At 44.1% G+C, this 242,956-nt stretch overlaps 1 protein-coding gene and 1 long non-coding RNA gene across 2 annotated transcripts; one reads left to right on the top strand and one right to left on the bottom strand.

Moving 5' to 3' along the window:
• Window positions 1-41,155: 41,155 nt before the first annotated feature.
• On the top strand, window positions 41,156-55,838 carry LOC121004424. Its single transcript, XR_005779712.1, has 3 exons — window positions 41,156-41,537; window positions 45,229-46,559; window positions 55,828-55,838. It is a non-coding gene; the product is annotated as an uncharacterized LOC121004424 (long non-coding RNA).
• A 3,067-nt stretch (window positions 55,839-58,905) lies between these two features.
• On the bottom strand, window positions 58,906-239,941 carry FBXO47 (F-box protein 47). Its single transcript, XM_040436628.1, has 10 exons — window positions 239,752-239,941; window positions 204,064-204,234; window positions 135,601-135,677; window positions 129,468-129,545; window positions 127,882-127,990; window positions 96,159-96,335; window positions 76,578-76,724; window positions 74,593-74,735; window positions 74,297-74,456; window positions 58,906-59,518 (listed from the first exon to the last, which is right to left on the bottom strand). The coding sequence occupies exons 1-10, from the start codon at window positions 239,924-239,926 to the stop codon at window positions 59,406-59,408; spliced, it is 1,350 nt and encodes a 449-aa protein (XP_040292562.1). The 5' UTR covers window positions 239,927-239,941; the 3' UTR covers window positions 58,906-59,405.
• Window positions 239,942-242,956: the final 3,015 nt, after the last annotated feature.

Here is a 242,956-nt window from a genome sequence, read left to right as displayed (position 1 = left end):
CTTCTATTTTGCTACACGTCATTAATATGAGCTCTGATTGGCTGCTATAAGCAACAAAGGACAATCAATTGCGACATATGATTTCAATTGCGACACTTAGCCAACGTTGTTGTAGAGGCTGATGTGACTTGCATTACTTTAGGTGTATACTAATTCTGTGGGGTTTTATATACTGTCAATTAAAGACAATAATGCCCCGCTGTGGAGGTCTTTGTAAGGGGGGAGTTTGGTTTAGGAGCAGAAAGAGCCAAAATTCTTCTGGTTTACGCTAATTGCATACCACCGTATCCACAAAATACGGATACCTTCCATGTGCAGTCATTATTTTTCTCAATCCCATTAATGGCTATTCTTGTCTGCAAGACGAACAAAAATAGGACTGTTTTATAATTTGCGGGACTGACGTAAGGCTGTGGACGGCACATGGATGACATATGCATGCTGTACATTTTTCTGCAGACCCTTAAAAATGAATGGGTCCGTGTGCGATCCCCAAAAAAATGTGGATTGGAAGTGGATCCAAAATAATGTTGTGTGCATAGTACATAGCAAAATTTTGTGTTAGTGTATTGTGAGATTTCTTTGTCTTTAGTAGATAATTCAGTTTCCTTTTCATAATTGTCTGATATTCCGGTAGTTATCTGGTTTCTGGAATAAAGGAATTGCTGTAGCTGTAATGTAAAACGCATTGTTTAAATAGAGGCTGTTTTCAAAGAGTACAATACAGTAGTATTACACCTACAGATTTTTCGGCAGATGATCGCCAGCAAGCGTTCATATGAATGCTCATTAGCGATCATCTTGCAGTATAATGTTGTTGCCTATTGCCGGGCAATCTAAATCTTTTCACATGTTAAAAAAAAATTATAGTTTGCATGTGGCAGATTGTGGTGTCTAATCATGATCTGCCACCAGCAAATTACTATACAGCATGGGGATGAGAAATGACATAGAGATCGCATCATGTAATATCAGTGGTCTCCTCTGCTAGCGAACAGGCAATTGCTGGATTGAAAGGGAAAATGTATGCGATCAGCCTTATGGCTGATCGCATACATGTGCCGTGGGTCTCTGCTATTTAAAATAGCAGAAATCTGGCCCGTTTGCACGTGCGAGCGGTCGCCATGTTTGGGGACCGGACTTCCGCCATACATGTACGGCAGAGGTCCTTAAAGGGTTAAGTTATACATGCAAAGCCTATTCAGTTATAATATTAATGCACTATATTGGAGATATTCCAATGGACATGTCCAGACCTGTTCGGACGCACTCAGGCTGATGTCAGCAGTAAGTATATAAGGCAAGCTAGACAGATTTTGATAAAGTGATCTGTTATAGTGCTATCAGTATAGATAAACGCAAATGTGTTAACGATACAGACAATTTCTGCTACATACAGTTGTGTTCAAAATAATAGCAGTCAGACATCACTAACCTGATCAATCACTGTTTTTGGTAGAAATAATATTTCTACATAGCAAATAATTTACTAGCAGGTGTAGTAGAGTAATAGAAACCCAACAGTCATGACATGCATGCTGCTGATTGTGTAATTGAATCACTAATTGAAAGGGGTATGTTCAAAATAATAGCAGTGTAGAGTCAAATTAGTAAGGTCATTCATTCTTTGAAAAACAAGTGGCAATTATTGCCCTTATTTAACCACCTCAGCCCCTATAGCTTAAACACCCTTAAAGACCAGGCCACTTTTTACACTTCTGACCTACCCTACTTTCACCGTTTATTGCTCGGTCATGCAACTTACCACCCAAATGAATTTTACCTCCTTTTCTTCTCACTAATAGAGCTTTTATTTGGTGGTATTTCATTGCTGCTGACATTTTTACTTTTTTTGTTATTAATCGAAATTTAACGATTTTTTTTGCAAAAAAATGACATTTTTCACTTTCAGTTGTAAAATTTTGCTAAAAAAAACGACATCCATATATAAATTTTTCTCTAAATTTATTGTTCTACATGTCTTTGATGAAAAAAAAATGTTTGGGTAAAAAAAAAATGGTTTGGGTAAAAGTTATAGCGTTTACAAACTATGGTACAAAAATGTGAATTTCCGCTTTTTGAAGCAGCTCTGACTTTCTGAGCACCTGTCATGTTTCCTGAGGTTCTACAATGCCCAGACAGTACAAAAACCCCACAAATGACCCCATTTCGGAAAGTAGACACCCTAAGGTATTCGCTGATGGGCATAGTGAGTTCATAGAACTTTTTATTTTTTGTCACAAGTTAGTGGAAAATGATGATTTTTTTATTTATTTTTTCTTACAAAGTCTCATATTCCACTAACTTGTGACAAAAAATAAAAACTTCTATGAACTCACTATGCCCATCAGCGAATACCTTGGGGTGTCTTCTTTCTAAAATGGGGTCACTTGTGGGGTAGTTATACTGCCCTGGCATTCTAGGGGCCCAAATGTGTGGTAAGTAGTTTGAAATCAAAATGTGTAAAAAATGACCGGTGAAATCCAAAAGGTGCTCTTTGGAATGTGGGCCCCTTTGCCCACCTAGGCTGCAAAAAAGTGCCACACATGTGGTATCGCCGTACTCAGGAGAAGTTGGGCAATGTGTTTTGGGGTGTCATTTTACATATACCCATGCTGGGTGAGATAAATACCTTGGTCAAATGCCAACTTTGTATAAAAAAATGGGAAAAGTTGTCTTTTGCCAAGATATTTCTCTCACCCAGCATGGGTATATGTAAAATGACACCCCAAAACACATTCCCCAACTTCTCCTGAGTACGGAGATACCAGATGTGTGACACTTTTTTGCAGCCTAGGTGGGCAAAGGGGCCCATATTCCAAAGAGCACCTTTCTGATTTCACCGGTCATTTTTTACACATTTTGATTTCAAACTTCTTACCACACATTTGGGCCCCTAGAATGCCAGGGCAGTATAACTACCCCACAAGTGACCCCATTTTGGAAAGAAGACACCCCAAGGTATTTCGTGATGGGCATAGTGAGTTCATGGAAGTTTTTATTTTTTGTCACAAGTTAGTGGAATATGAGACTTTGTAAGGAAAATAAAAATAAAAAAAAATCATCATTTTCCGCTAACTTGTGACAAAAAATATAAAATTCTAGGAACTCGCCATGCCCCTCACGGAATACCTTGGGGTGTCTTCTTTCCAAAATGGGGTCACTTGTGGGGTAGTTATACTGCCCTGGCATTTTCCAGGGGCCCTAATGTGTGGTAAGTAGGTAAATGACCTGTGAAATCCGAAAGGTGCTCTTTGGAATGTGGGCCCCTTTGCCCACCTAGGCTGCAAAAAAGTGTCACACATGTGGTATCGCCGTATTCAGGAGAAGTTGGGCAATGTGTTTTGGGGTGTCTTTTTACATATACTCATGCTGGGTGAGAGAAATATCTCGGCAAAAGACAACTTTTCCCATTTTTTATACAAAGTTGGCATTTGACCAAGATATTTATCTCACCCAGCATGGGTATATGTAAAATGACACCCCAAAACACATTGCCCAACTTCTCCTGAGTACGGCGATACCACATGTGTGACACTTTTTTGCAGCCTAGATGCGCAAAGGGGCCCACATTCCTTTTATGAGGGCATTTTTAGACATTTGGATCCCAGACTTCTTCTCACGCTTTAGGGCCCCTAGAATGCCAGGGCAGTATAAATACCCCACATGTGACCCCATTTTGGAAAGAAGACACCCCAAGATATTCAATGAGGGGCATGGCGAGTTCATAGAAATTTTTTTTTTTGGGCACAAGTTAGCGGGAATTGATTTTTTTTTTTTTTCTCACAAAGTCTCCCTTTCCGCTAACTTGGGACAAAAATTTCAATCTTTCATGGACTCAATATGCCCCTCACGGAATACCTTGGGGTGTCTTCTTTCCGAAATGGGGTCACATGTGGGGTATTTATACTGCCCTGGCATTCTAGGGGCCCTAAAGCGTGAGAAGAAGTCTGGAATATAAATGTCTAAAAATTATTGTTCTACATGTCTTTGATGAAAAAAAAATGTTTGGGTAAAAAAAAAATGGTTTGGGTAAAAGTTATAGCGTTTACAAACTATGGTACAAAAATGTGAATTTCCGCTTTTTGAAGCAGCTCTGACTTTCTGAGCACCTGTCATGTTTCCTGAGGTTCTACAATGCCCAGACAGTACAAAAACCCCACAAATGACCCCATTTCGGAAAGTAGACACCCTAAGGTATTCGCTGATGGGCATAGTGAGTTCATAGAACTTTTTATTTTTTGTCACAAGTTAGTGGAAAATGATGATTTTTTTATTTATTTTTTCTTACAAAGTCTCATATTCCACTAACTTGTGACAAAAAATAAAAACTTCTATGAACTCACTATGCCCATCAGCGAATACCTTGGGGTGTCTTCTTTCTAAAATGGGGTCACTTGTGGGGTAGTTATACTGCCCTGGCATTCTAGGGGCCCAAATGTGTGGTAAGTAGTTTGAAATCAAAATGTGTAAAAAATGACCGGTGAAATCCAAAAGGTGCTCTTTGGAATGTGGGCCCCTTTGCCCACCTAGGCTGCAAAAAAGTGCCACACATGTGGTATCGCCGTACTCAGGAGAAGTTGGGCAATGTGTTTTGGGGTGTCATTTTACATATACCCATGCTGGGTGAGATAAATACCTTGGTCAAATGCCAACTTTGTATAAAAAAATGGGAAAAGTTGTCTTTTGCCAAGATATTTCTCTCACCCAGCATGGGTATATGTAAAATGACACCCCAAAACACATTCCCCAACTTCTCCTGAGTACGGAGATACCACATGTGTGACACTTTTTTGCAGCCTAGGTGGGCAAAGGGGCCCATATTCCAAAGAGCACCTTTCTGATTTCACCGGTCATTTTTTACACATTTTGATTTCAAACTTCTTACCACACATTTGGGCCCCTAGAATGCCAGGGCAGTATAACTACCCCACAAGTGACCCCATTTTGGAAAGAAGACACCCCAAGGTATTTCGTGATGGGCATAGTGAGTTCATGGAAGTTTTTATTTTTTGTCACAAGTTAGTGGAATATGAGACTTTGTAAGGAAAATAAAAATAAAAAAAAATCATCATTTTCCGCTAACTTGTGACAAAAAATATAAAATTCTAGGAACTCGCCATGCCCCTCACGGAATACCTTGGGGTGTCTTCTTTCCAAAATGGGGTCACTTGTGGGGTAGTTATACTGCCCTGGCATTTTCCAGGGGCCCTAATGTGTGGTAAGTAGGTAAATGACCTGTGAAATCCGAAAGGTGCTCTTTGGAATGTGGGCCCCTTTGCCCACCTAGGCTGCAAAAAAGTGTCACACATGTGGTATCGCCGTATTCAGGAGAAGTTGGGCAATGTGTTTTGGGGTGTCTTTTTACATATACTCATGCTGGGTGAGAGAAATATCTCGGCAAAAGACAACTTTTCCCATTTTTTATACAAAGTTGGCATTTGACCAAGATATTTATCTCACCCAGCATGGGTATATGTAAAATGACACCCCAAAACACATTGCCCAACTTCTCCTGAGTACGGCGATACCACATGTGTGACACTTTTTTGCAGCCTAGATGCGCAAAGGGGCCCACATTCCTTTTATGAGGGCATTTTTAGACATTTGGATCCCAGACTTCTTCTCACGCTTTAGGGCCCCTAGAATGCCAGGGCAGTATAAATACCCCACATGTGACCCCATTTTGGAAAGAAGACACCCCAAGATATTCAATGAGGGGCATGGCGAGTTCATAGAAATTTTTTTTTTTGGGCACAAGTTAGCGGGAATTGATTTTTTTTTTTTTTTCTCACAAAGTCTCCCTTTCCGCTAACTTGGGACAAAAATTTCAATCTTTCATGGACTCAATATGCCCCTCACGGAATACCTTGGGGTGTCTTCTTTCCGAAATGGGGTCACATGTGGGGTATTTATACTGCCCTGGCATTCTAGGGGCCCTAAAGCGTGAGAAGAAGTCTGGAATATAAATGTCTAAAAATTTTTACGCATTTGGATTCCGTGAGGGGTATGGTGAGTTCATGTGAGATTTTATTTTTTGACACAAGTTAGTGGAATATGAGACTTTGTAAGAAAAAAAAAAAAAATTCCGCTAACTTGGGCCAAAAAAATGTCTGAATGGAGCCTTACAGGGGGGTGATCAATGACAGGGGGGTGATCAGGGAGTCTATATGGGGTGATCACCCCCCTGTCATTGATCACCCCCCTATAAGGCTCCATTCCGATGTCCGTATGTGTTTTGCGGATCCGATCCATGTATCAGTGGATCCGTAAAAATCATACGGACATCTGAATGCAGCCTGACAGGGGGGTGATCAATGACAGGGGGGTGATCAGGGAGTCTATATGGGGTGATCACCCCCCTATAAGGCTCCATTCAGATGTCCGTATGTGTTTTGCGGATCCGATCCATGTATCAGTGGATCCGTAAAAATCATACGGACATCTGAATGCAGCCTTACAGGGGGGTGATCATTGACAGGGGGGTGATCAATGACAGGGGGTGATCAGGGAGTCTATATGGGGTGATCACCCCCCTGTAAGGCTCCATTCAGATGTCCGTATGTGTTTTGCGGATCCGATCCATGTATCAGTGGATCCGTAAAAATCATACGGACATCTGAATGCAGCCTTACAGGGGGGTGATCAATGACAGGGGGGTGATCAGGGAGTCTATATGGGGTGATTACCCCCCTGTAAGGCTCCATTCAGATGTCCGTATGTGTTTTGCGGATCCGATCCATGTATCAGTGGATCCGTAAAAATCATACGGACATCTGAATGCAGCCTGACAGGGGGGTGAACAATGACAGGGGGGTGATCAGGGAGTCTATATGGGGTGATCACCCCCGTCATTGATCACCCCCCTGTAAGGCTCCATTCAGACGTCCGTATGCGTTTTGCGGATCCGATCCATCTATCAGTGGATCCGTAAAAATCATACGGACATCTGAATAGAGCCTTACAGGGGGGTGATCAGGGAGTCTATATGGGGTGATCAGGGGTTCATAAGGGGTTAATAAGTGACGGGGGGGGTAGTGTAGTGGTGTTTGGTGCTACTTTACTGAGCTACCTGTGTCCTCTGGTGGTCGATCCAAACAAAGGGGACCACCAGAGGACCAGGTAGCAGGTATATTAGACGCTGTTATCAAAACAGCGTCTAATATACCTGTTAGGGGTTAAAAAAATCACATCTCCAGCCTGCCAGCGAACGATCGCCGCTGGCAGGCTGGAGATCCACTCTCTTACCTTCCGTTCCTGTGTGCGCGCGTTCACAGGAAATCTCGCGTCTCGCGAGATGACGCATACAGGGAGTGCAGAATTATTAGGCAAATGAGTATTTTGACCACATCATCTTCTTTATGCATGTTGTCTTACTCCAAGCTGTATAGGCTCGAAAGCCTACTACCAATTAAGCATATTAGGTGATGTGCATCTCTGTAATGAGAAGGGGTGTGGTCTAATGACATCAACACCCTATATTAGGTGTGCATAATTATTAGTCAACTTCCTTTCCTTTGGCAAAATGGGTCAAAAGAAGGACTTGACAGGCTCAGAAAAGTCAAAAATAGTGAGATATCTTGCAGAGGGATGCAGCACTCTTAAAATTGCAAAGCTTCTGAAGCGTGATCATCGAACAATCAAGCGTTTCATTCAAAATAGTCAACAGGGTCGCAAGAAGCGTGTGGAAAAACCAAGGCGCAAAATAACTGCCCATGAACTGAGAAAAGTCAAGCGTGCAGCTGCCAAGATGCCACTTGCCACCAGTTTGGCCAAATTTCAGAGCTGCAACATCACTGGAGTGCCCAAAAGCACAAGGTGTGCAATACTCAGAGACATGGCCAAGGTAAGAAAGGCTGAAAGACGACCACTACTGAACAAGACACACAAGCTGAAACGTCAAGACTGGGCCAAGAAATATCTCAAGACTGATTTTTCTAAGGTTTTATGGACTGATGAAATGAGAGAGAGGATGGATGGGCCCGTGGCTGGATTGGTAAAGGGCAGAGAGCTCCAGTCCGACTCAGACGCCAGCAAGGTGGAGGTGGAGTACTGGTTTGGGCTGGTATCATCAAAGATGAGCTTGTGGGGCCTTTTCGGGTTGAGGATGGAGTCAAGCTCAACTCCCAGTTTCTGGAAGACACCTCAAGCAGTGGTACAGGAAGAAGTCTGCATCCTTCAAGAAAAACATGATTTTCATGCAGGACAATGCTCCATCACACGCGTCCAAGTACTCCACAGCGTGGCTGGCAAGAAAGGGTATAAAAGAAGAAAATCTAATGACATGGCCTCCTTGTTCACCTGATCTGAACCCCATTGAGAACCTGTGGTCCATCATCAAATGTGAGATTTACAAGGAGGGAAAACAGTACACCTCTCTGAACAGTGTCTGGGAGGCTGTGGTTGCTGCTGCACGCAATGTTGATGGTGAACAGATCAAAACACTGACAGAATCCATGGATGGCAGGCTTTTGAGTGTCCTTGCAAAGAAAGGTGGCTATATTGGTCACTGATTTGTTTTTGTTTTGTTTTTGAATGTCAGAAATGTATATTTGTGAATGTTGAGATGTTATATTGGTTTCACTGGTAAAAATAAATAATTGAAATGGGTATATATTTGTTTTTTGTTAAGTTGCCTAATAATTATGCACAGTAATAGTCACCTGCACACACAGATATCCCCCTAAAATAGCTAAAACTAAAAACAAACTAAAAACTACTTCCAAAAATATTCAGCTTTGATATTAATGAGTTTTTTGGGTTCATTGAGAACATGGTTGTTCAATAATAAAATTAATCCTCAAAAATACAACTTGCCTAATAATTCTGCACTCCCTGTATATGCGTGACTCTGCGCCAGGCTGCCGCCTCCGGAACGCGATCCTGCGTTAGGCGGTCCGGAGGCGGTTAAGGAAGGAAGGCATTGTTCATAAGTACAGCGTACCTTGATTAAAAAGTTGATTGGAGAGGGGAAAACATATAAAGAAGTTCAGAAAATGATAGGCTGCTCAGCTAAAATGATCGCAAATGCTTTAAAATGACAACCAAAACCTGAAAGACGTGGAAGAAAGCAAAAAACTACCATTCGAATGGATAGAAGAATGGCCAAAATGGCAAGGACTCAGCCAACATTCAGCTCCAGGAAGATCAAAGGTCTAAAGTTACCTGTGAGTACTGTTACAATTAGAAGACGCCTATGTGAAGCCAAGTTATCTGCAAGAAGCCCCCGCAAAGTCCCACTGTTGAAAAAAAAGCATGTGGTGAAGAGGTTACAATTTGCCAAAGAGCACATTGACTGGCCTAAAGAGACATTTTGTGGACTGATGAAAGTAAGATTGTTCTTTTTGGGTCTAGTGGCCGGAGACAGTTTGTCAGATGACCCCCAAACACTGAATTCAAGCCACAGTATACTGTGAAGACAGTGAAGCATGGTGGCGCAAGCATCATGATATGGGGATGTTTCTCATACTAAGGTGTTGGGCCTATTTATCGCATACCAGGGATCATGGATCAGTTTGAATACATCAGAATACTTGAAGAGGTCATGCTGCTTTATGCTGAAGAGGAAATGCCCTTGAAATGGGTGTTCCAACAAGACATCGACCCCAAACACACCAGTAAACGTGCAACATCTTGGTTCCAGACCAACAAGATTGACGTTATGGAGAGGCCAGCCCAATCCCCAGATCTTAATCCAATAGAAAATGTGTGGGTGACATCAAAAATGCAGTTTCTGAGGCAAAACAAAGAAACAGAGAAGAATTGTGGAATGTAGTCCAATCATCCTGGGCTGGAATACCTGTTCACAGGTGCCAGAAGTTGGTTGACTCCATGCAACACAGATGTACAGCAGTTCTCAGAAATCGTTAATTTCTAACGATAATTTGTTTTCCCTTAGTCCTAACAGCAGCACAGATGGGGGTTAACCACCCCCCATGGACTGGTAGGAACGGCGGAATTTTAATGAGCCCAAGTAATAATTAAATACTTAACCCTCCCCTATAAAGGAGGGAATCACCTCCAGCCCATTGTGTTATAGCAAGAAAAAAAATAGTCTTACTAGGGTGGGAAATTTGTGTGCTGCTGTTAGGACTAAGGGAAAACAAATTATCGTTAGAAATTAACGATTCCCTTACGTCCTACCAGCAGCACAGATGGGGAGATAGCAAGAAGAACCCCTAGGGAGGGCCATCATGCCTGGCAGAACTAAGAATACACACAAATAGTGGTCGTTGAGGAGGGGCAGTCAGAGCCTCCTTGATATACTGCTCAAAGATGCAAAAAGATAAACTAAAGGGGCAGTAGACTAAATAAAAATGGGGCTCCAACCGAAGAAACGCGTCGGGGCACTTGAGTATGCCCCCTCCCTGACCCCTTTGGACGTCTGGGTGGTGTTATACCCCCCCCCTTTTTTCTGTGTTCATTACATATATTTTTATAGTACTCCAAAGTGGTACTCTGTCCCCTTTTGTCATTGACCAGGGCCTTATTAGGGTTGCTTACTAGGATCAGAGTTCCTGTCTGGGCCACCCCTTGCGGGGCTTTTTGGACCCCGTCCTTTGGATACTTTATAGGGTTTACAGGACAAGTAGGGAGGTTATAGGGCCAGTGAGCAGTACACACTACAACCCCTGCCGCCCATTTTGACCTTCCACTTTGTACCTGATTTATTCCCCTAGTGATATATATCTGTGTGTTGTGCCTTTATTTGTCCAAATTAGGGCACGTCTTATTTGTTGTTAGTCTAGTAGGGGCTATTTTATCTCTTTAATCATTAAAAGCGAAGTTTTATTTATTTAGTCTACTGACCCTTTAGTTTATCTTTTTGCATCTTTGAGCAGTATATCAGGGAGGCTCTGACTGCCCCTCCTGAACGACCACTATTTGTGTGATTTGCATCATTGAGGTAATGTCGGGATTTCTGACCACAGGTCTAGATAAGAACATTTGGGTCTCTGAGGCCAGCTTGGTGTTCTCTGAACAACTTTTCATACAAAAAAAGTATACCCCCACCCTTAATGGCGCCTTCTCAGAACTCACGAGACTATATAAAGAACACATAAGTTCCTGGTGGGAGGTGCAGGGTCTGGAGCATTACATTAAACAGGGGATATTGCCCAGAGGGCTGCGTATCACCCTATCCCCAGCACACCGCATCAGGAACCCAGAATTCTTAAAAAAGTGGAAAAAGGAGGCCACTGCTAGTTCCCTAAGATTTATGCAACTACTGGTGGACGAAGAGAGAGTTGTTCTGGAGCGGGCGGAGGCTAGTCTGAAAGAACAGATTGACATTACAAAGAAATTTCAGTCGGAACCGGAATTCTCTGTTAAAGAAGTGCAGCTGCAGAATACGGTGGAGCGGTACCAATTTCATCTGAAAGACCGCAAGCACAGGCAATTTAACAGAGACTCCCAGGATTTCCGTGACAACAAAGTATATCAATTCTTGACTAACCCGCCCACTTCACAGAACACAGACTCCTCCTCTACGGATACAGAATTCTCTGATACAGAGAAAGAGAGAAACCCTAAGAGTAGGTGACGCGGACGGGGTGCATATAAATCTAGGGGACGGGGCAATCGGTCGAGACAGTACCCACAGTATCCCTCTCAAACCCCACCTGCAGCCGTACCGGGTCCCTCCTCTCCTTTTTTAGATCAAGGGACACATTACCCTCTCAGGAGCAGGAACACCGAAAAACAGACACGGTAGACCAGTCCCTGTTAGACAAATGGATCATAAATCTCTCCCCCCGTATCCTATCACCTAGTAAGCTTAGTCTGTTGGGACGCGGACTTTCGTTCGTTCCCACCAATAAATTTGACATCTTTAGGTGGACAAGGGACTTAAACCTTTTCGCCCGCAGACTTAGATGGCATAAGTTCCATAAACTGAGGGACAAGAGGGAAAGCCGTGAACTTGGTGTCCCCGTGGATATCCTGAAAGACGTTCATTTATTATTCAACCTCGACCAATTACCCCCCAACGCAGAAGGCCTGGGTCCGTACTGTAGTAAAAAAGAAAGGATGGCTATTAAGGACCTCGAAGATGACAAAAACATTGTTATCAAACCGTCGGACAAGGGGGGTAACATTGTTATAATGGAGACATCTGCATATCGTAACATGTGCCTCTCCATCTTGTAAGATAGTACGGGGTATGAGATCCTTCAGAGCAGCCCTATTAATAACTTACAAGGGACATTGAAAAAGATCTTAGTGAGGGCCAAAAATATCCACCTCATTAGTGACAAGGAATATGATTTCCTATACCCGCCCTACCCGATCATGGCCACCTTTTATTGCTTGCCAAAAGTGCATAAAAAGACTACACCTATTAAAGGACGGCCAATTGTCTCGGGGATCGGAAGTGTTTCACAGAATTGTGGCATTTACGTCGATAGGGTACTATGTCCTTTTGTGGCGGCACTGCCATCTTACGTGAGAGACACAGGCGATCTGTTAGGGAAATTAGAGGACATTTGTATAGAGCCGCACTGGTTTCTAGCCTCTATTGACGTGGAGGCTCTCTACTCCTCTATCCCACATGGACGAGGTTTGGAGGCCTCCAGTCATTTTTTGAGTATGAGGGGGCAACAATTTTCCCTACATAACGCTTTTACCCTAGAGCTTCTGGAGTTTGTGTTGTCAAACAATGTCTTCATGTTTGATGGTCGTATATACCACCAGCTCAGGGGCACGGCGATGGGCAGTTCTTGTGCCCCATCCTAAGCCAACCTGCTCCTGGGCTGGTGGGAAGAATCAGTGGTATTTGGGGATCCGCCACGATGGTTCGTGAGTCATATCGCTCTCTGGTCACGCTACATTGACGACATCTTTTTGTTGTGGAGCGGACAAGAGAGCGATTTCGACAAACTGATCGCTGAACTTAATATCAATGATTTCAACCTTAGGTTTACTTCGATCATTGTGAGGGACCACCTCCCCTTCCTGGATGTAGTTATCATGAGGGATGATAAAGGCGGTCTAAATACGTCCATCTACAGAAAACCAACCTCCACTAATTCCCTTCTTAGGTGGGACAGTTGCCATCCTGTCCCTCTTAAGAGAGGGATACCCACCGGACAGTACCTGAGACTCAAACGTAACTGTTCTGAGGATAAAGATTTTAAGCACCAAGCACGTGATCTTAGCTCTAGGTTCCAGGAGAGGGGATATCCAGACAGGACTCTCAGACTGGCCTATGAGAGAACTAGGACAGTTACACGCACTGAACTTCTTCATCCAACAAATACTAGAGAACGTGGGTCTCGGAGTACTGTCCGGGTGGTAGGCACCTTTGACGCGGCTGCGTCACAGGTGAGGAGGATTCTGGCGCACCATTGGGACACATTGTTGATGGACCCAGATCTGGCTGAGGTCCTGGATCCCTCAGTCTCCCTCACATTCAGGAGGGGTAAGAATTTGAGGGATAGGCTGGTGCACAGCCACTTCACCTCCGGGGCTAAGCCACGGACATGGCTGGACAGACCTGTGACGGGCTGCCACAGATGCGGACGATGTAGCTTCTGTAGCTGCCTGGTACAGGGTTTCCTGAATTGCCGCACTACGGGCGTGATCTACTTGATTACGTGCGTATGTGGTCTACGTTACGTGGGGAAAACATTCAGGGAACTACGGAAACGTATGGGGGAGCATCATGGCGACATTCGCAACAATAGGGACACCCCCATTGCGCGCCATGTACAGACGGTCCACGAGGGACGTCCAGCATCCATCAGCTTTATGGGGATTGAACATGTTCCCAAGCCCATCCGTGGGGGAGACTGGAACAGATTCATCCTACAAAGGGAATGTTGGTGGACATTCACGCTGAATACGGTTGTCCCCAATGGGCTTAATGAACAGTTGAACTTCAGCTGTTTCCTTTGACTACTCATTTTTTCTTGCTTGGGCCCTGTGGCCAATTTTCCCACTATAAACCTCTTTCTATTTTTTGGTCCTAGACGCAGGACATTTGGCGCATACTGTCATATCCTGCGAGGAGGTGGAGGAGGCTTAGGTGTCTTGTCCGGACCAGTGAGCAGTTTGTCTCCCCCTCTGATCGCTCCCTTCTCTCACCCCAGACTTGTGATGGATGTGAGTCCCCCATAGATGGTAGAATGGGGAGCAATCCATTTATAAGTGTTGAATTATAGTACCCTGTTGAGTGTAGGAGAGGCTGAGGCAGGATGCTTTGTCTTTCCCGTTTAGTGGCCAGGTAGCAGATGTATATCATCATATATGTGGTTCTGCTGTCTGGCCATCTGGGATTTTCAATGCGCCTGTGCGGCCGAGGCTGGGCCTCGATCACGTGACCGCGGCTGTGACGCATCTCAAGTGGCGCGGCCGGATGACGTCCGAGTACAGCGTCTGCTGTGCGTTCCACCCTTATCCCTATGGAACGCATGGGACAGGGATGTGTGGCGCAGGCGCGGACACATGACTTCCGGTTCTGCCGCTCACGTGACCGCGGCCTCGGACGCTTTGTAGGTGCGTCATCAAGAGGCGCATAACCGGAAGTCAGCTCCGGAAAGTTGCGCTTCACCTGGCCCCCTAGCCCTTATAATGTGGCGGAATTCGCCACACTAACTGCCGGTCATCATCCTAGCAGACACCACCACACTGGGTCTTGCTACACAGTGTGCCTACAGCCACCCCCGACCGCAGCCAAAAGAGTAAGTGAAAAACCTCCCTATGATCTTATACCAGGTGATGGGTGGGTCTTTCTTTTCTTTCTTGACTATTTTCCTGTGGCATTTTACTATACATGCACTTTATTGTTCATAGGCTTAGTCACAGACTGATTACAGCGAACACATAGCCCCGTGTCCCCTGAAAAATCCTGGGGCTCCAACCGAAGAAACGCGTCGGGACACTTGAGTATGCCCCCGCCCTGACCCCTTTGGACGTCTGGGTGGTGTTATACCCCACCTTTTTTCTGTGTTCATTACATATATTTTTATAGTACTCCAAAGTGGTACTCTGTCCCCTTTTGTCATTGACCAGGGCCTTATTAGGGTTACCTACTAGGATCAGAGTTCCTGTCTGGGCCACCCCTTGCGGGGCTTTTTGGACCCCGTCCTTTGGATACTTTATAGGGTTTACAGGACAAGTAGGAAGGTATTAGGGCCAGTGGGCAGTACACACTACAACCCCTGCCGCCCATTTTGACCTTCCACTTTGTACCTGATTTATTCCCCTAGTGATATATATCTGTGTTGTGCCTTTATTTGTCCAAATTAGGGCACGTCTTATTTGTTGGTAGTCTAGTAGGGGCTATTTTATCTCCTTAATCATTAAAAGCGAAGTTTTATTTATTTAGTCTACTGCCCCTTTAGTTTATCTCAGAACTAAGAATAGTCTGCCCAAAGGCCGAGTACTCAGCTAATCTGGCATCTAGTCTATAATGGGAGATGAATGTTGATTCAGAGCTCCAGGAGGCAGATTTACAAATCATGTCGAGCGGAAGAAGACTCCTCTCGGCAAAAGAAGTAGCTACAGCCCTCGTAGAATGGGCTTTTACAAACCCGGAGGGTCTAGAGATTGGGAAACAAAAGGATTCCCCATTAGCCTCCTTAATCCATCGACTGATGGATGGTTTAGACGCCTTACGGCCTTTAAACTTACCGGCAAACAGGATTAGAAGATTTTCATCTTTCCTGAACTCCTTGATCTATCCACATAGATCCGGAGGCATCTCAAGACATCCAAGGATGTATAGCAGGTTCCTCGGAGGAGGTAGAAGGTCTAGAAAGAATCGGGAGGGATATCACCTGGTTCATATTCTGGAAAGAAGGAACCTTAGGCCTAAAGTACGGGAGAAATCTTAAAAGGACCCGGTCTTGCAAAAAAATGGTATAGGGCTCGTGCGCTGATAGAGCTTGAAGCTCAGAGACCCTCTTGGCCGAAGTCACAGCAAGAAGAAAAAACAAGTTTTCATGTGACGAACTTGAAATCTACCTCCTCCAAAGGCTCAAAGGGGGGAGATGCTAACCCCCTGAGAACTACTGATAAATCCCATTGAGGGATGGGTTTCAGTACTGTAGGCTTTAATCTTTCAGCTCCTTTAAGGAACCGTTTAATGAGCGGGTCCTGCGAAAAAGACTTGTTGAAACAAGCTGGAATGGCTGAAACTTGACCCCTCAAGGTAGATGGAGCAAGGCCTTTGTCACGGCCATCTTGCAGAAACTGAAGGATGATGGGGAGGGGCGGATCTGCAGACGCCACCTCCTTTGAGGAACACCAAGAAAATAATATCCTCATAATCTGTGAGTAGGCTCTCTTAGTAGAGTCTGCTCTTTAATGAGACTGCGTTCTCAGGACCGACTCTGAAAGCCCTTCTATTCTGGGAAGGGACTGATCAACCTCCAGGCTGTCAGGATGAACCTGTGCAGATCTGGGCAGAGGTGAGTGTCCCATGACACCAGGGTCTGCCGTGGGGGGAGCCTCCAATAATGTCCCCGACTCATCTGAATGAGCTGGGTAAACCAGGATCTCTTGGGCCAAAACGGTATGATGGCTATTACCGAGGCCTGATCCTGACAAATTTTCATCAATACCCTCGGTATCGTGGAAAAGGGAGGGAAGATGTAAGCCAGCTTGAACCTCCAGGATATTGACAGAACATCTATCGCCAGGGGGTTGTCCTCCCTGTAAAGGGAGCAAAACCTCTCCACCTTGGCGTTGAACCTTGTTGCCATAAGATCCACCTCTGGCATTCCACACTTGAGGACTATCTGCTTGAATATCTCCGGATGTAAAGACCACTCCACTGTTGGAAGACCGCGGCTCAACCGATCCGCTATCATATTGAGGGAGCCTCGAATGTGGATCGCAGATAAGTGTGAAAGGTTCAATTCTGCCCAATCCAGAATCACCCCGATCTCTGATAAGAGGGTAAGTGATCTTGTGCCTCCCTGCTTGTTGATGTAAAGTGCCGCAGTCATATTGTCTGACTGGACTTTCACCTCTTTGCCCCGGATCTGAGGGGCGAAGTGAAGGAGGGCTAGCCGGATAGCTTGAATCTCGCGGAGATTGGATGAGAGGAGCCGCTCCTGAGGAGACCAGGATCTGTGCACTGGAGAATCGTCTAGATGAGCACCCCAGCCTACTTGGGACGCATCTGTTGTCAATATGACCCAGGTTGGCTGGGTCATAGACTTCCCGTCTAAAAGATGGCTCCACCATCTGAGGGAATGCCGAGTTTGCCAAGACAGGGAGCACAGGGAGTTCAGCCCGGTGGGGCTGCCATTCCATTTGGAAAGAACCTCCGACTGCAGCGGCCGGAGGTGCCATAAAGCCCAAGGGACTGCTTAGGCAGACGCTGACATGAGTCGCAACATCTTCATGAGAGTCCAAATTGGAACTCGCCAAGGCACGGATAGGAATTCTGCCATGTTCTGTATTCGGGATCTTCTTTCTGGAGTCAACCGGAGAGATCTCCCAACGAAGTCGATTATGAAGCCTAAATATTTTACTGAAGTCGACAGGCTTACGTTCGACTTCTGCCAGTTGATGATCCACCTTAGGCGGAACAGAAAGGAAATCGCTACATGAAGATGGTGGGTCAGGACCACAAAGGAAGAGGCTTTTAGACGCCAATTGTCCAGATAAGGAATGATGGTCAGTCCTTGGAGTGCTAGCCGCCACGACAGAAACTACCACCTTGGTGAAAGTGTGAGGGGCAGAAGAAATGCCGAAGGGAAGGGCAACGAACTGAAGGTGTCTGGTGACACCTGACACCTGGACCGCGATCCTGAGATATTTCCTGGAAGCAGGATGAATCGGGATGTGCAAATATGCATCCTTGAGGTCCAGGGTTGCCGTCACATCTCCAGGATTGAGAACGTGAACCACTGACCTGATGGTTTCCATACGGAACCTTACTTTCCTTACATATCGATTGAAGAATCTCAAATCGATAATCATCCAGAGATCCCCTGACTCCTTGGGAACCAGAAACACTGGTGAGTAAATCCCTAAGCCCCGTTCCCCTGCCGGAACCTCCTCCAGAGCCCCCTTGTGGATGTAATCCTGAATGTAAGCCTCCAGAACAGACTGCCTTGCGGCCTGTGGAAGTTTGGCTCTGATGAACCTGTCCGGAGACAGAGAAAGAAGATTGATTGAGTACCCCTCTGATATGACATTCAGGACCCAGGGATCCGAAATCTCTCGGAGCCAGATGTCCTTGAAGTGGGAGAGTTGACCTACGATGGGAAGATGAGGCAGAGGAGTGGGGAAGTCTTCTGGCAGGATGGCAGGAGTCACGGGAGTCATCCAAGAGCCTTGAGAAGGCCCGTAGTCAGGACGTGGATTTTTTATCCTTGGCTCCTTCACGAGAGCGCCTCGAACCTCTTCACTGCGCTCCCCAGTCCCTCCGGGCTCTTGACTGCTGGTCAGACCTACCACCACGGTTTTGTCTGCCCCGCCCCCGAAAGGACTGTTGGGGAAGACTCTTCCCCTTTTAATCTGACAGGTCTTCGTATATCTTATCCAACTCTGAGTCGAACAAACGGTTGGGCTCAAAGGGAAGGCTACATGGAATTGTCAGCGACCCAAGGCTTAAGCCACAAAGGCCTGCGGGCCGCTGACACCAGGGTTATGGTTTTGGCCGCCAACTTCAGCTGTTGTTGCGCTGTATCAGACAGTAAATTCATCGCCAGGTTGACAGTCTTGAAAGCCGCCAGAATGTCGTCCCGAAACATCTTCTGATCCACATCCATCTGGATCTGGTTTAATCGAGACCGGAGGAAGGTAGAAACTTCTGTAGTAGCGATGGCCGTAGACGCGGAAGCTGCAGCTGCCGTATAACCTCTCCTGAGTGTGCACTCTGCTCTCTTGTGAAGGGGATCCTGCAGACTCGACCCATCGTCCGCAGGAACCAGAGTGCGCTTGGACAGTTTGGCAATCGCCATGTCCACCTTGGGAATGGAACCCCACGATTCCACCAAGGGTTTAGCCATCGGAAACATGGTTCTGAATCTTTAGTTAGAATCGGACCCCTTTCGGGTTTCTTCCACTCTGTGCGCATGACAGAGAGGAGGGTCTCATCCACTTTAAAGACAAGAGGTGCCCGACTAGCGGGATCAGAGGGCTCCCCCAGGTCAACATCATTGTCCCCCGACCTGATGGACTTAAGTAACTTTTGCGTCCTATCAGGAGGAAAAAAGCATGAAGTAAGCTCCTCCTCATCCGAGGAGGAACTCAAGGAGACTACGGACGGTCTCTCTACTGGAGCCGAAGACTTCATAGGAGTCGGAGTAGGAAGCCTCTCATCCAGCAGGCTTATAACCCCTTTGATGGATCCATCAACATAGGTCTTTACCCACTGATACATATCTATAGGTTCGGTGGAAGGTTGAACCCTCGGACGGCAGCCGTCACACCTGGAGTAGGGACAGCTATCCTCCAAAAGCGCGCTACAATCATAGCACAAAAAATGTTTCCGCTTGGAAACCGCCTTTCTGCCATTCGAATCCCGTGGAGGCTTTTTTTTTTTTTTTTTTCTTAAAGTCAACGGAACAAGGGATTCCCAACCAGTCTCCCAAGCTGGTTCCTACCAAGCCCCAAGCTGCTTATCTTCTGCGATCTGACGAGTGCAGGTAAATTCAGCTTAGAATAACCGTTGACCGACCTCACTGCGGGAAAAAGAAAAAAAGGATAAGTAAAACATTTGTAAACAACCAATAAATGTTTCAGGAGAAAGGTAAAAGAAAAGGCAGACTGGCGGATAGCTGAAAATGAGGACCAGAAATAAGGCACCAACAAGTGGAGGAACACCAGCTTATGGGACTCTGGGAGCTAGCTTAAAAAGCATGTGCAGCCAGAGAACGACCTGGTTCACAATGTTTCCTTAAATAGGGGAGGGAGTGGGCTCAGAGCAGAGTCCCCGCCCCCAGAGGAGAAAACACATAACCGTAAATAAAGGTTCCCCCCCAGGAAGGAATACAATAAAACCTCCAACCGGAGGGAAAATCGCTGATTATATATAAAAAAAATCGCAATAATGACGCAAAATCACGTCGCAAGGAAAAAATTCCGGAAGTGACGTCAGATTTGGAAGATGGCGGCGCCCAGCGGCCGCAAGGAAAAGGGCCGAGGACGCCGAAAAAAGCACCGCAGCGAAGCACCGCTGCGCAGCGTCGGCAGCAGGTAAGCTGCCGGACAAGCCATAGTAGTAAAAGCGGAAGCAAAGCCCGCAGATAACATGAAAAAAAAGATTCCCCCTAAGAGAGGGGGAATCACCGCCTAGTCCACCTGTCCGGAGGACAGAAAAAAACACAATGGGCTGGAGGTGATTCCCTCCTTTTATTGTGGAGGTTTAAGTGTTTAATTATTACTTGGGCTCCTTAAAATTCCGCCGGTCCTACCAGTCCATGGGGGGTGGTTAACCCCCATATGTGCTGCTGGTAGGACGTAAGGGAACAGCGGTTATACAACTGAATATTAGTTAAGTGATTCAAAGGAAAGCAAAATCTTCAAACATTTTTCAGTTTATATAGTGAATGTTTGTAAAGAAGAATACAAACACTGCTATTTTTTGGAACAGCCTAATATTCACTTTTATAAAAAAAAGAAATTGAGGAACAACACAAATTTGATATATTTTTCTTCATGTTTTGATTTGGAATAGAATGTGTAGTGTTCCCACTGCATTTGTGTGTATGGAAATAAAAGCTACTAGAAGGATTTTGAGCTTTGTTCATTTTTTAAAACACACTGCTATTATTTTGAACACAACTGTATGTGGCAAATACACTACTTATGATCAGCACAAGAATCTGACAAAGCGAGTGCGTCTTGTAGCTTGGGATGCATTTGTGCTAGTAGTGCAGAACTTCCTTGGGAGATGAGCTGCAAACTATGCTGAATTAGTAGACAACATGCTTACAGCATATGAAAAACTTGGCTGCCGAATGTCATTGAAAGTGCATTTCTTACATTCCCATCTGGACTTTTCCCCCACCCAGTTTGGGACACGTAATTGACGAACATTGAGAGCGGTTCCATAAAGATATTTCTACAATGGAGAACAGGTATCAAGGCCGCTGGAATCCCAACATGATGGGGGACTACTGCTGGTTTTTGCAACGGGAAAATATGACCGTTCGCAAAAGCAGATGCCTGAAGCACTTTTAACAGTACTGGGCCTTGCTCAAGTAAGGCCTTTAAACTGAAAAACAAGACTTTTTGAAATTTTGTTATTCCATTCCATTTTCATACACTGTTTACTACGCAAACTTTGATGTACAGTGCCTTGCAAAAGTATTCACCCCCCCCCCCTTGACTTTTTTGTATTTTGGTGTCTCACAACCTGGAATTAACATGAATTGTTTGAGGATTTGCATCATTTAATTTACAGAGCATGCCCACAACTTTGCAGATGTTTTTTTTATTTTTTTTTATTGTGAAGCAAACAACAAATAGGACAAAATAACAGAAAAAGTCAATGTGCAGAACTATTCACCCTCCTAAAGTCAATACTTTGTAGAGCTATCTTTTGCAGCAATCACAGCTCCAGGTCTCTTTGGATAGGTCTCTATGAGCTTGCCACATCTTACCACTGGGATTTTTGCCCATTCCTCCTTATAAAACTGCTCCAGCTCCTTCAAGTTGGATGGTTTGTGCTTGTGAACAGCAATCTTTAAGTCTGACCACAGATTTTCTATTGGATTGAGATCTGAACTTTGACTAGACCATTCCAACACATTTAGGGTCCATTCACACATCCGTGTGTGTTTTGCGGATCCACGGATCCGCAAAACACGGACATCGCATGGACCGCACATCGCCGGCACTTAATAGAAAATGCCTATTCTTGTCTGCAATTGCGGACAAGAATAGGACATGTTCTATTTTTTCGGGAGCGGAATTGCGGACCCGGAAGTGCGGATCCGCAATTCCGGATCCGGGCAGCACGTCGTGCTGCCCCATAGAAATGAATGGGTCCGCAATTCCGTCCCGCAAAAAGCAGAACGAAACTGCGGACGTGTGAATGGACCCTTACATGTTTCCCCTTAAACCACTCAAGTGTTGCTTTAGCAGTGTGTTTGGGGTCATTGTCCTGCTGGAATGTGAACCTCCGTCCTAGCCTCAAACCACGGACAGAGTGGTGCAGGTTTTGCTCAAGAATATCCCAGTATTTAGCACTATCCATCTTTCCTTCATATCTGACCAGTTTCCCAGTCCCGGCTCCTGAAAAACATCCCCACAGCAGGATGCTGCCACCACCATGTCTCACTGTGGGGATGCTGTTCTTTGGGTGATGTGATGTGTTGGGTTTGCGCCAGATATAGCGTTTTCTTTGATGGCCGAAAAGTTCAATTTTAGTCTCATCAGACCAGAGCACCTTCCTCCATACATTTTGGGAGTCTCCCACATGCCTTTTCGCAAACTCACAACGTGCCTTTTTGTTTTTAGCTGAAAGTAATGGCTTTCTTCTGGCCACTCTGCCATAAAGCCTAACTCTATGGAGCGTACGGCTTATTGTCGTCCTATGTACAGATACTCCAGTCTCTGCTGTGGAACTCTGCAGCTCCTCCAGGGTTACCTTAGGTCTCTGTGCTGCCTCTCTAATTAATGCCCTCCTTTCCCGCTCCATGAGTTTTGGTTGGCGGCCGTCTCTTGGCAGGTTTGCTGTTGTGCCATGTTCTTTCCATTTGGATATGATAGATTTGATGGTGCTTCTGGGGATCATCAAAGATTTGGATATTTTTTTTAAATCTAACCCTGACTTTTACTTCTCAACAACATTGTCCCTTACTTGTTTGGAGAGTTCCTTCGACTTCATGGCAGTGTTTGGTTAGTGATGCCTCTTGCTCAGGTTTTGCAGCCTCTGGGGCCTTTCAAAAGAGGTGTGTATATGTAATGACAGATCATGTGACACTTAGATTGCACACAGGTGGACATCATTTCACTAATTATGTGACTTCTCAAGGTAATTGGTTGCATCAGAGCTTTTTATTGGCTTCCTAACAAAGGGGTTGAATACATATGCGCATGCCAATTTTTTTTCCTATTTTTAAACAATAGTTATATTTATATATTTTTCTCATTTCACTTCACCAACTTAGACTATTATGTTCTGATCCATCACATAAAATTCAGATTAACAAACATTAACCTTAAGGCTGTAATGTAACAAAATACGAAGAAAGTCAAGGGGGGTAAATACTTTTGCAAGGCACTGTAGACAGGGCCGGTGCAAGGATTTTTGCCGCCCTAGGCAAGATAAAAATTGCCGCCCCCCCCCCCCCCTTATCAGATGATCTGCCCATATCATGTTCCACCCCTTTCTCAGCTTTTAAATTAAAAGAACTGCTATGTTTCCCTTAGGGTTAATCCAGCTTCTTGTAGCCGTCTCTTTTTGCGGAATGGGATTGCGGACCCATATATTTCTATGGGGCCACACAACGTGCGGCCCCGATCCGGAATTGCGGACCCGTATCCGCAATTCCGATCCTGAAAAAAATAGAACATGTCCTATTCTTGTCCTCAATAGTGCCGGCAATGTGCGGTCCGCAAAGTGCGGAACGCACATTGCCGCTGTCCGTGTTTTGTGGATCTGCAAAACACACACGGATGTGTGAATGGACCCTAAATGTGAGGTAAATTAGTTTCCAATGTAGTATTAATAACTAAACAATTAAAAAATAAACATATTGCATTGTCTACTTACCACCAGGACAATAAGATGATCTGGTCTCTGGCTGCAGTCTGGCTCTTGGTCTGGCTCTGGGGACTCCCTTGTCACTCTCTCCCCCCTCCCTCCCTAGTCACTCTCTCCCGCCCCTCCCTAGTCACTCTCTTCCCCCCCCTCCCTAGTCACTCTCTTCCCCCCCTCCCTTGTCACTCTCATTATTCCCGCTCCTCCCTTGTCACTCTCATTATTCCACCCCCCCTTGTCACTCTCATTATTCCACCTCCCCCTTGTCACTCTCATTATTCCACCCCCCCTTGTCACTCTCATTATTCCACCCCCCCTTGTCACTCTCATTATTCCACCCCCCCTTGTCACTCTCATTATTCCACACCCCCTTGTCACTCTCATTATTCCACGCCCCCTTGTCACTCTCATTATTCCACCCCCCCTTGTCACTCTCATTATTCCACCCCCCCTTGTCACTCTCATTATTCCACCCCCCCTTGTCACTCTCATTATTCCATACCCCCTTGTCACTCTCATTATTCCACGCCCCCACTCCCTTGTCACTCTCGTTATTTCCCCCCCCTCCCTTGTCACTCTCATTATTTCCCCCCCCCTTGTCACTCTCATTATTCTCCCCCCTCCCTTGTCACTCTCATTATTTCCACCCCCCCTCCCTTGTCACTCTCATTATTCCACCCCCACTTGTGTCATGCCCCACTCTGACGATGTGCGGAGGTCGGCCAGGATAGCAGCACGAGTTTAGTATTTGTTTTGGTGCCGTGCTGGATCCGCCTCTCATCAGGTGCACTGGGTGGAGTCATTAGTTTAAATGGTCTCCAGCGAAGTGCTCTGAGCGGATTATACTGATCATTTTGGTCTGGGAAGTTTGGAGGGAAGGTTGGCTGTCAGTTCCTGCTCTCAGAAGATAAGTGTCATTTCTTGTTTGGTTGTTGGTGTCATCTATCCCATCCAGGTTCTGTGCGAGCAGGCTGCTCCTATCTCCCCACTTCACTATCTCAGGGAGTTCAGGGTTTTGTCAGTTCAGGCTGGAGGACACAGCACACCTACCTTCAAGGTCTGCCTGTGGGCTGAGCAGTGCAGGGAAAGAGGTCAGGGATAAACTAGGTGACCCTTCCCCTGTCTCTCGTCCAGAGCCTGGTTGGTGTGTTATCTTTTATACTGTGCACGTCCGCCGTGACAACTTGTCACTCTCATTATTCCACCCCCCCTCCCTTGTCACTCTCATTATTCCCCCCCTCTCCCTTGTCACTCATTATTTCCCCCCCCCTCTCCCTTGTCACTCTCATTATTCCACCCCCTCCCTTGTCACTCCCATTATTCCCCCCCTCTCCCTTGTCACTCTCATTATTCCACCCCCCTCCCTTGTCACTCCCATTATTCCCCCCCTCTCCCTTGTCACTCTCATTATTCCCCCCCTCTCCCTTGTCACTCTCATTATTCCCCCCTCCCTTGTCACTCTCATTATTTCCCCCCCCTCCCTTGTCACTCTCATTATTTCCCCCCCTCTCCCTTGTCACTCTCATCATTTCCACCCCCCCTCCCTTGTCACTCTCATTATTTCCACCCCCCCTCCCTTGTCACTCTCATTATTCCCCCCTCTCCCTTGTCACTCTCATTATTTCCACCCCCCCTCCCTTGTCACTCTCTCATTATTTCCACCCCCCTCCCTTGTCACTCTCATTATTTCCAAACACCCCCCCCTCCCTTGTCACTCTCATTATTTCCACCCCCCCTCCCTTGTCACTCTCATCATTTCCACCCCCCATCCCTTGTCACTCTCATCATTTCCACCCCCCCCTCCCTTGTCACTCTCATTATTTCCCCCCCTCTCCCTTGTCACTCTCATTATTTCCACCCCCCCTCCCCCCTTGTCACTCTCATTCTACCCCCACCTCTAGTGTAGCGTGGCCGAGCTCTGTTCGATCCGCGGTACAGGAGCATTTGTTTCCTGTACCCGGCCGGACTGACAGGAAGTGCACACTAAGGCTACTTTCACACCTGCGTTCGGGTGTCCGCTCGTGAGCTCCGTTTGAAGGGGCTCACAAGCGGCCCCGAACGCAGCCGTCCAGCCCTAATGCATTCTCAGTGGACGCGGATCCGCTGAGAATGCATCAGTCTGCCAGCGTTCAGCCTCCGCTCCGCTCAGTGAGCGGACACCTGAACGCTGCTTGCAGCGTTCGAGTGTCCGCCTGGCCGTGCGGAGGCAAGCGGATCCGTCCAGACTTACAATGTAAGTCAATGGGGACGGATCCGCTTGAAGATGACACAATATGGCTCAATCTTCAAACGGATCCGCCCCCATTGACTTTCAATGTAAAGTCTGGACGGATCCGTTCAGGCTACTTTCACACTTAGAAATTTTTCTAAGTTATAATGCAGACGGATCCGTTCTGAACGGATACAAACGTCTGCATTATAGGAGCGGATCCGTCTGATGAAACATCAGACGGACCCGCTCCGAACGCTAGTGTGAAAGTAGCCTAAGTGAGCACTTCCTGTCAGTCCGGCCGGGTACAGGAAACAAAAGCTTTTGTACCGCGGACCGAACAGAGCTCGGCCACGCTACATTAACAACAGCACACAGCAGGCGCAGGCAGGATTCTTTAGAGCGGCAAGCGCTCAGCCTCAGCCGCTCAGGCGGCGCAGCATGAGGGGCGCCGCCGGCGCCCGAACTTATGTAAGCAAGTTTTTTTTTTTTTTACCGCATCGGGCGCCCCCTGCTAAATGGCGCCCTGGGCGACTGCCTAAGTCGCCCTACTGGTGGCGCCGGCCCTGACTGTAGATCAGGTAATTGTTGGAGTAAAACTCGTTCTGTTCAAAATTATTCAATGCTTTCCAAGTGCTTAATTCATTTAGGCATAGCAAAATTTTGTGACCTGTTTCAACAATTCTGACTTCAGATTTGTAATCCGCACACTCGATTTAGTATAGGACAAATGGTTTTTGGCCAGTAGCAGACGAAAAGTTTTTTTTTTGTTGCGTGGTGTTATGAGCCACTCCTGATTTTAGCTTTAAAAACTGCATCAAAAAACCTGAACATGTGGCAGCACCTTCAGGCTAGTTCCACACCTGTGCTAAAGTTATCCGTTCAGAGGAACAGCCTGCGCAATAGCTTTAGCACAGGTGTGGCACTAGCCTAACAGTAAATATGGCTGGTGACAGTTGAAAGATGGAACGGAGCATGTGCATCCACCTTTTACGTGGGTCGAGGACTGAGGCAATTATCAGGGATTATTATTTGTACAAATGCTGATAATTGCCTCATGCAAATGTGCTGCTGCTCACCTGGTTAAAAAGCAAAGGCATCTAAAATTATTTTGCCGGTAGCACATTGTAGTGTAAACAGGGATCTGCTTCTGGCAAACAGTCCGCATGGGGATGAGCGATTGGTTGTCCCTATCAGGGGCGGATTGGGATCTTAAAGTGGCCCCGTGTTATAGTTGGGTGCAAATTGATGAAAGGCACGGACAGCAATACCATATTGTAGCACATCATACCACCCCAACAGAGCCAAATACCACAGTCCATCACAAAATACTGCCAGCAGCATAAAGTACATCCTCAAAAACTTCCACTTGCCGGCTGCGAGGAGGGCCCAGGTGGCCCCCTGGGCATTAGCCCGCCAGAAAATTTTCCTGTAAGATCTATGGTCCTTATACAGAGAAGATGATTGTTGCTTATAAATGCAGCTGTCACCTCTGCTCATGATCAGGCAATTATTGAAAACGTTAAGTTTGTTCCTAAAAATTTAAAAGGAGCCTTAAAGAGGAGGACCTGTCACCACACCTGGAATGGCTATTTTAATAAATACTCATATTCTCCATCAAATAATTTTGCTTTGCTCTTCCTCTGTCATTTCTCCTAGAAATGTATGAATAATTTGGGTGGATGTTACCAGCTATGGGTGCATCACTGCATACTGACACTGATCAATCAGTGCTGCCAGTGTCAGCTTGAGTAGGGACACACCCCTATAGCAAGGGAGATGCTGACACCCAGCTGTCAGTTTATTCATAAGTTTCTATGGCACAAGGAAGAGCTGTAAGAAAACATGTTCTAGAACTGGGGAATACAAGTGTTTACTAGAACAAACATGTCAGAAGAGGTAACAGATCCACTTTAACCACTTAAGGACCACAGGTTTATACCCCCCTAGTGACCAGGCCCTTTTTTACAAATCGGCACTTCACAACTTTAACGGTTTATTGCTCGGTCACGCAACTTGGCACCCAAATCAATTTTACCTCCTTTTCTTCTCACAAATACAGCTTTCTTTTGGTGGTATTTGATTGCTAAAAAAATAGGTGAGAGGGGCACACCTGCATATGGAAATCAGATGGAGTTACAGTCAATGCGTTTAATACCATTTACTAGTATTCTCAATAAAATCAATTCACAATAAAATATATATCTCTGCACAATAAAATAGATTAAATAAATATGAGGTACCTCAATAGATTGCTAAAATACAATTATAACATAGATATCCACATGTGTAGGCTCAATATATTCGCCAGTGTATTTGTATCACTGGTGGCCAGTAGGAATCGTAGATTGGGTTGTGTGTAGTCTTTGATGCAAATTCCAATGCGCAAATGGGGTGCGCTATGTCTCTGCTAATGTTAAATGGTATCTAGCAACTGTGGCTAGTATGTAGCAGTTGCAAACAAAGTCTCATAGTGTTGCTGATTTGTCTTTACAGCAGATCAATTGGAGTGTTATAAACCTTATTGTGTGCGAACACACTACTCACAGTTTTAGAAGCGGTGGAATAACTTTTTGTTCGTGCTTAGCGTGGCGTCCCACGTGTTGTAGCACTGAAGGTCTTAGTTCCGGTCCGCTCCCGATGTGAGTATGCAGGGTATCGTAGCTAGGAAGGAAACTGTCCGTTTAGGCGCCGGGGTCTAAGTAGATTATCGGCGTTACTTTAGTGTCTGTAGGTATCGACACACAGGGACTTGGATTTCTTCCTTTCTGCTATAGAAAAAACGCTTCCAAAGATTCCAGAGGTTGCGCAGGTTATATGCTGCGGTTCATATGCTGCGGTTTCTCGAGACTTGTGCACCAGACGCGTTTCGGAGTTGGCAATGACTCCTTCCTCAGTGGTCAAGTCTCGTCTGTTGTGAAAGGTTTATATAGGACTGGGACCATCTGTTCATTATGGTTTGTTTCGTCATCATCAAGTGGGACAAAAAATCTGGATGTGGATTTCCAGGTTGTTTGGTTTTTAATTGTTTTAATATAAATATATGCATGTATGGACTTCTAAACATGCATAAAGATATATATATTTTCATTTCTAAGAGGAATAATATAGTAAACAGAATAAAATAAACGCATTGGCTGTTAATATAATATATAAAAAAGGAGAAATTTTCAAAAACCTGAGTATATCATGTTGAGCTTAGTATATAGTTGAAATTAAAATAGCTTAATTCTACAGGGTCACATACAAATCTCATATGGTTTAAATCTAATCGTCATAGCTACTGTATGTTTGATCGTCATTTCATATATCTTGTGCTGCGGTCTATATTTGGTGTCTGCTTATCTCCCCATCTGATGCGGTTTTTGTGCGTTTTATCCATATAGCCACAGTATTTAATCCCCATATGGTTATATGGTTGGGATACAAGCGAGGTCAACTAGTACAAATATATATATATATATATCTCGCACCCTAAGATCATGACGATAAAACAATAATAAAAAAATGATGTAAAAAGTTTTTTATAAAATATAAAAATGATAAAAAATCGTAAAATACTTGTCACATATATTGTGTATGGTGTAATTTACAAAGGTACCTGATGAATCATGTGTTACACCTTATATATCTTTTCTATGTGTCTATTGATAAAGTTCCGTTCACTGATTGTATTATACCTCATTTAGTTACTGGTTGTATTGTTTGATCATGTCTACACCCTTATCTGTTGTTGATCATGGGTGAGATCAGCACAGGAAACGGAGCCAACACGAAAAAAGACCCCCATATAGGTGAGTCCACAATAAAATAGCATCAAATGTCTTATATATCTCGGTTTAAGTGTAAAATAGAAAATACACTCAATATGGGGGTGCGGCATAGTATTAATATAGATTTTTGTTAAAAATAGAATAAAAATGTGAATAAAATATGGTTAAGAATTATTAAAAATATAAATATATATAATCAATAATTAGTACAATAATTCATGATTTAGTAAGATGTTGCTGTGATTAGTACAGTTGAATACCGTTAATGTGATTGTCAGTTATTAATTTTCCATAATATATTCATTTTTCATAATAAATTTTATATTTTAAATGATCAAGATGTTGCCTTAATTTTTTATTTATTAAAAATGTATAAATTTCAGTAAACTTTAATGTATATGGCATTAGTGATTTTACAAAAAACCAAACACTTCCATTTCTGCGTTTAGTCCTAGAGGGAGGATGGAGTTGAATTCAAAAAATTTTCTGGATTCAACTCTGGACATTTTACTTATATGATCTCCTCCTCTCCAGTGGAAATTTACCTTCTCCAAAGCTGCAAAAATCATTCCCTGTGGGTCTTTGTTGTGGGCCATTTTAAAGTGGAGGGATAAGGTGTGTTTATCATATCCCTTTTTGATGTTTGAGATGTGTTCGGCGATGCGTTTTTTCAGTGTTCTTTTAGTTCTGCCCACGTATTGTTTTCTACATGGGCATTGGATAATGTATATGACACTTTCTGTATTACATGTCAAGAATTCTCTGATTTTCTGTATATGGGTATTGCTAGTAGATTTTACCTCAGTGTTTTTTTTAGGAAATTTAGTGGATCTGCATCCCATACATGCACCGCATCTATGAAAACCTGTTAAGCCTATCCATTTTTGGATTGATGATGTGTTTGGGAGTTTGTTAATAATTGTGGGTGCTACCAATAGGCCCAAATTGGGAGCTTTGGTGAAAGTAATTTGTGGTTTATTTGGCAAAATGTGTCCTATTGTCTTGTCTTTGACAATATGATGCCAATGTTTATTGATAATGTGTCGGATCTTTTTGTACTGGGAATTAAAAGGCAATATTAGTCTAATATTATCAGTTGTATCCGTCTTTGATGTTTCTATTTTGTCTAAAAAGAAGGTATTTCGGTCAAGTTTGCGCACTGTTTCTAAAGAGGATTCCAATATCTGTACTGGATATTTTTTCTGCAAAAATTGGTCCTTTAATTTTATAGCTTCTGATTCAAAGGTTTCCTCTTTTGAACAGTTTCTTTTAATCCTTCTAAATTGTCCTGAGGGAATGTTGACAAGCCATTGTGGTAAATGGCAGCTATCGTAGAGTATATAGCTGTTTTTAGACGTAGGTTTTTGGTAAGTGCTACATATTAATTTTTCTTTCTCTACATTAATTTGCAGGTCCAAAAATAGGATAGGCTTAACAGGTTTTCATAGATGCGGTGCATGTATGGGATGCAGATCCACTAAATTTCCTAAAAAAACCACTGAGGTAAAATCTACTAGCAATACCCATATACACAAAATCAGAGAATTCTTGACATGTAATACAGAAAGTGTCATATACATTATCCAATGCCCATGTAGAAAACAATACGTGGGCAGAACTAAAAGAACACTGAAAAAACGCATTGCCGAACACATCTCAAACATCAAAAAGGGATATGATAAACACACCTTATCCCTCCACTTTAACCACTTAAGGACCACAGGTTTATACCCCCCTAAAGACCAGGCCCTTTTTTACAAATCGGCACTCCACAACTTTAGCGGTTTATTGCTCGGTCATGCAACTTACCACCCAAATGAATTTTACCTCCTTTTCTTCTCACTAATAGAGCTTTCATTTGGTGGTATTTCATTGCTGCTGACATTTTTACTTTTTTTGTTATTAATCGAAATTTAACGATTTTTTTGCAAAAAAATGACATTTTTCACTTTCAGTTGTAAAATTTTGCAAAAAAAACGACATCCATATATAAATTTTGCTCTAAATTTATTGTTCTACATGTCTTTGATAAAAAAAAATGTTTGGGTAAAAAAAAAATGGTTTGGGTAAAAGTTATAGCGTTTACAAACTATGGTACAAAAATGTGAATTTCCGCTTTTTGAAGCAGCTCTGACTTTCTGAGCACCTGTCCTGTTTCCTGAGGTTCTACAATGCCCAGACAGTACAAACACCCCACAAATGACCCCATTTCGGAAAGTAGACACCCTAAGGTATTCGCTGATGGGCATAGTGAGTTCATAGAACTTTTTATTTTTTGTCACAAGTTAGCGGAAAATGATGATTTTTTTTTTTGATTTTTTTTTCTTACAAAGTCTCATATTCCACTAACTTGTGACAAAAAATAAAAGCTTCCATGAACTCACTATGCCCATCAGCGAATACCTTGGGATGTCTTCTTTCCAAAATGGGGTCACTTGTGGGGTAGTTATACTGCCCTGGCATTCTAGGGGCCCAAATGTGTGGTAAGGAGTTTGAAATCAAATTCTGTAAAAAATGACCAGAGAAATCCGAAAGGTGCTCTTTGGAATATGGGCCCCTTTGCCCACCTAGGCTGCAAAAAAGTGTCACACATGTGGTATCTCCGTATTCAGGAGAAGTTGGGGAATGTGTTTTGGGGTGTCATTTTACATATATCCATGCTGGGTGAGAGAAATATCTTGGCAAAAGACAACTTTGTATAAAAAAATGGTAAAAGTTGTCTTTTGCCAAGATATTCCTCTCACCCAGCATGGGAATATGTAAAATGACACCCCAAAACACATTACCCAACTTCTCCTGAATACGGAGATACCACATGTGTGACACTTTTTTGCAGCCTAGGTGGGCAAAGGGGCCCATATTCCAAAGAGCACCTTTCGGATTTCACTGGTCATTTTTTACAGAATTTGATTTCAAACTCCTTACCACACATTTGGGCCCCTAGAATGCCAGGGCAGTATAACTACCCCACAAGTGACCCCATTTTGGAAAGAAGACACCCCAAGGTATTCGCTGATGGGCATAGTGAGTTCATGGAAGTTTTTATTTTTTGTCACAAGTTAGTGGAATATGAGACTTTGTAAGAAAAAAAAAAAAAAAATCATCATTTTCCACTAACTTGTGACAAAAAATAAAAACTTCCATGAACTCACTATGCCCATCAGCGAATACCTTGGGATGTCTTCTTTCCAAAATGGGGTCACTTGTGGGGTAGTTATACTGCCCTGGCATTCTAGGGACCCAAATGTGTGGTAAGGAGTTTGAAATCAAATTCTGTAAAAAATGGCCAGTGAAATCCGAAAGGTGCTCTTTGGAATATGGGCCCCTTTGCCCACCTAGGCTGCAAAAAAGTGTCACACATCTGGTATCGCCGTACTCAGGAGAAGTTGGGGAATGTGTTTTGGGGTGTCATTTTACATATACCCATGCTGGGTGAGAGAAATATCTTGGTCAAATGCCAACTTTGTATAAAAAAATGGGAAAAGTTGTCTTTTGCCAAGATATTTCTCTCACCCAGCATGGGTATATGTAAAATGACACCCCAAAACACATTCCCCAACTTCTCCTGAATACGGAGATACCACATGTGTGACACTTTTTTGCAGCCTAGGTGGGCAAAGGGGCCCATATTCCAAAGAGCACTTTTCGGATTTCACTGGTCATTTTTTACAGAATTTGATTTCAAACTCCTTACCACACATTTGGGCCCCTAGAATGCCAGGGCAGTATAACTACCCCACAAGTGACCCCATTTTGGAAAGAAGACACCCCAAGGTATTCGCTGATGGGCATAGTGAGTTCATGGAAGTTTTTATTTTTTGTCACAAGTTAGTGGAATATGAGACTTTGTAAGAAAAAAAAAAAAAATCATCATTTTCCACTAACTTGTGACAAAAAATATAAAATTCTAGGAACTCGCCATGCCCCTCATGGAATACCTTGGGGTGTCTCCTTTCCAAAATGGGGTCACTTGTGGGGTAGTTATACTGCCCTGGCATTTTCCAGAGGCCCTAATGTGTGGTAAGTAGGTAAATGACCTGTGAAATCCGAAAGGTGCTCTTTGGAATGTGGGCCCCTTTGCCCACCTAGGCTGCAAAAAAGTGTCACACATGTGGTATCGCCGTATTCAGGAGAAGTTGGGGAATGTGTTTTGGGGTGTCATTTTACATATACCCATGCTGGGTGAGAGAAATATCTTGGCAAAAGACAACTTTTCCCATTTTTTTATACAAAGTTGGCATTTGACCAAGATATTTCTCTCACCCAGCATGGGTATATGTAAAATGACACCCCAAAACACATTCCCCAACTTCTCCTGAGTACGGCGATACCAGATGTGTGACACTTTTTTTGCAGCCTAGATGCGCAAAGGTGCCCAAATTCCTTTTAGGAGGGCATTTTTAGACATTTGGATACCAGACTATTTTTTTCTCACAAAGTCTCCCTTTCCGCTAACTTGGGACAAAAATTTCAATCTTTCATGGACTCAATATGCCCCTCACGGAATACCTGGGGGTGTCTTCTTTCCGAAATGGGGTCACATGTGGGGTATTTATACTGCCCTGGCATTCTAGGGGCCCTAAAGCGTGAGAAGAAGTCTGGAATATAAATGTCTAAAAAATTTTACGCATTTGGATTCCGTGAGGGGTATGGTGAGTTCATGTGAGATTTAATTTTTTGACACAAGTTAGTGGAATATGAGACTTTGTAAGAAAAAAATAATAATTTCCGCTAACTTGGGCCAAAAAAATGTCTGAATGGAGCCTTACAGAGGGGTGATCAATGACAGGGGGGTGATCAATGACAGGGGGGGTGATCAATGACAGGGGGGTGATCAGGGAGTCTATATGGGGTGATCACCCCCCTGTCATTGATCACCCCCCTATAAGGCTCCATTCAGATGTCCGTATGTGTTTTGCGGATCCGATCCATGTATCCGTGGATCCGTAAAAATCATACGGACATCTGAATGCAGCCTGACAGGGGGGGGTGATCAATGACAGGGGCGGTGATCAATGACAGGGGGGTGATCAGGGAGTCTATATGGGGTGATCACCCCCCTGTAAGGCTCCATTCAGACGTCCGTATGCGTTTTGCGGATCCGATCCATCTATCAGTGGATCCGTAAAAATCATGCGGACGTCTGAATGGAGCTTTACAGGGGGGTGATCAATGACAGGGGGGTAATCAATGACAGGGGGGTGATCAGGGAGTCTATATGGGGTGATCACCACAGTCATTGATCACGCCCCTGTAAGGCTCCATTCAGACGTCCGTGTGCGTTTTGCGGATCCGATCCATCTATCAGTGGATCCGTAAAAATCATGCGGACGTCTGAATGGAGCTTTACAGGGGTGTGATCAATGACAGGGGGGTGATGAGGGAGTCTATATGGGGTGATCAACACAGTCATTGATCACGCCCCTGTAAGGCTCCATTCAGACGTCCGTGTGCGTTTTGCGGATCCGATCCATCTATCAGTGGATCCGTAAAAATCATGCGGACGTCTGAATGGAGCTTTACAGGGGTGTGATCAATGACAGGGGGGTGATGAGGGAGTCTATATGGGGTGATCAACACAGTCATTGATCACGCCCCTGTAAGGCTCCATTCAGACGTCCGTGTGCGTTTTGCGGATCCGATCCATCTATCAGTGGATCCGTAAAAATCATGTGGACGTCTCAATGGAGCTTTACAGGGGTGTGATCAATGACAGGGGGGTAATCAATGACAGGGGGGTGATCAGGGAGTCTATATGGGGTGATCAGGGGCTAATAAGGGGTTAATAAGTGACGGGGGGGGGGGGGTGTAGTGTAGTGTAGTGGTGCTTGGTGCTACTTTACTGAGCTACCTGTGTCCTCTGGTGGTCGATCCAAACAAAGGGGACCACCAGAGGACCAGGTAGCAGGTATATTAGACGCTGTTATCATAACAGCGTCTAATATACCTGTTAGGGGTTAAAAAAATCACATCTCCAGCCTGCCAGCGAACGATCGCCGCTGGCAGGCTGGAGATCAACTCTCTTACCTTCCTTCCTGTGAGCGCGCGCCTGTGTGCGCGCGTTCACAGGAAATCTCGGCTCACGCGAGATGACGCCAATCGGCGTTAGTGTGACCTGGGAGCGCCGCAGAGATGACGCCTTTCGGCGTTAGTGTGACGGTAAGTGGTTAAAATGGCCCACAACCAAGACCCACAGGGAATGATTTTTGCAGCTTTGGAGAAGGTAAATTTCCACTGGAGAGGAGGAGATCATATAAGTAAAATGTCCAGAGTTGAATCCAGAAAAAATTTTGAATTCAACTCCATCCTCCCTCTAGGACTAAACGCAGAAATGGAAGTGTTTGGTTTTTTGTAAAATCACTAATGCCATATACATTAAAGTTTACTGAAATTTATACATTTTTAATAAATAAAAAATTAAGGCAACATCTTGATCATTTAAAATATAAAATTTATTATGAAAAATGAATATATTATGGAAAATTAATAACTGACAATCACATTAACGGTATTCAACTGTACTAATCACAGCAACATCTTACTAAATCATGAATTATTGTACTAATTATTGATTATATATATTTATATTTTTAATAATTCTTAACCATATTTTAATTCACATTTTTATTCTATTTTTAACAAAAATCTATATTAATACTATGCCGCACCCCCATATTGAGTGTATTTTCTATTTTACACTTAAACCGAGATATATAAGACATTTGATGCTATTTTATTGTGGACTCACCTATATGGGGGTCTTTTTTCGTGTTGGCTCCGTTTCCTGTGCTGATCTCACCCATGATCCACAACAGATAAGGGTGTAGACATGATCAAACAATACAACCAGTAACTAAATGAGGTATAATACAATCAGTGAACGGAACTTTATCAATAGACACATAGAAAAGATATATAAGGTGTAACACATGATTCATCAGGTACCTTTGTAAATTACACCATACACAATATATGTGACAAGTATTTTACGATTTTTTATCATTTTTATATTTTTAAAAAAAAACTTTTTACATCATTTTTTTATTATTGTTTTATCGTCATGATCTTAGGGTGCGAGATATATATATATATATATTTGTACTAGTTGACCTCGCTTGTATCCCAACCATATAACCATATGGGGATTAAATACTGTGGCTATATGGATAAAACGCACAAAAACCGCATCAGATGGGGAGATAAGCAGACACCAAATATAGACCGCAGCACAAGATATATGAAATGACGATCAAACATACAGTAGCTATGACGATTAGATTTAAACCATATGAGATTTGTATGTGACCCTGTAGAATTAAGCTATTTTAATTTCAACTATATACTAAGCTCAACATGATATACTCAGGTTTTTGAAAATTTCTCCTTTTTTATATATTATATTAACAGCCAATGCGTTTATTTTATTCTGTTTACTATATTATTCCTCTTAGAAATGAAAATATATATATCTTTATGCATGTTTAGAAGTCCATACATGCATATATTTATATTAAAACAATTAAAAACCAAACAACCTGGAAATCCACATCCAGATTTTTTGTCCCACTTGATGATGACGAAACAAACCATAATGAACAGATGGTCCCAGTCCTATATAAACCTTTCACAACAGACGAGACTTGACCACTGAGGAAGGAGTCATTGCCAACTCCGAAACGCGTCTGGTGCACAAGTCTCGAGAAACCGCAGCATATGAACCGCAGCATATAACCTGCGCAACCTCTGGAATCTTTGGAAGCGTTTTTTCTATAGCAGAAAGGAAGAAATCCAAGTCCCTGTGTGTCGATACCTACAGACACTAAAGTAACGCCGATAATCTACTTAGACCCCGGCGCCTAAACGGACAGTTTCCTTCCTAGCTACGATACCCTGCATACTCACATCGGGAGCGGACCGGAACTAAGACCTTCAGTGCTACAACACGCGGGACGCCACGCTAAGCACGAACAAAAAGTTATTCCACCGCTTCTAAAACTGTGAGTAGTGTGTTCGCACACAATAAGGTTTATAACACTCCAATTGATCTGCTGTAAAGACAAATCAGCAACACTATGAGACTTTGTTTGCAACTGCTACATACTAGCCACAGTTGCTAGATACCATTTAACATTAGCAGAGACATAGCGCACCCCATTTGCGCATTGGAATTTGCATCAAAGACTACACACAACCCAATCTACGATTCCTACTGGCCACCAGTGATACAAATACACTGGCGAATATATTGAGCCTACACATGTGGATATCTATGTTATAATTGTATTTTAGCAATCTATTGAGGTACCTCATATTTATTTAATCTATTTTATTGTGCAGAGATATATATTTTATTGTGAATTGATTTTATTGAGAATACTAGTAAATGGTATTAAACGCATTGACTGTAACTCCATCTGATTTCCATATGCAGGTGTGCCCCTCTCACCTATTTTTTTAGTTACCACAATTTAGAAGATTGGGGACATCTTCACTTAGGGGGAGCACCCACTCCAGACTGTTTGGAGGGTGAGCCAATCCAATTATTTTTAGGTATTTGATTGCTGCTGAGATTTTTCGTTTTTCTGATATTAATCAAAATAGACCGCAATTTTCTAAAAAAAAGTGTATTTTTAACTTTTTCTGGTAAAATTGTTCAAATATAATTACATTTCTATACAAGTTTGTGTCAGAATTAATTGTGTTACATCTCTTTGATAAAAAAAAATCCAATAAGTGTATATTTATTGGTTTGCGCAAAAGTTATAGCGTTTACAAACTATGGTACAAAAATGTGAATTTCCGCATTTTGAAGCAGCTCTGACTTTCTGAGCACCTGTCATGTTTCTTGAGGTGCTAGAATGCCAGGATAGTATAAAAAAACAAACAAATGACCCCATTTTAGAAAGAAGACACCCCAAAGTATTCGCGGAGGGGCATGGTGAGTTTATGTATGATTTAATTTTTTTTCACAAGTTAGCGGAAAATGACACTTTCTGAGGAAAAAAAAATAATAATAAAGTTTCTATTTCTGCTAACTTCTGGCAAATATACAAAGTGAAAAGACTAGCGTGGTATTTTTCTGGCAAAAAATAATAAAATCTCCCACGGACTCACTATGCCCCTCAGTGAATACCTTGGGGTGTCTACTTTCCGAAATGGGGTCATTTGTGGGGTGTGTTTACTGTTCTGGCATTTTGGGCGGGGCTAAATTGTGATCAACCCTGTAAAGCCTAAAGGTACTCGTTGGACTTTCGGCCCTAAAAATGCCCTGTGAAATCCTAAAGGTACTCATTGGAATTTGGGCCCCTTTGTGCACCTAGGCTGCAAAAAAGTGTCACACATGTGGTATCGCCGTACTCAGAAGAAGTAGGGCAATGTGTTTTGGGGTGTATTTTTACATATACCCATGCTGGGTGAGAGAAATATCTCTGTAAATTGACAACTTTGTATAACATTTTTTTTAAAGTTGTCATTTACAGAGATATTTCTTCCACACAGTATGGGTATATGTAAAAATACACCCCAAAACACATTGCCCTACTTCTCCTGAGTACGGCGATACCACATGTGACACTTTTTTGCAGCCTAGGTGCACAAAGGGGCCCAAATTCCAATGAGTACCTTTAGGATTTCACAGGGCATTTTTAGGCATTTGGATTCCAGACTTCTTCTCACGCTTTAGGGCCCCTAAAATCCCAGGGCAGTATAAATACCCCACATGTGACCCCATTTTGGAAAGAAGACACCCCAAGGTATTCCGTGAGGGGCATGGCGAGTTCATAGAAGATTTTTTTTTTTTGGCACAAGTTAGCGGAAATTGATATTTTTTTGTTTTTTCTCACAAAGTCTCCCTTTCCGCTCACTTGTGACAAAAAGTTCAATCTTTCATGGACTCAATATGCCCCTCAGCGAAACCTTGGGGTGTCTTCTTTCCAAAATGGGGTCATTTGTGGGGTGTTTGTACTGCCCTGGCATTTGAGGGTCTCCGCAATCATTACATGTATGGCCAGCATTAGGAGTTTCTGCTATTCTCCTTATATTGAGCATACGGGTAATGAGATTTTTTTTTTCCGTTCAGCCTCTGGGCTGAAAGAAAAAATGAACGGCACAGATTTCTTCATTCGCATCGATCAATGTGGATGAAACAATCTCTGCCCAAAAATGTGCAAAAAAAAAAAAGAGGGGAAAGGACATAGGAGTGCTTGCGAAGTAAAGCTGCGATCGCTAATAAAGATCCAAAAAGCTCAAAAGTGATCTTTATAGCGCCGCAGCGATTTTACGGTGTTTTTGCAGTGATCAGAAAAAAAAAATTCTGTCACTGCGGTGGGGCGGACTGAATGCAAGTGTGCACACAAGATCAGGCCTGATCGGGCGAACACTGCGTTTTTTGTAGAGCCTAAGGTGACTGATATAGATCTGATTGCGATCAGTTTTGATCACTTACAGATACTATATAGTACTAGTGCTGATTAGCGACAGCGATGACGCTAATCAGCGACTAATCAGTGACTGCGGTGCGGTGGGCGCTAACTACCTAACAAGTAGCTAATTAACTGGCGGTGATAAGGGACCCTTAGGCCCCATTCACACGTCCGCAATTCTGTTCCGCATTTTGCGGAACGGAATTGCGGACCCATTCATTTCTATGGGGACAGACTTTGTCCCGCTCGGATCCGGAATTGCGGATCTGCACTTCCGGGTCCGCACTTCCGTTCCGCAAAAATATAGAACATGTCCTATTCTTGTCCGCAATTGCGGACAAGAAAAGGCATTTTCTATATATAGTTCTGGCAATGTGCGGATCCGCAAAATGCAGAAAGCACATTGCCGGTGTCCGTGTTTTGCAAAACACATATGGACGTCTGAATGGAGCCTTACAGGGGGGTGATCAATGACAGGGGTGTGATCAGGGAGTCTATATGGGGTGATCAGGGGTTAATAAGTGACAAGGGGGGGGTGTAGTGTAGTGCTTGGTGCTACTTACAGAGCTGCCTGTGTCCTCTGGTGGTGGAGCCAAGCAAAAGGGACCACCAGAGGACCAGGTAGCAGGTATATCAGACGCTGTTAACAAAACAGCATCTAATATACCTTTCTGATGCGATTTTTTAAACATCTACAGCCTGCCAGCGAATGATCAGCGCTGGCAGGCTGTAGTTTAACTTCAGAGCTGCGCGCAGCTGTGAACGCATGCGCGCACGTTCACGCGAAATCTCGGGTCTCACGAGATGACGCCAATAGGCATCGCTGAGACCTGAGAGCGCTGCCGTCCGGACGCCTATCGGCGTTACAGTGGCGGCAAGTGGTTAAGAATACATTCACACACATCGTGTTTGCCTAAGGAGTCCCTGGCTAAATGGATGTGCAAGCAGGTTGCAATGAAATTGGATTAATCTGCAGCTTTTTAATGTATAATCCACAGCAAAATTTTCCTCTGCAGCTTGTGAATGGGGTATAAAGTGCCTAATTCATTTTGCATTACCAGCAGAAAGTCAGTGGATTAAGGCACAAACTCTGCACCTAAACCCTGACGGAGTCACAAACATGTGAAGAAGGCCCTGTCCTGAAAAAAGTCTAATCTAATCGTAATTCTGAAATATTGCTGGAATTAGATGAAGTTACAGCTGTGCTCTCCTTTTGTAAAGAAAGATGAATGTGAGAGAAGGAGGAGTGTGACAGAAGGAGCAGCTGCAGCTCCCTCCCCTTGTGACCACTTTCTTCCAGCCCCCACCACCATCAGCTTCTACCTCTGCATCCCAAGGCCTCTAAGATGCTGGACGTTTTCATCCTAATGTTTTTTGCCATCATTGGCCTAGTCCTTTTATCATACATCATCTATATATTGTGAGGATCATGCTAACCATAGGGCAGATCAAGTCCTTGTCTGCAGGTGAGTCTGCTCCATACAACCCCTTCTGTTATGATTCAGGTGAATAACAGCTTAGATCCTTATTCTCATACTGTGTCTGGTGTTGTCTCCTTACATAACCTTCAGTGACGTGATCCTTGCCTATCCTGTGCTTATATTTATATATTTATATATATATATATATATATATGAGTGTAGTGCCATTAATGCATGGCACGTTTCTCTGTAGAATAGGAAGTGTGACTCCCTGCTATAAACATTCAGTCTGAATGTCATCACCTTATCATTTTTAAAGGGATAATGTAATGGCTGAGTCCGTTCCAAATAAGTACATATGTGCGAAAATCGCCATAGCCTAGAGATAAAGAGCACAAAGGCTCACAATGTAAAGCCTCATTCACACGTCAGTGTTCCACATATGTGTGCTGTACATGTTCTCCACGGACAGCACACGTCCCCATTCATTTTAATGTGTGTATTTACACATCAGTTTTTTACCACTATCCGTGGGTCTGTGTTTCTAGCACGGATGTATACTCTTATTTTGTCTGTGTTCACGGATCCATCACACCCATTATAGTCTATGGGTCAGTGAAAACCACAGATGCAGCATGGATGTCATCCGTGTTTCACGGATCATTAGGAAGAGATGTTATGAAAATTATTTTTCAGCTCTGCAGTGTCAGTGAAACACGGATCCATCACTGACCACATTTTCACGGCTTTAAGCACAGATACAGATGTGTGAATGAGGCTTAACACTGATACAAGGGAAATCAGAGCCCTTCTAGTGTATAGTTAGTTCTGCTATACTTGTATAGCCCATCAGGGCATGTTGTTGCAAGATATCTAGTATTGAGAAACAGGTCTCCATACAGAAGTGCCTCAATTCTCTGGTCCATGTGACAATTCCACTATTAAGTTTCCATCTGGCAGTGTTGTCATAGGAGCATATATGTGCACATCCTTACTACTATTATCAGAGAAGGGCAATGTTTCTACAAGACAGTCTGGATCTACTAGAAAGCACATTTAGCAGTACAGGTATCTTATTTAATCTTTCAGCCAAAGAGGATCTGAAGTTTTTTGTGTTTTCGTTTTTCACTTCCTGCCTTCCCGAGATCTTCTTTTTATGGGACAAATTGTACTTTCTAATTGCACCATTTAATATTTCATAAAACAAAGTAAAATGGTGGGCAAAAAATTCCAAATGCGGTGGGATTGGGAAAAATATGCAATTCTGCCTCAGTTTTATTGTTTCTATGGAGTTCCCTGTATGGTAAAACTGACATGTTCCTTACATTCTCCGGGTCAGTACGATTACATCGATATCATAGTTATGTCGTTTTTCTTATTTTAATGCTGAAAAAAAAAAAAATTCATTGCCATAGTCTGACTCCTGTAACTTTTTTATATTTAAGTCTACGGAGCTGTGTGAGGGCTCATTTTTTTACAGGGCGATCTGTAGTTTTTATTGATACCATTTTGATAACTTTTTATTCCATTTTGTGGGGGAGGTAAAGAAAAAATGGTGAATCTGCCATTGTGATTTGTTTTCTGTTACTTTGTTTACTGTATTGGATAAAAACATTTATTTTTTAATAGTTCGGGCATTTTGGGAAACACGTCGGGTGGACAGTAGCGTTTATCAACTGCTATCAACAGCTGCAAATACAGTGAAGGGGTTTAAGCATGCATGGGATAGGCATAAGGCCATCCTTCATATAAGATAGGGCCGGGGGCTATCCATAGTATTCAGTATATTGGGCAGACTAGATGGGCCAAATGGTTCTTATCTGCCGACACATTCTATGTTTCTATGTTTCTATTTCAATAGCACTATGTCCTAATGTAAAATAACCAACAAGGGTTCCGGAGCCTAGTTGTTAGAATATGTGGCACATATAGATAGTGAGGCTGTCAAACAGTGAGCCTCTGACAACACAGATGAATAGGATAAAGATGCAAATACTGTAAGTTTTAATGTACTTGGTGTCTTCTTTTTTGCATAAATTAATAAAGGTTAAGTTTTAAGGGTCCATTAGAAGGAGGCTAAATATCAGACTTTGTCCTGTATGTTGCTTTATTCTTTTATTTATTGCAATTATGAGGGAAAGGAAGGGAATTTGAATTTTTATATTTCTTTTTAAACTTTTTTTTATGTCACCCTAGGTGACTAGAAAAAGCAATTATTAGATCGCTGTTCTCGTACATTGCAATGATTTGCTATTTTCTTATGGAAATCTGCTACCTGGACAGCTCCATAGGATATATACAACTGAAATAGCATGGGTCTCTTCAGAGACCCATGTACATCGCAGACAATGAACAGCTCCCCTGATTGCTGCATGGGGGAGCTGTTCAGGCCTCGAGAGCACAGCACTTTCTGGGAGGGCCACCTCCGATGCCGTGGTCAGAATTGACCACGACATCTGGGGTTAAATGCCTGCGATCACCGTTATTGGCAATCGCAGACATAAGCCCCAGGTGTCTGCTGTTTTAAACAGTAGAAACCTGGCGGCTATTGCTCGCTGTTAAAGGGATTGTCTAGGATTTTCACTTTTTAAATGTCAGCAACATGCTGCCGTACCTGTGTCTGTAAACTTCAAGGTGAATGGGGTTACATGCACCGCTGAAACCAATAACTGGCCTAAGAGGTGACGTGTCACGTGCCGCTTGGGGAAACATCACTTCTGAGGACAGTCATTGATTGCAGTGGCACACGTGACCCTTTCATGTGTGGGAGCTTACAGAGAAAGAAAAAAAAAAAGGCAAGACAACCCCTTAAACAGCACTCTGCTTGACAGAAATCAGAAGGGGTTATATTCTCATCAGAATCTCTAAGCAATCTTAGACATAATGTACAATTTTTTTTTAATTTGTATAGATCTCCTTTTTCACAACAAGTAAGAGGTGCACAAAGTGTCCAACATAAATACAACTCCCTACTGCTTCACTAGTAACATAGTATATAAGGCCTAAAAAAGACATTTGTCCATCCAGTTCGGCCTGTTATCCTGCAAGTTGAACCAGAGGAAGGCACTGTAATTGAAATCTATATTAACATATTTAAATGTTTATAAAATAATTAGACCTTACACAGTAAACATGTGTTATGGAATCATGCTTCCAGAAAATACAGTAATTATTTTATTTTAACAGCAGGGGAATAATTAAAGGGTGTACATTAAATATAAGCAAAGTCTGCCTGTGACAAGAGCTCTCTCTAGTGATTAAACCTGCATTCTACCTCCTTGTCTGCCGCTTCATGTCTCAATAGAATCTGCTATTCTCTAAGAAGGGAATTAATTCAAGGCCAGCAACAGTCAACCAACGTAGCTGAAACCTAGATGTCACTTGAGCAGTCTGCTTTTATGGATTTTGGCGAGTACTGACATTCTGTTCCCTGCCACTCAGGCACTAATCAAGAGTGCTCCATCAGATATAGAGGCTGCACTGCTGTAACAGTCATGTTTATTGCATGTAAGGATCCCACAGCTAGGGCTTCTCTGTCCTTGATTTATACTTTTACTAAGGACCTATTAGGATTGTAGGATAGTATTGTAAAAAAATAAATCCAGTCCATGCACATGCCAAAGATTACAACACAATTTATATGTTAAAGGGAGAAACCTTTTGAAAACGACTTGCACAGCCTAATCAGTATGGCTACTATGGAGCTTATAATTTATATCACCTATAATTTTTTTAGGTAAATGGATGTGCCAACATCATCAAGACATACATGAAGCACCTTAATCTATTGTTTACCAGAGAAGTGTCTGGAAGGCAGCAAAACGATGGGAGTTGTGGTCTATGAAAAACCAAGATCATTAAGGTGTCCTTCACACAGATGAGTGTAACACAAGAGATGTCCAAGATGAAGCCACCACAAAAATGTGCAATTTTACTACATTTCATGGATCAATGACAATACACAATAAACACAACAGAAAATAAAGTTCAGGTTTTTCCTCATGCTATCTATAATTCCCAGAAGTATATAGAAAGAGAGCAAAATGCCGACTTACCTATTAACTAGCTGAAGCTCCATCACAGATCATGTATTCATAGCATGTTTGTTAAGTATATACTTTCTTTCTGTCATTTTCACTTTTTTCACTTTGTTTCTTGGTGCAGTGTTGAAAAAATGATTCTGAAAACCCTCACTAAGATAACTGCCACTGACTGATATTATTACATATCTATCATAATTCTAAAATAATATTTGAAAAATGATGCAATAATATAATAATAATTATGGCTTTTAGTCTGAGTCAATGTTCCTAAACCTAAATTCACACTACATATGGTACATTCAAGTGAATTTGGTTCATTGGCACTGTTTATTTCGGACCTGGTGCTTCAAGTAGGTTTGTCAACCCTTTTCATACAAGTTAAGAAAACTATAGCACTCCAAAAGTTCAGTCGTTTTATTATAATTCATGGCAAAGCAATGTGTGATGTTTTGGACAAATAGTGACCTTTTCCAAACACTATTTGCCAGAGATAGAAGTGAGGTAGAAGATGATGGCACTGTAAATAGTGAAACTTCACAGTAATAGGCACATATTATTGTGAAGTTTCACTATTCATAGCACCATTATCTTCTACTTTATTTAGCATGAACTTCGGAGTGCTATAGTCTTCTTACCTACAGGTGGTGCATGTTCATTCTATGAAGCATGTCAAGTCTATGTCATGGACACAAAGGGGGACATTTATCAAATCAGACATGTCAGTTTTGTGACTTAAAAAAGTCGCAAGTCATGGCGATTGAAACATTTGGTAAATTTTTTGATCCTCGCCACTTTTCAAAATGAGCTAAAAGTGAGATTAGATCTGGATTATGTCACGTTTACTATGTCGCAACCTACGCCAGGCAAGCCCCTGATGTACTTTTACATGTAAAACCACATTGGACTCACTCCAAATATATTATTAGGTGCACCATTTCATAAATTTGGTGCAGTCACACAAACCAAAGACTTATAACACACAAAAACAATCGCAAATGATAAATGTCTCCCTTAAAGGAAACCTGTCACCAGGATTTTGTGCATAGAGCTGGGGACATAGGCTGCTGGATGGCCGCTAGCTCATCTGCAATACCCAGTCCCCACAGCTCTCTGCTCTTTATTGTGTTAAAAAACCTTTTTGATCAATATGCAAAGGACCTGATATGAGTCCTGTGTCTGGAGATGAGTCAAGCGGAAAGGAGCCCAGCACCGCCCCGCGTCCTCCGAATCTCCTCCTTGCTGGCTGACGTCACAGAGCTGGAGCGCCGAAATCTCGCGATGCGCGAGCTAGCTCATGCGCAGTGTCGGCATCATGTTCATTCCCTGTGCTGGCATCAGCACAGGGAACGAACTACGCATGCGCTAGCTCGCGCATTGCGAGATTTCGGCGCTCCAGCTCTGTGACGTCAGCCAGCAAGGAGGAGATTCGGAGGACGCGGGGCGGTGCTGGGCTCCTTTCCGCTTGACTCATCTCCGGACACAGGACACATATCAGGTCATTTGCATATTGATCAGGTAACGGAGGGTAGGCAGGGCAGGGTATGCGGTACCCTAGGTCTGATGAGAGGCTAGTTAGACAAGCAGGGGTTGGTTATGGTGATCAAGCAGGATCATGATATGGTACAAAGAATACAAGAGAATGGCAAGTTGTGACACAACAGTAATGTTCAAGTACAAAAGCACAAACCAAGAATGCAAACACTGAAGTCAGAATAATATGCAGTCCTTTGTTCTTATTGGTCATGCACCAAGTCTTATTGTGACAGGAGGGAAGTAGAAATGGAACTGGGCCGTGGACTGGTATGTTACCCATCCCTTATGGCTTATCTGCAAATGTTAGTGAATCGCATTAACAATCTAATATGCATCAGGGAAGCCCAACAGTGCAGCCACCAGCCATTTTTCTCCAAAGAGACAAGTGGTACCAGAGTGACCGTCAGTGGCTTATCTTCTCTACCTATGGCCAGGGCCGTCTTTAACGCGGGGCAAAAGGGGCAGCTTCCCCCGGGCCCAGTTGCTCCTGGGGGGTCCAAGGCAACTGCCTCTTGAGCCTCGCTGGCCACTGGAGGACCTTTCATGGGTCCATACTTTATTAACTAAGTAGCAGGACATGTAGGGCATACATGGGCGATGTCCCTGCACTTAATATTCTTTCTGGGCGCCGCTCCGTTGCGCCTCTGTGGCCCCAGTTACATTTTCCTGCGCTGTATGCTAAGTAACACCATTGGAACACCAGGGAGGAGACATCAGCTTTTCTCCCTGGGCGTTTCTTCTCCATGGCTTTTGTGCTGTCCAATCGCAGCGCAGAACGTCACAGCCAGGGAGAGAAAAAAAACTCACCTTCTCCCTGACTGTGACGTTCTGCGCTGCGATTGGACAGCGCTACAGCCATGGAGAAGGAATGCCCAGGGAGAAAAGCTGATGTCTCCTCCCTCGTGTTCCAATGCTGTTACTTAGCATACAGCGCGTGAAAATGTAATGGGGGCCACAGAGGCGCAACGGAGCAGCGCCCAGAAAGAATAGTAAGTGCAGGGACATCCCCCATGTATGCCCTACATGTCCTGCTACTTAGTTAATAAAGTATGGACCCATGAATGCGGCAGCAGCACTTGTGTTCTCCCTCTTGCCCAGGGTCCAATCAATATTAAAGACTGCCCTGCCTATGGCAGTAAGAACACATGCCTGGCCAAACTCAGCCTGTTTATGGACCAGTCAGGGAAGCTGCCTTATGTTTGTGGACAGATTTTATTCCAAATCAACACTTTTGTGGTTGAATGTTACAAGCATATTGGAAAGCGTGGATGGAGGCTTTGATATCCGTAAAAGGAGGCCCAAATCTTTATAGCTGCCTGCAGCTTTATAATTTAATATTTAGCAAGTAGACATGGAAGGGATATTTAGAAGCATGCAAGAACGATGCCAGAAAGACCACGTGGTCCATCTGCTTTGCCTTTATATGATTTCCTCATCAATTTTTGTCACAGGAGAGATATATGTTCATCCAAGTCAGGATTACATTTACTTACTGTAGGTTTCCTAGTATCTCCTGGAAGTTTGTTTCAAGTGTTTACTTTTACTTTTTAACCACTTCAGCCCCCCTACCTTAAACACCCTTAATGACCAGGCCACTTTTTACACTTCTGACCTACACTACTTTCACCGTTTATTGCTCGGTCATGCAACTTACCACCCAAATGAATTTGACCTCCTTTTCTTCTCACTAATAGAGCTTTCATTTGGTGGTATTTCATTGCTGCTGACATTTTTACTTTTTTTGTTATTAATCGAAATTTAACGATTTTTTTGCAAAAAAATGACATTTTTCACTTTCAGTTGTAAAATTTTGCAAAAAAAACGACATCCATATATACATTTTTCTCTAAATTTATTGTTATACATGTCTTTGATAAAAAAAAAATGTTTGGGTAAAAAAAAAAATTGTTTGTGTAAAAGTTATAGCGTTTACAAACTATGGTACAAAAATGTGAATTTCCGCTTTTTGAAGCAGCTCTGACTTTCTGAGCACCTGTCATGTTTCCTGAGGTTCTACAATGGCCAGACAGTACAAACACCCCACAAATGACCCCATTTCGGAAAGTAGACACCCTAAGGTATTCGCTGATGGGCATAGTGAGTTCATAGAACTTTTTATTTTTTGTCACAAGTTAGCGGAAAATTATGATTTTTTTTTTATTATTTTTTTCTTACAAAGTCTCATATTCCACTAACTTGTGACAAAAAATAACAACTTCTATGAACTCACTATGCCCATCAGCGAATACCTTGGGGTGTCTTCTTTCCAAAATGGGGTCACTTGTGGGGTATTTATACTGCCCTGGCATTCTAGGGGCCCTAATGTGTGGTAAGTAGTTTGAAATCAAAATCTGTAAAAAATGGCCGGTGAAATCCGAAAGGTGCTCTTTGGAATGTGGGCCCCTTTGCCCACCTAGGCTGCAAAAAAGTGTCACACATGTGGTATCTCCGTACTCAGGAGAAGTTGGGCAATGTGTTTTGGGGTGTCATTTTACATATACCCATGCTGGGTGAGATAAATATCTCGGTCAAATGCCAACTTTGTATAAAAAAATGGGAAAAGTTGTCTTTTGCCAAGATATTTCTCTCACCCAGCATGGGTATATGTAAAATGACACCCCAAAACACATTCCCCAACTTCTCCTGAGTACGGCGATACCACATGTGTGACACTTTTTTGCAGCCTAGGTGGGCAAAGGGGCCAACATTCCAAAGAGCACCTTTCGGATTTCACCGGCCATTTTTTACAGATTTTGATTTCAAACTACTTACCACACATTAGGGCCCCTAGAATGCCAGGGCAGTATAACTACCCCACAAGTGACCCCATTTTGGAAAGAAGACACCCCAAGGTATTCGCTGATGGGCATAGTGAGTTCATGGAAGTTTTTATTTTTTGTCACAAGTTAGTGGAATATGAGACTTTGTAAGAAAAAATAAATAAATAAAAAATCATAATATTCCGCTAACTTGTGACAAAAAATAAAAAATTCTAGGAACTCGCCATGCCCCTCACGGAATACCTTGGGGTGTCGTCTTTCCAAAATGGGGTCACTTGTGGGGTAGTTATACTGCCCTGGCATTCTAGGGGCCCTAATGTGTGGTAAGTAGTTTGAAATCAAAATCTGTAAAAAATGGCCGGTGAAATCCGAAAGGAGCTCTTTGGAATGTGGGCCCCTTTGCCCACCTAGGCTGCAAAAAAGTGTCACACATGTGGTATCTCCGTACTCAGGAGAAGTTGGGCAATGTGTTTTGGGGTGTCATTTTACATATACCCATGCTGGGTGAGATAAATATCTCTGCAAAAGACAACTTTTCCCATTTTTTTATACAAAGTTGGCATTTGACCAAGATATTTATCTCACCCAGCATGGGTATATGTAAAATGACACCCCAAAACACATTCCCCAACTTCTCCTGAGTACGGTGATACCAGATGTGTCACACTTTTTTGCAGCCTAGGTGGGCAAAGGGGCCCACATTCCTTTTATGAGGGCATTTTTAGACATTTGGATCCCAGACTTCTTCTCACGCTTTAGGGCCCCTAAAATGCCAGGGCAGTATAAATACCCCACATGTGACCCCATTTTGGAAAGAAGACACCCCAAGGTATTCAATGAGGGGCATGGCGAGTTCATAGAATTTTTTATTTTTTGGCACAAGTTAGCGGAAATATATATATTTTTTTTCTCACAAAGTCTCCCTTTCCGCTAACTTGGGACAAAAATTTCAATCTTTCATGGACTCAATATGCCCCTCACGGAATACCTTGGGGTGTCTTCTTTCCGAAATGGGGTCACATGTGGGGTATTTATACTGCCCTGGCATTCTAGGGGCCCTAAAGCGTGAGAAGAAGTCTGGAATATAAATGTCTAAAAATTTGGATTCCGTGAGGGGTATGGTGAGTTCATGTGAGATTTTATTTTTTGACACAAGTTAGTGCTAACTTGGGCCAAAAAAATGTCTGAATGGAGCCTTACAGGGGGGTGATCAATGACAGAGGGTGATCAGGGAGTCTATATGGGGTGATCACCCCCCTGTCATTGATCACCCCCCTGTAAGGCTCCATTCAGATGTCCGTATGTGTTTTGCGGATCCGATCCATGTATCCGTAAAAAACATACGGACGTTTGAATGGAGCCTTACAGGGGGGTGATCAATGACAGGTGGGTGATCAATGACAGGGGGGTGATCAGAGAGTCTATATGGGGTGATTACCCCCCTGTCATTGATCACCCCCTATATGGCTCCATACAGATGTCCGTATGTGTTTTGCGGATCCGATCCATGTATCCGTGGATCCGTAAAAAACATACAGACGTTTGAATGGAGCCTTACAGGGGGGTGATCAGGGAGTCTATATGGTGTGATCACCCCCCTGTCATTGATCACCCCCCTATAAGGCTCCATTCAGATGTCCGTATGTGTTTTGCGGATCCGATCCATGTATCCGTGGATCCGTAAAAAACATACGGACGTTTGAATGGAGCCTTACAGGGGGGTGATCAATGACAGGGGGGTGATCAGGGAGTCTATATGGGGTGATCACCCCCTTCATTGATCACCCCCCTGTAAGGCTCCATTCAGACGTCCGTATGTGTTTTGCGGATCCGATCCATGTATCCGTGGATCCGGTAAAAATATACGGACGTTTGAATGGAGCCTTACAGGGGGGTGATAAATGACAGGGGGTAATCAGGGAGTCTATATGGGGTGATCACCCCCCTGTAAGGCTCCATTCAGAAGTCTGTATGTGTTTTGCGGATCCGATCCATGCATCCGTGGATCCGTAAAAATCATACGGACGTCTGAATGGAGCCTTACAAGGGGGTGATCAATGACAGGGGGGTGATCAATGACAGGGGGGTGATCAGGGAGTCTTTATGGGGTGATCAGGGGTTAATAAGTGACAGGAGGGGGGTGTAGTGTAGTGGTGCTTGGTGCTACATACTACTGAGCTGCCTGTGTCCTCTGGTGGTCGATCCAAACAAAAGGGACCACCAGAGGACCAGGTAGCAGGTATATTAGACGCTGTTATCAAAACAGCGTCTAATATACCTGTTAGGGGTTAAAAAAATGCATCTCCAGCCTGCCAGCGAACGATTGCCGCTGGCAGGCTGGAGATCCACTCGCTTACCTTCCGATCCTGTGAACGCGCGCGCCTGTGTGCGCGCGTTCACAGGAAATCTCGCGTCTCGCGAGAGGACGCATATATGCGTTCACCCAGAAGAGCAGGGCCGCCGCCAGGACGCAATCCTGCGTACGGCGGTCCTGGGGCGGTTAAGTTTACTCTTTTCAGTAAAATGATAATTTTTGACATTACTTCTGATCTTTCCCCTAACTAAATTCAGGCTTTGTCCTCAAGTTGTCGCATTCACTTTCTTATTAAAATACTTTACCTCTGAGCCTTCTTTAACCCCTTAAGGACTCGACCCTATTTCACCTTCTGGACTTGGCCATTTTTTGCAAATCTGACCAGTGTCACTTTAAGTGCTGATAACTTTAAAACGCTTCGACTTATCCAGGCCATTCTGAGAATGTTTTTTCGTCACATATTGTACTTCATGACACTGGTAAAATGAAGTCAAAAAAATTCGTTTTTTTTATAAATAATACCAAATTTACCAAAAATTTGAAAAAAAATTGCAAATTTCCAAGTTTCAATTTCTCTACTTCTATAATACATAGTAATACCTCCAAAAATAGTTATTACTTTACATTCCCTATATGTCTACTTCATATTCATGTTCATTTTGGGAGTGTTACAAGGCTTAGGAGTTTAGAAGCAAATCAGAAATCTTCAAAAACCCAATTTTTAGGGACCAGTTCAGGTCTGAAGTCACTTTGCGATGCTTACATAATAGAAACCACCCAAAAATGACCCCATTCTATAAACTACACCCCTCAAGGTATTCAAAACTGATTTTACAAACTTTGTTAACCCTTTAGGTGTTCCACAAGAATTAATGGAAAATAGAGATACAATTTCAAAATTTCCCTTTTTTGGCAGATTTTCCATTTTTAATAATTTTTTTCCAGTTACAAAGCGAGGGTTAAAGGCCAAACCAAACTCAATATTTATGGACCTGATTCTGTAGTTTACAGAAACACCCCATATGTAGTCGTAAACTACTGTACGGGCACACGGCAGGGCGCAGAAGGAAGGGAATGCCATACGTTTTTTGGAAGGCAGATTTTGCTGGACTGTTTTTTTTTATACCATGTCCCATTTGAAGCCCCCCTGATGCAACCCTAGAGTAGAAACTCCATAAAAGTGACCCCATCTAAGAAAGTACACCGCTCAAGGTATTCAAAACAGATTTTACAAACGTCGTTAAGCCTTTAGGTGTTCCACAAGAGTTATTGGCAAATGGAGATAAAATTTCAGAATTTCAACTTTTTGGCAAATTTTCCATTTTAATCCATTTTTCCCAGTAACAAAGCAAGGGTTAACAGCCAAACAAAACTCAATATTTATGGCCCTGATTCTTTAGTTTACAGAAACACCCCATATGTGGTCGTAAACAGCTGGACGGGCACACGGCAGGGCGCAGAAGGAAAGGAATGCCATACGTTTTTGGAAGGCAGATTTTGCTGGACTGTTTTTTTTTTACACCATGTCCCATTTGAAGCCCCCCTGATGCACCCCTAGAGTAGAAACTCCAAAAAAGTGGCCCTATTTTAGAAACTACGGGATAGGGTGGCAGTATTGTTGGTACTAGTTTAGGGTACATATGATTTTTGGTTGCTCTATATTACACTGACAAGAAATAGCTGTTTTGGCACCGTTTTTATTTTTTGTTATTTACAACATTCATCTGACAGGTTAGATCATGTGATATTTTTATAGACCAGGTTGTCACGGATGCAACGATACCCAATATGTATACTTTTTTTTATTTATGTAAGTTTTACACAATGTTTTCATTTTTGAAGCAACAAAAAAATCATGTTTTATTGTTTCCATAGTCTGAGAGTCATAATTTTTTCAGTTTTTGGGCGATTACCTTGGGTAGGGTATGATTTTTGCGGGATGAGATGATGGTTTTATTGGCACTATTTTGGGGTGCGTGTGACTTTTTGATCGCTTGCTATTACACTTTTTTGTGATGTAAGGTGACAAAAAATGGTTTATTTAGCACAGTTTTTATTTTTAATTTTTTACGGTGTTCATCTGAGGGGTTAGGTCATGTGATATTTTTATAGAGCCGGTCGATATGAACGCGGCGATACCAAATATGTATACTTCTTTTTATTTATGTAAGTTTTACACAATAACCAGCTTTTTTAAAACAAAAAAAATTATGTTTTAGTGTCTCCATATTCTGAGCCATAGTTTATTTATTTTTTTGGGCGATTGTCTCAGGTAGGAGCTCATTTTTTGCGGGATGAGGTGACTGTTAGATTAGTACTATTTTGGTGGGCAAATGCCTTTTTGATCGCTTGCTGTTGTACTTTTTGTGATGTAAGGTGACAATTTATTTTTTTATTTAGCACAGTTTTTATTTTTTATGGTGTTCATCTGAGGGGTTAGGTCATGTGATATGTTTATAGAGCTGGTCGATACGGACACGGCGATACCTAATATGTATACTCCCCCCCTATTTTTTACCAATGTTTTTTAACTTTATTTGGGGAAAATGACGTTTTTGTTTAATTTTACTTGAAACTTTATTTTTTCAACTTTTTTTATCACTTTATTTTTTGTCCCACTTTGGGACTTGAACTTTTGGGGGTCTAATCCTTTACAATGCATTCCAATACTTCTGTATTGGAATGCATTGGCTGTATGAGTAATACTGTGTGTATTACTCATACAGCTTCGGGCCTGTGAGATCCAGGGGGCTGGATCTCACAGGCTTGTCACCAGAAGGCAGCGCAGATGCCTCAGGAAGGCATCGCGCTGCCTTCCATGCCATCGGGTCCCCCCCACAGCCCTATGGGGACCCGATGGCACCACCGCCGCCGCCGCCGCACCAGGTGAAAGCCTCTGCACCCTCCCTTCTTTCCTAAAGGTTAAAAAAGTTAAAGGGGTTGTGTCACTTAAGCAATTAGCATTTATTATGTGTAGAAAGTTAATACAAGGCACTTACTAATGTAATATCATTAGCCATATTGCTTCATTTGTAGGATAGATTCATTTTTCCATCACATTATACATTGCTTGTTTCCATGGTTACAACCAGGGCCGTCTTTAATATTGATTGGACCCTGGGCAAGAATTATTTGGGGCCCCTGGATCTAACCCCAAATCCACACACCTCGTAGAGTAGTAAACTTTAATAATGATGAGTGGCCACTAGAGGTGTTCCTTGGCAGTAATGTAAATACTGCCTTTTTTTCTGAAAAGGCAGTGTTTACATTAAAAAGCTAGCAGAGACATGCTATAGACACCAGAATTACTACGTTTAGCTGTTGTGGTTCTGGTGACTATAGTGTCCCTTAATATAGAGGGAAAAAAAGAATCAGCACAAAAGTATTAAATAAAATGGCTGTATGATTATTCTAAAAATTAAAAAAGCACAACTTCTGACACAAATATATAGTATTTTGCAGATTCCTTTTTTTTTTTTTTTACAATGTGCAGATAGTACTGTACTACTAACCCCTCCATCCACCCCTACATGCAGGGTAATACAGCGCCACATACCTCTCACATCCATTGACATCTCTTTGATGTAGATGTTCTCTTTCCTCATCTTCGCCTTTCAAACCTTCAGACCAGACCACCATTTTTCAGCCATTTCTCGTCTCTGCAGTTTGACAAACAAAATCTTAGTTGACTACTTTTCCATCATCCTCACATCTTCTGGACAAATCATCCTACCACCCCCAATACTGTGCCGCTGTGCTCCCCAATACTATACTGCAGAAACAGATAAACCCACTGATAATAGTAGTACCATGCAGATAGTGCCCTTCAATAATTATTGGTACACAGTGCCCTAAAATAAATGCGCCCAGCAAATAGTGCCCCTGACACTAATAGTGTAAACATAACGTCCCCCAAAAATAATTGTGGTAAGCTGATACTGTGCCAAGGACCCCCACAGTAATAGTGCTCCCAAAAGTCCCACCAATAGGAATAATTCTCTGCTAGAGCATACATGGTAGTAATAGTGCTCCTACAGTGCCCCAACATGTCCCCACTGTGCCCCAAAAGTAATAATGCTCCCATAGTGCCCATACTAGTAATCATGTTCCCCATAGACCCCCAGTAGTAATAAAGCCCATCATGATGCCCCCCAGTAGTAATAATTCTCCTTATAATGTGCCAGTGCAAAAAATACCCTTTTAATGCTCCCAGTTGAGCTAATGTCCCCATAGTGCCCCCATAATGTGCCAGTATAAAATACCCCTATATAGTGCCCCAGTAAATGCCCCATAGTGCTCCTGTCCCCCTTCTTCCTAGTACCTCCCATAATGTACCAGTATAAAATGCCCCATATATAGTGCCCCAGTAGATGCCCTCAGTGTCCCCCATAATTTGCAAGTACAAAATACCCCTTCTTAGTGCCAATAACAAGTGCCCCCATAGATGCCCCCCAATCATGTGCCAGTCACAAGTACCCCCTATGTGCCAGTAACAAGTGCCCCCATAGATGCCCCCAATCATGTGCCAGTAACAGGTGCCCCCATAGATGCCCCCAATCATGTGCCAATAACAGGTGCCCCCATAGATGCCCCCCAATCATGTGCCAGTAAGTAGTACCATATAAAAAAATAAACACTTATACTTACCTCCATCAGACGGCCAGCGATGCGATGCAGGCCTTTTCCAGCCTGTATCCCGCGCTGTGCGGCTCAGGCGGCGGGATGACCTCATTGAGCTGCCTGCATCGGCCTCTGATAGGCTGCAGGCACTAGGCCTGCAGCCTATCAGAGGAACGGGGAAGGGAGACAGCTCTCCCTCCCCTGCCCCGCCGCAGCACTTCTATCTGTATCGCTCTCCTGAGGACGGCGATACAGATGACTATGGAGATGAGCGCTTCCACAATGGAAGTGTTCATCTCCGTGTGCCCTTCCTCTGCCCCCCAAGTCACCAGTGGCCAGCAGGGCTCAAGAGGCAGCTGCCTTGGGACCCCCAGGAGCAACTGGGCCCGGGTCAGCTGCCCCTTTTGCCCCGCGTTAAAGACGGCCCTGGTTACGACCACCCTGCAATCCTTCAGCGGTGGTCGTGCTTGCACATTATAGACAAAAGTACCAGCCTATGTGAGCTCCCATCGTCCCGGCCACCAGAAAGGCCGGCTCTTTTCCCTACAGTGTGGAAGCATGGCCACCGCTCAAAGATTGCAGGGTGGTTGTAACCATGGAAATGAGCACTGTATAATGTGAAGGAAAAATGAATCTAGCCAGCAAAGGAAGCAATATGGACACTCACAATACATTAGTAAGTGGCTTGTATTATCTTTTTCTATATGATAAATGCCACTTGCTTTTTACGTTCTCAATTGGAGTTACACAATGGACAGTCATAGCTGTCATGTATCCAGTAATAAGAAGGCATTTGAATTTTTTTTTTAGAAACTCCCTACATTGCCCACTGAAGGCTGATGTACTGTATGTGAACACTGCAGTAGTGCCTAGGTCTGTATAAGCCACATCTACACACTGACAGTTTGTGACCACAGCGTGCAATGTACAATTGTTCTGTACATTGCACAAGGAGTAGACTGAGCAGAGCTTGCAGTGGTACTCGGTTCTAAGGGTGCCATATATAAAAAAAAAAAACTTGAAATGCTCTTATTATTTATGAACATACATCTCAAAGAACCAACTTAAAGGGGTTGTACCAAGATTGACACCAAGCATCTATTCACCAGATGACAGGTGATAACATTATATGGGTTCAACCACTGGCACCCTCACAATGACAAGAATGAGCGGCCCATCTTCCCTGTATGAATAGAGCACTGGTCATGCATGCAAGCTGCCGCTCCATTCATCTCTAAGGACATCATGGAGATAACCAGTGTTGTACTTTACTATCTTGGTTACTATCTTCAGCAGTCCCATACAGACTTGAAGCACATGCTTGACTACCACTCCATTCAAATGTGGTAGATGAAACCCCCATCCTTGCTCAGTGGGGGGGTTCCTGTTGGTTGGATCCCCACTGATTAGACATATCATCTTATGGGTAGGTAATAAGTGTCAATCTTGGTACAACCCCATTAAGACAAAGCATCTTCTAAGTTTAGTGAACTGCTTTGAAAGAAATAATTTGCATTAATTATTATAAAAATGAATCCTAAATGATTTTACCAACTTTAGATTAGAACATTCATAGTTTTTATTTTGTCTTAATTAACAAGACATAAATCATACCTGAAAGTGACAATGCACTAGTGTGATATAAATACACATACATACACATAGCTGTATATTACTATTCTTATTATTAAATGCAATCTGTTTGTCCTGCACAAATACTGTTCAGCAATCTAATATACAAGGATGCTGTCACGAAAGAGCAAAAGAGTCTATTATTGAGTTTCACTGAAATGCTTATACTAACTAAAAAAGCAACCTGCAAACCAAACTCACCCACTCACTTCTAAAATTAGGAAATACTGACAGTCAGAAGATCATTTTCCTTAAAGAAGAACTATGTGTTATTATTTAAAATGTTGGGGACACTATACGATAAAAGTTCTCACTATAATGAGGCTCTTAAAGTGCATCTGTAAGCAGATTTGTACCTATGAAACTGGCTGACCTGTTATATGTGCACTTGGCAGCTGAAGGCGTCTGTGTTGGTCCCTTGTACATATGTGCCTGCATTGCTGAGAAAAATGATGCTTTAATATATGCAAATGAGCCTCTAGGAGCAACAGGGGCGTTGCCATTACTCCTAGAGGCTCTGCTCTCTCTGCAACTACTGCGCCCTCTGCACTTTGATTGACAGGGCCAATCAGTGTAAACATCATCACGCCTGGCCATGACTTCAATTGCAGAGGTTGCAGCAGTTGCAGAGAGAGCAGAGCATTTAGGTGTAACAGTAATGCCCCCGTTGATCCTTGAGGCTAATTTGCATATATTAAAACTTAATTTTTGTCAGCAACGCGGGCACATATGAATATGGGACCAACACAGATGCCTTCAGCCAGCATCATAGGTGCAAATCTGCTGACAGATGTCCTCTAAAATGTTATTCTCTGTATTTTAGCCTCTGCTAATTAAATACTGGTCTGACATATGCTTTTGTAAATGTCTCTACATTCTGTCATACAGTTAGTTGTCCAGTACACATAGCAATGCCACCATCACAGTAATGCCCGGAACACTAAAAAAAACTTTTATCTTGAGAACATGCAAGGATTTCTCAAGTTTTCTCTCAGACAGAAGTGCCATTCAGTGTCAAGTAGAGGATCTCCTTGTGGAAATTTGCCTGAGCATTGACCAGATGGAACAGATTTAGAAAGCTGCTGTCCTCCTCATTGTGTCCTCCTGCAAAATAACAACAACAACAATCCTGACAGGTGTCGGTGATATATACAGCAGTATGTTCAATATAATGGCTTATCATTTATGGTAAATGTATTTTATAATGGTAGATGTTTTTTTAACATGTAGGTATAAGGAGGTGGGGAAGCACACCCACTTTAAAAGCGAAACCCTGTCAGGATTCTGAAGAGCGCAGTCACTTCAGCACCAAAACACTAGGAGTAGGAGGTGTCTGTTCTCACTATAATGTATATAGACTGTAGTGGCGAGATCTGGTCACTAGATGGTGTTGTTGTACAACAAATGTAGACACTGCACTAGTCTAAAAAGAAAGCAGAGCCAGGGAAATAAGGCTACTTTCTCACTGGTGTTTTGGCTTTCCGTTTGTGAGATCTGTTCAGGGCTCTCACAAGCGGTCCAAAACGGATCAGTTTTGCCCTAATGCATTCTTAATGGAAAAGGATCCGCTCAGAATGCATCAGTTTGCCTCCGTTCCGTCTCCATTCCGCTTTGGAGAAACTGAGCCAAACGGATCCGTTCTGACACACAATGTAAGTCAATGGGGATGGATCCGTTTTCTATGACACAATCTGGCACAATAGAAAACGGATCCTCCATAGGCTTTCAATGGTGTTCAAGACGGATCCGTCTTGGCTATGTTAAAGATAATACAAACGGATCTGTTCTGAACGGATGCAGTCGGTTGTATTATCTGAACGGATCCGTCTGTGCAGATCCATGACTGATCCGCACCAAACGCGAGTGTGAAAGTAGCCTAAGCTAAACCCTCTTTGCTGACATTGTTGATGTCAGGAAGAGGGAAGTCTGCATATACAGTTGCAAGAAAAAAATATGTGAACCCTTTGGAATGATATGGATTTCTGCACAAATTGGTCATAAAATGTGATCTGATCTTCATCTAAGTCACAACAATAGACAATCACAGTGTGCTTAAACTAATAACACACAAAGAATTAAATGTTACCATGTTTTTATTGAACACACCATATAAACATTCACAGTCCAGGTGGAAAAAGTATGTGAACCCCTAGACTAATGACATCTCCAAGTGCTAATTGGAGTGAGGTGTCAGCCAACTGGAGTCCAATCAATGAGATGAGATTGGAGGTGTTGGTTACAGCTGCCCTGCCCTATAAAAAACACACACTGGTTCTGGGTTTGCTTTTCACAAGAAGCATTGCCTGATGTGAATGATGCCTCGCACAAAAGAGCTCTCAGAAGACCTACGATTAAGAATTGATGACTTGCATAAAGCTGGAAAGGGTTATAAAAGTATCTCCAAAAGCCTTGTGTGATCAGTAGTGTTGATCACGAATATTCGAATTGCAAATTTTTATTGTGAATATCGGCACTTCGAGAATTCGCGAATATTTAGAATATAGTGATATATATTTGTAGTTTCGAATATTCGAGATTTTTTTTAAATCAGTACACATGATCCCTCCCTGCTTCTAGCTTGTGGGCCAATGAGAAAGCTGCAATATCTTTGAATTTTCGTAATGTGAATTTTTGTAATGCGAATCAGAGAGATTGTGAAAACTCAGATCCGATGGTATATTCAAACCTCCAGGCGTTCCCATAGTGACGGGGACACTTGTCGAGGAGGAGTATGCCAAAGTGGAACAACTGTACAGATAAAAAAAAGACATAAAAACTAAATATATTTGTGGTAGGAGCTAATCGAGTGACAGAGTAGGCATGCCTATGTACTGCCCTGAACCAACTGGCTGGAGTGTGCCCGGTGCCAGTGACGAGGTAAGGCCTAGATAAGTGGGCCACCCAGGAGGAGTGAATGAAAAAGGGGATGGGAGGGAGGGGCAAAGAAACGGGCGCCCTCCTGCTTGTACTAGGGGGTTTAAATAGGGGAGGTCGCTCCACCCACTATTTCAGGCTGCACGCAGCCTTAATAATTTGTGGTAGGAGCTAATCGAGGAACAGAGTAGGCATGCCTATGTACTGCCCTGAACCAACTGGCTGGAGTGTGCCCGGTGCCAGTGACGAGGTAAGGCCTAGATAAGTGGGCAAAGAGAACCGGCTCGGAGTAGGGTGCAATGTATTTATTGGAGCATCATGGAACCCATAAAGCCCAAAGAACGAAAGGCTCTGACAATCTCAACTCGCGGATTGTGAATGTACCTTGCGTAGCAGGACGACCGCTAACGACCCCCCTTGCGGGTGACGTGTGCCGGTACCTGATGACTGAATGCTGCGGAAGCGGCCCCTACGCGAGAGGAGTGCCCGGATACCGTGTTAGGGTTGAACCCCAACCCTGCCGTCAGGGTGCGGACATTGGAGACAAACTGGGCCGAAGAAGGGGGCCTACCGTTGATTGGGAGCAACGGGTCGTCTAACGCGGGAAACTGGAGTGAGGCCAGAAGCTCTTGGAGCGCCTTGACGGGACACCGACAGTTGGCCGTAGGGAAGAACTCTACCTCGGTGGGAGGACCAGCCTGATTGGACTTGGTGGCTGGGATGGACCGTATGAAGTGGACCGAATGCCAGGCGAGATGTCGCCTGAGCAGGGTCGCTCGGTTGACCGTGCCGCAGGTGAACTCCCCGGGTCTAAGAACCCATAGAACCCTAGGTACATGGCTGCTTTGGTGATGATGCTTGCTGAGTGCCCAAAAGGGAGACCGTCTAGGGCTACGGACAATCTGCGGAAAGCTCGCCTGACACTGGTTGTCTGCGCACCTGGACCGCCGCGCTAACCCTGAGGGTGGCTTTGATGGCCTGATACAAAAATGGATTTGGCAGAGGGGTCGCCGAGCATCCGATGGTGTTGAATGCCGGCCAAATACAGCTTGATGGTGTTAATTGACAGGTGACGGTGCGTGTGGCAACGGGCTATGAAAGCCACTGGATATTGCTGGAAAAACCCTGAGCGTTCCAGGCAAATATATCGGATCCTGAGCGATTCAAGCAACTGCGTACAACCTGTGGGACAAAAGACCTGAGCGATTCAGGCAAATGCGAACCACCTGTGGGAAAAAGACCTGAGCGATTCAGGGAATATGTAACCTGAGTGAAACAAGAAAACACACAACCTGGAAATACCGCCAATCTGAAGACAGGAAAACAAAACCTGAGTGATTCCGGAAAATACGTAACCTGGGTGAATCAGGAAAACATACCACCTGGAGATACCGGCAACCTGAAAGACAGGAAAATACAAAACCTGAGCGATTCAGGGAAATACCTAAACCTGAGCGATCCAGGAAATACCTGACCTGAGATTCAGGGAAACGTAAACCTGAGTGACTTGGGCACATACATAACCCGAGCGACCCAGAAAACATGAACCCGGGCGATTCTGAAAACATAAAACCCGAGGAACTCAGGTAAATACATGAATCCGAGCGACCCAGGGAAATGCATGGACCCGAGCGATCCAGGAAACACGTAAAACCCGCGTGACTCCGGGAATTAGACCTGGGTGAATGGGCAAAAACGTGAATTCTGAGCTAATCCGGGAAATACATGAAACCTGAGAATCAGAAGGAAACAGAAATGAACATGGTATAGAAAGGATCGCGACCTAACCGAATCAACGGACAGTGCTGCCAACTCTCCGGCGATACTGAAGACCTAGGAATGGTGGCTTGTGATAAATTAAGGAAGGCTCTGAGCTGCGGAGAAGCATCACGCCGCCACTTGGCTGGAACTTACCTGAAACCCGGCACCGTGGAGTGACCGGGCATGGAGGAGCCCTGCGATATAACTGAGGATGGATAGACATTCCGGTGGCCTGAGGCCCTGCTTACAGGAAAAATAAGCTTGCGTCGGTACGAGACCCGGAGAGAGGTGTGATCTGGTGGCACTGGAAAGAGGCGATGGAGAATCGGGATGCAGCCTGGGCGTCATGGCCAACTGCTGGGTGACCCTGGACAGCCAGAATCAGAGCCCGAAGTCGCGCCGCATGCAACAAACCTGCGGAAACAGAAATCCAGACACACAGGACACGAATCGGGTAACCAGGAACCAGCCGGACGCTGCTGAACAAATCCCTGAGCGTTACAGGCTGATGCATAGAACCTGCGTCATTTGGGCGATGCACTGACTCCTGAGCAGTTCAGGCGACATGGAATCCTAAGCAACGCAGGCAATTACATGCACCTTCATGAAGATGGCGGACACCTGGGAAGGTCGGGCAGTACCTTGAATCTGGTTGGACCTGGCCACTACCTACTCCCTGGGAGACCAGGGAAAAACAGAAGCCTGAGCGAATCGGGCCAACCTGACCTGCGTGAATCAGGGGAATACATAACCAGACTGTTCAGGAAATATGCAACCTGGGAACAACCGACCTGGAAGAGGAAGGAAAACAAAACCCGAATCAGGGAGAACATGGCACCTGAGCGATTTCAGGGAAATACATGACACCTGAGCGATTCAGGGGATACATGACACCCGAGCGAATCAGGGAGCACACCACCCCTGAGCGATTCAGGGAACACACCACACCTGAGCGATTTAGGGAACACGCAAGACCTGAGTGATTCAGGGAACACGCAAGACCTGAGCGATTCAGGGAACACGCAAGACCTGAGCGATTCAGGGAACCTTACCCCTAAGTGACTAAGGGAGGCATAACACCAGAGCGATTCAGGGACCTGACCCCTGAGTCACTTAGGGAAGAAATGGCACATGCGATTTTTGGGAACATGACACCTGTGAATTGGAGAAAACATAATCCTGAGTGATTCCGGGAAGACATGACACATGCGGTTCTTGGGTAAATGACACCTGTAATTTGGAGAAAAACACGACGCCTGAGCGAATCAGGGAAGACAAAACCTGAATGATTCAGGGAAGACATGACACCTGCGACTCCGGGAACATGACCCCTGCGATCTGAGGAAAACATGACACCTGAGCGATTCAGGGAAGACATTACCCCCGAGCGATTCAGGGACGACATTACCCCCGAGCGATTCAGGGACGACATTACCCCCGAGCGATTCAGGGACGACATTACCCCCGAGCGATTCAGGGACGACATTACCCCCGAGCGATTCAGGGACGACATTACCCCCGAGCGATTCAGGGACGACATTACCCCCGAGCGATTCAGGGAAGACATTACCCCCGAGCGATTCAGGGAAGACATTACCCCCGAGCGATTCAGGGAAGACATTACCCCCGAGCGATTCAGGGAAGACATCACACCCGAGCGATTCAGGGAGGACATTACCCCTGAGTGACTTTTAGAAGAGACATACACCTGAGTGATTTTTAGGGAAGACATTACACCTGAGCGATTCAGGGAAGACATTACACCTGAGCGATTCAGGGAAGACATTACACTAGAGCGATTCAGGGAAGACATTACACTAGAGCGATTCAGGGAAGACATTACACTAGAGCGATTCAGGGAAGACATTACACTAGAGCGATTCAGGGAAGACATTACACTAGAGCGATTCAGGGAAGACATTACACTAGAGCGATTCAGGGAAGACATTACACTAGCGATTCCGGGAAGACATTTACACTTGAGCGATTCAGGGAGGACATTACACCTGAGTGACTTTTAGGGAAGACATTACACCTGAGAGATTTTTAGGGAAGACATTACACCTGAGTGACTTTAGGGAAGACATTACACCTGAGTGACTTTTAGGGAAGACATTACACCTGAGTGACTTTCAGGGAAGACATTACACCTGAGCGATTCAGGGATGACATTACACCTGAGCGATTCAGGGAAGACATTACACCTGAGCGATTCAGGGAAGACATTACACCTGAGCGATTCAGGGAAGACATTACACAAGAGCGATTCAGGGAAGACATTACACAAGAGCGATTCAGGGAAGACATTACACTATCGATTCAGGGAAATTATATATTTTTTTTTTCAGCAGTGCGGGCAGCATGCCAACAGCCGGCGACTCGCCCACACGGAGAAGCGGCGCCCACTGGACAGTGGCGGCTGTGCTGCTAGTCCTGCCGCCCGGACCCCCGCACTGGGTAACATGAGCAGGAAGGCATGACTGCCACAGACAATTTTGGGAAGATGACACCTGTGAATGGAGAAACATCTGAGCGAAACAGGGAACAAAAACCTGAGCGATTTAGGGAAGCCCGAGCACCGGCGTGCTTCAAGAAATACCACAAAAACACAAGTGCCTGAGCGGTTCAGGGGACGTATGGCCCCTGACTGATTCCAGGAATTCGCAGACTGGAAGAACCCTGGACTAAAACCACATGCTTGGGTTGAGGCCGCAGCCGGCCGGCAGAACCCACCCCCTGATCTGTGTGGGACAGAGGAGCGGCGCCCGCCGGGGGCCGGCTGGCAGAGGACTGTGACGCGACGTGACGCCTGTCAGCCACCCCAAGCTCCCCGGGAACAGCCTGCCCCCCACACGACCCCAGGTGACAGGACAGCTGGGGTGCTTGTGGGAGGACCAGGCATGGCCAGCAGGAGTGGCGCAAGCCCAGGAAGACAGGGATTGACCGGGACCCCGCCGCCTGACTGGATAGTTAGGCCATATCTACAGAGAACCTGTCCCTCATTTGAGGACCGCGGCGTCGACTAGTGCCCCAGTGCTGCCGTATGCAGGAGACGCGCGGGTCCCACGACCGGACCTGCTCTAGTCTGCAGGGAGAGAAGCGGGGGTGCGTCCGCACTGCCAATAGGGCTCGGCTACCCAGCCGGGACCACTTACCGGAGGCGCCGCGGTCTGGATTCCACGAGGACGCGAAACCGGAAGTGACGTCACGGAAGGTATCGAAACCGGAAGTGGCGTCACGGACGGGCGGAACTTCAAAGAACGGGCCCCCCACAGGCCCTGCTGGCATCCGTCGACACATCGGAAAAACATAGCGCTACAGCCCCAGCCGCACAGGGACGCCGGCCGGGAGATACAAAACAGCCAGGAGCAATGCGGGAGGAGGCCGCAGAGAAGCCAGGGCCTCAATTAGTGGCGTCCCCGGCGGCGCCCCGGACCGGAGAAGGGCCTCTGGAGCAGCTGCTACCAGGCAGACCAACCCGCCGCCGACCCGCAGGGATCGAGAAGCGGTGCATGCTGCCGGTCTAAGAACGGGCCCCCCTTTCCTCTGGAAGCCAGGCGGTGGTCAGGACCCGAGATGACGACCGAAGACCCGACCGGAAGTGACGTCAGGTGCTGGTAAATCAAAGAAACGAGCGCACTCCTGCTTGTACTAGGGGGTTTAAATAAGGGAGGTCGCTCCACCCACAATTTCAGGCTGCACGCAGCCTTAATTATTTGTTTTTTAGAATATTCGTAATATTCTAAAACAAGAATATATAGCAATATAGCGAATATTAAAAAAAACAAAACAATGTAGAACAATTTAGCTAATATAGTTAGTGCTATAATCTTTTTTTTTTAATAGTTGTAACTTTTTTCCAGTCTGAACTTCAGATGAGAAAAAAATTAGACAAAGAAGATTATAGCACTATATTAGCTAAATTGCTCTATATTATTTTTTTTTCCCGAATATTCGCTATATTGCTATATATTAGTTTTTTGGAATATTCGTAATATTCTAAAACAAGAATATATAGCAATATAGCAAATTATAATATCACGAAAATTCGCAATAAACACTACTCCTAAAGTCAAAGATATTGCAGCCTTCTCATTGACCCACAAGCTAGAAGGCTGAACGCTGCCAGACTGATGCATTCTCAGCGGATCCGCGTCCACTGAGAATGCATTAGGGCAGTACGGATGCGTTCGGGGCCGCTTGTGAGCCCCTTCAAACGGAGCTCACAAGCGGAGCCCCGAACGCTAGTGTGAAAGTAGCCTTAAACAGAAGAAAATACGCCTTCTGGAGTGGCCCAGTCAGAGTCCTGACCTCAACCCGATTGAGATGCTGTGGCATGACCTCAAGAAAGCGATTCACACCAGACATCCCAAGAATATTGCTGAACTGAAACAGTTCTGTAAAGAGGAATGGTCAAGAATTAATCCTGACCGTTGTGCACGTCTGATCGGCAACTACAGGAAACGTTTGGTTGAAGTTATTGCTGCCAAAGGAGTTTCAACCAGTTATTAAATCCAAGGGTTCACATACTTTTTCCACCTGCACTGTGAATGTTTACATTGTGTGTTCAATAAAAACATGGTAACATTTAATTCTTTGTGTTATTAGTTTAAGCAGACTGTGATTGTCTATTGTTGTGACTTTTCAGATCACATTTTATGACCAATTTGTGCAGAGATCCATATCATTGCAAAGGGTTCACATACTTTTTTTTGCAACTGTAAGTACTGCAGCAACCATAATAGCAGAGTTTGGGCACAAGGCCACATAATACATGCTCACTTTCTTGCTGGGGGGGGGGGGGGGGGGTGCTGAAGAGTGCCCCCCTCAATGACAGGTGTTGCACCATCACATTATGGGTGTCATTCCTAGATGAACAGTTTCCTGGAAAGTGGATTGGTCGTCGTGGGCCAGTTGAATGGCCCCCAAGGTCTCCCGATCTGACCCCCTTAGACTTTTATCTTTGGGGTCATCTGAAGGCAATTGTCTATGCTGTGAAGATACGAGATGTGCAGCACCTGAAACTACGGATACTGGAAGCCTGTGCTAGCATTTCTCCTGCGGTCTTGCTATCAGTGTGTGAAGAGTGGGAGAAGAGGGTTGCATTGACAATCCAACACAATGGGCAGCACATTGAACACATTTTATAAGTGGTCAGAAACTTGTAAATAACTCATGAAAGAATAAAGTTATGTTAAAACCAAGCACACCATTGTTTTTCTTGTAAAATTCCCAATAAGTTTGATGTGTCACATGACCCTCTTCCTATTGAAAAATCAAAAGTTGGATTCAAAATGGCCAACTTCAAAATGGCCGCCATGGTCACCACCCATCTTGAAAAGTTTCCCCCCTCACATATACTAATGTGCCACAAACAGGAAGTTAATATCACCAACCATTCCCATTTTATTAAGGTGTATCCATATAAATGGCCCACCCTGTAGGCCCAATGCTATATGAGGTAGAGGCTGCACAGATCTCAAAGGCTCCATTCACACGTCCGCAATTCTGTTCCGCATTTTGCGGAATGGAATGGTGGACCCATTCATTTCTATGGGGCCACACGATGTGCTGTCCAGATCCGGATCCGCAATTCCGTTTCCGAAAAAAAAATAAAAAAGTCCCATTCTATTAGGCATTTTCTATTATAGTGCCGGCAATGTGCAGTCCGCAAAATGCGGAAGGCACATTGCCGGTGTCCGTGTTTTGCGAATCCGCAAAATACATAAGGATGTGTGAATGGACCCAAATACTGATGAACATCCACTGAGTATGAATGTGGTAGATGCTTGGTATTTTCAAATGCCCACAAAATGAGATTTTTGTGAACTCACCTGTAAAATCTCTTTCTCGCTTGATTCATTGGGGGACACAGGACCATGCGTATAGCTTGCTGCTGCCACTAGGAGGCAACACTAGGCTGAAAACTGTTAGCTCCTCCCCTGCAGGCTATACCCCCTCCAGCCTGGAGAGAGCATTTCAGTTTGTGCTCCAGCAGTAGGAGAGACCAAATTAAAGTAAGAATCAACAGAAAACTGTACACTGTCATGAGACCGAACCAAACACAAGGTTCCAACAGACAAAACAGGAACCCCACTTGCCTCACAACAATATGTGGGTGGGTGCTGTGTCCCCCAATGAATCAAGCGAGAAAGAGATTTTACAGGTGAGTTCACAAAAATCTCATTTTCTCACTCATATCATTGGGGGACACAGGACCGTGGGACGTCCTAAAGCAGTCCCCGGGGAGGGAAACAAAATTCTCGCAAACTAATTCTCTATGGAAGTCACTGAACTGCGGTCTGCAGAACCCTGTGGCCGAGAGAAGCATCCGCCAAGGCCAATGAATGCACCTGGTAAAATTTTGTAAAAGGCGTGTAGAGAGGACCAAGTCGCTGCTTTACACAACTGAGACGCAGAAGCGTGGTGGAGGTGTGCCCAAGAAGCCCCGACCGCTCTGGTAGAGTAAGCCGTGATCCCGGGTGGAGGAACCTTGTCGCTGGAACGATAGGCCTCGGCAATGGCCGAGCGAATCCACCGAGCAATAGTGAAGCCGCCAAACCTTTACGAGGGCCTTCCGAAATAATGAACAGACAGATCTTCAAGGCCCGTACTACATCCAGACGATGGATGGAGACCTCCCGCGGATGAGAAGGCTGAGGGCAAAACGAGGGCAAAACAATGTCCTCATTCACGTGAAAGGCAGAAACAAGCTTTGGTAAAAAAAGATGGCACTGGACGAAGAACCACCTTATCTTGGTGAAACACCAAAAAGGGTTCCTTGTAGGAGGGAGCTGCCAGTTCCAAAACCCGTCGAATAGAGGTAATGGCCACTAAAAAGGCCACTTTCCAGGAAAGTAGACGGACGGCGCTGTCTGGAGTGCACCGAGAACCAGGTTCAGGTCCCAAGAATGTAATGGGGGCCGATATGGGGGAACGGTATGTAGCGTATCTAAACTCTGATGGAAGACTGGACCCTGGGAGAGTCCATCTCCTAGCAGAAGAATGAGTTCTGAGTACCAAGCTCGTCGAGGCCAGTCTGGGGCGATCAGGATCGTCTTGATGCCTTCCTTCCTGATTCTGCGTAAGATCCGAGGTAGAAGTGGTAACAGTGGGAACACATAAAGAAACGCGAAGCTGTCCCAAGGCGCCACGAGAGCGTCCACGCCGTGTGCTGCTGGATCCCTTGCGCGAGAGAGGAAGCACGGGAGCTTGTGATTGAACCTGGACGCCATCAAGTCCACTTCCGGACGTCCCCACCTGAGACAGATGGCCTCGAATACCTCCGGATGGAGGGACCACTCCCCCGGGTCCACTGTTGTCCGGCTGAGAAAGTCTGCTGTCCAGTTGTCCACTCCCGGGATGAAGACTGCCGAAATCATCGGAACATGGGACTCCGCTCACTGAAAAATCTTTGCAGACTCCTGCATCACCGGAAGGCTGTGAGTCCCTCCTTGGTGGTTGATGTAGGCCACAGCTGTGGCATTGTCCGACTGCACCCTGATCGGACGACCCTGCAGAAGTGGAGTCCAATGGACAAGGGAGAGATAAATGGCCCGGAGTTCCAGTATGTTGATGGGAAGTTTGGACTCCGATGGAGACCAAACACCCTGGACCGTCCGTGTGGCGAGAACTCCGCCCCAACCGCGAAGGCTGGCGTCTGTTGTAATGATCGTCCATATCACTGGAAGGAAGGATTTCCAGATTTCCGGCAATCCAGAGAATCCGGGGATTTGTCCCAAGATGATAAAATGGCTAGTTGAAAACACCTCGTGTGAAATTGAAATTGAGCGAAGGGAATGGCCTCGAAGGAGGCCACCATCATGCCCAGCACCCGCATGCAATTGTGGATAGACGTATTGCGGCGTTGGAGTAATATGCGTATAGATCTCTGAATGTCCACGCTTTTGTCCAATGGCAGGCATACCACGGCTGCACCTGAGTCTAGTATCATGCCCAGAAACCTGATTTGTGTGGTGGGAGATAAGCAGGATTTACGCCGATTGACTATCCACCCGAAGCGGGACAGGGTGCTCGAAGTGATCTGAAGACTCTCCTCGCATTGGGAGACTGTAGATGCTTTGATCAAGATATTGTCTAGATACGGGAGGAGAGTGATGCCCCTGGAGCGCAGGAGACCCAGGAGGGGGGCAAGCACCTTTGTGAACACTCTCGGAGCTGTCGCTAGGCCGAATGGCAGGGCGACGAACTGGTAGTGACATGAATGAATGGCAAAACGAATTAAACGTTGATGAGCGGGTGCAATGGGAACGTGTAAGTAGGCGTCTTGGATGTCTATCGATGCCATGAGTTCTCCCTGTACCAAAGAGGCAATCACGGAGCGGAGTGACTCCATCTTGAACCGTTGAATGCGGAGGAAGCGATTCACTATCTTGAGGTCCAGCACTGGGCGAACATCGCCTTTCTTTTTGGGTACTACGAAAAGGTTTGAATAGAAACCCGTAAACCTTTCGTGTAAGGGGACCGGAATTATCACGTCCCGTATGAGAAGGGACTGGACTGCTTGGAAGAAAGCAGCCGCCCGACCTGGATCCTTGGGCGGCTGGGAGAGGAAAAAACGGTTGGGTGGGATAGATTTGAATTCTATCTTGTATCCTGATGTCACTACCTCTCGTGCCCAAGCATCCGATATATGAGTTTGCCACATTTCCTGAAAAAGAAGGAGACGACCCCCCACCTGTAAGGGTGGGGTCACACCTTCATGCTGAGGGCTGTTTCCCGGGAGCGAAACGAGGCTGTTGCGCTCGCGGACGCCATGCTGGCTGGGGTTTGAAGGATAGGCCTTTTCGCTGGTCCCGATTAGGTGGCCTAGATGCAGGTGAGGCTGCCGGACGAGTGCCCGCAAACCTAATAACGGGAAGATGTGACCCTAGGACGAAAGGAACGTTTCGCCTTAGGTTGCGGTAAATGGGTGCTTTTTCCCCCTGTTGCTTCCGAAATAATATCATCTAACCGGGTACCAAAGAGGCGAGACCCGGCAAAGGGAAGTCTTGAAAGAGAACGTTTGGAGGATGAATCCGCTGACCAGATTTTAAGCCACAGTTCTCGGCGGATAGATACCGCGAGAGCCGAGGAACGGGCGACCATTGTCCCCGCGTCCAGAGCCGCTTCGCAGAGGTACTTTCCTGCCTGCGAAATTTGTACCGCCAAGGACTGGAGTTCCGGCGGAGGAAGATTGGTCGCAAGGTCTTGGTTCAAACGGAGGGCCCACTCCGAAACCGCCTTGGCTACCCATGCCGATGCGAAGATCGGGCGTAAGGCTGAACCACTGGCTGCAAAGACCGACTTCGATAGCGAGTCAATGCGCTGATCTACTGGGTCCTGGAGAGAGGAGCCATCCGCCACCGGAATAGTCGTGTTCTTTGAGAGGCGAGCGACCGGTGGGTCTACCTTTGGAGGTGAGGCCCATTTTTCCACACAATCAGTTGGAAAAGGGTAGAGCAAGTCTAACCGCTTTGGGACAATGAAGCGCAAACCTGGCTGGTCCCAAACCTTTGTGACAACAACGGAAAAGTCGTTGTGTACAGGGAAGGACTTAGGGTTCTGCTTAGTACGCAAAAACGACACTCCCTGGTGGCTGGTGGAGGGGAGTTCCTCCTGAGCTTGGAAAGTGTCCCGGATAGCTGAAATCAGACTATCTACCATAGACGCAATCTGGGAAGACTGCTCCAGGTCCATCTCCGTATCTGAATCCGCAATCTCACCATCTGATAGTGCGTCACCTAAAATGGAGGACGTCTGAGATCGGGAAACGGGAGGGGGGGGGATGCAGAGGCGTCAGAAGAGGAATGACGACCTGATCTGGGACGCTTGCTAGTAAGCCTGCTCCTAGTTTGTGCGCCTTGCGAAGGTGAGGGCTGCACTGTGGGTGATCTCTCTACCAAACGACCCAGTAATGAAAGGGTGGAATGGGAGACTTTGGAGAGGTCTTCTACTGCCCGGGACAGGGACCTTGCCCAGTCAGGTTCTCCACAACCAGAGGGGTCTTGAACTCCTGTGGGTTGTGACAATATGGATGGATGGCTCTGTGGGGCCGCCTGACATGCAGAGCATAGAGAGAGTGACTGGCCACGAGGGAATTTAACAGAACATGAAGTGCAGGCATAATAAGTGGTCCTGCAGGGTGCCTGGGGAGGGGTCTTGGCTGGGTCTGACATTGTGTGGCTTCTCTATGCTGGAGGGGGTAGCGATCTCCTACCATTAGAAGTCCTAGGTCCTGTGTCCTTGTGGCAAGGGAGCGCTGGAGAGGTCTTCCGGAGTGGCGCGGTGGGAAAATAGGCTCCGCCCCCGGTGCGGGCCATGTGAGTAAATGGCTGGGAAGAAGCCACGCCCCCCGCTCGCATGCTAGGAGCCACCATGAGACGGGAAGGGGTTAATATAGCGCCGAACATGTTGCCTCAGGAGATGCCTGGAGACTTAAAGTGGGGAGGAAGAGCGCTGAAGAGGGAGAGATCGGACCGCTCTCCTTGTAGTAGCAGAGCTGCTGCAGCCGCGATGCTGCCGACATTAACCCCCGCAGTGCCGTACCGCCGCCTTTGAGGATCTGAGGACACAGGAGGGAGATCGCTACCCAGCAGACAGGGGTGAGGAGCTAAGGGAGGGAGAGAGGGGAGTAATACTCACCTGTCTTCTGTGGATTTCGCCCTTAGCTGTCGTCCCAGCAGGGCCACCCAACGACCGCTGGCAGAAGGCATCAGGGGTCCGGGCAGTATAGGGCTGGTGAGTAGGTGGCCCTATTGCTGGTAGGAAGCAGGGGAGCGAGGCTGCCCTGATCCACTTGTCTTCTTGGGGGGGCAAGGCGGTGGGACAACTGACACCGGCTAGCCTCCCAGGGAGACAGAGACGCCATGCGAATCTGTGCCCCATGAACCTAATAAAATAAAAAATAAAATAAAAATTTCCAAAAGAGCCACCCTGCTAAGCAGGGAGGTCTGCCTCCTACAACACTAAGCTAAAAACTGAAATGCTCTCTCCAGGCTGGAGGGGGTATAGCCTGCAGGGGAGGAGCTAACAGTTTTCAGCCTAGTGTCGCCTCCTAGTGGCAGCAGCAAGCTATACCCATGGTCCTGTGTCCCCCAATGATATGAGCGAGAAATAAGGTTTCTATAATATTCTAGTCACGTATTTATGTGTAGTGCACCACTATTGGTCACAGAAGGCCACTTGGCTTGTGTATGAAAGGAGAAAGAACCTTGCAGAACAGAACAAGGGATTTTGCCCACTAACCTGAGATGACTGACTGCAGCAAATCCATGATAACGCGAGCAAAAGAGTTTTCCACATTCTGCAGGAAGGTTTTTCTCTCTTGTTGAGTGCTGAAAACTTTACAAATTCTCTGCATCATTTTCACGGCCCAATCCATGCAGTACAAATCCTTTTCACAAACCTGACTTGCATATAAAATAGAAATGGACTGAGAAAAAGCTGAACCTTTGCAGGAACATTTACTTTGCACGTCTGTGAACCCACATATCAAAAGAACAAACTACAGGGCACCTGTAACATGCATATTAAGCACTCACCAGCGCAAGAAAGACCACCATTCTGCCTAGGTCTGCTGTCCGTCCATTCACTGCTTTGCTGGCCATGAAGGTGAAACAGATACTGTTTCCACTTAAGATGAGAAGGCGGGCATTGTTTTCTAGTAGCCATTCATGAGGGACCACTGCCAAAAGAAGAAGACATTTCACTGACAATGAAAATTTGGCATTTAGTACACATATGCCGCCATATGGTACTCCGTATCACACTGTATGCCACAGATATTCTCTCTTTGAAGAAATAGTTCTATGTTAGAATGCCCCCATAAGTGCTTGCTCACAACGTTGTTCATTTCCGTTGTTCTGCTCCGATAGTCATCATCAAACAGATCCTAAAGCGTCAAACAGGCCCCTTTTCTTTAACGGGGCCACTGAGTTTTCATCATATTCCAGGACAAAATAGCATTGCAATTTATCTGACATGCCTATTTTAATAGCTACACATATTTTCCATGTAATAACAATTCTGCAGCCTCTATTCTTATGTCTCTATGTTGTGTCATTCCTTTATTATTTCACCTAGAAGTTATGAATGAATTGCTAGCAGTCTGCAGTAAGGGTACAGAGGGGTGGTAACCAGTTGGGGGGGTGTACTTGCACAGTCTGAAAATGGCAGCACTGATTGGATAGAGTGAGTCTGTGGAGATACACCCCCCCCCCAACTGGTTACCTCCCCTCTGTATCCTTACTGCAGACTACTATCAACTAATTCATAATTTCTAGCAGGAATAATACAGGGATGGCACAACATAGAGCCATAAGAATAGATGCTGCAGAATTGTCATTACATGGGTAATGTATGAAGCTATTAAAACAGACATGTCAAGAGCAGTGAAAGGTCCTCTTTAACACGTTCGCTAATGTAGATGTGAATGAGCCCTAATGTGGTATCTGATGGTAGATGGCAGTCCATATGCCTTTGTATGAAATCAGAGATTACAATAGCTAAGATTTATGTTAGTATACAGCATACTGACACTCAGAATCTGGTAATAGGCAGAAACAGTGAAGAGTAAAAGTCAATAGTAAAGTGGATACATTTCATGTATCATCTCTGCCTCCAGTATCTGGGACATTTAAAAAAAATACTAGAATAATCTATTCACAACAGTGTCAGGTATGTAAGGCTACTTTCACACTTGCGGCAGAGAGATCCGGCAAGCAGTTCCGTCGCCGGAACTGCCTGACGGATCAGGCAAAATGTATGCTAACTGATGGCATTAGTAAGACTGATCAGGATCCTGATCAGTCTTAAAAATGCCTGATCAGTCGAAAAAATGCATTGAAATGCCGGATCCGTCTTTCCGGTGTCATCCGGCAAAAACGGGTCCGGCATTTATTTTTTCACTTTTTTTCAGTCTGCGCATGCGCATACCGGAAGGACGGATCCGGCATTCCGGTATTCTGAATGCCGGATCCGGCACTAATACATTCCTATGGGAAAAAATGCCTGATCCGGCATTCAGGCAAGTCTTCAGTTTTTTTAGCCGGAGATAAAACCGTAGCATGCTACGGTTTTCTCTTTTGCCTGATCAGTCAAAACGACTGAACTGAAGACATCCTGATGCAAACTGAACGGATTACTCTCCATTCAGAATGCATGGGGACATACCTGATCAGTTCTTTTCCGGTATAGAGCCCCTGTGACGGAACTCTATGCCGGAAAAGAACAACGCAAGTGTGAAAGTAGCCTTAACATAGATAAATAATACAGCATTGTGCCTATATAAAATATTTGATTCTATCAGCTATATAATTTTATATTGTCCACTATATTGAATTCACATTACACCCCATATATTCTATACAGAAAAATATAAAAATCCCTGCAGCACTGCCACCTTCATCTTCTGGCAGACAATTGTGCAGCACGCGTCATATGCTATTGTGTATACATTTGATTTACTGCAGTTGTGCCAGACACAGACACATAAAATGTCTGCCCGATTGTGTGTACATTACATTACCTGACAGCTCATCCACCAGACTGATAACATCATCGGCCGTCCACTCTTTGGACTCTGTGTCATAAAGAAGTTTGATGGCGTCAGCTAGTCCCTTAAGACTGTTCTCATCAGCCAATCCTTCTGTCATCTTCAGCCATGATATATGTCCTAAATACATTAATCAAACGGAGTAAATGTAAGCAGTGACCAGATTTCTCAGAAAACACACACATATATATATGTAAAAGTGTGTGTGTTTCTTTATTTATATACAAAGATTTGTTTTTGGCAAAACAGATAAACAAGTTATTTTTTTTTACAGGCCATAGACAAAGATGTAGCCACGATACAAGCTTTTTTTTACATTTTATATGATGGTTGGAAAAGGCCATAGAGAAGAAGATGTTCCCTACAAAACATATTTTTGGTAATTGGAAGGGGCTGCCCCAGGAACTATGGTACAGCTGAGACTGCAATCTTTGCTCATCTTGCTACTTTCACACTAGCGTTTTTGCTGGATTTGGCAGGGTTCAGCAAAAACGCTTCCGTTACTGATAATATAACCATTTGCATTAGTTATGAACGGATCCGGTTGTATTATCTTTAACATGGCCAAGACGGATCCGTCATGAACTCCATTGAAAGTCAATGGAGGACGATCAGTTTTCTATTGTGTCAGAGAAAACGGATCCGTTCCCACTGACTTGCATTGTGGGTCATGACAGATCCATCTTGCTCGGCATCCCAGGACGGAAAGAAAACTGCAGCTTGCTGCGGTTTGCTCTCCAGTATGGGAACGCAACCAAACGGAACGGAATGCATTTTAGAGTATTCCGTTCTGTTCAGTTACGTTTTGTCCCCATTGACAATGAATGAGGACAAAATGGAAGCGTTTTTTTTACGGTATTAAGACCCAATGACGGATCTCAATACCGGAAAATAGAAACGCTAGTGTGAAAGTAGCCTTACTGACAGACACATTGAAGTACTTCCTAACCACCACTAGGTGGTGATAAAAGCATTGGTAAGAATAAAATGTGGTTTATAAGAGCCACATTGTCCAGAGCTAACATCTTTCAACAGATAAGAGTATCAGATGAGTGAAATACTCATAAGCAATAAACTATGTGACACAACAAAAGCCATAGGTATATTTTAAAGGGGTTTTCCGAGATATATACTGATGACCTAGCTTCTGGATAGGTCATCAGTATCTGATCGGTGGGGGTCCGACAACTGGGAACCTGCTGATCAGCTTTTTGAGAAGGCAGCAGCGCTTGCAACAGTTTTGCATCAGTCACGTGGCCTTGGCGGCTGCTCAGCCCCATTGAGGTGAATAGGGCTGAGCTGCGATACCAAGCACAGCCCTGTACGATGTACGGAGCAGTGCTTGGTGAGCAGGAGGAAGGCAGGAGCTCCTGCCGTCTTCAACAGCTGATCGGCTGGGGTCTTGGACCCCACTGATCAGATACTGATGACCTATCTTTCTGTCTACAGAGATGTGTGAGGGCTCATATTTTGCGGGACAATCTGTAGTTTTTGCAAATACTATTTTGGGGTGTGTATGACTTTTTGTTGAATATTTATTTTTGGAAGTGATTAAAAAAAAACGGTGAATCGGCCATTTCTTTCCGTTATGTCATTCACCATATGGGTTACTTTTTTTTATATTTTAATAGTACATTTTTGCATGCGGTGATGCCCATGATATTAATTTTTTGTTTATTTTTATTTTGGGAAAAGTGGGGTGATTAGAATTTTTATATATATATATATATATTTGTGTCCGTAAAGGTAGAAAGGTGAGGGCAGCACAGCTGTCTGTAAAGTGCAGTCGGAGTGCCAGTGGCTGTGGGGGCGATCCACCTCCAATGAAGATAAAATGAAAAAATTCCACAGCACATCCAAAGCGTAAAAAAGTAGAAAAAGGCTTTATTCACCAGACCCGCGACGTTTCGATCCGCTTTCTGGGATCTTTCTCAAGCAGTGACATAGTAAGTAGTGCATTGTGCATATTTATACAACTTTACATTGTTAGGTAGTCATCAGAACAATTACATTAATCAAATTCAATCATCTCCAAATATCAATTTAAAAACAATATCCATGTACTTATACAATCTCATTCCATGGTGAAATACAACATAGTGATGTGGTCACCAATGCCACTTCATAGAATCATCATTAGAATAATAAAAACATATCACCCTATCATAATTGTGATTACAAACACATGTGAAGGTCTTCATAATGACCAAAAGTGTACAGGTGTACCTTAAAATTATCATGATGAGGCAGGTCCTGGAGTGGGCGATGGTCCACATGGATCCCGGCGTACTGTTCATCGTAATGGGCATGTCAAAGGACCTTTCAGAACTTCCAGGTCATGTGATCGCGCACTAATCATTGTATTGTGCATGTCACAGGACCTTTCAGAGCCTCCAAGTCATGTGTTTGCGCGTCCGATCACGTGATCATAGATGTGGCCACGTCACCGAAACCCTTGCGATATCTCAAGCGTTCCACCAGACCGTGGAGCGCACGCCTAGCTGTAGTTGTCCTAGTAACCAATCACATAGGTTTGTAAAACGACAAGAGCACCACACAGTTAAATCCAGCGTCACACTGAGACCCACAATGACAGAGGTTAGGGTATCGGCACCGTGAGAATAGATCAGCAAGGAATTCGAGAGGTGCAAAGTGGTGACATATTGCACAATAGTATCATAGTATTGATAAGGGGATCTAGCACATATATAGCGGTAGTACCGCAAATCTCCAAAGTACATAAAATGATCACTCAATGTTATTATTATCCAAGTACCCCCTAGTCTTACGAGGAGTCCAACTGTGTGGCACGTGTTATTCACACATAACCACCAGTTAGAATGTCCCCTCTGTCAGCGAGCTGCCATTCCTGGACATCTAGCATGACAGGCAAGGGACCATCCTCTAGATTACAGGGGAGGATTAATTCAAAGGCAAGACCTATAGAGTCCCTAGTGTCACCAACCTCTCAAACTCATGCTAATTCAAATGATCTCCGAGTCCGAACATCCAACCGCAAAATGCAGATACTTTTTTTGGACACCCTCATAACCGTGAAAGATCATGTGCTGTCGACTGGTTTATATTGTAAGCCCACAGATCGGAATACACTACTAAGTTATAATAGTGCACACCCAAGGGCGATGATTAAATCTCTGCCCTTGAGCCAATTTCTTCGTGCAAAACGCATAGTAAGTAATGAGGATGAATTATCAGGTACATTGAATCGGATGACACAGGCCTTCATAGATAGAGATTTTCCTTCACCTCTATTGAATGAACATCTGACCACTATACAGGGGAAATCACGCACAGACCTCCTTAAAAAGAAAGGTAGGGTCAAGAAACACAACAATAGAATTCCCCTGGTCACTGTCTACACGGAGGACAGCGTACACATTAGACAGATTGTTTCTAGACACTGGCCCATTTTGAAAAGTGGACATGGGGAGATTGAAGAATTTTTTCTTCCTCCCCTCATGTCATACAAAAGAGCCAGAAATCTAAGGGATAAATTAATCCACACGGATATTGGCCCACAAAAAGAATCTGGCCAAACCTTTTTACGCTGCCCTAAACTGGGGAGCTTTCCCTGCTTAAACTGCGTAAATTGTCGCTACATGCAGAAAGGCAGTTTCTTCCTACATCCATTGACACAGAAAAAATATCACATTAAACACTACTTAACATGTGATTCTTCATTTGTTGTGTATGTACCTTGGTGCCCATGCCAGTTGCTATATGTTGGCGAGACTTCTCTGGATTTTAAAACCAGAATTAACCAACATAGATATACCATTCGGAAAAAACGTATGGACCTTCCAGTCCCAAAACATTTTACGGACATGGGCCATAAAGAACGAGATCTGAGATGTGTACTGATAGATAACGTCCCCACTCCTCGCAGCGGTGGAAATAGACACACACTACTTAAGAAATGTGAAATCCGTTGGATTACCAGACTAAACACATTAAGACCCCATGGGTTAAATGTGGACTATAAGCCCTGGCTATTGTCCTGAGTGGGCATTCTCGGGTTTTGCTTGCTGTTTTCCTCTTGAAAGTATGTTTGTTAGTGCCCCCTGTTTTACTAACAGGGTGATTTTACTTGTTTTTTCACCTTTGTTTCTTTTTTTTTTTTCACTTATTTCTAGAATCTTGATGAGGATTGGGCCTGCTTGTCAGGAGTGAGCGGTGGAATACTGGTCAACTGGATCAGGATGGTGCTTGAACATCTGTACTAATAAACTTATATTATGTGATTTTGCAATGCCCTTTTTGGTACTTTTTCATTTATTATGATATTTTTTACGTATATGCTTTAGCTCTGGGAGCTACTTTTACGCTATATGAGCTGTAATTTTGTCCTTATCTCCTTTACTAACCGCACATGATTTGACACACACAGCACTAGCATGGCGTTTTTTTCAGTGCTTTATACTGGTGATCTGCATATTGCGGTTGGATGTTCGGACTCGGAGATCATTTGAATTAGCATGAGTTTGAGAGGTTGTTGACACTAGGGACTCTATAGGTTTTGCCTTTGAATTAATCCTCCCCTGTAATCTAGAGGATGGTCCCTTGCCTGTCATGCTAGATGTCCAAGAATGGCAGCTCGCTGACAGAGGGGACATTCTAACTGGTGGTTATGTGTGAATAACACGTGCCACACAGTTGGACTCCTCGTAAGACTAGGGGGTACTTGGATAATAATAACATTGAGTGATCATTTTATGTACTTTGGAGATTTGCGGTACTACCGCTATATATGTGCTAGATCCCCTTATCAATACTATGATACTATTGTGCAATATGTCACCACTTTGCACCTCTCGAATTCCTTGCTGATCTATTCTCACGGTGCCGATACCCTAACCTCTGTCATTGCGGGTCTCAGTGTGACGCTGGATTTAGCTGTGTGGTGCTCTTGTTGTTTTACAAACCTATGCGATTGGTTACTAGGACAACTACAGCTAGGCGTGCGCTCCACGGTCTGGTGGAACGCTTGAGATATCGCAAGGGTTTCGGTGACGTGGCCACACCTATGATCACGTGATCGGACGCGCAAACACATGACTTGGAGGCTCTGAAAGGTCCTGTGACATGCACAATACAATGATTAGTGCGCGATCACATGACCTGGAAGTTCTGAAAGGTCCTTTGACATGCCCATTACGATGAACAGTACGCCGGGATCCATGTGGACCATCGCCCACTCCAGGACCTGCCTCATCATGATAATTTTAAGGTACACCTGTACACTTTTGGTCATTATGAAGACCTTCACATGTGTTTGTAATCACAATTATGATAGGGTGATATGTTTTTATTATTCTAATGATGATTCTATGAAGTGGCATTGGTGACCACATCACTATGTTGTATTTCACCATGGAATGAGATTGTATAAGTACATGGATATTGTTTTTAAATTGATATTTGGAGATGATTGAATTTGATTAATGTAATTGTTCTGATGACTACCTAACAATGTAAAGTTGTATAAATATGCACAATGCACTACTTACTATGTCACTGCTTGAGAAAGATCCCAGAAAGCGGATCGAAACGTCGCGGGTCTGGTGAATAAAGCCTTTTTCTACTTTTTTACGCTTTGGATGTGCTGTGGAATTTTTTCATTTTATCTTCATTGGAGGTGGATCGCCCCCACAGCCACTGGCACTCCGACTGCACTTTACAGACAGCTGTGCTGCCCACACCTTTCTACCTTTACGGACACAAATATATATATATATAAAAATTCTAATCACCCCACTTTTCCCAAAATAAAAATAAACAAAAAATTAATATCATGGGCATCACCGCATGCAAAAATGTACTATTAAAATATAAAAAAAAGTAACCCATACGGTGAATGACATAACGGAAAGAAATGGCCGATTCACCGTTTTTTTTTAATCACTTCCAAAAATAAATATTCAACAAAAAGTCATACACACCCCAAAATAGTATTTGCAAAAACTACAGATTGTCCCGCAAAATAAAGCCTTTTTCTACTTTTTTACGCTTTAGATGTGCTGTGGAATTTTTTCATTTTATTTGTGTCCGTAGCTACGGTCCGTAACACGAAGGGAAGGTACCCTAAGAATGGCTGATGTGTGCCCAGAGCCACGTCACGTGGGCAGGCCTAAAAGAGGGCCCACCCTAGGTAGAGTGAAAAAGGACAAAGAAAAAGGGTGGGGTGTAGAAACAGCGTACGTGCCGTGGAATGACAAGAGCAGGGTTTAAAAGGGGTGACCTCAGCCCCGCCCACAAATACAGGCTGCACGCAGCCTTAACTATTTGTGTCCGTAGCTACGGTCCGTAACGCGAAGGGAAGGGACCCTAACAATGGCTGATGTGTGCGCGGAGCCACGTCACGTGGGCAGGCCTAAAAGAGGGCCAAAAAGACACTAAGTAGGAGAAAAGCACAATTTAATATACATTACAAAGCCAAAGAACGGAAAACTTCATGGGTTTCCGATTGCGGATCTGGAATGTACCGGGAAAAACAGGCAGATCTCCACCTGCCCATATGACGTATGACATGCGGAAGTGTCTTGTGTTTGGAGGCTGCAGATGCCGCTCCGATGCGGAAAGAATGTCCGGTTATCGTTTTGGGGTCCACACCCAACCCCGCGACCAGGGATCTGATGTGAGTCACGAACTGCAGCGTGGATAGGGGTTTCCCTTGGAACGGAAGTAAAGGTGATTCAGGGTCTGGAGTTAGTATAGTGTTCAAGAGATGTCTGAGCACATAACCCGGACACCAAGCGTTCTTGGTTTCAAAAAAGCAAATCTGTGTGCTTAATACAAGGTGATCCTGGTTCCAGGACAGTTGTTTTCTCTTCAGGAATGTAGCCCTTGGGGAATTAACGGAGAATTCTCCCAGGCGCAGGAAGCCGTAGAAACTCAAATACAGTGCGGTTTTGATGACCAGACTGAAGGAAGGGCCAAAAGGATTTCCATCTAGGATTGCTGATAGTTGTCTGAAAAGTTTGCCGGAGACCGGCCGTCGGGAATGGGTCGTGTCCCTACTGCTCTTGCTCCTGAGCATGGCTTTGACGGCTTGAGACGTGAACGCAGAGCGATGTTCCGGATTCTGCAATACTAAGAAATGCTGCGCCCCGGCAAGGTACAAGCGGATGGTGTTGGGTGCCAGTTTAAGATTGACATGACAATAAGCCATGAAAGCCATGATATAGGACGTGAATGCTGTATCCCCCTGGGGATGATCCATGGCGAATTTTGAAAAAAGATTCCAACCGGTGCGATAATTGCGGGCCGTGTTGACAGAGAGGGATCGGTGCATGAGGTCCCTGGCTGTTGCCAGCAGTGACCTTAATTCGACATTAGGTCGCTGAATCTGGGAATCCGTGCCCCGGTCTGGTCGGCTTCTGGATATACCTGAAAAAACGTGTGAAAATTGAAGCGAGACAATACATCGGCCGCAGTGTTACTAGCACCCGAAATGTGTGAACATGAAAAGTGAAAGTTGTTTATCATGGACAGCCAGACCAGCTTGCGCAGAAGGGACATGATTTTTGAAGACTTGGCTCGACCCTTAGTAATGATGTCCACCAAGTCTTGACTGTCCGATATGAACATGACACTGGAATTGGCCCATAGGTGACCCCAGGTCGCGGCCGCTGCCACGATAGGATAAAATTCCAGAAACGGAGAAGAACTGAGGGCCTGAGGGTCTGTACTGATCTGAGGCGGCCAAGGTCCAGCTAACCAGTGGCTCCCGAAGATTGCCGCGAATCCACGGGAAGCCGCGGCATCGGAAAACACAGTGGCTGAAGACTGGGTCCAGGATGGGACGAACAGACTTACCCCGTTCCATGCTGAAAGGAAGTCGTTCCACATGCGTAAATCTGCTATGGCTGCCCTGTCTAAGTGAACAATGCTATCTGGCTCTGGGGCTGCTGGGAGGAGCGAGAGCAGATGCAAAATGAAGGCCCTACCCTGGGGCATCACCCTCAATGCGAAATTGAATCTACCCAGAAGGGACTGTAGCTCTACTTTGGTCAACTGGGAAGATGCTAATGCCCCGGAAACGACTTCACGAATTTGTGGCAACTTATCTTCCGGTAGCCGAGCTTCCATCCTGCCGAAATCCAGGATTATGCCCAGGAAGGTGATGGAGGTGGCAGGACCTGTCGTCTTGCCCTGCGATATGGGAATGTGTAAGGAGGAAAAAAGTTCCAGGAGGGAGTGAAGACCTGACGGATGGCATTGTGGTTGTTCTATGAGGAGAAAGTCGTCCAGGTAGTGGATGACCGATGGAGTACTGCCGTATTGGATCAGAATCCAATGTAAGGCCTGAGCCAGTTGGTCAAACAACCATGGGCTGCTTTTTGAGCCGAATGCCAGACAATTGGCAAAATAATACCTGCCATCCCACTGTATGCTGTAGTATTCCCATAAATGTGGTGCGATTGGCAGTAGCTTAAACGCGTCTGCGATGTCGGTTTTAGATAACCAGGCGCCTCTCCCAGCCCTGAGAATAAGAGCAATGGCCTCATCAATGGACGCATACCTCATGGAAAATTCTTCAGATGGAATTAATGAATTGATACTAGGGATGACGGAATCATGAGGGGCAGAGAGGTCATAAATCAAACGCTTTTTATTAGATTCTTTTTTGGATACAACTCCTATGGGGCTGATCCGCCAACGAGAAAATGGAATCTGATTGAATGGGCCCAGAAGGAACCCTTTCGTGACCTCCGAGTTCAGGAGCTCCTGAACAGCGGCGGGTTCAGACCTGGCCGACTGAAGATTGTCGCACTCCCAATTAGAGTGGGGAAGCGCCACCATCCCAGTGTCAAAGCCAAAGGAGAGCCCGGAAATCAAGAAATCCACAAATCCCGGAACCGGATGTTCCCGCAACAAAAAAGCCAGGAGACCAATATTACAGTCGGCTAGTCACGCCTGTTTGGAAAATCTTTTCGGACACGTGGACCTGGGGTGAGCCCTGAAGCAAGTAGTGCAGATGTGCAGGGCCCTGCAGCCACTAAAGAGACAAGTGCCAAAGTTGAAGTTATTACAGACTTGGCTGTTGCCAAGATAGACAATGGATCTTCCTAACTTGTCTGTGGAGGAGGGGCTGCGTGAGACCCCGGAGGGGCCGGGGGTGGCCCTATCTGGTTGGGCAGCGGCTGCTTGGGGACACCACTCAGTGGAATGGAAGATTGACTGGCAAGTCGAACAGGAGGGAGCCCGGAGGTCGGCAAAATAACCCCATATCAAGAGTGGCCCAGTTAGTGGTAAACTGAAATTGAGCCAGCGCAGCGGCGGCCTTGGCTGAGAAGGAGCGGTGGTAATCATAGAAGGCCGTGCCGCCGTACTTGTGCCCAAGATCAGTGATCCTGTACAGATATGTATCCATCTCCTCCCTCCGCAACGGGTAGGCGGAGCAGATCACGTCCCTATACAGGCTAAAGGCCAAAACGAATTCCGGGACGGATAGCTTGCGGTTAAGTCGGGCATCCTTGGCCCTGAGAACAACCGAGACTTCCCCGCAATCAAAGGTCTTATTGTCGGCAGCATCATGCGATGCTATAAGGATGGAAGCCAGGTTGACATCCTTTCCTGCCAAGATGAATTTTTTGATATTGTCAGGCACGAAGTGTGCTGGGGCGATCACTGGAACTACCGGAGCCGTACCTGGTGCCGGTAGCTGATACAATGAGGGTTCGGTGAGTGGAACCCCCGCCCGGGGTGTCGTGTGGGTTCTGCATTCCAAGTTCACCACCCTGGCCCTGATGTCAGCCACGGATGAGGCGAGGGAATCCATGGTGGCCTGCAACTGCACCAGAGACTGCTGAATGGATGGGGACGAATCTTCCCCTTCTGAAGGACCGGGTTCCGACATTAACAGCCTGAATAGCTCGGCTTTTCTTGCGGACTCTGGATGCCTGATGCACCTTCTGTTCAACTCCGCTACGAGCCTTGGTACAGTCCATCTCCTGAGGGATTCTGGCCCGCCTTGGCCAAAGACCGAAGTACCTGGGAGGGACAACGCGTCGTTCACGTCCGACACCTGAGACATGGCTTGGAAGACCTTGTGGTCACCTTACGTTGGAGCTGAAAATAAAGACAAACATGGCAGCTGGAGAGGTCGCGTGGACCGTGTTCTGCACTCACTAAGCCCATGAGCAATCGTAATTGAGAACATACCTGTGGCTATGGACCCGAAACCCTGGCCTTACAGCTTGAGGCTTGACAGATGAGACCCGATTCGCCCTGGGGACTGGAAATGTTAGGAACCGACGTGAGTGCGTTATGTGGGGCAGGATTAACAAAGAACCAGTTGTGGCGCCGAAGGACGAGGGGATGGTTGCATCGACGTGCTGGTTTGCACTGAGAAGCAGAAGTGACGCTTGGATGCGTAGGGCAGGAAACTAATAGAGGCTCTCGTGAGCCGAGCGGATACACAGCCAGGGAGGAAAGGAAGGTGCAGAAGAGCGACTAGGGTGCAAGGAGGAGGAGACACAGTCGCAGCAGCGAGAAAGAGACCTAAACGCTTCAGGCCGAGTAGAGAAGGTTGACCTGAACGCTTCAGGCTAAGGATGTGAGCTACATCACCTGAACGCTTCAAGCTAAAGGATAGCAACGTCACCTGAACGCTTCAGGCTAAGAAGAACAGGGAAGACACCTGAACGCTTCAGACTAAGACGGACAAGGAAGACACCTGAACGCTTCAGGCTAAGAAGGACAGGGAAGACACCTGAACGCTTCAGGCTAAGAAGGACAGATACGACACCTGAACGCCTCAGGCAAGGGAGACAACAGTGAGACCTGAACGCTTCAGGCCAAGAACCATAGGAACCCGTACGCCCTGTGCAGTAAAGGAGAAAGAGTGAGACCTGAACGCCTCAGGTTGGAACCAGGCAACTGTGAATTTTTTTTTTTTTTTTAAATTTAAAACAGAGGCCTGACCCGTGAGCCATAGTGCAGTAGTGGAAGAAAGAAGTGCAGAGGACCAGAAGGCTTCAATTGTGGTGGATAGCTTGTCACCCAGGAACCTTAGTGTAGCGGGTGGAACTGGAGGAATGCGGAGTGCAGCGCTGAAATCAGCGCTAGAATGCCTACCTGAGAAGACACCCAGGCCTAAGTAATCCACTTGGTTGACTGACAGGAACCCTCAGAAGAGCCTGCGGGAAAAAAAGTCGTTTTTTTTTTTTTAACCATGTAATAGGCGTACGAATCCAATCCCAAAACCTAAACCTGAGATGTCAGAAGGTCAAACACGACAGAAGCCATGAACGCTAAGAGGAACCTGAGGAAGAACACAATTATGAGCTTTTAATCTTAACTGAGAGCGAGGCTCGCCGGGCAAGGTCAGATATGGAGCCCTACAATGGCGGAGTATCATAGCTGGGAAAATATGCAGAAACAGTGTGAGTTACACGATGCTGAATGGCCCAGTGCCAATTGCACTATACCAGGACCTACTGGCCACACGGCTGCGCTGGAATATGTGGCTGGCAGGAACAGTAATGGCCTCCAGGACCAACTTGTCAGTGTCTGTGTAGAAGCAGATATCTGTGGATGCTTGTTTTTTTTTTTTTACACTAAACTTGATGACAAAGACAATATCCCTTTTACAGAGGCAATTTGTGCCTGCTGCTGCTCCGCTATCCAGGGTGGGCACAGATTTCACAGTATTACACCGCCTCTATAGTCTGCCCAAAAGGCATGCACACATGAACTCCCTGGCCCTTAACCACCTCCGGACCGTCTAACGCAGGATCGCGTTCCGGAGGTGGCAGCCCTGCGCAGAGTCACGCATATATGCGTCATCTCGCGAGACGCGAGATTTCCTGTGAACGCGCGCACGCAGGCGCGCGCGCTCACAGGAACGGAAGGTAAGAGAGTTGATCTCCAGCCTGCCAGCGGTGATCGTTCGCTGGCAGGCTGGAGATGTGTTTTTTTTAACCCCTAACAGGTATATTAGACGCTGTTTTGATAACAGCGTCTAATATACCTGCTACCTGGTCCTCTGGTGGTCCCCTTTGTTTGGATCGACCACCAGAGGACACAGGTAGCTCAGTAAAGTAGCACCAAGCACCACTACACTACACCCCCCCCGTCACTTATTAACCCCTTATTAGCCCCTGATCACCCCATATAGACTCCATGATCACCCCCCTGTCATTGATTACCCCCCTGTCATTGATCAACCCCCTGTAAAGCTCCATTCAGACGTCCGCATGATTTTTACGGATCCACTGATAGATGGATCGGATCCGCAAAACGCATCCGGACGTCTGAATGAAGCCTTACAGGGGCGTGATCAATGACTGTGGTGATCACCCCATATAGACTCCCTGATCACCCCCCTGTCATTGATTACCCCCGTCATTGATTACCCCCCTGTAAAGCTCCATTCAGACGTCCGCATGATTTTTACGGATCCACTGATAGATGGATCGGATCCGCAAAACGCATCCGGACGTCTGAATGAAGCCTTACAGGGGCATGATCAATGACTGTGGTGATCACCCCATATAGACTCCCTGATCACCCCCCTGTAAAGCTCCATTCAGATGTCCGCATGATTTTTACGGATGCACTGATAGATGGATCGGATCCGCAAAACGCATCCGGACGTCTGAATGAAGCCTTACAGGGGCATGATCAATGACTGTGGTGATCACCCCATATAGACTCCCTGATCACCCCCCTGTAAAGCTCCATTCAGATGTCCGCATGATTTTTACGGATGCACTGATAGATGGATCGGATCCGCAAAACGCATCCGGACGTCTGAATGAAGCCTTACAGGGGCATGATCAATGACTGTGGTGATCACCCCATATAGACTCCCTGATCACCCCCCTGTAAAGCTCCATTCAGATGTCCGCATGATTTTTACGGATGCACTGATAGATGGATCGGATCCGCAAAACGCATCCGGACGTCTGAATGAAGCCTTACAGGGGCATGATCAATGACTGTGGTGATCACCCCATATAGACTCCCTGATCACCCCCCTGTAAAGCTCCATTCAGATGTCCGCATGATTTTTACGGATGCACTGATAGATGGATCGGAGCCGCAAAACGCATCCGGACGTCTGAATGAAGCCTTACAGGGGCATGATCAATGACTGTGGTGATCACCCCATATAGACTCCCTGATCACCCCCCTGTCATTGATTACCCCCCTGTCATTGATTACCCCCCTGTAAAGCTCCATTCAGATGTCCGCATGATTTTTACGGATGCACTGATAGATGGATCGGATCCGCAAAACGCATCCGGACGTCTGAATGAAGCCTTACAGGGGCATGATCAATGACTGTGGTGATCACCCCATATAGACTCCCTGATTACCCCCCTGTCATTGATTACCCCCCTGTCATTGATTACCCCCCTGTAAAGCTCCATTCAGATGTCCGCATGATTTTTACGGATGCACTGATAGATGGATCGGATCCGCAAAACGCATACGGACGTCTGAATGAAGCCTTACAGGGGCGTGATCAATGACTGTGGTGATCACCCCATATAGACTCCCTGATCACCCCCCTGTCATTGATTACCCCCCTGTCATTGATTACCCCCCTGTAAAGCTCCATTCAGACGTCCGCATGATTTTTACGGATCCACTGATAGATGGATCGGATCCGCAAAACGCATCCGGACGTCTGAATTAAGCCTTACAGGGGCGTGATCAATGACTGTGGTGATCACCCCATATAGACTCCCTGATCACCCCCCTGTCATTGATTACCCCCCTGTAAAGCTCCATTCAGACGTCCGCATGATTTTTACGGATGCACTGATAGATGGATCGGATCCGCAAAATGCATACGGACGTCTGAATGAAGCCTTACACGGGCGTGATCAATGACTGTGGTTATCACCCCATATAGACTCCCTGATCACCCCCCTGTCATTGATCACCCCCCTGTCATTGATCAACCCCCTGTCATTGATCACCCCCCCTGTCATTGATCACCCCCCCTGTCATTGATCACCCCCCATGTCATTGATCACCCCCCCTGTCATTGATCACCCCCCTGTCATTGATCACCCTCTGTAAGGCTCCATTCAGACATTTTTTTGGCCCAAGTTAGCGGAATTATTTTTTTTTTTTCTTACAAAGTCTCATATTCCACTAACTTGTGTCAAAAAATTAAATCTCACATGAACTCACCATACCCCTCACGGAAACCAAATGCGTAAAATTTTTTAGACATTTATATTCCAGACTTCTTCTCACGCTTTAGGGCCCCTAGAATGCCAGGGCAGTATAAATACCCCACATGTGACCCCATTTCGGAAAGAAGACACCCCCAGGTATTCCGTGAGGGGCATATTGAGTCCATGAAAGATTGAAATTTTTGTCCCAAGTTAGCGGAACGGGAGACTTTGTGAGAAAAAAATTAAAAATATCAATTTCCGCTAACTTGTGCCAAAAAAAAAAAATTTCTATGAACTCGCCATGCCCCTCATTGAATACCTTGGGGTGTCTTCTTTCCAAAATGGGGTCACATGTGGGGTATTTATACTGCCCTGGCATTCTAGGGGCCCCAAAGCGTGAGAAGAAGTCTGGTATCCAAATGTCTAAAAATGCCCTCCTAAAAGGAATTTGGGCACCTTTGCGCATCTAGGCTGCAAAAAAGTGTCACACATCTGGTATCGCCGTACTCAGGAGAAGTTGGGGAATGTGTTTTGGGGTGTCATTTTACATATACCCATGCTGGGTGAGAGAAATATCTTGGTCAAATGCCAACTTTGTATAAAAAAATGGGAAAAGTTGTCTTTTGCCAAGATATTTCTCTCACCCAGCAAGGGTATATGTAAAATGACACTCCAAAACACATTCCCCAACTTCTCCTGAATACGGCGATACCACATGTGTGACACTTTTTTGCAGCCTAGGTGGGCAAAGGGGCCCATATTCCAAAGAGCACCTTTAGGATTTCACAGGTCATTTACCTACTTACCACACATTAGGGCCCCTGGAAAATGCCAGGGCAGTATAACTACCCCACAAGTGACCCCATTTTGGAAAGAAGACACCCCAAGGTATTCCGTGAGGGGCATGGCGAGTTCCTAGAATTTTTTATTTTTTGTCACAAGTTAGTGGAAAATGCAGATTTTTTTTTTTTTTTTCATACAAAGTCTCATATTCCACTAACTTGTGACAAAAAATAAAAACTTCCATGAACTCACTATGCCCATCAGCGAATACCTTGGGGTCTCTTCTTTCCAAAATGGGGTCACTTGTGGGGTAGTTATACTGCCCTGGCATTCTAGGGGCCCAAATGTGTGGTAAGGAGTTTGAAATCAAATTCTGTAAAAAATGACCTGTGAAATCCGAAAAGTGCTCTTTGGAATATGGGCCCCTTTGCCCACCTAGGCTGCAAAAAAGTGTCACACATCTGGTATCTCCGTACTCAGGAGAAGGTGGGTAATGTGTTTTGGGGTGTCATTTTACATATACCCCTGCTGGGTGAGAGAAATATCTTGGCAAAAGACAACTTTTCCCATTTTTTTATACAAAGTTGGCATTTGACCAAGATATTTATCTCACCCAGCATGGGTATATGTAAAAAGACACCCCAAAACACATTCCTCAACTTCTCCTGAATACAGAGATACCAGATGTGTGACACTTTTTTGCAGCCTAGGTGGGCAAAGGGGCCCATATTCCAAAGAGCACCTTTCGGATTTCACAGGTCATTTTTTACAGAATTTGATTTCAAACTCCTTACCACACATTTGGGCCCCTAGAATGCCAGGGCAGTATAACTACCCCACAAGTGACCCCATTTTGGAAAGAAGAGACCCCAAGGTATTCGCTGATGGGCATAGTGAGTTCATGGAAGTTTTTATTTTTTGTCACAAGTTAGTGGAATATGAGACTTTGTATGAAAAAAAAATAAAAAAAAAAATCATCATTTTCCACTAACTTGTGACAAAAAATAAAAAATTCTAGGAACTTGCCATGCCCCTCACGGAATACCTTGGGGTGTCTTCTTTCCAAAATGGGGTCACTTGTGGGGTAGTTATACTGCCCTGGCATTCTAGGGGCCCAAATGTGTGGTAAGGAGTTTGAAATCAAATTCTGTAAAAAATGACCTGTGAAATCCGAAAGGTGCTCTTTGGAATATGGGCCCCTTTGCCCACCTAGGCTGCAAAAAAGTGTCACACATCTGGTATTGCCGTACTCAGGAGAAGGTGGGGAATGTGTTTTGGGGTGTCATTTTACATATACCCATGCTGGGTGAGAGAAATATCTTGGCAAAAGACAACTTTTCCCATTTTTTTATACAAAGTTGGCATTTGACCAAGATATTTATCTCACCCAGCATGGGTATATGTAAAAAGACACCCCAAAACACATTCCTCAACTTCTCCTGAATACAGAGATACCAGATGTGTGACACTTTTTTGCAGCCTAGGTGGGCAAAGGGGCCCATATTCCAAAGAGCACCTTTCGGATTTCACTGGTCATTTTTTACAGAATTTGATTTCAAACTCCTTACCACACATTTGGGCCCCTAGAATGCCAGGGCAGTATAACTACCCCACAAGTGACCCCATTTTGGAAAGAAGAGACCCCAAGGTATTTCGTGATGGGCATAGTGAGTTCATAGAAGTTTTTATTTTTTGTCACAAGTTAGTGGAATATGAGACTTTGTAAGAAAAAAAAAAAAAATCATCATTTTCCGCTAACTTGTGACAAAAAATAAAAAGTTCTATGAACTCACTATGCCCATCAGCGAATACCTTAGGGTGTGTACTTTCCGAAATGGGGTCATTTGTGGGGTGTTTGTACTGTCTGGGCATTGTAGAACCTCAGGAAACATGACAGGTGCTCAAAAAAATCAGAGCTGCTTCAAAAAGCGTAAATTCACATTTTTGTACCATAGTTTGTAAACGCTATAACTTTTACCCAAACCATTTTTTTTTTACCCAAACATTTTTTTTTTATCAAAGACATGTAGAACTATAAATTTAGAGCAAAATTTCTATATGGATCTCGTTTTTTTTGCAAAATTTTACAACTGAAAGTGAAAAATGTCATTTTTTTGCAAAAAAATCGTTAAATTTCGATTAATAACAAAAAAAGTAAAAATGTCAGCAGCAATGAAATACCACCAAATGAAAGCTCTATTAGTGAGAAGAAAAGGAGGTAAAATTCATTTGGGTGGTAAGTTGCATGACCGAGCAATAAACGGTGAAAGTAGTGTAGGTCAGAAGTGTAAAAAGGGGCCTGGTCTTTCAGGGTGTTGAAGCACTGGGGGCTGAAGTGGTTAAAGCCTGCGCCCGGGGGGGAAGCGTAATGGAGGGAGCGCGAGGCACCTACCGCCGAGCCCAGAGGAGAGAGAGAAGATCACGTGACCGCCCTCTCGCGATGGGACGGGCCTGCAGGAGTCGGCGGCAGTGGACCTGGAGGTGCCGAGGACGGAGCCCGGAGGGAGCGCGAGCCCCGGAGAACAAGGAAGAGGGGTGAGCCGGGTAAGAGAAGGGTGAGCCGGGTAAGAACGAGGGGAGGAAAACCTGTGCGCCGGGATGCCGCGCGCCATAACTTACCTTGCCTGTGCGCTTACCGGACGTGACGTAGGCCGCAATGCACAAGGGTAGAAACGGCGTACGTGCCGTGGAATGACAGGAGCAGGGTTTAAAAGGGGTGACCTTGGCCCCGTCCACAAATACAGGCTGCACGCAGCCTTAACTATATATATATATATATATATATATATATAATTTTATTTTTTACTTTTTCTTAGGTTCCCATTAGTCTATACAGAAATCACTATATTACAGTTCAGTGCTGCGACCTGCTGGCCTGAACTGTAATATACAAGTAATGAGTCTGGAAGCCTACTACAGGCTCAGGCTCATTACTGCAGTAGAATGCCTTCCCTGATCTCTGCCAAGGGGAGTCGTTCCTTACCTGGAAACACGTGCTTTAGCTGTCTCAGACGCCATGGTCACATTTGACCATGGCATCTGAGGACTTCAATTCATGCGATCGGCCTTTCCGCCGATCGCGAACCTTGGCCGACGTGTCTGCTGTAGGAAACAGCAGGCACCCAGTGGCTATGGCGCTCGCTCCGCTCTAAAGCAGATGTCATCTTTAAAGACCTGAAATCCGCCATACATGTACAGTGGATGTAGGGAAGGGGCCACATTTCACAAAGAAAGTCTATTTAAGCGGGGAAATTTTTTGCAGCATGTTTGTGAGGTTTCTTAAAATCTCAGCAACTTTGCTGGTACTGTAAAATGCTGCTGTTTTGCTATGTGAACATACCCTTAAAAAAACATGGTGAAGAGTCAGTGCATTAGAGAACTGGAAGGTGCTAAAATATGTCTATGACTTTGAGGAGGCCAGAAGAAGTGTAATATACGCGAAACGGCCGTCGCCTTATGGTGCCTGTGTGGAGCAGACGTTTCGAAGTCCCAAAAGGTACTGACTTCTTCCTCAGTACCTTTTGGGACTTCGAAACGCGTCTGGGAGGAATCTGGACCCCATAAGACCACTACTTTGGCGTACGCAAGAATATCTTCACTTTTACCTCCTCATCAATAACCTTCTAAGTGACTGACTCGTCCTATACAGAAATCTGTGCTCGTTAATTTCCTGGAGTTCCACTCCCAGCTTGATCGGAACTAGTGAGGATTCGAGCACGTGGGACGCTGAAGGAGCGGCGGTCAAACGAAATAATCCGCATTCCGAAGTTGGAGGTAAGGGAATAAGGTAGCTCGATAATAGGTGGGACGCCACCTAGAGCTTAAAACTCCCGATTTACTCAAAATTTCGATAAGCCTATGAACTGTTACATAAGAACTACAGTATTGGCTCTTTCAACCACTCGAACCAATAACTAAATCGCCAAGTATATAAGTGCCCTATAGTACCAAGAATCGACGACTATATTAACCAAATATTTGGTGACTATTTAATCGAGAGCTTCGATGAATTATCGATAATTAGATCTTCTTGTGGTGAATTTACCAAGCATCTATATGCTGTCTGACTTATGTGATAATTAGTTAAATCCACACCTCAAGTGATTTTTTTACCTTACCGTCATTTGTGATGTTTTTATCCATTTGTTTTTTAATTTCTGTACAATTTGCGCATCTTGTATGACCTTTTAATATTATGACTTTTAATATTATGAATTATTAATAGTTGAACATAAATAAAGTAGTTTGTTTTGAGCAGTCCTCCAGTTATATAAGTGCCATATCTCTATTACTACAATTTTAATTATTCCCCAGGTGTTTTGGAGTTAACACATAGATATTGAGCACCATCCTTTCCTACTGATTGGTAGAGCCACCCCATCTTGTGAATGGGCCGCGAATAGGAACGCCTGATAAAATCGCGCATACAGAGCGCTCCATACAGTACGCTCCGGTGTGAACCCAGCGTAAAGGGCAATTATCATGTAGGGGTGGGTGGGGGCAGGAGGTCTCAAGCTTACTCATGTAACATACTTTTCAACATTTCAAAAGAAAAATTAATAACATAAAGATATTATAAAGGTAGATGACATATTTATTGGCAACTCCTTACCATCTATTGTAGAGACTGGGCCAAAAAGAATGTAAAGTAGACGAGCCTGGTTTACCATTGGCCATGGCTTCAGTAGTCTTGTAAGCCAAAAAGCAGAATCAGTGCGGTGGGTCCAATGATCCAGTAGAACATGTCGGCAAAAAAGACGCACACGAAGCTCCAGCTTATATGATGACCCTGGAATTATTAGTCCATGTAAGCAATAGTGTACGGTAAAGAACATGATGTGATGTGCTGTTACATGGATAGACACAGGAATACACACTAATAGTGTTAAAATCAACAGATTTACAATCAGCATTATGACAGGTCACAGTGACAGCAGCGATTCAGTCTAAATTAGAACAACAACCTACAAATAGCGAAGCCCACAGGTACAGATGCAAAAAATATATATACTTTATTGAATAACATGATTTCATACATAAAAGACGTTATATTTACAAAGAAGTAGCAGCAGGAAAAAGCACCATCCCAGTGGTACACTACGCTATAAATGATAACATAATGAGCGACACTAGTAAAGCTCTATAACATGTGGCAGAGTCTCCTATGTTATATACAATCAATGTCTTTGTGTAGGACAGCGGAGTCACTACTAGAGATGGCAACAGCAGTCAGACCTACAGATATATCAAAGACATGTAAGGCCCAAGTGGAACCATGACATCTTGCAGCCCAAGTGGAACCATGACATCTTGCAGCCCAAGTGGAACCATGACATCTTGCAGCCCAAGTGGAACCATGACATCTTGCAGACTGCTGACCATGAAGAACAAATAGTAATCATGCGTGGAGGAGACTCACCAGAGAAGCTAGTGTATCCAAACCGGGATGGCGTTACCCCAACGCGCGTTTCGGAGTGCCTTCGTCAGGGGGTAGCGCCATTACCGTGGATCATGTGATTATAAAGGTCTATCCTCCAATCAGGTTGCATTCACAATATCTCCAATGATTTAGGTATTTTAGTCACCTGGATGTTCGGCGGCAAGGACCTGATGGACGCAATCCGGCATGTGATCCTCCCCCCAGCCGGCGTCACCTCGTACCGCCCATGACACGTGACGTCTCACGTCATGTGGCTGGCCGACATCAAGACGCCAGGTGGGAGGTGCCACGCACCGTCTTGTACATCATCTGCACACATCGCAGGGGAAGAAAATCTGAGCGAACAAGCGCTCTATGGTAATCCCATACTACTGTAAATGTCTCTCATATACGCCTCCTTGGCATATTATACCTCCTCTCTCCTGGACATCACCTAAGATAATAACAATGTGTATATCAGTACAGCCCAATATTATAGAGTATATAGGTGTTCATTCTGTACATGGATTAGTGTTAAAATACATACAAGTAAACATATTATACAGAATCTCATAATACCTAATATAGATAATAACAATGTGTATATTAGTACAACCCAATATTCTAGAGCAGGCATGCTCAACCTGCGGCCCTCCAGCTGTTGCAAAACTACAACTCCCAGCATTCTAAGACAGTCTACAGTTATCAGCCTGCAGCAGGGCATGGTGGGAGTTGTAGTTTTACAACAGCTGGAGGGCCACAGGTTGAGCATCCCTGTTCTAGAGTATATAGATGTTCATTCTGTACATAGATTAGTGTTAACCACCTCCCGACCGCCTAACGCACGGATGCGTCCGGAAGGTGGTTGATTCATTCCTCCTGGACGCATCCGTGCGTCATCTCGCGAGACGCGAGATTTCCTGTGAACGCGCGCACACAGGCGCGCGCGCTCACAGGAACGGAAGGTAAGAGAGTTGATCTCCAGCCTGCCAGCGGCGATCGTTCGCTGGCAGGCTGGAGATGTGATTTTTTTAACCCCTAACAGGTATATTAGACGCTGTTTTGATAACAGCGTCTAATATACCTGCTACCTGGTCCTCTGGTGGTCCCCTTTGTTTGGATCGACCACCAGAGGACACAGGTAGCTCAGTAAAGTAGCACCAAGCACCACTACACTACACTACACCCCCCCCCGTCACTTATTAACCCCTTATTAGCCCCTGATCACCCCATATAGACTCCCTGATCACCCTCCTGTCATTGATTACCCCCCTGTCATTGATCAACCCCCTGTAAAGCTCCATTCAGACGTCCGCATGATTTTTACGGATCCACTGATAGATGGATCGGATCCGCAAAACGCATCCGGACGTCTGAATGAAGCCTTACAGGGGGGGGTGATCAATGACTGTGGTGATCACCCCATATAGACTTCCTGATCACCCCCCTGTAAAGCTCCATTCAGATGTCCGCATGATTTTTACGGATGCACTGATAGATGGATCGGATCCGCAAAACGCATCCGGACGTCTGAATGAAGCCTTACAGGGGCATGATCAATGACTGTGGTGATCACCCCATATAGACTCCCTGATCACCCCCCTGTCATTGATTACACCCCTGTCATTGATCACCCCCCTGTAAAGCTCCATTCAGATGTCCGCATGATTTTTACGGATGCACTGATAGATGGATCGGATCCGCAAAACGCATCCGGACGTCTGAATGAAGCCTTACAGGGGCATGATCAATGACTGTGGTGATCACCCCATATAGACTCCCTGATCACCCCCCTGTAAAGCTCCATTCAGATGTCCGCATGATTTTTACGGATGCACTGATAGATGGATCGGATCCGCAAAACGCATCCGGACGTCTGAATGAAGCCTTACAGGGGCATGATCAATGACTGTGGTGATCACCCCATATAGACTCCCTGATCACCCCCCTGTAAAGCTCCATTCAGATGTCCGCATGATTTTTACGGATGCACTGATAGATGGATCGGATCCGCAAAACGCATCCGGACGTCTGAATGAAGCCTTACAGGGGCGTGATCAATGACTGTGGTGATCACCCCCCTGTCATTGATCACCCCCCTGTCATTGATCACCCCCCTGTCATTGATCACCCCCCTGTAAGGCTCCATTCAGACATTTTTTTGGCCCAAGTTAGTGGAATTATATATTTTTTTTCTTACAAAGTCTCATATTCCACTAACTTGTGTCAAAAAATAAAATCTCACATGAACTCACCATACCCCTCACGGAATCCAAATGCGTAAAATTTTTTAGACATTTATATTCCAGACTTCTTCTCACGCTTTAGGGCCCCTAGAATGCCAGGGCAGTATAAATACCCCACATGTGACCCCATTTCGGAAAGAAGACACCCCCAGGTATTCCGTGAGGGGCATATTGAGTCCATGAAAGATTGAAATTTTTGTCCCAAGTTAGCGGAACGGGAGACTTTGTGAGAAAAAAATTAAAAATATCAATTTCCGCTAACTTGTGCCAAAAAAAAAAAAATTCTATGAACTCGCCATGCCCCTCATTGAATACCTTGGGGTGTCTTCTTTCCAAAATGGGGTCACATGTGGGGTATTTATACTGCCCTGGCATTCTAGGGGCCCCAAAGCGTGAGAAGAAGTCTGGTATCCAAATGTCTAAAAATGCCCTCCTAAAAGGAATTTGGGCACCTTTGCGCATCTAGGCTGCAAAAAAGTGTCACACATCTGGTATCGCCGTACTCAGGAGAAGTTGGGGAATGTGTTTTGGGGTGTCATTTTACATATACCCATGCTGGGTGAGAGAAATATCTTGGTCAAATGCCAACTTTGTATAAAAAAATGGGAAAAGTTGTCTTTTGCCAAGATATTTCTCTCACCGAGCAAGGGTATATGTAAAATGACACCCCAAAACACATTCCCCAACTTCTCCTGAATACGGCGATACCACATGTGTGACACTTTTTTGCAGCCTAGGTGGGCAAAGGGGCCCATATTCCAAAGAGCACCTTTAGGATTTCACAGGTCATTTACCTACTTACCACACATTAGGGCCCCTGGAAAATGCCAGGGCAGTATAACTACCCCACAAGTGACCCCATTTTGGAAAGAAGACACCCCAAGGTATTCCGTGAGGGGCATGGCGAGTTCCTAGAATTTTTTATTTTTTGTCACAAGTTAGTGGAAAATGCTGATTTATTATTATTATTTTTTTTTTTCATACAAAGTCTCATATTCCACTAACTTGTGACAAAAAATAAAAACTTCCATGAACTCACTATGCCCCATTTTGGAAAGAAGAGACCCCAAGGTATTCGCTGATGGGCATAGTGAGTTCATGGAAGTTTTTATTTTTTGTCACAAGTTAGTGGAATATGAGACTTTGTATGAAAAAAAAAAAAAAAAAAAAAAAATCATCATTTTCCACTAACTTGTGACAAAAAATAAAAAATTCTAGGAACTTGCCATGCCCCTCACGGAATACCTTGGGGTGTCTTCTTTCCAAAATGGGGTCACTTGTGGGGTAGTTATACTGCCCTGGCATTCTAGGGGCCCAAATGTGTGGTAAGGAGTTTGAAATCAAATTCTGTAAAAAATGACCTGTGAAATCCGAAAGGTGCTCTTTGGAATATGGGCCCCTTTGCCCACCTAGGCTGCAAAAAATTGTCACACATCTGGTATCTCCGTACTCAGGAGAAGTTGGGGAATGTGTTTTGGGGTGTCATTTTACATATACCCATGCTGGGTGAGAGAAATATCTTGGCAAAAGACAACTTTTCCCATTTTTTTATACAAAGTTGGCATTTGACCAAGATATTTATCTCACCCAGCATGGGTATATGTAAAAAGACACCCCAAAACACATTCCTCAACTTCTCCTGAATACAGAGATACCAGATGTGTGACACTTTTTTGCAGCCTAGGTGGGCAAAGGGGCCCATATTCCAAAGAGCACCTTTCGGATTTCACAGGTCATTTTTTACAGAATTTGATTTCAAACTCCTTACCACACATTTGGGCCCCTAGAATGCCAGGGCAGTATAACTACCCCACAAGTGACCCCATTTTGGAAAGAAGAGACCCCAAGGTATTTCGTGATGGGCATAGTGAGTGCATAGAAGTTTTTATTTTTTGTCACAAGTTAGTGGAATATGAGACTTTGTAAGAAGAAAAAAAAAATAAAAATAAATCATCATATTCCGCTAACTTGTGACAAAAAATAAAAAGTTCTATGAACTCACTATGCCCATCAGCGAATACCTTAGGGTGTGTACTTTCCGAAATGGGGTCATTTGTGGGGTTTTTCTACTGTCTGGCCATTGTAGAACCTCAGGAAACATGACAGGTGCTCAGAAAGTCAGAGCTGCTTCAAAAAGCGGAAATTCACATTTTTGTACCATAGTTTGTAAACGCTATAACTTTTACCCAAACCATTTTTTTTTTACCCAAACATTTTTTTTTTATCAAAGACATGTAGAACAATAAATTTAGAGCAAAATTTATATATGGATCTCGTTTTTTTTGCAAAATTTTACAACTGAAAGTGAAAAATGTCATTTTTTTGCAAAAAAATCGTTAAATTTCGATTAATAACAAAAAAAGTAAAAATGTCAGCAGCAATGAAATACCACCAAATGAAAGCTCTATTAGTGAGAAGAAAAGGAGGTAAAATTCATTTGGGTGGTAAGTTGCATGACCGAGCAATAAACGGTGAAAGTAGTGTAGGTCAGAAGTGTAAAAAGTGGCCTGGTCTTTCAGGGTGTTTAAGCACTGGGGGCTGAGGTGGTTAAAGTACATACAAATAGACATATTATACAAAATCTCGTAATACATAATTACACATAATGTAAATAAATATAAAGTGCACAGGGAGTGTATTTCATAATAAAACATAATAAAACAATTATTGGTGTGAAAAGCATAATTCATTAAAGAAATTAAAGAATTAAAAAAATATATATATATCATAGTGGTGAAGAAAACTAAGATTAGTACTCTCCACTATATATTATAAAAACAGTGTTGGTGTATATATATAACGTGAACCTCAACAAAAATGAAGTGAGAAATCTGTGTGTGGGGTGAAAAATATATGAATTGGAGTATTTAGTCATAAAAATCTATGATACAAAAATACCAATAGTAAAAAATCTATGATAAATATTGATTAATAAGGCCTCATGCACACGACCGTTGTGTGCATCCGTGGCCGTTGTGCCGTTTTCCGTTTTTTTTCGCGGACCCATTGACTTTCAAAAATTGGAAAATCGGAAAATGCACCGTTTTGCAGCCGCATCCGTGATCCGTGTTTCCTGTCCGTCAAAAAAATATGACCTGTCCTATTTTTTTGACGGACAACGGTTCACGGACCCATTCAAGTCAATGGGTCCGTGAAAGAACACGGATGCACACAAGATTGGCATCCGCGTCCGTGATCCGTGGCCGTAGGTTACTTTCATACAGCAAGATCCGAAGATCCGTCTGCATAAAAGCTTTTTCAGAGATGAGTTTTCACTTCGTGAAAACTCATATCCGACAGTATATTCTAACACAGAGGCATTCTCATAGGGACACTTCTAGTTAGAATATACTACGAACTGTGTACATGATTGCCCCCTGCTGCCTGGCAGCACCCGATCTCTTACAGGGGGCTGTGATCCGCACAATTAACCCCTCAGGTGCTGCACCTGAGGGGTTAATTGTGCATATCATAGCCCCCTATAAGAGATCAGGGGCTGCCAGGCAGCAGGGGGCAGACCCCCCTCCCTCCCCAGTTTTAATTTCATTGGTGGCCAGTGCGGCACCACCTCCCTCCCTCTATTGTATTATTTTCATTGGTGGCACAGTGTGCGGCCCCCCCTCCCTCCCTCTATTGTATTATTTTCATTGGTGGCACAGTGTGCGCCCCCCCCCGGACCCCCCTACCTCTATTGTATTATTTTCATTGGTGGCACAGTGTGCGGCCCCCCCCGGCCCCCCCTCTATTGTATTATTTTCATTGGTGGCACAGTGTGCGGCCTCCCCTTACTTAGCAATATTAGAAGCATCATACTTACCTGCTGCGCTGTCTGTGACCGGCCGGGAGCTCCTCCTACTGGTAAGTGACAGATCATTAAGCAATGCGCCGCACAGACCTGTCACTTACCAGTAGGAGGAGCTCCCGGCCGGTCACAGACAGCGCAGCAGGTAAGTATGATGCTTCTAATATTGCTAAGTAACCATGGCAACCAGGACTGAAGTAGCGTCCTGGTTGCCATGGTTACCGATCGGAGCCCCAGCGATTAAACTGGGACTCCGATCGGAACTCTCCGCTGCCACCAATGATCGGGGGGAGAGGGGAGGCACCTGAAGGGTTAATTGTGCGGATCACAGCCCCCTGTAAAAGATCGGGTGCTGCCAGGCAGCAGGGGGCAGTCATGTACAAAGTTCTTAGTATATTCTAACTTGAAGCGTCCCCATCACCATGGGAACGCCTCTGTGTTAGAATATACTGTCGGATCGGAGTTTCACCGATCTAACTCATATACGACAGTATATTCTAACATAGAGGCGTTCCCATGGTGATGGGGACGCTTTAAGTTAAAATATACCATCGGATTGGAGAAAACTCCGATCTGATGGTATAATAGGGACTCCTGACTTTACATTGAAAGTCAATGGGGGACGGATCCGTTTGAAATTGCACCATATTGTGTCAACGTCAAATGGATCCGTCCCCATTGACTTGCATTGTAATTCAGGACGGATCCGTTTGGCTCCGCACGGCCAGGCGGACACCAAAACGACTTTTTTTTCATGTCCGTGGATCCTCCAAAAATCAAGGAAGACCCACGGATGAAAAAACGGTCACGGATCACGGACCTACGGACCCCGTTTTTGCGGACCTTAAAAAAAAACGGTCGTGTGCATGAGGCCTTATTGTGAATAACTAGGTATATATATATGTCTGTGAAGGTTCTCATTTATCCAGGTCATGGTATATCTGTTTGTAAAGAATAAGTAAGATTTATTCTTTACAGATATAGGTTCATATACTGTACAATGTGTATAACATTTTTCACCCTAAATTAGGAATGAACTAACTTCCGAAATGTCAGGAACTTACTGCATTCCTATGATGCCTTCCTCTTCATCTAACAGCCATCTCTCCGTGCAGTGGTGCTGGGGAAAAACAGGAGTGGTACGTGCGCCAGTTACAGAGCCTTTCCCCGGAGGGTTGTCATGCCATGCTCTGTCTCAGTCTCCAATCAGAAGGCTGGGTGGGGGATTTAAATCAGGAAATGACTGAGTCATTGCCTTTATATGTGCCTTGTGTTACTCTCAGCTCCTGCATTAGTATCCCTGGTGAACTGACTTTGGCTTGTTTTTTGATTAACCCTTAGTGTGCTGATTTGATTTCTATTGATTCTCCTGGTGAGCTGGCTTGTATTTGGATTAACCCCTTGTCTACTGCTTTTGGCTGTACCTGTCTCTCCTGGTTTTGACCCTGCTTGCTGACCACTCTTTTGTACCTGTTTACTGCTACCTTACACCATAGACTTAACCTGGGTCCCTAGTAGCCCATTCTCTTCGGTCTTGTGGCAGACTGTGGTGAAGAATCTAGCAGTAGCCTTAGTTTCTACTGATTGGAGTGGCTAAGGAAGACCGAGAGAAGTTTTTTAATTTTGCTGGCTGTGGTTCTGGACGGTGACCTGAGAATTTTCTTACCCAATATTTACACAGACCAAGACTATTTTTTGATGCAGTAACCGATGAGGAATTTATCACTGACACTCATACTTCATATATTTGTACACGCAGAAGTTACATTTTTATACACATCCCCTATAAAAGCTTTCTTCTTCAAGGATACCACCATGTTCTTTGAACATCAGGCTCTTTAGAAAATACATTTCCCTTACATCTCATTAAAGATGTGACATTAAGGATGACTACATAATTAATTTTGATGTCTATATATGGTTACTAAATATGTCTTTACTTAGTTTTTCTTTACCAAACACTTTGCATAAGAATTCAGCTGCAATTAAAGCAGCTCTGTGACCAATTGAAGACTTCAACTTGGTCTAGCGCTATCAAAAAAGGGAAGGGGGTGTTTAGACATCGGTAGGAGTCGCATAGAAGTGCTTGTACTGAAAAAGACAGTCTCCCGATGCTTGAAGTTGCCTGCCAGGAAAGGAATAAAAGTACGATTTTATCAACAACTGTGGTGCCGACAGTGAGGGGGAAGGTATTATTTTAAACTGCAGGATCATTCCTACCAGGCTATGTGCCTGGTTTAATAGGTCTGATCTGGTGGCAGAGCCGCTTTAACTTTTAAACAGTGGTAGAAAAGCATGAAGGAAATGCTTTTCTGTCAGGTTTTAATATTCAAAGTCTAGTTAAAACATTTCCAGCACATGGATATTTATGGCAAGTGCATGAAGTAGAAAATGTTTTGACAGAAAGACTCCAATTAGGCAACAATCACACATGGCAGATTTACCACAGCAGAATTCATCTGTTGTGGATTGCAAAGGATATTCACAGCACAAATTGACATGCTGTGGATTTAAAATCCACACTGCAGGTCAATTTATCCACTTTGCTGGTACTACAAAAGCTATGGATTTGTCGTATGCAAATCCATCTGCATCCTGTACATGTGACCATAGCCTAAAGGCCCCTTTACACTACCCGAAGTTCGGGTAGATTATCATTAATGAGTGTTCGTACAAATGCTTGTTCGGTGTAAAGGTGTCGCCGATTATGTAATGCTGATTGGGGGTTAAGTACTCTCCATAGTTAGGGCAACAGAGGTGGAACCTGCACCTATCAGATATTTATGGCATATACTTTTTGATGTGCCATATCTTAAATGGGAATATTCCTTTAACATTTATTGCAAGTGGTTTAATATAACAATGGAGGTCACATAATCTAAATGCCAAAAGTAATATCTAAGTTTCTTAAACAAATATGAAAGTGACAAAAAAAAATTCTTTAATCCCTTCAACCACCATGACGTACCCATGCATCACGGTAGCAGAGGAAATGTATGGAGCGGGCTGCTGAATTGAGCCCGTTCCATAAGCGGCCGGTGCTGGCTGCATTATACAGCAGGCACACAGCCACAATAACGGGAAATGACAATCACACCGATCCCCTTCATTTAACCCCTCAGGTTCCGTGATCAATGCAGAGGGATGAGGCTCCCTCTGCCTTCCAATCGGAGCCCCCACAGTGAAATCGCGGTGCTCCAATCGGTTATCATGACAGCCTGGAAGCTTGTGAAGACTTCCAGGCCTTGCATGGTAAGCTCCCTGCTGCTGTGTGAACAAAGCACAGCACAGCAGGGAGCATGTGAAAATCATATTCACACTAATAGATCTCTATTAGGGTGAATAGGACAAGGGATCAAAAGATCGCAGGTTCTAGCCCCCTAAGGGGGCTAACAGGTATTAAGTAAAAAGTACAAAAAAAAACCCAAAAAAAACCAAAACATTAAAATATTAAAAGTTTAAATCACCCCCACTTTCCCTATTTTACATATAAAATATATTAAAGATGTTCTCCGGTAATTAGGAAAATGAAAATACATAAATATTACTTTATTATAAATATATTCCCAAATACCTTTCATTAGTTATAATGGCTTTTTTGTCTAGGGAGCAATCATTAGGAGAAATAAAATGGCTGCCATCCTATTAGTACACACAAAACCCGTCCTAATCACACAGGAGGACAAGTTACTTCACAACTCTGAGCTAAAGATCTGCCTCATCCTCCTCTCCTACTTGTCAGGGATTATAAAGCTAATAAGAACTTTAGCTGAATCTCTGTGGGAATGGAGTTCATGAGGAGAAGACATGAAGTACAGAGGAAGGACAGGACAGACTGTGGTAATGGGGGCTGCTCATTATCCACATCCTCACCCTGCTCTCTGTATTTCATGTCTCCTCATGAACACAATTCCAACAGAGATTCAGTTGAAGAGCTTATCATCTGTATTCAGGACCATAATCCCTGACCAGCAGAGCAGAGAGGAGGATGAAGCAGCTCTTTACCTGAGTGCTGTGAAGTAACTTGTCCTCCTGTGTGGACAGGTTTTGTGTGTGCTAATAGTATGGCGGCCATTTTATTTTTCCTGATGATTGCTCTCTAGAGAAAACAATCCATTATAACTAATGAAAGGTATTTGGGAATCTATTTATAATAAAGTTAAATTTAAAGGGGTGGTCTCATCGGGCCGTTACTAAGGCCAGATGAGACACAGTTCTGACCACCTCCAGGCCGGGAACCAGCAGAGCGCTCCGGCGCGCTGCTGTTTCAGTAGCTCTTATTGCCACTGTGTATGAGAGCTATGGAAACAGTGTAGCACAACAAGCTATGCTGTTTCCCTAACTCAGAAACATCATAGCTTGTTGTGTTACGCTTTTTCCATAGCTCTCATGCACAGCAATGAGAGCTACTGAAACAGCGAGCGCCAGAGCACTCTGCTGTTTCCCAGCCTGGAGGTGGTCGGAACTCTGTCTCATTTCGCCTTAGTAATGGCGAGATGAGACAACCCCTTTAAGTATTTTCATTTTCTTAATTCCTGGAGAACCCCTTTAACAATAAAAAAAGAAACATATCAGGTATTGCCAAAAATATCTGAACTATTAAAATATATTTTTTTTATTCCTGTTTGGTGAAAGAAAAATTTTCAAAACGCCTTTCTTACATGAAAAAACATTCCCCCTACTTAAAGCCATTATCACAATAGTGATTTTTAAAGAAACTTGGCAACATAAGAATGTGTTGTGTAAATGTTACAAAAGTAGCTATTACCGGCATTTTAAGAATGCTTGAAAGTTGACTTTGTGCGATTAGCGTACCTTTATAGGATTGATGATGATGCTCTTGGACTGCCCTATAAGTGCATTCCCTTCATGACCCTCAAGCATTGTTAGGTTTCTAATATAAAACTTAAATCATAAAGCACTCTGGCTCTGGGCATAGAAAAGTAATTTTTCTTGTAGACAGAGTGGTATGTTAAAGTTCAAGCTACAGCTCATATTCTCTGCAACACGATTCCTTTTAGGAGTAATATTAACATTTATCAAAGACAGCTGATGTAATAAACTTATACGAGGCACAAGAACATTTATCTGTCCTAAAATGGAAACATGTATACATTATGGCAGAAAACTGTATTGTGCTGTCACTTATTTAAAACATTTATAGACCCAAAATGATGTGTAAAGACTGTAACTTCAAGATGAGCAAAAGGTACATGCAACGCTATAACAAAATAGGAAACCCTAAAGATAGTTTACAGTCAAATCACATTTCACCATAGGTCTCGTCAAAGGTAAACTGATGTCTAAAACAGATTCCATTTTGTTCAATGGGAATCAGTTTTTCACTATCAGTGACTTCTTAGCTGCGTTAATTGTGACTGATTTATTACATTTTGGTGACACATTTCAGGGGCCTTCATTGTATGCTACAATGCATATATTGAATTGTAATCCTGTATTTGGTAGACCAGGATTAGTAAATCTGGTTAATTGTGCAGTCATTTGTACTGATCAGACAGTAACAGTTGTTGGTACAAGTAATGGAAAATGTAATTGGATGTTATGGTAAAACAAAGAAACATGGAAGAAGCATAAAAATTGACCAAATGGTCCATCTAGTCTGACCTTATCTCACTTATCTTAGGAAAGACATGTTTAAATTCACTTACTCTCAATTTCCTAACCACACGGGCTGCTAGTTTGTTCCAAGCCTGAACTACTCTTTTGGTGTAAAAATATTTCATGACATTGCTTCTGATCTTCCTCCCTGTAATGGAACGCCTAGCACCCCGACCGGGTACCTCCGTCGATATATGCTCCTAGTGCTTCCAGAGGACTCCAAGCACTCCACTTGACACCGTACGCACTGCAGACCCCACAAACCGCCGCAGCTTGGTTGGGGTCTCACCGTCCTCCACCTACGCTGGACCCAAGACTAGGCTTCGGGTGAACCTCTCCTACATCCAGAGAGCAGGAACCATGAACAAGCTCTTACAAGAGCTTAAACTCAGGGGAGTATTGTGATATAGCAATCCCCAAGAGTGTAGTTATCGCATTCCCCAAACATGAGCCAAAACTTCATGAAGGTATAAAAGCCACCCCTTTATTCTAACACACAAGCATTTTATACACATCTTCCAACAAGGCCACCACCCACAGGGTTTTGTAAAAACAGCCAATCACATGCATTTACAGTATTCAAACCTCCCCAGCAATTGTACACAAAATCCCATTCCCTCTGTCTGTAACGCAATAAACAAAATACAATGAGCATTGTCTGAGACGCAATCCACAAAATACAATTACCAAACGTAATGGACTGCTTGAACCCTGGTCTAATTCGTGGGGGGTGAGAGTTCAAGTTAGTCCAAGTCCTTTGTGAACAAATGAGGCCTGGCTGATGAGAGGGCCCATAATCCTGGGGCAAGAGGCTAGTAGCCAGGCCCCTCCAAAACCCAGTTGCGAGGGTGGTTTCGCCACACTCCCCAACTAATTTTAGTTTTTTATTAAAAACACTTCCCTCCTGAACCTTATTTTTGCCTTTAACATATCTAGATCATGTGCCCCCTTTGTCTTCTCTCCTGAAGGTTAGGGTCCATTCACACGTCCGCAATTTCATTCCGCATTTTGCGGAACGGAATTGCGGACCCATTCATTTCTCTGGAGCAGCACGATGTGCTGCCCGGACACGGAATTGCGGACCCGCACTTCCGTACCTGAAAAAAATAGAACATGTCCTAATCTTGTCCGCAATTGCGGACAAGAATAGGCATATTCTATTAGTGCCGGCAATATGCGGTCCGCAAAATGCGGAACGCACATTTCCGCTGTCCGTGTTTTGCGGATCTGCGGATCCGTGGATCCTCAAAACACAATGCGGACGTGTGAATGGACCCTTATACAGATTTAGGGGCACATTTATTAAGAGCGATGTTTTAGACACCGGTCTTAATAAGCCCTAAAGCTGTCGGTGGATCGCCGAAGATATGTAGAAGCCTCTACATAACTTTGGCGCATCCAGCGCCGATTCTAAATGTAACACAGCTTTCTTGCTGTCTTACGTTTAGACCATCTTGTATGCCTAAAGCAGGCATAGAAAATTATGTCGGCCTGCCCCCTTCCCGGCCCACTTTTTTAGACTTGGCGTGAGCGGGGAAGAAGTCTCAGATTCTGCTGCACCATGGAGTGCGACAGAATCTGCGCCAGATATACGCCACATATACGCAAATATCTGGTTATAAATTACCCCCTAAGTTCTTCAAGGCTCTCCTGATATGTTTTATGCCTCAGATCCTCCACCATTTTTTTAGCCCGCCTTTGCATTTGTTCCATTTTATCTCTCTTTCTATTGGTTATACCTCCAGCTATAAAGCCAAGTATCCAACTTGCTTTCCCTGCTGCTTGCCCACACTGTGCACTCATTTTGAAGCTGTCTGTTATCAGGACCCCAAGATTCTTCTCTTCTGAAGTCCTCGCTAAAGGTGTATTTACACAGGCCGATGAGCAGCAGTCAGCTGCTCGTTCAGTGGGGGTGAAATGTTGCATTTACATGCAGCGAGGGATCGTTATTGCTATTGCTTGTTCTCATACAACTGCACTGTTTCTGGGAAGGCGAGTGCTGTTTAGACGGCAATCTGCTGCCCATAAACGATAATTTAGGCACCTGCTCATTCATTTTCAAGGGCAGATTGTCGGGAAAGAGCGTTCTCAGGAATGTTCGTTCACAATAATCTGCCCGATAATTGCACCGTGTAAATCCACCTTAATGGGTTATTCCGGTAAAGTAACTTAATTTTTGAAAAACTGCATTAAGGCTGCAAGCTGTAACCCAACCAGAACCCATTCTTATACATATAACCAGAGTTTCAATTTACCTTGCAATCCATTTCTCTAGATCCTATGTGAGCCTGCAACACACTGAGAGTGTCATGGCTCCTGATCTTACCTCACACAACTTCAAAGACTACAATCCCCAAAATCCCTACCTTTCCTGCTGTGTTTGTGCTTGTCCATGAGTGTTGATGTTTACTGATTGGCTGCTTGATATACAGTCCGGTCACGCCCCCTCTACTCAGTAATCACCAGCACGCTGACACTCCCTTTGTTTCACAAGACATTTAGCAACACACTGAGCATGCTCGACCTAACAAAGGTTCAGAACTACAAGTCGATGCCATCGTAATTTATGAGGAAACACAGTGGGTAACAGAGGAAGAAAACTACTTTTATAACTACTGAAGGGTAAATATGTGAAATTTACATTATATTAGGTAATTATTGATGATGAATTAGTCTAAAACCTAAGTTATATTTATGGTAACCGGAATACCCCTTTAACACAGAGCTGTCAATATGATATTCAGAGGATTCCTTATCCCCAAGTACATTATTTTACATTTGGACACATTGAACTGCTTTGAACTTCCATTGTTTGGAGCAAGATAAATCTGTTTCCATGTTACTAATGCCTCCAGGAATATCCACCCTGTTACACACTTCTGTGTCATCAGCAAACAGGCAAACCTTGTCTACCACAGCTTTTCATATGTCAACTACAAAAATATTGAAGCGAATAGGACCCTGGACAGACTCTTAAGTTATATCGCTTGTAACTTGTCTTTCCTCAGAATACACATCATTAACAACACTCTGGTGTTTATTCATAAGACAACTGTGAATCCACTGAAGTATCCAGGGAGTAAGTATGAGCTATTTATGTGGCACTGTATCAAAGGCTTTGCTGAAGTCAAGGAAGGCAATATCCATGACACCAACTTCGTCCAACACTTTTATGACATAGTCAAAGAAATCAATAAGATTAGTTTGACATAATTGACCCTCGGTGACGTCATGCTGTTTTAGATCCAACAAGCTGCTTGTTTTTAGGTGGTTAACTATCTTACTTTTCAGGAAGGTTTCCATCATATTAAAAAAAAAATTCAAATCTGCCATCTGTTGAACAAGTTTCAATTATATAAATATATTAGGCCATGAAGAAGACTCTGTATATGGTGATTTTCAAAATCCTTCCTCTTAGACCTCCTGCACACGACTGTAGGTGTCCCGTTGCCATATTGCGGACCGCATTTGCGGATCCGTAAAACACAGGCACTGTTCCGTGTGCATTCCACATCACGGATACGGACCCATTCACTTCAATGGGTCCACAAATCCGGAGATGCAGAATGGTGTGGAACGGAAGCACGGAACCCTACGGAGTGCTTCCATGAGGTTTCGTCCTGTACTTCTGTTCCGCAAAAAGATAGAACATGTACTATCTTTTTGCGGAATGGGCGGATTGCAGACCCATTAAAGTGAATGGGTCCGTGATTCGCTGCAGCTGCCCCACAGTCGGTGTTCGTGCATTGCGAGCCTCAGCACGGCCACGGGGCGCACACGTTCGTGTGCAGGAGGCCTTAACTTTTCTGGAAGAAGTGAAGATTTAAAGGCTTTTGGAAGCAATAGAAGAGTTATAAATTATGTTGCAAGAGTTTCCACCCATTCAAAAGCCTTCATATGCTTCTTCGGAGTAATGTGCAATGCAAGTGTGCCAAATTATTCACAAGCCATAGCCCATAAGCCCTTAATATAAGGCTGTGGTGTCAGTATCTGCACCTTGTTTACATTTCTCTTCTCCCCTCTGTCCATGTTTGCTCCTTAAATGTCCTTCTTTTTGATCTGAGGTACAGATTTACATTATTACATTTACAATATTGATACAGAAAGTGTTGTTCTGGTTCTTTTATATATATTAGGCTACTTTCACACTTGTGGCAGTGTGATCCGGAGGGCAGTTCCGTCGTCGGAACTGCCCGCCGGATCCGCCGATCTGCCGCTGACTGAAAGCATTTGTGAGACGGATCCGGAACCGTCTCACAAATGCATTGAAAGGACGGATCCGTCACTCCGCTTGTCATGCTGACAGACAGATCCGTCTTGTATCTTTTTTCACATTTTTACCGGTCTGCGCATGCGCAGGCCGGATCCGGCATTCCGGTATTTTGAATGCCGGATCCAGCACTAATACATTCCTATGGGAAAAAATGCCGGATACGGCATTCAGGCATGTCTTCAGTTTTTTTCGCCGGAGATAAAACCGTAGCATGCTACGGTTTTATCTTTTGCCTGATCAGTCAAAACGACTGAACTGAAAACATCCTGATGCATCCTGAACGGATTACTCTCTATTCAGAATGCATGGGGATATGCCTGATCAGTTCTTTTCTGGTAAAGAGCCCCTGTGACGGAACTCTATGCCGGAAAATAAAAACGCTAGTGTGAAAGTATCGTTAGAGTATACTAGAGCCTGCCATGTATATTATTTCAGTATTTGATGCAATTTGGATGTTCGAAATTTCTATATTCCGATACTTTTTGCATTATTTTGTAAAAGAAAACTATTTAAATGTACAGATATACAGAAAAATGGATCTTTCACAAAATGAAATACAATGGTGGCTGCACACGGTGCAGAATTGTCTGTAGAAAAATATGCACCAAAATTGCACAAAAAGTACATAAATCCACACTATTTATTGTGCTTTTTCTGTGTTTTTTTGTGCAGATTTGATGTGGATTTTCTGCAGATCTCATAATTCAATTGAAAAGGGGCGAAATCCGCACAAGAAAAACGCAAGTAAAATTACATGCTGCAGATTTCAAAATACGCACAGCAGGTCAATCTCTGCACCTAAGGAAAAAACAAAGTGTACATGAGATTTGTCTAACCTCATACACTCTGCTGGTACTGTATTATGCTACAGTTTTTCAGCATGAAAATCCACATAGAAAAACTGCACGTAATCTGTATCGTGTACAGCAGGCATGCTCAACCTGAGGCCCTCCAGCTGTTGTAAAACTACAACTCCCACAATGCCCTGCTGTGGGCTGATGTGCAGGCTGTTCAGGCATGCTGGGAGTTGTAGTTTTGCAACAGCTGGAGGGCCGTAGGTTGAGCATGCCTGGTGTACAGGGACCCTAAGTGGCCCCTTTTGACTATCTAAAAAGTTGTGAGGTATGTATATATAGTGTACTCATGGACAGAACATCAGGACATTGTGTACCACAAAGATAATGCACATTTAGTGAACTTTGTTTTAGAAATGGCATAGAACGCCCTCAAAAATCACTGTCCTTATGGCAACATTGTATTTTAACCCCTTCAGTACCAAGCCATTTTTCACCTAAAGACCAGACCAAATTTGGGAAATCTGACATGTCACTTTATATGGTAATAACGTTGGAACACTTTTACTTATCTAAGCCATTCTGAGATTGTTCTCTGGTGACACATTGAAGTTCATCATGATAGTGGTAAATTTGAGTCAATATATTTCTCCTTCGGACGGAAAGCAAAATACAACATGTTGCGGTTTGATCTCCGGTCTGGGAACGCAACTAAATGGAACGGAATGCATTTTGGAGAATTCCGTTCTGTTCAGTTCAGTTTTGTCCCCATTGACAATGAATGAGGAGAAAACTGAAGCATTTTTTTCCGGTATTGAGCCCCTATGACGGAACTCAATACCGTAAAACTTAAACGCTAGTGTGAAAGTAGCCTTAGAATTGTAGAAGCAATTGTTAAAATTTTTAAGAAAATTTCCCAAAACCCACTTTTTAACCCCTTAAGGACTCAGCCCTATTTCACCTTAAGGACTTGGCCATCTTTTGCAAATCTGACTAGTGTCACTTTAAGTGCTGATAACTTTAAAACGCTTTGACTTATCCAGGCCATTCTGAGATTGTTTTTTGTCACATATTGTACTTCATGACACTGGTAAAATGAAGTAAAAAAAAAAAAAAAATTTTACATAAAAAAAATACCAAATTTACCAAAAATTTTGAAAAATTTGCAAATTTCAAAGTTTCAGTTTCTCTACTTCTGTAATACATAGTAATACCCGCAAAAATTGTGATGACTTTACATTCCCCATATGTCTACTTCATGTTTGAATTATTTTGGGAATAATATTTTATTTTTTGGGGATGTTACAAGGCTTAGAAGTTTAGAAGCAAATCTTGAAATTTTTCAGAAATTTACAAAAACCCAATTTTTAGGGACCACTACAGCTCTGAAGTCACTTTGCGAGGCTTACATAATAGAAACCACCCAAAAATGACCCCATTCTATAAACTACACCCCTCAAGGTATTCAAAACTGATTTTACAAACTTCGTTAACCCTTTAAGTGTTGCACAAGAGTTATTGGCAAATGGGGATGAAATTTGAGAATTTCATTTTTTTGCCTAATTTTCCATTTTAACCCATTTTTTCCACTAACAAAGCAAGGGTTAACAGCCAAACAAGACTGTATCTTTATTGCCCTGACTCTGCCGTTTACAGAAACACCCCATATGTCGCTGTAACGGCTCGTTTCAGCAGACAAGGGGTTAAAATCCGTTTAGGCGATAAGCCCCTTTCTGAGAGACAGGCACAGCTACTGCAGGATACACCAAACTCCCGAACTGGATACAAAGTAGCACTCCAAACTGGAACCTCACGAATAGCTGCTAGCAGACGAACAGGAATCAGCTTACACTCCTGGCAATCAATCTCTAAACAGCATACAGCGGATCCCCCCAATAACGAGACAAGGCTCCGTGTTGAGGGTCAAGCAGTGGTCTGACTGTACTTCACGTACAGCCTCTTTTATTCATAAACCACAAACATAGTACTGCCCACAGGGGTTTGAAATACAACCAATCAGTAATTTACAACACATACAATGTAACTACAGCAACCAATCGTTCACACCCCCAGAGGACCAGAATGAAGACTGTGACATAGGACAGATACAACATATCCCCACAATGCATCATGGTCTCCTCCTCTCTGTCCCGGAGACAACCTGAGGAGCAATCCAATTATCTCTGAGGACAAAGGGAGATCGCCAATACACATGTGAGGACAACAGAACAGACATCACCATTTAAACACACAATGGGACAATGGCACAATAGAAACACACCCAGCATTTTCCTCCCAAGCTGACAAGTTACACTTATTATAAATTGTTACAACTTTGTTAGTTTACATTGGCCATACATATAACTTACATCAATTTAAACAGTATAACTTGGGGACAAACCTATCCAAAATTCACTTGAATAGGTTCAGGGGTTTAAAAGTTAGTATATGGCCCATAATCCTGGGGCAAGAGGCGGATAAACAGGCCTCTCCAAAACACCGTGGCGAGGTTGGTTTCGCCACAGTGGCCATAAACTACTGTACGGCCACACAGCGGGGCGTAGTGAAAGGTGCGCCGTTTGGTTTTTAGAAGGCAGATTTTGCTACACCATGTCCCATTTGAAGCCCCCCTGATGCACCCCTAGAGTAGAAACTCCATAAAAGTGACCCCATCTAAGAAACTACACCCCTCAAGGTATTCAAAACAGATTTTACAAACTTTGTTAACCCTTTAGGTGTTGCACAAGATTTAATGGAAAATAGAGATACAATTTAAAAATTTCACTTTTTTGGCAGATTTTCCATTTTAATAATTTTTTTCCAGTTACAAAGCAAGGGTTAACAACCAAACAAAACTCATTATTTATTGACCTGATTCTGTAGTTTACAGAAACACCCCATATGTGGTCGTAAACTGCTGTACGGGCACACGGCAGGGCGCAGAAGGAAAGGAATGCCATACAGTATTTGGAAGGCAGATTTTGCTGGGCTGGTTTTTTTGACACCATGTCCCATTTGAAGCCCCCCTGATGCACCCCTAGAGTAGAAACTCCAAAAGAGTGACCCCATTTTAGAAACTATGGGATAGGGTGGCAGTTTTGTTGGTACTAGTTTAGGGTACATATGATTTTTGGTTGCTCTATATTACACTTTTTGTGCGGCAAGGTAACAAGAAATAGCTTTTTTGGCACCGTTTTTTTTAATTTTTATTATCAACATTCATCTGACAGGTTAGATCATGTGGTAATTTTATAGAGCAGGTTGTCACGGACGCGGCGATACCTGATATGTATACAATTTTTTTTATTTATGTAAGTTTTACACAATGATTTCATTTTTGAAACAAAAAAAAGTTTTAGTGTCTCCATAGTCTAAGAGCCATAGTTTTTTCAGTTTTTGGGCGATTATCTTAAGTAGGGTCTCATTTTTTGCGGGATGAGATGACGGTTTGATTGGCACTATTTTGGGGTGCATATGACTTTTTGATCGCTTGCTATTACACTTTTTGTGATGTAAGATGACAAAAAATTGCTTTTTTTACACAGTTTTTTTTTTTTTTTTCCGGTGGTCACCTGAGGGGTTAGCTCATGTGATATTTTTATAGAGCCGGTCGATACGGACGCGGCGATACCTAATATGTATACTTTTTTTTTATTTATGTAAGTTTTACACAATGATTTCATTTTTGAAACAAAAAAATCATGTTTTAGTGTTTCCATAGTCTAAGAGCCATAGTTTTTTCAGTTTTTGGGCGATTATCTTGGGTATGATTTTTGCGGGATGAGATGACGATTTGATTGTTACAATTTTGGCGTACATGTGACTTTTTTATCACTTTTATTACCTTTTTTGGGAAGTAAGGTGGGCAAAATTTCAATTTCATTATAGTTTTTTATTTTCTATTTTTATGGTGTTGACCGTTCGGGTAAAGTAACATGACCATTTTATAGATCAGGTCGTTACGGACGCGGCGATACCAAACATGTGTAGGTAATTTTATCTTTTTCATTTTTAATCAGTGATAAATGTGTTTTTTGATTTTTTACTTTTTTTTCACTTTTTTTTTCACCCAGACCCACTTGGTTCTTGAAGATCCAGTGGGTCTGATGTCTGTATATTAGAGTACAGTACAATATATATTGTACTGTACTATATTTTACTTACACTTTGTCTGAACAGATCTATGTCTTTAGCACAGAACTGTTCAGCACCATGGACAGCAGGATGCCTGAGAAGGCGTCCTGTTGTCATGGGAACCTTCCCCGTCTGCTCAGTAGTGGTCAGAACTGCGCAGACGGGGAAGGGTAAGGACGGAGGCTCCCTCCCTCTGTCACCCCATCCTGTCGAGGGGCTGCAAAGGCACAGCAGCCCCCCGATGGGAGAGGGAGGGAGCTCCCGACTGTTAACCTGTGCTTTTCCATACCGCGGTCCGTACGGACCGCGGTATGGAAAGGGTTAAACGGCTGACATCGCATCACAGATGTCAGCCGTTTATACCAGGGTGTCAGCAATGTGCTGACACCCTGGTATACCACTGTACACCAACGATTATTGAAGGGGAGGCAGGCGGGGGATCGCGATCCCGCCTGCCGCACCGCCTTCAACACCCCCCCTGCACCTCCCGCCACCATAATATCATTCAGGGGTGCAGGGGGGGTGACACATATATGTTTTAGGCATATAAAAGTTTCTGATCCCCGCAGATCAGAAACTGCAGAAAGCGCAGCAAACCGCAGGTCTGAATTGACCTGCGGTTTGCTGCGATCGCCGACATGGGGGGGTCACGGGACGCCCCGCGCATTTAGCCAAGGTGCCTGCTCAATGATTTGAGCAGGCACCATGTTCCGATCACCGCCGGCTGGGCGGCAGTGATCGGAACAACACATGACGTACCGGTACGTCATGGGTCCTTAAGGACTAGGGAAACATGCCGTACCGGTACGTCATGCGTCCCTAAGGGGTTAAGGACTAGTTTAGTTATGAAGTCACTTTGTAGGGCTTACATAGTAGAAAAGACCCATAAATGACCCCATTTTAGAACTACACCCCTCAAGTTATTCAAAACTGATTTTACAAACTTTGCTAATCCTTTAGGTGTTTCACAAGAATTAAAGGAAAATAAAGATGAAATTTCAAAATGTAACTTTTTTGGCAGATTTTTCATTTTAATCCATTATTTCCTGTACAACATCAAGGGTTAACAACCAAACAAAACTCAATATTTATTACCCTGATTCTGCGGTTTACAGAAACACCCCACATGTGGTCGTAAACTGATGAAAGGGCACATGGCAGGGCGCAGAAGAAAAGGAGTGCTGCATGGTTTTTGGAAGGCAGATTTTGCTGGACTGATTTTTAGACACCATGTCCCATTTGAAGCCCCCCTGATGCACCCTTACAGTAAAAACTCCCAAAAAGTGACCCCCGTTTGGAAACCATGGGATAAGGTGACAGTTTTATTGGTACTATTTTAGAGTACATATGATTTTTTAACCCTCAATATTACGCTTTTTGTGAAGAAAGGTAACCAAAAAATGGCTGTTCTGGCACAGTTTTAATTTTTATTTTTTAGAATGTTCACCTAACAGGATAGATCATGTGGTATTTTTATAGAGCAGGTTGTTACAGACGCGTCGATACCTTATATGTGTATTTTTATTTTATTTTGGTTTTACACAACAAGGGTCCATTCACACGTCCGCAATTCTGTTCCGCATTTTGCGGAACGGAATTGCGGAGCCATTCATTTCTATGTGGCAGCACGATGTGCTGCCCGGATCCGGAATTGCTTTTTTGATCAGTTTTTATTAAAAAAAAATTGGAAAGTGAAGTTTGCAAACCTGAAATTCCTCCATAGTTTTTCTTTTTTATCTATTGCGTTCACCGTGCGGTAAAAGTAACTTGATCCTTTTATAGATCAGGTCGCTACTGACTGCGATACCAAACATGTTTAGTGATTTTTAATTTTTACATTTGTACCCAATTATATGTGTGAATATAGGAAGAAGTAAAAAAATTTTCCACTTTTTTTCACACTTTTCGGACCGTGGCATGGATGGGGGTATATTCCAGATGACAGTCTGCAACCGGCCATCCTGACAAAAATTGCAGTGGGGGATAGGGGGGGAAGCACTGCCACCGGCCATACTGAAACGTGTGGGGAGACGGGAGCCACAAATTAACCACAGACGAGGGGTGTTGTTTATTCAGACATTTTAAAAGGTTCTGATCCCCACAGTCACAGATCAGAACCTTTCAGCTAGCATTAGGATTGTCTGATTGGCTAGTCTGTAAAGACTAGCAAATCTGAGCGATCACTGGCCCGGGACAGCCCTCATTGGTCCCGGGCCAGTTAGCTGAGATCCCTGGTTGTGTGTAACAGCCGGGATCTCAGCGTTGTCACCATGTCTGCAAACATGCTGCCATGACGAACCTGTATGTCATGGAGGCTTAAGACAGTGCAGTCCAAAACGTACAGGTACATCATAGTGGATTAAGGGGTTAATGAAACAGATAATAGTATCAAACATAACCTTCTTTGTACAGAAATAAAACAAGATATCCAATACATTTACATATTAATATATTCTTTTTTTTTACATTTCACTTGACACCAATAGTTTGAGAAACTGCATTTTCTATTCACCTGTGGTGCAGGTCTATACCCTAACAATTGCAATGTATATCATAAAAGTATGCCATGAAGTATATATATATATATTTGTGGTATCCCTTTTATTAAAAGTGTACTTGTATTTTAGTACAATAAACCATTATTACCTACTATGAATAAATTTTGTCGAGAATTTCAGGAGGCTTTGCCGACTGTCATGCTACATGTGCACTACAAGCATGATGTGAACAAACAGCATCTGTTTTCCAAAATAGTTAACATTTTTATCTTCTCCAGGTTAGGGTCACTACTAGCAGCTTGTAAAGGTCTTGTAAATCATTAACATGTGTAAATATGTGGGAAGCTCGGAAACGCAATGATATCCAGTAAAAATAGAAAACTAACACTGAATATGAACACTGATGCTCAAACATGGAATTTCAGTTTATCAGAATAAAATAAGGTAATAAATATTTTTAAAAATGACTTTTTATCCCCAATCCATGGGCCTAATTGCAAATAATGGAAACATTTCAGTGACCTGTTAAAAATATTATTAAAGCAAAAATTTACGTCTCTCGTGAACCTTCAGTGGCTAACATGGAAGAGCAGGTGGAGGGAAAAACTCTAAGGCCTCTTTCACACAAGCGTGTCCGGATTAGGTCCGGATGCGTCCCGGTGCATTGCGGCAAACCCGCGCGAGTAGGTACGCAATTGCAGTTAGTTTTGACTGCGATTGCGTTTTGTTGTTCAGTTTTTATCACGCGGGTGCAATGTGTTTTGCACGCGCGTGATAAAAAACTGAATGTGGTACCCAGACCCGAACTTCTTCATAGAAGTTAAGGTTTGGGTTCAAGGTTGTGTAGATTGTATTATTTCCCCTTATAACATGGTTATAAGGGAAAATAATAGCATTCTGAATACAGAATACATAGTACAATAGGGCTGGAGGGGTTAAAAAATTTTTAAAAATAATTTAACTCACCTTAATCCACTTGTTCGCGCAGCCGGCATCTCTTCTGTCTTCATCTGTGAGGAAAAGGACCTGTGGATCATGTGATGAGATGAGCGTAGTGATGTCATCAAAGATTCTTTTCCTCACAGATGAAGACAGAAGAGATGCCGGCTGCCCGAACAAGTGGATTAAGGTGAGTTAAATAATATATATATTTTTTTTAACCCCTCCAGCCCTATTGTACTATGCATTCTGCATTTAGAATGCTATTATTTTTGTCATGGTCTTACCTTCTTGCTGTTCTCCTTCGTTTGACATGTGCTGGCGGCCATCTTGGTTTCTGGGTTTCTTGTAGCCTTCCACCCTGCGGCTCCTCCTTCCCACTGGGAGGAGCTGGATGCCTAGCTCATATATATAGGAGGTCTGTGGCTTCAGTTCCTTGCTTGGTCCTCTTGTGTTCACATGCTTCTAAGACTGCTGCTGCTTCTGGTTCCTGATCCTGGCTTCGTCTGACTACCCTGCTGGTTCCTGATCCTGGCTTCGTCTGACTACCCTGCTGGTTCCTGATCCTGGCTTCGTCTGACTACCCTTCTGGTTCCTGACCTCTGGCTTCGCAAAGACTCTGCTCGGTTTCACCATCCGTTTGGACTTTTGCTTTACAGCTTTATTTTCAATAAAGCCTTCTTATTTTCTCTTATCTCTTGTTGTACGTCTGGTTCATGGTTCCGTGACATTAGGACCAAGCCATGAATTCTGACGGTACAGGGCCATCCTCGCTACCCACGCTGGTTGCCAGACTTGATCAGCAGGATCACCTGTTGGGTCGGTTCGCTGTGGCGTTGCAAACCCTGCTTGAACGCACGGCTCATTTCGCTCCCGTTGCCGATGGGTCGGTTGTCGCTCCTACTGCCGCTCCGGTTGTTGCGCCAGAGTCTACCCCGACACCTGTTGTTGCGCCTGCGGTGTTTCGGGGTATGACCGGTTCTGCCCCTCTTCCACAGCGCTTTGGGGGAGAGCCAACTCAGTGCCGAGGTTTCCTTAACCAGGTGGGCATTTATTTCGAGTTGCTGCCACATGCCTTTCCTACTGAGAGATCAAAGGTGGGCTTCTTGATCTCGCTGCTCTCGGACAAGGCCTTGGCCTGGGCCAGCCCTTTATGGGAGAACAACAATCCGGTGGTTGCCGAGTTTTCCGGTTTTGTTGCTTCTCTTCGGAAGGTATTCGATGTGCCGGCTCGTGCTGCCTCTGCTGCGAAGCTCCTTATGTCCATCAGACAGGGTTCACGATCCGTAGCTGAATACGCCATTGAGTTTCGTACCCTGGCAGCAGAGGTGGGCTGGAATAATGAGGCTCTGGTCGCTGCTTTCTCTCATGGTCTCTCGGATGCCTTGAAGGATGAGGTTGCAGCTAAGGACCTACCAGTTGAGCTCGAGTCTCTTATTTCTTTCCTGATTTTGATTGACACCAGACTCAGGGAGAGACCTTCCTTTAAGGAGAACCTGCGGAGGTCTTCTAACAGATTGGTGCCTACGTTTGCTGTCCCACCCGTGCCTCCCTCTCCTCCCACGCCTCCTGGGGATGACTTGTCTGGGGGTGAACCCATGCAGCTGGGGTTTGCTCGCCTGTCCGAGGGGGAGAGGGCACTCCGGAGACGCGAGGGCCGATGCATGTACTGTGGTCTCGGTGGGCATTTTCGGTTGGCATGTCCGAACCGTCCGGGAAAACGCTCGTACCTGAGATCCTGTCGGGGGCAGATCTTGGGTGGAGTCTCCTCGTCCCCGGTTTCCCGTGTTGACAAACCACTGATCACTGTTGTCCTCTCCTGGGTCGGGGGCTCGGTGACGACCCAGGCGTTGGTGGACTCTGGTGCTGGTGGTTTGTTCATTGATAGTGTGTTCGCTGCCGCCAATTCCATTCCTCTGCAGGCTCGAGGTTCCCCACTGGCTCTTGAGGCGATAGACGGCAGACCCCTTCTGCCACCACACGTGACTCATGAGACCCTTCCAGTGGGGATAGCCATTGGTGCCGTTCACAGAGAGTCGGTCTGCCTCCAGGTTATTTCGTCTCCACACTACTCGGTGGTCTTGGGGTACCCCTGGCTCCAGAAGCATAATCCGACTTTCGATTGGAGATCGGTCGAGATCCTCTCGTGGTCACCGCAGTGTGGGGCTAGTTGCATCCATGGGCCTGTCAAGTTGCTGTGTACTTCCTCGGACTCTCTGTTGCCTCCTGAATACGAGGAGTACCGGGATGTATTCGATAAGGTGCGCGCGGTTGCCCTACCTCCGCACCGCCCATACGATTGTGCCATAGAGTTACAATCTGGTGCCGTTCCTCCTCGTGGCAAAGTCTATCCACTGTCGGTAGCGGAGAATGAGGCCATGGAGGAGTACGTGAGGGAGGCGCTTTCACGCGGACACATTCGCAAATCTTCGTCCCCGGCAGGGGCTGGATTTTTCTTTGTGAAAAAGAAGGGCGGTGAGTTGAGGCCTTGCATCGATTACAGGGGTCTCAATCGCATCACGATCAAGAACGCTTACCCGATACCCTTGATTTCCGAGCTGTTCGATCGCCTTAAAGGGGCCACGGTCTTTACCAAACTCGACCTGAGGGCGGCATATAACCTGGTAAGGATCAAGGCGGGCGATGAGTGGAAGACCGCGTTTAACACCAGGACCGGTCATTATGAATCCTTGGTTATGCCCTTTGGGTTGTGCAATGCGCCCGCAGTCTTTCAGGAATTCATCAACGATGTTTTCCGTGACCTGTTGCAGCAGTGTGTGGTGGTCTATTTGGATGACATCTTGGTATATTCTGAATCCATGGAGGCCCACATTCTGGATGTCAGACGAGTGTTGCAACGGTTACGAGAGAACAAGCTGTTCGGTAAGCTTGAGAAATGCGAATTTCACCGATCCCAGGTAACCTTCTTAGGTTACATCATTTCCGCTGAGGGGTTCTCCATGGATCCTGAGAAGGTTTCGGCTGTCTTACAGTGGCCCCAGCCCAGTGGTCTTCGTTCCCTGCAGCGCTTTTTGGGCTTCGCCAATTATTATCGGAAGTTCATCAGGGACTTTTCCATGCTGGCCAAGCCTCTCACGGATCTGACCAGGAAGGGCAGTAATTCCCAGGTCTGGCCGCTCGAGGCCATCCGAGCTTTTGAGGCCCTAAAGTCCGCCTTTGTGTCGGCTCCGATTCTGTCGCATCCCAACCCTGGGTTGCCCTTTGTCCTCGAGGTGGACGCGTCTGAGACGGGAGCAGGCGTCCTTCTGTCTCAGCGTAGAACACCAGAGGGTCCTCTGCTTCCTTGTGGGTTTTACTCCCGGAAACTGTCTTCCGCGGAGTGCAACTATCAGATTGGTGACAGGGAGTTATTGGCCATCGTGCAGGCCCTTAAAGAATGGAGGCACTTGCTCGAGGGTTCGGTGGTTCCGGTTCTCATCCTGACGGACCACAAGAATCTGACCTACCTTTCTGAGGCCAAGAGATTGACACCACGTCAGGCCAGATGGGCTCTGTTCTTGTCACGTTTTAATTACGTGGTCTCCTACCTACCCGGTTCCAAGAACATCAGGGCGGATGCCTTATCACGGCAGTACTCCGAGCTGTCCAGGGAGGAGTCGATTCCGACTTCGGTCATACCTCCGAATCAGATCCTGGCCGCCATTCGCACCAGCCTGACCTCTCCCCTGGGTGAGCAGATTTTGGCGGCTCAATCTGGTGCTCCCTCTGGGAGACCCAACGGCAGATGTTTTGTGCCTGAGGAGTTGCGCACTCGGTTGTTGCAAACCTACCATAACTCCAAGACCGCGGGGCATCCTGGAAAGAATCAGCTGTCCTGGGCTGTTTCACGTCTGTTCTGGTGGCCTTCCCTACGTTCTGACATCGCCGCATATGTAGCGGCATGCTCCGTTTGTGCCCAGAGTAAGTCCCCTCGGCACCTTCCGTTGGGCCTTCTGCAACCCATAGCCACCGGGGAGCGCCCATGGTCACACCTGGGGATGGATTTCATTGTGGACCTCCCTGCATCCCGAGGCCATACGGTCATTCTCATGATTGTGGATCGGTTTTCCAAAATGTGCCACTGTGTTCCTCTCAAGAAGTTACCCTCTGCACAAGAGTTGGCAACGATTTTTGCCAGGGAGGTCTTCCGGTTGCACGGTTTGCCCAAGGAGATTGTGTCGGATCGGGGGAGTCAGTTTGTGTCCAGGTTCTGGCGCGCCTTTTGCTCCCAGTTGGGGATTCATCTCTCCTTCTCCTCGGCCTACCACCCTCAGTCCAATGGGGCCGCAGAACGATCCAATCAGGCCTTGGAGCAATTCCTTCGTTGCTATGTCTCCGACCACCAAGACAATTGGGTTGACCTCCTGCCTTGGGCTGAGTTTGCCAGGAACACGGCGGTGAACTCTTCCTCTGGGACGTCTCCCTTCATGGCCAATTATGGGTTCCAACCTGCCGTGTTACCGGAGGTATTCTCTCCCCAGGATATTCCGGCTGTGGAGGATCACCTTTCCGTCCTACGTGCTTCTTGGGTACAGATCCAGAAGTCCCTTGAGGTCTCTGCGCAGCGCCAGAGACTCCAGGCTGATCGCAGACGAGCGCCTGCTCCTTCCTACCAGGTCGGAGACCGTGTATGGTTGTCCACCCGCAACCTCAACCTTCGAGTGCCCACTCCCAAGCTGGCGCCTCGCTTTGTTGGTCCCTTCCGAGTGCTTCGCAGGGTAAACCCGGTAGCCTATGCCCTTGCGCTTCCTCCTGGCATGCGGATCTCCAACGTGTTTCATGTCTCCCTGTTGAAGCCACTGGTGTGTAATCGTTTCACTTCCTCGGTTCCTCGGCCACGTCCGGTCCAAGTGGGCAATCGTGAGGAATATGAGGTGAGCAATATCCTGGACTCACGCCTGGTCCGCGGTCGGTTGCAGTTTTTGGTCCATTGGCGTGGTTATGGTCCAGAGGAGCGTTCCTGGGTTCCCTCCGCAGATGTCCATGCTCCTGCCTTGCTCCGAGCCTTCCACGCACGCTTCCCTCAGAAACCGTTTTGTGCTCCGCGGAGGAGGGGCCCTTGAGGGGGAGGTACTGTCATGGTCTTACCTTCTTGCTGTTCTCCTTCGTTTGACATGTGCTGGCGGCCATCTTGGTTTCTGGGTTTCTTGTAGCCTTCCACCCTGCGGCTCCTCCTTCCCACTGGGAGGAGCTGGATGCCTAGCTCATATATATAGGAGGTCTGTGGCTTCAGTTCCTTGCTTGGTCCTCTTGTGTTCACATGCTTCTAAGACTGCTGCTGCTTCTGGTTCCTGATCCTGGCTTCGTCTGACTACCCTGCTGGTTCCTGATCCTGGCTTCGTCTGACTACCCTGCTGGTTCCTGATCCTGGCTTCGTCTGACTACCCTTCTGGTTCCTAAACTCTGGCTTCGCAAAGACTCTGCTCGGTTTCACCATCCGTTTGGACTTTTGCTTTACAGCTTTATTTTCAATAAAGCCTTCTTATTTTCTCTTATCTCTTGTTGTACGTCTGGTTCATGGTTCCGTGACAATTTTCCCTTATAACCATGTTATAATGGAAACTAATAATGATCAGGTCCCCATCCCGATCGTCTCCTAGCAACCGTGCGTGAAAATCGCAACGCATCCGCACTTGCTTGCGGATCCTTGCGATTTTCGCGCAACCCCATTTCTATGCGGCCTGCGTTACGTGAAAAACCCACAAAGAGGAGCATGCTGCGATTTTCACGCAACGCACAAGTGATGCGTGAAAATCACCGCTCATGTGCACAGCCCCATAGAAATGAATGGGTCCGGATTCAGTGCGGGTGCAATGCGTTCACCTCACGCATTTCACCCGGGCAGAAATCTCGCCCGTGTGAAAGGGGTCTAACTGGTAAAGCTGGCAATTCCATAAAAGCTGTGTTCGTGCCTCGTGACGGTGTGATTTTGCCACAGTTTTCCAAAGCCTTGTCTTTGGGTATACATTGTACAGCACTGTACCTGGTATATAATGAAGAGGCTGCAGCACTTGCCCATTCACCGCAGCCCTTTCAAACAAGTTGTCGGTGCTGAAGGTTGGTCACCTCCTCCCTGCACAGTTATCTCTGCACATGTCACAAAAAATGCCCCCAACACACAGTCTCACAGAATTTAATGAATCATTTTCTCACTACGGGTTCCTGTGGACCATTTGGCTGCTGTAAATTATATATCAAAAGGCTGCTGTTTTAAAATTATGTAAAGAAAGTAGAATAAAAAAAATTAAAACAGGTGACATTTCAGCAAACAGAAACGCAAAGGGAAAGTTTTCAGGACATGCAAATTCACACAGATAAGAAAGGCATCTCAGCTTGCAACACATGTAAATACATGGAAGGAATATGGTACACATACATTATTAAAGTGGTTCTCTGGGATTTAGATATTCATGGCCCAACCTCAGGAGAGGTCATCAATATCAGATGGGTGGGGATTCGACTCCCTGCGCTAATCAGCTGTATGGAGCTCCACAACTTCCTGAAACAGCTGATTGGCAGGGCTGCCGGAAATCGGACTCCCACCGATCTCATTTTGATGACCTAACTATGAAAATCCTGGAGAACCTCTTTAATCCAGCTCAGCAAGTTACCTGGCTTGCTGCTAACCACACTTTGCATCTTTCGAGGTAGATTGGTCAAATCACAAAGAAAAATGTAGACTCTGTGACACTCCAGCTCATCCCAGCCAGCAGTTAGAATCTGAAAAGAAACACTGATATGCTTATAAACATGTAAACAGGGCAACAGATAATGTTTTATAAGCTAATGGCATGGTGGGATGTTTAAATTACCTATGAGAAGCTAGGCATACACATTAGATAAATGAGGGATGAACCAGGTGTTCCAGTGGGACTGGCCAGCCATCTAATGTGTATGCGGCCTGCTCTCTTGGATTTCAACTGCCCAATACTTTTGTTCTCGGAAAAATAAGGATTTCCAAAGGTGTCTGGCAATGGCTTTCTCCTCACTCTCCGTTTAGGACACATGTAGGGCTACGGAAAGATAGTTGTCAGCTAAAAGAGCATTCGGCCTACAATTATCTAAAGTGGCTAAAGTGTTTTGTAAAACTGCTGTATAAAGCATTTTGAATATTTTAATCTTCCTTTAGTACCCTGTTACTTTTTTTTATTACTTTTTAAAATGGATGGAACATCGTTAACATAGCACAGTACAAAGTATGTGCAAATCTCATTCAAATGCAGAAATCTGCAAATTTGCGTGTAAATACATAATACTGAAGATGTTCACACAGTTCCTCGAGTACATATTTTCTTGCTCAATGTGCTAGACATGTGTAGTGATTTTTTCTAATTATGTAACATATAATTTTTTAGATTCCCACTGTGAGGTGATCCCCAAGGGTTTTTGCAGCCTTGCAATAAAAATCATTAAACTTTGTTTCTTATTTCAAAAAGAAAACATGAACTCAGTAGATGTGGAAGATTCTGTTTAGATTTACAACGTGAGCAATTTAAAAATCAAGTGCAGACGTTAGGAGTGAAATATTTCTGTTCATAACAAAGAAAGAAAAAAAAATTCTGACAACTTTACAACTGTTCTGTACTGAAATGTAGCTTTTACAATAGCTAATGATTTCCTCAGAATAAGCTACCACTCATAATATATTAATTTAACACAAAAATAAATATATCAATGAATAAAACTGAGTGACAAAAATTTCTTCTAAACATCCAGCTGTCCCTCTTTCTGTGCTGTGTAGATGTATGTGTTTTCTTACATACAGATGTTCGTATAAGGCTGTCTACAGTGTGTATGCATTGTGTATGGGAATGTGTTACTAACAACAAACATAAGCAGTGTGGTTTCAAAAACTTTAATTAAGGGTGGCCATGTACTTTCATTAGCTGTCGACTGACAGCTATTTCTCCTGACTCTATCCCAGCTCCTCCATACACGTACATGTTCAGCACAACCGAACGTGAATGTGTATTCAGTAGGAAGAGAGGAGAAAGCCGCTGCCAAAGAACAAAAAGTTAGGGCGAAATCCGGAGAATTGGAAGCTCGCTGCACACATTAGACTGTCAGCCAAACCCGCCATTCTCGGTGTGTTCAGCCAACAATACACTAATGTATATGGGGCCTTAAGAGACCAAGGATGATATATAGTCATCATTTGTAGTTCTGATTCGAATGGGATTAATCAATAGAAACTAACCTTTAAAAATGCACCGTAGCAAAACAGGCCGAGACACTGAGATGGCGATGGACAGCCACACAATTTAAAACAAGAAATCTGCAAAGAACAAGACAAAGGTAAATTCCTTACAATTTACATGGGGCCCAATGCTTCTGATTTTAAAGGGGTTTTCCGAGATTTTGATACTGATGACCTATCTTCACGACCTCGTCGGAGGTCCAAAACTCAGGACCCCAGAAGATCAGCTGTTTGAGAAGGCACTGGCGTTCCCATGGGTGCCGCGGCCTTCTCGCAGCTTACCAGGCACAGTGCAGTACATTGTATAGCGGCTGTGCTTGGTATTGCACTCAGCCAAATGTAAGTGAATGGGGCTGGGCGGGATACCAAGCACAGCCGCTATACAATGTACAGCTCTGTGCTCGGTGAGCACGGAGAAGGCAGCCGAGCTCACAGAAGCACCAGTGTCTTCTCAAACAGCTGATCGGCAGGGTCCTGGCCACAGCTTTAAAGGGTTAGTCCAGTTACTACAAGTTTGCCTCTCTATACACTGGATAGGGAATAATTAACTGATGGGGATGAAGGGGGCGGAATGGCGGAGATAACCGAGCACTGTAAGCTATCTCCAGCAGTCCCATAAATGAATATTATTTTCGGCGTTTCACCCCTTAATGTTCCTCCACTGGCTGTCATCATCTATTGCAATAAATATTATTACTTCCATTGTGAACTGAACTTGAAATTCCACAAATCTCTTCCAAGCAATGAGACTTCCAAAAAGGAATTTCAAGCAAGAAAATGTTTTAAAAGGCCACATTTTTTCAGAGACTCTTGGATGCCACAGACAGATAAATGATCAGCTTCTGACATTTGCAACAGCAATTATCCAGATGCCCATTTACAAGTACAGCTTTAAAAATAACCAGCACTACATACCCCACCCCTGAGTGACAGCTCTAACATCCAACCAGGAGGCTGCAATAGTGGTCACTCAGAGCAGAGGGGAGGGAGGAGCTGGGGAACCTTCAGCGTAAAGACACTGGGGCACTGCACATGATGGGACCGGCCTCCACAGCACTTGCTATTGCTGCAAAGGGGACTCCTCAGTCATACAAGAAGCATAAGCCTCCACAGAAATATGTTTAAACCCTTTTGCCAACCATGACTGTATGTACGTCACTGGTGGGCAGGGATTATATGAAGCGTATTCAGGAGCTGACAGCTGACACCCACCTGCAATGGCCAGAATCAGACAGTGGCGGATCCAGAGCCTGGTCTCGGGAGGGGCACTTCCAGATTATTTTCTGTCCGCCGCCACAAAACAATGGTGCTTATACAGTCCTGATCAAAAGTTTAAGACGACTTGAAAAATGGCAAAAAATCATATTTAGCATGGCTGGATCTTAACAAGGTTCCTAGAGCTTCAACATGCAACAAGAAGAAATGGGAGTGAGACAAAACACTTTTTGAGCATTCAATTTAATGAAAACAACGAATAAACTGAAACAGGCTGTTTTTCAGCTGATCAAAAGTTTAGGACTACACCTCCAAAAAAAAACTAAACCCCCCAAAACAGAAATCCAACTTCCAAAGATGAATTCAGCAATGAGTAGCTCCGCCGTTATTGTTTATCACTTCAAAAATTTTGCTTGATGCAAGCGTTTCCATGAGGTGAGTGGGAACATTTCTCCAAGTGGTGAAGACGGCCGCACGAAGGCCATCTACTGTCTGGAACTGTTGTCCATTTTTGTAAACTTCCCTTGCCATCCATCCCCAACGGTTCTCAATTGGATTTAGATCAGGGGAACACGCAGGATGGGCCAAAAGAGTGATGTTATTCTCCTGGAAGAAGTCCCTTGTCCTGCGGGCATTGTGTACCGTAGCGTTGTCCTGTTGAAAAACCTAGTCGTTACCACACAGATGAGGGCCCTCAGTCATGAGGAATGCTCTCTGCAACATCTGGACATAGCCAGCGGCCGTTTGACGCCCCTGCACTTCCTGAAGCTCCATTGTTCCACTGAAGGAAAAAGCACCCCAGACCATTATTGTGCCCCCTCCACTGTGGCGCATAGAAAACATCTCAGGTGGGATCTGCTTGTCATGCCAGTAACGTTGGAAACCATCAGGAACATCAAGGTTAAATTTTTTCTCATCAGAGAATAAAACTTTCTTCCACCTTTGAATGTCCAAACGAGCAGTTCTGTGGCGTTCAAGGAGACGAGGTCTTTGAAGACGTTTTTTGTTTTTGAAGCCCTTCAGTCTCAGATTCCGTCTGATGGTTATGGGGCTGCAGTCAGCACCAGTAGGGGCCTTAACTTGGGTCGAGGATCGTCCAGTGTCTTGACGGACAGCCAATTGGATCCTCCGGCTCAGTGCTGATGAAATTTTTTGGGGTTTTCCACTTGACTTTTTTGTTCCATAACTCTCAGGATCATTTAAGAAATTCCAAATGACTGTCTTACTGCGTCCTACCTCAGCAGCGATGGCGCGATGTGAGAGACCCTGCTTAAGCAGTTTAACAACCCGACCATGTTCAAAAAGGGAGAGTTTTTTTGCCTTTGCCATCACAGCATGTGACTACCTGACTAAAAATGACAATGAATCCACATCTTTGCACAGATTTGGCCTTTTAAAGGCATGTGGTCCTAAACTTTTGATCAGCTGAAAAACAGCCTGTTTCAGTTTATTCGTTGTTTTCATTAAATTGAATGCTCAAAAAATGTTTTGTCTCACTCCCATTTCTTCTTGTTGCATGTTGAAGCTCTACTTGGAACCTTGTTAAGATCCAGCCATGCTAAATATGATTTTTTGCCATTTTCAAGTGGTCTTAAACTTTTGATCAGGACTGTAGAACAGACTACACAGTGTAGAGGTATACTGTATATTGTGTGGCACAGTGTATGCTATATGTGTATAACAAACATATTTCACATGAAAACTTACAATTACTTGGCTTGGCCCTTGGGGATCTCGGACACCACTTCAACACTTTGGCTGGGGGGCTCGGCGGAGCTGATGTGTTTTATCCTAATGAGAAAGATTTCATAATAAGGATTTGGAGAAGGGGCAGAGGGATAGCAGAGCAGGGAGAGGCTGGTGCTGCTACTAGGGGGTCATACCATGGGGGAGTAATAAAGCCCACCATAATGCCCGCCCCAGTAGAAATAATTCTCCTTATAATGCAAGTATAAAATACCCCTTCTTAGTGCCCCCCGTAGATGACCCCATAGTACTCCTCTCCCCCCTTCCCCATAGTACCCACCATAATGTGTTCCAGTATAAAATTGTACTGTACAGAGCGCCCCATATAAAATACCCCTTCTTTGTGGCCTCAGTAGATGCCCCTATAGTGCCCCCAATAATGTGCCAGTAACAAGAGCAACCCCCCAATCATGTGCCAGTAATAACAGCCCCCCATGTGCCAGTAATAACAGCCCCCCCATGTGCCAGTAATAACAGCCCCCCATGTGCCAGTAATAACAACCCCCCATGTGCCAGCAATAACAGCCCCCCCATGTGCCAGCAATAACAGCCCCCCCATGTGCCAGCAATAACAGCCCCCCCCATGTGCCAGTAAAAGTATTGTATATATAAAAAAAACAAAAAAAAACACATACTTACCTCCATGTCAGCAATGCGATGCAGGCCTCTTCCGGCCTGTGTCCCGCGCTGTACGGCTCAGGCGGCCTCTTATAGGCTGCCGGCCTAGTGCCGGCAGCCTATCAGAGGAAGGGAAAGGGACACGCCTCTCCCTCCCCAGCACAGCCATCTGTATCGCTGTCCTGAGGACGGCGATACAGATGACTATGGAGATGAGAGCTTCCACAATGGAAGCGCTCATCTCCCTGTGCCCTGCCGCCGCAGCTATCTCGGGAGGGGGGGGGGGGGGAAGTTGCCCCCCTCCCCTGGATCCGCCACTGGAATCAGAGATATTGCTAGTCTTGGCTATTTAACCCCTTATATGCCATACTCAATTTTGACTGTGGAATCTGAATGTTTTGGCCACATTCACACGACTGTGTGACGGACCTTTCTGTGTTGCAGACTAAAAACCGTGGATCCACAAACCACAGACACCGGCCATGTGCACCCTCCATTCACTTATTGACATAGCAAGAATCATATATATTTCATAATCGCACTGACCCACAGGATAAAGTTAACATATTTATTTTACTTCACAGTAAACTCTGTAAAAAAAATGGAACCCTATAAAAAACATGCAAAAGTCTGTATTTTAGTTCCATTCCTCCCACAAATAATTTTTTTGAAAGTTTCTTAATACATAATATTACAGGTTTTAGTTATTAGATTTTTGGAGAGGTCGTTCATCCAGGGAGTTATTCTGATTGCCTGATTGGAGTCGGGAAGGAATTTTTTCCCCTTAAATGAGGAAGAATGACTCATGAGGGTTTTTTGTCTTCCTCTGGATCAACTTTGCAGGATAACAGGCTGAACTGGATGGACGGATGTCTTTTCTCATCCTTACAAACAATGTTAATATGTTACATAAAATTAAACGTTAAATAGTGGCATCAATAAATACATGTCCCACAAAAAAAAAATCTGTCATATGTCCATAGAAAAATGAAAATGCCATGGCGCTTGAAAGGTGGAAGGAAAAAAAAAATGACGCTAAAACAGCCTGGTTCTGAAAGTGAATAAGCCATCATAAAATGACCTATTGTTTAAATCAAGTTTTTTCATGTTAAACATATTTTTAAAGAATTTTTGGTGATGATATATTTAATTTTTCATGTCATTATCTATATTTTAAAGATCTTAAAATTCAGCAGTATTCGCAGTGCCCAATAAGCCTAATAATAGGCGCCACTTCTTAGTTAAATCATATTTTATTGTGACTTTATCTCAAAAAGTACAATCCAAGTACCAGAAACATATGATAAGGAGATACAATATTTGTAGTAGTCTGGTGAAACAATTACTTTCAAATAATCATGAAATTAAGAATAAATAACACATAAAGGGGGAACACAACCACAACACACAGTGGGGGGGGTCCTCTTTTAGCTGTAGTGACTAGTTTTAAGTGAGGCAATCATATCCTCCATTCCCATAATTATATGAAGTTCATCGACCCAATTTGCCCTAGAGCAAGAAATGGTAGATTTCCAAAATCTAGGAATAACCATTCTCATAGCTACAACTACAACAGAGAAAGATGCTCTTCCTAATATGGTGAACAGGACCCGAAAACACAGACAGTAAGGCCATCATCAACGAAATAGAGGAAGATACATGGAATGAAACACTGGGTAAATCAGTAATATCAACCCATAATTGTTTGATCTTCGGACAGTGACACCATATGTGCTCCATGGTTCCTACCTCACACTGGCATCTCCAGCAAATATCAGAACAGATAGGGTACATTTGATGTAGGTGAGATTGAGTCAAATACCACCTAGTCAGAAGACTGTTTATGAGTTAAGTAAAGGAATTTGTCCCAGTCCGTAGTAGAGTATGGTGTCCCTCTAGTCTTCTCCCAAGAAGTAAGGAATGAAGGTGCCCCGGAAACCGTCTCCCCTAGAAGCAACCCACACACAGGTGTGAGAGCGGAGGCCTGGATATGCATAGCTGGTCAAACAGCTGTAGGGAACAAGACGACTCCTCTCGTGAAAAAGAGGAAATAGGCGCCACTTCTTGGTCTGTCCAGATCACTTTTCAGCAGTCATCTCATTATCATTACAGACATGATTAGAATGACAGATAACACATAGATAGTTAGTTAGTTAGATAAATAGATAGATAAATAGACAATGAGGTCCCCCTCCCTGTCCATTGTGTCTATGGCCCATAATGGCTTCGGTAAAGTGTATCTCTAAATGCTATTAAAAATAGCCCAGGCAAGATGGCCGCCCCCATAATCATGTTCAGGAAATAGAATTTAAATAAAATCTACAATCAGAAAATAAAAACTGATTTAAAAAAAAGAATAGGTGTCGCTATCTGGTTTTAACTGGCAGAAAAAGATTATAGGTGACACATTCCCTTTAAGATGTTAAACAGATTTACCCTTCACCTATCTACCTCTGTCAGCAGTTTTGAGGGATTAAACTTCTGACAGGTTCCCTCTATCTCTTTTCACTTATTTTAACCGTCATTCAGAAACAAAATTTTACAAGAGTCTTACTTCTGAAATAATCTTATGAATGAACTTGAGCCTCTCTCTGGTGGGTAGTAGTAGTGTACACCTCTTAAACAATAAACCTGCAACGTGGAAACAAAGCATCAAGTTAGATTTCGTAGAGAACTGCATACACTACGATATTCATATAGCTAAAGTAACTGTGTATCCTACAATAAAAGGTTGCATACTTTTTCTTAGCCCCAATCTTTCATCATATGGTTTTCCAGACGTACAGGCTTCAGACATTATCTACATTTTGCACTGTACAACTATTTGTAAATTTACCCCTACCTGACCCAGTATGTGTATCTTCAAATGCAATAACTGCTTTTATTCAGTTATTTAAATAATTTTTTGCATCTATTTTCAGTGATACATGGGACTTTAATGTAATTTTTATTTTAGTATTTTTTGTTTTTATTTTTTATTCCTGGGAAAATGTAAAAAAGGAAAAATAGTATATTTTTCATAATTTTCAAATTTTATATTTAAGCTAAGTTAATATCATGTTTAGTTTTCTGTTCTTCGGATCCGTAAATATTTTTTTAAATTATGTCCCCTTACCATCACAGTCAGTTTGATATGAGGGTTTTGCTTTCAACCAGTAATTATTGAGATTTAAACCTGTATAAACCGTATATTGACAATCTGACTGAGCTGTCAATTTGTTTCATGTATATCTACCCACTATAATCCTTTGCTTACATACCGTTAGAATGGGCTACACAGAGACTTTGGTCACAGCAAACGAACCCAGAATTATCAAAATTACACTGTACTGGATTTTGTGTGATTGTGTTCATTGTAGCGACAACTTGCGAGCTTTATTGCAACTCCATTCAACTGAATTATTTTGCAAGATTGCATTGTAACACAGCGACCAAAGTTGCTAAACAGCCTCAACCTTATTGCAAAGCATGACTTATTATACAAAATTTTATATATAGATATACAGTATATGAATATGGACGTGACATGATTTTCCTTTTAAGCTTTGCATCTGATCCACACAATCAATAAAAAATAAAAAAAACAACATATGTTCACATCGCCTTTTTCCCTGCAGATTTTGGCACATACTCTCCCACTGTTTTCAAAGGGAAAACCACTGTTGTTTATATGACGCTGATTTTTCTGTGGTCATGTGAGAAGATTGGAAATCAGCCTTGTACCTCTTACAAATCAAACCGTATCCATTACAGTAACTGCTGCTATAGTATTGTGACTGTTGCTAGAACCTTGGTTAACCCCTTAAGGACACGGCCATATTTCACCTTAAGGACCAGGCCATTTTTTGCAAATCTGACCAGTGTCACTTTATGTGTAAATAACTTTAAAACGCTTTGACTTATCCAGGCCATTCTGAGATTGTTTTTTCGTCACATGTTGTACTTCATGACACTGGTAAAATGGAGTAAAAAAAAATCATTTGTATTTATAAAAAAATACCAAATTTACCAAAAATTTAGAAAAATTAGCAAATTTCAAAGTTTCAATTTCTCTACTTCTATAATACATAGTAATACCTCCAAAAATAGTTATTACTTTACATTTACCATATGTCTACTTCATGTTTGCATCATTTTGGGAATGACATTTAATTTTTTGGGGACGTTACAAGGCTTAGAAGTTTAGAAGCAAACCTTGAAATTTTTCTGAAATTTTTAAAAACCCACTTTTTAAGGACCAGTTCAGGTCTGAAGTCACTTTGTGAGGCTTACATTCTAGAAACTACACCCCTCAAGGTATTCAAAACTGATTTTACAAACGTCATTAACCCTTTAGGTGTTCCACAAGAGTTAATGGCAAATGGAGATAAAATTTCAGAATTTAGATTTTTTGGCAAATTTTATATTTGAATCTATTTTAAACCTGTTAGCAAGGGTTAACAGCCAAACAAAACTCAATATTTATTGCCCGGATTCTGTAGTTTGCAGAAAAACTCCATATGTGGCCGTAAACTACTGTACGGGCACACGGCAGGGCGTAGAGGGAAAGGTGCGCCGTGTGATTTTTGGAAGGCAGATTTTGCTGGACTGGTTTATTTACACCATGTCCCAATTGAAGCCCCCCTGATGCACCCCTAGAGTAGAAACTCCAAAAAAGTGACCCCATTCTAGAAACTACACCCCTCAAGGTATTCAAAACTGTTTTTACAAACTTTGTTAACCCTTTAGGTGTTCTACTCTAGGGGTGCATCAGGGGTTCTTCAAATGGGACATGGTGCCAAAAAAAAAGGCCATCAAAATCTGCCTTCCAGAAACCATACGGCGTTCCTTTCCTTCTGCGCCCTGCCGTTTGGTCATACAGCAGTTTACGACTACATATGGGGTGTTTCTGTAAACTGCAGAACCAGGGTAATAAATATTATGTTTTGTTTGGCTGTTAACCCTTGCTTTGTTACTGGAAAATAATGATTAAAATGGAAAATTTGCCAAAAAATAGCTGTTTTTATTTTATTTTTTTGACCGTGTTCATCTGAGGGGTTAGGTCATGGGGTATTTTTATAGAGCAGATTCTTACGGATGCGGCGATACCTAATATGTCTATTTTTTTTATTTTTTTTTGTTTTACAAAATAGTATTTTTGAAAAAAAAATTTTTTGGTTTTAGTGTCTCAAGTATGAGAACCATAGTTTTTTTTCGATTGTAAGTAGCTAAATGGAATTAAAATTGGGTAAGGGGATTATAAATTTAGTACTCCATGGAAGTGTGGTACTCCCTGAAGCAACCAATAATGCAGAGGCCCGGATAATCGGTGCACATGTCACACTGAGGCCCCTTAGATCCGGATGCGTTCCGGGTGCATTGCGGCAAACCCGCGCAAGTAGGTACGCAATTGCAGTCAGTTTTGACTGCGATTGCGTTCCGTTGTTCAGTTTTTATCGCGCGGGTGCAATGCGTTTTGCACGCGCGTGATAAAAAACTGAATGTGGTATCGGTGTTGGTGTTGTGTAAATTGTATTATTTTCCCTTATAACATGGTTATATAGGAAAATAATAGCATTCTTAATACAGAATGCTTAGTACAATAGTGCTGTAGGGGTTAAAAAGATAATAATAATTTAACTCACCTCAATCCACTTGTTCGCGCAGCCCGGCTTCTCTTCTGTCTTCATCTTTGCTGTGAACAGGAAAAGGACCAACAGGAAAAGGACCTTTGATGACGTCACTGCGCTCATCACATGGTCCATCACATGATCTTTTACCATGGTGATGGATCATGTGATGGACCGTGTGATGAGCACAGTGACGTCACCACAGGTCCTTTTCCTGTGCACAGCAAAGACGAAGACAGAAGAGAAGCCGGGCTGCGCGAACAAGTGGATGAGGTGAGTTAAAAAAATTTTTTTGAACCCCTCCAGCCCTATTGTACTATGCATTCTGTATTAAGAATGCTATTATTTTCCCTTATAATAATGAACGGGATTTTAACGCAGCCCCATTTACTTCTATGGGGCCTGCGTTGCGTGAAAAACGCACAATTTGGAACATGCTGAGATTTTCACGCAACGCACAAGTGATGGTGAAAATCACCGCTCACGTGCACAGCCCCATAGAAATGAATGGGTCCGGATTCAGTGCGGGTGCAATGCGTTCACGTCACGTGTGAAATGGGCCTGAGTGGTTGTGTCCTTTCGTATCCCCCTCCTGTGACACACTCTGCACCTTTTTTGGGTCCGTCCCTTCTTTACAGTATGGTGGAACACACCTGGAAAGTGTTGGCCAGGGACGATCCGGGCGCCTCCAGTTCCCGAGGTACTCCGGCCTTCTCTTTCCCGGTCAGAAAAGATCAGGGCCTTGAGGACTGCCTCATAAAACTGGAGGAATTTCCCTGTGTTGCCAGCGCTCCGGGACAGCACAAAAGAGTTGTACAAGGCAACCTGTACCAAGTAGACCGCAACTTTTTTGTACCATGCCCGGGTTTTCGCATGGCATTATATGGCTTGAGGACTTGATCAGAGAGATCAACTCCTCCCATATACCGATTGTAGTCGACGATACAGTCGGGCTTGAGGACCGTTGCCGCAGTACATCGGACAGGGACAGAGGTGATGCCGTTACCGTGAATTGTGGACAGTACAAGGACATCCCTCTTGTCCTTAATTCTGACCAGCAACAGGTTTCCACTGGTAAGGGCACGGGTATCACCCCTGGGGATAGGTACTTGGAGGGGGTGGGTGGGGAGACCGCGTTGATTTTTCCGCACGGTCCCACAAGCGGACGTGGATCTGGCGGCGAGGGACTGGAACAATGGGATACTAGTATAAAAGTTCTCCACGTACAGGTGGTAACCCTTATCTAGCAGTGGGTGCATAAGGTCCCACACAAGTTTCCCACTAACACCCAGAGTGGGGGGAAATTCTGGGGATTGAATACGAGAATCTTGCCCCTCGTACACACGAAACTTGTTAGTGTACCCTGAGGTACTCACAAAGTTTGCTTCACGCCATACCTCGCCCGCTTAGAGGGAACATAATGGCGGAAAATGAGTCTCACCTTGAAAGCAATGAGAGACTCATCAACCGCGACCTCCCTTCCAGGTACATAGGCCTCCAAAAATTTGGCCCCAAAGTGATCGATGACCGGTCTGATTTTGTACAGGCGGTCATAGGCAGGATCACCTTGGGGAAGCCATGCTGCACTATCTGCATAATGCAGGCATTTCCGGGTGGCCTCAAACTGGGTACGTATCATGGTCGTACTGTAAAGTGGGGTCTGGTATAGGACGTTCACACTCCAGTAATTTCTGACTGGTTTTTTGACTAGGCCCATGTGCAGCACGAGGCCCCAAAACGTCCTCATCTCGGCTGCACTGACCGGAGTCCGGCCACCGACCCTAGCCAAAAAGGAGCCCGGGTGTTGAGCAATGAACTGTTGGGCGATCACGTTAGTTTGCTCCACCATCAGATTCACAAAGTGGTCACTGAAAAAAAGACTAAAATAGTCATATTCAGTGAAGCCCACTGTGGGAATCTGGATTCCTGGTTGGCCAACAAAATCAGAATGCTCTGGGGTACACCATGCAAGTTCACCGGTAGGGGGCTCCGCTGGACTTAACTGGTGGGCCGGAAAACTAGTACGAGCCCCAGAGCTGCTCGTACTAGTGTGGGCCACAGGGTCCCTGGCATGGCGGTCCCCTTGCTCCGCCTGGCAACGTCTCTGCCGCCTTGGGGGCTCATCATCATCGCTAGATGATGAGGAGGACGCGGATGACAAAAGGAAAGTGGGGTCATCCTCGTCCTCACTGGGGCTCTCGGAGTCGGAGGCAAGCTGAGCGTTTACCCCCTCTCACCTGAGAACATCCGGCGGGCCATAGGGGAGTGTGTGTGTGGAAATCTTTATTTAGTGTGCGTGTGTGTGGGGGCATGGGTGTTCGCATACTTATCCCTAAAACTAACAGAAAAAATAAATAAATAAAAAAAGCCCAAAAAAATAGAAAAAAAAAAGATTCAAACTCGCTGATCAGCCGTCCGAAGCTGATCAGCGGTGGGGTGTGCGATGCGCTAACAGTGGCCGGACGCTAAGAGTGGAGTGGCACTGTGGAGGGTCAGAAGGGGATGCTGGGCACAGATGGGGGGTTGCTGGGCACAGATCCGATGCAGGCTCCTCTCTCCTCGCTCCCGGACACAGAAAGGAGGAGGAGAGGAGAGCTGCATCAAGTTAAACCTCCCGCCCGTGCAGCCAATCAGAAGCGATAATGAGTGGTGATGTCAGGATCGCAGGATGATGATTGGTGGTGTATTATCACATCACCGATCACCATCCTGTTCCGGGTTATCGGGTCACCAGAGACCTGAATAACCCGGAAACACAGCAAACCACAGGTCTGAATTGACCTGCGGTTTGCCGCGATCGCCTATACGGCCCCCTCGCGCATTGTCCCAGGGTGACTGCTGATTGATTTCCGAAGGCACCCAGTTCCGATCACCGCCCGCCGCGTGGCAGTGATCGGAAATACACATGACGTACCGGTACGTCATGTGTCCTTAAGTACCAGGACATCATGACGTACTGGTACGTCATGTGTCCCCAATAGGTTAAGAGGGGTGGCGTGGCACTCTGGTGCTAGAGTTGTGGGTTCCTAGCCCTAAATAATATCAGTATAGAAACTCAAGCACTCCAGTAGATATAGTGATGTCAAAATATTTTTTTATTTTTGTGGGTTTTCTCTGCAGGCAACTCAAAGTGACAGTGTGATGTTTTGGTCTATTACAACCTTTTTCAAACACAAGTTGCCAATGAAGGATTAAAGATGAACAAGGAATGTACATTGAGCTGGTAGGCATGTGTATGCACACCATGAGGGACGCTGGTATATTGAGGGACGCTGGTATATTGAGCTGGTAAGCTTGCGTACCCACACTATGAGGGACGCATCCCTCATGGTGTGAATACACATGCCTACCAGCTCAATGTACTTTCCTTGTTCATCTTTAATCCTTTATTGGCAACTTGTGTTTGAAAAAGGTCATAATAGACCGAAACGTAACACTGTCACTTTGAGTTGCCTGCAGAGAAAACCCACAAAAATAAAAAATATCTTTACATCACTATATCTACTTGAGTGCTTGAGTTTCTATACTGTTGCTAGAACCTGACAGCAGTGCTGTTATATTATCTTTACACAAATGTTTAGATTTCCCAGCGCTTTATTGTGCCATGTAACTTGTACCCATGATGATATGCTAAGTTATGATAAGTGATTTACCATGTACTGTGTCTATAAGCTGCTGTGAGATGCCAGCGACAGAATGACAAAGGTATGTGCGTAAGAATAGTTGTCAACAGTCCCGAATTTCTGGTATTCGGTAAACAAAAATAGCACCATTTCCAGGAACAAACACATAAAACAACAATGCCGACATCAAACAATAAAACCATTCTTGTTCCAATTTCTGTATTAATAGAAAACTGTTAGGAACTTGTCCAAGACGTTAATTTTTTGTTGTTATTGGCCAACAGCCACAGAAGTTGAAGCCTAAAATGGAAAGCCAAGTTAAGAACATTGTATATGTTTCACAATGAATGAAATCAGCTACATTCATACTAGTGATTTATTTTACCTTTTTTTTTTTTTTTTACAAGGGTTTTGTACAGAAAGCAAAGGAAAATTGATTCAATTCATATTAACACAAATGCTCACATTTGCATCATCAAGATTTGTCTTGCATTGAATTCTGTGTATCTTATGCCCAATCTATGTGAATCCTATAAAGGTGTTCTCCAAGACCGGGAACCCATGTTTAGGTGGCTGGGCAGGGCGAAAAAAAATTAAGAAAAAAAACCTGACCTGTCACAGGCGTTCCAGATCCAGCACTAAGATCCCCTTTTCCCCGAAACATTTGCTTTCACTTTGTGCAGGTTGTCTGAACAACCAAAGGCAGCTCAGTCCTTTAAAAGGCTTCTCCAGAATAGATGTATTGATTTTTATGATAGGATATTTATATTTCAGTACCCTGCCAATCCCCTGCTGTGCAATAGCTCTGGCGCCATAAACAGGCACCAGAACCTCACAGCTCTGTCCACTGGAGCTGGTTACTGCAGTGCTGCTCCCATGCATTACCCACACCACTGCACAATGGAAGAAGCCATGTAGTTTTAGTGCCTGAGCTACTGCTAATTGGCAGGGTACCAAAGTTGGACCCTCTGTTGATCTACTATTGGTGACCTATCCTAAGGATAGGTCATTAGTACCTCAGTCTTGGAGAAATATGTAATGCAAATGCTAACACTCACAAAAAAGTCCTGCAGTTTTCACACTGGCAACCATATAGAAACATAGAATATGTCGGCAGATAAGAACCATTTGGCCCATCTAGTCTGCCTAATATACTAAATACTATGGATAGCCCCTGGCCCTATCTTATATGAAGGATGGCCTTATGCCTATCCCATGGATGCTTAAACTCCTCCACTGTATTTGCAGCTACCACTTCTGCAGGAAGGCTATTCCATGCATCCACTACTCTCTCAGTAAAGTAATACTTCCTGATATTACTTTTAAACCTTTGCCCCTCTAATTTAAAACTATGTCCTCTTGTAGCAGTTTTTCTTCTTTTAAATATTCTCTCCTCTTTTACCTTGTTGATTCCCTTTATGTATTTAAAAGTTTCTATCATATCCCCTCTGTCTCATCTTTCTTCCAAGCTATACATGTTAAGGTCCTTTAATCTTTCCTGGTAAGTTTTATCCTGCAATCCATGTACCAGTCTAGTAGCTCTTCTCTGAACTCTCTCCAAAGTATCAATATCCTTCTGGAGATATGGTCTCCAGTACTGAGCACAATACTCCAAATGAGGTCTCACTAGTGCTCTGTAGAGCGGCATGAGCACCTCCCTCTTTCTACTGGTAATTCCTCTCCCTATACACCCAAGCATTCTGCTAGCATTTCCTGCTGCTCTATGACATTGTCTACCTACCTTTAAGTCTTCTGAAATAATGACCCCTAAATCCCTTTCCTCAGATACTGAGGTTAGGACTGTATCACTGATTTTATATTCTGCTCTTGGGTTTTTACGTCCCAGGTGCATTATCTTGCACTTATCAACATTAAATTTTAGTTGCCAGATTTTTGACCATTCCTCTAGTTTTCCTAAGTCCTTTTCCATTTGGTGCATCCCTCCAGGAACATCAACCCTGTTACAAATCTTTGTGTCATCAGCAAAAAGACACACCTTACCATCGAGGCCTTCTGCAATTTCGCTGATAAAGATATTAAACAATATGGGTCCCAGAACAGATCCCTGAGGTACCCCACTGGTAACAAGACCTTGGTCTGAATATACCCCATTGACTACAACCCTCTGTTGCCTGTCCCTCAGCCACTGCCTAATCCATTCAACAATATGGGAGTCCAAGCCCAAAGACTGCACTTTATTGATAAGCTTTCTATGTGGGACAGTATCAAAAGCCTTACTAAAGTCTAGATAAGCGATGTCTACTGCACCTCCTCCATCTATTATTTTAGTCACCCAATCAAAAAAATCAATAAGATTAGTTTGACATGATCTCCCTGAAGTAAACCCATGCTGTTTTTCATCTTTCAATCCATGGGATTTTAGATGTTCCACAATCCTCTCCTTAAAGGGTTTCTATCACTTCGTATGACATATTTAGGTGTCAGACACTAGCGATCCGCTAGTGTCTGCTCTGCCCAACCATCCTAATATGATAGGTTTTGGGGCAGCCGTTTTGCTAAAATAACAACTTATATCTATATGCTAATGAGCCTCTAGGTGCTATGGGGGCGTCATTAGCACCTAGAGGCTCCGTCTACCTTCATAAACTGTCGCCGCCCAGCGCGTCCCTCCAGCCCGCCCATCTCCTGCTGAATGCGATCCTCTCCATGCGCGTCTCTGTTCTGCGCATGCGCAATGAATGTCTGACCGCTTCCCTGCTCAGACATCTCCACTGCGCCTGTTCCTCGGAGCACTATGATGTCATCGGCGCAGGCGCAGTGGAGATGTCTGTGCAGGGAAGCGGTCAGACATTCATTGCGCATGCGCAGAACAGAGACGCGCATGGAGAGGATCGCATTCAGCAGGAGATGGGCGGGCTGGAGGGACGCGCTGGGCGGCGACAGTTTATGAAGGTAGACGGAGCCTCTAGGTGCTAATGACGCCCCCATAGCACCTAGAGGCTCATTAGCATATAGATATAAGTTGTTATTTTAGCAAAACGGCTGCCCCAAAACCTATCATATTAGGATGGTTGGGCAGAGCAGACACTAGCGGATCGCTAGTGTCTGACACCTAAATATGTCATACGAAGTGATAGAAACCCTTTAAGTATGGTTTCCATTAATTTCCCCACTATTGATGTCAGGCTTACTGGCCTATAGTTGCCCGATTCCTCCCTACTACCTTTCTTGTGAATGGGCACAACATTTGCTAATTTCCAATCTTCTGGGACGACTCCTGTTGCCAGTGATTGGTTAAATAAATCTGTTAATGGTTTTGCTAGTTCACCGCTGAGCTCTTTTAATAGCTTTGGGTGTATCCCATCAGGCCCCTGTGACTTATTTGTATTAATTTAGACAGCTGACTTAGAACCTCTTCCTCTATAAAGACACATGCATCAAAAGATTCATTAGTCTTCTTTCCTAACTGAGGTCCTTCTCCTTCATTTTCCTTTGTAAAAACTGAACAGAAGTATTCATTGAGGCAGTCAGCTAGTTCTTTATCTTCTTCCATATACCTTCCTTCTTTTGTTTTTAATTTGGTAATTCCTTGTTTTAGTTTCCTTTTTTCATTTATGTATCTGAAGAATGCCTTATCGCCTTTTTTCCCTGACTGAGCTAATTTCTCTTCTGCCTGTGCTTTGGAAGCTCTTATAACTTGTTTGGCCTCTCTCTGCCTAATCTTATAAATTTGTCTGTCATCCTCGTTTTTTTTTTTTTTTCTAATTCCTAAATGCTATCTTTTTGTTTTTAATGATTTTGGCCACTTCTGCTGAGTACCACAGTGGTCTCTTCCTTTTTTTGCTTTTACTGACAAGCCTAATGCAATTTTCTGTTGCCTTCAATAGTGCCACTTTTAAGTAGTCCCATTTCTCCTGGACTCCAATGAAACTGTTCCAGTCTGATAGGGACTCGTATACCACTAATCTAATTTTAGAAAAGTCCGTTTTTCTAAAATCTAAAACTTTTGTTTTTGTGTGGTGTGACTCAGTCACTGTACTTATAGTAAACCACACTGACTGGTGATCACTAGATCCCAAGCTTTCCCCTACAGTAATATCAGATACCAAATTCCCATTTGTGAATACTAAATCTAAAATGGCCTCCTTCCGGGTTGGCTCCTCCACTACTTGCTGTAGAGATAATCCCAGTAGGGAATTTAGAATATCTGTACTCCTGGCAGAACTAGCTATTTTGGTTTTCCAGTTTACATCTGGAAGATTGAAGTCTCCCATAATGATAACTTCCCCCTTCAATGTCATTTTAGCTATTTTCTCAACTAGTAGATCATCTAATTCTTTGACTTGGCTAGGTGGTCTATATATCACCCCTACACGAGTTACCTTATGATTATCAAGCTGCACGGTAACCCAAACTGACTCTAAATTGTTCTCGCTAACTTGTATCAAATTTGATTTTATGTTATCTTTCACATACAGGGCCACCCCTCCCCCTTCTTGCCTTCTCTGTGTTTCCTGTATAGAGAGAACCCTGGTATTGATATATCCCAGTCATTACTCCCCTTGAACCACGTCTCAGTAACAGCCACTACATCTATATTCTCAGATGCCATTATAGCCTCAAGTTTATTGATCTTATTCTCTAGACTGCGAGCATTTGTAGACAAGACTCTGAGCTTGTCATTTCTTAACCTTTGTGCTACTGGCTTCTTCTGGCATTGTTCCGGGGGGCAGTTGGACTGCTGGATTATCACTCTTTTGCCCCCCTTTCCTAGTTTAAATGCTTCTTAGCAAATACCTGGAACTGTTCACCGAGGACATTCGTTCCTTTGAGAGAAAGATGCAAACCATCTTTCTTGTACAGTTCTTTTCCATTCCAACAAGAGCCAGGTCTAAAGTATGTCAAGACTTGTCTGTCTTTTGAGAGCAGCTACATGGGTCATAGACACAATGAACAGGAGAAGACCCTATTGACTTCTATGGGAGTTTTCTAGGCATGATCTGTGACCTGTGCAGTGGTCAGGAGGGAGCTGATAAGCTGTCATATCACCTATTGTGAATAAAGGATCCTGTGTTATCTATACAGGGGTTTAACATGGCCTGATAGTCTGCCAGATTATCGGGGAAAAAGTCCCTGCGAATGCTCGTTCCCAACAATCTGCCAGTGTAAAGGTGCAACTTACAACCTGATGAACGAGCGAAACATAATTATTCTTTCTGGACAGCAGATCCTGCAGTCTAAACAGCACTCTGTTGCCCACAAACAATGCAGCTGTATGAAGATTGCAATAGCGATCTCTCGTTCTCATACTGTGGAGGTGATCGCTGAAAGTAAATGCACCACTTCACCCCCACTGAACAAGAAGCTCCTCAGCCTTTCTAAACCCACCATTACTTTTCACTGTAAATCTGCCTGGGTGATAATAACTACTGAAAGGTAACCAGGTAAACAGAAAATCATGGCCTATTATTAGACCTATAGGTCACTGCAGGATTATATACATTTTTATTAAATATAGTGACGTGGAAAATTAACCCCCTCACACACCAAATTTAAAAAATATGTCAGTAAAAACAAAGAAGAATAGTGATCGTCACTGCTGAGAGTGAATATGTCAAACATATGCACAAAATCAATTGTGTTGCTCACGGAGTCTGTGTTATATAGTTGCTGAGGTGGTGCTCTAATAATATATCCTAATAATATATCCAAACAAAGAAAACAGCCACGGCACTCACCAGCATAAAATCTTCTTCCTTTATTTCTCCATCTAACAACAAACAGGGTAATCAGACACAGGGTGTCCCACATCTGACTACCGTTTGTTGTAACAGCGGCTGCTCAGCGCCGCTGTTCCCCTGCTTACCGCTGTGGTTCTGGGCGCCGTGTTCAGCGGTGATCTGCAGCCGATGCTTCCAATTTCACCGTTGCAGTCCCAGGCTCTGTCTGTGTGGGTGCTGTTGTTTTGGATCCGCTCCAAAGTTTGCTCACAGCCCTGGCCACAGCATGCTTGCTGTTTGTTCATGCTGCACTTACTTAAGGGCCGGCGTGCGTCACTTTCTGGGCTTTGTGGCTTAGGTCATGTGACCTTGCTGACCTATCCTACCCCTTCTGTGCATATATAAGTGGCTCAGCCCCCTTCCCAGATGCCTCAGTGTCAAGGTCCTTGTGCTCTGCTAAGGCTCCTGATAACCACTTGTGTTCCTGACTCGTATTTGTGTTATTGGATTCTGATACCCGTCTGATCCCTGCCTGCTAGCCTTGACTGCCCTGTTGCCGAACTGGATTGCCTGACCTGTACCTGTGCCGGCTGCCCTGACATTTCGCCTGTCTGAACCCACCTCTGCCTCATCCTTCGGTCCTGCACTGTTGTTCCTGGTAACGACTCCGCCTGCACTTCTGGTACCTTTCCCTGGTACCTCCTGGTCTGCCTGGACGAGCTGCATCGTGTGCCTATCCTCCTCATGAGGTAGGGACCTGGTGTTCCCCTCGGTAAAGTCTATCCCCACCATCAGGGGTACTGTGAAGAATCGAGGGGTTCACTTAGACAATGCCCTTAGAGGAGGTTGGGCACGTGGCAAAGTGGGTTCATACCCGCTGGTTCGTGACATTTGTCTTTATATGGAGAAATAAAGCAAGAAGATTTTATGCTGGTGAGTGCTATGACTATTTTCTAAAAAAAATAAGTTTAATACAAAAATGTGATTTAAACAATAGGTCATTTTCTGATGACAGTTTTTTACTACCACTGTGTTTATGGACCTGCGTTGTGGACATGTGTCCTGGGCTGAGTCTACTGACCTGAACTCACAGCATCCAAGGAGCTATGATACTGGTGAGTCTGGGTCAATAGACCCATGCATGGACTGGGATACTAGTTTGTTACACATGCAAGGCAAGAAGGGGGAGGGGTGGCCCTGTATGTGAAAGACAGCATAAAATCTAATTTGATACAAGTTAGCGAGAACAATTTAGAGTCAGTTTGGGTTACCTTGCAGCTTGATAATCATAAGGTAACTCGTGTAGGTGTGATATATAGACCACCTAGCCAAGTCAAAGAATTAGATGATCTACTAGTTGAGGAAATAGCTAAAATGACATTGAAGGGGGAAGTTATCATTATGGGAGACTTCAATCTTCCTGATGTAAACTGGAAAACCAAAATAGCTAGTTCTGCCAGGAGTACAGATATTCTAAATTCCCTACTGGGATTATCTCTACAGCAAGTAGTTGAGGAGCCAACCCAGAAGGAGGCCATTTTAGATTTAGTATTCACAAATGGGAATTTGGTATATGATATTACTGTAGGGGAAAGCTTGGGATCTAGTGATCACCAGTCAGTGTGGTTTACTATAAGTACAGTGACTGAGTCACACCACACAAAAACAGATTTTAGAAAAACTGACTTTTCTAAAATTAGATTAGGGGTATACGAGTCCCTATCAGATTGGAACAGTTTCATTGGAGTCCAGGAGAAATGGGACTACTTAAAAGAGGCACTATTGAAGGCAACAGAAAATTGCATTAGGCTTTTCAGTAAAAGCAAAAAAAGGAAAAGACCACTGTGGTACTCAGCAGAAGTGGCCACAATCATTAAAAACAAAAAGATAGCATTTAGGAATTATAAAAAATAAAAAAATGAGGATGACAGGCTAATTTACAAGATTAGGCAGAGAGAGGCCAAACAAGTTATAAGAGCTTCTAAAGCACAGGCAGAAGAGAAATTAGCTCAGTCAGGGAAAAAAGGCGATAAGGCATTCTTCAGATACATAAATGAAAAAAGGAAACTAAAACAAGGAATTACAAAATTAAAAACAAAAGAAGGAAGGTATATGGAAGAAGATAAATAACTAGCTGACTGCCTCAATGAATACCTCTGTTCAGTCTTTACGAAGGAAAATGAAGGAAAAGGACCTCAGTTAGGAAAGAAGACTAATGAATCTTTTGATGCATGTGTCTTTACAGAGGAAGAGGTTCTAAGTCAGCTGTATAAAATCAATACAAATAAGTCACAGGGGCCTGATGGGATACACCCAAAGCTATTAAAAGAGCTCAGCAGTGAACTAGCAAAACCATTAACAGATTTATTTAACCAATCACTGGCAACAGGAGTCGTCCCAGAAGATTGGAAATTAGAAAATGTTGTGCCCATTCACAAGAAAGGTAGTAGGGAGGAATCGGGCAACTATAGGCCAGTAAGCCTGACATCAATAGTGGGGAAATTAATGGAAACCATACTTAAGGAGAGGATTGTGGAACATCTAAAATCCCATGGATTGAAAGATGAAAAACAGCATGGGTTTACTTCAGGGAGATCATGTCAAACTAATTTTATAGATTTTTTTGATTGGGTGACTAAAACAATAGATGGTGGAGGTGCAGTAGACATCGCTTATCTAGACTTCAGTAAGGCTTTCGATACTGTCCCACACAGAAGGCTTATCAATAAATTGCAGTCTTTGGGCTTGGACTCCCATATTGTTGAATGGATTAGGCAGTGGCTGAGGGACAGGCAACAGAGGGTTGTAGTCAATGGAGTATATTCACACCAAGGTCTTGTTTCCAGTCGTGTACCTCAGGGATCTGTTCTGGGACCCATATTGTTTAATATCTTTATCAGCGAAATTGCAGAAGGCCTCGATGGTAAGGTGTGTCTTTTTGCTGATGACACAAAGATTTGTAACAGGGTTGATGTTCCTGGAGGGATACACCAAATGGAAAAGGATTTAGGAAAACTAGAGGAATGGTCAAAAATCTGGCAACTAAAATTTAATGTGGATAAGTGCAAAATAATGCACCTGGGGCGTAAAAACCCAAGAGCAGAATATAAAATCAGTGATACAGTCCTAACCTCAGTATCTGAGGAAAGGGATTTAGGGGTCATTATTTCAGAAGACTTAAAGGTAGGCAGACAATGTCATAGAGCAGCAGGAAATGCTAGCAGAATGCTTGGGTGTATAGGGAGAGGAATTACCAGTAGAAAGAGGGAGGTGCTCATGCCGCTCTACAGAGCACTAGTGAGACCTCATTTGGAGTATTGTGCGCAGTACTGGAGACCATATCTCCAGAAGGATATTGATACTTTGGAGAGAGTTCAGAGAAGAGCTACTAAACTGGTACATGGATTGCAGGATAAAACTTACCAGGAAAGATTAAAGGACCTTAACATGTATAGCTTGGAAGAAAGATGAGACAGAGGGGATATGATAGAAACTTTTAAATACATAAAGGGAATCAACAAGGTAAAAGAGGAGAGAATATTTAAAAGAAGAAAAACTGCTACAAGAGGACATAGTTTTAAATTAGAGGGGCAAAGGTTTAAAAGTAATATCAGGAAGTATTACTTTACTGAGAGAGTAGTGGATGCATGGAATAGCCTTCCTGCAGAAGTGGCAGCTGCAAATACAGTGAAGGAGTTTAAGCATGCATGGGATAGGCATAAGGCCATCCTTCATATAAGATAGGGCCAGGGGCTATCCATAGTACTCAGTATATTGGGCAGACTAGATGGGCCAAATAGTTCTTATCTGCCGACACATTCTATGTTTCTATGTTTCTATGCACAGAAATGCTATTTCACATACAGATTTACTAGAAAACATTGAAATCTGGGTTATATAATGTGGAAATATTAGCCTACAAGCAACTGAAAAAACTAGCATCCCCTTTAAATCCATGCAAAAAGCTGCTCTCTAGTACTCCAGCTCTTATACCAAGCAAAATGCTGAATTTTGTACGACAGTTAAGGGAGGTTACACTTTTTCATTTTATGTTGTTTACAAAAACTTCCCCACAAGCCACATGAGATGAGAAATAAAATGATAGAGAAAGCCAAAACCAGGATTTTCTTTTCCTTCTTTAACTCACAGCTGTGAGCAATAATCTGGATAGTGGAGGCAGGTTGGAAAAAAATCAAGACGTGCTAGTAAGATCTTGTTTATCCATGACATCTTGGAAGACAAAGCTCTTGTGGATTTCTCAGTGAAAACACATGCTTGGTGTACAGAACGCCCCAGAATTAAATTGTATGTATTGCTGAGCTTGGATGCAAAAGGAATACAATTTTATATTTTGTGCATATATTTCCCAATGACCTAAGCAAAGAGGTATCTCCCAAAGAGAGTGGTACTGAAAAGAGAGAAACAAAACACAGCACCGGGCGCTACATGGCGTAATACAGTCCCTGGGCACCAAAAGTAAAGTGCACAAGGCTTAAGCGGTAATAATCTCCTTATTGGGTTGTGATGAGCCACAACCACTAATAAAACATAGAAAGGAGGGTAAATAACCCAGGTGATAGTTAGCAGCAGGTGTCCAGATGGTGCCATTGCACAACACTTCAACCAAATGAAGAAAGTCCAAGCTTTATTGATTATAAAACCATAATGTATTGCAGGAACACAGCCTACATTTCCTACCTGAAGAAGAGGTTGCGTCCCCGAAACGTGTTATGATCAATAAAGCTTAAACTTTCTTCCACTGGTTGAGAGTTGAAGTCTGTAATTTCCACTGTGGTTCTTTGAGGTCCTCCAGAGCTTACTGTATCTCCCATAGAGAGAACTATCTCGCTAGTGCTCTCTACTAGAAAGAGCTCCCTATGAGTCAATGTTCCAATTTGATACAAGTGAAATAGCCAATCCATATGCAGACACCTGTTTGCTCCTCATCAGTACGGAGTAAGATTTGTGGCTGGATGAGTGAGATCCCTCTATGCATACTATTTTCCCATGGAGCATTTCCACTAAGGCTACTCTCACACTTGCGGTAGCCTTTTCTGGCGGGGGAACAGCCTGCCGGATCCGTGCTACCGGAAGTCTGCTCCGGCCCCATTCACTAAAAGTCTGCTCCGGCCACAGCACGACAAACATACCGAGAGGCGGCTGGACAAAACCTGCAGCATGTTGTAGTTTTTGTCCGGCCGCCTCTCGGCATGTTTGCCGTGTTGCGGCCGGACCTGATATTATAGTGAATGGGGCCATCATTTAAAGTGCCTCTGATTAACCCCAAATAAAGTTCAGCTGCTCTAGTTGGTCTTTCCTAAAATGTTCTTAGTCGCATCCCACAACAAAAGCCATGGTCCACAGAGAGCTTCCAAAACATCAGAGGGATCTCATTGTTAAAAGGTATCAGTCAGGAGAAGGGTACAAAAGAATTTCCAAGGGATTAGATATACCATGGAACACAGTGAAGACAGTCATCATCAAGTGGAGAAAATATGGCACAACAGTGACATTACCAAGAACTGGACGTCCCTTCAAAATTGATGAAAAGATGAGAAGAAAACTGGTCTGGCCTACAACAACATTAAAGGAGCTGCAGGAATATCTGGCAAGTACTGGCTGTGTGGTACATGTGACAACAATCTCCCGTATTCTTCATATGTCTGGGCTATGGGGTAGAGTGGCAAGACGAAAACCTTTTCTTACGAAGAAAAATATTCAAGCCAGGCTACATTTTGCAAAAACACATCTGAAGTCTCCCAAAAGCATGTGGGAAAAGGTGTTATGGTCTGATGAAACCAAGGTTGAACTTTTTGGCCATAATTCCAAAAGATATGTTTGCCGCAAAAACAACACTGCACATCACCAAAAGAATACCATACCCACAGTGAAGCATGGCGGTGGCAGCATCATGCTTTGGGGCTGTTTTTCTTCAGCTGGAAACGGGGCCTTAGTTAAGCTAGAGGGAATTATGAACAGTTCCAAATACCAGTCAATATTGGCACAAAACTTTCAGGCTTCTGCTAGAAAGCTGAACATGAAGAGGAACTTTATCTTTCAGCATAACAACGACCCAAAGCATACATCCAAATCAACAAAGGAATGGCTTCACTAGAAGAAGATTAAAGTTTTGGAATGGCCCAGCCAGAGCCCAGACCTGAATCCGATTGAAAATCTGTGGGGTGATCTGAAGAGGGCTGTGCACAGGAGATGCCCTCGCAATCTGACAAATTTGGAGTGTTTTTGCAAAGAAGAGTGGGTAAATCTTGCCAAGTCAAAATGTGCCATGCTGATAGACTCATACCCAAAAAGACTGAGTGCTGTAATCAAATCAAAAGGTGCTTCAACAAAGTATTAGTTTACGGGTGTGCACACTTAGGCAACCATATTATTTTATTTTTATATTTTTCTTCCCTCTATCTAAAAGATTTCAGTTTGTTTTTCAATTGAGTTGTGCAGTTTATAGGTCACATTAAAAGGTGGAAAAAGTTCTGAAATGATTTATCTTTGTCTCATTGTTTTTACATCACAGAAACCTGACATTTTAACAGGGGGTGTAGACTTTTTATATCCACTGTATATGTCCATCTGGCTTCTTTTTGTTTCAAAATGGTGTCAAGATCTCCACCTATAATACCTGTCCTAATTGTCTATAACACGCAAAATGTCAGCACTCTGACATCACAATTATTTTTTAAAGTCACATGTCTAGAGATAGGTTTATCATGTTTGTTTCTCACATCCCACACATGTTCCAAAATCCATCTCTTAAATGCGTGGTATGTTTTGCCTACATACATCAAATTGCACGTACATTTGCAGAGATATATCACACCCTCTGTGTTGCAGTTAGCAAAAGAGCGGATTTAGTATACCCTATGTCAACCAGAATATGAAAACTGAGACCCTCTATCAATAAACTGACAAGCTTTACAATGGCTGCAACGAAAGGTACCAGCCTGTCTATTGGTCAGCCATGACTCTTTTTTGTCTCAAAGTGGCTGTGAGCCAAGGTATCTCTTAAGTTGCGCCCACATCTATACGTAATTGCTGGAAAATCTGGAATGAATCCTGAGATGTCTGGATCAGTTTTCATAAGTGACCAATATTTAGCAAGTATATTTCTCACTTCCTGGGCCAAGGAATCAAAAGTTCCAATAATAGGTATAGTTTTATCATCTTGTTTTCTGATTTTGGGGGTTAATAACCTTGGTTCATTTGCATTTCCGTGGAAATTCCCATGCCTGATTTAGTACTTTTCTCGGGTATCTTTTTTCTCGAAATCTCTGATATAGAATGGTTCCCTCTTTCTCAAAATCCTCATCCCTTGTACAGTTCCTCCGTATTCTGAGAAACAGTCCCTTTGGGATCCCCTTCTTTAGTGGGGTGGGATGAAAACTCCCCCATTGCAGAAAATTGTTAGTGGAGGTATCTTTACGATGTAAGGATGCCTGAATCATATTATCTTTTTTCCATAGCCGAATATCTAGAAAAGCAATAGAATCTTTCTGTATCTCATGGGTAAAAAATAACCCAATATTGTTCTGTTTCAGTGCCTCGATAAATAGCTGAAAATCTCGTTCTCACCTGACCACAGTATCAAAATATCATCGATATAACTTACCCACAGTAAAATATGTGAGACCCAGTTAGCATATTGGTCAGAAAACACTATTGTATCCTCCCACCAGCCCAGGAGAAAATTAGCATAAGTTGGGGCACATAGCAGTGCCCCTGAGCTGGTGGTAGCACTTAGAATCGAATACAAAATAGTTATGAGTCAAGATGAATTCCAGCAAACAAAGAACAAAACTGTTATGGCCCTGGTAATGATTGCTTTTGGTATCAAGGAAATGCTTTGTAGTCCTCAGTCCCATTTAGTGTTGGATGGATGTATAAAGGGCCTCAACATCAATCGAGGCCTGCCACACATCCGCCTCAACCACTATTCCTTCGAGTTTCTTAAGCAGGTCCATCGTATCACGTATATACGAAGTAAAGGATAGAAAAAAGAGACGTAAAATTCTATCAATGTAAATACCAGCATTTTGAGCCAAATTTCCAATCCCCGATACTATTGACCTCCTTTTTAGGGAATGTAACCCCTTGTGGACTTTATGAAGTCCATATAAGGTAACTATTTTTGGACTCGTACTCATTCCGATCTATCCAGTGATTATCTACAGCCTCCTTTAACCCCTTAGGGACACAGCCTTATTTCACCTTAAGGACCAGGCCATTTTTTGCAAATCTGACCAGTGTCACTTTAAGTGGTGATAACTTTAAAACGCTTTCACTTATCCAGGCCATTCTGAGATTGTTTTTTCGTCACATATTATACTTCATGACACTGGTAAAATGAAGTTAAAAAAATTCATTTTTATTTATAAAAAAATACCAAATTTAGCAAAAATGTGTAAAAAATTGCAAATTTCCAAGTTTCAATTTCTCTACTTCTAGAATACATAGTAATACCTCCAAAAATAGTTATTACTTTACATTCCCCATATGTCTACTTCATGTTTGGATCATTTTGGGAATGATATTTTATTTTTTGGGGATGTTACAAGGCTTAGAAGTTTAGAAGCAAATCTTGAAATTTTTCAGAAAGTTTCAAAAACCCAATTTTTAGGGACCAGTTCAGGTCTGAAGTCACTTTGCGAGGCTTACATAATAGAAACCACCCAAAAATGACCCCATTATATAAACTACACTCCTCAAGGTATTCAAAACTGATTTTAAAAACTTTGTTAACCCTTTAGGTGTTCCACAAGAGTTAATGGAAAATAGAGATACAATTTCAAAATTTCACTTTTTTGGCAGATTTTCCATTTTTATCATTTTTTTTCAGTTACAAAGCAAGGGTTAACAGCCAAACCAGACTCAATATTTATGGCCCTGATTCTGTAGTTTACAGAAACACCCCATATGTGGTGGTAAACCGCTGTACGGGCACACGGCAGGGCGCAGAAGGAAAGGAATACCATACGGATTTTGGAAGGCAGATTTTGCTGGACTGTTTTTTTTTACACCATGTCCCATTTGAAGCCCCCTTGATGCAACCCTAGAGTAGAAACTCCATAAAAGTGACCCCATCTAAGAAACTACACCCCTCAAGGTATTCAAAACTGATTTTACAAACATTGTTAACCCTTTAGGTGTTCCACAAGAATTAATGGAAAATAGAGATACAATTTCAGAATTTCACTTATTTGGTAGATTTTCCATTTAAATATTTTTTTTACTTTCACAAAGCAAGGGTTAACAGCCAAACAAAAGTCAATATTTATGGCCCTGATTCTGTAGTTTACAGAAACACCCCATATGTGGTCGTAAACTACTGTACCAGCACACGGCAGGGCGCAGAAGGAATGGAAGGCCATACGGTTTTTGGAAGGCAGATTTTGCTGGACTGTTTTTTTTTACACCATGTCCCATTTGAAGCCCCCCTGATGCACCCCTAGAGTAGAAACCCCAAAAAAGTGACCTCATTTTAGAAACTACGGGATAGGGTGGAAGTTTTTTTGGTACTAGTTTAGGGTACAATGATTTTTGGTTACTCTATATTACACTTTTGTGAGGCAAGATAACAAGAAATAGCTGTTTTGGCACTGTTTTAATTTTTTGTTATTTACAATATTCATCTGACAGGTTAGATCATGTGGTATTTTTATAGACCAGGTTGTCACGGATGCGGCGATACCTAATATGTATCCTTTTTTTTTATTTATGTAAGTTTTACACAATGATTTCATTTTTGAAGCAAAAAAATTCATGTTTTAGTGTTTCCATAGTCTGAGAGCCATAATTTTTTCAGTTTTTGGGCGATTACCTTGGGTAGGGTATGATTTTTGCGGGATGAGATGACGGTTTTATTGGTACTATTTTGGGGTGCGTGTGACTTTTTGATCGCTTGCTATTAGACTTTTTGTGGTGTAAGGTGACAAAAAATGGTTTATTTAGCACAGTTTTTATTTACATTTTTTACGGTGTTCATCTGAGGGGTTAGGTCATGTGATATTTTTATAGAGTCGGTCGATACGGACGCGGCGATACCTAATATGTATACTTTTTTTTTATTTATGTAAGTTTTACACAATAACAGCTTTTTTAAAACAAAAAAAATGATGTTTTAGTGTCTCCATATTCTGAGCCATAGTTTTTTTTATTTTTTGGGCGATTGTCTCAGGTAGGGGCTCATTTTTTGCGGGATGAGGTGACGGTTAGATTGGTACTATTTTGGTGGGCAAACGCCTTTTTGATCGCTTGCTGTTGTACTTTTTGTGATGTAAGGTGACAAAAAAATGGTTTCTTTAGCACAGTTTTTATTTTTTATTTTTTACGGTGTTCATCTGTGGGGTTAGGTCATGTGATATGTTTATAGAGCCGGTCGATATGAACGCGGCGATACCTAATATGTATACCCCCCCCCCCCCCTATTTTTTACCCATTTTTTTTTACTTTATTTGGGGAAAATGACGTTTTTGTTTATTTTTACTTGAAACTTTTAATTTTTGGGGGGGAAAACTTTCTTTTTTAAACTTTTTTCACTTAATTTTTTGTCCCACTTTGGGACTTGAAATTTTGGGGGTCTAATCCTTTACAATGCATTCCAATACTTCTGTATTGGAATGCATTGGCTGTATGAGTAATACATTGTATTACTCATACAGATTCCGGGGCCTGTGAGATCCAGGGGGCTGGATCTCACAGGCTCGTCACCGGAAGGCAGTGCAGATGCCTCAGGAAGGCATCGCGCTGCCTTCCATGCCATCGGGTCCCCCCCACAGCCGCATGGGGACCCGATGGCACCGCCACACACCACCACCGCAATAGATAAAAGCCACAAACCGCAGGTCTGAATTGACCTGCGGTTTGCGGCGAACGCCGACATTGGGGGGTCACGGGACCCCCCGGGCATTTAGCCAAAGTGCCTGCTCGGCGGTGATGATCGGAAATACACAGGGCGTACAGGTACGCCCTGTGTCCTTAAGTACCAGGACATAAGGGCGTACCTGTACGCCCTATGTCCTGAAGAGGTTAATACAATCGACAGTTGAAATTGATACTTTGTGGTAGGATCCCTCTTGATGCTTGAAAATGGCTGCATTGAGCAGTTGAAATGTTGCTGACATTTGGTGAATAAAGCTTTGATTTTTTTGGAGTGCTGCCTTCTCCATGTTCATATATCAAAATGGATGCTGTGGCTTCTTGGATATGGATGCTGTCCTGTGATTACATGGTAGAGGAGGAAAGGCACTATTAGGAGGGGATAGGCGCTGGTTGACAGGCAGTGCGTCGCTCTAGCCATGACCTGCGATTAATGTTTATTTAGCTACAGTATATCTACTGTGACAGCACAGTATAATAAGTTAACAGTATAATACTTGATCTTATATGTGTTACACTTTTGTTTTCCCTCTGACGAACTTTAGTCAGAGAGAAACATGTAGGGCAGTTAATAGACCTACAGTATAAAATACTAATTTTGGGATATTGAACTGATACTGTAATATGACGCTATATGATATTTTGGTAGCAAACCATGGCTGTTTGCAACTGGATCATCTGCCATTAATACTTCATATACTGCGTGTGACCACGTCTGGCTTGGTCCAGAGGCAAAGCACACAGGCAGGCATGTGGGACGGCCCTTAGTGTCTTTTTTGTACATACGAGGTCCGACAGAGTTTGCAAGCTTGCCAGGGCAGCACTTTACGGAAACTCGAGTATGTTTTCATAACCTTACCATATCAGAGTTTTATAATTGTGTTTTTGTAGACCCTCAGCAATCTCATCCTGACTGGTGACTAGTAATTTCTGTGCGGCTTGTAAGAATAGGGAGAGAAAAGATAGAAAACAAAAAATCACAGAGATCTATTCCAATAATAGAAATTAAGATCTCAAAATCAAGGGGGAAATCACTTGTGAGAATATCGGCGTGGTATATATGCTGGAGTGTCCGTGTGGCCTCCAGTATATTGGGCGTACAACAAGAAAGTTAAAAATTCGTATGCAGGAGCATATTAGAAATATAAAAAAGGGGTTGGAGACGGCATAAAAAGCCAAAAGGATTAATATTTGCCGGCATTGAACTAGTGAAGGGGAACTGGAGGGGAGGAAATTTTTCAGAACAAATTGACAAGTGTGAAGCGAGGTGGATCTATGAAATTAATACCCTACAACCAGGGGGACTTAATGTGGAGTTTTATTTAAAAGCATGTCATAAAAGTGGCTAATACATACTAGGAAGGATAAGAAAAGAGCAAGATAAGAAAAGTGAGGAGAAATCATATGGTGCATTATGAATGGAAGGAATAAAGGATATATAAAGTGTGATGGTGTGGTGGTAAGAGATAGATGCTTTATGATGGTGCAGTGGTAAAAAGATAGATTCTTGATTGTCTGTTGTAAATAAGAATGTTGGATAAGAGACTTGCTTCTGCGAACTACAGTATGTGAATGGTTTTTGCCTAGATTATCCACAGGTGAAGTAGGGGGGAGGGTGCAGCTGAGGATAAAAGGACTTGTGAGAAGGTTTTGGATGTACAAGGAAAGTTTGGAGTGGTGATCCTAATTAAAACGTAACTTTTAATTGATACAAATAGAAAGAGGTCTCTTGATATGCGGCTCCCCCAGACCAGCGTACCGCGATACGTCCTGAGGCTGTGATGTAGGTTTTGGATGTACGCCCCTGACAAAGCCAGAGGAGCGAAACCCGGGTCGGGCTGTAAGAGGACGTGGGAGTTTTATCTATTTATATTTTATAACGAATTTTGTGAGTATAATAAATCCATTTATATTTACCTGTGACTTACGGTACTTCACTATGGCGAGGAATTTCTGCCAGTTGTATGATTACCATCGCAGCGAGGATACAAAAAAGAGAAAGGACTACAGACTTTCATTCACCTGATGTGCTTCTAACCCGCTTGTGTTTGTGAGTATTTTGGCAAAAACTTAGCGGTGTATGTGTAAATGGTGCTTCACTATCGCTGCACCTTTCTGATATTTCACAGGATGTTCTAAGGTACAGGACGTCTGCGAGACCCGACTCAACTGTGGGAAGTGAGAGATTAAATCCCTGGGATAAATTGTGTGGAAGGAAAAAGACGCACGGCCTCAATTAATCTGTCTACAATTGGTGACTAGTAATGTCTGTGTGTATTTCTGTATCCCATTGCAAGGGTGTTGGAGCTTGAATTAAAGCACTGAACAGTGATAACATTTCTTGCTAAACTTGGCAAGAGTGGAAGAGAAATCAAGGAGATGTTATTGCGTCACCCGCGATGCTAGGGAGGCCCGTCCCCACCTGCCATTGGCTGCTCGTCCACGACACTGGATGTTTTCATCCGTGTGCAGGGAGAAGCAGCAGCGGGGACCAGGAGCGGAGACCGGGGTAAGTATATTCCATCAGGGCCGTCTTTTCGAATGGGCACGCTGGGCAGTTGCCCGGGGGCCCCACTTGCCTGGGGGCCCACCTGCCCAGTGAACCCACCAGCCCACCCCCCAGTTGAATACTAATGAGCGCTTCCATTATGGAAGCGCTCATTAGAACCGAGAGACCAGGAAGTGGTGAACGCTCTGTACTCACCACTTCCTGGTCCTCGGCTGTCGGCTGTGCAGGGCTGCGCACAGCGTGAGGGCGCTCTGTGACCTCACGCTGTGCGCGCCAGTTCAGAGCACAGAGTCGACTGAGGAGAGGCAGGCGGCGTCCAGGAGCAGGAGAGGTAAGTGATTTTTTATTTTATAAGAAAATGTGGCTGCTGGGGGCATAAGGGGGCTAATGGAGAGGCATATGGGGGCTAATGGAGAGGCATATGGGGGGCTAATGGAGAGGCATATGGGGGGCTAATGGAGAGAGGCATATGGGGGGCTAATGGAGAGAGGCATATGGGGGGCTAATGGAGAGGCATATGGGGGCTAATGGAGAGGCATATGGGGGCTAATGAGGCATATGGGGGCTAATGGAGAGGCATATGGGGGCTAATGAGGCATATGGGGGCTAATGGAGAGGCATATGGGGGCTAATGAGGCATATGGGGGCTAATGGAGAGGCATATGGGGGCTAATGGAGAGGCATATGGGGGCTAATGAGGCATATGGGGGCTAATGGAGAGGCATATGGGGGCTAATGAGGCATATGGGGGCTAATGGAGAGGCATATGGGGGCTAATGAGGCATATGGGGGCTAATGGAGAGGCATATGGGGGCTAATGAGGCATATGGGGGCTAATGGAGAGGCATATGGGGGCTAATGAGGCATATGGGGGCTAATGGAGAGGCATATGGGGGCTAATGAGGCATATGGGGGCTAATGGAGAGGCATATGGGGGCTAATGGAGAGGCATATGGGGGCTAATGAGGCATATGGGGGCTAATGGAGAGGCATATGGGGGCTAATGAGGCATATGGGGGCTAATGGAGAGGCATATGGGGGCTAATGAGGCATATGGGGGCTAATGGAGAGGCATATGGGGGCTAATGAGGCATATGGGGGCTAATGGAGAGGCATATGGGGGCTAATGGAGAGGCATATGGGGGCTAATGGAGAGGCATATGGGGGCTAATGAGGCATATGGGGGCTAATGGAGAGGCATATGGGGGGCTAATGGAGAGGCATATGGGGGGCTAATGGAGAGAGGCATATGGGGGGCTAATGGAGAGGCATATGGGGGCTAATGGAGAGGCATATGGGGGCTAATGAGGCATATGGGGGCTAATGGAGAGGCATATGGGGGCTAATGAGGCATATGGGGGCTAATGGAGAGGCATATGGGGGCTAATGAGACATATGGGGGCTAATGGAGAGGCATATGGGGGCTAATGGAGAGGCATATGGGGGCTAATGAGGCATATGGGGGCTAATGGAGAGGCATATGGGGGCTAATGGAGAGGCATATGGGGGCTAATGGAGAGGCATATGGGGGCTAATGAGGCATATGGGGGCTAATGGAGAGGCATATGGGGGCTAATGGAGAGGCATATGGGGGCTAATGGAGAGGCATATGGGGGCTAATGAGGCATATGGGGGCTAATGGAGAGGCATATGGGGGCTAATGGAGAGGCATATGGGGGCTAATGAGGCATATGGGGGCTAATGGAGAGGCATATGGGGGCTAATGGAGAGGCATATGGGGGCTAATGGAGAGGCATATGGGGGCTAATGAGGCATATGGGGGCTAATGGAGAGGCATATGGGGGCTAATGGAGAGGCATATGGGGGCTAATGGAGAGGCATATGGGGGCTAATGGAGAGGCATATGGGGGCTAATGAGGCATATGGGGGCTAATGGAGAGGCATATGGGGGCTAATGGAGAGGCATATGGGGGCTAATGGAGAGGCATATGGGGGCTAATGGAGAGGCATATGGGGGCTAATGATGAGAGGCAGCATATGGGGGCTAATGATGAGAGGCAGCATATGGGGGCTAATGATGAGAGGCAGCATATGGGGGCTAATGATGAGAGGCAGCATATGGGGGCTAATGAGAGGCATAATAACACTGTCATCCACAGATGCCCCCATAACAGTGTGTCTTCCACAGATCCACCATAACAGTGCGCCTGCGCACTGACGAGAGACAGAAAGAAGGGGAAAGAATCCGCGGAAGCAAGCAGAGGACGGCACAGCAGACGATTGAACAGCTTCTTTTGTAAGTAAATAGTTTTATTATAAATGTATCCCTGCATACCGCAATTCTCTCATATTTTGTAATCTTATTTATATATACTTATTTTGTTTTTGCCCCCCCATTTTTGACTGTGGTATCTTTGTGCCCCCCCTATATATTATTCCTATATTAAACACTGATTTTGTTGAAAGTACCAATAAATATCGCCTTATTGATAATTTGCATTTTTATTCTAGTGCGTGATTGTGTAGACAGGGCCCCAGTGCACTGTATTGCCCGGGGGCCTATAATGCTCTTAAGATGGCACTGTATTCCATGTGGAGTGCCCGGCACATGAGGGGACATTTTATACTCTTGGAGAACCCGTTTAAATAGTACAGTGTAAAGTTACAGGTACTAAGCCAAGCTGTGTATATTAAACAAATAAATGGATGGGAGCATCTCAAGCTGTAAAACATGCACAAGTAAGAAGACTTGCATTGTAGTGTTAGTAGGTAATGGAAAATACAGTATCCTAGGATCGCTTGAGACTTTCAGAACTATTCAAGCTGAAGAAGAATAGAAATGCAACAGCAGAACAGAAGACATAATAGTAAAACATGTTACAATAAGTAGCTAAAATGCCCTTCATTCCCTGATATATCTCCATTGTCAAGAAAACTTCACTGCCTATTTCACTGTAAGTCCACAATCATTGACGTCTGTTACTACTAACAATACTGAGTGACAATACTGCCGAACACCAGAAATGCCATCTGGATGTGTGTGGTTTCTTCTCCATATTTCTTCCTGTTCATCATTACCACATTACTTAGCTCTCATACACATGTTGTACAGAATAATGTGCAGAGCTCAGAACGTCAAGAGCCGTTCTTGAGCTTGGTACATTTTAGAATGATGTTAATTTCCTGCATTGTTCTTTATTTACGTCACCATAAACCAGACAGTTTTAGTTAGGGTACTTTCACACTAGCGTTGCTGGATTCCGGCAGGCAGTTCCGTCGCCGGAACTCCCTGCCGGATACGGCAATCTGCATGCAAACGTAAACCATTTGTAGACGGATTCGGATGCGGATCCGTCTCACAAATGCATTGCAATACCGGATCCTTCTCTCCGGTGTCATCTGGAAAAACGGATCCGGTATATATTTTATTTGACATTTTTAAAGGTCTGCACATGCGCAGACCGGATCCGTCAATGCGGCAATTTTAATGCCGGATCCGGCACTAATGCATTCCAATGGAAAAAAATGCTAGATCCGGCATTCAGGCAAGTGTTCAGGATTTTTGGCCGGAGAGAAAAATGCAGCATGCTGTGTTTTTTTCTCCGTCCAAATACCGTAAAAGGACTGAACTGAAGACATCCTGATGCATTCTGAACGGATTGCTTTACATTCAGAATGCATTAGGATAAAACTGATCAGTTTTTTTCCGGTATTGAGCCCCTAGGACGGAGCTCAATACCGGAAAACTTTGACGCAAGTGTGAAAGTAGCCTTACAGAGAACAATCTAGGGATGAGGCCTCATAACTTTTCACTACAGATCATATTTGCTGGAAATAGCAAATCCTAATTCCTCCGCTGGTATTGCAGTACTGGTTTCCCAGTCATGATGATTATCCTGCATTAGGCATGTTTCATATGAGCATACTGGTAAACATCTGTAATATGGATCCTCAATGAGAATGTATTAATGATTATACTGCAATATTTTAGCAGTAAATAATCAGTGTGACATCAGTACTGAAGATCATAATGCTAATGAAATATCTTCTAGGAGGAAACTTAGCTACATGTAACAGCATGAAACATGGAATAAATTCAGGTATAAACCTGATGATGCTCTTCAATATGGATAACTTATGGATGCATCTGTATTTTAACCACTTAAGGAAATTGGCTATTTTGACCTTAAGACACAACTTTGTTTCTCATTGTCACATTCCAAAAACCGTATTGTTTTTATTTTTTCAACAATGTATGGGGCCTTTTTTGCAGGATAGAGGAATATGTTCAATGGATGCATCAATAGCTTGCACTCCTTCAGAAATTTTTATTGTTTGACCTGTTAGTAAGATACATGATGTAAACTGTAGTGAAGGTAATCTTACCAGCGACTGTATTTGTGAGTTATAACCTCCCTTCTGATCCTCAGCTGGTTTTGACTCAAAATCACTGACCGAACACTGAATGTGTGACTGAGGCATTAGTGTTCTATTTACTGCATCCATCAACAATAGACTATTAGGGCATCTGTTTAACCTATACGTCATGAAATGTTATTGAATAGCACATGATAAAATGCCCCCATATGCCCGAGCCCCTCACACTGAATCCACTTACCTGGCTCCCCGCGCTGCTCCCATCTGCTTCTCCCTGTGTGCGGATGAAAACATCCGGTGTCGGGGGGGTGCAGCCAATGGCAGGCAGTTAAGGGGACGAGTCTCCCTAGCATCACTCTAAGCTGCAAAAAACAGTGTCAGGCAGCTGCTGCCAAGGCCAATGAGATAATGGGTTGCATCAAAAGGGGCATAGATGCCCGTGATGAGAACATATTCCTACTACTTTACAAATCATTAGTCAGACCACACATGGAGTACTGTGTACAGTTCTGGGCTCCAGTGAACAAGGCAGACATAGCAGAGCTGGAGAGAGTCCAGAGGAGGGCAACTAAAGTAATAACTGGAATGAGGCAAATACAGTACCCTGAAAGATTATCAAAATTAGGGTTATTCACGTTAGAAAAAAGACGACTGAGGGGAGATCTAATTACTATGTATAAATATATCAGGGGTCAGTACAGAGATCTATCCCATCATCTATTTATCCCCAGGACTGTGACTGTGACGAGGGGACATCCTCTGCGTTTGGAGGAAAGAAGGTTTGTACACAAACATAGAAAAGGATTCTTTACGGTAAGAGCAGTGAGACTATGGAACTCTCTGCCTGAGGAGGTGGTGATGGTGAGTACAATAAAGGAATTCAAGAGGGGCCTGGATGTATTTCTGGAGCGTAATAATATTACAGGCTATAGCTACTAGAGAGGGGTCGTTGATCCAGGGAGTTATTCTGATTGCCTGATTGGAGTCGGGAAGGAATTTTTTATTCCCCTAAAGTGAGGAAAATTGGCTTCTACCTCACAGGTTTTTTTTGCCTTCCTCTGGATCAACTTGCAGGATAACAGGCCGAACTGGATGGACAAATGTCTTTTTTCGGCCTTATGTACTATGTTATATGTTACTATGTTACTCGCGATGCTATGGAGGCTCGTCCACATAACCGCCTGCCATTGGCTGTCCGCCCAACACCGGATGTTTTCATCCGCACACGGGGAGAAGCAGCTGCGGCAGTGTGGGGACCAGGAGTGGCACAGGGAGCAGGGAGCCAGGTAAGTAGATACAGTGTTTTTTAGTCTTGGATAACCCCTTTCTGACAGAGCAATTTTTCACCTTCCTGACAGAGCCTATTTTTTAAAAATCTGATATGTGTCACTTTATGTAGTAATAACTTTGGAATGTTTTTATCTATCCAAGCAATTCTGAGACTGTTTACTCGGACAAAGCCGCAGATAGCGGCTATACACGTGGGGCTCTGTTCCTTTTATCCTAATTGATTGGTGAGACTGGTATCCGTAGGCATGATTAAGCTGTAATTTCTGTATTATTTCATGCAGCACTAACTTTTGCACTTGTGTTGTGATTTTTTTTCCACAAGGTTGATAAATCTTACATTTTTTGTTGTCATATAGAGTTGTTGCACCCTTAGGATTCACATGCACTTTAGTTACTGGTCACTTTAGTAATTCTTTATTAATAGTTTCTGCCTTATTTAGATACTGGGTTTCACTACAACATACTACCCTTTTAAGACTTCATGGTCTGAAAGGTGCGTGTTGATTAATTATTTTTGCAGCACACTCCCTGTGTAATTGTTTTTAATGGTTTTTAACCTTGTCTGTGATCATATTTTGAATATTAATAAACTTTGGGATATAATCATGTGACTTTTTGGTGTGTGCCCATTTTTCCGTGTGCCCTTTACTATTATAAGTGGTTGTAGGATTTTTGCACATGGGCAGCACCCTTTTCCTCAGTTGATATTGTGGTGCCCGCATTTTCTTACTCTTATACTGTTTTATCGTGACAGATTACACTTCATGCATTTTACATTTATTTAAAAAAAAATAATCTAAATTGACAGCAAATTTTCAAAAAAAAATATGGCTATTTTTATATTTTAACCACCTCCCGACCGCCTAACGCAGGGATGCGTCCTGCGGGCGGCCGGGTTATTCCTCCTGGACGCATCTACGCGTGATCTATCGAGACGCGAGATTTCCTGTGAACGCGCGCTCACAGGAGCGCGCGTTCACAGGATCGCGAGGTAAACAAGTTGATCTACAACCTGCCAGCGGCGATCATGGAGATGCGATTTTTTTAACATCAGAAAGGTATATAAGACGCTGTTTTGTTAACAGCATCTGATATACCTGCTGCCTGGTCCTCTGGTGGTCCCTTTTGCCTGGATCGACCACCAGAGGACACAGGCAGCTCTGTAAGTAGCACCAAGCACCACACCACACTACACCCCCCCTTGTCACTTATTAACCCCTTATTAACCCCTGATCACCCCATATAAACTCCCTGATCACTTCTGATCACTGCAAAAACACTGTAAAATCGCTGCGGCGCTATGAAAATCACTTTTCAGCTTTTTGGATCTTTATTAGCGATCGCAGCTTTTTTTTTTTTTTAACATTTTTTGGCAGAGATTTTTTCATCCACATTGATCGATGCGAATGAAGAAATCTGTGCCGTTCATTTTTTCTTTCAGCCCACAGGTTGAAGGGAAAAAATAAATCTCATTACCCGTATGCTCAATATAAGGCCTCATGCACACGACCGTGCTGTTTTTTGCGGTCCGCAAACTGCGAATGAGCAAAAAACGGAAGGCGCCCGTGTTGACTTCCGCAATTTGCGGAACGGAACGGGCGCCGGCAATATAAATACCTATTCTTGTACGCAAAGCGCGGACAAGAATAGGACATGTTATATTTTTTTAGCGGGGCCGCGGAACGGAGCCACGGATGCGGACAGCACACGGAGTGCTGTCCGCATCTTTTGCGGCCCCATTGAAATGAATGGGTCCGCATCCGAGCCGCCAAAACGGCGGCTTGGATGCGAACCCAAACAACGGTCGTGTGCATGAGGCCTAAGGAGAATAGCAGAAACTCCTAATGCTGGCCATACATGTAATGATTGCGGAGACCCTCAAATGCCAGGGCAGTACAAACACCCCACAAATGACACATTTTGGAAAGAGGACACCCCAAGGTATTCGCTGAGGGGCATATTGAGTAACATGAAAGATTGAACTTTTTGTCACAAGTTAGCGGAAAGGGAGACTTTGTGAGAAAAAACTAAAAAAAATCAATTTCCGCTAACTTTTAGGATTTCACAGGGCATTTTTTACATATTTGGATTCCAAACTACTTCTCACGCTTTAGGGCCCCTGAAATACCAGGGCAGTATAAATACCCCACAAGTGACCCTATTTTGGAAAGAAGACACCCCACGGTATTTCGTGAGGGGTATGGCGATTTCATGTAAAATTTAATTTTTTGTCACAAGTTAGTGGAATAAGAGACTTTGTAAGAGAAAAAAAAAATAATAATCATTTTCCGCTAACTTGTGCCAAAAAAAGAAATATTCTAGGAACTCGCCATGCCCCTCACGGAATACCTTGGGGTGTCTTCTTTCCAAAATGGGGTCACTTGTGGGGTATTTATACTGCCCTGGCATTTTAGGGGCCCTAAAGCGTGAGAAGAAGTCTGGAATCCAAATGCCTAAAAATGCCTTCCTAAAAGGTACTCGTTGGACTTTCGGCCCCTTTGCGCATCTTGGCTGCAAAAAAGTGTCACACATGTGGTATCGCCGTACTCAGGAGAAGTAGGGCAATGTATTTCGGGATGTCTTTTTACATATACCCATGCTGGGTGAGAGAAATATCTCTGTAAATTGACAACTTTGTATAAAAAAATGGGAAAAGTTGTCATTTACAGAGATATTTCTCTCACCCAGCATGGGTATATGTAAAAATACACCCCAAAACACATTGCCCTACTTCTCCTCAGTACGGCGATACCACATGTGTGACACTTTTTTGCAGCCTAGGTGCGCAAAGGGGCCCAAATTCCAATGAGTACTTTTAGGATTTCACAGGGCATTTTTTTACGCATTTGGATTCCAAACTACTTCTCACGCTTTAGGGCCCCTAAAATGCCAGGGCAGTATAAATACGCCACAAGTGACCCTATTTTGGAAAGAAGACACCCCAAGGTATTTCGTAAGGGGTATGGCGAGTTCATGTAAAATTTAATTTTTTGTCACAAGTTAGTGGAATATGAGACTTTGTAAAAGAAAAAAAAAAAAACATTTTCCGCTAACTTGCCAAAAAAAATATATTCTAGGAACACCCCAAAACACATTGCCCTACTTCTCCTCAGTACGGCGATACCACATGTGTGACACCTTTTTGCAGCCTAGGTGCGTAAAGGGGCCGAAAGTCCAATGAGTACCTTTAGGCTTTACAGGGTTGCTCACAATTTGGCCCCGCCCAAAATGCCAGAACAGTAAACACACCCCACAAATGACCCCATTTCGGAAAGTAGACACCCCAAGGTATTCACTGAGGAGAATAGTGAGTCTGTGGGAGATTTTATTTTTTTTTTGCCAGAAGTTAGCAGAAATGGAAACTTTATTATTATTTTTTTTTCTCAGAAAGTGTCATTTTCCGCTAACTTGTGAAAAATAATTAAATCATACATGAACTCACCATGCCCCTCCGCGAATACTTTGGGGTGTCTTCTTTCTAAAATGGGGTCATTTGGGGGGTATTTATACTATCCTCGCATTCTAGCACCTCAAGAAACATGACAGGTGCTCAGAAAGTCAGAGCTGCTTCAAATTGCGGAAATTAACATTTTTGTACCATAGTTTTTAAATGCTATAACTTTTGCGCAAACCAATAAATATACACTTATTGGATTTTTTTATCAAAGACATGTAGCACAATAAATTCTGACACAAACTTGTATAGAAATGTAATTATATTTGAACAATTTAAACAGAGAAATTTAAAAATACACCTTTTTTGAGAAAATTGCGGCCTATATTGATTAATATCGGTAAAACGAAAAATCTTAGCAGCAATCAAATACCGCCAAAAGAAAGCTGTATTTGTGAGAAGAAAAGGAGGTAAAATTCATTTGGGTGGTAAGTTGTATGACCGAGCAATAAACCGTGAAAGTAGTGCAGAATTGTAAAAAGTGGTCTGGTCATTAAGGGGGTTTAAGCTAGAGGGGCTGAGGTGGTTAAATTCTCAGCTTTTCAGGCAGTTAATGATACCTCGTAAAATAGTTATAAATTAACCTTCATATGTCTATGACTTTTTTGTTTGCATCATTTTGCAAATGTAATATTTTTTTTTTAGGATATTAGAAGGCTTAGAATTTTAGAAGCAATTTTGCTTTTGTCTTTGCTTCTACTGTGTCAGTCCTGCACATCTATTACAATCCTGTCCAACTAGGCCGGATGCAGAAAACTTCAAGCATCTGAGTGATAATCAGTGTAGGGGGAAGTGTCAGGTAGACGTACATATAGATATATATATATGTATATGCCCTTTCATTGATATATATACAGTCAGGTCCATAAATATTGGGACATCAACACAATTCTAACATTTTTGGCACTATACACCACCACAATGGATTTAAAATGAAACGAACAGGTGAACGGTGTAGGAATTACAACAGTTTGCATATGTGCCTCCCACTTTTTAAGGGACCAAAAGTAATGGGAAAATTGGTTTCTCAGCTGTTCCATGGCCAGGTGTGTGTTATTCCCTCATTAAACCCAATTATAATGAGCAGATAAAAGGTCCAGAGTTCATTTCAAGTGTGCTATTTGTATTTGTAATCTGTTGCTGTCAACTCTCAAGATGAGATCCAAAGAGCTGTCACTATCAGTGAAGCAAGCCATCATTAGGCTAAACAAACCCATCAGAGACATAGCAAAAACATTAGGCGTGGCCAAAACAACTGTTTGGAACATTCTTAAAAAGAAGGAACGCACCAGTGAACTCAGCAACACCAAAAGACCCGGAAGACCATGGAAAACAACTGTGGTGGATGACCAAAGAATTCTTCCCCTGGTGAAGAAAACACCCTTTACAACAGTTGGCCAGATCAAGAACACTCTCCAGGAGGTAGGTGTATGTGTGTCAAAGTCAACAATCAAGAGAAGACTTCACCAGAGTGAATTCAGAGGGTTCACCACAGGATGTAAACCATTGGTGAGCCTCAAAAACAGGAAGGCCAGATTAGAGTTTGCCAAACGACATCTAAAAAAGCCTTCACAGTTCTGGAACAACATCCTATGGACAGATGAGACCAAGATCAACTTGTACCAGAGTGATGGGAAGAGAAGAGTATGGAGAAGGAAAGGAACTGCTGACGATCCTAAGTATACCACCTCATCAGTGAAGCATGGTGGTGGTAGTGTCATGGCGTGGGCATGTATGGCTACCAATGGAATTGGTTCTCTTGTATTTATTGATGATGTGACTGCTGACAAAAGCAGCAGGATGAATTCTGAAGTGTTTCGGCAATATTATCTGCTCATATTCAGCCAAATGCTTCAGAACTCATTGGACGGCGCTTCACTCTGCAGATAGACAATGACCCAAAGCATACACAAACAACCAAAGAGTTTTTTAATGGAAAGAAGTGGAATGTTATGCAATGGCCAAGTCAATCACCTGACCTGAATCCTATTGAGCATGCATTTCACTTCCTGAAGACAAAACTGAAGGGAAAATGCCCCAAGAACAAGCAGTAACTGAAGAAAGTTGCAGTAGAAGCCTGGCAGAGCATCACCAGGGATGAAACCCAGCGTCTGGTGATGTCTATGCGTTCCAGACTTCAGGCTGTAATTGACTGCAAAGGATTTGCAACCAAGTATTATAAAGCGAAAGTTTGATTTATGATTTTTATTATGTCCCATTACTTTTGATCCCTTAACAAGTGGGAGGCACATATGCAAACTGTTGTAATTCCTACACTGTTCACCTGATTTGGATGTAAATACCCTCAAATTAAAACTGACAGTCTGCAGTTAAAGCACATCTTGTTTGTTTCATTTCAAATCCATTGTGGTGGTGTATAATGTTACAATTGTCCCAATATTTATGGACCTGACTGTATATATATGTCTATATATTGACCCCTTATATGGCCAATAGGGATAAATATATCCACTGTATTACCATGTATATATTAGCCATGTATGACCAGTGGGAGGGTCCTAGCATACATACAGTTGCAAGAAAAAGCATGTGAATCCTTTGGAATTATATGGATTTCTGCACAAATTGGTCATAAAATGTGATCTGATCTTCATCTAAGTCACAACAATATACAATCACAGCCTGCTTAAACTAATAACACACAAATAATTAAATGTTACCATGTTTTTATTGAACACACCATGTAAACATTCACAGTGCAGGTGGAAAACGTATGTGGACCCTTGGATTTAATAACTGGTTGAACCTCCTTTGGCAGCAATAACTTCAACCAAACGTTTCCTGTAGTTGCAGATCAGACATGCACAACGGTCAGGAGTAATTCTTGACCATTCCTCTTTACAGAACTGTTTCAGTTCAGCAATATCCTTGGAATGTATGGTGTGAATCGCTTTCTTGAGGTGATGCCACAGCATCTCAATCGGGTTGAGGTCAGGACTCTGACTGGGCCACTCCAGATGGCGTATTTTCTTCTGATTAAGCCATTCTATTGTTGATTTACTTCTTTGCTATGGGTCGTTGTCCTGTTACAACACCCATCTTCTGTTGAGCTTCAACTGGTGGACAGATGGCCTTAAGTTCTCCTGCAAAATGTCTTGATAAACTTGGGAATTCATTTTTCCGTTGATGATAGCAATCCGTCCAGGCCCTGACGCAGCAAACCAGCCCCAAACCATGATGCCCCCACCACCATACTTCACAGTTGGGATGAGGTTTTGATGTTGGCGTGCTGTGCCTCTTTTTCCCCACACATAGTGTTGTGTGTTTCTTCCAAACAACTCAACTTTGGTTTCATCTGTACACAGAATATTTTGCCAGTTCTGCTGTGGAACATCCAGGAGCTCTTGTGCAAACTGTAAAACGTGCAGCAATGTTTTTTTGGGACAGCAGTGGCTTACTCTGTGGCAGGGCTTGACAAATTTCCTTGGAATCTAGGAGCCAGCTAAAAAAGTTAGGAGCCAGGCGGAGACGCGTCATAAAATCTATATTGCGATATAACTTTAAGCATGTATATAGCAATATATTGTTTTCTATATTTGGGGGGGGGGGGGGGGGGGGGGTGTTTAAACTTTTTTTTTTTTTACTTTATTTAATAACTATTAGCCTTCTTAAGGGCTAGAACCCTTGTCATATTTACCCTAATAGAGCTCTATTAGGGTGAATAGGACTTTACACTCTCCCTGCTGCCCTGTGCATAGTACACACAGCAGGGAGCTGACCATGGCAGCCAGCCTCTGATCAGCCCCTCCAGCCTCTGATCAGCCCCTCCCCCCTCCCTCTCATCAGCCCCTCCCCCCTCCCTCTCATCAGCCCCTCCCCCCCTCCCTCTCATCAGCCCCTCCAGCCTCCCTCTGATCAGCCCCTCCAGCCTCCCTCTGATCAGCCCCTCCAGCCTCCCTCTGATCAGCCCCTCCAGCCTCCCTCTGATCAACCCCTCCAGCCTCCCTCTGATCAGCCCCTCCAGCCTCCCTCTGATCAGCCCCTCCAGCCTCTCTCTTATCAGCTCCTCCAGCCTCCCTCTTATCAGCTCCTCCAGCCTCCCTCTTATCAGCCCCTCCAGCCTCCCTCTTATCAGCCCCTCCAGCCTCTGATCAGCCCCTCCCCCCCCTCCCTCTTATCAGCCCCCTCTGGTAACAAACCCACCCCGCCTCCCTCCCCAGTATTAATCATTGGTGGCAGTGGCCACAGGGTCCCCCTCCTCCTCCCCCCCATCATTGGTGGCAGTGGGCAGTTCCGATCGGAGTCCCAGCAGTGTAATGCTGGGGCTCCGATCGGTTACCATGGTAGCCAGGACGCTACTGAAGTCCTGGCTACGATGGTATGTTAGTAAGCAGCATTATACTCACGTGCGCCGTGATCGCCGGGAGGTCCTTCTTCTCATAGGTCTGTGCGGCGCATTGCTAATGCTATAAGCATTAGCAATGAGCCGCACAGACAGAAGAAGGAGTGACTGGCGGCCACGGCGCACGTGAGTATAATGCTGCTTACTAACATACCATCGCAGCCAGGACTTCAGTAGCGTGACTCCTGGCTGCCATGGTAACCGATTGGAGCCCCAGCATTACACTGCTGGGACTCCGATCGGAACTGCCCACTGCCCACCGATGCAGAGAGTCGAGACTGAAGAATCCGGCACCCGACCTCTGACAGGACGCTGTGATCCGCGCGAATAACCCCTCAACTGAGGGGTTAATCGCGCGGATCACAGCGTGCAGTCATAGGGGCCGGGATATGGCCGGCACATTCATTGGTGGAGCAGTGGCTACAGTCCCTCCCCTCCTCCTCCTACTCTGTTCTTAATGGTCAGCGGCAGCCGCGCAGTGGGGAGGGAGGGACTCCTCTCCTTCTCCACTGTGCCGGCTCAGGAAACCATGGTGTGCGCCGAGAGCGCATCTTTGAAAACGGGCTGACAAATACCCAAGCGCCAGGACCAAATTCCTGGTCGCCATGGCGACCTGGCGCCCGGGATTTGTCGAGCCCTGCTCTGTGGTATCCTCCCATGAATTTCATTCTTGTTTATTGTTTTACGTATAGTAGATTCACTAACAGGGATGTTAGCATATGCCAGAGACTTTTGTAAGTCTTTAGCTGACACTCTAAGATTCTTCTTCACCTCACAGAGCATTCTGCGCTGTGCTCTTGCAGTCATCTTTACAGGACGGCCACTCCTAGGGAGAGTAGCAACAGTGCTGAACTTTCTCCATTTATAGACAATTTGTCTTAGGCCTCTTTCACACTTGCGTTGTCCGAATCCGGCGTGCACTCCACTTGCCGGAATTACACTCCGGATCCAGAAAAACGCAAGTGTACTGAAAGCATTTGAAGACGGAACCGTCTTCAAAATGCTTTCAGTGTTACTATGGCACCCAGGACGCTAATAAAGTCCTGGTTGCCATAGTAGGAGCGGGGAGCGGGGGAGCAGTATACTTACAGTCCGTGCGGCTCCCGGGGCGCTCCAGAATGACGTCAGAGCGCCCCATGCGCATGGATGACGTGATCCATGTGATCACATGATCCATGCGTTTGGGGCGCCCTGACGTCACTCTGGAGCGCCCAGGGAGCCGCACGGACGGTAAGTATACTGCTCCCCCGCTCCCCGCTCCACTTTACCGTGGCTGCCAGGACTTTAGCGTCCCGGCAGCCATGGTAACCATTCAGAAAAAGCCAAATGTCGGCTCCGGCAATGCGCCGAAACGACGTTTAGCTTAAGGCCGGATCCGGATCAATGCCTTTCAATGGGCATTAATTCCGGATCCGGCCTTGCGGCAAGCGCAGCATGCTGCGGTATTTTCTCCGGCCAAAAAACGTTCCGTTCCGGAACTGAAGACATCCTGATGCATCCTGAACGGATTTCACTCCATTCAGAATGCATTGGGATAATCCTGATCAGGATTCTTCCGGCATAGAGCCCCGACGACGGAACTCTATGCCGGAAGACAAGAACGCAGGTGTGAAAGAGCCCTTACCGTGGACTGATAAACAGCAAGGCTTTTATAGATACTTTTATAACCCTTTCCAGCAAGTCAACAATTCTTAATCGTAGGTCTTCTGAGAGCTCTTTTGTGCGAGGCATCATTTACATCAGGCAATGCTTCTTGTGAAAAGCAAACCCAGAACTGGTGTGTGTTTTTTATAGGGCAGGGCAGCTGTAACCAACACCTCCAATCTCATCTCATTGATTGGACTCCAGTTGGCTGACACCTCACTCCGATTAGCTCTTTGTCATTAGTCTAGGGGTTCACATACTTTTTCCACCTGCACTGTGAATGATTACATGGTGTGTTCAATAAAAACATGGTAACATTTAATTATTTGTGTGTTATTAGTTTAAGCAGACTGTGATTGTCTATTGTTGTGACTTAGATGAAGATCAGATCACATTTTGTGACCAATTTGTGCAGAAATCCATATAATTCCAAAGGGTTCACATACTTTTTCTTGCAACTGTATGTATATATATATATATATATAGATATGTGTGTTTGCACCTGTATTTACACACATGTCTGTATATACTTATATTAATGCTCCCCCAGTTTGTATATTATTTATACAGGTGTATTATATATATATATACATAGATATGCCCCAATTATCTATATATATATATATATATATATATATACTTATATAGACCTAAATGTGGCCAGTAATCAACCCCTATCACAGGTGCCCCCCCCCCCCCAGCAGCCTAATCCTCCTGCAGGCGCATTCCTGCGCATCTGCAGGAGGGAAGTGACACCTAGGTGACTGGACAATCATGTCCAGTTTCGGGTCACTTCAAAGGACAGGGGATCAATAGAGATCCTCTGCCCTTTGATAGCATCTCCGGCAAGGGCGGAGATGCTTTACCTTACAGAGACAGGGGAACAAAGAACTCCCCTGCCCCTGTAGGTCACATACCTCTGATGCTGTGATTACGGCACCAGAGGTATGCGGGTGCTTCACAGGCGGGAGATTAAAATCATCCCCCACCTGGAAGCACGCGCCAGGATGTGCGGGCTTGTGCAGTGACGTCAGATCGCCGCGCCAGCCCACGTGGAATTGGCTGCAGGCGCGGGAAGAGGGAAGTTTAACCTGAGCAGCCCCAGAAGGAGGAGAAAGCAGGAGGGAGAAAAAGCGCACTCAGAAGGAGAGCAGCCCCATAGAGGTAGAGGGAAGATGCCCCATTGAAGTGAGGATCATCCTCAGGAGAAACGAGCATCAAAGCGAGGATCTTTCCCTGGAGATGAGCAGCATTAACCCTGGATGGCTGAGTAACCCTACCCTATACCACTAACGCATTAACCCCTGCAATATTATCATTAATTCTTTCATCCCTGCCATTATCCCACTGACACCAACGCCTTAACCCCTGCAATATTATTAACCCTTCACCCCTGCCATTGCCCACAGACCCCAACCATTACAACCCCTGCCCTGCATTAACCCCAGAACCACCAATCCATAAATCCCTGCTATAACCCACCGCCACCAATAACCCCTTCACTGTTCCCCTGAACTATTAACCACTGCACTGCCCTGCAACCCCGGGTTAACCCTTTAACACTTGCAGTGCCACCATTTGTGTTTATCCCCATAGGGACAGTATAGAGCCAGGAGGGTGGGCTGCTAAATAACATGTGTGAAGATATAGGTGAGGGACATGAACATGTGGAGTCACTGTGGGTAGAGATACATGGAGCTAAAAACAACAATAAATTACTAATAGGAGTTTACTATAAACCACCTAATATACCAGATTCCACAGAAAATCTACTACTAAACGAGATAGACAAGGCGGCAAATCATAATGAGGTGGTTATTATGGGGGACTTCAACTACCCAGATATAGACTGGGAAACTGAATCTTGTATATCTCATAAGGGAAACAGGTTCTTGGCAATAACCAAAGACAATTACCTCTCCCAACTGGTTCAGGACCCGACTAGAGGGACGGCCATACTGGACTTAGTATTAACCAATAGGCCTGACAGAACAACAGACGTGCAGGTTGGTGGACACCTGGGAAATAGTGACCATAAAGTAATAACCTTCCAATTATCATTCAAAAGAGCGTTTCTACAGGGAGGAAAAAATACCAAACTTCAAAAAAGCAAAATTTAGCCAACTAAGAGAGGCCATAGGCCTAACTAACTGGGACAAAGTCCTCAAAAATAAAAATACAGCCACAAAATGGGATATCTTTAAAAACATCCTAAAATCTCATTGTGAGAGGTACATACCGTATGGGAATAAAAGGTTAAGGAACAAGAAGAAACCAATGTGGATAAATAGAACTGTAAAGAAAGCAATAAATGACAAAAAGAAAACATATAAATCACTAAAACAGAAGGGTGGCACGGAAGCACTGAAAAACTATAAGGAAAAAAATAGAACATGTAAAAAACAAATAAAAGCGGCCAAACTAGAGACCGAGAGATTAATTGCCAAAGAGAGTAAAACTAACCCTAAAATGTTCTTTAATTATATAAAAAGTATAAATCTGAAGGTGTCGGCCCTTTAAATAGTAATGAGGGGGGAGTCGCAGAGAGCGACGAGGAGAAAGCAAAACTGTTAAATATTTTTTTCTCCAGTGTATTCACTGAGGAAAATAAACTGTCAGATGACATGCAGAATGTAAAAATAAATTCCCCATTAAAAGTGTCCTGTCTGACCCAGGAAGAAGTACATCAGCGACTTAAAAATATTAAAATAGACAAATTGCCAGGACCGGATGGCATACACCCCCGTATCCTAAGGGAATTAAGTAATGTCATAGCCAGACCCTTATTTCTGATATTTGCAGACTCTATACTGACAGGGAATGTTCCACAGGATTGGCGCATGGCAAATGTGGTGCCAATATTCAAAAAGGGTCAAAAAACAGAGCCTGGAAACTATAGGCCGGTAAGTTTAACATCTGTTGTGGGTAAACTGTTTGAAGGTTTTCTGAGAGATGCTATCTTAGAGCATCTCAACGGAAATAAGCAAATAACACCATATCAGCATGGCTTCGTGAGGGATCAGTCATGCCAAACTAATTTAATCAGTTTCTATGAGGAGGTAAGTTCTAGACTTGACAGCGGCGAATCAATGGATGTCGTATATCTGGACTTCTCCAAAGCATTTGACACTGTACCACATAAAAGGTTAGTATATAAAATGAGAATGCTCGGACTGGGAGAAAACGTCTGTATGTGGGTAAGTAACTGGCTCATTGATAGAAAACAGAGGGTGGTTATTAACGGTACACACTCAGATTGGGTCACTGTCACTAGTGGGGTACCTCAGGGGTCATTATTGGGCCCTATTCTCTTCAATATATTAATGATCTCGTAGAAGGCTTGCATAGTAAAGTATCAATTTTCGCAGATGACACTAAACTGTGTAAAGAAATTTACACTGAAGAGGACAATATACTACTACAGAGGGATCTGGATAGATTGGATGCTTGGGCAGATAAGTGGCAGATGAGGTTTAACACTGACAAATGTAAAGTTATGCACATGGGAAGGAATAATGCAAGTCACCCGTACATACTAAATGATAAAACACTCGGTAACACTGACATGGAAAAGGATCTAGGAATTTTAATAAACAGCAAACTAAGCTGCAAAAACCAGTGTCAGGTAGCTGCTTCCAAGGCCAATAAGATAATGGGTTGCATCAGAAGGGGCATAGATGCCCGTGATAAGAACATAGTCCTACCACTTTACAAATCGCTAGTCAGACCACACATGGAGTACTGTGTACAGTTCTGGGCTCCTGTAAACAAGGCAGACATAGCAGAGCTGGAGAGGGTCCAGAGGAGGGCAACTAAAGTAATAACTGGAATGGGGCAACTACAGTACCCTGAAAGATTATCAAAATTAGGGTTATTCACTTTAGAAAAAAGACGACTGAGGCGAGATCTAATTAATATGCATAAATATATCAGGGGTCAGTATAGAGATCTATCTCATCATCTATTTATCCCCAGAACTGTGACTGTGACGAGGGGACATCCTCTGCGTCTGGAGGAAAGAAGGTTTGTACACAAACATAGAAAAGGATTCTTTACGGTAAGAGCAGTGAGACTATGGAACTCTCTGCCTGAGGAGGTGGTGATGGTGAGTACAATAAAGGAATTCAAGAGGGGCCTCAATGTATTTCTGGAGCATAATAATATTACAGGCTATGGCTACTAGAGAGGAGTCGTTGATCCAGGGAGTTATTCTGATTGCCTGATTGGAGTCGGGAAGGAATTTTTTATTCCCCTAAAGTGGGGAAAATTGGCTTCTACCTTACAGGGTTTTGTTTTTTTTTGCCTTCCTCTGGATCAACTTGCAGGATAACAGGCCGAACTGGATGGACAAATGTCTTTTTTCAGCCTTATGTACTATGTTACTATGTTAAGTGTATTTTTAGGTAGAGTTTGGGGTGGAATTGTGTAAGATATTGTATTGTGTGTCGTGTAGTTAGGATTGCGTTTATTGTAGTGCTATTACTGTACTGTGGTGCATGCATCTATATGTATATATATTTATAACCATTGATATATAAATATATATAGATATAGCGTAATAGTAGACTGTAGACTTGCATTTGTTTTAATAAATACTTTATTGTTCAACATACATTGTATACTCATTTGTTGTAGCCGCAGTAACAGTAGTAGTAACATAGCGCACGTAGTTCAGTTCAAAGTAAGGGCAACAAGGAAGTTAGTTTCATTTGTATTTCTAATATAAATAGGCGGAGTCATGAATAGACGACTCACGCCTATTTATGAATATTCATTATAAGTATTAACCAAAAATATTAATAATTAATATTTCCTTTTACATTGGCGAGCCAGGCCGACTGCTAAGAATTTGTGTCTGTGTTTGGCTTTGATGAAGAAAATCGCTTACTCTGTGAACTAGTCTGGCAATAGGGACGCGGACAGTGGTTTTCTGTGCGTCCAGGGCCTGGAAAGGCGTTTTTTTTTCAAACAGAGCTGAACACAAAGCAATCTCTACAGCAGAGAACCTAAAATCTTTAGATTTTTGGATTTTAACGATTTTCCGTTGTCTTTTACGAACCTCGAACACGTGCGAGCATCCACTGAATAAGTCATCGCATGCCGTCACTGTGAGAGAACCATCACCGTTGGAGCTGATCAGAAGAAGTCCGGCTGGTCGGGAGAAGGCGTTCCTGGTACTAGAGGACCTCCTCCACGCAGCAATAAGGACAGGAAAAGTCAGCTCCAGAGAAGATGGCCACTCAACAAAATGTGAGTATGGACTTCTCAACACTGCAACACCTAGCAAAACATAGTACATTTAACCCCATCCTCCCCATCACATACAAGTCAGCAGAAATGCTGTGGTCCGATTTGTTAGCACAGGTTGGTAGTTATGACAAGTTCTGTGTTAACAAACGGACGGTATTGAATAAGGAAACCAAACGGCTTCAGATGCTAGCAAAACTTGTGCATACATTTAAGGTTAGAATCTGCAAGCCAAAGCGTGTTGCGCTGGTGTCTCGGTCAACAGAGACAATTCCTCCAACCATTCATTGCCAGTGCTGTGCCAGTAATTCGAACAAGGTTTCAGCATTGCGGGCACAGCTGGTGAAGAATGTACAGTCTACCGTTGACCGAGACACGCAGGTGGCTAGAATACAGTCACAATTGGTAGAGCTGCAGAGGCAGATGGAGGAAATAGAAACTCAGTTGACTCGGTCATATTCAGAGATCAAGGGCTTCAAGGAATGGGCTGCCTCTATTGACGTGATGATAGCCAAATTGAAGGATGAGGTTGCTGTAAGATCCCAGCTAATGACTGGCATGCAACAGGTCATCAAAAGATTTTTGAAAATGGTGCTTTTCTTTTTCCTTAAAGTCAGGGCCAGAATCTCCAAAAATTTTGCCCTGTCCAGGGAAAAAAGGGGGGAGATCAGTCTGTGACAGGCCAAATCTCCCAAAATTTTAGCCTGTCCAGACTAACAGAGATTTTTCCCTGACTTTAGGAAAAAGAAAATTTTTGAAAAGTGCATCCCTGAGGATGGAACAGTTCAGGAGAAGGGAGCACGATGGCAGTGTAGACAGACCTAAGCCATGCAAGGGAAAATATCAGATTATTTGCATGTGCTGGCTTAGGTCATATAGCGAAACATTGCGAAGCAGGTAAGAACAAAACACACAGGACAGGAAACCAAGTCAGGTGTTTCAGGTGTGGGAACAAAGGACACATTACAAGGAATTGCCCTAGCGCAAGTAATTGCAGTCCAGTAACCAGGTAACAAATCGTGCAGTGGGTTAGGGTATATATATACTTATATAGACCTAAATGTGGCCAGTAATCAACCCCTATCACAGGTGCCCTCCCCCCACCAGCCTAATCCTCCTGCAGGCGCATTCCAGTGCGTCTGCAGGAGGGAAGTGACACCAAGGTGTAATTACGGCACCAGAGGTATGCGGGCGCTTCACAGGAGGGAGATTCAAATCATCCCCCGCCCCATTTGAATAACCCTGCAGCTCTGCGCTCGAGAGGGCAGATAACCCCAGCAGCCCCAGAAGTAAGGAAGGAGAAGGGGAAGGAGGGACAATCATCCCCAGGACAACGAGCAACCCCTGGAGACGAGCATGAAACCCTGGAATGTCTGAGTAAACTTCCCCTGTATCCCTATACCACCAACAACCATTAACCCCTGCCATACCATTAACCCCTGCGTTCTCAGCAGCCCCAGTATCCACCAATAACCCCTACATACCCAGCCCACTCCCCTGCCATTAACCCCTGTATTGTACCCCTGCAGATTAACCCCTGCAATACCTGAACCCCAGCTAACTCCTTCACTGCTCCCGTGTACCATTACATCCCTGCCCTGCATGTATTAACCCTTGCAGTGCCACCATTTGTGTTTGACCCCTTGTTATCCCCATAGGGACAGTATAGATCCAGGAGGGTGGGCGCTGCTATTTGTGGTGGGTAAGTGTATTTTTAGATAGTTTGTGGGGTGGAATTGGGATTGTGTCGTGTTAGCGTAGTTTAGGTGTATTGTAGTGTTGTTAATGTATTGCGGTGTGCGTGTCTATATGTACAGTACAGACCAAAAGTTTGGACACACCTTCTCATTCAAAGAGTTTTTTTTTTTTTCATGACTATGAAAGCATCAAAACTATGAATTAACACATGTGGAATTATATACATAACAAACAAGTGTGAAACAACTGAAAATATGTCATATTCTAGGTTCTTCAAAGTAGCCACCTTTTGCTTTGATTACTGCTTTGCACACTCTTGGCATCCTCTTGATGAGCTTCAAGAGGTAGTCCCCTGAAATGGTTTTCACTTCACAGGTGTGCCCTGTCAGGTTTAATAAGTGGGATTTCTTGCCTTATAAATGGGGTTGGGACCATCAGTGGCGTTGAGGAGAAGTCAGGTGGATACACAGCTGATAGTCCTACTGAATAGACTGTTAGAATTTGTATTATGGCAAGAAAAAAGCAGCTAAGTAAAGAAAAACGAGTGGCCATCATTACTTTAAGAAATGAAGGTCAGTCAGTCAGCCGAAAAATTGGGAAAACTTTGAAAGTAAGGGCTATTTGACCATGAAGGAGAGTGATGGGGTGCTGCGCCAGATAACCTGGCCTCCACAGTCACCGGACCTGAACCCAATCGAGATGGTTTGGGGTGAGCTGGACCAACAAGTGCTAAGCATCTCTGAAAAATCCTTCAAGACTGTTGGAAGACCATTTCAGGGGACTACCTCTTGAAGCTCATCAAGAGAACGGCAAGAGTGTGCAAAGCAGTAATCAAAGCAAAAGGTGGCTACTTTGAAGAACCTAGAATATGACATATTTTCAGTTGTTTCACACTTGTTTGTTATGTATATAATTCCACATGTGTTAACTCATAGTTTTTATGCCTTCATAGTCATGAAAATAAAGAAAACTCTTTGAATGAGAAGGTGTGTCCAAACTTTTGGTCTGTACTGTATATATATTCATAACCATTTATATAAATATATATAGATATAGAAATGATAATAGACTGTAGGCATGTTATTGTGTAATAAATACTTTATTGTTCAAAGCACAGCGTATAGTCTCTTTGTAGTCGCCGCCGTAGTAGTAACATAGCGCACATAGTTTGGTTCAAAGTAAGGGCAACAAGGAAGTTAGTTAGTCTGCATTTATAATATAAATAGGCGGAGTCATCAACAGACGACTCACGCCTATTTATGAATATTAGTTATTGATATTACCAAAATATTAATAATTAACATTCCCCTTTAACAATCAGGGAGGTCACACAGACGCACAGGTATTCACCGAAATATTTGACAGGTTTCTATTGCCTGTAAATCTCTCTTCACAAGGGAGATCTGTTTCTGGCTTAGCTTTTATAAATTTGGGGCTGCAGTTAGCTTTGATCATTTTGATTTTGTGATTGCTTTGGGTCTCAAATTACTTAGGTTACCTGAACTGATTCCGGTATCTGGGGTAGATACTACTCCTTTGGCCGGAGGATTTATTGAGTATGGGACTCTAGATTTGGTAATGAAGGTTTGGTCCATTCATTCTGAGAGGTGTGCCCTATATGTCATGAAAAATTTGTCTGCTGACATCGTCCTGGGATTACCCTGGTTGCGGGTACATAGTCCTGTCTTTAGGTGGAGTACTGGGGAATTAGTAAAATGGGGTCCCCAGTGCTCTAATCATTACATTTCTATCCAGCTTGCTGGTCTTGAATTAGAGGAAGGTCCATTACCTGAATTTATTAAGGATTTTCAGGTTGTTTTTCCAAAGAAGCATCCGAGTCCTTGCCCATTGTGATTATAACTGTGTGATTGAACTTGTATCTGATGCTAAGTTCCCTAAGGACAAGATCTATAATCTTTCTGGACCCGAAAGACAGGCCATGAAAGATTATATTCAATATAGTCTAAAGAAGGGATATATTCAGCCATCTGTATACCCTATGGGAGCTGGGTTATTTTTCGTTGGGAAGAAAGACGGTGTATCGACTATAGGAAATTAAATAGTATCACTATCAGGAACCAGTCTCCTCTTCCCCTTATATCGGTTCTTTTTAATCAAATTGTTGGGGCTCAGTGGTTTTTTAAGATTGACCTCAGAAGAGTCTACAACTTGAATAGAATCTGGAAGGTGGGTGAATAGAAGATTGACATTCAATACTGTTGAAGGGCATTTTGAATACCTTGTAATGCCATTTGGGATGTGTAATGCCCCAGCAGTGTTCCAAAACCTCCTTAAAGGGGTTTTCTGAGATTTTTTTACTGATTGGTGGGGGTCTGAGAGCCAGGACCCCCGCCGATCGTCTGTTTGAGAAAGCAGCGCCGTGACCTTCTATGCTTTTCCTAGTCCGAGTGATGACACGTTCTTCGATCATGTCGCCTAGGAGCAGCTCAGCCTCATTCAAGTAAATGGGGCTCAGCTGCAATACCAAGCACAGCCGCTATACAATGTATGGTGCTGTGCTAGGTAAGCTGAGAGAAGGCTAGATCATCAGTAAAAAAAAAAATCTCGGAACACCCTTTTAATGATGTTCTCACTGAATTACTGGGTCTCTTTGTTGTTGTCTATCTGTCTGGGCCTCATAGGGTTCCATATATGGCAGACCGGAGGCCTTTGCAAGGCCTGGGGTTGCCATGGCGGCCATCATTCCCCTGCCAATGCAGTGCTGGGGGGGGGGGCGAATGGAGAGACAGAGCATAATATTCAATATTCTCAATAATTGACGTCCAAAAGGCAGTGGTGCATGATGGCTACATTTAAGAAATGCTACTGCAGGCAAGGTAGAAAAGCACCCAGACACCAGGCACTGCAACTCAACATTTTAAGTGCCCAGCTTCTTACCTCTGAGGTTGCTAGTGCTATTAATGCTATTCCATACTATTAGCAGCAATATCTGCATTGGATACACATATGATATTAGCTCAAAAAACTACTTAAAAGGATATTACATACTAACAGCCTATATATGTGACAGCAGACCTGCAGTCAGGTTGAAACTCACAGCATTATAGCTCACTATGATGCAGTGAGCTTGGGTCAGCTGAGTTGTCACATGGACCAAATTTCCCAGACTACATGCACTCTTCTGAAACTGGAGTTAGGCTGCCTTCAAATGGCCAGCATTAGGTCAGTATTTTTTTTATCTGTATTTGTAAGCAAAAACTAGAAGAGGGTCCAAAACACAGTGAAAGCACAAATATTTCCATTACATCTTTACGCATGTTTCACACTAGGGTTTGAGAGCTCCAGCAAGCTAAGAGCTCTGGTGCGCAGCAGTTTTACTCCGGACGATTTTTGAGCTATTTGCCAGGTTGTGGCCAGCGGGCATTGAGGCAGTGTCTGGCAATGCCGGATCCAAAGAGCTCTGGCAGGCTATTCCCTACCTAAACAGCCTACTAGAGCTCTTGGTTTTGGCTAAAAACACTGATGTCAAATATTAATCAAATACTGTGTGAAAGTGGCCTGGAGAGGAGGAAGCAATTTTAAAACAATGAAAAAAGCCCACAGTTAGGACTTAGAGAGTTTACATGAGGAATGACCCAATGGAAACAAATTAAATACAGCATAGGCATGATAAAAGAAAGCTGGACTTCCGATTCCGGCGCGCACATGACCGGTCAGGTGTAGAGGGAACTAAGTGCCGCATTGCCCGCAAGCCAAGGAGCCGCCGAACTACAAGTGGCGGCTAACCCCCACAGAAGTGCCCTCGGAGTCCAGCAGGGCTCTATGGATAAATACCTGCAAAGAGGCGGCTCCCGACCAGTGACATCGCCGCTCCCGCACTGGCAGGAAAAACAGGGGCAGAGCTGCAAGATGGCGGCGAAAGCGCAGGGAATACCACAGAGGCTGACGAGGTCAGCTTCCCAGCCTCCACAGAGCAGCACTGAGACAGATGAGGTACAAGGAGATGGTGGGGGTATGCAAGCCAGCCCGGGGCCAGATTTACCTGCCTCATGCAAGGAAATAGCAATTGTGGTGGCAAAACTACTGGTGCCGGACATCAAAGCCACTTTGGAGGCAACGGTGTCTGCAACGCTGCTACAGATACAGCAGGAGGTATCACAACATACCGCCCAGATAGCGGAGCTGGAACAAAGAATCTTACTGGTGGAGGAAGAGCTTGAAAAAACCCAATTACAAACTAAAGAAGCACTCCGCAGCAACCAAGCCATGAAAGAAAAGCTGGAAGATTTAGAAAACCGCTCCAGAAGAAATAATTAGCGAATTGTGGGGCTCCCGGAATCGATCCTGCCGAACCAACTAATGCAGATTTGTGCTATTGAGCTACCCCAAGCCCTAGGTCTCCAAGGTACGTTTACGGTGGAAAGAGCACACAGATTGGGCCCAAAAAGACCCCAGGGCCAGGAGCTGGGCATAGATAGACCCAGGAATACCATTGTGAAATATTTGAACTATGCAGCAAAGAAGGCGATCCTTAACCAATACCGTCGAAATCCACAGAGACTCATTGTTCGCAATAGTAAGTTACTACTATTTGGCGACTATTCGGCGGAGGTTGCAAGACGTAGAAGGGCTTTTTATGTATGTTCAGCCCTGGCGAGGAAAAAGATCAAGTTTGCCCTTCAATATCCTGCGACGCTGAGGGTGTTCCAAGCGGATGGATCGATTTCAACCTTCCTCACCCCGAACGAAGCTCAAGATGGCTTAGGTGATGGGTTCTCTGGGAGAGGAAGGAGGGTAAATCGACATCCTAGTCGTAGATCTCCAAAGGCGACGGCCGAGACCGAGAATCACCAGGCTCCACTTTCTCCAAGCCAGGACTCAGGGTGGGGATGTTGATGTGGACATCACTGATGGGTCACGTGAGATTCATGTGTATTTTAATTTTTTTCAGTAATACTGTTGAAAAGGTCTGCACCCTCTTAGTCAGGGCTGGGTGAGGCAGAGAAGGTGCTCATGTAAGGAGGGGGATTATGAGCAATTGAGAAAATATTTGGTTTGATTCATGTTCTTTTACAAAAGGGCTAGCGGTGGAGGAGAACGCGGACTTTGAGAATAGACAAGGGTAAAAAGGATAGCTGCGAAAAAAGTGAAGTTGAGATGTGGGTTGTTAATGTTGTATTATGGGGAAGGGTTTTTGTTGTTCCTGGATTGGGTTAGGGTGGGGGGCAAGGGGATTCTGACATGTGGGAGAACTGTAGATTCCGAGTTTCCGACTGGTACGGGTAGAGAGTGGGTCATGTCAAACAATCCGAGTGTGGTTTGCCTGGATGCGCCTCCTGAGGTCAATATTACAGTCGACGTATCATGCAGACAGTGACTTGGAATGTAAAGGGCCTGAGATCCCAAACTAAACGTATCGCTGTCCTGAGACATCTTAAAAAATTGTTACAGGAGACGCATCTGGGGGAATCAGACTTCTGGAGGCTTCAGAAATTATGGGTGTGCCAGGTAGTGGGTTCTCCATCATTGGGAAGAAAAGCAGGGGTTATTATCTTGCTACACAAACGTTTACAGTGTACTGTTACGGCCGCCAAGTCGGTAGAGGAAGGTAGAATACTAAAACTAGTATTGGAATCCTCGGCGGGCCTCATCACAATCTATAACGTATATGCGCCGAACTCTTCCCAACAACAGTTCTATAAGACTTTAGAGGTGAACAATCTGCAGGAGGGGGCCATCTGGTGGTTGCGGGGGATTTCAATAGAGTCCATGTCAATGTAGAAGATAGATGTAGTAGTAGTCCACGGGTGGGTTCTAAGGCGGGGGGATGCTTACTCTCTCTCCATTACTACAAGCCACAGGTATGGTGGATGTGTGGGGACATCATCACCCAATGGAGAGAGAGTACACACACTTTTCCCATTCACAAATGTCTTGGTGGCGGTTAGACCACATCCTGACATCTCAAAATCTGTTGCTCAAAACAAAATCTGTCAAGATTTCTGACATGGTTATATCGGACCACGCTCCCGTAGTGCTACAGCTATTAGATGACGTGCCACATGGGTCAGACTTTCTGTGGAGGCTCCCCCAACACCTTTTAGCCGATGAAGATTTTGATGATAGACTTAGAGGGTGGTGGTGGGAATTCTCTTAGGTTAACAGAGAGTATATCTCCAATCATACCCTTTTTTGGGATATGGAGGAAGCTGTATTAAGGGGCCATAGAATGGCTTATACTACAGGGAAAAAGGAAGAAGCTAGGAGAAAATTTTATGAGGCCACGAAGGAGCTCAGATACATGTACAATACTTTTCTGAACTACCTGACGGAGTCCAATAAACTACAGTGGGTAACAGCCAAGCACGCGTATGATTATGATCTAGAACAGGCATCTAAATGGTTCGGGGACCGTAAGAAGGCCAATCTGTTTCAGCATGGAAACAAGGCGGGAAAGTTGTTATCCAATCTCACTAAACTTTACGTTAAGCAATCCCACTACCACCCCTTAAAAGATGAGTGTGGAAACCTCCGCACTAAACCAGAGGAAATAGTGGGAATAATGGAAAAATATTTTCAATCCCTCTACACCCGGGACCCCTTTGTGAGAGAAAGGGCTGAGGATCTTTTGAGTAAGGTAACTTTACCCTTAGTGTCACGGGGAGGCTCAAGTAGTTATGAACAAAGAGATAACGGAGGACGAGCTGAAAATGACGATCAAAACCCTTTCTGGTGGTAAAGCCCCAGGACCTGATGGCTTCCCGGCGGAGTTTTACAAAGCTCTGCCAGGGGAATTGGCCCCCATTCTTACCCCATTATATCATTCTATTATGAAAGGCAATGGTTTGTCGCCATCAGGTCATATGGCTTATATAAAAATGATCCCGAAGCCCGATAGAGACTTGACACAACTGGGGTCCTATAGACCCATATCTCTTATCAACCAAGACGTCAAACTCCTGTCGAAAATAATAGCCAACAGGCTAGCCTCTCTGCTGCGGTCAATTATAGGGGAACATCAAGTAGGCTTTATGAAGGGAAGGTCGGCGATAATTAACATTCGGAAAGTCCTCACGATACAGGACGGACTGAAAGGGAGACAACATGGGGGAAATCCGGCTTTGTTGGCGAAAAAGCCTTTGACAACGTCAGTTGGGAATGGCTCGACTTGGTTTTAGATACTATAGGCTTTGCGGGGGAATTTCGCAATTGTCTAAAGGTTCTCTATTCAAAACCACAAGCAAAAATGTATGTACCCGGCTTCTTATCCAATACAATTGCACTTGAGAAAGGAACCAGGCAGGGATGTTCTTTATCCCCCCTGTTAATTAACCTAACTCTAGAACCACTTGTTCTATATCTAAAACATTCCGATCTGTTCAAGGGTATTGACGTAGGGGAGATGGAAACCAAGGTGACATGTTTCGCTGACAACATACTACTTTACTTAGATTCTCCGGACTCGCACCTCACAGGGGTACTGGATGCTTTACTTCACTATGGCTCGGTAACAGGATACAAAATAAATGTGTCCAAAAGCCAAATCCTCTTTCTAAGTCACAACCAGGGAGACAAGCGGCGATATGACACCATAGATTAGAAGTTAGAAAGGATTACCTGAAGTATTTGGGGATTAAGATTGGGCGTTCATCGACAGCGTTGTATCTCCTAAATTATCCTCCACTGATCCAGAAGATAACACATGATTTGATAAAATGGAAAGACCTGACGCTTTCTTTAACCCCTTAGGGACCGGACTCATTTTCACCTTAAGGACCAGGCCATTTTTTGCAAATGTGACCAGTGTCACTTTATGTGGTGATAACTTTAAAATGCTTTGACTTATCCAGGCCCAGGCCATTCTGAGATTGTTTTTTCGTCACATATTGTACTTCATGACACTGGTAAAATGAAGTAAAAAAAAATTCATTTTTATTTATAAAAAAAATACCAAATTTACCAAAATTTGGGGAAAATTTGCAAATTTCCAAGTTTCAATTTCTCTACTTCAATAATACATAGCAATACCTGCAAAAATATATATTACTTTACATTCCCCATATGTCTACTTCATGTTTGGATCATTTTGGGAATGACATTTTAGTTTTTGGGGACGTTACAAGGCTTAGAAGTTTAGAAGCAAATCTGGAAATTTTTCAGAAATGTTCAAAAACCCAATTTTTAGGGACCAGTTCAAGTCTGAAGTCACTTTGTGAGGCTTACATAATAGAAACCACCCAAAAATGACCCCATTCTAGAAACTGCACCCCTCAAGGTACTCAAAACTGATTTTACAAACTTTGTTAACCCTTTAGATGTTGCACAAGAGTTATTGGCAAATGGAGATAAAATTTGAGAATTTTAATTTTTGGGCAAATTTTCCATTTTAATCCATTTTTTCCAGTAACAAAGCAAGGGTTAACAGCCAAACAAAATGCTATATTTATTGCCCCGATTCTGTAGTTTGCAGAAACACCCCATCTGTGGCTATAAACTACTGTACGGGCACACAGTAGGGCGTAGAGGGAAAGGTGCGCCGTGTGGTTTTTGGAAGGCAGATTTTGCTGGACTGGTTTATTTACACCATGTCCCATTTCAAGCCCCCCTGATGCACCCCTAGAGTAGAAACTCCATAAAAGTGAACCCATCTAAGAAACTACACCCCTAAAGGTATTCAAAACTGATTTTACAAACTTTCTTAACCCTTTAGGTGTTGCACAAGAGTTATTGGCAAATGGAGATGAAATTAGAGAATTTCAATTTTTTTGCAAATTTTCCATTTTAATAAATTTTTTCCAGTAACAAAGCAAGGGTTAACAGCCAACCAAAATGCTATATTTATTGCCCCGATTCTGTAGTTTGCATAAACACCCCATATGTGGCCGTAAACTACTGTACGGGCACACGGTAGGGCGTAGAGGAAAAGGTGGGTCATGTGTTTTTTGGAAGGCAGATTCTGCTGGACTGGTTTATTTACACCATGTCCCATTTGAAGCCCCCCCTGATGCACCCCTAGAGTAGAAACTCCATAAAAGTGACCCCATTTTGGAAACTATGGGATAAGGTGGCAGTTTTGTTGGGACTATTTTTAGGGTACATATGATTTTTGGTTTATCTATATTACATTTTTGTGAGGCAAGGTTACCAAAAATCTCCATTTGCCATAAACTGTTGAGGAACACCTAAAGGGTTAATAAAGTTTGTAAAATCAGTTTTGAACTTTGTGGAGTTTCTACTCTAGGGGTGCATCAGGGGGCTTCAAATGGGACTTGCGCTTGACAAAGCGCAAGTCAGCGCGAAACAGCTGTAGACGATTCATGCAGCTGTGTATTGTCCGCGTCCACCACTTTTATGCAACAATGAAATAAACTGCAACTGCAATTCAAGATTGATTGTGAGTGCCGCAGTGCTTTTTTCTACTTGTGCACACTATTACATGGACTATATCACCAGCAGAGCACCACCGTGTAGTTTTTTGAATGCCAGTGCGATAAAGTTATTAGACAAGTGATCGTACAGATGCATGCGGCAGTGCCGGCTGCGATACCTCTTGTTCCCTATACCATTTTTGAATATTATCCTTTTATAAACAAAAAAAACACAACATTTTAGTATCTCAATAGTCTAAGAGTCATTTTTATTATTTTTTTTAGCCGATTATTTTAGGTAGGGATGAGAGGACGGTTTGATTGGCACTATTTTGGGGGGCATATGACTTTTTGATCGCTTGCTATTACAATTTTTGTGATGTAAGGGTAATAAATATTACGTTTTGTTTGGCTGTTAACCCTTGCTTTGTTACTGGAAAAAAATGATTAAAATGGAAAATTTGCCAAAAAATAGCTGTTTTGGCACCGTTTTTATTTTATTTTTTTGACCGTGTTCATCTGAGGGGTTAGGTCATGGGGTATTTTTATAGAGCAGATTCTTACAGACGTGGCGATACCTAATATGTCTACTTTTTAAAAATTTATTTAGGTTTTACACTATATTATCCTTTTATAAAAAAAAAAAAAACATTTTAGTATCTCCATAGTCTAAGAGTAATTTTTTTTTTGTTTTTAGCCGATTATCTTAGGTAGGGGCTCATTTTTTGCAGGAGAGGACGGTTTTATTGGCACTATTTTGGGGGGGCATATGACTTTTCGCTTGCTATTACACTTTTTGTGATGTAAGGTGACAAAAACAATACCTTTTTTTGCACTTTTTTTTATTTAATTTTTTTGACCGTGTTCATCTGAGGGGTTAGGTCATGGGGTATTTTTATAGAGCAGATTCTTACGGACGTGGCGATACCTAATATGTCAACTTTTTATTTTTATTTTAGTTTTACTAATATTTTTGGTTTTAGTGTCTCAAGTCTGAGAACCATAGTTTATTTATCCGGTTGTCAGTGGCTAAATTGGGGAAGGGGAATATAAATTTAGTACTCCATGGAAGTGTGGTACTCCCTGAAGCAACCAATAATGTAGAGGCCCGGATGATCGGGGCACGTGTCACACCTCCTGTGATACACTCTGCACCTTTTTTGGGTCCGTCCCTTGAGGACTGCCTCATAGAACTGAAGGAATTTCCCTGTGTTGCCAGCGCTCCGGGACAGCACAAAAGAGTTGTACAAGGCAACCTGCACCAAGTAGACCGCAACTTTTTTGTACCATGCCCGGGTTTTGCGCATGGCATTATATGGCTTGAGGACTTGATCAGAGAGATCAACTCCTCCCATATACCGATTTTAGTCGACGATACAATCAGGCTTGAGGACCGTTGCCAAGGTACCTCGCACAGGGACAGGGGTGATGACGGTACCGTGAATTGTGGACAGTACAAGGACATCCCCTTTATATCTGACCAGCAACAGGTTTCCACTGGTAAGGGCACGGGTCTCACCCCTGGGGATAGGTACCTGGAGGGGGTGGGCAGGGAGGCCGCGTTGATTTTTCCGCATGGTCCCACAAGCGGACGTGGATCTGGCGGCGAGGGACTGGAACAAGGGGATACTAGTATAAAAGTTATCCACGTACAGGTGGTAACCCTTATCTAGCAGTGGGTGCATAAGGTCCCACACAAGTTTCCCGCTAACACCCAGAGTGGGGGGATATTCTGGGGGTTGAATATGGGAATCTCGCCCCTCGTACACACGAAACTTGTAAGTGTACCCTGAGGTACTCTCACAAAGTTTGCACAGCTTCACGCCATACCTCGCCCGCTTAGAGGGAACATACTGGCGGAAAAGAAGTCTCCCCTTAAAAGCAATGAGAGACTCATCAACCGTGACCTCCCTTCCAGGTACATAGGCCTGCACAAATTTGGCCCCAAAGTGATCGATGACCGGCCTGATTTTGTACAGGCGGTCATAGGCAGGATCACCTTGGGGGGTCATGCTGCATTATCTGCATAATGCAGGCATTTCCGGATGGCCTCAAACCGGGAGCGTGTCATGGTCGTACTGTAAAATGGGGTCTGGTAGAGGACGTCCCCACTCCAGTAATGCCTGACACTAGGTTTTTTGACTAGGCCCATGTGTAGCACGAGGCCCCAAAACGTCCTCATCTCGGCTGCACTGACCGGAGTCCAGCCACCGGCCCTAGCCAAAAAGGAGCCCGGGTGTTGAGCAATGAACTGTTGGGCATACAGGTTTGTTTGCTCCACCATCAGATTTACAAAGTGGTCACTGAAAAAAAGACTAAAATAGTCATATTCAGTGAAGCCCACTGTGGAAATCTGGATTCCTGGTTGGCCTACAAAATCAGGAATCGTGGGCTCAAAATGCTCTGGGGTACACCAGACAAGTTCACCGGCAGGGGGCTCAGGTGGACTTAACTGGTGGGCCAGAAAACTAGTACAAGCCCCAGAGCTGCTCGTACTAGTGTGGCGGTCCCTTTGCTCCGCCTGGCGGTGTCTCTGCCGCCTTGGGGGCTCTTCATCAAAAGGAAAGTGGGGTCATCCTCGTCCTCACTGGGGCTCTCGGACTCGGAGGCAAGCTGGGCGTATGCCTCCTCGGCCGAGAACATCCGGCGGGCCATAGGGGAGTGTGTGTGTGCGTGTTAAACTTTATTTGGTGTGAGTGTGTGTGGGGGCACGGGTGTTCACGAACTCACCCTAAACCTAACAGACAAAAAAAAATAAACTAAAAAAAAAATGGACTAAAAATGTGAAAAAAAAATAATAATAACTTCAAACTCGCTGATCAACCGTCCGAAGTTGATCAGCGTTGGGGTGTACGATGAGCTAACAGTGGCCGGACGCTAAGAGTGCCGGCCACAGTCAGCGTACGCCAAAAAAAAAGGAAAGCTGCTTGCTTTGTGTGTGTGTGTGTGTGTGTGGAAGCTGCAGCACCCCTGGGGGGTCTAGGGTCACACAGCTGTGCTGTGGACCCCAGACACCCGATTTAGGGTGATGCAACAAAAACAGTTTGTTTTTTTTCTCACTAACTTTCCCTGAATATCCCTGCCGATCCTAACCTTTCCCTAAATACCTTGGTGGTGCTGGCTGATGATCCCTGCACAGATGGGGGTGCTGGCTCTGGAGATCGACAGGCAGCGTTCCTCTCTCCTCGGCTCCCGGACTCAAAAGGAGGAAGAGAGGAGCGCTGCTGTAATTTGAACTGCCCGCCCAGCCGACCAATGAGAGACGTCTCAGGATGGTGATTGATGGTGTATTATCACACCACCGATCACCATCCTGTTCCGGGTTATCGGGTCCCCAGAGACCCGAATATCCCGGAAACGCAGCAAACCGCAGGTCTGAATTGACCTTCGGTTTGCTGCGATCGCCGACATGGGGGGGCACAGGATTTGAGCAGGCACCCAGTTCCGATCACCGCCCGCCGGTGAACAGAACTACACATGACGTACCGGTATGTCATGTGTCCTTAAGTACCGGGACAACATGCCGTATCGGTACGTCATGTGTCCGAAACAGGTTAAGTGGAAGGGCACACCTGATTAAAATGTCATGTTTCTCTAAACTCCTATAACCTTTACAGACAATCCCTCTGTTATTACGACATGATGATGTCAGGAAAATCTATTCAGCATTCATAGCCTTTTTGTGGAAGCATAAAAGGCCACGTATATCCTATGAGAAACTTACGATGCTAAAATGGGAGGGGGGCCTTCAGATGCCATATGTTCGTCATTATAACCTGGCAGCTTTGTTTCGCCACGTACGGAACTGGATATGGGGTACCTCCTTCTTTTCGGCTACTTCCCTGGAACAGGAGTTGGCACGCCCGTGGCGACTGGGGGCGCTGCTACACACGAAATTAAGTGATATCCCATCTTGAATCAAACAGAATGTGGTATTGCGAGATACAATTATGTCCTGGAAAGCCATTAGAAAGATCTACCGACTGCCGTTTTATGTGTTGCCGTAGATACCACTGTAGTCTTTGCCTTCCTTCCCCCAGGGAAAAAGGCATACATAAGCTGCATCAACTGCTAGACAGCACTGGCGAGGCCCTGTTCCCTTGGGAAGAACTTAGAGATAAACACCACTTGACAGTGTCGCATTTCCTCCCTTATCAACAATTAAAAGCCTACTGTAAATTGCAATCAGAAAGGATGGGTGAGGCGGATAGACTGTTGTGGTTTGATGCACTTCTGGGCACAGGGGCATCATTGCGCCCTCTGTCAGAATGGTATCACAGGATCCACAGTACTCAAATGTTAGGTCTGGTAAATAGAGTTTTTCACACATGGGAAAGAGAGTTAGAGGATCAGGACGTACCCAAAAAGATGACGGAAGGCTTTGAATTTATCAGGAAATCAATCTTAAACGAGCAATGGAGGGAAACGCAATTGCGCATACTGCATAAAGCAACGTACGCATTCGACTTGCCCTACAGGGAGGCTCCAGCTCATTATTTGAGACACTGCCCTAAATGTGCATTGCCAAAGGCGAACCTCTTACACGGTTTGCTGACCTGCCCAAACTTACAACCACTATGGTCCCGTGCTGTGACATATATTCAGAAGGTGTGGGAAATAGAGGTGAAACCTAACCCTATGCAGTGTATCTTTCAATACATCCCGAGGGATCAATCAGATATACAAGGCCTGGCGGTTGCTGAGAGTGGTATACACGTTCTGCTCATGTCAGTCAAAAAATCAATTCTGAGAAAATGGTTGCAACCGACAGTGCCGGAATGGGAGGAGGTCATGGGCACTATGAAGTACATGCTATATATGGAGAGGTTGGAGATTGAGAGACACAAAGAAAAGACAGTGGGCAGGTTTATGAAAAAATGGAAAATATTTATTTCAGACGCTCTATTAGACAACGAACTACAGGAGCTAATGTCACCGTTTAAACAGATGAAATGTTATTTGACGTCCAAACTGAGAGGCAATATGACAATAGGATCTGGTAAATACAGGTGGCGAGTTGTGGACCCGAATGGCCCTGGTTACTCTGAACGCATCCAGTATACTTTGGAGATTGGCTGTCAGAATCACCTTTGGGTTTAGAGAAGTTGGTGTTATATAGAGAGGGGGGGGGGAGTTTGGATATTACTATAAAAAGATATCAAGATGTCACGCTGTAATGATTTAACAATAGTTATGATTAGTCAACTATGTAACAACAGATTCTACATGATGTACATGCTGTTGGCTTTTAATGTGTACAAGGTATCTTGATAAATAAAAATATATAATAAAAAAAAAGAAAGAAAGCTGTACCTTATAAAATGTTAAATGCTGATATTTTACCATGGGAAAAAAATCCAGTGTCACACTGATAAACGCCAAATGCTCACACAACAGGTATGGCTATCTATATACAGCTATTGCCAAGCTTAGAGCTTGAAAAAGGAAATTAGCTATCTCACCATTAGAGAACGCAGGAGGTATGACCTAGATACTGGTTCAAGTCTAACAAATGTTTAAGCCACACAAGAGTCTCACAATGTAATCTATCTTTATCTTTGCCACTAGCAATCTCAAAGGGGAAGAACTAATTTATTACAGAAATCTGTGTCAAATATATCTGCTTTAAGACAACTATACCTTTTAAGTAGACATTTTTTTGTGCCTCTTCTGATCTGTGTGCAGCTCAGAATGAAGCATCACTTGAACACCATTACCAACACAGGATCCTGTTTGTTGCGTGTTTGTTGCTTTGAGCATTCCCTGCCACAATACAGTGTACAACTAGTCCATTTACATTTTTTGCTAAAGGTAACGTGCCATCAGAAAAGTACCTATTGTTTAACGGGGTTCTTTGGGAAAGATAGAAATGAAAATACTGAAAATACATCTTATTATAAATAAACTCCTGAATGCATTCAATTATTTATAATGGCTCATTTTGTCTAGGGAACAATCAGTGGAGGGGTAAAAATGGCCGCTGTCAGATTCCTGGACATGGAATCCTTCCTCCTCATCACACTGCATGGCGGCCTGTATGAGGCTACTTTCACACTAGCGTTCAGAGCGGGTCCGTCTGATGTCTGCTCAGACGGATCCGCTCCTATAATGCAGACGTTTGTATCCGTTCAGAACGGATCCGTCTGCATTATAGTTAAAAAAAAAAACTAAGTCTGAAAGTAACCTGAACGGATCCGTCCAGACTTTACATTGAAAGTCAATGGGGGACGGATCCGTTTGAAGATTGAGCCATATGGTGTCATCTTCACGCGGATCCGTCCCCATTGACTTCTATTGTAAGTCTGGACGGATCCGCTTGCCTCCGCACGGCCAGGCGGACACCCGAACGCGGAGCTCACGAGCGGACACCTGAACGCAGGTGTGAAAGTAGCCTGACAATGCAGAGCACAGAGCAGGAGCCCTATGTAAACTACAGTCTCTGCCTGCATCGGCAATATGAAGCATAATAATCTGTGCAGATGACAGCTGAGATAAGGGCTCGGAGCTCTCCTCACCTCATACTCACAAGCTGAAGTGTAGGAATGAGGACCAGACACACAATGTTGTGGGGGAGGTGTGTCATTAGAAAACACTTCAGCTTGTATGGACCAGGTGATGTGAGGCAGACAGATAAGCGCTTATCTCAGTTTTGATCTGCACATCATTTCATGATTCATGGTGCTCATACACGCAGAGAATAGAACATGCAAAGGGCTCCTGCTCTGTGCTCTGCTTTCTCATACAGTCCGTCCTGCAGTGTCATTAGGAGGACGGATTCCATGCCTAGGAATCTGACAGCAGCCATTTTAACTCCTTCACTGATGGTCCCCTAGACAAAATGAGCCATTATAAATAATTAAACGCACTTAAGAGTTTATTTATAATAACATAGTTAATACGGTTGAAAAAAGACATAAGTCCATCAAGTTCAACCAAGGGATAGGTGGGGATGCAAATCCCAGAAGGAATTGAAACTAAGATTTCTACACGTTTTCATAAGCATTAATGTTGTTTACTTTTAAGAATTCATCTAAACCCTTTTTAAAACTGTCCACTGTTCCTGCTGTGACCACGTCCTGAGGAAGTCTATTCCACAGATTCACAGTTCTTACAGTAAAGAAGCTTTGACGCTTCAGGAGACTGAACTTTTTCCTCTCCAATTGGAGGCAGTGCCCCCTTGTCTTTTGAGCGGATTTTACATGGAACAGATTTTCACCGTATTTTTTGTATGGCCCATGAAGCAGTTTTTGCGGCTCGGGTGCGGACCCATTCACTTCAATGGGGCCGCAAAAGATGCGGACAGCACTCCGTGTGCTGTCCGCATCCGTTGCTCCATTCCGTGGCCACGCAAAAAAAGTCCGTTTTGCGGACAAGAATAGGCATTTCTACAATGGGCCGCCTGTTCCGTTCCGCAATTTGCGGACCGCAAAAAACGGAACGGTCGTGTGCATGAGGCCTAAGGATGGTAAAAGTTATTCCAAATAAAAAAAAGAAATCACCCCCTTTCCCAATTTTACATATAAAAATATATAAAAAAGAGAAAAATAGACATAACAGGTTTCGCTGCGTCCAAAAATGACTCAGCTTAAAATATAAAAATATTTTTCCTCTGCAGTGTACACCGTAACAGGAAAAAAAATACCCCCCAAAAAATTGAATAACAGTGATCAAAAAGTTGTAAGCACCTCAAAAATGGGACCTATAAAAACTAAAGTTCGTCCCACAAAAAACAAGTCCTCATACCGCTTGGTGGATGGAAATCAAAAAAAGTTATGGCTGTCAGAAAATGGTAATACAAAGAATTTTTTTTCAAAGGTTTTAATTTTTTTTTTAAGTAGTAAAACTAAAAACTATACAAGTTTGGTATCGCCGTAATCACATTGAGACACAGAATAAGGACGTCATGTCATTTTTGTCGCCCAGTGAAAGCTGTAATATCAAAACCCCAGAAATCTTGTTGGGATTTTTTCTATTAAACCCCATAAAGAATTTTTTTACCGTTTTCTGATACAATACATAGTAAACTAAATGGTGCCATTAAAAAAATCAACTTATCCCGCAAAAAATTAGCCCTCATATGGCTGTATGAGCGAAAAGTGTAAAAAGTTATGGCTATTGGAATGTGGGGAGGAGAAAACTAAAATGCAATCATGAAAATTGGCCCGGTACCTAAGGAGTTAAGGTTTAAATAAATAATGTAGAGCTTAACTTCACAGCCTGTTATAGCCATAGTGTTTTGACATATCTGTCTGCAAACAGGTGAAATGTGATGAACCCTGTAGCCCTGTTTCCATGGTATCACATATGGTGCACGGGTTCGAAGCTTAAACCCTGGCCTTGCTCACTATGCCATACTCCCTTTCCAGATAAGCCATACCAACTTGCTAAGTGAGGCAAAAAGTGTCTAAGAAATGTAATAAATGTGGTGTATTTTCAATAGTAAATATGGCTTAATTACCATTCAATTAGATGGGGGAATAAGGTACCAATATGCGGAATAGTAGAATGGTGAGAAATAAAATACAAATTATAAAATAAGACCCTGGTACTGAGGATAAGGATTTAGCAGTGCCAATTAGTATGACATCTGAAGCATGCTAAATTCCTATTGTGGAAAAAAAAAACTCTCATTGTTGCTCTGATCAATTCTCGACTTGATTACTGTAACTCATTCTAAACTACGGATCCGCAAAATACTGACACCGCCCTTGGGAATTCTGCAATTTGCTCACTTCCATCAGTAGAAAAGGCTATTCTTGTCCACAAAACAGACAAGATTAGGACATGTTCTATCTTTTGCAGAACTGCCACACTGATGCAGTCAGCACATGGATGACGTCTGTGTGCTGCCTGTTTTTTTTGCGGTCCCGGTATAATATATTAGAAGAGCGTCTGACCCACAAAAAATGCGGATCAGACACAGATCCCAAATGTCCTCACTCATTTCTGTGTACCACCCTACCCATGCTCCACATTCTGTCATTGATTTATGACTAACATCCACCAGATTCATAACCTCTCGATCCCTCCTCCAAGGCTTTTTGGTACTGCCCTATTCAAGTGAATGAAGCTGAGCTAATATACCAAACACAGCTGCTATACACTGTATGAGATGTGCTTAGTAAGCTGTGAGGTGGCAGAGGCAATCACATTAGCAATACAGCCTCCTCAAACAGATGATCGGGGAGGGTGCCAGGAGAAGTTCTTTAACCACCTAACTGTTCTGCCTGAGCTCATCTCGGGATGTGGGAAAAGTACTGTTCTACCCAAGCTGGGCTCAGGCAGAAGTGGAAGGGGGGGGAGGCTGCTTTAGCTGCTGATATCTCCTGATTGGTAACAGCTAGAAGCATGGGCCTGGTCTTGTTTGAAAGCTGTCAAAATGACAGCATTAGTCCAACATAAACAGGAGATATCACTGTTAAAAATAAAGTTGGGAATAATTGCGGGTAAAACGTGTTTTTACTTTTACTTTCAGCTGTATTCACTGCATCCAGATTTCTAACAGTGATATCTTCCCATGTATTGAAGATATTGCTCATTCTGGTATTGTTTGAAAGCTTGTAATATAAAGCCCATATCTCTAGCTGCTACCAAACCAGACCAATGAGCAGTTAAAACAGCTGCCCCCAACCGCTCTTCAGTCTGGAAGAGAATGAAGGAGCAGTTGCAAAGCTGACAGGCTGCAGGAGGAAAGGAAAAATAGTAAAAAAATATATAGAAGTGTGGCCTTATCATCACTGTACTGACCCACATAATAAAGTTATGTTATCTTATTACCACACAGTGAACACCGTAAATAAATTCCAAACCATACAATGTTAAAATTGCATTTTTTCTTTATTTTCCCCCAAAAATAAAATAGTAAAAGTTATTTACTACACTATATATACCCTAAAATAGTTCCTAAAAAAACTAAACTAACCCCTAAAATAAAATAAAGAGTTTAGAAGAAAAAATTTAAAAGTTATGACTGCTGGAACACAAAGGGGAAAAATATTATTGGTCCTTAAGGCTAAAATGAATTATGTCACTAAGGGATTAAAATGCAGTTGTGTCCCCTTAGTTGTGCTCCAACAAGATTTACTGTCGACACACATTAAAAATCTACAATAAAAAAGTGACATTTTTGGGAGGGTTTTTTCAATTTTAATGTGACTGTTAGCACGTTAAAATGGATGGACCATTGTACAAAACAAGCAGCTTTTACTTTACTTTGTGTAAACCCTAAGGCCTCTTTCACACGGGCGAGATTTCCGCGCGGGTGCAATGCGTGAGGTGAACGAATTGCACCCGCACTGAAGCCGGACCCATTCATTTCTATGGGGCTGTGCACATGAGCGGTGATTTTACCGCATCACTTGTGCGTTGCGTGAAAATCTCAGCATGCTCTACTTTGTGCGTTTTTCACGCAACGCAGGCCCCATAGAAGTAAATGGGGCTGCGTGAAAATCGCAAGCATCCGCAAGCAAGTGCGGATGCGGTGCAATTTTCACGCATGGTTGCTAGGAGATGATCGGGATGGGGACCCGATCATTATTATTTTCCCTTATAACATGGCTATAAGGGAAAATAATAGCATTCTTAATACAGAATGCTTAGTAAAATAGGGCTGGAGGAGTTCTGTATTAAGAATGCTATTATTTTCCCTTATAACCATGTTATAAGGGAAAATAATTAGATCTACACAACCTTGAACCCAAACCTGAACTTCAGTGAAGAAGTTCGGGTCTGGGTACCACATTCAGTTTTTTATCACGCGCGTGCAAAACGCATTGCACCCGCGTGATATAAACTGAACAACGGAACACAATCGCAGTTAAAACTGACTGAAATTGCGTGCCTAATCGCGCTGGTTTGCCGCAATGCACCTGGGTCGCATTCTGAGCCAAAACGTGACGCCCGTGTGAACCCAGTCTAACTCCTCAAAGGGTAAGCTCTTGTGAGCAGGGCCCTCAGTCCACATTTTTACTGTTGACTATTTTGTTACTATGCAATGTCTGATTTTGTTTGTACATGAACCCTCTGATTGCAAAGCGCTGTGGAATATGTTTGCACTATATAAAGATTATTATTATTACAGTAGCTCTATGCCCTATCACGGCTTCGAACATAACGGTACCATAAAATGGCCATGTTATTGAGGGTTCAAATAGGACTGTTCAGACTAAACTTTTTCAATTTTTGCAGTGTACATGTTCATAAAATCAATTACTGAAACGTATGTTTGTGTCAAATTCAAATAAACATTTTTTAGAAAGATAACAACCAGTTGTAATGAGCAAATGTTAGCTAAACGTAAGGATTTGTAGCTAACTATTGATATAATGTAGAATTCTGTTCACCTAAAGTTCTGTAATGTTCCAATATTGGAGCCTCTCTCCTTCCCTCTACAAAACCAGCAGAGTGGAAGTCCTGGCAGAGCAGTCGACGATTTCCTGTTGGTGAAGAGATGTAGCTAATAAGCTGCCCACTGATGGCTTTAGAGACCATGCTCATAATGCTAATATCTTTAACTGTAACAGAGATAAAACAATTATCATCAAGATCAATGCTTCAAAATTAAAGGAAAATCATGTAAAGTTATTTATACACCACAATGAAGATCCAAAGTAAAAGAGGTTGTCAGAGTTGAAATTAGATAAAATTTGCTACATGGTAGGGAAGGGAGTTAAAATAATAAAACAAGTTAGGCTATTTTCACACTAGCGTTTTTTGCGGATCCGTCATGGATCTGCAACAACGCTTCCATTACAATAATACAACCGCATACATCCATCATGAACGGATGCGGTTGTATTATGTCTTATACAGCCATGACAGATCCGTCATGAACACTATTGAAGGTCAATGGGGGACAGATCCGTTTTCTATTGTGTCAGAGAAAACGGATCCGTTCCTATTGATTTACATTGTGTGTCAGGACAGATCCGTCTTGCTCCGCACCACATCGCGGACAGAAAAACGCTGCTTGCAGCGTTATTCTGTCCGCGATGGGAGCACAACCAAACAGAACGGAATGCATGTTGGTGCATTCCGTTTCGTTCAGTTCAGTTTTGTCCCCATCGACAATGAATGGGGAGAAAACGGAAGCGTTTTCTTCAACTATTGAGATCCATGCGCCGCTGTTCCCCTGCTTACCTCTGCGGTCCCAGGTGCCGTGTTCAGTGGTGATCTCCTGCCAGTGTTTCCTTTCAGCCCTGGCCACAGCATGCTTGCTGCTTGTTTCCTGCAGCATTTCCTTAAGGGCCAGCGCACGTCACTTCCTATGCTTTATGGGTTAGGTCATGTGACCTCGCTGACCAATCCTAGCCCACCCTTCGATTTTGCAAGTTCTCCCACTTAGAAATCATGGAGGGGTCTGAAATTTACATTGTAGGTGCATTCCCACTCTGAGAGACAGAATAAAAAAAAATAAAAAAACAGGAAATCACATTGTAAGATTTTTAAAGAATTTATTTGTCTTGCACTGATGATAATAAGTATTTGAACACCTGAGAAACAGCAAGAATTCTGGCTCTCAAAGACCTGTTACTGTGCCTTTAAAAAGTCCACCTCTAATCCACTCATTAATCTAACTTAGTAGCACCTGTCTGAGCTCTTTAAAGACACCTGTCCACCCCACAGTCAGTCAGATGCCAACTACTACCATGGGCAAGACCAAAGAGCTGTCAAACACCAGAGACAAAATTGTGGGCCTCCACAAGGCTGGAAAGGGCTACGGGCAATTGCCAAGCAGCTTGGTAAAAATAGATCAGATGTTAGAAAATGGAAAAGGCTAAAGACGACTGTCAGTCTCCCTCGGACTGGGGCTCGATGCAAGATCTCACCTCGTGGTGTATCACTGATGATAAGAAAGGTGAGGAATCAGCCCAGAACTACAAGGGAGGATCTGGTCAATGACATGAAGAGAGCTGGGACCACGGTTTCAAAGGTCACTGTCGGTAGAACACTACGCCGTCATGGTTTCAAATCATGCATTGCACGAAAGGTTCCCCTGCTCAAGTCATCACATGTCCAGGCCCGTCTGAAGCTTGCCAATGACCATCTGGATGATCCAGAGGAGGCATGGGAGAAAGTCATTTGGTCAGCTGAAACCAAAGTAGAATTTTTTTGTCTAAACTTCACTCGTTGTGTTTGGAGGAAAAAGAAGGATGACTTGCATCCCAAGAACACCATCCCTACTGTGAAGCATGGGGGTGGTAACATCATGCTTTGGGAGTGCTTTTCTGCGAAGGGGACAGGACGACTGCACTGTATTAAAGAGAGGATGAATGGGGCCATTTATTGTGAGATTTTGAGCAACAACCTCCTTCCCTCAGTCAGAGGATTGAAGATGGGTCGTGGTTGGGTCTTCCAACATGACAACGACCTGAAGCACACAGCCAGGATAACCAAGGAGTGGCGCCGTAAGAAGCATATCAAGGTTATGGAATGGCTTAGCCAGTCTCCAGACCTAAATCAAATAAAACATCTTTGAAGGGAGCTGAAACTCTGTGTTGCTCAGCGACAGCCCCGAAACCTGACAGATCTGGAGGAGATCTATGTGGAGGAATGGGCCTGTTGCAGTGTGTGCCAACCTGGTCAAGAACTACAGGAAATGTTTAACCTCTGTAATTGCAAACAAAGGCTTCTGTACCAAATATTAACACCGATTTTCTCCGGTGTTTAAATACTTATGTTCAGCAGTGCAAGACAAATACATTCTTTAAAAATCATACAATGTGATTTCAGGGCTCCAGATGGCGACCAAAACGGTCGCCAATGCGCCTTAAAATTTGCAGATGACGACAAGACTTTTTAGTCTTGTCGCCATTTGCGACTGTACCTCCGCGCTCCTGTGCAGCCTACGTTCTCTTCACTAGCACACTGCACAGTGGAGAAGAAAGGAGTCCCTCCCTCTCCACTGTGACGCGACCGCCACTACCACCAATGGGGAGATAGCAGGATAGCAGGGAGGAGCTGTGGCCACTGCGCCACCAATGAATGTAAAACATATTAAAACAAGTGTCAGCAGTGGTATCACAGACCCGGCACCCGGTCTCAATAACAGGGCATGCGATCCGCGGCAATTAACCCCTCAGGTGCCACATCTGAGTGGTTAATTGCCGCAGATCGAATACCCTGTTATTGAGGCCGGGTGCGTTTTACTGCTGCTAACACTTGTATAAATAAGTTAAAGAGGACCTTTCATGGGTCAAAAGAATATGAACTTAGTAGCGGCGCCCGGTATTTTCAACATTCAGAGCAAGGAGGAGGAGACGCCAGTGTCTTTCCTTCTCCCTGACAGTAGCGCTGTCCAATAGCAGCGCAGAGCTGAGAGCCAGGGAGGAAAAAAAACTCTCTGGCTCTGAGCTGCGATTGGACAGCGCTGCTGTCCATGAGAAAGAGAGACACTGGCGTCTCCTCCTCCTTGCTCTGAATGTTGAAAATTCCGGGGGCCACAGCGGGCAAACGGAGCGGCGCCCAGGAATAATAGTAAGTGCACTTAGATACCTGGGCGCCGCTCTATACAGCCTGCTACTAAGTTCATATTTTTTGGACCCATGAAAGGTCCTCTTTAATTACATTCATTGGTGGTGCAGTGCGCCCTCCCAAAGCCCCCTCGCCCCCCCCCCATTATCACTGGCCACAAGCCCCCCCTTCCCTCCACCCTCATTGTTATATGGTGGCCACAGGGTCCCATCCCCTCCATTGGTGGCAGTGGCAGATAACACTGCTGAGGCTCAGATCGTTACCATGGCAGCCAGGATGCTACTGCTGGCTGCCATGTTCAGCTCCCTGCTGCTGTGTGCACAAAGCACAGGGCAGCAGGGAGATGTGTGACATCCTAGGGATGAAAAGATCCAGGTTCTAGTCCCTAAGGGAAGTGTTATTAAATAAAAAGTAAAAAAAAATGTTAAAAAACCCCCACCAAAATACTAAAAGTTTAAATCGCCCCCTTTCCCAATTTTAAATATAAAATTTACAAACAATAAAAAATAAACATATTACATATCGCCACGTCCAAAAAAGTGTGAGCAATTAAAATATAAAAAAATATTTCCGCTCGGTGAAGGCCGTAACAGAAAAAAAACTCAAAACCGCACAATTCGCCATTTTTTGTCACCTTGTCCGCCAGAAGATGTCACTGTATGTGAGAGGTATGTGGTGCTATATTCTCCTATATGTAGTGCTGGCTCACTACTGTGACCTGCGTCTCATCTTCTCCAAGGCCTTTTTTTTTAATTATCTGCATTTTAAATTTGGCGACTAAAAAATAAAATTTGGCTCCTAAATTTTTTAGTTTAGGGGCCAATGGCTCCTGGTTATTTTTTTTTTGTCTGGAGCACTGGATTTCCTGAATTATTTTTTTTACATTTAGTCTCTCAGAGTGGGAATGCACCTACAATGTGAATTCCAGACCCCTCCATGATTTCTAAGTGGGAGAACTTGCAAAATCGCAGGGTGTTCAAATACTTCTGTTCCTTACTGTATAAGTGGCTCAGCCCCCTTCCCAGATGCTTCAGTGTCAAGGTCCTTGTGTCCTGCTTAGGTTCCTAATATCTGCTTGTGTTCCTGACTCGTACTTGTATTCCTGGACTCTGCTACCTGTTTGATCCCTGCCTGATTGCCTGACCTGTACCTGTGCCGCCTGCCCTGACCTATTGCCTCTGCCTCATCCTTTGGTCCTGCACTGCCTGTGCCTCTGGTATCTTGCTCAGGTACCAACTGGTCTGCCTGGACCAGCTGCCTGGTGTGCCAATCCTCCTCAAGAGGTAGCAACCTGGTGTTCCCCTCGGGAAAGTCTATCCCCCACCATCAGGGGTACTGTGAAGATCGAGGGGTTCACTTAGACAACGCCCTTAGAGGAGGTAGGACATGTGGCACAGTGGGTTCACACCCGCTGGTTCGTGACAGTACACTGAGGCCATGGACCCCGCTGGTCACCCCAAGCCTGTTGTTCAGGAATTGTTACATGAAGTGAGGCGTCAGAGCGAACGTCAGGATGTCATGATGCAGTTCATTCAAAATGTTGCTGCTTTTCTGGATGCCATCTCTTCTCCAGCAGGGTCGCCAGTCATTGCTACTCCTGCAATTCCCACACCTGTGAATCCGGATTAGTGTGCCGCTATGGTGGAGATCCAAAAATCTGTCATGGATTCCTGAACCAGTGTCTGATCCACTTTGAGTTGCATGGGCAGAAGTTTCCCACTGAACAGTCAAAGGTTGCCTTCATTGTGTCCCTGCTGTCTGATGAGGCCCTTTCTTGGGCAAATCCAATTTGGGAATATGGAGGTCCAGAGACCACTAATCTGCAGTCTTTCCTGGCTACCTTCCGGCTGGTCTTTGAAGAGCCCGGCCACACGTCCTCCGCTGTATCACCTCTGCTGTGTCTATGACAGGGTTCCTCGTCTGTGGGTCAGTACGCCATCCAGTTTCGTATCCTGGCTGCCGAAACTTGCATGGAACAATGAGGATCAACTGGCGGTGTTCTGGGAGGGCCTTTTTGACTGGATTAAGAATGAATTAGCTGATTTGGTCTTGTCCTGCAATGTCTTCCCCCCTGTCTGTCTTTAATGTTCTTTTTTTTTCCATTTATTTTCAATGATCCTTCTAACGACCACTCTGGATCTTTGCTCTTCTTTGCTCCGATATAGTTTATAGCTCTCCTGTATAATGTTACTCGAATATGTTGTTGTCTCTTGACATTATGTTATATCTTCAGTATTTGAGCTCACTGTGGCTATAATGTTCATTTGTTTGATAGACGGACACACGTACGTCTGCTTTTCTATGATACTTTATTGTGTATACACAAAACTTTCAATAAAAAAGACATTTATGAAAAAAAAAGAATGAATTAGCTGGTCGCGACCGTCCGTCTACTCTGAATGACTTGATCACCTTGGCCACAAGGATAGATATACGTTCTAGGGAGGTCACAGGCACCAGAAGACAACCCCGTTTGGCTCCATCCTTCCAGAGGTCAGTTCTTTCTCTATTGTCCATCCCATCTGAAGAGCCCATGCAAAAAGAGTGCCTGCAATTGTCTGACCAGGAACGTTTACGGCACAAAGCAGAGAACCTGTGTCTGTATTGTGGAGGCAAAGCCAACTTTGTGCGTAATTGTCCACAGAAGCCAGGAAACGCCAATGTCTAGGGTCAGATGGACAGGTGGTCCTAGACAAGGAGAAGTCCTCTCCGAAAATTTCAGCTCCGGTGACTCTCTCTCACAAGGGAGTCACACTGTCTGTGCCTGCATTCTTGGACTCTGGTTCAGCCGGTAACTTCATTCAGCAAGCTCTGGTCCATCTGTACTGGCTTCCTACCATCCGTCTAGAAAGGCCTCTGTCAGTGGCTTTCGTAAATGGACTGCCACTTCCCGAACCTGTGCTTTCTGTTACTATGCCTCTTAAGTTGCAAATAGGGGTTCTGCATTCAGAGATGATCTCATTCTATGTGCTGCCAGTGTCCGTGAATCCGGTTATCCTTGATCTTCCCTGGCTGCGTCAGAACACTCCAGTTCTGGACTGGCATTCCAGTCAGATTCTGCGTTGGGGATCATCCTGCCAGTCCACCTACTTATCAGAGGTCCGACCTGCTTCCTTGCCTACTGTACCTGTAGACCTGCCTGGACTTCGGCAGGAGTATGCCAGTTTTGCGGATGTCTTCAGTAAGGAAGAGGCCGAGACACTGCCTTCTCATCGTCCTTATGGTTGTCCATTCTCCCTGGTGCCACTCCTCCTTGTGGTCAAGTCTACCCACTCTCACTTCCTGAGACCCAAGCAATGTCTGATTATATCAAGGAGAATCTCGAGAGGGGGGTTTATCCGGAAATCTACTTCACCAGCCGGTGCCGGGTTTTTCTTTGTGCAGAAAAAAGATGGATCCTTACGGCCCTGTATCAACTATCGAGGTCTAAATAAGGTCACAGTCAAGAATCGATACCCTCTTTCGCTAATCTCCGAACTCTTTGACAGGATCCGGGGAGCTATGGTCTTCACAAAATTCGACATGCACGGCGCATGCAATCTTATCCGCATTTGAAAGGGTCTTCGTCTGTGCAATGTTCCCGCGGTATTCCAGGAGTTGGTAAACAATATCTTAAGGGACCTGCTCTATGTCTGCGTGATAGTGTACCTGGATGATATAATGATCTATTCTCCAGATTTGACCACCACCAGAAGCATGTACGTTTGGTTTTACAGTGGTTGAGAGAGAATCGAGTTTATGGCAAATTCGAGAAATGCATCTTTGAAAAATCTACTGTACTGCTCCTCGGATACATAATCTGTGATGCCGGGCTGCAGATGGATCCTGAAAATTTTAATGCAGTAATGGACTGGCCCCGTCCACAGGGTCTTCGTGCTATACAGAGCTTCCTTGGATTTGCTAATGTCTATGGTCAGTTCAAGCCAGATGGGCACTCTTCTTCTCCCGTTTTGATTTTGAGCTTTACTTTCGCCCGGCTGAGAAGAACATCAAGGCGGATGCTCTGTCTCGGTTATTTGACTTCTCCGACCAGCAGGAGGAGCCCCAGTACATTGTAGACCCTAAAGTGTAAAGATACAGCGGCTCACCCCTTCTCCGTATGGATAAGGTGCTCACCCTCCGGTCCTACCCTCAGGACCTACAAAGGGCAAATGAGGTGTAAGCAGATATAAGGGGGCACACTCAGAAGGGAAACACAATGGTGGATAGTAATGTAGTAGTTTAATACTTTAAAAACACACCCCTAAAAATAATATAAAAAAACGCACATCAATCGTATAAATCACGTTTTGTGCACAATCCTGCACAATGAACATAGAATGGACACGTGCTAAATAGCTTGCATGATCTCTGAGACTATAAATCAATGCGGCGGCAATGTCCCAATCCAATATATTGTGTGGTAATCGTGCCGACAATGTCCCAATCAGAATCCTAATTCCATATAGTATAAATTGTGCTGATATAGCAATGGCACTATGGCCAAATCCAGATAGAGCAGTAGTAGTAATAATACAACCCAGTACCAGTGTCCGGTAATATGAGCGTTCAATGGTGGATAGCAGTTACTATTGCTGGCTTCACAGTGGGACCGATAGGGAAGTTACTTACAGTCTCTTGCAACTTGTAATGCTCAAGTACGAGCCCGGTCTTACCCCTCTTCACTGCCTGACCGCATCGCTGTTTCCAGGTAGCCGTACACTCGCAGCGTCCCACGTGGTGTACTCGGCCGTGCGTGGCGTCCCACGTGACCTGGTTGTCTAGGGTACCGGATGGACGCTCAGCTGACGTCACTGCTGTGCGACTGTAACTCCAGTTCTATGATGAAAGCAGATCTCGTACGCTTTTTTCCTTTGATATCGGGCTTCCTTATTCTTTTTGTGAATCCACGCTCACTCTGCAATGCCAGACGCGTTTCAGGGTCTTACGCCCCTTCCTCAGTGGCCAACCGAGTGAGTGGATTCTCACTCCTTATAAATAGAATTTTCTTACCCACAATCCCACTTTTCTGTGCATGTCCTAATATGCGGGATGGATTGGATTGCTATCTCTTTATATTATCATGCATGCCTTAGACTTAAAATGTACTTAAATGAAGTTATAATAATAAATACACAACCCCACATACCTAAATCAAGATAAAAACGGATTGTGGAGAAGACTGCAAGGTCAGGCAATCATTTGGAAGGCAACCGCATCAAAAACACATCAATGTGAATTGCGTTTTATGTGCGGTTTATGGTCTGTTGGTCATAATCCATCATCTTTCCTCCAACATTCCCTTTATGAATCAGTGTAGTATTCATCAGAACCAAAAGGTGGATTATATCTTTTGACTGATGTTATTGTAGCCAAGCGGAGCCGTCTGGCAGGGAGTGGAGATCACAGTGTCGATAGTCGGCCAGACTGCGATGTCCCATCCCCACCAGACAACCCCCCTATTAGTCACAGAAACCCAAACACCTCCATCTCGGCGTTTAGGCCCCTGGGAATAATTGTATCATACTCAAAAATTCTGTGGGATTCCTGTCTTGACATGTGTGCAATATGGTTTCCCCCTCTCCATACCTTCTTAACCCTTTCAATGGCCATGAATTTTAGGCCAGTTGGATCACAATTGTGTTTAATTTTAAAATGTTTAGATAATGAGTGCGTTTCTAGAACTTTCCTGATATTTGCCACATGTTCCGCTACTCTCTTTTTAAGCGTTCTTTTTCTTCTGCCAATATATTGCTTCCTGCACCCGCACTGTAGCAAATATATGACATCAGTGGAATCGCAGGTCAAGCATTCTTGTATCTCCAGACTGAAAGAGTTTACTGTAGATACTATTTTTGTGTTTTTTTGGGGGAAACTGGTAATCCTACAGTTGGCACATCTGCCACACTTGAAGAACCCATTCACTGTCAACCAATTGTTTTTTTGTTGATGGTTGTCTTTCCTCACTTTTACGGTCGGGGCTATTTTGCCAGCTAGATTGCTAGCCCTCGTGTATGTTATTTTAGGTACATCACTCAAAAGAGGACCAATCACCTTGTCATTCAGCAAGTGTCCCCAATGCTTCCGAATACTCCTTTCCATCATCCTATATTGGGAATTGAATGGAAGGATAATCCTCAATGTTTCATCTCGCAGTTGAGGCTGACTGGACAAGAAAAAGTCCTTTCTTTCCATCCTTTTTACTTTCTCTAATGATTTATTAATTACCTGGGCTGGGTAATCTCTTTCCAACAGTTGTTGTTTCAAGCCAGTGGCTTCCTCTTCAAATTTGCTATCATCCGTACAGTTACGCCTAAGTCTACGGAACTGACTGGTGGGTATGTTGGTCAGCCATCGTGGAAGATGGCAGCTAGCAAACCTGATGAAGCTGTTTTTGGCCATTGGCTTGAAAAACGTGTTGCAATGCAGCTGGTTGTCCTTCACCCATATCTCCAGATCCAAGAATTCAACCTTTTCTTTACTAACAATGGGGCTGAATACAAGGTTCCTATCATTGTTATTGATGTTACCAAGGAATAGGTCAAGGGATTCAGTTGTGTCCTGCCAAATGAATAGAATATCATCAATGTAACGCCGCCATAGCACCAGATCCGTCCCCAGCCTGGGTAGAATGACCTCCCTTTCCCACTGGGCCAAAAATAAATTGGCATAGCTGGGGGCGAATCTGGTGCCCATGGCGGTGCCGGTACGCTGTACATAGAACTCCCGCTCAAAAGAAAAATAGTTGTGGGCCAATATGTATCTCACTCCATCCAATAGGAATTCCAATTGTTCAGTAGAAAGACCGGCATCTCCCGACAATTGTTCATATAATGCCTGTATCCCCTTGGTGTGCTCAATCACCGTATAGAGGGATCCGACATCCAGTGTCCCCAAGATCCATCCGTCTACCCATTTAACGTTCTCCAGTGTTTTAATGATGTCGGTGGTATCACAAATATAAGATGGCACTCGCTTAACATAAGGTTGAAGCCATTGATCAATGTACTTAGATAAGTTACATGATATAGACTGGATACCCGACACTATTGTACGACCTGGGGGTACTTCCAGATTCTTATGGATCTTGGGGACACAATAGAACATCGGAATCCTCCTCTCAGTATCCAGGATGAACCTAGCTTCCTGGTTGGAAAGAAAACCCACTTGTGATCCCCTCTCACAATAGCCCTTAAGAATATTATAATACTCCTCTGTTGGGTCTCCTTTTAGTTTTTGATAGGTATTTTCTGATCCTAATTGTCTATAACATTCTTGCAGGTAATCTGCCGTATTGAGTATCACAACTGCCCCGCCCTTATCGGCTAGCCTGATTGTGATGTCATTTGCCTCTTGCAATAATTTGATTGCCTTGATTTCCTCTTTGTTTAAGTTTGTATTAACCCTCCGGCTTTTAATTCTCCTCAGATCCCGCTCTACATTATTCTTAAATGCGGCCATTTCACTACTGATCTCCTGCCTAGGAAATTTTCTGGATCCAAATTTTCCCCCCAAAAAAACACAAAAATAGTATCTACAGTAAACTCTTTCAGTCTGGAGATACAAGAATGCTTGACCTGCGATTCCACTGATGTCATATATTTGCTACAGTGCGGGTGCAGGAAGCAATATATTGGCAGAAGAAAAAGAACGCTTAAAAAGAGAGTAGCGGAACATGTGGCAAATATCAGGAAAGGTCTAGAAACGCACTCATTATCTAAACATTTTAAAATTAAACACAATTGTGATCCAACTGGCCTAAAATTCATGGCCATTGAAAGGGTTAAGAAGGTATGGAGAGGGGGAAACCATATTGCACACATGTCAAGACAGGAATCCCGCAGAATTTTTGAGTATGATACAATTATTCCCAGGGGCCTAAAAGCCGAGATGGAGGTGTTTGGGTTTCTATGACTAATAGGGGGGTTGTCTGGTGGGGATGGGACATCGCAGTCTGGCCGACTATCGACACTGTGATCTCCACTCCCTGCCAGACGGCTCCGCTTGGCTACAATAACATCAGTCAAAAGATATAATCCACCTTTTGGTTCTGATAAATACTACACTGATTCATAAAGGGAATAAACCGCACATAAACCGCACATAAACCGCAATTCACATTGATGTGTTTTTGATGCGGTGTCCTTCCAAATGATTGCCTGACCTTGCAGTCTTCTCCACAATCCGTTTTTATATTGATTTAGGTATGTGGGGTTGTGTATTTATTATTATTATAACTTCATTTAAGTACATTTTAAGTCTAAGGCATGCATGATAATATAAAGAGATAGCAATCCAATCCATCCCGCATATTAGGACATGCACAGAAAAGTGGGATTGTGGGTAAGAAAATTCCATTTATAAGGAGTGAGAATCCACTCACTCGGTTGGCCACTGAGGAAGGGGCGTAAGACCCTGAAACGCGTCTGGCATTGCAGAGTGAGCGTGGATTCACAAAAAGAATAAGGAAGCCCGATATCAAAGGAAAAAAGCGTACGAGATCTGCTTTCATCATAGAACTGGAGTTACAGTCGCACAGCAGTGACGTCAGCTGAGCGTCCATCCGGTACCCTAGACAACCAGGTCACGTGGGACGCCACGCACGGCCGAGTACACCACGTGGGACGCTGCGAGTGTACGGCTACCTGGAAACAGCGATGCGGTCAGGCAGTGAAGAGGGGTAAGACCGGGCTCGTACTTGAGCATTACAAGTTGCAAGAGACTGTAAGTAACTTCCCTATCAGTCCCACTGTGAAGCCAGCAATAGTAACTGCTATCCACCATTGAACGCTCATATTACCGGACACTGGTACTGGGTTGTATTATTACTACTACTGCTCTATCTGGATTTGGCCATAGTGCCATTGCTATATCAGCACATTTTATACTATATGGAATTAGGATTCTGATTGGGACATTGTCGGCACGATTACCACACGATATATTGGATTGGGACATTGCCGCCGCATTGATTTATAGTCTCAGAGATCATGCAAGCTATTTAGCACGTGTCCATTCTATGTTCATTGTGCAGGATTGTGCACACAACGTGATTTATACGATTGATGTGCGTTTTTATGTATGTTTTATATTATTTTTAGGGGTGTGTTTTTAAAGTATTAAACTACTACATTACTATCCACCATTGTGTTTCCCTTCTGAGTGTGCCCCCTTATATCTGCTTACACCACATTGTAGATCCTGCTCGCTTGATCACAGTGGCTTATGTCCTGGTAAAATACATCCCTCCTGGGAAGACATTTATGCCATCTGCCAAGAGAAAACGTATTCTAGCTTAGGGGGAACAACTCTAAAGTGGCTGGTCACCCAGGGATCCACAAGACCACAGAACTTTTGTCTCGCCGGTACTGGTGGGCCACACTGTCTTATGATGTGCATGATTATGTGTCTGCCTACACTGTCTGTGCTCAGAATAAAGTCTCCAGGACCAAACCACCCGGGCTGCTGTTACCTCTTCCTGATGCCCTATGGCAACACATTGCCATGGACTTTGCTACAGATCTGCCCTCTTCTGCCGGATGTACTGCTATCTGGGTAGTCGTGGACTGGTTCTCTAAGAAGGCGCACTTCGTTCTTTTGGCTGGACTGCCTTCGGCTGCTGAACTTGCTTAGCTGTTTGTGAGACACATATTCTGCTTACACCGTCTAGCTTGGCATATTGCTTTCTATCGCGGAGTCCAGTTTACCTCTAAGCTCTGGAGAGCTCTTTGCCGGCTGCTCGAAATTGAGCTGGACTTCTCTTCCGGTTATCATCCCCAGACCAACGGACAAGGAAAGACAGTCAATCAAATATTAGAGAACTATCTCCGGCATTTTGCTTCAGCCCAACAAGACAACTGGGTACAATTGCTACCTTGGGCTGAGTTCTCCTATAACAACAACTCTAGTGAGTCTACTAGATCCTCTCCATTCTTTGTCGTTTATGGACAACACCCTCGTGCTCCTCTCCCTGTTCCTACATCAGCTGCGAATTCCTCTTTTAAGGATTTTTTTAAGATTTGGAGTGACACCAAGGACTGCATCAACAAAGCAGTGACTGGAATGAAAATGAATGCAGACAAGAGAAGAATAAAACCGCCTAAGTTCTCATCTGGAGATAAGGTATGGCTCTCCTCTAAAAACATCCGCTTAAGGGTTCCCAGTTTGCTCCTAGGTTCCTTGGACCCTTTGAAATATTGAGGAGGATCAACGAAGTGACATATAAGTTACGTCTGCCTCTCTCTCTGTGTATTCCTAATGCCTTTCACGTGTCCTTACTAAAACCAGTAGTTGTTTCGATACCAAAATTTTGATTCGCTTTCGTCACCATAAAAAAGTATTGCGATACTCAATACCACGCAAAAAAATAAATAAATAAATAAAGCAGCGTGCATTTCGCATTTTATGAAACGTTCGGCCCATAATAGAACAGTCCTATCCTATTTTTTAGGGTGACAAGGTGACAAAAAAATGGCGAATCACATGGTTTTTATTTATTTATTTCTGTTACGGTGCTCACCACATAGGAGATATTTTTTTATAATTTAATAGTTCGTTTGGACTTTTCGGACGCAGCGCTATGTAATATGTTTATTTATTTATTGTTTATATATTTTATATGTAAAATTGGGAAAGGGGGGATTTAAACTTAATATTTCAGGGTACTTTCACACTAGTGTTTTTCATTTCCGGCATAGAGTTCCGTCACAGGGGCTCTATACCAGAAAAGAACAGATCAGGCATATTCCCATGCATTCTAAATGGAGAGTAATCCGTTCAGGATGCATCAGGATGTCTTCAGTTCAGTCATTTTGACTGATCAGGCAAAAAAAAAAAACGTAGCATGCTGCGGTTTTATCCCCGGCGAAAAAAACTGAAGACTTGCCTGAATGCCGGATCCGGCATTTTTCCCCATAGGAATGTATTAGTGCCGGATCCGGCATTCAAAATACCGGAATGCCGGATCCGTCCTTCCGGCCTGCGCAAATCGGTAAAAATGTGTAAAAAGATACAAGACGGATCCGTCTGTCCGCATGACAAGCGGAGAGACGGATCTGTTCTTGCAATGCCTTTGTGAGACGGATTCTCATCCGGATGCGTCTCAGAAATGCTTTCATTCACATCCAGATCGGCGGATCCGGCAGGCAGTTCCGACGACGGAACTGCTTGCCAGATCACACTGCCGCAAGTGTAAAAGTAGCCTTTAGTGTTTGTGTTTTTTGTTTTTTTTTAACTTACTATTAGCCCCCTTAGGGGCTGGAACCCTTGTCCTATTCACCCTTAGGCCCCTTTCACATGGGCGAGATTTCTGCGTGGGTGCAATGCGTGAGGTGAACGCATTGCACCTGCACTGAATCCGGACCCATTCACTTCTATGGGGCTGTGCACATGAGCGGTGATTTTCACGCATCAGTTGTGTGTTGCGTGAAAATCGCAGCATGCTCTATGTTGTGCGTTTTTTCACGCAACGCAGGCCCCATAGAAGTTAATGGGGCTGTGTGAAAATCGCAAGCATCCGCAAGCAAGTGCGGATGCGGTGCGATTTTCACACATGGTTGCTAGGATGAAAGTCTATTTACTGTATTATTTTTCCTTATAACATGGTTATAAGGGAAAATAATAGCATTCTTTAATACAGAATGCTTAGTAGAAGGTCAATTGAGGGTTAAAAAATAAAAAAATATTAACTCACCTCCTCAAATTGATCGCGTAGCTGCCGGTCTCCTGTTCTTTCTTCAGGACCTGTCAAAGGACTTGTGGTGACATCACTGAGCTCATCACATGGTACATCACACGATCCATCACCATGGTAATGGACCATGTGATGAGCTCAGTGATGTCACCACAGGTCCTTTGACAGGTCCTGAAGAAAGAACAGGAGACCGGCAGCTACGCGATCAATTGGAGGAGGTGAGTTGATTTATTTGATTTTTTTTAACCCTCATTGGCACTGCGCCACCAATGTTTATTATACTGGGGTGTTGGAGGGGGGGGGGCGCACTGCGCCACCAATGTTTATTATGCTGGGGTGTTGGGGGGGCGCACTGCGCCACCAATGAAGATAACTGACCTGTTAATACAAATACAGGAGGCGGGTGCCGGAATCAAAAAGCCGGCACCCGACCTCTATGACAGGGAGCTGCGATCCGCTGCAGTTAACCCCTCAGGTGCGGCATCTGATGGGTTAACTGCAGCGGATCGCAGCTCCCTGTCATAGTGGTCGGGTGCCGGCTATTTGATTCTGGCACCCGCCTCCTGTATTTGTATTAGCAGGTCAGTTATCTTCATTGGTGGCGCAGTGGCCACAGCCCCTCCCCTCCTCCTCCCGTCTCTTTTCTTATTGGCGGCGGCAGCACAGGGGGGAGGGAGAGACACCACTGCGCTGCTGAGAAGAACATCGGCGGCGGAGCAGAGAACTATCATCTCCTGTGCCCCACCGCTATATTCAACTGCAGAGCTGCAGCGGCGGGTCTAGTCGCAAATGGCGACAAGACTAAAAAGTCTTGTCGCCATTTGTAAATTCTAAGTCGCATTGGCGACCATTTTGGTCGCCATCTGGAGCCCTGGTCTTGGGAACCAGAAGAGAACATTCATGCTCCGAACTTGATAAAAAGGTTTCGGTCTCGACAAGGACTCAAGAAGAGGGAGCGTAAGAGGGGTACTGTAACAGCGGCTGCTGTGCGGCGCTGTTCCCCTACTTACCTCCGCGGTCCCGGGCGCCGTGTTCAGCGGTGATCTGCTGCCAGTGTTTCCTTTCAGCCCTGGCCACAGCATGCTTGCTTCCTGCAGCATTTCCTTAAGGACCGGCGAGCGTAACTTCCTATGCTTTATCGGTTAGGTTATGTGACCTCGCTGACCAATCCTAGCCCTCCTGAACATACTGTATACAAGTGGCTCAGCCCCCTTCCCAGATGCCTCAGTGTCAAGGTCCTTGTGTCCTGCTTAGGTTCTTGATATCTGCTTGTATTCCTGACTCGTACTTGTATTCCTGGACTCTGCTACTTGTTTGATCCTGCCTGCTTGCCTTGACTCTCCTGTTGCCCACCTGGATTGCCTAACCTTTACCTGTGCCGCCTGCCCTGACCTATTGCCTGTTTGACTTCGCCTCTGCCTTATCCTTTGGTCCTGCACTGTTGCTCCTGGATACGACTCGCCCTGCTGACAACGCCTGTGCCTCTGGTACCTTGCTCAGGTACCTCCTGGTCCGCCTGGACTAGCTGCCACGTGTGCCAATCCTCCTCAAGAGGTAGCGACCTGGTGTTCCCCTCGGGAAAGTCTATCCCCACCATCAGGGGTACTGTGAAGATTAAGGGGTTCACTTAGACAAGCCCTTAGAGGAGGTAGGACATGTAGCACAGTGGGTTCACATCCACTGGTTCATGACGCCTTATACTTACTAGTTACAACCCTCTCTGCTCTAGCGCCACCACTCTGCCTTCGTGGCTACAATGGTAAGATGCCCCAACACCACACATGACTGAGGCCAGTGACTTGGTGCAGAGATTGCAAGCGGGCTACAAGCATTGCATTGCTACTTCCAAGAAGACGATATCATGACTGCAGATCAGTATAACGTGTTTTATTATTTTAACTGCTTCTCTGATTTATAGCAATTTTTTTTTGAACTCAGACAACTCCTTTAATTCATTCAGTAAATATTGTAGTCCAAATCTGTTCATATTCTTTCCTGTTTTCTCAATCAGGGAAGTGGGCATGTTTAGATATTATAATTCTGTCTTTTTAAAGTGAATAACATTTTATAATGTTTAAATGATTCAAATAAACAGCGTCTGTCAACATGTAGCAGCCAAGGTAAAATACAATGGCAACCTTCATTTAAAAAGAAATGTGATAAGGAATAAAAAAATATTAAAAAAAGGTAAAACAATATTGTGAGCCCTGAAGAGCTCTCCTTATTTTAACTGACTGCAAACAATAATTTTTTTAACCTGTCAAAGATGTAGATTGCCCGATGAACAAGCTTTTTCTCTTTCCTGGGGCAATCCGCGTCAGTATTACAGTGCCAGAAGATCGCTAACGAGTCCTACTACGAATGCTTGCTAGCGATCATCTGCCGAAAAATGGCCAGGTGTAATACACCCCTAAAGGGAATCTGTCACTAGCAATTTACCCAAAAAAAAAATTAATGAATCCATGTTTAACAGAGTACCTTTTTTCCATCGGTCTTGTTCTTTTGATTGTCCGTCTTGTCATTTCTTCAAAAAAATCGATTCTTATGATGTGTAAATGACGCTGTAAGGAGCCCAGAGGGGTGTTCTTCTTTCTCCACGGTGCCCAGGAACGCCCCTCTGAAGTGCCGTGCCCGCCTAAATTTTAAATCTAATAACGCCTCCAAGTTCATCTAAATCCCCTCCCAGAGGCGCGGCTAAGTGCTCAACAACGCCCCCTCCTCAGCGCCGCGCTCTGCGGCAAACACCCCGATCCTCCTCTCGCCGGCATCCCAATCCCCGCGCAGGCCCAGTAAATCGCCGGCACTGCGCCTGCGCGGGGATTGGGATGCCGGCGAGAGGAGGATCGGGGTGTTTGCCGCAGAGCGCGGCGCTGAGGAGGGGGCGTTGTTGAGCACTTAGCCGCGCCTCTGGGAGGGGATTTAGATGAACTTGGAGGCGTTATTAGATTTAAAATTTAGGCGGGCAAGGCACTTCAGAGGGGCGTTCCTGGGCACCGTGGAGAAAGAAGAACGCCCCTCTGGGCTCCTTACAGCGTCATTTACACATCATAAGAATCGATTTTTTTGAAGAAATGACAAGACGGACAATCAAAAGAACAAGACCGATGGAAAAAAGGTACTCTGTTAAACATGGATTCATGAAAAAAAAATTTGGGTAAATTGCTAGTGACAGATTCCCTTTAAGGGTACAAACTAGCACTCTAATTCAGAAGGTGTTAAAGTAAAAAGCTATTTCAGTTACATTACGGAACTTATTTAAGATAAACTATTATCAGTAGTTCCTAAATAAATGGCACTTCTCTACTGCACTCCTATTTGCATCATACAAGCCATTATATAAAGTAGGCACCTTCCCATCCTTGAAAAGAGACATTTCTATACTGTTGAGATGTGTTGCACACTCTTTATAATTCCTCCTTAGCAAAAGGCTATAAATTGCCACTTTGTTAGCAATACTGGAGTTACAACTTGGGTAAACCACACAGTTGTGCCGCAGTTGCAACCAAACTGTCTGTCTGCATTGTTAATAGCTGTGCGCTACTGCAGGTGCCGAGGGGCCATTAACAATGCAGCCCAACTAAACAGTGCAGCCCTAATGGGTTAATTGTAGCCTACTAAGGGTCGTACAGCCACACGGTACTTGGTGCAGCATGGCCGTGTCCCAACCGTAACAAGACTGTGCTGTGTGGTTATACCCCTGGACTTTTTGAAGCACTTTTAATTGATTACTGCTTTGGACTACAGCTTTGTGCTACAAAAAGTCTAGGAATAGCGCCAACCCGAGGGAACCCTTAGGGTAGGTTCACATTGGAGCAGTTTTTGAGGCATATTTACCTTCAGGTTTTACAGCCAAAGCCAAAAGTGGATTCAAAAGGAATCAGAAATATAAAGGAAGGACTTATACTCCTACTTGCTGCATCCACTTTGGACTTTGGCTGAAAAACCTGAAGTGAAATCTGCCTCAAAACCAGCTCCAAAAAACTCAGGTTTTAATTAAGTTTTCAGATTCAATTTCGAAGTTAAAATCAGGGGAGGACTAAAAAAAGAGGTGAATCTGTCCTTTGTACTGTTTACAATCCACAACAGGTTTTAGCTTTAAAACTGCATCTTATTTTCCTACTAATGAAGCTATTTTTTGCAGGGAGCACTGTAGTTTTTGATACCATATCTGTGCACATGTGATTTATTGATTTTTTTTCTTTATTAAAGGATATCTGTCAGCAGATTTGTACTTATGAAACTGTCTGACCTGTTGCATGTGCACTTGACAGCTGAAGACATCTGTGTTGGTCTCATGTTCATATGTGCCTGCATTGCTGAGAAAAATAGGAGCAATGGAGGCACTGCCGTTACACCTAGAGGCTCTGCTTTCTCTGCAATTGCTCTGGCCTCTGCCTTGATTGACAAGGCCAGGCAGTGGAAACGTCACTACACATAGCAACTTATTCTGGAAAATTACCTGAGATGTTATACCTTAAAACTTTGTTCACACTGGCATTTCTGCTTTCATTTTTACTGGATCTATAAATGATGTTATGAATCTGGTATATGTTTGATGGATCTTTCATGATCTTGCCTCCACTGATAGTATACCTCTTTTATATCTGCTAGGAAATGGGCGTCTAAACTGACCTGATTAATCCTGAGAATGAAGGGGCAGCAGAGCTGATTCAGCAGACACTTCAAAGTCTTTCCCAGCACAATGGCCCCCTGGTCATCCTCTGTTTAGGAGAAATGCAGCACACAAGCTGTCACGCTCTAATGTGGGAGGGAAACCCCACACTGAACATAAGAGGGAAAGGGGAAAGGAAATAAGGCCTGAAAACTAGGGAAGAAAGATGGACACCTCCTAGTGAAAAACCTAACTAAAGCCCTGACTGACTACCATTATAAACAGACCCCATAGGTAGGTGAGTTCATACACAGGAATACCTAAAGTCCTATCTAACCCTAAAGGACCCTGGTACTAATGACAGGAATGAGACAACCTGTTCCTCCAAAAGGGAGGATGAACGGGAGTCTCCCTGAGGCCTAATACAAAACAACAAATGCAACACACAGAAAAGTCAAAATAAAATTCAAAAGGGAAAGGTAATACTTAACTTCCAAGAAGCTATGGCAGCACCAGGAACTCAGCCGAGATACAAACACCAGCTATCCACAGGTCCAACTGAAGCTATAAACCGCACAGCATTGTGGGAGAAACAACTATAAATAGGGAAAGTTAAATGACCACAATAGCAACACCTGGAAGTTAAGGGTGTGGCCAGTACCAGAAACAACACAGATGCCTATTGATCCACAAGGTAAACATGTAAAATCAAAGCACGTGTTGCCAATCTCAAAGATCTCCTGCCACTCACCTTTGCGAGGACGTGCGTATCTCTTGGCACGTCCATGACACAAGCATTCAAGTGAGTGGAACCAGCTGCAGGTCCCTACACAGCCAGGTAAATAGGACTGCAACTGTGCAAGGAAAAACAGTGAAGGGGCAAAGCAACCCAGATTTATTCTCAGGATGGAGACCCTAACGATCGTAAAGTGAAGGGATATCTTAGCAATATGCTATCTCTAAAGTAGATCAGAACACAAAGTTAATACAAGGCACTTACTAAGGCCTTAAACAGGCCGATTATGCAACCGATTGTCGAGCGTTCCCTCCCGGCAATCGCTTGCCAGCTAGCGGAGGAGATATTATTATCAGCGGCGGTGCAGGGACCAGGAGCGGCACAGGGAACAGGGTATGTATATTCCCTCTGAGGGGCCCGGCACATGGGGGGGAGGGGGCTGTTGTATGATGTTGGATAACCCCTTTAAGGGCTATATACAGTACATGTTTGAGGGCAATGATTACATTTTACTCATTTTGGGATGAAAATCATTTCTTCAATTGGTTTTTATTAAAAATATTGAGCTGTCCTGTCACAAGGGGTTAACTGTTTGGGAATTGTACTTTCACTTTCTAATAACCCTTATCTCTAAATTACTAAAAGGCCGTACACATGTATTCAATCTACATTACTATGAGTGTTTATAAAGTCAAAGATAAGGAGCCGTCAACTGAGCTGCCTGAGGAAACAAAGTATAAATTCAGATCCTGCTAGTAGAGAATCTCAAGGGTGTACATTGAAAGGGGTTCAACATTTTTAACCACTTCACATCCGGGCCATTTCCCCCTTCCTGACAGAGCCTAATTTTGCAAATCTGACATGTGTCACGTTATGTGGTAATAACTTTGGAACACTTTTACTTATCCAAGCCATTCTGAGACTGTTTTCTCGTGACACATTGTACTTCATGACAGTGGTAAATTTGAGTCGATATATGTCACCTTTATTTATAAAATAATCCAAAATTTACCAAACATTTTGAACAATTTGCAATTTTCAAAATTTCAATTACTCTGCTTTTAAAACAGAAAGTGATACCTCGTAAAATATTTATTACTTAACATTCCCCATATGTCTACTTTATGTTGGCATCATTTTGGAAATGTCATTTTATTTTTTTAGGACGTTAGAAGGCTTAGAATTTTAGAAGCAATTCTTCAAATTATAAGAAAATTTCCAAAACCCACTTTTAAGGACTAGTTCAGTCTGAAGTCACTTTGAGGGGCTTACATAGTGGAAACCAGGGACGTACACAGACATTTTGAAGGGCAGGGGCTTAAGTAAAAAAAAAAGGGCACTTGTCATAATTTAAAAAAATGTTTGTACCACGAAGCTTACTTTTCTAGAAGTCCTACCTTGTTCTCCATGATTTTTTTGATAATGTAATTGTAAACACGATAGAATCCACAAATATTACTTTTTTGGTTTCACCATACATATTATGGTAAAATGATGTCAATACAAGACTCTACAGACTCTAATATGCAAAGAGACAAAGCACTACAACCCCCACTATGCAAAGGGACAACGCACTACGACCACAAGTATGCAAAGGGACAAAGCTCTACAACTATGGTTCCTTTGCATACTTGTTTTGTTCCTGGACTTTAAATTATATACAATATATTACCAGGGCGGGCACTAAGGGCAGACAGGCACTAAAGGAACTTAGGCAGCAGACGGAGTCACACAGGCCAGCGCTTGCTCCCCTGCATTAATCCCGCTGGGGAAGGGGGCGGGTCACGTGACGTAGCAGACGTGCTTCACGCACGTCCGCTACCCAGGCAGCCCCTGCGCTAGCCTTAAAGGGCCCTGTCACCCTGACCCTGCACTGGTGAGCGGGCGGACTGGTGAATAAATTGTATCGGTGAATAAACTGCGCTGCCGCGGGCGGGATGGAGGGGGGCGTGCGGACTCGCGGCGCGCTTGTAGTGGGTCGGCTTAGGCAGGGTCGTCTTTAATATTGATTGGACCCTGGACGAGAATTTACTTGGATCCCGCCTTCCCACACCCTAGCAGGCAATCACGCCCTCCACCACTATATATAATATAGCTTACAGTGAATGACTGTAAATACTTACAGTTCTGTAGACTCCAGCAGGCTCAGGATCAGTGCTCTGGGCAGCTGGGCTCAGGGCTGGAAGTGGGCACCGCTCTGCAGTTCAGGAAGGATACCGGGGCTCGGCTCACCCTAGCGTTGCAGTGCACCACAGCATCCCACAGTATGCAGTATAGCACCCTATAGTATATAGCACCCCACAGTATGCAGTATAGCACCCTATAGTATAAAGCACCCCACAGTATGCAATACATAGTATAACACCCCACAGTATGCAGTATAGAATCCTACAGCATACAGTATAGCACCCCACAGTATACAGTAGAGCACTCCACAATATACAGCACCCCACAATATACAGTAGAGCAGTATAGCACCCAGTATAAAGCACCCCACAGTGTACAGTAGAGCAGTATAGCACCCAGTATACAGCACTCCACAATATACAGAACCCCACAGTATACAGTAGAGCAGTATAGCACCACACAGTATACAGCACCCCACAGTATACAGTAGAGCAGTATAGCACCCAGTATACAGCACCCCACAATATACAGCACCCACAGTATACAGTAGAGCATCTAGTATACAGCACCCCACAGTATACAGTAGAGCAGTATAGCACCACACAATATACAGCACCCCACAGTATACAGTAGAGCAGTATAGCACCCAGTATACAGCACCCCATAGTATACAGTAGAGCAATATAGCACCCAGTATACAGCACCCCACAATATACAGCACCCCACAGTATACAGTAGAGCAGTATAGCACCCAGCATACAGCACCCCACAGTATACAGTAGAGCAGTATAGCACCCAATATACAGCACCCCACAGTATACAGTAGAACAGTATAGCACCCTGTATACAGCACCCCACAGTATACAGTACAGCAGTATAGCACCCAGTATACAGCACCCCACAATATACAGCACCCCACAATATATAGAAGAGCAGTATAGCACCCAGTATACAGAACCCCACAATATACAGCACCTCCACAGTATACAGTAGAGCAGTATAGCACCACACAGTATACAGGACCCCAAAGTATACAGTAGAGCAGTATAGCACCACACAGTATACAGCACACCAAAGTATACAGTAGAGCAGTATAGCACCCAGTATACAGCACCCCACAATATACAGTAGAGCAGTATAGCACTCAATATACAGCACCCCACAGTATACAGTAGAGCAGTATAGCACCACACAGTATACAGTAGAGCAGTATAGCACCCAGTATACAGCACCCCACAGTAAACAGTAGAGCAGTATAGCACCCAGTATACAGCACCCCACAGTATACAGTAGAGCACCCCACAGTATACAGTAGAGCACCACACAGTATACAGCGCCCCTAGTATATAATCTCATACAGCAGCCCCCAGTATATAATCTCATACAGCAGCCCCAGTATATAATCTCATACAGCAGCCCCACAGTATATAATCTCACACAGCAGCCCCACAGTATATAATCTCACACAGCAACCCCCCAGTATATAATCCGACACAGCAGCCCCCCCAGTATATAATCCCACACAGCAGCCCCACAGTAAAAAATCCCATACAGCAGCCCCCCCCCGGCCCCAGTATATATTCTCATATAGCAGCCCCCCCAGTATATAATCCCATACAGCAGCCCCCTGGCCCCAGTATATAATCCCACACAGCAGCCCCCCCAGTATATAATCTCATACAGCAGCCCCCCCAGTATATAATCCCACACAGCAGCCCCCCCAGTATATAATCCCACACAGCCTCCCCCAGCATACAATCCTCAGACCCTCTCCGGTAGTCACATCCACCTCTCCAGCGCTGACAGACTCTCTCCCCTCTACAGACGCTGATGAGCAGCCATCCTTGATCTTCCTACTCTGCAGACAGTCGGCCAGTGCCTGTGATAGCAGAGCACTGCAGACCCACGTGACCTACCCTTCTCCTGCAGGCTGCAGCAACACTGAGTCCTGGAATGACCTGAGCCGCCGACCGCTGCTGTGACCATGGTAGGGTGACCACGTGTCCCGCATTTGAAGAGTCTGTCCTGGGTCCCGGTCACCCTCATTCCAAGACTATGCAGTGTCCCGGAATGACCTGAGCCGCTGACCGCTGCTGTGACCACGGCCATTTCTTGGACCGGGCGGGCCGGGTGGCCGCCCGGGGCGCTATCAGAAGGGGGGCGCCGGGAGGGCACAGCAGGAGATGAGCGCTGCGCTTCCATTGTGGAAGCACTCATCTCTATAGTCATCTGTATGGCCGTCCTCAGGACGGCGATACAAATGTCTGTGCTGCAGCAGCCGGCAGGGGAGGGAGAGGTGTGTCCCCTCCCTGTTCCTCTGATAGGCTGCCAGCACTAGATCGGCAGCCTATCAGTGGCCGCTGCAGGCGGCGCGATGACGTCACCGCGCCGCCTGAGCCAGCGAGGGACACAGGCCGGAAGAGGCCTGCATCGCATCCTGGAGGAGGTAAGTATAAGTTGTTGTTTTTTTTATATATATATACAGTCAGGTCCATAAATATTGGGACATCAACACAATTCTAAAATTTTTGCCTGTATACACCACCACAATGGATTTGAAATGAAACGAACAAGATGTGCTTTAACTGCAGACTGTCAGCTTTAATTTGAGGGTATTTACATCCAAATCAGGTGAACAGTGTAGGAATTACAACGGTTTGCATATGTGCCTCCCACTTGTTAAGGAACCAAAAGTAATGGGACAGAATAATAATCATAAATCAAACTTTCACTTTTTAATACTTGGTTGCAAATCCTTTGCAGTCAATTACAGCCTGAAGTCTGGAACACATAGACATCACCAGACGCTGGGTTTCATCCCTGGTGATGCTCTGCCAGGCCTCTACTGCAACTGTCTTCAGTTCCTGCTTGTTCTTGGGGCATTTTTCCTTCAGTTTTGTCTTCAGCAAGTGAAATGCATGCTCAATCGGATTCAGGTCAGGTGATTGACTTGGCCATTGCATAACTTTTCACTTCTTTCCCTTAAAAAACTCTTTGGTTGCTTTTTGCAGTATGCTTTGGGTCATTGTCCATCTGCACTGTGAAGAGCCGTCCAATGAGTTCTGAAGCATTTGGCTGAATATGAGCAGACAATATTGCCGAAACACTTCAGAATTCATCCTGCTGCTTTTGTCAGCAGTCACATCATCAATAAATACTAGAGAACCAGTTCCATTGGTAGCAATATATGCCCACGCCATGGCACTACCACCACCATGCTTCACTGATGAGGTGGTATGCTTAGGATCATGAGCAGTTCCTTTCCTTCTCCATACTCTTCTCTTCCCATCACTCTGGTACAAGTTGATCTTGGTCTCATCTGTCCATAGGATGTTGTTCCAGAACTGTGAAGGCTTTTTTAGATATCGTTTGGCAAACTCTAATCTGGCCTTCCTGTTTTTGAGGCTTACCAATGGTTTACATCTTGTAGTGAACCCTCTGTATCCACTCTGGTGAAGTCTTCTCTTGATTGTTGACTTTGACACACATACAATTACCTCCTTGATCTGGCCAACTGTTGTGAAGGGTGTTTTCTTCACCAGGAAAAGAATTCTTCGGTCATCCACCACAGCTGTTTACCGTGGTCTTCCGGGTCTTTTGGTGTTGCTGAGCTCACCAATGCGTTCCTTCTTTTTAAGAATGTTCCAAACAGATGTTTTGGCCACGCCTAATGTTTTTGCTATCTCTCTGATGGGTTTGTTGTGTTTCTTCAGCCTAATGATGGCTTGCTTCACTGATAGTGACAGATCTTTGGATCTCATCTTGAGAGTTGACAGCAACAGATTCCAAATGCAAATAGCACACTTGAAATGAACTCTGGACCTTTTATCTGCTCATTGTAATTGGGATAATGAGGGAATAACACACACCTGGCCATGGAACAGCTGAGAAGCCAATTGTCCCATTACTTTTGGTTCCTTAACAAATGGGAGGCACATATGCAAACTGTTGTAATTCCTACACCGTTCACCTAATTTGGATGTAAATACCCTCAAATTAAAGCTGACAGTCTGCAGTTAAAGCACATCTTGTTCGTTTCATTTCAAATCCATTGTGGTGGTGTATAGAGCCAAAAATGTTATAATTGTGTCAATGTCCCAATATTTATGGACCTGACTGTATGTACAAGTTACAATACTGGCACATAAGGGGGGCTGCTGGCACATAAGGGGGGCTACTGGCACAGACATAAGGGGGACTACTGGCACATAATGGGAGCTACTGGCACATGATAGGGGGGGCTACTAGCACATAAGGGGGCTACTGGCACATAAGGGGGGCTTCTGGCACATAAGGGGGGCTTCTGGCACATAAGGGGGGCTGCTGGCACATAAGGGGGACTACTGGCACATAAGTGGGGCTACTGGCACATAAGGGGAGCTACTGGCACATAAGGGGGGCTGCTGGCACATAATGGGGGCTACTGGCACATAAGGGGGGCTACTGGCACATAAGGGGAGCTACTGGCACATAAGGGGGGCTACTGGCACATAAGGGGGGCTACTGGCACATAAGGGGGGCTAATTAAAAAAAACTGTTCTTTAATGCAACGTTTTGTTTTCTATTTCTTAAGAGATGTCCAAGAAGCCAGTTAGGGCCCATTCACACGTCCGTTGTTTCTTTCCTGATCTGTTCCGTTTTTTGTGGAACAGATCTGGACCAGATCTGGACCCATTCATTTTCAATGGGTCCTGAAAAAAAATCAGACATTGAGCTGTCCGATTTTTTTCAGGACCCATTGAAAATGAATGGGTCCAGATCTGTTCCGCAAAAAACGGAACAGATCAGGAAAGAAACAACGTGTGAATGGACCCTTAATGTGTGCAGAAATACTGAAAAATGCACAGGCAGATATGTTTTTGCGCAGTTAGGAAATGTGGTCACCCTAACCTTACCGGCACGCAGACAGGCATGGCAGCACCCCCTGTAGCTGACAGCCTGACACCTGGGCGGACGGCCCCCTCCCCCACGGCACGCCACTTGATGTAATTGAAATTGTGGGTAGTGGCCAGCGGGGCTCAAGAGGCAGCTGCCTTTGGGCCCCCCAGGAAAAACTGGGCCCGGGGCATCTGCCCCTTTTTCCCCGTGTTAATGACGGCCCTGGGCTTGGGACAACATAAAATAAAAAACATTAAAGGGGCAGGGGCTACAACCCCCTTTGAGCCCTATGTGTGCACGTCCCTGGTGGAAACCCCCCATAAATGACCCCACTCAAAACTTTGTTAATCCTTTAGGTGTTCCACAAGAATTGTCACCGCCAGTTCTGTGAGAAGGTCTGGCAGACGTCCTTCTCTACCTCTTGCATGACGTTCTTTGTTTTGGTTTCACTTTGTCATCTCCTTTCCTTCGCCCAGGTGTCACCTATTTAGACTAATTGTCTCCCTTTATATTCCCTCCCATACTGCCTCACTTTGCGGTTTATACTACTGTACTTCCTGGATGAAGTGTTCACTGCTGGAGGCTGCTGCTGCTGTTTGCTCAGATAAGTCTTTTAATGTATTGTGTTTCCTTGCTGGCTTGATTCTAGGTGACCCTGACTCCGTCCGTATTAAGTGCAGGGAGACGGTGGTTGTGTCCCCTCACTATTATAGGGTTTTCAGGTGTCACGCAGTCTTAGGTATGTGGGCATGCAATCGTCTACCATTGAGACCCTTGCATGGGCATAGCAGTCAGGGAGAGCTCTTAGGGTTTTATAGGGCTCACCTATATGCTCCTTAGTTTGGGATCAAGCCAGTCGGACGTTTATTCATAAGTTCCAGCTATCTGCAACATCATCCGTGACATTATAAACCGCCGTAACCGTCTTAAGCATGGATCCGGTTTCAGCCTTGATTGACCGCATGCAAGGTCTTTCGCTGGAGGTAGCAGATCTCCGTAAAACTGTGTCTCAGTTTCAGGTGACCGGTTCTGCTGGTGTTCATGGAGTTTGTTCCGAGCCTAAGATCTCGCTTCCGGATACGTTCTCCGGGGTAGTGAGAATTTTGTTCGCTTTAGAGAGGCTTGCAAACTCCATTTTCGCCTACTTCTCCATTCCTCTGGTGATGAGGAGCAGAGGGTGGGGATCATCATCTCGCTGCTCAGGGATAACGCTCAGTCTTGGGCCTTTTCGTTGCTGGTGGGGGCACGGCCCCTCCGATCGGTGGATGAATTTTTTGTAGCCCTGGGGCAGATAAATGATGACCCGGATCGTATTGCTCTGGCTGAATCTAAACTGCGTCTTTTATGCCAGGGTAAACAGTCCGCAGAGATATATTGTTCTGAATTTCGGAGATGGGCAGCTGATACTGGTTCGAATAATGCTGCACTCCGAAGTCAATTTTTGCCATGGTCTTTCGGAAAGAATGAAAGATGCATTTACTTTTCATGAGAGACCAGCCTCGTTAGAATCTGCCATGTCTCTAGCTGTTCGTATTGACAGGCGTCTTAGAGAGAGAGAGGAGACTACTCTTTCTTGTCATATTCAGCCCAAGGATAGTGGGGCTGTCTCATTCAGTACGCAGGGGTCTCAGTCTCTCTCAATCCCCTCTGAGGAGGAGGCCATGCAGCTGGGTTTGCTTGCCTCTGATAGTAGAGGATTCAGAGGTTTCTGTTGTGGGGGTATAAATCATTTGGCTAATGTTTGCCCCTCTAGGAGATTCATGGAGTTTTCTGAGGGTAATAAAAAAAAACAAAAATTTTTTACTATTGGCAAGGTTGATGCGGAAATTGAAGGTTTGCCGTTTGCTTGTAGTTTCCATTTTCTCCTACCTGCCAGGGTGGTGCTAGACAGCAAAAACATTGTTTGTGAGATTTTTGTAGATAGTGGAGCAGCTGTCAATCTCATTGTTAATCAATTTGCAATAACGCATGGTTTCCAGGTATTCACTTTGGAAAAGTATATACCTGTTTTTGCTATGGATTCAGCTCCACTTTCTCAAAGATCGTTAAAGGGCATAGTTCACAATATCTGTTTGACTGTGGGTGACGCTCATGTTGAGGATATGTCATTTTTCGTCCTAAGCGGATTACCTACTCCTCTAGTATTGGGGCTACCCTGGCTCACTAAACATAACCCCACCATTGATTGGCAAGCAAGGCAAATAAATGGCTGGAGTGAGTTTTGCAGAGAGAATTGCCTCACGGTATCTCTTTCAGAGGTTTCTACCAAGACTGTACCATCTTTTCTCTCTGAATTTTCGGATGTGTTTTCCGAGAGTGGTGTCCAGGAGTTGCCCCCTCATCGGGAGTACGACTACCCTATTAATCTCATCCCAGGCGCCAAGCTGCCAAAATCACGTTTATACAATCTCTCCCAACCTGAAAGAGTCGCTATGCGTACTTATATCTCTGAGAGCCTGAGAAAGGGACACATCTGACCCTCGAAGTCACCTGTTGCCGCTGTTTTTTTTTTGTTAAGAAAAAAGATGGTTCTTTAAGACCTTGTATGGATTTCAGGGAGCTGAACCGTATCACATTTCGTGACCCATATCCGCTTCCTCTGATCCCGGACCTGTTTAACCAGATTATTGGGGCTAAAGTTTTTTCTAAGCTGGATTTAAGAGGGGCATACAACCTAGTCAGGGTCAGGGAAGGGGACGAATGGAAGACGGCCTTCAATACCCTTGAGGGTCATTTCGAGAATTTGGTTATGCCCTTTGGTTTGATGAATGCTCCGGCCGTCTTCCAACATTTTGTGAACAGCATTTTTTATCATTTAATGGGGAAATTTGTTCTGGTGTATCTAGATGACATTTTGATTTTTTCTCCTGATTTCAAGACTCATTGGGACCACCTACGTCAGGTCTTGCTGATTCTGCGAGAGAACAAATTGTACGCTAAACTGGAAAAATGTTTGTTTGCGGTTCTGGAGATTCAATTTCTTGGTTTTCTTCTCTCTGCTTCTGGTTTTCGCATGGACCCTGAGAAGGTCCGCGCTGTGCTTGATTGGGAGCTTCCTGAGAATCAGAAGGCGCTGATGCGGTTTTTGGGTTTTGCCAATTATTACAGAAAGCTAATTTTGAATTATTCCTCTGTTGTTAAGCCACTCACTGATATGACTAAAAAGGGGGTAGATTTTTCCTCGTGGTCGGTAGATGCGCTTAAAGCCTTTTCTAGTATCAAAGAGTTTTGCTTCCGCTCCCATTTTGGTACAACCCGATGTCTCTCTACCTTTTATTGTTGAGGTGGACGCTTCTGAGGTGGGTGTGGGTGCGGTCTTATCTCAGGGTCCCTCTCCTCCCAAATGGCGACCGTGTGCCTTTTTCTCAAGGAAACTCTCCTCTGCAGAGAGAAATTACGATGTGGGAGATAGGGAGTTGTTGGCCATCAAATTAGCTTTTGAAGAATGGCGCCATTGGTTAGAGGGAGCCAGACACCCTATTACCGTGTTTACCGACCATAAGAATCTGGCCTACTTGGAATCGGCCAAGCGTCTGAACCCGAGACAGGCTAGATGGTCGTTGTTTTTTTCTAGGTTTAATTTTGTTGTCACGGGTTTGTTTCCTGGGTTACTCAATGCTAAGACACTGGCGCAAGCGTTTGTTGCTCACATTGTTAAATTGCATGGCATTCCTTTAGACATCGTTTCTGATAGGGGCACGCAATTTGTTTTCAGATTCTGGAAGGCCTTCTGTTCTCGCTTGGGGATTCGGTTGTCGTTCTCTTCTGCTTTTCACCCACAGTCGAATGGTCAGACCGAACGCGTCAATCAGAATCTGAAGAGATATCTGCGCTGTTTTGTTGCGGAGAATCAGGAGGATTGGTATTCTTTTTTGTCCCTTGCTGAGTTTGCTTTAAATAACCGTCGCCAGTAGTCCTCTGATAAGTCACCATTTTTTGGTGCATATGGGTTTCATCCGCGGTTTGGGACATTCTCTGGAGAGGGGTCTTCTGGTTTACCTGATGAGGAGAGATTTTCCTCGTCTTTGTCATTTATTTGGCAAAAGATTCAGGGTAATCTGAAGAGGATGAGTGAGAGATATAAGCGTGTGGCGGATAAGAGACGTGTGCCTGGTCCGGACCTGAATGTGGGTGATCTGGTGTGGTTGTCTACAAAGAATATCAAACTGAAGGTTCCCTCCTGGAAGTTGGGTCCTAAGTTTATTGGGCCTTACAAGATCTTGTCCGTCATTAATCCCGTTGCCTTCCGTCTTGATCTTCCTCAGACTTGGAAGATCCATAATGTTTTTCACAGGTCCCTATTAAAACCTTATGTCCGACCCACTGTACCATCCTCTTTGCCTCCTCCTCCGATTTTTGTTGATGGTAATCTTGAATTTCAGGTCTCTAGGATTGTGGATTCTCGCATTATCCGCGGTTCTCTTCAATACCTCGTCCATTGGGAGGGTTATGGTCCTGAGGAGAGGATGTGGGTCCCAGTGGCGGACATTAAGGCCACTCGTCTCATCAGGGCTTTCCATAAGTCTCATCCTGAGAAGGTGGGCTCTGAGTGTCCGGAGTCCACCCATAGAGGGAGGGGTACTGTCACCGCCAGTTCTGTGAGAAGGTCTGGCAGACGTCCTTCTCTACCTCTTGCATGATGTTCTTTGTTTTGGTTTCACTTTGTCATCTCCTTTCCTTCTCCCAGGTGTCACCTATTTAGACTAATTGTCTCCCTTTATATTCCCTTCCATACTGCCTCACTTTGCGGTTTATACTACTTCCTGGATGAAGTGTTCACTGCTGGAGGCTGCTGCTGCTGCTGTTTGCTCAGATAAGTCTTTTAATGTATTGTGTTTCCTTGCTGGCTTGATTCTAGGTGACCCTGACTCCGTCCGTATTAAGTGCAGGGAGCCGGTGGTCGTGTCCCCTCACTATTATAGGGTTTTCAGGTGTCACACAGTCTTAGGTACGTGGGCATGCAATCGTCTACCATTGAGACCCTTGCATGGGCATAGCAGTCAGGGAGAGCTATTAGGGTTTTATAGGGCTCACCTATATGCTCCTTAGTTTGGGATCAAGCCAGTCGGACGTTTATTCATAAGTTCCAGCTATCTGCAACATCATCCGTGACAAGAATTAAAGGAAAATGGCAATGACATTTAAAAATTTCATTTTTTTTGCAGATTTTCCTTTTTAATCCATTTTTTTCCTTAACACATCGAGGGTTAACAGCCAAACAAAACTCAATATTTATTACCCTGATTCTGCGGTTTACAGAAACACCCCACAAGTGGTCGTAAACTGATGTAAGGGCACATGGCAGGGCGCAGAAGAAAAGGAGCGACGTATGGTTTTTGGAAGGCAGATTTACCTGAACTAGTTTTTAGATGCCATGTCCCATTTGAAGCTCCCCTGTGACCCCATTTTGGAAACTAGGGGATAAGGTGCCAGTTTTATTGGTACTATTTTGGGGTACATATAATTTTTAATTGCACTATATAAAAAAAATTGTGAGACAAGGTAACCATAAAATGGCTGTTTTGGCACTTTTTATTTTTTACAACATTCATGTGACAGAGTAGATCATGTGCTATTTTTATAGACCAAGACTACTTGACGGACGGACGCAATGATATCAAATATGTCTACTTTTTTTGTTTGTTTGTTTCAGTTTTACATAATAAAGCATTTTTGGAAAAGAAATTATGTTTTTGTGTCTCCATTTTTTCAACGCCATATTTTTTTATTTTTCTGCCGATGGTCTGGTCGTTTTTTGCAGGAATAGTTGACGTTTTTATTAGTACCATTTTTAGGCACATATGATTTTTTGATCATTAATTTTTTTTGGTCATGTGACATTTTTATAGAGCAGGTGGTTACGGACGTGGAAATAACTTATATGTATACTTTTTCTTATTTATTTAAGTTTTACACAATAATAGCATTTTTGAAACAAAAAAAAATAATGTTTTAGTGTCTCCATAGAGAGGCATAGCTTTTTTATTTTTTTGACCGATTGTCTTAGGCCTCATGCACACGACCGTTGTTTGGGTCCGCATCCGAGCCGCCGTTTTGGCGGCTCGGATGCGGACCCATTAACTTCAATGGGGCCGCAAAAGATGTAGACAGCACTCCGTGTGCTGTCCACATCCGTGGCTCCGTTCCGCGGCCCCGTTAAAAAAATATAACATGTCCTATTCTTGTCCGCGCTTTGCGGACAGGAATAGGCATTTATATTGCCGGCGCCCGTTCCGTAAATTGCGGAAGGCAACACGGGCGGCTTCCGTTTTTTGCGGGTTTGCGGACCGCAAAAAACGGCACGGCCATGTGCATGAGGCCTTAGTTAGAGTCTCATTTTTTGCAGGTTTGATTGCTACTATTTTAGGGGGCATACGCCTTTTTGATCGCTTGGTGTTGCGCTTTATGTGATGTTAGGTGACAAAAAATTTTTTCACCTGAGGGGTTAGGTCATGTGATATTTTTATAGAGCTGATTTTTACGGATGCAGCGATATTTAATATGTATACTTTCTTTTTTTTTATTTCACTTTAACACAATGATAGCAGTTTTGAAGAAAAAAAATACATATTTTAGTGTCTCCATTGTCTGAGAGTCATCGTTTTTTTTTTTTTTTTTGACCCGGGGGGGGCATACAACATTTTGATCGCTTGGTGTTGCAATTTTTGTGATGTAAGGTGACAAAAAATAGCTTTTTTTGGCATTGTTTTTATTTTTTTATGGTGTTCACCTGAGGAGTTAGGTCATGTGATATTTTTATAGAGCTGGTTGTTACGGATACGGCGATACCTAATATGTAGACTTTTTTTTATTTATTTCACTTTAACACAATAATAGCATTTTTGAAACAAAAAAATTATGTTTTAATGTCTCCATGTTCTGAGAGCTATAGTTTTTTGGTTTCTTTTGAGCGATTTTCTTATGTAGGGGCTAATTTTTTTCGGGATGAGGTGACTGTTTTATTGGTACCGTTTTGTGGGACATAAGCCTTTTTGATCACTTGGAGTTGCACTTTTTGGGATGTAAGGTGACAAAAATGACTTTTTGACACATTTAAAAAAAAAATTTTTTATGGTGTTTATCAGACCATATCTGTATCATGTGATACATTTATAGAGCCAGTCGTTACTGATGCGGCAATACCAAATATGTAAATTTTATTTTATTTTTTCTATTTTTAACTTTTTTTTTTATTACTTAATTGGGGAATTTTTTTATTTTTTTTTTCATGTGAAAAATATATATATATTTTTTAAACATTTTATTGTTTTATTTTACACTTTGCATCCCCCATAATGTCATACCAGACCTCTGGAGGACATGACCACCGGGCGCTTCCTGATCTGTATACACAGTGCTCGCTGAGCACTGTATATGCAGCGATTTAGAAGGCAGGGACACCTGGGACTTTCCCTGCTTTCTCTCCGGGGTGGCTTGCTATAGGCAGCCACATGATTAGCGTGGAAAGTCAATTCAGAGATAGAAATCCACCCATAGGACGTTTATAGCCTATGGGCGGATGTGAAGTGGTTAATAAAGCCCAATTGAAAAAATATTTTTAGCTCAAAATTAGTACAATGTAATAATAAAAAAAATGCCCCCAAAGGTGTACATAGCCCTGTCACCTCTCCTGACATGTCTGGTTTAGTAAATACTTGCATACCCCATATAACAACAATTCTGGAGCATCTATTCTTAAAGAGGAACTTTCATGTTTTTTTATTAATTGAGATAAATACCTTTACCCCGCTGATGCTGCCACCCTGCCAGATCCAATCACAGCGGAGAGCGTCACAGCCAGGGAGAAAAAAAAGTTCACCTTCGCCCTGGCTGTGACGCTCTCCGCTGTGATTGGATCACGGCACAGCCAGGGAGAAGGAGACTCCCATTGAGAAACCCTGGCGTCTCCTCCTCCTCCTTAGCATACTGAGCGAGAAAACTGCAGGAGGGCACAGCAGGGCGTAGGAGCGATATTTTAAAAAATCAGGCAGGGTGGCAGCACCCCACAAGTAAAGGTATTTATCTCAATTAATAAAAAACCCTGAAAGGTCCTCTTTAAGACTCTATGTTGTTCCATTCCCGTACTATTCCTGCTAGAAGTTTACAAGTAAATTGCCAGCAATTTGCAGAGAAGGTACTACTGAGTGTTACCAGTAGTGGGTGTGTCTGACTCTGACCAATCAGTGCTGGTATCAGATTGATAAGAGACACACCCGCAACTGGTAACACCCAGCTGTACCTTTACTGCAAGCTGCTGGCAATTCATAAACTTCTAGTAGCAAAACAGAGGAATGGTACAACATAGACATAAGAATAGATGTTACAGAATTGTTGTTACATTAGGAATTAAAGTCTGGAGAGGTGACAGGTCCACTTTAATGGAGCCTACAATGCAGATCCGAACGTTGCCTAATCCAATTATTTAACCTGACACTTGGACTGCTTAGTTTTGGATAGCAAATATCTTCAGAAGAACAAGGATTATGTAATACAGAATATCAAATGCTACATTTTAGTGTCATTATGTTTGTCACCTGATAGATACTGTAATAAAATGTGAAAGATCTCTATAGGCAAAACTTTGAAATGACCCAAAGTTGATGCACGTGCTTGTCTCTCCTCAGCTGTGGCTACTGCAAGGCGTCGCTTACTCTTTTTAAACTTCGGGTTAGGAATGACAGTAAAGGTGGAGCTGGAGGAGACTGCCATTGATATCGGTCCTCACACAATGGCTCTGAAAGACACGTGAACAGATCTTGTTAGAGCAGAAGCTTCTGTGAAATGAATTGGCTGAATTCATATTAACACGAAACAACAAATGCAAGTGTTGCATTCCAATGGATGGCGCTGTGCTTCATATGCTGCGAACAGGCCGCAGTGCTCACTGGAGTGCTGTTGCCTTTTCAAACAGCTGGGGGTCCGAGAGTCAGACCCCCACCCCTATTGGTGACCTATCCGGATCATAGGCCATCAATATAATAGACTCAGAAAACTATTTTAAGACAGTAGTTGTTTCATATTCTGGTGTTAAAGGGGTTGTCCCATCTCAATATCTCTGGCATAGTGCTAGGACAGTGGTGACAAACCTATGGCACGCGGGTAAGAGCTCTTTCTGTGGGCATGCGGATCGGTGTCGGTCATGCATAGGGTTGCCACCTGTGCACTATTACTAATCAGCACTTCCATTGTGGAGCACTCATTAGTACAGCCTTTGCCCCCCTTCTCTGCTTGTGTTAAAAAAAACAAAAAACGTACCTCATCCATTTGATTGCACCGCGGGGAAAACTTACTGCTCAGTGGATACGCAGGACAGGACCTGCACTCCAGCGTGATGATGTTTCGCAGCACTGACTGAAAGGAGCAGGACCTGCGAAACATCATCACACCAGAGCACATGTCCTCTCCCGCGTATCCAGTGAGTGTTGCCCGCTAGTGATGTCCGGTTCATGAACGAATCGTTCATTTGAATCGATTCAGTTCAGTGAACCGGAGGAGTCGATTCACTTGAATGATCCGATCCGTTTGAAACGGCTCTCAGTCACAGCACACAGACAATGCAGACAGAGACGCTCAGCTCACCTCACGCTGGCAGCAGGAGCCTGAGGGAGGAGTGTAATATGATCTTAGAGTGGAAGCTGCTTCTGCCAGCCCCTCCCCGCCCACCAACCAATCACCGACCAGAGCTGAGGGGGCAAGGCAAGCACAGCACACTAGCAGCTCTGACTCGAGTCCTCTGAGTAGTACAGGGTCAGGGAGTCTAAATGAATCGAATGAGTCAAAAGAATCTAAAGATCCGACTCAGTTAGTGACTTATTCCATTCATTGAGTTAAAAGAGCCGTGAGTCAGACTGTAGAACAGGTTACACTGAGGCTCTTGGCTGCTCTTGTTGCAGCAGTGATAAGATTAAGGGACAGGAGCAGAGAGATAAGAGAAGGGACAGATGACATTCTGATTGTAGGTGCAGGTCACAAAAGTAAAAATAACTAAGTGCAAAAGAAGTTCAAACTATCTGAAAAATTTTGATAATATACGCCTCACTACAGCTGTGTCTTTAGGTAATGTTTGTGTTAAGAACCCTGTCCAACGTCAGCCTCAGCTTCCCTTTACTATAAAAAATCACTCTTCCTGACTCACTCAATACTAATAATCAGAGTTCAGAGAGCTGAAGAGCCGACTGCAGCGTCAGTGACTGAGTCAGCAGCTGCGCATGCGCACCGGCACCTAGAGTCTTCAGTTCACTTGCGAGTCAGCTCAGCAGTCTGACTCACCAAGTGAACCGAAGATCCGATTCATGAATCGGTTCATTTGAATGAGCTGATTCAAATGAACCGATTCACCTAAAAGTTCCGAACTTCCCATCACTATTGCCCGCAGCGAGATCAAATGCATGAGGTAAGGTTCTTTTTTTTTTTTTGCACAAGAAGAGTGGGGAAGGGGGCATTAATAATACTGTGGCCTCTAATGGGGGCATTATTAATACTGTGAGCCATTAATGGAGGAAAAATAATACTAGGGGGGCACTAATTTTACTCTGAACCATTAATGGGGGCCTGATTAATACTGGGGGCCACTAATTGGGGCCTCATTAATACTGGAAGCCACTATTGGGGCATTATTAATCCTGGGGCCACTACTGGGAGCCACCAATGGGGCCTTATTAATACTGGAAGCCACTATCGAGGCATTATTAATACTGCAGGCCACTAATGGGCCATTTTTAATACTAGGGGGCGCCAACGGGGGCATTCATTTTACTAGGGCCTGTGTTACGTCACGCCCCCATAGCTTAACTTGGCCAGTATTTTTCTGTATTCCGGTTTTGGGCTGCAGTTTGGAGCTCTCTAAAAGGTTCACCATCACTTTGCTAAGATATGCTATGAATGTCAGATAGGTGCAGATCCCACCTCTGGGACATGCTTGTATCTCCAGAACAAGCCACTGAAGTGAAGGAGAGCGCACCGCACATGTGGATTGTCCTCTCCATTCACTCCTTGGCTATTTTGGAGTAAACCATGCAAATGCGGGCACCTATCCATTCCCCGCTATGGGAATTCTGAAAATAACCAAGCACTGGTTCGACTATTACCGATACTACCATAGCGGTGGGGACATCTGTAGCCAGCACACTGTCAGGCCTCTTGCACAAAGCACGGGCACCATCTGTGCGGCTGCTGCGACAGATCCAGACCCAGTCAACTTGAATGGATCCGTGACCCGTCCACACCGCAAAAGAAATAGAACAAGTTACATTTTTTTGCTGTTCGGAGACACTGAGAGAAACCCCATGGAAGCATTCCGTAGTGCATTCGTGGGGTTCCGTGCCTCCATTCCGCACAGCAGCTCCGGATTGCGGACTCATTCAAGTGAACAGGTCCGCATCCATGTTGCAGTGAGCACATGGCCGGTGCCCGCATATTGTGGACCCGCAATACGGGCCACAGCCGGCAATAGCTGTGTGCATGAGGACTTACGGCAAGCTCTGGGACTTAGGGGCCATTCAGATGGTGTTTTTTGTTTGTACAGATTCCACGCTAAAAAAAAGGCAGCCATTTAATTAAAAGGGAGGCCATGCCAATTTTTGTCACAGAATATGGGCAGTGTGCACCTCAATAAGTAATGATAGTTATACAGTAATAGTAATGATAGTTATACACAGTAAGGAATTAAAATATTTCCAATATTTGTTCTAGAACCTTCACTGTAGAACAATAACCCCCAGTATTTTTCTATACTACAAC

Source organism: Bufo bufo, chromosome 6, assembly GCF_905171765.1.
Source record: "Bufo bufo chromosome 6, aBufBuf1.1, whole genome shotgun sequence".
NCBI lineage: Eukaryota > Metazoa > Chordata > Amphibia > Anura > Bufonidae > Bufo > Bufo bufo.
The sequence above is the reverse complement of the archived record's forward strand: the minus strand, read 5'-3'. Positions and strand labels throughout refer to the sequence as shown.

What these genes read in the sequence shown, in the direction of transcription:
- FBXO47 (XM_040436628.1), bottom strand. Translation starts at nt 239,926, where the DNA reads ATGGCAGTCTCCTCCAGCTCCACCTTTACTGTCATTCCTAACCCGAAG. An exon ending in TTTATTACAGTATCTATCAG is followed by an intron (nt 204,235 to 239,751) that starts GTGACAAACATA and finishes TCTCTGTTACAG; the next exon opens with TTAAAGATATTAGCATTATG. An exon ending in TGGTGGTCTTTCTTGCGCTG is followed by an intron (nt 74,457 to 74,592) that starts GTGAGTGCTTAA and finishes TATGCAAGTCAG; the next exon opens with GTTTGTGAAAAGGATTTGTA.